Here is a 210,787-nt window from a genome sequence, read left to right on the forward strand (position 1 = left end):
CCAACTTCCCAGTTCTATAATATAGCACAATCCCCAGGCCACAGAAGATGGTAACTATGAAATGAATGGCTTCATAAACGCATAGCGATTGTGCTAGGCTCCGCAGAGTGGAATGGCAAGTGATGAGCACACGTAATGAGGCTGAGGCGCTGGGAGGATAACTGCCTTGGAAGGAAGCAAAATGGATGTTTAAGAGGGAGCTAATGATGAAAACCCAAGCACATTAAGACTGGTAGCTGTGGATGCAGGGCAGGACTCCAGCCAGGCTGTTTAATGCAGATCAAGCTGAAAGTCAAGGTAATAGGCAACAAGTAGATCCGCTGCTATTCATTAATCTTTGCCTCTCAAGGTTGTGAGGCTGAAAACAAAGCCTTGCAGTGCACACCCCTCACACCCCTCCACAAATAAGCACTTCAGATCACGTGAGAAGGGCAATGATGAAGAGACAAGCAAACGTCTCAGGGTCTCAGGCTGCTTCAAACAGCAAGACACATACAAAACTCTGCCATAGAGCCTTTCACTCTCCCTGTTGGCTCCAACTTCTTTTGCATAAGGGGAATGCAGGTTTCTTTCTGTGGGGAAACAAATTCAGAGTCTTACAGAGCCAGAAGATTCCCACGAAGCCACTATCCACCCAGCTGAAAGTAGATTTTATTTTCGGGTACTGTCCTGGTTTTCTTTGCCACTTCAGTTTAATTTAGGTCCAGAGTATGAGTTTCTTTTCACAAAGGTATTTATAGAGGGGAAAAGAGAGAGAACCTTAAATTTGGATTTCTCCAATATCTCAAAAAGATTAGACCTTTCTCCAAGGCACAGAGAGCATTTCCCTCATGGTGAAAGATTGCTGTGCATGCTTGACTAGAAGTAGATGCCATGCTTGCCCTGATAGGGCTGAGGTATCATTTCATATCATTTTGTGTATGTGTGTGTGCCACCTCGAACAGGCAAACAACTCACCTAAGCCTCAGTTTCTCAGTCTGTAGGATGTGGGCAATAGTTAGCAGAGCACATATATGAAATGTTTGATGCAATGCCTAGCCAATACTTGCCCCACAATTCTTAGCTATCAACTGAGCCAATGCATCAGTGGAGGTGAGGAATTGGTTTGGGAAGATGCATGGGAAATGTATGGGTTGTGTTCCAAAGCAACCTCGTTACATGGAACTTTAATTTGCATGGAACCTGCATACCTATGTAATGCAGTATTACCCAGTTCTTTTAATTTTTTGAGATTATATCATTTCTCTCCTTGCTTTTTCTCCCCTTAAACTCTCCCATGTATGCCTTCTCCATTCTATCAAATCCATGCCCCCTTTTTCCTGAATTGCCCCCCACCCCTAAATACAACCTCTTCATTCAATATGTTTCTTGTACGTGTGTTTTTCAGGGCTAACCATTTGGTACTGGGTAACCAATCAGTGTGCTCTTCCCTGGCAAAGGCTATTTCTCCTGCTTTCAATACTGGTTAACTGCTTGTAGTTCTTGTGCAGGGTTGAGTCCTCATTAAATCTCCCCCTTCTGCATTAGCATTTCTATTGGTGACAGATGGCATCCATGGTCAGCTCTTGTTTAGGCAGCCATATTGATGAGACTTCGTGGTTGTAGCATCTGACATTACTTGGAGATGAAATGTCATATCAGGGAAAATCCTTGTTCCCCTGGCTCTTACAATATTTCCACCCTTTACATCAAGTGTTATTTTCTTCTTGTCTAATTAAAGAGCTCCTGCCTAAGCACCTTCATATTGATTGGATGTCTTTGGAAAGACTTTTAGTTCCTCTCAAAAGCAGCGACTTGAAGTGGTCAGCAGGAAAAGCTTTCAGGTAAACAGGGGGAGCGAAGCGTCTTCCAGGGAGAACCTCTTTTAAAATGCTTTCTGGTTCCATCCCAGTTGTATTGTCTTGAGTGAACACAGTACCTGTCTTCCATAATTAAAAATTAGTGGCATCTCCTGAACACCTGGACACAATGCAATTTCATAGCATTTAAACTATATGATGTCCACAAATGCTTTTTTTTTTTTTTGTCCTCTGTGGTCATATATTTATGACAGCATTTTTAGATGGGGTCATGATGAGGCTTAAATTAAATTATAGTACACCTGAAGTATTCAGCACTGTCTAGTACTGTATCCGTGTTGAAGAAATATTAATTCAATGCAATTATGTGATAAAGTACAGATTTGTGCATGTGTGTACATTCTCTCATGTGTGAGTGCACAGATGTGAGTGGGGTGCATGTAATCATACGTACATGTGCATTTAGAGGCCAAAGGTCAGCCTCAGCTGTTACTCCTGATGACTCATCCACCTTGTATTTTAGGGCTCTCCCATTAGGCTGGGTGAATGTTGACCTCCAGGGATCATTCCACACTGTCCCAGAACAGAGGTTAGAATATGCCACTCTGTCTGGATTTTTAATGCAGGATTTGGGGATTAAAATTTGGCCTCTTCATGTTTATACATCATGCATTTTACTACCAAAGCAATCCCCAACCTAAAGCACAGGATTTTGATGTTGCTGCCCATGACTCTGTTATCTCTTTTCTCATCCTGTAATGACTGGTTAAAAGTTTCTCAGTGTGAAAAGTTGGTATATCATTATTTTTGTTATTATTGAAATTGTATAGCTAAGTTTAGTGCCATTGCCAAATTTTAATTTTTCAAAATTGTTTTCAGTAACATCCCAGTATTACTTAGGGTTTAAAAAGAGAACTCTACCCGTATCCATTATAATAAGAAACTCCCCTGATCAAAGTCAAAAGCAGCACAGATTTTTGGAACTAAACATGTATTTAGAAGAAATTTTGACAACACAATTATTTAACAAAACAACAATAGAGTCCTCCCATGTGTTTATGTCCACACTATCCATGGGGTTTGACAATGCTTGTGTACCAGACATGAACTCCCTCCTGTGGAGCACACTGCAAAGCCAAACAAGAAATCACATTGTCTGGCCACTATTGCATCAGTGTACAGACCAAGATATGATCAGGATAAATTGTATGCACACATGAAATTTTCAAGGCACAAGTAAAAGCTATTACTTTTTTAAAGGGAAAGAAAAGTTTATCTTTTTTTTTTTTAAGTAACTGTGCATTTGACATTGTAAACAGGAAATAAAAACTAACGAATCAACTAGGTAGTAGAGAGTTATATGAAAAGGGCTGGACCAAGGGAGGCCATACACAGTGCTCACTCGTCATTTCTTTGATTGCTGTGAGAAGACTAGTATTGTTCTGGAATCACAGGGATCTTCCCCCAATGCTCTCAGTTCACCAAAGCAACAGGAGAACAATCCCCAGGGCTTTTGGTTACAAAGAATCCCCACAAGGATTCTGTTCGGGATGGAGAATAACAGTTTTTTCTTGTCTTTGACCTTTCAAAGTTTTTGGCCTCTGCTTAGTAGATTCTAAAACAGAAAGCTGCTGGCAAAGCATTCTGGATAATGTGTTTTTTAGGCCTCCAGTTGCTTTGAAATGAAGACAGCCAGAAAAAGAAACCACGGTGCATGCTAATTACGCCCTTAAAAATATTATGTAACCTACTCACTACTGTGGCTATTCAGAACCTACATACAGCAATAAAACAACAGTGTCCAACCTAGCATAGCATTGTTTCTTCTTCAAATAAAGAGGGATTCTGTCTACAAAGAAATGAGTGGAAATTCTACCAGCTACTTAAATCAGAGTGATGTTTAGTAACAAAATATTGTTGCAAACTTTAACACAAGATAGGAGGGTGTTCACTATAAAATTACTGCATGTAAAATTACATAGGCTAACATGCACAAATAAAGTTATGGCTTACAGAAAGATGCCTGGCCACTGTGGATATTCTGAACCTGATTAGGAAACAATGATTGATCCTAAACAGGTGTCTTGTTTCTGATGGCTTTGTGCTGTTGTCTCCCAGTTCAGCCGGTGTCTTTACTGCTATGGTTCTAAAGGGTGGGATGTCCAGAACCTAGAACCTTACCTACATCAAAATGCTATAGGCTCCTATTAACACCCTCTTCTGCAGAAAGAAGCAGGAAAAGTTTTCAAGAGAATGTTATGTCCTTTACTGTTGTATAACAACCTCATTTTCTCCTAATAATCAGAATCATTCAGCCCAAACTGGTTCATAGGAACTTTCCTTGGCTGTTGGCTCATTACCAGGAACCATTAAGGATACAAACTTAATTTCTAGTTTCATAAGAATGTTGCTCAATCCTCATAGAAACCAGCAGGCACTGAGATAGTGGTAGGAAGATAAGCTATTCGGTTCATTTTCTCAGTTCCAGGCCCTCATCTTCTCACTGTGCTTCGAGGCAGTGGAGTTCCTTGTATTATCACTACATCCCATGGGTGTGAGTTTATGTTCTCATTTGCCTTGGAACCAGTGGGACTCTCAGACAATATTCAGGGTCCACTAACAGTGATCTAAGACATCCAAGGAGACCAATGAGGATCCTGCTGACAGACTAAGAACCTGAGAAGGCAAAGATGGTCATACTCTACCTCCATGAGCTCAAGAGCTCCATTTCCCCTGATAGAGAAACCCTGCTCACCTCGGGTAATTGACATCATTCCAAGACATCAACGACAATCCCTACCAGATCCAAAGACTGCCATCAGAGGAGTGAACCCAAGGCTTTATAGAATGGAGAAATGACCCAAACTTCTGTAGAGTATCATTCTTGGTAGAAAGCAACCAAAAGAATGAAACAATCGCGATAGCTGAAAGAAGACTATTAGCTATTTTTAAAGTCTCAGGTGAATGGCAGATCATTCACGAGTCATTTTCCCAGCCGGGCAGTGGTGGCTCATGCCTTTAATCCCAGCACTTGGGAGGGAGAGGTAGGCAGCTCTCAGTGAATTGAGACCAGCCTGGTCTACCAAGTGAGTTCCAGGACAGCCAGGGCTGCTTCACAGAGAAACCATGTCTCAAAAATTTTATTTATTTATTCATTTATTTATTATATTCAATAATTAAAAAGAGTCATTTTACCTATCATAATGTGCTTCACTTTTACATTAGCAACAATCAAAAAGAAACTATACAAATGCTTATTTATTAATTATGGGTGAATGAGAAAATAACATTTTCTTCAGTGCTGAAAGTAAGAAAACAGGAGATTTAATTAGTAATTTAAGTGTGCCTTTAATCCCAGCACTCGGGAGGCAGAGGCAGGTGGATCTCTGTGAGTTTGAGACTAGTCTGATCTACAAGAGCTAGTTCCAGGACAGGCTCCAAAGTTACAGAGAAACCCTGTCTTGAAACCCCATCACCCACCCACCCCCAAAAAAAGAAAAAAAACTTAAGTGTGCAAAATATGCATGTATTTAATGCTCAAATATGTTGATCATTTATTTGTGCTAAGGGTGACAATTGTTCTGGGAAGACCGAACCACTTTTGTGGACTAATTCTCATTATTCTCTCTCCTGGTGGTGTTAGTCACATCCATTCCACTGTTTGTAAGTTGGAAAACTATTACTTGTTTTAAAAGCAACTTTCTTCAGCTGCAACAAAATAAATGGGGAAAATGTTTTTCTCTAAATTCTCTCCAAGTTAACATTTTTACTAATTCTTTTGCATCTTAAAATCTGCATTTCATGACCATCTTTTATGATACTTTACCTGTGTGTATTTTATAGTTCATTTTTTATGGTATATTTTTATAGTACATATTTTATTGTGCATATTTTATGTAAATATAATGGATTTTTAAATTTTAGAATCCTTTCACAGGGCCTTAGTTTCGCTAGGTCTGAGTATTAGGAATAGCAATTTATGTCCTTAAAACAACAATGTTGGAGTGAAAGAATCATTGAAAATATGTCAGGCAGCCACATATTATTAATGCCTCAATTATCACAGTACAAATAATACACACTCGCTGTTCTGTGGCAATCTGTCACCCAGTATGTCCCTATGCATTCCATAACGTGTGTTATATAACGTCTTATCTAGTGTATACTGTCTAATGTATAAAACAGCCTAATCTTTTCCTATTTTACATACCCAAGAATACTTTGAATCTCTTTTTATCATTGTATGGTATTTTCTTTATTTCACAACATAGAAGTTTAATAGTAACTTGCTAACATAAGTTAAATCATTATAATTCTACTCCAAGCATCTTTTCAGGTTTCAATACTTCTATTTTTCTTAAAGAAAGTCTTCACAGAAATATCATTCATATATCATAAAATTCAACCACTTAAAGATAGAACTCACTGGGCTTTAGTATATTCACCACAGCATAATTTTAGAGAAAGAATTATTTCTCCTCAAAGAAATCTTACAGTATTTATTGTCTATCCAATTTTCTTTCACTAGAAACCATTACTTAATTTGTATATGGTTTTACCTATTATAGACATTTCGTAAAAATGGACTTATGTAATATGTAGACTAATGTTCAAGGGTCATTTATACTAAAGCTTGCTTGGCTCTTCCATCATTTTTAAAGAACAAATAATACTGTATGGGTGAACCTCATTCTATCTGACAGCCCATTAATTGGTTGATATTTGGCTTGAATCATGAATAGAACTGCAATAATCACACATGCATGAATTTTATGGTCAAATGTTTTCTATTATCATGAATACACACAGAGATAAAAATTGCTGTTTCATATAATAACCCTATATTTGACATTTGGGAAAATGCCAATCTATTTCTCAAAGGAGTTAGACTATTTTACAACCACAACAGGGGAGCAGGTGGATTCCAGTGTTGCTAATGCTTACCAGCACTTGAGACTGTCTTGTTTCTTCTCAGCCATGATAGGATTCAAGAAGTATAGTATTTTCCTGTGGTTTGGGTTTACATGTCTTTCACAAAAGATGTAGATTGAACCTATTTTCATATGTTTATTTAAATCCTTTGCCTCTTTTCAGCTTAGATAACTTGCCATTGTAATGTTGAATTCTTAAGTTTTAGATGCTCTAGATACAAGGTACAAATCCTTTATGCGATACTATTTATTTGTAATTTGCGCCCCCTCCCCCGTTGTGAGGATTTTACTTCATAAACACACTTGGAGACAATCTTTTTCCTTTTAATTCATTTATTTCGGCTTATGAAGCTTAAATTTCTTCTGAAAAATTTCAGAGTTCTAGCTAAATTGATGCCTCACCTTTTAAAATCCATTTTTTAAATTCATTTTTGTTATGATGTGACGTTTGGCTGTGCTTTACTCATCTGCAGATGAACGTCCAGCAGTTCTACCGCATTTGTTGAAAAGGCTGTCCTAGTTCTTAATGTCAATGAGAAGCACTTCTGCTTATTACCCATCTATGCAGTGTGCACATATTTAATACTGGCAAGTGTGCCAAAAGCACATAACTCAATACCAAATATTCCACTAGTCATTAAAAAGACCCTAACTAAAATTTTTATGGTTATTGTAAAACAACATACTGCCTGGATTAGCAAATACATAATACATACATACGTACAGTATATATAATAAAATAAATTAAAAAAAGACTATTGTAACACTTAGTAGCATTCTTGATTCCAATTTTGTCTTTTCCCCCCTTGTCTACACAATACTGCCCTAGATTCACCAATAAGAGTCATCCATGTGAGAAACGAAAAGCAGGGAACAGGCTAAAAATGTCTATTGCTCTTGAGGCAAAGGTGGAATGAACTTGAGTTGAAGGCAGTGTGAGGTTTTGGGAGGCCCTCTGGGAATGCTGCAGAAAATACCTGTGCAGCTATGAGCAGACACAGCGGGACCACTGTACATTCTGCAACTGTTGAGAAAGCTAGCAGGGACCTAGCTATGGGGGCACTGTGTTTTGTTTTGGTGTTTTGTGGTTCTGTTGTTGTTTCTTGTTGTTGACTCTTCCTGAGCAACTACCTCTCCCTAGCCCAGGCTGGCTTCTGACTCATAAATGGGACTTTACACAGCTGCACCCCTTTCCATCACCCTGACTACCAATCAAACGAGTTCCCAAGTTCTTAAGTCCTTGAAGTAAATATTTTTTGGAGTCCTTTCGACTGTTTATAGTGGGAGCTCCATTGATAGATGTATGTTGATGCATATGTCACCTTTATTTTTAAGTATTAGGGGATTAAAAATCTTATGTGCACATATGATATTTTTAAAGTAAGCTTTTATCGGAAGTTATCGCCATGCGATTTCCTTTTTCATGGTATTGTCTCCCTTTCCTTGATACTACTATTATTTTCGGTGACATCTTTAATGTGGGAGAATGGTCCATTTGGGATGTCGACAAGGCTACCATCTTAGGGCTAGTGGCATGTCAGGCATCACTCCAAAGCCACAGTGCACACAGCTTTGCTTTTGCTCTCATCTTATTGCTCCTTCTCGACAATGTGTCAGAATGGCCTTGATTTCTTATGGGGAAGCTGAGCCTTCGTATGGGTGCATGGAGGAGATGGGATCTTACTTTCTGTTTCTTCATGTATGGAAAACTAATTTGCAAGAGTTATTTAGTATTTGTGTTTGTTTTCAGCCTAGTGTTTGAGTACTTTCTTTGAAACACGCTCTGTTGTTATAACTGAGTTAAATAATTAATCAGATTGCTGAAGACAATGTATTTGTTTAAAAAGAAGCTACCATTTCCTGAAGACACACTGTGTACCTAATACTATCTAAAGCATTTTCACAGGAATGATATTTGATGGGTTCTCACACAGAGTATTACAAGGTATCTAATGGTTTTATAACTGGTATTTTTCTGAAACTTCAAATACTTCCATAGGTTAAGAACATGGAGCCCTCATCTAGTAGCTGATGGAAACAGAAGCAAACACCCACAACTAAACACTGAGTTGAACTGGAATCTAGATGCAAAGAGGGAGGATAAGACCAGGCTGCAGAAACACATAGAGATACCTGACCTGAACAAGGAGGAGCTAATGGGCCCCAGACTGATAGCTGAGAATCCAGCATTGGACTGACTCAGACCCCCCTGAACACGAGTCTCAGCTAGAAGGCCTGGACAGTCTAAGGGACCTCAGACAGTGGAACCAGGAAGTATCCCTGGTACACAAAAGGACTTTGAGGCACATCCCCCATGGAGGGATACTCCCTTACCCTAGAAGCATGAGAGAAGGCCTAGTCCCTACTCCAAATAATTTGACAGATTTAGATGACCCCTCCTGGAGGGCATCACCCTACATGTGGAGTGGGGGGGATGGAAGGGGAGGGTGGTGGTGGGGGAATGAGGGGGTGGGAGAGGGGGAAAGGAAAGGGAGGGAGGAACGGAGAGGGAACTGGGATAGACATGTAAAATAAAAATATAAAAGTAAATTAAATTAAAAAAGAACCACTATCATTGTCATTTTACTCCTAGAAAAAATAGACATTAAAATGTTATATAATGTTTTCATAGTCACAAGGTTACCATGTTAAAACTTGCTTCAATCCCAGAATGTGTGGTGTGACTTGGAACCCCATATTTTTCATATTAGCTGATACTGCATCCTATTCTGCAGCCTATACAGTATGTTGTAGGACTTTGCTTTCCTTTGGTACAATGTCAAACAAACTTTTATTACTGTGGGTACTCTTCATAAGCAAGTATTAGAAAGCCATATTTTTTCACAATTGTCCTATGATTTCCTAACACCCACTCTGCAATGACAGACTCAAAAAAATTGTCTGAACTGTGCTTTGTAATGTTATCTTTCTAATTGACTAAGTCAGTTTCCTATGCTTGCTCTCATGTTTATCTTATTTTTTGCATTTTTGTTCTACCTGGAATGTATGATTAGAAAAGGCACAATACCACTGGGCATTCTGACTCCAAGTTTTTTCCTTTCTCTATGAATATCATATGATTTGAGTTTTACAGGAAAACTTGTGCAGAACTTTGCCTCTGTTATACTTGCTTCATGAGCAGTTATAAAAAATATGCTCTACTACTAAGATCAAAGAGAATGGTCCTGTCACCAGCTCTAACACAAGTTACTGCAAATCTTGCTCCTTCACTTGGCACTTTTGAAATGATAGCAGGTTCTCTACATCCAGACTCCTATGGAGATTAAATAAGACAGTCTGCCCCAAAGACTGGCACACAAGGAATGTTCCTGGAAGTGTCAATAACTGTGTCTTATTATTAAGTCTATTCAAATATATAATCAGTAATCCTAATGTTTTTATTATAGGCTTTCATTTTATTGTTCTGTGTCTTAGGCTTTAAATATCTTTAACATAATATTTGTGTTTATGACCAGAGAAAACCCTAGGGATTCCTTGCATGACTTTTAATAACTAGAATTCACCTTCTGAGGACATTCTGCTTATGTGGTCACCCAACCAAAGCTGAAAAACAGTGTATTTGTCAAAATTAAAACAATCTGTCACAATGATGAGCATATGAATCCTTATCTAAGTGTGATTGATTGGGAAGACGTGATTATCTGAGAGTCTCTGGTGATTACAGAGAAGAATGTTTTCAGCTGTTCAGTGCCTTAAAACTTACAAGGATGTGGCTTCTACTTGGAGGTGGTTTGATTGCACATACAAGCTCTTTTATTGCTGTTGACTACCACAATGTGTTAACACACACACACACACACACACACACACACACACACACACACCCCAAAAGCAGGGAAACTGAGGCTCACAGGCTGTGGATTTTTTTGTTTGTTTTTTGTTGTGTTTCCTTTTCTTTTCTTTTTTGTCGAGACAGGGTTTCTCTGTATAGCCCTGGCTGTCCTGGAACTCGCTCTGTAGAAGAGGCTGGCCTTGAACTCACAAAGATCTGCCTGCCTCTACCTCTCAAGTGTTGGTATTAAAGGCATGAGCCACCTCCCCAGCACCCACTTCTAACTCTTGTTGTGTTGGCCAGGAGAGTAGATGCTCTGTACACAACAGGAGTCAACGTTGTGGAGTAAGAGTTTTATACACTATGAAGATGTGTAGATGTATCACTTGGGTTGGTTTTAATAAAAAGCTGAATGGCCAATAATTAGTCAGGATTTGGGGAGCAGAGATGATCCTGGGAAGAAGGGCAGAGTCATGTGAAGATGCCAGGAGACACGGAGAAAGCAGGATGAGCAGTGCAGAGATGAAGTAATAAAGTCATGAGGCAAAATGGAAATTAATACAAATGGTTAAGTTTCAGTTAGAAGAGCTAGCTAGAAACAAGCCTAAGCAATCCACAAAGCCTTTATAATTAAAATATGTATCCATGTCATTGTTGGGGAGCTGACAGTTCCAATGAAAAAGCAGAGGGAACTGGGATCAATATGTAAACTAAAAATAAAAAATAAAAAAAGGAAAAAACTGTAACAAAAAAAGAAAGAAAAATGCCAACTACAAGACAATAATTGAGCAGAAACATATATTTAACCACAAAAGTGAAATGTGAATGTGAACAAGAAGAAAAATTCATCCTTTTAAAGCCGTGATGTCATGTCAACTTACTTAGTTTCATTAAATGTGAGGAATAGTTGAATGTGCCTTCCCCTGATTTTGATTGAATTTTGGAACAGATAGCCAACATCTGTATTCTCCTTCCCTGCCAAGGTACATTCAGAAGCTCCAACTTGAAATTGCCTTTACCGGCGCCACACAAACTTTCCATTTAGATCTTTGTATTCTCATCATATTTAGAGTCCCAAGGCTAACATTAAGAGTGAAGTCAACATTGGCTTAAGCAGTTAGGATGTTGGTGTTTTCCACCGTAGTACAACTTTCTGACTAACATTGAATATCAGTTATGTAAATTATATACATTTTTAAGCACAAGACACACAACAAATATTAGATCTCTCAGTACCATAAGAGGACCCAACTATATCAACTTGCTTACAGAGAAGAGCAGCTTCCTAGATGTGTAGTTCTCACTAGGTTATTGCTTTGGCTATGTAGGTCATTGGCTACAGTGAGTTTCAATTTGACCTCAAAGCATCATTGTTCAATCTCTTAGTATTTTGGCAGATATCATTAATCATTGTTTATGCTTTTTGAGACAAATGCAAAAACTTCTGGGCTATGTATCTCACAAGAATTAAGAATCTAGAAAGGTTTCTGCCATGATTCTGGATCACCAACTTTCCTCCTGTTAAATAATGGATTTGAAACAGTTGGGTCTTTTTTTATAGTTCAGCAACCTTCTAAAAATATTTTTTCTTTCTTATAACAAATTATATTTTGCTTGATTCGTGTTATTTCTTGTGTGACTGAGTATCAGATAAACTCCTATGATCTGATACACTCCAGGTTTTCTCTGGCTTAGTTTTGGTAATACTAAAGATTCACTGAGCCTCCTCATAGGTCTTAAGAAATGTGTTCTTAAGGAACATGAATTTTTATCTATTTCCTCTTTTTAGAAAAAGCAATGGTGTTAAAAAAATAAAATTATTTTTATTTTCCTGTGATGTATCTGTCTGTAATTCAAAAATAAAGATTTAGCCATGAAATAATCATTTCTTTTCTTTTGGAAAAAGAGACATTAAATTTATTGAGTCAGAAAACTTTTGGACATGTGTCTTTTGTCTGTGTGAGTTCTGATTCTATTCTCAGTTTCCACTGATCACCGTGACCAGATACTTAGCGAGGAGCAGGAGACCTATACTTTTAGTTTGTATTACCCATGTTAAGAATGATAATTTCTTAAGGAATAAATTCTTTATAACATTGGCATTCTTCATGCATTTACTCATAAAACAGCTTATTTTATGGACACAAGGATTTAGAGTTTTACCGTGAACAGTATAGCTCAGCAGATAAAGGTACTTGACACCTAGGTCTTGTGGTATAAGTTTGAGCAATAGAACTCATGTAAAGATGAAAGAATCTGTGTTACTCTCCTCTCTCAGCTCAAGGGTCATCGTGGATGAAGTTGAAATACTGTAAGAGCCAGGATTGCCTTGAACCAGTGTTTTCCCATCATGGCAGAACCATTGCACACACAATTCACAATGCCTGTGACTATATGCACAAGACCTATACAAGATCAAACCAGCCAAGATTTCAGCATAGGTAAGGAAGGAATTCACAGAATCCTACATGTACCTGAAGAGCTTTTGGCAACTAATCATGGAAGAGGGAAGGGGAATCAATTTTCTTCAGGGATGTAGTCCCTGGCAGGTTACTTAGGTTTCAGTGGATAGGACTACTACCTCCATGTAGACACTAAAAGTCCTAAGTAGTCTCAATGGTTTTGTTTTTTAAGAAGTTGAAAGGAAAAGGTGATGGTTAGAGTGTGTGGGTAGTTGGAGGGGATGAGGTGGTGGTTGAAATTTTACAAAATACATTGTATACATGTATACAGTTCTGAAAGATATATATTAAAAGATGGAAAGAGAGAAATGACTACACCAATTTTTCTTTTATCTGACCCTCACATGCACACCTTGGCACATATGCCAAACACGCATACAAACACACACAGGAACACACACACAACACACACACACACACACAACACACACACACACACGAACACAATTATGTGGAGGTGGAGGTGGGGGTTGTTTCCTACCTATTAAGGGATCTGAGCTCATAGGAATTACAGATTAAAAAAAAAACAAGTTAACTTGAAAATGTCAAAAGGTAACAAGATGCAATGCTAAATGATGAGCAGCGCAGGATTTGGGAGGGGTTAACTTTAGACTATGAGTTCAGAGAACAATTGTTACCTCAGCGTGATATAGATAAACCTATTACAACATAACTTCATCTAAAGTGTATGTTGTAATAGGTACTACACAGAATAGGTAAATAACAGTAGCAAAAGAGGGAAAATGGCTTAAAAAGATGGTAGTGGTTTGGAGGGGGGGTAGTAAGCCAATTTGACTACAGACAGAGGACCTGGTTGGCTCCTTTAATTGTCCCACCCACCACTAACTTGCACCTCCTCCAGTATTGGGCCTGCTTCAAACCCAGTTAGGATAATTTCCATGAGAACAGGGATTTAGGAATGTGGCCAATCACATCCCCATCTGATTCTCTGCTTCTGGCTCTGAGCAGGGTACCAGGCCCAGGGACATGTAAAGGCAATTCAGATCTGAAAATGTCATCACTCTGATATTCACTGAACATCCTCCCTCTTACCACAGAGTTCTTACTAATGGATTGAAGGAGAAGAATTGTTCTTAACAAAACGAGATTTAGAAAGGGTCAACCAGATGAAGCTCAAGTGTCTTGAAGCTAAGTGCGATGCCAACATTCAACAGCCCTCAAACACCGTGACTCTGAGCTTCTCCTCGGTGTGAGGGACTGCAGTTGTTGAGCCTCCTTGCTCTGGAAATGAAACATGTTCCCTCTTCACCTCCTATACATGTCAAGGCAAACCAGGGTTCCTAAGCTGACATGTGTAGCCCAGAGGAGGAAAGGGAAGGCAACCAGTTTCTGTAGAACCTTACACCTATTCCTCAGACAAGACGTTGGGTGCCCTTCGGCATCAGAGTGGCATCCTTACCTAGGCATTGGTCTCTGTCCTTCTACACAGCCTCATGTCACATTTTTAGTCGTTCTGCTGTGTTTGCCAGGACACAGACTTGACAGCTCCACAGCTGCAGTCTGTGCAGCTAATCACTGCAGGAGAGCAGTCTGCAGATCTGAGACTAGAGCCATTGCCTCTTGTGGCACATACTTAACTAGCCACAACCCAAGCCCTGTATTGCGAGAGACAGTCCATCTTTTAACCATATGTAAATTATACAAAAACGTGCGCATCTTTAAAAGAACAGAGGGAGCAAAACAAAGAATTTTGTCACCTTCAATCAGATTCTTAAAAATAAAAAAATCTAATACTTATATGTCAGTAAAGAAAACAGTGTAAATACTGGAAAAGAATTGCAGAAAGGCAAACGCTGGGGCCTGGGTTGAAAGTTTCCCAGGGAACCCCTTTAGGTGATGACATAAATAACTGTTCCCCAAGGCCAGCCTTCCAAGATCAGTCAGTTTATTAACACAAGGGTTATTTATTTGAGGTTATTTATCGTCTAGGCTTTTGTTGTGCTTTATCGGTAACTAAACTATATTGGACTCTCCCCTCTTACACTTTTTGATTTGAACCAAGGTTATAAAAGTAATTTGAATTGTATATGAGCCGTTTTATACCCTCATGAAACCTTTCAATATGACACATTTGAAAGTGAATGATTATGTGAGGTATGTTTGGAATAACAAAGCCTCACCAGGAAATGTGAATTGTGTTGCTGACATTTATCCATAAATTAATTACTCAGATGCTCATGCATATGCAGGAATGATTGAAATTTCTCCATTAGTTAATTATTGACCAAAATTCTATTAGAATTTAGGTACACATCATTTAGGCATTGTTATCTTAGGTGGATTATATCTTGTAAAATAAAATGAGTCTCTCAAGTAACTGAAAAAAAAACCCCACTACATTTTATAATTATCAAATAAGGTCTAAGGTGATAAATATTACCTTTACAACATCTGGGAAGCCATATTTATATATATAAAAACTAAACTGTAAACTAAGCATGATTTCATTTTGTAGAAAATTAAACTATAAATCATTTATGGTTGCCTCTGTTTTCGTAAGCTATTGTTCTTTCATATCCCCTGTTTCTAAGGAGGTGGTACATACTACCTTCCTGTGCCTTCTAGGACTATTGGGAAGCCGGTGTGATAACACATGTGAACATACTTTGAAGTACTTGGGAAAATGTGTATGCATATGTGTGTGTGTTTATATATTTATGTGAATTTGACTAACATTATTGTTTTAAGGAACTACAGAAAGAATATTTAATGATATGTTTACCTCTTAGTTAAATGGAATGTCATAAATGTTTCAATAAGGGAATCAGAAAATCATTGTACTGTATGGTTAAGGATATTCAAAAATACTACTGATCTTTTTTCCTCCCAACTTCGTTATCTTTTTATTACTCTATTAAGTCATTAAGAGTTGTGACTCACTGGCATGTGTCTGAAAGTTTTAAGCCTAAGTTCAGAGACACAATGTCTTACTTTGCTGAAGTCAATGGCTGTCCAGAGCTAACAAATCACATGCTTAGCATTCATTTCTAAAAGACATTGTGGTTTTTCAATCTTAATGTTGCTGCTCAGTTCCCTATTTCACCCCTAAATAAAGAGAAGCAATGATACATGTTATCAGCAGCCACAGACAATCCATTGATCCAGCCATCAGAATAAGCAATTGTGTGTCATAGGGACAATTGGACAATTGTGAGTATTACAGTTATGTGGCTGTAACTGAGCTGGGTTCTTTCTTTCTTCCTTCCTTTCTTTCTTTCTTTGTTTCTTTCTTCCTTTCTTTATCTTTTCTTTTGGCTCCTGTGGCTTCAGCACATTATTGAAGGGGAGTTCCAGCTGAGATCAACCCCCAAGTTGAATTGTGTCTATTCATGCTTTCAAGGTCACCAATAGTCAGAAAAACGAACGCAGATTAATGTGGGGAATTGAATTTAATTCTCATTACCCTGGAGCAATAGCTCTGGGAATGGATGCTAAGCCCATTTGTCTAATAGTTCCTTCTGTGCTCGTGGAGTCCCTTATCTATAGTAATATTTTCACCAAGACAAATAGATAATCCAGAAGACGACAAATCATCTTAAAAGACCAAAAGCATAGACTGTGTACATTTACTGCCAGCAGCTAGAATAATAGCTGGTATGGTGCAGATGTGGTTGAAAATTTGCTTCTACAAATAATCCCCTTGGAGCAATCTCACATTAACCATTTCAGACTCTCGCTTTGAAAAATGTTCATCATATTCCGATGTCAGATAAAATCAGAGCGTGGAGCTTGGAAAGGGGCCGAGATTAAAGCGGTGTGATGCAGTTCACACTTTGGAGCATAGCTTACACGGCTGGAGAAGATTTTATAGGTATTTAGTACTCCACAAAACAAGCGTCCGTGCGTCCTTTTCCTCGCTCATTTGAATCTTTTGAATAAGATATTTATTTCGGCGTACTTTCTTTGGGTCAAAATCAGTCCCCCCGCCCCGCTTCTCTCTTCAGCAGGCTGTCCAGCACGAGCTGTCTTCACTAAGGCTGAGGGAATACTTTTGTTTAAGTATTAGGTTTCAAACCTGGAAGAAAGGGCTGAGGTGCCTGCTTAATATATGGACCCTGGCTGCCAGGTCCTGCCCACATCCCTCAGTCCCTACTTGTTACAGGGCCCTCCTAGCGGGTGTACCTGCCCTCTACCCTAAACTTTTCACTCTCCTCCCTAGGTAATCCAACCATTTTGGTTACCTGCTCTTTTGTCCCTTTGGACCTCCTGGCGGGTGCACCTGGTTCTTCCCCCGCCCCTCCCCCACCACATGGTGTAGCTCACTGGCTCTGTCAGATGTCCTTGCCCCTTACTGTATCTCTCTTTTACACACACTAAGTCTTCTGTACTTAATATGGGTAGGACACCAAATGCTCACAGAGGCATCTGGCTAGCCAACTAGCAGATGTGTGAACTAATACAAATATTTTAAAAATTAGTTTAAAAACTGTCAAGGGCATGTTTATAAAAACACATTCATTATGCGTTAATATTCCAGGACTATTACTAAAAAACATAAGGATTTTTCATGCTACATTTAAGTTCTCTTTGAAGTGCTACAAAGAAACAGCACAAATAGTTTTCATGTGTGTGCATGTGTGTGAGAGAGCGCTTGTCTGTGTATCTGTGCATGCTAGTGTACATTCCAAAATATGTAGATCACAAGTCAGAGATCTGTATCATCCTCTATTGTTCTCTACCTTATTTCTTTTCTTTTCATTTTTCTTTTGTTTCTTTTTTTGAGACAGGATATCTCACTGAACCTAGAACTTAGTGGTTCACTTACACTAGCTGTCCAATAGGCTGCAGAGATATGCCTGCTACTCCACCCCCATGCAGCACTGGAGAAATACGTGCATGCTGCCACAGACCAGATTTTGTGCAAATGCTAAGCATCCAAACTCAGGTCTGCAAAGCACAGAGATAGATGTCCATGGAGATAGATGTCCTGGAAATAGTTTTCCAAGTATCAAAATAAATACTAAGTGACACATCCTAGTGATTCTCGGGCAAATTATAGAAGTGCACTGCTTCTATAATTTCAATTGCATGCTACAGACATTAAATACATAAAAGGAATTAAGGAAAGTAACACAAGTTTCTCAATGATGGATGTAAACACCATACCCTGAACTCAAGGAAGGTGACCCTTGAATCTCGGAATTCTGTGCTAAAAGTTGCTAAATGTTTTCTCCCAAGAAACCCTAAATTATTGAGACTCTGCTGTAAGGATGCAGTTCTCCCTTGACCTTTGACCAATTCTGTAATGGGTAAGATCTATGATGTGATGGGATCTGAGAATCTTATGCTGCGTGTTTAGGTACAGAATTGCATCTTTAAAATAAAGATGTTTTAATTGTATAAGGAATTTGAAGTTTCAATATTTTTCAATATTAAATATGTTTTGAGTCTTTAGTCAGTGAACATATAGTGCTTAAAACATTTTTTTCAAGGTAATTATTATAATGGTCAAGGGAGAGGTGTGCAATGAATATCACTTAACAGCTTGTAATCTCAGTTTATTACATATACAAAGTCATACAGGCCACACAGATAGCAGGAGTAAACTTGGTGTTGAGATGTATTTATAAGGTGAAAGAACATTTGCTATTTACCTAGTCATTTGGAGTGGCAAAATACACTTTCCTAAAAGAAAGTACTATGAGTCATCCAAACATAAAAAGTTGCCATGTGCATGTTAAAAATTTAATGAGGGATTATGCCAAAGATCAAACTGATTCAACATGTTACAAGGAGTACAAAAGTATGTATACTCACAAAAAGAAGGAAGTGCCAAGAACGCTGCCAAACTAAATACCAAACACGTTAATGTCCTCTGGTGTCTAGACCATAAAGAATGAACTTTGGGTATTTTTTTTTAATTTTTCTATTAGATAGAGTCATTTGCATCTCAACTGGACAGAAGTCATTTGCATTTGAACAGTTTTCTAAAGGTTAGAACTAATTGCACAGTCTGGAATTTTATTGCTAGTAAATATAAATCAAACCAATATGAATTCTTAGAGGATCTGACAAGCTTAGAGGAGAGGGGGTGTATGGTGGTCACCTTGCACAGTGGTGTTTGGAGACTGCTCCTCTGTAAGAGAATTAAAATAAGACCTGGAAAACACCATCTGGAATTCAAATGGAAGAAAGTATGTTCTCACTGACTAGAGCATGTGTCACCAAAAAGGACTGTGATACATACAGATTCAGAACCATTCCATGGAGGTAACTATTAGCTGGTCCCAGACACACAAGAATATACTTTTGTTTTCTCCAGGCTTGATCAAATTATCACTGGGCAACCATAACCTTTTCTTTCCTGGTGTTATATGAAATTAAAGCAAGGGTATGTTCATTTGGGGATGAGGTGTTTGTATTAGTCATGAACACAAGAAGAGCAGAATAGTGATTGTTTAGGAACTGAGATCCTTATAATGGTAACAATAATACCTTAAGGGAAGGTGACTAGGAAAACTAAACAAATGTGGAGTTCTTTATTTTCATTGTTGAGTACCCAAAGTGAAAACACAATGCAGGTTCATCTTGGCCAGCAGCAAGCAAATGAGCATAATCAGTTCTGGGAGACCGCCAAACAGACACACATCAAAAAACATTTGGAGATGACCCTGAAAAGGGTTGCATTTTTTTCCTTCAATTGAGCTGGGAGCACAGAATATCAGTGCTTGTTGAATTGTAACATAGTATTTGAAATATATTTATATTGTCTTGGGATTAAGTCCGAAATCTACCTTTTAATAGTTATGGGAATTTATTCAAGTAACAAAACTATTTATGCTTCAATTTCCAAATCATTAAAATATGGAATAAAGCATATCTGCCACAAAGTTTGTTGTGAAAATTGAATGACTGTCATCTATCTATCTGGCTTCCTGGAGGGCTATCTGTCTGTTGATATCTGTCATGTGCCTTCAGATGCTTAGACAAATACTTCAAAAACTTGAGTTATAAATTCTGTGTCATCCTTTCTATGAAGTTATAGGTGTGATGGCTTGCAGACTACATGCCATTTATGATTTGCTCTGAGGTTTGAAAGAGGGGAAAATCATAACATTGCCTCCCTTCCTTGTCAAGCCTTTTGGCAGATGTAGTATTGGTGTGAAAGTATGGGCTCTCACATGCTCCTACAATGCTACTATCATGGACAGTCTCCAGCCTAGTAATAGCAAAACAGAACTAAGCCTGGGATAATACCAGCCCTGAACCAATACTTGTATCCTGTTCTCTTTTGAAACTAATTCCTTGCAGCAAATGACCCTACAGTTGAAATATCTCATTTGTGTCCTTCAGACTGCACACAGCAGCTTCTGCTGTCTGTCCATTGCAACAGGATTGTGATACCCCCATTAACACTTTCCAGGAACTAACATCTCTCTCAGCATAACCTTCCTACCCTGCTCTGGCAATCTACTTCTCCCATCCTGTTCCACACAGGCATTTTCCTTAGCCTAAAAGTGCATGTAGGGGTGATTAACAGTTGCACGACCTGGTCTCATTTAACTCCCCTGTAGGTTTATCTTCATCTCCAATCAATAGTCTAATGGGAGGAGAGATTTAGTTCATTTGAAGTAAATCTATGATTGCTGACATTTTGGAATACAGATTTTTGAACAATTAGAAAGATGTACAATCAATACTAAGAGAGTCCTGTGCTGAGTAGAGAAGAAATATTGTGTGATTTGCCTTTAGCACATTATCTTTTCGGCTCTTTATTGATTAGCCATGACTAATAACTGTTTGAAGGAGAAAATATATACTCCATAGATAATGTCGTCTCACAGGAACCAAAGGAAGCTTGATCTTAATAGCTGGTCTATCTGGGTACAGGCACAAGGATCAATGCAGTCAATATCCAAAATAGACATATATAAGAGAATTTGTGATTGTGAGGACTTAGAACTGGAAAGTAGTTCAGAGAATGTTTCAGAAAAATCAGTATTGAGGAGAGGGAGCATAGTTGTCCTAGCAATGAATTCAATTAGCATGTCCATGGTGGCCACTCTCTGTTGTATTTTCTTTGATTCTCATTTGATTTCATTGTGTCTTTAAATTGCCACGTCCATCACTTTTCATTGTCTTCCCGAGTTTGGCTCTGCAGAGCACGTCTGCTGAACTTGTCACCTTTATGCTGGCTTCTGCTTCCAGATAACAGGTTCCTTGTTATGCAGTTAGACCTATCAATAGTTGGACGTTAAACCTGTTAGCTAGAAGATTTCTGTGCTTTGAACAACTCTTTTCCTGCAACGTTTTTAGAAAATATGCTCTTGGCTAGGTTTAATCTTTAAATTAATAAATTGGAGCATATGAGGGCACAAAGCATGACTACAAATAAAGATTTGCTATTCAAGGACAGCATGGGCAATCACCATCATTGTCACAGTTTCACCTCTTGGGATATCACATCAGTACGTACTTGAGGCAGTCTATTACTTTCTGAATGCTGGACAAAGAAAAATACATGTAGCTCCTGGAATGTAATTTGGAGGGTCATTGACATGGAGAGAGACCAAAATAACAACACTTCAGTTCTAAAATCAGAGCATTTTTATTAAACCTATAACCCTTAATCCCCCATCTCTTCTCTCCCTCCCCACTGTCCATTGCTTTGCCCCTCATTTCCCCTTCTCTCTCATTCTCATCTTCATCTTTGTTCTTTTAGTTCCTCAAATGTACATACAAAGAATTCATAAGGACAGTATTATTGGAACATAGTAGCATCCATTTGTTTACGTACTAACTCTGGCTGCTTCAGCTGTTTCCGAGGTTGTTTAGTCATAGAGACGGAAACCTAAGGCTACATAATCTATGATAATTAGCATTTGGCATTTGACAGAAAATATTTGCTGACCTTCTTTTAGACTATGCTAGAAACTATAGACATATCTCTCCTTTTTCCTTTAATTTGGAATATTTAACAGAGTAGCAAATACCCAGATCTTGTCTAGCAGCTTGAACAAGAAAGGAACTAGAGAACTCTGAAAAAAAAAAATGCCTCATTTCAGAATTAGGATAAAAACTATGCAACATCTGCCTGTGGATCCCTGGAAAAAATAAAAAAGCATGTGATAAAAAAGTGCAAAAATAAATAATAGCAAATATGAACATAGGCATAACAAAAAGACAAAGGAGACCAGATGACAACCTCCCAGTAGCTAAAACTGGACCGAGGTGAAAAAGGTAAGAAATGCTTAAACACATAGACATAGAGTTCTAACTCAAAATATAAATACATATTCATGAATCCATGCTAATATAAAGAGATGTCCGAATAAAGAAATGCTGGAGACACCAGACACATTTTAGTAGAGAAATCTGAAATCATTTGTATAGACTTTCTAACTTCTGGAAGGGGAATCATAACTGTCTGCTTCTGTCTGGACTGTGCATGGCCATTCACTTACAATGACTATAGCAGAGTGGAAAGATTAGTAACTTCACAGATGAAAACTCCAACAGACACTACTGCAGTCAGGGGACAAAGACTAACACCAACAAAGACATAGGCTGACAGTACACAGACTTGTGTACCAACCAACTCCCAGATCATGACACAGAGACTTACTAGTTATAAATACTTGATTTTATTTTAGCTTTTATTTTAATCTGTTTCTCTTTACATACGTTTTGTTTATAGGCTTTTACCTTCTTTCCTTCCTTCTTTTCTTGCTTTCTGTATATCTATTCTGTGTCTGTCTGGCAGCCTCCTGGCTTTTGACCTGGGTGATGTCCCCATGTCCCTTTCTTTCTCCATTGTTCTCCTTGTCCTTTTTCCTCTCTCTCTGTCTCTCTCTCTCTCTCTCCTAGAGTTCCCCTCCTACTTATTCTCTCTGCCTTCCAGCCTTACCTATCCCTCTTCTGCCTAGCTATTAGCCATTCAGCTTTTAGGAAACCAATCAGGTGACTTAGGCAGGCATGATGAGATAAATGTAACACATCTTTTCGTAATTTAAAAAAATGCAGCATGAAAAAAAGGAACACATCTTTACATAGTTAAAGCAATTTCCACATCATCCTTGAAATGATGTGATGAGAGTTACTTTATGCTTGTGGTCTTTCTCCACAAAATACATAATACAGGTTTACTCAACAGAAAAAAAAAATATTAGAAAAATCCTAATTAAGAAACAGTCTGAAAAACACCTGTTAAAGTTTGAATCTGCCACATTTCCCGGTGACTCATGCATCACAGGCTTGGCCTCTGGCCGGTGGTACTATCCGGAAGTGGCAGAAGGTTTAGGGACACAAAGAAGGATAGGTCACTAGGACCATTCCTTCAGAATGTGTATATTTTCCTCTCTTGCTCTCCCTGGTTGTCCCCAAGTGAGTGATTCACCTCCCACTCCTCTTCCCTGATGTTTCTGCCTCATGAATGTTTATGAGCAAACAACCAGCTGACAAGGAACTGAAATCCCTGAAACCATTAATCACAAAACAAACAAAACAAAACAAAAACAAATCATTCCTTTGCTCCTCCACCCCACCCCCACCTCTGAGCACTTTTGTGTTTTTGTTAATGGAAAGCTAACAACACAAGAACTCCTTAAAACTGCTATAGTCTTCAAAACTAGCAAAGCTGTCTCAGACCTAGCATTCTGGAAGACATGGATGGAACAGTTTTGTTTCTGGTGTGTTCTTTGAAGACACATGAGAAAATGGTACCCTTGGCACCTGGGTTCTCTGATGCCAATGGGCAGTTTCATTGCTACTTCATAACCCTAATTTTGCTACTGTTGTGAATCTAATTTGCTACTGTTGCGGAAGCCTGTGCTTTCCAATGGTCTTAAATGGTTCCTATAAAAAAGGTCATTTGAGCCCCCAAAAGGGTCACAACCCACAGTCTGAGAACATTGCAATAAAGAAATCTTAATTAAAAAATTTTAGATAACGATCTCTTATGACTTGTAAGAAATGTACCATACAAATACAAAACAAAGCGAATAATAGGAAAGGGTAAATATGAGGTAGATTAAAACCTATTGTTTTCTGTAATCTAAATCTGTCAGTAAGTGTAAAACTACTTTTAAATTAAAGGTTTATGTTAAGTTCTGGCAGAAAACACTGAAAATGTATTGTGCCTAGGCAGGTGTATCTTCCATATTTTGAGGTAAAACTTCTGTCCCTTTAATAAGTCAAGATGAAATGAATAACAAGTTGGAAAAAATTTCACTAGAAAACTTCTGCCCTCTTCCCATTTATTACTAATGGACTCCTGTTCTAAAAATGCAAGGAAAACGAGGAACTCTATTTCTAGAAAAGACAGAAATAGTGGGGAATGACAGTCATGCTCTGGCTTACACTAAAGTGATTCAGAAGCTCTGCATAATGGCAGCATAAAAAGAGAAAAGGATATGGTCGAAGGGCGAAATCTACTGGGGACACAGTGAATTCCAGTACTGTGTTTTGGAAACAACTCAAAAGCAACTAAAGTGTTAGTACAACCTCTGGGAAATTATAGTGAGCAATACAATGAAATGGTAGTTCATCTGTATTTTGGAGAGAAATCAGCATAAGAAAGAGAAAATTCCTGTGTTTGAAAGGGTGGGGAGATACATTTTAAAGCAAAGTATGTTTCCTAAGAAAAAGTTACTGCCTGGTAGAAAATGTGTGGCTCATAAAACAAGGACATTTCTATGCCAAGAATAAAACTAAAATTGACACACAGCTCATCCTAAGCACGACCAAAGTCTGAAAGCTTTAAAAAGTTAAGTGAAGTTATACAAAGCCACCATTCATGAGGACATACAAAAAATGCCAATTCCGAGCTGGTTAAGCAGGCTGGCAATCTTTGTAAAATGGAAACTGATACCGTATGAAGCCTGTGTCACCTTTTGTCAGGACGGTATAATTGGCACCCTGGCCCTCAGTTATCAGAAACAAAGAGATGGATCCTCGTTCAATCTATAGAAACATAAACAAGCAATTCAAACATTCAGCGATCTAATGGTATGCCCACCAAATGACACATTGTTATGAATATACTTAACCAAAGATCAATACTTTCAAAGCTTCTCCTGCATAAAAGAACAGCTTCAAAAGTCACCCTGAGTATGTATGTATGTGTGTATATATATATATATATATATATATATATATATATATATATAATTTAAATTTTACAACTCAACCTTAGCTCTCTCTACCAACCCTCCTCCCAGTCCCCCTTCAACTCCTCCAGCCCACCCCTCCCCTCCAGTCCTCTCCTCCTCAAGTGTAAGGGCTCTCATGAGGAGTTAACAAAGTCTGACATGATAGGTTGGGGCAGGGCCAAGCCCCTGTCCTGTGCATTAAAGAGGAGCGTGGCTTCCCACCATAGTGTATGGGCTCCAACAAGCTAGCTCATGAACTCTAGACCAACAGAGATAGAGACTCCAGGGGACTGAACTAAGCCTTACATATGTGGGAGACAGTTGTAAAATATATATTTCAAGAACACTGCCAATCTCCACATAGCTCATTATTATTTTTTAAAATTGTTTAACCTATGTATTCTATAATACTAGAACTTTGATGCATGTTAAACAGAAAATATTCATTAGTTTCCTCCTCCGGTGTTATGCATTGCAATTGAACAGACAATCAGTACCATCTGTAATTGTACCATAATTGGCAAAATAATTCTCAAAATGAGATTATGCTGATTAACTCAAATTGAGCACACAAATTAAGCATGTGCGCTTCTGCCTGGCACCATTGTTTGGAATGAGCAACAGAAAAGAGCTACTCCTGAAATATCTGTCAATGGAGAGGCAAATACTGACGGAGAAGTGAGCCAACACACAGGTCTCACTGATTGACTAAGCATGTCTCAGGGTAGCCTAGATGCAGTTCATTAACAATATCCTATTTCACAAACATTCACTGGTCTCTGTATTTACATCTGATATTGTTCAAATACTCTGAGGCCAGAACTATCATAAACATCAGTTTGTGCCCACACAAAACTAGTAGCCTAGAGACGCTAGACTGATACTAATTCAGTAGTCATGCACACCAAGGTGAAATTGCTTAAAGAATAGTGCAGAAAAAGCAGGTGGATGCTATTCTGTTGTACACTGGGAAATCTTGGATAGGCTCTTGAGGGATCCATACCTGAGCTAAAATTGAAAGGCCTCTATGTGAGGAAGAAAATAATTTCAGAAGGAAATATATAAAGTAATATGTGGCGATATTGTGTTTATGATCTAAGAAATAAACCTTACCTGAAGATCACAAAAACAAAGCAGCCAAACCACTAGAGAGTTCTTACCTCTACCAAAGCTAAGCCCGAAGGAGGAATCCTGTCCTCAGAGTGACTGCAGACTGCAATGCTCTCCACCAAACCTCAGACTGCCCAAGACTCCACTGAGCTCCTGCCTTATATCCCTCTAATGCTGGGATTGAAGGTGAGCCATCCCAAGTGCTGGCTTCAAAGGTGTGAGATCTTTGTCTTTTAGACTGATTTGCTATCATGTAGCCAAAGGTGGCCTTGAACTCCCAGAGATCCATCTGCCTCTGCCTCCCGAGTACTGGGATTAAAGGTGTGGCTGCCAAGGCCTGTGCTCTGTAGCTAACTATTGCTTAGGTGTGTGGCTAACTAGTGTTTAGTGTGCACGTGTGGCTAACTAGTGGCTCAGCTCTTAAATAGGTGTGTGGCTAACTAGTGACTTAACTCTGCATTCTGATCTTCAGGCAAGCTTCATTTGTTAGATCAAAATATCACAACAGTGACACTTTATGGAAGAGGCAGCTGAGACCATGAACGAGCACTAAGGATGGAAATAAGGTGGCTCACTGGTCTCTTAAGAAAACAGGGAGCACTGAAAACTAAAGGAAAGCACACATGACCACTTTTGTGCTTTACAAAAGCCCATGGTCTACAGTGTGTCCAAATGGTAGGCTAAGTGAGGGCTCGGGTTCTGGCAGGTCAGAAGTTATTTGGGGGTTGAGGAGTCAGGTAAGAACTTCTGCCATGCTGTTTGCTCTGAAGATGGAGCAAAGCATGTAGATGTGAAGAACATGAAAGGAGTCATATGTACCCAGTGATGGATTGAATATTCGCAAAGGGAAACAAAGAGGAAAAGTAAACCAGTTACCTCAAGCAATTCTGGCTACCAAAGCACATACATTGCAACTATTGCTTGAAGGAAACACTCGAAACATCAATGAGATGTAGATGATGACAATGTGGAATGGAACTTTAGAATTTTAGATTAAGATACTACTGAACCATACGTGAAGGCACATCAGGATGTCGGAATCAAAAAAAAAAAAAAAATTAAAACAAAACCCTGAAACCATGCACTCAAAAAGAAAGAAAGAAAGAAAAAAAACCCTAATGAGAACACATGCAATTGACTAAAATTCTGAAAATTTGCTCAAATCCTATTGAGAAGAAAGATGGCTGACTTCAGCACAGACCATGCACATCGTGGCATTTTGTCTTACACTCTCTCCGTCACTGTATCCATAATTCCATAGCAGCTCTGACAGTCAGCAAGTTCACAATTACATTGTGGGAATAGCCAGCACACCAGCAGAAAGCAAAGAAAACAAGTAGATTTGAATGGTTCTAATGCTCAATCCTGGAAACGTATTTCAATTTTATGCTCCTAGAAACTCCCAATTAAAGGTTAGACTTAGGACTTGCCTTCATTTGATATAAACCCAGAATTATCTTTGTATGGCTCTTATCTTCTGGTATTTGTAGGGAAGCAGGTAGACATGATTTTATATTGCAGGTGGCTGAAAACCCTTTACAGCTAACAAGAAATTTGCCAAAAAAAAAAAAAAAAAAAAAACATTAAAAGAGAAAATGGGAATGAATTGCCCACTGGGGACATATCTCTGGAAAGTGGCATCATATCTTAAATAAATAGTTGTATGTATGTCCAGGGAAGACCTTAGACCTAATCTCTCACATTTTATGTATACTCATGCTCTGCTCAAACAAGGAATAAATACTAATAAGGTTTAAATATGCTAAGACACTGAAGGTATCCACTACAATGTAAATATAGCAGAGATTTGGCTATTGCCTCAAGGCTGTTAAGGACATGCCTGTTTAATCATTAGCTAATTACTAAGTTAACTGGGGAGAAATTCCAAAGCTGCATAGAACAAAGACTGAGGTAATAAAGACATTAAATAAGCCAAGAGAAATTGTAGCAATGCTTTTTTTTTAAGGCAAAAAAATAAAAAATAGCAAAAATAAGTCCTAAGTTATGAAGTAGCCTTTCAGATCTAGAATGTGACTAGATTATATTATTTTACATGTTTAGTTTTATCAGAAAATTACAAAGAAAAAAAACAAAGGAAGAGGAAGACAGAGGATATCCATATACAAACATAGTCAGTAGAAACTTCGCTGTTATGCACCGGTCCATAAATGTCCCTCAGGGACTCTTCTCTGTTGCAGAATTGACTGGTGGGGTTATGGGAAGATGTGAATGCTTTAGAAGCTGGGATAAAGGCAGTAGAGTCAATGAAGATACCGTGTCCCTGGAAAGTATAGTTAGACCGAAGCTAATTCCTCTTAGTTTTTGTTGAAGGTTACTAATATGTGAACAACATACTCCACCACATCCTTCCCCTAATGTGAATTTTCTCTCTCCTCATTGGCCACAAAGCACCAAGACACCAACCCAACCACCGTGGATTGAGGCCACTTATAAATGTTAGCCGAAGTAAATATTTTAAAATCGTCTTTATTTACTTATTGATGTGTTATGCATGTGTGTGAGTGTGCATGTGTGTGGGCCAGAGCATGTATATTGAAGAGGATAACTTTGAGAAGTAGGTTCTTGGCCTCACCCTTGTTGAGGTAGGGTCTCTCTCTCTCGTGTGTACTGCCATGTTGCTTATTACAGGATATCTGACTTGAAAGCTTCTGGACATTTACCTGTCTTTGCTTCCTGTCTAGAGGTGACAGTGTTGGTCACAAGTGCCTTCTATTACATCTGAATCATGAAGCCTCTATGGCTAGTACTTTTATCCACTGAGCTATCTCTCTGCCCTTGGCCACTGCCCCAAAACAATTTAAATTGATTTATTTCAGGCATGCTTTCACAGCATCAGAAAGGCACTGCTCTGATTACACCATGCCATGATATTCAAAGCCTTTCCAACTTATTTGTAGAGGGCATCTGGGCAAGGCTAGAGAAAAGGACAGTTGAAAGAGGAGTTATGGTCTGTGTTCAAACCAGAGTAGTGATGAGAATTCGGATAATAAAGGCTCTACTCATGAAGTTTCCGGCAGAAATGGGGCCATGCACTGTGCACCTGGAATGGAAGACATGCGGGTTGTGTTCTGCAACAGAATAGCTTGGTTTTGTTCATGCCTTGGTCTTTAGGAAGTTAAACTTACAGGTGCCCGGTTAGTCATTCTGGTGGAAGATATGCTCGGGCAGCAGAGCACTTCAGTGGCGCCATGGGAATTACTGGCTTCTTTTGGTTAGACTTACCGCGAGCAGCGAGAGTAAAAATCTGAGTAGAAAAAAATTGAGAAACTTTTTCTTCGGCAAGAGAGGATTCCTTTTAAAGTTGGAGTCAAAGATGATGTGGTTTCTAAAGATCAGTGGCACTAGAAAGGAGCCAGTTCCGTAACTTGAAGCTACTGAGAGGCTGATACAAGATGATTTCAAGTTAAAAGACCATCCTTGGCTCCACAGCCAGCAAGCCTGAACAACATGAGGAAGTCTTGCTTCAAAAATGAAAGTATAAAGAAGGCTGGGTATGGAACTGGGGCAGAATGCTTGGCTAAAATGCTCATAGTAGACCCTCAGGTTAGATAAAACCCAATCACCTTTCACCTTTAGAGCATTTTACAAATCAGAAAGACTGCACCTACCACAGGTATAAAAATGTAGACATTTCTGTTTCAGTTTGGGATGAGGACTTCTGGATGCCCTGTTACCATAGTGCCAGCCAGGAAGATGTTTCCTTGAGGCTTGTTTCTCTACATTCAGCCATTGGGAAAGTCAAAGAATGCTGAAACTGTGGTCCAAAGAGACCTGGATGCCGTAGCCATCTAAGCCTTAATGAAGACCTTCTAAAGAGATACCTGTTTGACACTTTTGAAGCAATGGCTACCAAGAACTTAGAAATTCCTCAAGAATTTTATGCTAGAGCAAGGGAAAGGCTGAAGCTTGGGCCAGATAGAGGAGGAACTCTTTTTCCAGGAGGAGCTATTACAGCTCTGATGATTTAAAGCCCACTTTGTAGGAGCAACTGAGCAGGAGACAATGACAGGTCAATGTAGACTGAGACTACACCTTAACCAGGACTTCTCAGAGGTTGAAAGCTATTTAAAACTAAATCTTATATTAGGACACCAAGGGCATTATGGGAAGAGTCATCAGGCATCTTTACTCCTCTTCTCAATATAGCTACAATGCATAAATTTCTCCTTTCTGCATTTTTGTTTCTTGTTTTTGTTTTTTCAAGACAGGGTTTCTCTATATTGTTTTGGAGCCTGTCCTGGAATTAGCTCTGCAGACAGGCTGGCCTCTAACTCACAGAGATTCACCTGCCTCTGTCTGCCAAGTGCTTCGATTAAAGGCATGAGCCACCGAGGCCTGGCCCCCTTTCTGCTCTTTAATAGTACTTTACTTTGCGGCTGGCATTCTGAGGATGGGCAGCTGAGTCTAACTGAACAGGGATGTCAAAACCCAGCGATGACCCCAGCATCTCCAGTAACAGCATTGCTCAAATTGGTGGCAAGCACTGGCACTGCCTACGTGATGCTAGTTTTGCAAACCTGAAGCATTGGTGGATTATGGCGTAATGCACGCTTCCCCTAAGATTTCAAAGGCAAAGAAGAAATGGTTTATACAGAGCCAGAGGCCCTGACAAGTGCACTGAGTAAACAGTGTGTGATGCTGTGAACACAAAATTGAAGTTAGAATGAAGACACTAGGAAATTGGACAGGCCAGTAGCGTTGAATTCTTGCCAACAGAAGCTTCAGGCAGCTGGCATTGTCTACCACTAAGGTCATAAAGGAAAGGCTATTGGTATACTTTACACAGCACTTTAAACATATTAATAATGAACTCAGAGTCACCAATAATGCACTCGTGTCACATTAAGGAAGGAAATCAAAGCCGCCCTCCTTCGTGTTGTTTAACAATGAGAGAGCCAAGATTACAATTTTCTGCCTCACTCTACAGATGTCTTCCATCCTCCATGTCTGACTGTTGAGTCTGTATCTGTCCCTGTCTGAAGGGTGTCATGTGAATCTGCCCCTGATCCTGTATCTGTGTCTGTGCTTGGTACCACTGTCTGTCTGTCTGACCGAGCATACCTGTCTCTAACAAAGGACTTTGTTGTATCTTTAATTCAGCATCACAGAAACATCAAATGGAGACAAAAAGAAGGATATTTTATAAAAATCTTCAGTAGAATTTTACAAAGGATTAAGCCACTTACTCCAGCTGACCCAGATAACAAACAATACCCCAAATGTCAGTGTTTATCAAGCAATATCCATATGTTGTGTGTACCATATGTGCTTTAAGATTGCCTTCAACCTGTATTTGCTGGTTTCAGCAAATGACGGTCAGATATTTTATGTTTAGTTCAGGGGTGTGGAAGAGTGCATAATTTAAGATTCTAACTATGCATCAGATTGGGTAAAACTTGGATGTGTGGGAAGTAAGATTGGCTGTTGCATAGTTCCTCTAAAGGCAGGTTAAACAATGTAATCCTATGTAATAGGATAACAATGTCTAGTGGCGAGTGACCTCGAGGTTTATCATTTACTCTGCCTACAAGGGCCATCAAAAGTTTCAATTTCTTTGAAAGCAAGAAATATTTTCTTTCCTTCCTTCCTTCCTTTCTTTCTTTCTTTTTTTTTTTTAAGAAATATTTTTATCGCACTGTGTGGTCACAACTTTGGAACTCCCAGGATACGGTGACCACTGTGTAATGAATCTCAGTGCCAGATAGGGTGCTACAGATTTAATATTTATACTGTTGGGTCTTGCTTTGACCCCATTCTTCCTTGCGGGTTGTTGTTCCTTTCTTTTGAATCAGGGATGTTTACTTTGCACAACTGTATCTTGGAATGTTTGTTTATTTACTTATTGTTTGTTTTGTTTTATGGGATCTCACAGATGAGACTGCCTTATGTCTCAGAGGAGATGTTGTTCTTGGATTTTGGAGCAAGGCTAAACTTTTCATGATGAAAGGCCTTGAACCTGGACTGGGTGCGCTCTTGCATTAAGAGACAGACATGGCCCTTCGTTGGCCATTGGTAGAGTGTTGTGGTTTTAGAGAGATTTAAAAGTGTTTTCAGAAGCTCACATGTTGAAGGGTTGGTACACATGAAATACAGCTCTTGAGAGGCATTTGAAAGCATTAGAGGTGAACTAAGTCACCTTTGAGGCATGCCCTCAAAGGCTGTGAAAGACAATTTGCCCTTTCTTTGCTTTTTATAAGGTGATCAGTCTCCTTTACCACTTATTCCCATTATAAGAGCAAGCAGCTATGCCAAGTATGAGCTGATACCTCAAAAACTGGGAGCCAAAATAGGCATTTCCTTCTTTTTTTTTTTTTTAAATTTCACTGTCAGTTGTTTTTGAGATTATAATATACTTGTAATATTTCTCCCTTCTCTTTCCCCCGCTCAAGCCCTCCCCTATACTTTTCTCTTTCATATACATAGCCTCCTTTTTATTAATTGTTATTACATGCAGATATGTATATGCATACACATACATATGACTAGTTCCAGCTGTACAATGTAGGACAGGCAAAAATGCTCCAGTCTAATGAGATCAAGAAACATGCAGCCATTGCTATCCTGATAACTGACAAAATAGGCTTCAAAATAACACTAATCAGAAAATATAAAGAGGGGAATTTCATTCTAAACAAAGAAACTTTTTACCAAAAAGACATTAATGACCTAAAAATATATGCACCAAACTCTGGGTTGCCAAATTTCATATTTGAAAACATCTACTACCATTTTTAAAAACATCAGTTTACATCAATCCATTATTAGTAAGTTATTTCAATAATTTATTTTCTCAATGGAAAGGTCATCTAGAAAAAAACTAAAGAGGGAAAAGTCAGAATTAATTGAAATTATACATCAAATAGACTTAACAAATATTTCCAGAAAACATACCTTTCCTTCTTAAAATTGGTCTATCTCAGGTACTTTGTTACATTAACAAAAAATAGATTAAAATGTCCACTAAAGAATTCTGCTTCAATAAATTATTATAATGAAATCCCAAGAGCTAAAATAAACTATATTTAAATAACTAAAAGAAGTATGAGAAGACATCACTAAATGAAATTGTCAACAGAAAGCAGAAATCATTTGAAGGAATGAAATTCTGGAGTTGGGAATTATATTACCTTCACTATCCAACTTTCAACAATGGATATAGTAACCAGAGAGGGAGAGTACTGGGAACAAGATCAAATGTTAAAGGGAACAGTTTTAGAAGCAATATAGGAATTTAAACCCCAAACAAGAGAAGACTTGAAAATAACCACAAAATACCAGAGTTAATGAAACCACACGGTCTACTTCACCGAATTACAGCAGAAAGTACATTTATTTTAATTAAAACTAGTGTTCTTCTGCACAGGATGTATGTTAGGCTATCAAATAATTCTCTGTATATTTATGAAGATTGAAATCATACAAACTTTGTGTATCCACTTACACATAAGTGAAAGAAGAAAACAGACAAATTAGGACATTTACTACTAGAAAGATGTTAAATAGGACACACCTCAACAGTTATTGACACAAAAGACATTCCAAAGGAAATTATTCCTTTGGACAGCTAAAAACAAACAAACAAACAAAAAATTCAACATAATGGAAGCTTATGATATGCAGACATGTTGTATTTGTAAAATCTATATTTGAAAAGAATGAAGGTTTCAGAGAGTAGCCAATCTTTTTACTTTTAGAAACAGGATACAAAATGAAAGCCAAAATAACAAGAAAAGGATACATAAAAGAAATTAGAGTGAGAACTCAGGAGAAAAATAAATAAATAAATAACCAGCACTCCAAAGCAGGACATAAAATAGTTTCTTCTTTTAAGAGATCAACAAAATGTGTAAACTTTGATTAGCTAGAAGAATGCTGAAGGAGAGTCAAATGAATGAAATCAGGATAAATAGTGAGTGTCATATTACCTATCTCTCAAAGTAAACGATGAATAAATAGCAAATACTGTAACATGATACTAAAAATTAAACAACATAGATTCAATTGGCATTTCCTAGGAATATAAAACTTGTAAAACTGAATAAATAAAAGATATAAAACTTGAATTGGCATGTAAAGAATTAACTATGAGATTCATTTACACTGATAAAGATCTAGCAAGTGTCCAATACCTTGACATGCAACATGTCCTAGTTTTGGTGCTCTTACTGTAATAAAATACTGTGAAAAGAAATTTTAAGAGAGAAAGAATTTATTAGTCTGACATGCCCAGGTACATACAGTCCATCATTAAAGGGAAGACAAGAAGAAATTTGTAGCTGTTGGGCACATACATACACAAAAGCAAAATGAGTGTACCTGTGTGCCTGTCATTATCAGCTTATTTTCTCCACTCTTATAGGATGCTGAACCCAATGCCAGGGAATGGTGCTGCTCACATTAAGGCTGAGGCTTTTGATTTCAATTAAGACCATAAAAATAACCCCCCACAGACATACCCACAGGCCAACTTAGTCAACAATCTCTTATCAAGACTCACTTCAAAGGGGATTATGGTCTTTGTCACGCTGACAATTAAAACTAACATCATACAACATGGTGTTGTCATCTATAAACAAATACATATTAGGTTACACTAATAGCTATCTGGGACACATATGGCAGGCCATATGTCGTATGAATAAAAATAACCCAGAGACGAATTTGGGGTTAAAGCTGAAGATCAGAGAAGCAAACTGGCCAACTACTAGAGAGTTTTCACCTCTACCAGTGCTCAGACTAAGGGGAGTGTGTGTGTGGGGGGGTCCACTGAACCTCAGAATGCACTGAGCTTCTGCATCCACATGCCTTATAGTCCTCTCTAGTGCTGGGATTAAAGGTGTGGTATCCCAAGTGCTGAGATCAGTTTTGTGTGAGTTCTGTTTCTCTGTAGACAGAATCAATTTCATGTAATTCAGGGTGGCCTTGAGCTAACAGATCTGTGTGCCTCTGTCTCCCTAGTACTGGTATTAAAAGTGTGTAATGGGGGATATCCTTCTGTATGCTGTAAATACATGTTTCTCTTATTGGTTAATGAATAAAGCTGTTTTGGCCAATGGACAGAAAGGATTTAGCCAGGCAAGAAATACAAACAGTAAGGGAGAAAGGTAGTAGACAGAGTGAGGGAGACACCAAGTAGTTGTCAAGGAAGCAAGAGGCCCAGGAATCACTGGTAAACCAACACCATGTGGAGATACACAGATTAATAGACATGGGTTAATATTTCAGAGAAAACTAGCTAACAAGAAGCCTGAGACATCAGTCAAACAGTTTATAATTAATATAAGCCTCCATGTGTTTATTTGAGACTGAAAGGCTGCATGACTGGGCAGGACAGAAACATCCATGAATATGTGTGTCACCATTACCTGGCCTATGGCTAGCTAGTGTGGCTAGCTTTGCACTCTGATCTTCAGACAAGTTTTTTTCTGTTACATCATAAACAAAATATCACCACAACCTGTCACACATTCTATAGCTTAGACTTACCTATTAGAGCCAGGCAACTTTATTCGTGAGTCATTAATGTAAAGACATAAACCAAAAATTAATCTTAAAGTTCTTCACTATTAAGTAACACTATCTACCCCCAAATTACTCTCCATATTCAATGAAACTCCTCCCATTATCACAGCTGCCTCATTTGCAGAATTTAACAAATAATTCTAACATTCATACTGAACTACAGAGGCACAGAAAAGTGAAAAGTAATCTTGGAAAAGAATAAAGTTGGAAACTATTGAACTTTCTCACTTCAAAATTTACTACAGAACTATAGTAATCAAATAGTGGGATGCTTTTTAGAAAACAGAAATACAGATAAATGGAGTTGAAAGTCCAGGAAGCAAAAAAAGGAACTTCAGATTTGTGTTCAATTTATTTTCAACAAGAGTGCTAGGACAATTCGATGGAAAGAAATTTCTTTTGAACAAATAGTGCTTGAAAACTCAATGCCCATTCTTTCCTGTCTACCATAGTGACAGCGACAAAGGTGAGTTAATATGTGTAGATATTGGAATCTTGTGTATTGCAGGGGAGATATTAAAGCCATTTTGAAATACAATTCTTCAGTTCTTCAAAATATTTGGTATAGAGGTCATAAAAATGTAAAATCTCCCCCACACACCTCATAATGTTCTTAGACCATAGACCATAGACCTCAGTGTAAAAACTGAACTTATAAATCTCTTAGAGAAATACTCATGTATAAATCTTTATGACCCCGAGTTAGAGGCAACAGTCTCTTAGATGTAATACCAAAAGCATGAACAAGGAAAGAAGGAAAATGAAGAGTAAACTGAACTGCATCAAAATAAAAAATAAAATTGTGTTTCAAAAGCCATTGCCAGGAAAATAAAGAGTATTCACCCAAGTGGAAAGCTGTTTGAAAAATAGTATAAGGAAATTGTATTCATATATGCAAATGGATGATTGTGTAAAACAGGAGATGAGATTCCAATTTAAAGAAGGTAAAGTAGTAGAATAGATATATATCCATAGAAGATACGTAAATGATTGATAAACACATGAAAAATATGCTCAACACCACTAGTTATCAGAAGAATGAAAATGGAAAGGATGATGTGGTGCAACATCCATCACAAATCAGCAGATAAAATAAACACATGGCAGCACTAGTGAGCATTGTCTGGGAAGTAGAAAGATGGGAATTTTCACATGTTGTTGGTGAGATAGGTTAGGAAGTGTTACAACACATCAATTTCACTCTTAGTTTTAGTCTCAAGGGAAGTAAAGAAATAACCACAGGGGAAAAAAAGCCATACATTGACAATCATGGTAGCATTTTTATAGTTTAAAGACACTGGAAAAAACTGAAAACCCCATTATCTGAACAGTTAATTGAAATCATGACTTATCTGTACAAAGTCTCTCTCTCTCTCTCTCTCTCTCTCTCTCTCTCTCTCACACACACACACACACACACACACATAGAAGAATGATGTCATTATAAATACTATGAAATAGTAAAACAATTCTTTAAAATACATTACAATAAATGAAATGGGTTTTAAAATATGCATATTGTAAGCCCATTATGCATATTAACTATTTAGAATAGAAAGTCTAGACAGACAGATGGGTTAAGGGCCAGAGTCTGTTAAAATAAGAAGTGAGTGTTAACTGGAATGAGCTCTCCATTGAGGGTGCTGAAACATCTGAAGTTAGACACAGCAAAAATCCTACAGTGTCATTGGTACACTTAAAATTGAACATTAACTTTAATTAAATTTAGGTTTATAATAATTAACTATCAATAAACCTATCATACTATCAATAAACCTATCATAAAAATAAGAAATCATAACAGATTTCAATGTATTGTGTTTATAGAACAGATGATAATTTGGGAGGCAAATTAGAATTTTTTTCTGTCAATTTTCAAATATGTTACTAAATAGAAATTTTCAAAATAAAGTTACAAGGTATACTTTTTCAAAAGATAATTAAAAATAAAATGGCAAAAATACAGAGGCTGTAAAAGGAATAGGCTACAAACAGACTTCTTTGTAATGCCATGTTCATGTCTGTGGTTTATACTGGCTTACAGCTATCATGTTAGAGAACAAAAATATGTCAAAAGTTCTTTGAAACTGGACAAGAAATATTACTAAGATGAAAGGAGCCAGCTAAGATTAAAGCATGTGGTCATTTTCTATTTTTCAAACTTCTCAAACTTTTCAAAGGCATTGGGATAGCAGAACAAAGCTTCAAGACAGAGCAAAAACTAAAGGGAACCATTAAATGTAATAGAAATTGTCAAATATAAAGTGGAAGCAATGCATAACATTTTAGGTCTATGTTCTGAGAACTCTTAAAGACTTTTCCTGGGAACCTAAATAGAGTCACAATTTAATGAAAAAAGAAACATCACTTCTCTTCATGTGTGTGGCATAATCAAACCACCACTTGGTTCTTAGAATATATATATATATATATATATATATATATATATATGTATATGTGTGTGTGTGTGTGTGTGTGTGTGTGTGATGTGTGTGTGTGTTTTCATAAGAAATATAATGGAACATAAAAAATTCTAATTATGGTCTCATTGTTTTAGTCATAATATCTTAATTGCTTTGTTGTCATTAGAATTTTAATCAAAGTAGAATTTGTGTCAACTCAAAGACTCGACAAGGCTGGCTTTTAAGCAACTGATGATCGTTAACAATCACACCTGAAAAACTAACTAAAAAGATACTGTAATATAGTCAGATGGTGTGGCTTTTGAACAGTGGGATCAAAATCCACAGTTGTCAATTACATGGTGCCCAACTATGGGATGCATCTTTGGGTGGATTTGTGGGTTCATTTCTACAATTGATTAACTGAGATGGGGAACACTCTCCCATAGTGGGCAACCCTTTCTGTCAAAAGACCAGATCTGAGGAAGACCTTTGCTATCTTCACTTCTTGAGGGTGAGCCACTTTCTCTAGTCCTTCTGTTGCTATGATAATCATGATCACCAAGAGCGACTTACAGGTTAGAGTCCAGCAACAAGGGAAGCTAGAGCAGGAGTGGGGACAGGAACCTGGGGGCAGGAACTGAATCACAAGTATAGAGGAATACTGCTTACTGGCTTATCCTTGCCTTCTACTCAGCTAGCTTCTATGTAACACCCAGCCCGCTCAGGGTGGCACTGCCCACATTGGTCCAGCCCCACCTACATAGATTAGCAATCTAAATAATGCCCCCTCAGATAAGTTCATAGGGCAGTCTGATGAAGGCAATTCCTTACTTGAGGTTTCCTCTTTCTAGACGCCTCTAGTTTGTGTACATTAACCCAGCTCAGAATCCATTGCTTCCTCTACCATCATCGCCAATATCACAAACCAGCTTCTTTAACCACGTAATACAGACTCAAGTCCAGTAATTCTCTGGGAATCTCCAGGTCACTGGTGATGAGTTCTGACTCCAACGTCATCCCGCATAGTCAGCTGAGCAGGTAGGCACTGAGTCAGCCTTACCAGTGTGAAAATGGCCTCTCAGAAGACTCCTAAACCTGCATCCTGTAATCCAATCTAAAATCTCCTCAATATATATTGAGTCTGTCAGATCTTTTCCTCTGGAGAACCCTGTCTAATCCAGGCCACAAAGGATTTTTAAATGTAATTTTCTGAAACATGAGATGGAAAGCATAAGAAAAATGAGATAAGCTTTGGGACAGAGCACACCAGAGAAAGTGGGTTATGTTCCTTGATCTCGGCATACTGCATTTCCTGTCTGCAAATATAGAATGTCATCTTCCTCACAGATATGCAAGAATGGTTAAATAAAACAATACTGAGAAACACGCTTTGTGTGACTGGAACACACAGTAAGTCCTCAGTCACTACAGTGCTCGCTTTTGTTTTTGTTTTTGTTTTTTTGTTTTTTTGTTTTTTTGTACATAATGAATCTTATTTTATAAGATAACAATGTAAAACAGGATTTCAAAATCAACATTGCTGTGACATTTTAAAATGCCAGAATGTTTACTAACGTTTTCGATAGCCTTTAGCCAATGTGGGAACTTGTCTCACTCATTAGCGAGCACTAAAAGTGGTGAGGAAAATAACAATTTGTTTTTAAACATGACACACAGGGTCTGTGTCTGAGAAGAAAGGTCTTCCTCAGTGTCCTGTTTAAAGTAGAGGAGAGGCTTACCTAAGCCTGATTGTGTAACAAACTGGCAGAAGAAGAAACATGCTGGACGCTTACTGACCTTCCCCTCACACACAGAAGTAGGGGAGGAAGCAAAGATTTCTTTTGAAATTGCCATACTTGCCACTCAAGTAAGAGTAGTATACATATTTGAATGCACACATAATATTTCATATTTATGGAGGATGTGTTCTTTTCTTAACAATCTACAAAGTAGGCTTAGCTACAGACACCTCTAGCATATATAGTCTAACAATGTCTTTTTAATAAAAAAAAACTTCTTAATAAAAAATACTTTGACATTTCCCTTCCAGATCATCAATAACATGAAATTGCCTATTATTATGGTATGGTTACTGCATGATCTCTGCAGTGTTGCAGTACTGAACAACTCTTGGTTGACTAAATGAGCTGTTCAGACTGGCTATACTGGTAATATAATACTTCTGCCATAGCTCTTCCCAGAGGAAAAGAGAAAGCTTATCCTTCCTTGCAAAAGCAGAGACTGGGCACCCACAGAGAGACCAGCTTAAAAGCTGCGAGAATTGCAAAAGGAGACAAGAATCAGCAAGAGTAAGACAGGAAGGGTATGTCTGTCTGTCTGTCTGTCTCTCTGTCAGATATGTATGTGAGTCTGTGTGTGTATATGAGAGAGAGTGTGAGTGTGTGTGTGTGTGTGTGTGTGTGTGTGTGTGTGTGTGTGTTTGTGCGTGTGTGTGCAGGCTTGTTAGTAAACTTTAGGATTTCCAGAGCAAAACAAGTAGAAGAATCATTCCTTTGGGGATGTTTAAATCAGTGATCTGTGACCAGGTAAAGTGTAGGCACTAAAGAAGATTTGCTGCAGGACTCAGTTAATTGGTCTAGGGAAGTAGAGTCACCCTGAAAGTGTATTTTAATTTTCAGCTGGATTGAAAATCTAACGTGACATAATCTGCATTTTATATCTAAAACCGTGGAACTGATTCCTGTTCTTTGGGGCCTCCAAATAGCAATGAGAACTTGGGAAGACGAGATGCAAGCAGCTTAGGGCATCTCCATGTTGTTTCTGCAAATGGTATTCACATCAATCATACTTGAGCAAAATTCAGATTTACACCCACTAAGTGTCACCTACTGTGTACTGGGCAATGTTAGCTCTTCTGAAGAAATACCCTGTATGTGTTCATTAAGTTAACAGAGGTGGATTTATTAAAATTGAATGGAGTAAATTCTTTAGGCCTCCAGAATTTTTTTTTCAAAATTCTGATCTATCATTTGTCCACTATTAGAAATTTGATAGTCCTTATAAAGTTGGGAGGAATAGCAAACACATTTACTGCATGCCAGATACTGCATCAAATCACTGCATACATTATTTCATTTGATCCCCAGTGCAACTTACTCTGCAGGTGCAATTACACTGCAATTTTACAGATATGGAAATGAAGCAAGAAATATTAAGTGATTTGACCAACATTGCACAGCCACTAAATTATGAATCAGGGACTCATAATACGCAGACTCATTCCCAGGTAATTCTTAAAGCTACATTTCCACCGAGCAGTGGGTAAGTTACTATCCAGGATCTTGACTTAAATTGATTGAAGTATTTCTCAAATTTTAATGTATTCACACATTCTTATATAAAGGGATATGTTCAAGTCAAGTTTCATTGGCAATATTAAGGATTTCAACAGCAATTTTTGCCTTACTAACTTTAGAGATTAACCCTCCAATGAAGCAATCTTACTCTAATAGGCAAAATTGCATACAGGTGGTAGTGTGATCCTTAGCATGGTGCTTAGATACGTTAATCACAGGTAACTTAACAATTCATTAGTGGCCAGACATTTTAGCAATATGAATGTGCATGAAGTATTGTCACTATATGAAACCTCTACTTAGCTATTCATTTGGGATATTTTTCCTGTTTAATTTCTTTCACTCTGTTCACTGACCATTCACAACAATGCTCAGGCGTGTGAATGAAATCCCCTTTCCCCAAGCAACAATCTTTCCCACCATTCAGTACTGATTAACTTAAAATCAGGTTGAATACTAATCAACAGAATTAACTTTGCAATAAAACAAAACAACAACTGTGTATGATGTGAACATGTGTGTGAACTGTGTACATGTGACACACCATGTGAGCTCAGACTAACATGGGAGTGGAGTGGTCTTTTCCTTCCCTCCTGTTTGATGAAGCATTGCTCTGTTGCTTGTCGCTACATCCATGAGCTTTCCGGGTCTTCTTGTCTCTTCCAGCCACCCATCTCACGTTTGGAATACCAGGATTCTGGGTGTGTTGAGTCCATTTTATGAGGGTTCTGGCAGTTCAAACCATGGTCTTCACTCTTGTATGGCAAGCACTGTTACCCTGTGACTCATCTTCCCACCCAAGAACTTACTCTTTTGTAGCCAGGTCAGAGTTGTACGAACTGTGATCGGCACTGGAACTACAGCAACAGATAGCTCTCTGGCAATTTACAGACCCATTTAAGAGACCAGGTATTTAAGGGCGAGGGGGGCGGGAGTGATAGGGAGATAGTTCAGCCAGGAAGCCACTAGCTGCTCAAATTTGCATCCACATAAAACCTGTGTGTGGCGACTGGCTTCTAGATGGGGAAGGAACTGGAAATATCCCTAATACAAGCTGGCTAGTGAGATGGGCTGAAATGCAGAGTTCCCCGGGGTTCAGGAGACACACTGACTAAATAAGCATTTAAGGTTGGTGCATGATCAAGGAAGACTCTTGACATCATTTCCAGTCATTGACATGCACACTTCATGTGCACCCTGTAACATATGAATGTGCATACACTCAAACATACTGACCAAGACATACATAAGCAGTTCCATAGGAGGATAGAGACTGGGAAATGGCTCAATGGCTAAGGGCACTGGCTGCTCTTTCAGAGGATGCAGGTTCCAATCCCAGCACCCACACAACCATCATAACTATCTATAAATGCAGTTCCAGGGGATCCTCCACCATCTTCTGTCCTCTGCAGGTGTCAGAGTTGCACACAGTACACAGGTATAGATGTAGGCAAAGCATTCATACACAATAAGTAAGAATAAGTAAGAATAAGGTTGCGTGCACCTTAGGGATGAGACCCAAGGATGGGTCTCCACATGCACACACACACACACACACACACACACACACACACACGCATATGCACCCCATGCATATTTGCATGTATACACAAACACACACACACACACACAAGTAATTTAAAAAAAAATTTAAGTGAAATCCACAGACAAATTTCAGATGCACCAAATTATATCTTGATATTCAGGTTTTAGAACTGTAGTGGGAAAATTCTAGTGTACAGTGAGAATTATAAGAATCTAATTTGAATATGTCATTGTGGTATTTTCCACTTATGAGGAGATAATTAAAATGGCGTGTTTAACTCTAACACATTCTGTCTGGCACCCACCTTGGGAATCAGTTGAGGTTGTTTCTGTTCTGGTTTTATATTTTCACATTTATGTTTCAAGTAAAAATTATTGGATTTTAACTTTCCATTATTCCAACTGCACAAGTAGAATAAGACAGTAGCTTGTTGCCCAGTATGTATTTTATGCACATGGAAACATCCAAATCATGAGTGGTGTTGTAGCATTATTAAGTAAATTCTTGAGGAAGAAGGAACTTCATGCCAAGAAGATGAAGTTTAACTAGAATGTCTTCTTCAGTAAATCAATTATTATTTGCATTCTCATTGAAGTATTTCTAAGGCTCACATAGACACCTTCACATATTTTAATTGCTTTAAATCATTTTATATGCAGAAAAATGACCAAATAATCAAACTTTCTATTGAGAAAGTCTTCAAAATGACCTGTGAGCTTAATGAATTAGTACAGTAATATTTCGACCTCAGAAAGAACTCAGGCTTTTATAAGGTCAATGACCATTTAAAATGATTTTTTCCATAATAAGATTGAAGTAAAGAAATTTCAATCTTGATTATTTGTGATCTCAGAACCTTATAGACTTAATTTTGAAATTTATTTCCATAACATACCCCCTAAAATTTGTGACTCAATGGAAAATTATGTTCCAATGTACTCTTTGAAAGGTTGAGACACAAATAAAGAGCATGGCTTATATTCCCAACTGTGTGAAAATTAAATGACTTGATCTAATCATTAAAGAACATATGTATACATCTATACCATCACATGCTAGGCTGTAAATGTGTACAATTATGGTACTCTAATCAAATATTAAAAATGTAATATCTGGACTTGAACTCATAGCCTGTGATGTTTAACATTAAATTTCTATTTGACAGGGTTCAGAATCACCTAGAAGACAAACCTCTGGCTCTGTTTATGGGAGATTTTCTAGGTTGGATCAACTGAGATGAGAATTCCTAATTGAGTAGCAGAATGCCATGGCCTGGCGTCCTAAACTTAATAAGAAAGATGAAGCTGAAGCAAGCTGAACATTATTATTTTTATTAGAGAAACAAGAAAAATAACACAGGGCCCTGTGTTTGGTAGGAAAGTGTCCCCAAGGCTCTACTCCATTTTAGGGGTGCAACAATTTACAGTTCTTTAAAAATTTTATATTTTATTTTTGTTGACTACAATTCCCTCATCATGTGTGTATTTATTTCCAAACACCAGAATAGAATGTCAAGTTAGCTTTCCGGTGCTGCAACAAACTACTTGAGGAAGACAGGAGGAACAATGTGGACTGACAGCTGCAGAGATTTCAATCCACAGGGCAGTAGCAAAGTAGAAACATCATGGTGGCAAGGAATGATGGAGGAAGGCTCTCGTCACAGTTGGGAAAGAGTCAAGAAGAAAGAGATCAAACTGGGCAGGAAGTGCATGTTTCGAAGCCATACCTCTCAGGAGGCACTCCTTCCAACTAGGCACCACCCTCTAATTTCTACCTCCCCTGAATCAAGTCATAAAGGTATGAGTCTACCAAAGACTTATCCACTGGTGAGCACAAAGCAATTGAGAAGCCATCACATCCCCAAAACCTATGAGATGACCACCATGTCTCTAACATGTGGTCCTTGGGGGAATAGTAGATATAAATCATGCGTTTCTCAAATAGAAAGAATTTGCAAAGTCAACATTAATGCTGATTATGAATATGCAAATAAAACAAACATAGATATGAGCTAACTTGAGAAAGAGGACATGAAGGAAAGTCATGTAGTCAATAGGAAATAAGGATGCTTTAACTTACATAATTAAGAACTTTCTCAATAACAAAATTTTACAATAAAATGAAAGACTTTTTAACCTGGAGTTGATGGCATGTTAGGGTATAGTGTCTTTGACACATGGTTATACCATATCTCGTCTCTAAATCACACTGTAAAGCTGAATATTCCTTAAGAATTGGAAGTTTCACATTTGAAGACAGATGTTCTTTCATTATGTAGAAGAACCATCCATAATTATTCATGGGACTGGATCCCGTATGGCTGGAAATCTACTAAGAAGGAATTAAAATGACCCACAGGCTTGGTACTGTTGGTGTCCTACAACCCATAGCAAACCACGGAGACATCTCATAGCACATTTGTCCCTTCAAAAGGCCTATTTGTCAAGCAATTTGACAGTATTTTCCACGTAACCATCTTTCCAATTATATATGGACAGTAAATAGATGGTTGTCATTTTCTTTATTTTTAAGCCATTTGGAAAGTTTTTTTTTTTTTCCTTTTGAACTAAATCCTTTCCAAAAGAATCCAGGGAGGGAGGAGAATCAAGCATGTGATAAAAATCATAGGAAAAGAAAAACAAAAGGAACATAGAGATGAAGGGAAATTGAAAGGCAGGAATACACATGCTGCAATTTCATCTCCACATTTTTCTACTGAATGATATTGAATGGAGCAATTAACCCGGCAGTCACCTCCACCCACACTCCCATCGACTCAGCTTGAGTTCCTCCTATCACTACACTTATGAGCTACACTTACAGAACTGTTAACTTGCTCATTTGCCATCCCTCTTCTATCCTCTAAATATGTTATTATATCAACAATGTGAAAGTCCTACTGGCATCAGATATAGATGCTGTCAAGAGCTCTAACATTTAAACACACTATATAAAAACGAAAGCTAGATCCCATCTATATGCTTACGTTGTACACATATATATGCCATTGATTATATGTCCAACGGTCAGAATAAAAATGTCACTATACACAAAAACACTATTATGGGGGACATCCATGGTGAACATGTAAAAATCTTGAAGGAAATTAAAGGATTCCCACGTAAAAATATAATGTCTGCATGTTCAGTGATGTGTGGGCTCAGTTATTCCCTGGCTTCCCCTGCAATTATAAAATTGGTGTTAATGGCAATTGCGACAGAACTGATAACTCTTCATACTCACACACTTTCTCTAGTTCATTTTTCTCCAAGCATTTCAACCAAATGAATGTATCATTATTTTAAAATCCATCTTCATTCTACAGTGAAAATTAAACTATCTTCATTCATCTGGAATGAAGCTGTCTCTTCATTACTCCCCTAAAGACTCCTCAAATGAATGCCTTTATTCCTCACCAAATATCAGCATTCTGTCTCTGTCCTAACTTTCTACCTCTACCAGACATCTTCTATTTCAGGATAGGGATGTAGCTCAGGGATAAATTACATGTTTAATGTATGTGAGGCTCTGGGTTTAATCTTCAGAAACACACACACACACTACAAACAACAACAATAGTTGATATTTCAATTTCATTATTGCCTTTTAGTTTATAATTCTGTAATGCATAAGCCATTAGAGATTTCACAGGCACCTTGTTCTAATACTATTGGGAGATAAGAGAAACACCACCACCAAAAAAAAAAAAAAATCAGAATGATTTCAAAGAAGATTGGAGTCATTTCCGGTTATATGTGAGGATGTTTTTGGAAAGTTAAAGGGAGCTAAGAAATCCTGAGTGGTTAGAGTCAGACCAGTCCTCTCTGTGGTCCTGTATGCTATGAATTTGATCTTCAGACATCAAAAGTTGATGAAGTTGACCCTTTGTGTCTCTGGGGTCTACATCTGGAGAATTAATCAACCAAAGATAGAAAATATACTTTACAAATTGAACTTGCATTGAACACGCCATTGTTCCCGAAACATGTACTATAACAATTCTTTATTGTTCAGCATCTGCCATTTCTGTCCCTACCAGCTTCTTCCAATTTTTTTAAAAAAATATTTGCGCTGCTATTTTTCCATGCTCTGTTCCAGTCAAGTAGACTGCTTCAACAACAAACAATGCATGGCATAACTGGACATTTCTACCTATTGCTTAACCCCGCTGAAATCCCTGTCAGTCTTACCACATATGAAGACCCTTCTAGTTGTAAATGATGCCACATTTCTAAAGGCTTATGTGCTTTGTGCAATGCTTCGTTCTTCTGCCTTCTGTGCTGTGGCATATACCATGTCCAACTGTCTTGTAGATAAATGCAATAATTACAGGTGTATGTAGGACAAGGGCATGTTTTCCTTAAACTCTTCATATATATACACATAGAATCGAGTAGAGAAAAGGCCTTGTTGAGATGTTGAATCAGTTTTCCATACTAAAAAAAGTATATTTAAAATGCAGAGAGTCTGCTAAGTGGCATTGTTTTGGAACGTATTTTCTTTCCCATACCCAAATATTTATTAAGTCTCAGTTCAATGCTATGCAATTAGTAGATGGTGGAAAACAAAGCATTGTCTATCTACTTACATTGGAGGCAGACTTTTCTTTCTTGCCTACCAAAGAGCTAACACAGAGACAGAGTATTAATTATAAATTCTTGGCCAATAGCTCAGACAAATTATTACCCAACTCTTACTTTTATATTAACCCATATTTCTTACCTAAGCTTTGCCACATTGCTCAGTACCTTTCCTCAGCACATCATACCCATCTTCCTTCTCCCTGCATCTATTGGTGACTCCTCTGACCCCATCCTCCTTCTTCCCATCATTATCAGTTTGGCTCTCCTGCCTAACTTGGTCCTTTACAGCTATTGTCCAGTCAGCTTCTTTATTAAACCAATCACAGCAACACACATTCAAACAGTGTAAAGGAATATTCCACATTACGTGATTTAAAATTTAGTATAGTAATAATGTAATAGAAAAATACTGGATTGGTTAATACATGGTCTCAGCCCTGTTCTGATTTAGCCAGGAAAATTCGGGGAGCTAAAGTGGTTTCTATTGTTGGCCAAATTTGACATTTGTTACATTTTATGGCTTAAGATATTATTGGACTTCATGAGATATTAATGATATATTTTCAATCAAACTTCAGTAATTTTCTTTTTAAGCATTTTCTCCACTCAAATAATTCTATTATTTTCAAATTTATAGCTAAGTTCAGAACTCTCTAAACTACAGGATGAATATAATATCAACAGCATAACCATTTCTCTGTCTTAAAGCTACATCAAACGCAAACTCTGTGCATTCAAAGCTAAAACCGTCTTCTTTTTTCCCCAAATAATTCCTTCTTCAGCATAATCAAGACTATTTATTCCTTCTTACATGCCAGAAAACTTTAGGAATGTTTTCTACTATCTTGTCTCCTTTGCTGCTGCTGCTGCTCTTGCTTCTTCTCCTCCTCCTCCTTTTTTTTTTTTTTTTTTTTTTTTTTTTCTTCTTCCTTGTCTCCAAGCTCTTACCAGGAATAACTCCCAAACAGATCTGGTCTGCACTCACTTTATTAAAATTTAAATTACATTTTCTTTGTTCAATATGTGAAAACTCTCTCACCTGGGTTCTTGAATGGCTTTTTAAATGATTCTCTTCAAATGGGTACCACTTCCCTGTGCCCAAGTCACTCTACACATTGCATTGAAATAATTCTTCTTGAAACATGTTTGTTCTATTTACTCTTCTATACAACCTCATTATTGACTTCCATCTCTCTTGGGATGAAATCATAAATCCCTAATGTACTTTTCTGGGCCATTTGGATTCTCAGATCAATTTATACCCAAGCGTAAATTACACCGCATCCTTTCCCTGATTTAAAAGCATTTGCAACTGTTTTAACTGAGTAATAGTTCCACAAATACTAGTAATTGCTTTAGGACATCTACGGTCTGCAGCACTGTTGATTGCTTGCCGTAGCACCTGACATGAAATTACACAATGAATAAAAGCGCTCTCTTTCTTTCTCTCGCTCTCTGGTCTGTGTGTGTCTGTTCTTATCTGTTTCTGTCTCTGTCTCTCTCTGCCTCTGAGTGTCTCTCTCTGTCTCCCCCCCCCCCCCCCAATGAATTTGAAGAGCACCAAGGAAGTTACTGGGGGAAAATGATGCAATGAAAGGAGAGAATGCAAATGTAACAAGAGAAAAGCAGGAGTCCATGATGCTGTAAATTGCCGAATATTCGTAGCCACCTGTCCTGCTCCTTAGAGGCCTTCCCTTCTTTCCTGAGCGAAAGCACAGGCCAGCCCAGCATTGTAGCCTTTGTTGTGGGTTATTAGCTGAACTAAAACACATTATGCCTCAGCCCTTATGGTCTGCATCCATCACTTTGTATTTTTAGTATATAATTAGTTATAAGTATGTTAACTACACATTTACAGACTCCTCAACCAACTTCACTATAAAATGTCACAGACTACTTATGCTCAGCTACACATAAATACATAGACATGTAGAAATCAATAGAACTTAAAATTCATTGAGGCCTTCAAAATAAGCGGAGTTCATCACCTCCCATAACTGCAAATATGACACCGGTTGTGGTTGCAATAACAGTAAAGCCAGTAGAGAGCAGTGTATGCACTAGCTTTTAAAATGTCCTTTGAATGACAATTAACAAAATCATATGCCTTTTTCTTTTGTATTTTAGCTACTTAATGAGCCGGGCTTCTTCTTGCTTGGAAATTCAGGCACTCCAACATCTCACTGCAGTTTCCCATGTCCTTTGGGCATGCCTCTATTATTTCTATTGATGGAAATAAAAGACAACAAAACCAGTATCAAGATGTTGGAGAGACAGCTCGGTGGATAAGAATGCTTTGTAGCACAAGCGTGAGACCCAGAGTTCAGACCCCAGTGCCCACACTGACATCCAGGTGAGATCAGGCGCATGTTCATAATGACCCTAGTTCTCTGTGAGCAGACAAGACCGCTAGCTTCCCTTCTAGATCCAGGTCTAATAAGAGACAATATCTTTTTCCCCTTTTTTAAAAAAAAATGTAAATTAGAAACAAGTTTGTTTTATGTGTCAATCCCAGTTCACTTTCCCTTCCCTCCTTCTCTGAGAGAATTTTAAAAAGCCATAGAGCAAGATGTCTGATGTCCCTCTATGGACTATTCTGGCCTTCACACACATGCACAGAGGTATGCACCTATGTACATACATATACCAACACATCATAGCTATAGAAACCACACCAACACATATACACATAAATATCTACCCATGTATTATTATGCAACATAGAAATTAAAGCTGATAATAAATAACGTATTTTTCGCCCAAGCAATGATCCTGGATGTAAAATGTTCTCATTGTGAAAATACTATGTGAGACCAAGCATGTGTTCATTAGGTAGAACACACACATCCACTCCCCACACCCCACACACACACTCCACAATGTTTATATGCTTTAAAATGTCATGCGCACATGACAAATGCATGCAACTTTATCTGTAAGCTGAAAAATTTTAAAGTGAAGTTTTAAGCTTTTAGATTTTATCTTTCTTTAGATGTATACACTATTGGTTTCTTAGCAGAAAATTATCACAATACTTTGACCCACCATATTCCGGGAAAGTGTATGACATACATTTGAAATAAAAACTAGTGCTCATTCTGTGGAAGCTTTGTTTTAATCACTTTAGATTTTATACAAGCTAAAGTCTCCGTGCTATTTATGTGGGTAAGAGGAATCAGCTGACACACAATAAGGGGCATATTGGAAGGCAGCAATAATCCCGAATGATGTAAGTGGCAATAGTCATGGGATAGTCACACAGAGGGATTAAAGTGCAAGAGTAGAAATTATAAAAGGCATACGGTGAGTGTGTGAGTTGGGATGGGACTGTGTGCACTGGTACACTTATAAAGTCCACAGAAAGTTGTTGGTGTCTTAGCCTATCATTTTCTGCCTCATTCCCTTGAAACAGGGGCTCTCACAGAACCTCAGGGCTGTTTTCTGGCTGTGCTGGTAGCCAACATGCCCCAGGAATCTTGTTTTATACACCCTCTCGAATGCTGTATGATAGAATGCTGAATGCTTGCCCACATTCTACATTTTTCATGGGTTCTGGGATCCAAACTCAGATCCTCATGTTTGACAGCAAGGAACTTTAATCCCAAGTCATTTCCTCCAATTCAACATAAATAAAAACCTGGGGGGTCTTTTGTTTGTTTATTTTGGAATTTTTTTTGGTACTGTCAAAGACTAAAATCCTAGTAATTATCTGAAAACTCATGAAATATTTCTTTGATGAAATATTCTGAAATTTGCAAGAAACATTATAGAGTTCTACTTACATAAATATAGCAATGTTATTGAAATTAAATTATATATATATATATATATATATATATATATATATATATCACAATCTTATTTGAGCTTTTTTTATATGTAGGGGAACCTGATTGTCTATATATGTGTCGCGTGTGTGTGTGTGTGTGTGTGTGTGTGTGTGTGTGTGTGTATTCTGAAAAGGCTTTGTTATTGTTTATTCATGGTGAGTGGGATTTTGGGATAATCCAGAATGGTTTACCACATGCACTCGCTCATCCTTAAATTTTCAAAGCAAAACCCTTATCAAGAATAGAATTGACTGTGCCAGGCATTGGTGGTGCATGCATTTAATCCCAGCATTAGGAGGCAGAGGCAGAAAAATCTCTGTGAGTTTGAGGGCAGCCTGGTCTACAGAGTGAATTCTTGGAAAGTCAGGGCTACACAAGGAAACTCATTCTAAAAAAAAAGAACCCCTCCCAAATAAAACTAATAGGATAAATAAAAGCTTGTCAGAATACCATACCAAATTGATTTTACCCATATAAGGGCCTGAGGTCTGCCTATTCTCTGTACTTTGAAAGACAGGTTTGTCTTCAGAGTCTACATAAGAATATTTATATACTTGATATGGCATAATTAATCCAAATCACATCCCAGATAGTAGGTACCTTGAGACACTAACACAGAATTACAACTTTCATTTGTCTTTTCCTTGTCCTTCATGGTAAAATTCTCAGGAAGTCATAAGAAAGCCTTAAGTAGAGCCAATACAAGAGTAATGATTTGAATAAGAACTAATTTTTTCTTTCAAAAAAAAATCTTTGAAAGAGGAAATTTCTCAGAGATATGGCATCCCTTTATGGAAACAGATCTGCCTCGAATATCTGTACAGGCTCAGAGGAGTCTGAGCCGCAAGAGAAGCAATCCCCAGAAAGGTTTCCTGCATGAACAGAATTCAGCCATGACAGCAGAAGCAGGAAATTGAGAAGCCAAGACTGGAGCTCCATTTTGGAAAAGCAGAATTTGCTCTGGCTAATAAATCTGCTAAATTCTCTAAGCTCCATGTTTGGATTAGAAGGATCATAGTGAAATGTAGCATCCCCCCAACCCCCTCTAAACTACAGCAGTAGACCATAAAACCCAACTGTGGAATTCTTCTGAATGTGCTGTCCATGGCAATGCCGCATTTAGTTCGTAAACTTGTGAATTACTGACATGTAAGTTCTCCAGTATGCCTAGTGGAAATTCTGTTGCCCAATTACTATGAAATAATGTGAGAAGAACTTAAAAAAGGGCCTTTATGTCCATTTCCTCCTAATATCCTTAATTAATCCTATAGCACTGGAGTTAAAGGGAAATTACACTGCTGGCAGGAATAAGGTAAGATAGATTTATAGAAATCAAAGCTACAAGTTGAGGTGCTTTTCAAGAGACAGCTTCTTGAATCCCCTCTTTTAAATGAGGCTAAAATCAGGACCCAGGTGACTTTTGCTGTGAGCATGTGGAGGACAGGGTATGTGCACCTGTGTGCTTATACAGAGCCCACAGGATGGTGTTGATGGTGTCTTGTGTCTTACTCTATCCTGTTCTGCCTCATCCCCTCCCTTCCCCTCATTCCTAGGGCAGGTGAATGTGTCTTCGGACAAGCCCAAGGACCCAAGTTCAAGCCTCAGCAACCACGTTGTGGAAGACAAGAACTGACTTCCTGCAACTTGTTCTCTGACCTCTGCCCATGCACACTGGTAGTTCTGCATATTCCCTCCCCTACACATAAATGTCCCCACAAATAAATGAATCAATGTACTGAAAATTGAACTGGAGCTACAATCCAAAACAAGACCTCGGGGTCCTTGTTAATGATCAAAGTGGTTGTTAGAGACACCACAGTCACATTGGTAAATAAATTGTCTGCACCACAGAAAATCCAAGGGAGTCTTCACTGCCTTCCTTGGTTTCCCGTGAATTCATTTAGAAGATCTTGCCTGCTTAATTAGATTCCCCTAATCAAAGTCTGAGAGTGTGTCTCTTCATACTCAAAGGGAAACTCATTGTCTACACAAAAGAAAGAAATATCCTTACTTTCTCCCGAAAGAACATAAACAATTTCTAAAGAAGTTCCCAATACAGGTTTTCTTCCTTTCTTTTTGTTTTTGTATGCATACATTTAAAACATACAAATTTATAGTAGCATTTCTTCCTGGGGACACATTATGTTCTAATTCTATGCCTCTATCTCCTCTTCCTTATTTCATAAAACTCCTCAACAAAAAGCAAGAAGATTCCTTATTTCTAACTCTACCCTAAGTCCAGTGTCCTGGTCAGTAAGGAATACGCAAAAGATGGTATGGATGTGTTGTTTGAAATTCAGTTCTATCAAGTATGTTGTGACTCATTTACGGGCTGACTTAGTCACTTGTTCTGATGCTGTGAAGTGATACCATAACCACAGCAACTCTTATAAAAGAAAGCTTCATTGGGGACTCACTAACAGGTCCACAGGGCAAGTCCATGACCGTCATGGCAGGGAGCATGGTAGCAGGCAGGACTTTACATACTCAGCATCCTTCAGCAGGCAGCAGAAAGAGAGAGCAGGTGCTTAATGTACAAAGAAGAGATATAAAGCCTGAGCCTGGGGCTTAGCAGGCCAGTGGTAGAGCACGTGGCTTGTACCTGTGAAGCCCTACACCAATTGCTAGCATCCCCAAAATAAAAAATACAGTCTTTTATTAAAAATAAACTAAAAACTTTAAGTTCATAGTGATTTTTAAAAAAGAGTTAAATATTGTAAGTACCAAAAGATGATGAATACAGAGAAATTGTGAGAAAAGATGAGTTGTATATATTTTTCTTGTATTAGTGCTCTTTTATTTCCTGTGTTGTCCTGGCATGAGTTTAGGAAATGCAAGGTGGGGTGCATAATAAAAAGGAAATTTAAAAGCTTCGAATTTAATTTTTTTCATTAAAAGATCACCTATATCTTAAGCTGTAAATTCAAAATGTTCAGTAAGAAATGAACATTTTGCTTTATGACACTTACAAAATAAACCAAAGATGATAACTTAAAACAAATTATTTTCTGTTATATGAACCAAATAGACATAAGCAAAACATTCACAAATCAGGAAGGTTTTATAGTTATGAGTCGTGGTATTCTCATAAGAATCAGAGTAAAAATATTATACTTATGAGTTACATGATAATTAATGATGTGAGAAAATATCGAAAACATCCTACAACTAAAGAACAATTATTCAGGTTTCAGCTTTTCTCCCTTTACAATGTATTTTTATTAGTTTGAGGTAATTAAAAGTAATGAGAATTGACTTTTAATATGTTCATTTCATCTTTAATTTTCTGATATCCAACTCTGAATTAGTAACTCTTCTCTCTGGTATCAGCAAGTTTTATTGTAGACACTACAAAACAATTTTTCACTTAACAGTTATTATCATTCGTTTTGTAATTGGCATGAACTGAAAGGTTCATTACATTTCTAATAATTACCTTATATTCCACCCTTTGCCTCTCTATGGCTTGTTATTTTATGGTAGTCTATAACAAACTCTTGATCATTGCCAGGTATGCCATCCTGCTTTGGCTCAATTATTCTCTAAGATACTCTGTACCTCTACCTTTAGCGAACCTGAAATTTTCCTAGAACTAATTTAATTGCCAACTTTTCCAATTTCTACATAGCACTTACTCGCTAATTATTCGTTCTTGTTTCTCCTTTGTAGTAGAAAAAAAGTAAGTAAATATAGGATTTATTCTTTTGTACATTATCTTAAGTGCCTAGGACAGCGTATGGCAAATAGCAAGTACACAAAGACAGTAAATGCAATCAGATATTTTTCCTAATGATCAGCTAAAACATTTACTTGTTGAAGCATAGGTTGATTCTCCATCTTAATCTGGTGGCATTTTGACAGAGCCCTGTGAGTTAAAAAAGCTATCATGATACCTTGAATCAGTCAAAAAAAAAAAAAAAATGTGTGTTTCAGTTAGAGGGTGCTATTTTTCTCATGTGAAGCTGTGCTTATTACACTCCATTGAAAACTTAGCTAAACATATTTTCTTGGTATGCTAATGCCTTTTGCAAACCTTTTCTTGATTCTGCCATGTAATTTAAAAAGATTCAATTAAGGAAAGAAGATTTAACGAGCTTTGAATGAAATTTCTAGCAAGAACAGATTTTATATTTCAAAGCAGACAGTTGTTTTATTATTAGCTGCATTTGGTTTACATTGGAAACAGAATGTTTGCTTCCATACATTCCTGCCTCTGACTGTGTCTCAAGCAAGTGGAGAATGGCTGAGGGGCGGGAGGGGAGATGTGAATGAAACTTAACACCTGCAGTTGAAATAAATGTCTGAAACTCTAAATATCCAATAAGGTAGCGTTAGGTTTTCTTCCCGGCAAACATAGTGTCTCCTGTGTCTAGGTGCTGTTACTAAGGAGTGTTGGTATTTAGGCATCTGCACTGGCCTGCCTTTGGAGTCCTGACAGGACACACCCTCAGCTGCAGCCACTAAGAGCATCACCTGTGCCTATTCATTAAGTTCCCTTTCAAAAGGGCCCTGCCCACCTCCTGTCTCTTTCTCTCTCTCCCTCTTTCTGTCTCTTCCCTCTTCTCTCTGCCTCCCTTTCCTCTTTCCTGCCACTCCTGTCCCCAGAGGCAGGTCTCTCCCTTCCCCTTTCCCATTTTGAAGATTCCCCCTCAAAAAAAAAAAAAAAAAAAAAAAAAAAAAAAAGCCCTCCACTTTAACTCCGGCTCATGATGACTATTTCTATTGTGCCATTTTTTTTTTAATTACAACAAGTAGTTTAACATCCATGAGCATTAGTCTACTTATCTCAAAGTGGAAAATAAATATCTACTTATCGGGCTGGGAAGGCTGGGAGAAATATCACAGGGCTCTGGGACCAGGCCAGCGGGACAACTACTCACCATCCCTTGACCATACAAGCTACTTAATAAGGTATTTATTAAATAATGTTAATAATATTGAGGATTCAGTTGCCAGTGAATTAAACTACTGTATACCTCCTAAGGAAATAATAGAGCGACTGAGTAACCAAAGGCTATGACTAAAATGCACTTACATATATCTCAACAACTCTGATATAAACAGAAAAGGAGCAGCAGATGAATGGGTCGAGCACAGTGACTTTGATGAAACGAAGTTTGGAACTGTAGTGACCGTGAGATCTGAGCATGGGCATACGTATTCATGAACAAGAAGGAAATTCAGGACATTTTCCTTTCTATGTCTCCCCACGTCTCCAAAGGTGATACGAATTCTAGTTCACAATTTAATTTAATGAAAACAACTGATTATACGTGCTGACATGTTAATCTTTTTCCACAAGTGTTGAAGCATAAGCTAAGGATACTGAATTTATCAATACTATAGATAATAACTGACAGATACCTGGCAAATGGTACTTTCTCTTTTAGTTCTTGGGAAAAAAACAAAAAGAGAAAAGGGTACAGCAAACTTCAACTAAGGAGCTCAAAACCTAAATTAAGAAACATGCTATAAAATATTGGTCCTGGAGAAACATTAGGAAACATATAAAGTCAAAAATCCTGCTGTCAGAAACCTGGAAATATGAAATTTATGTTGAAATTGATATAATTAAGGCTTTTAGAGAAATTAATCGAGTGCTGATGTACACATTTCTAATCAAAATTTTTGTTTAAAGGTTTACATTAGTGTCCAAGGGATTGGTATTTTTTCATCTACAGCTATTGAATGAGTTTGATATTTTGTGCAAAACCCTGAGATACACTCTGCTCTCAAGACACACAACTGAATTTCTTCTTCTGGTTACCTCCTTTAGTACCTGTGTATACTGATAACCTCTTAGAGCTGCCCATTTCTCCTCTGCCTCTCACAATGCTTTCTTCCTATATTGCTCATGGCACTTACTGCACAGATCTATACTTTGTTCCCTGTTTGTCAAGTAACCAGGACTAAGTAGAAAGAAAGGTGGCTCAATCTTGTCGGCCTTTGCATGACCAGTCCCTAGCATAGGTCTTAAACTAATAAATACCTAATGATGTATAGTAAATATCAATAATAAATAATTAGCAGCTTTTACTAACAAATTTATAATCTACTATTCTCTAAGTTCACTCATCCTTTAAGATTTATTTTACTTATTTTACTTTCATTTATATGTCTGTGTGGGTCTGTTCTTGAGAGTGCATATCCCTGAAGAGGCCAGAGGTGTCAGAGACCCCTGGAGCTGGAATTAAAGGAGTTGAGCACCATTTGATGTTTGTCCTGGGAACAGAACTTGAGAGCTTTGCAAGAGCAGTATATGCTGTAACCACTGAGCCTTCTCTGCAGCACTATGAAGTATATTCCTTTGTAAAATCTCAATTTTTAATTAAAGTATAATTACATAATTTCCCTGTTTCCTCCCCTTTCTTGTTCTCTCTCTCTCTCTCTCTCTCTCTCTCTCTCTCAAATTTATGGTCTCTATTTGTTGTTTTACACACACACACACACACACACACACGTACATGTGTATAAATGTGTGTGTGTGTGTGTCCCTAAAAACATGAATATAACCCACTCAGTCCATGCAACGTTATGCGTATGCTTAATCTGGGAACACATCCCTTTTTACAGGCCCATCAACAGCTCACCAATCTCAGTGAACTTGCAGAGTAGACTCAGTTTCCTCTTATTACCAGGTCACTGTGCAACTGGAGGAAGCTGGTCCCTTTGTTTGGCAGGTAAAGAGACTGGGGGTCTGTAAGAGCCTGTGAGTTTGGCAGTTAATACACATGATTAAGAGTTGAACTTCATGAGAAAGTTTCTTCCTAAAAGTACTTAAAGACTACTATCCTCCCTGTGTCACTAAGGATTTGTTGAACAATCACCTTCGACTATTTCAATCATTGGTGAAAGTCCACTGCATTCTATCTCCTGGTTTAATTAGAAGAACATAGCATTGGTTATACTTTGCTGCAACCCATCCCCACTCTGGGGTGTGTTGGTAGTGACCAGGATTATTTAGCTGTCACAGGAATGAACAGAAAGCATTGTCATCCAGGCGCTGTTCCCATTATGCCCAGAGGAGAGTTACCCATGCTTCTCCATGGTTTGATAAGGAGATAAGACTTGGTGGAAATGTAGTGAAAGCTGGGATAAAGGGCTCACAGTCCGTGTTTGAAGGCTCCAGTAACAAAGTCCTGGTCAACTGACTCTACAATAAGTCCCTTAATATTACCCTACCCTAATCCAGAGGCTGTAGGGAAAGAATGAACCTAGGATATAGTAAATGGTGTATAAGACCCTTGGCTCAATTCTTATCACATATGCTAATTAATCAGTAAATAACATCCCTGAACACATGCTTCTTCTAGATTAATATGAAAATGTCCTAGACATTTTTTTCAATGACAGAAATCTATATTATCTAATTTTAAAACATTATAAGGAAGTTTGCTTGTGGAGGCAAGTTATTTTCTAGGTTAAGTGTTCATTTAGGAGTTGGGTAGAAAAACACTTAACCTATAGAACCCTGGCCCTCCGTCAGTTACCCTGAACTGTTAGGAGTGGACATTCTAAGAAAGCTTCAACAGAAATTAACAGCAACTACAATGATATATCAGCACCCCCCGCCATTGCCAGCAGCGTGTTCTCTCTAAAGGGATGTGGAATTAATAGGTTGAATTTTTTTTCTTAAACCAATAAATAAATAAATAAATAAATAAATAAATAAATAAATAAATCTATAAACCTCTGTCCCCACCTCTCTCCTGTTTTCGTGTCCTCTATGTACAAGTGCATTCTGACCATTATGCTTGGTTGGAAAGTTGAAAGACAGCTAACCAGCTACACCCAGCCCTGGCTCATGGGCAGAGGAGCAAAGTTCTAGGGCTGAGCGTTCCTTTCTCGGCGGCGCCTGGCCATGCAGACGCTCGCGGATACCTGCCCTGCTTGGCGCTGCCTCTCAAGATTCGCCTTGGCAGAACAGTTGAATCTCCATCTGGCTACCAACCCTACCAACCCACCCGAGCTTTCTTCTCCTCCGTCACCACCCTCCTGCCTCCCCTCCCTCCCCCTCCTTTCCGTCTTCCCTCCCCACCCCCGCCCCCAATCTCCTCCTCTTTTTCTCACTACAAGCGGTTGCTGATGCTGAAGCCGAGCATCACTTCGGCTCCCAAGGCAGACATGGCGACATTGACAGTGGTCCAGCCGCTTACTCTGGACAGAGGTAAGGGAGCAGCTGGTCCATCAGGCCACTGAGTCCGCACCGCTTCCCCCTCCGCCCTGCCCAGTCCCATTGGGATAGCAGGATGCGCTTGGCCAGGGGCAGCTGGGCGAGGAGATCAACCCAGGAGGCTTTCGCGCCCGGAGCAGGGCACTTTCTCTTCTCTCCTGGTCCCCGCTGCTTCTTCTCATTGCGCTCGCCGGGGTGTGGATGCCTTGCCAGGGCTCCAATGCTCCAGCCGCCAGTCCTAATCCCTTGCTGGGTCTCCGTGCCCTGGCTTTGTTGGAGAGGATGTTCAGGAACCGCTGAGTGCTGGTGACTGGAGGTTGGAGAGGGACAGCGAAAGCTCTCCCAACCAGAGCAGCGAAGGGACCAGTGGGGAAGCCTGCTACCAACTGCCGGCCCAGGGACCCAGAGGGAGGAAGTTTGTCCCTGCGATGGAGACAGGCTCTGTGCAGCTGCGGTGACTGGGAGATGATCGCCCCGGGGTGGCAGTGCGTTTGGCAGGGTAGCTGGGCGCACCGCCGCTGTGCTGCCAAGCCAGGGCGCTGCCCTCGGTCGAAAGGGCAGAGAGGAACCCGGGCAGCCTAACTGGCGAGGGAACGCCACATCCCAGAGGCGAACCGGCTGGGCTGCAGCTTCCCATCCGGAGCTGCGACTTGGGTCGCTGAGTCGCGGTACTCCCTCCTCCTGCAGTTCCAGGGCGGTAGCAACTCCTGTCTCCTGCTCCAAACCAACCTTGATCTTTACCAGCCCAGGGCATCTCTGTGCCTGGGCTGCAGACAGAGCAGGGACAAAGCGCAGGCTGGGTAACAGTTTAACTTCTAGCTTGTGACCTGTGCGTCCTACTCTTTGGTTTCATGGGAAACAGCCAGCATTTGCTACCTCCTCAAACCTTCCCAAGCCTGGTTACTGGTTTCTCCTCTAGGATCAGGGCCTGACTAGTGCATCCGAGTGATTCCTTGCTTTGAGTGGGAGTTTCCTTGCTCCCTCCCTACGTCCAGGTGCTAAGGCGCCAGAGTCCCCTGCTCTGCAGAGGGCACCTCCAGCTCTTGTCCGCAGCCAGAGGCAGGGCTTAGGACCCGGGGCAGCCATTTGAAAATGCTGTGCTCAAAAGAAAATGATTTAGTCCCTGTCCCTCTAAAATTTCTCTCTCTGGAGGATTAAACTAGCAGGGCCCAGCAAGGCAAAAAGAGCATCCTGCTGGGGAATACAGCGGCAAAGCTGGTAAACTCTGTTTGAGGTTCTTAATTTGGAGAGATCTCTCGTGACTTTAACTCAATCTGTTGGTGCCAGAACTAGATATTATGCGGTGCCCATAGCAACCTTACTTGGGATAAGAGATGAAAAATAATTGATTTTTATGTTGAGAAATGTTCATTTACAAGCTTGCAAATTGATAACAGTAAAGAGCTCAGAAACCCGTCGTATAATCTTTGACTTTTACCCCCAATATCATCCGTACTAAGCAGGATAAATCCATTGCTGGTAAGAGCCAAGCAGATGGCAGGCTATTAAAAACGATGGGTTTCCCAAGTATTTCTGTTTTTATGTGATGAGCTCTTATATTGTCCCATTACCAAATTACAGTCATCAACCACCCCAAGTTTAACTCTGTAAAACATCCCAAGTTCTAACTACGTTAAAAGCGTTAAAAGCAAACACTCCAAGAAGACCGCATGCATACCCAAGCAAGTTTATATCCCACTACTGCTATTGCTAATACCTTTATCCCACTTTGGGGAGTAGGGTATCTTCGCCCTTAGATGCCCTATAACCAGTTGTTCAGAGGAGATATTAAGCAGAGAAAGATTTAAAGTGCATTCTTGTTTCTACTCAGATGGTACCTGACAGACAGTAATCCAGGAAGCAAAGCTAGGTTAAGTATATGAATATCTGGATGAATGAGCCTTCTGTCCTTACTGGCTTGAGCTGCTTGATGAGGGAGATGCATCTTCCCTCTCCTTCACTGCGATGGTATGATGATAGAGTAGGTACTTCATTGTTGATGGTACCTTAATGTGATCAATATGATTGAGTAGGTGATTTTATGATTCAGATGATGGAATGTGGGATTCTAAACTTTGTCCTTGAAAAGGGCTTAACACAGTTGGTCTTTAGGGATTTGGGGTTGATGATTCAGTACTGTGCAGGTTTACCTTCATTTGGATTTCAGTGTTTGGCCACCTACTGGAGACTACATCACACCAAGCTCCCAGGTACCATTCGGGACATTTTAGATTTGCCCTCCCAAAGTCTTGTAGCACCTTCAAAGACTTTATAACTGGTTGTCACTTTTGTCTCCCCAATGAGTTTAGCTCCTTGAGAGATGAGGCCATTTCTGCATCTGTCTTTGAATCACTCATAGTCCCTGACTTGTGGTGGAAATGTAAAATTAATGTGGATTAGTGTTAGTGAGCTAAAACCTGAAGAAAACCAAGAACTACTGATTAGAGGGATGTCGTAGCAAACTAAGGTGCAGTTGGTATGGAATGGACACACAGCTCTGTAGATCCAGAGCTCACATAGGGAAGTTGTTACCCCTGCTCACTTGGTGAATTTCTGTCAGCCACAACTGCTTACCAAGGCATTGCCTTTTGTTATTATTTTTGTTGTTGTTGTTGTTTTGGGAGTTTTGTTTGTTTGTTTTGGTTCATTGTTTTCCTTCAAGACTGGATTTCTCTGAGTAGTTCTGGTTATCCTGGAACTTGCTCTGTAGACCAGGATGACCTTGAACTGGGAGATCTGCCTGCCTCTGCCTCCTGAGTGTTGGAATTAAAAGTGTCTACCACCAGATACTGCTGGTGGGCAATAGAGAAGAAGGAAATGAGACTCTTGTCAGGGACAACCAAGTGTATCTCAGCAAATCAGAAGATGCATGCTATAATTTTAGGGCTCCTGGTTCATTTCTAGTGTTTTAATTTATACAAATTTAATAAAACACAAAAGAAATGAAAACAGATGGTTTTAAAGCTATATTGCCTATAAATGGAAGATTTAATTATTGCTAGTGTCTTTTGGGAGCATATATACAAACAAACAAACATACATACATATATACATGCATGCATCCATAATGCATGTATGTATGTATGCATGCATGCGCGCGTACACACACACACACACACACACACACACACACACACACACACAAATTCTTCAGGGAAAGATTTTAAGGAAACAAATCAAAGCTACAGGGTTTAAATTAAGGTTTAGTCACCTCAAATTCAAAACCAATAACTGGAAGCACGACTCTTAGAAGTCACACTCGCCTTGATTTTGGTCTGGGAATAAGACTTTAAGATCCAGGCTAGCCAAAAGGAATAGATTCTTTTCTAACTGCATCAAGACATTGAACTAGCCAGCACTGCAGACCTTGGAGGTGACTATGGGTAGATTACATTCCTGTTTACTGTTTCTTCATAGTCTTCATTTACTTACCAAGGTCCTACTATAAGTCACACTTTATGTGGAACCAGGGTGTATGGAGAAGCTAGACAAATGACAATTCTAATTTCTGTCATAAGTAAAGGTTGCTAGGGAAAGGTTTTTGTTTTGCTTTGTTTTGTTTTTTCTTAAGCCAGATAAGCAATTCATTCAATATATATTTACCACCTGTTACATACTAGATACTATGGGAATACAAGAAAAAAGGTTTTCAGCCTCTGTGAATCTTCAGAGTCTAGTGGAGGAGACATGGTAAGAGGTTGATTCACTAAAAGTTACTGTTAGCATTGTCCCAAACACTGCTCCGAGCAGTATAGTAGTGCCTGCTGAGCAATAACAGGTAAAACCTAATGGTGTTTGCATGCTAGTGAGAGAGATACAATGAGTTCACATATACAGATGTGAAGCTGATGGAGTAAAACAAAACTGGACAAATGACAAAGGGCCATTGCTATGGGTGCATCCGTCAAGGGAAGAGCCCTTGAGATTGCGACGTGTGAGAAGAGCACTGAAGAAAGGAAGGAAGCAAGATTTGTCCGTAACTGGGGGTAAAGATTCTCTGGAAGAGACGCTGTATCCCCTGCTTGCTACCGTGAAAGAGCAAGCAGAAGAGGAAGGAGCCTGAGTGAAGGGATATTTGAAGATGCTGGAGGCCGGGTGTGTGTGTGTGGGGGGGGTGATGCTCTGAAAAAGCAACCAAAGGAGAGATTGTGGGGGTGAGACCTATTTGGTTGGTGTTGATCAAGGAAGGCTCACTGAGAAGGGACAATTTTCAGTTGGTCTTCATGTCTTGTGTTAATATGATGTTTAGGAAATGGAATCATAGTGAAGGAAGTATATAGAACGTTATTTTCGGAGTTACTTCTTGGTTATCATCTAGTTAATACACTGAGATAAATAAATAAATAAATAAATAAATAAACAAACAAATAAATAAAACTGCCTAAAAGCAATTACACCATAAGGCTACGTCTTGGGTTAGAAATTTTGTTGTATAGGCCAAGTAAATCTACAGATCAGCTTTACATTAGGTTTTATGGTGTGGTTAAAATATCATATGTGATAATTTGAGTTTTGGGATTAGACAGTAAGGGAGACAGCAGTACATATAATTTACCCTTGTGGCAAAGTGGCCATTCTGACAAGGAGACAAGCATGGAGTTTATCTCTTCCCAGCTCCTAAATGTTCCCCGGCCTCTTCCTATTTTCAGAGATTGGCTTGACCAGATTTTAATCTCTAAAACTAGGACTGACCTTCAGCTTAACTCAGGGCAACAAAGCACAGCTCAGCCCACGGTTCTTGATAACTGTCATCTTTATAGAAAATAGAAATGCTTCACTGTATTAAACACTAAGGGTACAGTAACTTCAACTCTTCTTCAAAGCCAATTTCAAGGTCAGAAAGGGTAATACAAAAAAAAAAAAAAAAAAACTTTAAATTTTCCCCTTTGCTTAACCTTTTCCCCTTAAATTAAAACCAAATGGCTTTAAAGAAAATTATGACCTTTAATGTGATAATATAAAACCTATTGTAGAAAAAAATGAAGAATTAAATTTTTCTATGGGTCTAGAGAGATAATTCTCGAAGTTAGGAGGAAGTACTAATCCCAGGGCCCAATGTGGTTCCTGGAACCATGTTAGTGGCTCACAACCATCTGTAACCTCAGTTCCAGGGGATACGGTGCCTCTGATTTTATTAGGCACTTACTCACATGGACATAGCCCCCACACAGAAGAAACATATGCATGAAAAGAAAGTAAATATTTTAAACTGAAAGTCTAGGTGTTAATTAAAACTACACAATTTACAAATCTTTGGTTTTGTTGACATGACCAAATAGCTTACATCCTATTTTAGCATGCCCATAAGATACATTCTTGTAATTGACATTATCTAACTTTCCTGTGTTTCAACTTCAGTTTGGATGAGTTGCAAAAGTAGAAATGGAAATTTCTATGCCCTGGCTTCTTTTTGTCATAATTTAAATTATTGATTAAAGTAGAGTTAAGTGTGTTTCCTCATTTAAAAGATCAAACTTTTGTTCTTTAAAGTTTGTACTGGGAAACCAAGAATTTTGATAGCGTGGGAGAAGATAACACAAGAATAAATATTGAATGTCAATGAGAATCCATCCCATAGTGCCACAGTCTTCATAACATTTGTGATATATTATTATTTTCTCTTTCTTTTTCACTTTTCAAAGCACACAGAGGCTATTACTCCGTATATCTTCCAATTCAGGCCCTGGGCAGTCTATAGATTTTCTAATCAACTGCATTCACTAGTTTTTATAAAATCTGTATTCACCTGAAAATTGCTTTTGCTCATAGTTCAAAGGGGGTCATTCCTTCTCTTGTACCTCAGTTTTCTGTTTTTGTTTTTACTTGAAGGGATTTTTACCACAGGGGGAAAAAAGACAAGGAAGAAGAAAAATAAACATTATAACTTTACTATTGTTTCTAAGTTGCATGCCTGATGATCTTAAAAACCAAACAAAAAACAAAACAGAAGGCTAAGAATACATTGTATCTCATAAATTTTGGTTCACAACACTTAAGTGGTTGTTTGCTTTAATTAAATATTTTCTTGAGGCACTAGTACACTTTTTACAATGTATTTTTGTTGAAAGTCTTTTTATAGTCTTTTTTTTTTTTTTTTTTTTTTGCTGTGGTCCTGCCATTCATGAAATTAATGTTTTTGTTTTATTGGTCTTTTTTTCAAGGATCACTATAGGTTCCTAGCCATATAGTGGAGCTTAAGGAACACTTACTGAATAGTACGAACCTAAAATAATGCAAAAGCAATGGCTGCCTTAGGTTATCACTTAGTCAGTGTGTGTGTGTGTGTGTGTGTGTGTGTGTGTGTGTGTGTGTGTGTGTTTCTGTTTGTATAGGTGTGTAGCACAGCGAGTGGCCAGAAACAATGAGAGGCAGTGTTGTTGATATTCATAGTTTCACCTCCATTATCTGCACTGATCCTACTGTTTTAGTTGGTGATTGAACCAAACATTTGGTCCACATAACAGGACTGTTAAGTTCTTTTTTGTTGTTGTTGTTGTTTTGTTTTGTTTTGTTTTATTTATGTGAAGAAGGAGCTACATAGAAGCACCTGCCCCGCCCCAGTACCCAAAAATGAGCTATTCTGGATTTCACTTTTCATAACTACCAGTTAATGAATGATAGAACTATGACATGATAAATAGGTCAAGATCTATTTATTTAGAAATCACTCTCTGTTGCCAAAAAAAGTCTTTAAAAGTCATAATGATCTCAGCAATTCATTATTTCTAATCAATCAATGGGATCAAGAACTTTTTCACGCTGAGTTTTGCTAAGTAACATGCTAGCTACACTTGAAAACTGGGCTAGTGAAAGCAAATGTGCCTAACACCACTTAAAAGCCATGTGGGATTGAAATTTCTTTTGAAGTCGTACTCAGACATCTGTCTGTGTTGCCCGGGAAGCACAGAGCTCCTGGTTTAAACTAATCACCCCATTTAGAGACACTGAAGCAATTTCAAGTCCACCTGGTTCTGTTCTTTTTGTTTACTTGCTCTGTGCTGTCATAGTAACATTAATTCTGCATAAGATCTTCTAGCAAAGAATTGCTTTCACCAACAAAAGGGACAGATTAATGGAAGTCACAGAATGTTCATAAGGTTTTAAACCCCCAGGTAATATGGGGGAGAAATGAGCATCACTTCAGTGACAGCTGGGTCTACTGAACAGCACTGGAATAATTGCACCCTATGACTAAGGGACTAACGACAATGATGATCAAATAAAACAAGAGAACAGTAGGTTGAACAGGTAGCATGGCTTTGAGAAAATGCACAAAGATGTTTTAGGGAACGACAGTCCAAACTATTTGGTGATATCTCCTAGTAGAACATAATATAAGGCATGATATTAGAATAATAAAATATGGACCATTAGGAAAGAAAGTGGGGACTCTGCAGCAGGTGCATGGGTCGATGAGGATGGGTTGGATGCATTTTGTAGAAGAGCACAGCTGTGTTCCACACTCAGGATGCTATTGGCTGTGCAAGCAGCCTTGTTGAAAACATGGAACTGCATGAAGTGGGCTTCTAGTGGCTGGATGCCACTGTAAGAATGAATGGGTCTCAGCCCTTTGCATCATTACTGAGATTTCAGCTGAGTGCCATGAGTTTCGTTTTAATCAAATTTATTGGTGGCATACAACTTGAGAAAATAAGAAATAATATCAGAATTCTAAGATGTAGTAACTAGCTAAAATGGCAGGTTACAATGAAGCAGATAAAATTCAATGGAAGGGAGTGTAGTTTTCATTTATTATGTGGAGTCAAGTCAGAATGTGATTAGATTCATATTGATGGTGCTGGTATATGACTGAGACAATTTTATTTAGGAGCAGTTGATTTTGAGAATATTGATCATTTTCTTTAATAAAGTCAAAACAAGCTGTGTTATTAAATCATCAAAATATTAAAAAATCAATGTCTTTAAAATTAAATGTAAAACTTGTGCCAATACTGAAACAAAATATTAGTATTTCGTAATCTATGGGGGTTATTTTGATAATTAGTAAAAATTTCCAAATCTAGGCATCATGTTCTGTTGGCATGTTCCTCATTTAGTGATGCCTTAGAGCACAAAGAAAACTCTCACCATCACAGCAAAGCTGTTCAACTGAGATATGACAGGTCACAGCAGACATAAACTCATTTATCATGTAGATAACTGGGTATCTAGAATCCCCAACTCTAATGGCCTGCTTAAAACTCACCAACCCCCATCATGGTGTTAACTAGAAACATTAGTTAAATATCTAGATTCCCTCTTGGAAGGAAGTACAAGCCCACTCAGCTGTAAAGCAGTAGTTCCTAGGAAGGAGGATGGTTCAACATTAGGAACTGCTATACTATCCTATAGTGTAGTAATAAAATACAAGTGGCCTGTATGTCTTTAACATGACAAAGATTAGTTACCAAATGTGACACTGAATGCTGTATTTAAAGGTGAAAGATGGAACAAGTGTATTTAAGCTCAAGAAAAATACAAAAAAATGTAATGCCATAAGATAAAAATAAGCAAAAAATTATGAACACAGCTGCCAAAATCACCTATTTTCAAAGTATCCAGTTGTCAACTGAAAAAGCTACTAGAAGGCAATGCTAAATTTTCCAGTGATAATCACTAATTCCATGAATCAACGCTCTCACATATTTAAATAGTAACTAAATGATAAACTCATATCCAAAACAAAAGTTTAAAAAGTCAATGAAAAGGTAAAATACAATAATAAAATATAATGAAAAGGCAGGAATAGGAAAATGATAAATTTTGACTGCCCCTTGTTTGATGTACCTGCTGTGCATTTGAGAAAGGGAGATGGGGGGGTGGAATTGCTCCCGATGGGCAATTTCTCTTTTGATGATGTACATGCTTCCCAATTAGGGTAGAAAGAAAACATCTAAATAGGTGAGCAAACAGCGTGACTCTGGACAACAGTAAGTACAGAGAAGTGCCCACTGAGAGAGTGAAAGATGATCATTGTGATGAGTAAAAGCAAGGGAAAGAAGTCAGAGCATAGTAAAAGAGGGGAGTAGATGAGAAAGCATGCAGAGAGGGAGGTAGCAATGCCTGCTTTAAGGATTCAAGGAGATGATGGATTACAAATGCTATATAGGCTGTAAATGCACATTGCAATACTATTTTCCATAAGTTCCTATTGTTTTCTCCATCATTTCATGGATACCATCTTATTTATGGTGCAACATGATTTCAAAAAAATATGCTGGCTAAAGATGTCCTACCTAAATTTAAATTCTACCTTTTTTACGTACTAACAACTCCACAACATCCACAAAAATTGCTTAACTAGTTTCAGCTTTCTAATCTGCAAATTTGCAAATTGTAAAACTAATAGCAAGGATGTAGATTTTTTTTATTTTAAAATATAAAAAATACTCAAACTGGGTCTGACACATAGTAAACATTCAATAGCCATCACCATTTCTTCCCTGAGCCTTGGATGCCATCTGATCCTAACACACTGAAGGGGCAAAAATAGAAAATGCTTCCTTTACCATATTACATGAAGAGCCTGGACTGCAATTAGTTTGGTATTCAAAAGTTACAGGAAGTTGTTGGAAGTGCTTAAAGATGCAAAGGAGATGCTTCCTGTATATGTCACTTCCTGTCTACATACACTTTTCCTAAATTGCTTATTTTTTGATAGGTCATCAGTAATTCCTAATAACTCGGTTAGGACACTTATAAAAAAGGTGATTAAAAGTATTGGTTTACATGGCTCTCATCCTCAACCTATATGTTTTCAATATTTTTGTGTATGTGATGAATGTGTGTGTATGTGTAGCTGAGCACACATGTGCCATGATGCTGGCCTGGAGGTCAGAGGACAATCTCTGGTGTCAGTCTTCACCTTCTACCTAGTTGGAGAGAGTCGGCTTCTTTCCCTTGGTGCTCCTAGTGTTCATCTGTCTGTATTACAGGCCAGCTGCCCCCCAAGCATCTCGGGGATTCTCCTTTCTCTACCCCCCATTTCACAATAAGAGCACAGTTCACATAATTTTCAAACATCTACCACTGTGTATTTTGGGGTTTCATAGTAATACAAATATGTGTTCTCCAGTATGGACTGAATATAATATTATGTTGGCTTGCATGGTTTTGAGCAAGGAAATGAGAATAGAGACACAAGGGTACAGATTTTTATTAAACAGAAATATCCCAAATTTCTTTCCTTTGAAATTAGAATTATAAAACGATTGAGCATTGTGTTTATGAATATTATACAGGGAAAAGACAATTAACAAACTTTACAAGGCAGACATATATTCAGTAATGGTTGAGGGTGTGCTCCGTGATGTTTTTCTAAATTTAAGTTAGCCATACAGATATTTTTTAAAATGAAGGAGGTCTGGATCCAGAAGGCTGAGTCTCGCTCAGTCTGTCCATTTACCGTCACAGCCAAATCAACTCCACCTCATTGTATTTATGATCTATGCACGCTGGTTAGGTTTTATCAACTTGACCCAAGTGAGAATTTCCTGGGGAGAGGATAACTCAGTTGAGGAGTTGTCATCTCTAGGTTGGACCATGGGCCAGTCTTGAGGCGTGTTCTTAGTTGACATTTGATGTGGGAGGGTCCAGACCACTTATGGACAGTGCCATCCATAGGGAAGGGATCTGGGATTATATTATTAGAAGGCAAGGCAAGGCTTGGCTTGGAGGATACATGTTGTGGGTACACACATGAGATCTTTAGTGTAACTCGAGCAAGGAAACTATTTTAAACGTAAGCCATTGTTTCCTCAATTTGTTTGTTTATTCCAGAAGACCAAGTGAACAGCTTAGATTCTGTGAAATAAAAATCTTTGTAGAATTAAAGAGAATGAATGAGACAGGGAAGGAAGGAAGGAAGGAAGGAAAGAAGGAAGGAAGGAAGGAAGGAAGGAGAAAAATAGAGGGGAGGGGAGGGGAGGAAAGGGGAAGGAGAGAAATCACGAAAAGCAAGCCAGTAGTAACCATGGTTTCCGTGGTCTCTACTTCACCTCCTGCCTCGTATTTCCGTTAATGTTTCACTACCCACTTAGTCAAATTCCATTTGTTAGAAAATATATACCACAGTGCAGATGAAAACTATAGTAATCTCACAAGTAGGAAATGACTAATAAAATCATTTCACTTAAAGGACTGCTGGGTGTGGCAGCTCATGCAGGTGACCTCGATACCCTGGAAGCAGAAGCAGGGAGACTATTACTAGGTTGAAGCCAGCCTAGAGTATACAGTGAGTGTCAGGCAAGTCCGGCCTACAGAATGAGACTCGTTTCAGAAGACACATCTCAGAGAAACAGAGACAAGCAACCAAAGCAGACAACACAAAGTAAAGGAGGCTTCAGACTCCTTTAAACTGGACTTAGGTAAAACACCTCTCCCGCATTGAATGATGGACTCCATAGTACTTGGGCCAAGGAAATCCAAGCTACAGTCCCAGAACATGTATTTCATTGAGGAGGGGTTAGCAGGGTGTGTTGTACGTCAGAGCACCCAGAACTACTCTTGAAGCAGGGGAAAACAGATACATATTTTTCTTCTTAAGCATGCAATTCAATTCAAGTCACATTATATTCCCAAATCCTTTTTCCTTTTCCTGCTGGGAGGCAATGGCTACAAGGAAAAGAGAACTTGGGGCCCTGTTGCCTTTCTGAAAACCTGTCAAAATCCCAAAATTTTGTGTGTGCTTTAAGGATGCCTGAAAGGTCGTCTGAAGGTCAGTCATTATCTCTTGGTCCATGGGCAGAGCCTAGGAGAGAGACACATGATATAGATGGTGTGTAACTATAAGTCTCTTGATAGATGTGTTTTCACCCAAAGAATAACTATTATAAACACACGAGCACAACAATGTATTAACCACCAGTTATTTTAAAATTATTTATGTACAATTTTAAAATACATGATTTATATCTATCTTTCCTAGCAGTATAATAGATATATCTTTGTAAGTAAAGAGCAAATCTGTTCTCTTTTTCTCTGTGGCTGTTCTATGCTTTCCTGTGTTCCTCTGACCTGTCTTCCCTTTGAAGCCTTTGCAAGCATTGCTGCCTCTATTTTTCCTTACAAGTACCCCGGTGTGTGTTGTGGACCTATGGCCTTGTTCTTGATGATACAGCATAGCCATTAAACCAAAGTGGTTTAATACTCTGCGTTCTTCAATTCCTGACTCTTCAAGATAAGAATTACACTTACCTCACAAGTGTTTTTTGATGGTTGACTGAAATGAAATATGTTAAGAGCTAAGAATAATGCCTGACATGGAAACAGTGGTCACATGTATGAGCTATGGCCATATGACTCAAAATGCATCCTCATAGTTATCTGCCAAGAGCCTATTCTCCCTCAGATGCTATTCTGAACTCTTGATTTGGCAACTGTCAGATGGTAGGCTTTCTCCTAAATTTCTAAGTGAAGGAAAAATCAATCAAACAAACAAAAACCCAAAGAAATGAGTGATCATGCAAAGTAGGCACCATTGCTTTTATAAACGGACACAAGATACAACATGCAGAAATTAAACACTATTCCAAGCCTGTATGTACAGTGAACAGCAGAGATGTAGGGCAAATGCCTTTCTATCTAAATCTTACACCCTTGTAATTATCAGTTATTGCACTGGGGAGATAAGCATGACCCTAAAGGATGGGGGATAACCCTTGCTAATGAGCATTTCCTGTATGGATGATCGCGTGGGAGCATTTGCATGTGTACACCTGTTTGTTAACTTTGACAATGTTAACATTTACGATGTTAATGATATGGGGTCTCATTGTTGCACCTTGACAGAGAAACCAAAAAGGACTGCTACAAAAGCATACCAAGGACACAATAGTGCTCCAGGGTTCTTTCTGTTTCTGGGACAAACAGGATGACCCAAAGCAGCTTGGGGAGGAAAGGATTTATGCCAGACATCTAAATAACGCCAGTTACTCAGACTAAAGATTGCTACCACTGTGGGAATGTTACAGTGCCACACTCTCATCTACGACTGAATGCTTTTTGTTCCTTAAAATGTGTATGTTGAAGTTGTGTTGGCCAGTGTGAAAGTGTGCTTGTGGTTGAGATTGGAGGGGGATTATTTGATTTAGATTATGCCTGGATGGTGGGGCTCCCATTTTTGGACTACTGTATTCATCACAAAACAAAGACTCCTTGGTAGCCCTCTCTCCTGCTTCCTTTTTTTTACCTTCCTTCCTTCCTTCCTTTCCTCTCCTTTTCTTCTGCAAATTTGTGACAGGCCCCTCTATTTCACCTTCTCTTTATTGCTTTCCCTCTCCTTCTGTTTTCCCTTCTCCTGCTCTCCTCCCTTTGAGCTCCTCCTTGTGAGGTTGGACACAGAAAACTGTTGTTTAAATGCAGAGGATCATCCCTGGGTCACACCTGCCAGAACCTTCATCCAGAACACCTCGGGCTCCCCAGAGAACTCTTTCTCTGCTCTTTGAAACACTGTCTGTGGTGTTTGATTATAATAGTGTGCTTTGGCTCACTCAAGTGGCGACAACACAATGCCATAAACTTGTTACTTTATGAACAACAGACATACATTTCTCACTGGAGAAATTTGGAGGCTTTCTCAAGTCCACAGCACCAGGAGAGTGTCCAGTTCCTGCCATTTCTTCACAGATGACATTTTAATTTTTATGTCCTCGCTCAGTGGAGCACTGCTGCTCTCTGGAGCCTTTATTTTTAGGACACCAGTTCTATATACAGGGGCTCTTGTTTTCTTCACTTTGTATCCTGAGTCTTAGACCTCCTAATACCATTGCATTCATGACTCCATACAAAATACAAATTTTAGAAAGATAGCTATAGTCAGAATACCAGAGCTAAGATAATTTTCTCCTCTATCTGTGACAATGAACTCAGGAATAATCTTTCCTACTTAGTTGAGCAGATTAGCCATGGCAAGACAATTTTATATGTGTACACATTAAGGTTTAAGTTCTTGCCTTCACTCATTCCCTTCTGGGTTTAGAAATACCCACCATGCACACTCTGGCGTGTTTCAGAAAGTTGCTTCTCCTGATCCACTTTCTGTAATTTTCAAAGCTTTAAAAGAAAATACATATAGTATCCCTTCTTAGAAGAATTCTTGGGAACTGAGTGTACAGCTCACTTGGTGGAGCTCTTGATTGGTGGCCATTAGGCCCTGTCCTTAATCCCCCCCCCTACTCCAGCCCTGTAAAAATAGGAGAAGAGGGAAGCAATAAAAGGTCTGTGTGAATGTGCTTTGAGTTGAAAGTTTTCCCTTTTTGTAAATGACAGATTCTTCAGCTGTAAAGTAGTTCTGCAGGTTGAGTTCCTTATATCAATTGACATTTTACTGAGGTAATACAATCTCCTGGATGGCTACTTTGTGCCCTCTATGTTGATAGCCCTGGATCTAGAGTGTACAGAATAAATTTATTTAAGTTTTTCTTTTTGTTGTTGTTTTTTGTTTTGTTTTGTTTGTTTGCTTTTTAAGACAGGGTTTCTCTGTATAACAGCCCTGGATGTTCTGAAACTCATTCTGTAGACCACATTGGCCTTGAACGGCATCTGCCTCTGCCTCCCAAATGCTGGGATTGAAGGCTTACACCACCTCTGCATGGCCTAAGTTTTCCTTAAAACATATATGTTTCCTTAAAACATATATATATATATGTATATATATATATATACATATATATATATATATATTACTTCTAGTCCCTCTTTCCTATATAGTAGTGAACTAAAGTTTAGATCACATATACTTTTGACTCATAAATGCTGAGTACATTTCTAATGGTTGCAAAACTCAAGAGACTATTTCAGGACATAGGAGATTGGATTAAGTTTCCCTTTCACTGTCCACAGCTAAAGCTGTATTGGAAACCCACTGTGCTGCACCATTTGAATTTGTCTATGGCTGATTTTACCCTAGAACTGCACTGTTGATAGTCAATACAGAGAGAATACAGTCTGTAAACATAAACTGTTCACTCTATGGTAATCATAATGTCTAACAGCCACTGCTCTTAATGCTTTAAGAAAATAGAACAGAGCTGGGTAGTGGTGCACATCTCTAAACCCAGCCCTTGGGAGGCAGAGGCAGATGAATCTCCTAGTTCCGGGCCAGCTTGGTCTACAGAGTGAGTTTTAGAACAGCCAGGGCTACACAGAGACACCCTTTCTCAAAGAAGCAAAAACAAACAAACAAAAAAGAAGAGTGAAATAAAATGTATTTTATATTTACTTTCAGTTAGCCATTTGCACGAAACATGCACCTGTCACAGAGGGTTCCTGTTTGCTACCCTCTGCCGACATTCAGGAGCAGACTATGATTCCTTGTTGCTTGTCCCTTACTGGTCTGGTAAAGGGACAAAGCACCTCAGTGTAGGCAAGATCAAACATGTTGAGTCTCCCCTTGGAACTTCCTTGACTGTGTTTCTTCCTTTTTTGGTTGCTCAGATACAATCCTTCCTGTGTGTGGTAGTTCTGTGATGGGGGCATCCTTCTGTATGATGTGAATATATGTTTCTCTTATTGCTTGATGAATAAAGAGGTTTCTACCAATGGACAGGCAGGAGGTAGCCAGGCGGGAAACATAGGTGGGCTACCAGACTAGGAAACTTCTGGGAAGAGGAGAACATTTGTCATGGGTGAGAATCTGTGTTAACTCAGTCTGCCATGTTGTAGGCTCACCTAAATTAGTGTCTAAATTGGATTTTAACTTGAAATACGAGAAACAACACAAATGCTCTGTATATTGAAATGGTGGTTCAGATGTAAAAAATAAATACATAAATTAAAAAAATGCTTTAGACTGCAAATGAATTGTAATCTCTGGATGGTGGAAATTAAGAGTGGAGGGAGAGCTCTAAAGAAAAAGGTGTGAGTTATATACATGTTTAGAGAGAGGGAGATGGAGAGGGCCCATGTAACCCCAGACATAAAAATAAGCCTCATGGATGAGCCACAAGAGGGGGAGATGAGGCAGTAGGTCTACAGTGTTACACAGCAAAGCCTACCACATGGCATGCAGTCTATGTGGCATCCATGCAGTTTAGGAAACTCTTGCTCAAGGTGTGCCTGTCAAATGATTCCTAGACTAGGGTAAAAAAGAGCGTACCCTTTATTTTTTATTTTTATTCAATTTCATTTTACATTCCAACCCAAATCCTCCTTCCAAGCCCTCCTCCTGCCTCACCCCCCCAACCCCCCCAAACCTCTCCATTGACTCCTCCCAATCGGTAAGAGCCTGGCACATGAAGTTGAAGCAGGACAAAGCCCCTCCCCCATGCATTAAGGCCAAGCATGGTATCCCCTCATAGGGAATGGGCTCCAGCAAGCTAGCTCTTACACACAGGATAGATCCTGGTCCCATTGCCTGGAACCCCCAGATAGCCCAAGCTTCAGCTTCACAATTGTCTCCCTGCGTACAGAGGGTCTAGCTCAGTCCCATGGAGGTTCCACAGTTGTTGGTCCAGAGTTCATGAATTTCCACGAGTTTAGTTTAGCTGTCTCTAAACAGATTTCTCCACTGTGATCTTGACCTCCTGCTCATGTATTCCCTCCTCAAGAGGGTATCTTAAGGAACATCTGGCTACTCTGGTTTCTGGCAGGTGTGCCCTGCAAATAATCTTTGTCAAATATGTGCTCAGAGCTAAAATACCTATACAAACATGAGGTGAACAGGAGCCAGCGCATGGAAAAACAGCACATGGATGAGCCCACGGCACGGACAGGGGCACCAGAAGTTCAGAGCAAAGACTTGGGGGAAAATGCAGTCAGAGACATAAATATATGTACGACTAAAAATACATACTTTCAAAAATAGGAGGAGTAAAGTAAGCGCTTAACAAAATGATAACAGACAAAATTGAAAAGGGGCACATGAGTGCACACACCAGCACACACACATGTCCACATGCATACCCACCACACCCTCTTTAAGGAATGCTATACTCTACCCTTAGTTTTGAAATGAGTTGACCTTAAGCAGAGCTCCTATGACTTGAAAGTGAGCGAGTTACAGTTAGCTTTCATTTTTCTGAGACAGAGACCTCTTCTGTTCATGCCAGACGCTATCAGCGTCTTGCCAGTGTCCACTGTTTTTAGCGCAGCCAGTCCATGGCATTTTCCTACAACTGGGCTGATAGCTTCTTCTGTGGTTTCCATTGCCATCCTTTGTTCCTGCCAGCATTTGCAGTTCCTCTCACATATAAACATATTCTTATCTTTCTGAACCTGCTACTGCCTTGCTTAGAATACCGTTCCCTCCGAAAAACGCCTTGTCCTCAAGTTCATCCTCTGCTCTGAAATGTCATCTCTCCAGAGTGTGTTCTACCATACATAAAGCTGTCTCTTCCCCTGCCATTCTTTATTGCCTATCCCAGCTCCATTTGTTTCTTATTATTTCTTAGAGTTTTTATTTGTTGATTGCATAAGTTTCTTTCTTCCTTTTTTGTAAGAGTATAGCTATCAAAAGCAACTTAAGGAGGGAAAACTTACTGTGGCTCCATGTCTTTGGTGAATTCATATTAGTAGGAGCTTGAGACAGCTGGTCATGATGTGTCTAGAGACAGCAATCAAAGAGAAATGAATGCTACTCGTCAGCTCATTTTATCCAGTCCGGAACTCCAGCCCATAAAATGATACTGCCTACATGGGGGATAGGTCTCCCTACCTCGCTTAACATATTCAAGATAATCTGTCAGCAATGCCCAGAGCCTAACCTAATAATTTAGATAGTCCCCTCCAGGTGTTCCCAAAGGTTTGTTTTCTAGTTGATTCTAGATCTTGACAAGTTGACAATCAATTATTAGTGATTACACTGACTATGTGCCAATTATTTATTTATATATAGCCTTTGCTCTCTATCCCTTTTGTCTCAAATGACTAGACAACCGTCCGGCACACTGTAGATGTTTAATAAATATTTAGTGAATTGATAAATTTATGATCTGGGCATTGGAGTTGTTTAAGGGAAGGTACATCCCCCTCCTCCTCTTTCTCGTCTTCCTCCCCTTCCTCCTCTTCATCTTCACCATCCTCCCTTTTATTTGTGGAAAATTCCAACCCGTCTTCTTAGCATTTATGTTTCAGACTTACCAAGGAAGCAGAACCTTCTTTTCTATGCTCTTCTGTACCTTATAATACACTTCTGTAACTTTATTAAATCACCATTCAAGAAATAATGATACCCCTACCATATTGAAGTACTTGTTTTGGCTCTGGTGTTGCAGTAATAAATGAAGCAGGGGCAGTCTGATTTCGATTTCTAGTCAGAGAATGGTGAGAGACGGGGCAGTGAGCAAGATATAAACACACAGTATTTCACATCATTATTCCTGCTCTGCGTTGGTGATAAATGATAAAGAGAATGAGAGTGTGAAGGAGAAGTAGTTGAGGCCGAGGCTTGCTATTTTAAAGACACTGTGGTCTTCTCTCAGATACTGAGCCATGAGAGAGATTTTGTGGGAGAGTTACATGATCAACTGATGCTTGCATAAGCTCACTCTTATGTGTAAAACACAGGATAAAGCTTAAGTAGAGAAGAAAGTTATTAAAACTGTGCAATGTTAGAGATGGTGGCAATGGGGATCAAGGTAAGAGCAGAAGAACAAAATGGTGTTCTTGATCAAATTCAGCATAGATCCAGAAGACTAATCTAGCATGATGTGAGGAATGAGTCAGGGAAGAATGTTGAGAGAAAACAGAGTCCTGGTGAATCAGCTATCTAGTCTGTGAATCTAGAATGAAACCACAACTTACAGGCGGGAAATGTTGTAGGTGAGGTGTGGCTATAATGTTGAGCAACATCCATTTTGGCCATGCTAAGACATCTATAAAATCATGTGAAGAGTTTGACTTAGCAGCTCTATACAGAATTCTGGAACTCACAGGCAATGTCCAGAATGAAGACATAAATGCAGAAACTATCAGCATATAGATGGCATTTAAAACCATCTGGAGAATGAAAAGATATAAAGTTTGAGAGTTTATTTTTGAGCAGTTGAAACATACAAGTCGAGAAGACTGGTCAGTGGGAAAGCCAAGATAGTGGGGATGAGAAACCAAGTACATGAGTGTTTTAAAGAGATGGGAAGGATTATGTGTGCACAGTGTTGTTAGGTGAGGAACCATGTAAACTAGAAGTTAACCACTGATCTATCAGTGTACAGGTCATTGATAGACTTGACATTTAGTTGAAACACTATATAGGGCATTCTTTGGTGTGATCTAACAAAAGTTGGGAATACATACATGAGGGAAAGTATAAACAACTTATTAGAATATGCTCTTCACAAAGATCAGAGAATGAGAACAACTAGATGAAAAACAACACTCAATGAGCTTGAAATTCCTCTCTGTAGAAGTGGTAAGAACTGTATCTTTTGGTAACAACTAACAACTATGACTGTCTTCTTGACTATTTTGTAAATAGTATGAAACCTGCCCAAAGCAGAGGCTCAATTACATAAATTTGGAGAAATAAATATGAGTTAAAATTATGATGCAGAGTCTATTAGCTATGAGATCATTTTCCTTACATTTCCATTTAAATTGGACAAGAATATATATGTATTTATGTATATATGTATGTATATATATACATATATATGTATGTATATATGTGTATATATGCATACATATGTGTGTGTGAAGAAAATCAATCTTTTCTGTCATATGATATTTCTGTCACTAGTCACCAATTCTCCATCTGACCCAGTTATGTAATTGTCATGTACCACTATTATGTTATAAAAACATGCAGCATGAAAAAAAACAATGCATTAAAGATATTCAAGAAAAGCAGCTTTTTGTCAGCTATCAAAGTTTTCAACATCACAGATAAGGACAAGGAGTATGTTTTGTTTTGTTTTGTTTTGTTTTTTCTTTTGCAAAGTAGGATTTGTTTCAAATTTTTACAGCATCTGGGCCTGTTCATTAAAACAGATTTCCCAGAGTTCATAGGTATGTGTGAAAATTCCTTCATTACTAAGCGATGATGCACTTTTATTTAATGGAACATATTGGTACAACATGAGACTGGGAAGTTGTAGTATAATAGATGCTAAGCACAGCATCTGGGGAGCTACAGACATGAATGAAATAAGAAAGACATGACAAAATATGGGGTTTTCATAGATATGTATGATTGAGTTTCTTTGATGGAAATTGAGCAGGGAATGAAATAATTATATATATATATATATATATATATATATATATATATATATATATATATATTCACTAGCGAATTTGAACATAAATGGCAGAGTAAATTAACTATGTGGAGAATTGATGTTTTACAAAAATTACTCTGGGAGATTTTGTTCAAGTAACATCATTGAACAAAAATACCTATAATAAAATAAATTAGAAAATAGTTGTTTTCTGAAATTAGTAGATAACGTCTTTGCCTGGTGGCATACTTTATAGATATCCAGACTGAATTAAATATGCACATAGTGAAACACTGTTTAATGAGTTCTATTTTTTTTTTTGAATTATCAGTGATTTCAACCATTTTTTCTGTGGTATCTGGATGACCTGGCTAGTCTTTGAGAAGTCTTGGGAATCAGAAGGTGAGATGTGAGACTGACTAATAAATGGTGAAAATAAGGACAGGAAAATGTCAAAAGGAAACATGTTGGCTCATGAAGTTGATGAGATTAGCTTAGTACTGAGTGAGCTTCCAGAAGCTGGGCATAAATTTGTTAAGGCTTTTGCATAGGGAAACTGTTCAATACTGGAATAAAAATGTTCGAAGTGTTGATAGCACATAGTATGTGTTGCTGAAGGAAAAAATATAAAGCTTACCTTAGGCTCTTGAGAAGTAATAGCTCTGTATGCTTTTAAATTAAGTCCTTGGGGTCTCCTGGACGTAGATTTCAATATTCAGCTTAATATATATATATATATATATATATATATATATATATATATATATATATATTCATTTAAAAATGTTGTTCTGTTCAGGAAAACTATATGCTCTGCCAGTAAAGTGAGATATCTCGTCCTAAACTCCCAGCACACTCAGAGTACTTACATAGTCAGTGTATAGGACAAAATAGGAGTTTGCCTCCCATTTCAGTTTGCTGTTCTATCCTGTGCTAATTACATGGCAATCCTCCGTTAGAACACCTGAAATTCCCATCTTGTCTCCCCTACATACTCAGGGCTCACTCTCTGTACCAACCTATTTCATACGGCATGCCTTTCTTAGAGCTATACTTGTCAGCAATAGCAAGTGTCGGCAAGTGAAGGGGTTCATAGTGGCTGAAAGCCTGGAGTGCAAGCATCAGAAATTAAATACTTCTTTAATATTCAAACAAACTGAGATTAAAGGAAACGTAACACACTGTGCCCTTTTGTTGTATTTAAATGTAGTGCATAATCATGCCTAGGTGCATCTCTGTTCAGAAAATACATGTAGCAAAACATGCAGATGCATTCTCAAGGTCAGAGTTTGGAGTTTGGAAGGGAAATACAGAGCCAGACGGTAAGCTCCTAGGAAAATTAAGTCAGCCAGATTTCCCCAGATGGTCACCTTTATACTGTTTTTTTGTAGCTTGTGAATTAGGCACCTGTGTTTTCTTCAATGCACTCTCTGCCAGGTGAATTCTTGAGTTTGTCATTTTAATGGCAATAAAAACAAATCCTTGTTTTTTGTTTGTTTGTTTTTTGTTTTGTTTTTTGTTTGTTTGTTTGTTTGTTTGTTTGTTTTTTGTCTCCAAGAAAGTCTTGTTTGTTGGTTAGTTTGGGTTGGAATAAAATAAAATTTTAGAGTTCCTTAAATGCTTGTTTGAAATTTATGGTTTATTAGCAGATATAATCAAAATGCAGACATAGTGACTGAATCTTTCAATAGTTTTTCTTTGCCCTTCTCTAGAGGCTAGCTTGGGTTACCTCTGAGAACTTTGCAATTTTAACTGTAGTATTATTTTACTTGGAATAGACATCTTTTAAAGTCGTATTACTAATGATAAGAACAGCTGTGTGGATTTTGTATCTAATTTGTTTAAATAGTTTATTTGAATGCATTCACCCAAACATTGCATTGGGCATTTCTCTTCCTACCTCCATCTCCATGCATGAGAAGAACCTACTGCCTTTCTACATAAACAATGTGGTAAGCAATGTGCTTTCTTTAGCCTTTGCTTTCAAACTAGTCTGGCATTTGAGTTGGCATTCTATTATTGAAATGTCAGATAGAGATAGGAAGCCACCCCTCCCATCAGGGCTTAATAAACCGGCACAATGACTTCCTCTTTCTTTTGCATTATGTGAATTAATAAGTGCTGACACATGATGCGTTTAGAAAAGAAGAGACTCCTAAGAGAGACAGATTACATTTCTCCCTTATCTGCCAGAGTCACCCTTAATAAATGTAGTAGAATGATAAATGCACTGATAAAATGTGATGAAGCACTTGTACCCAAGTTTAAATATTCAGTTTAAGTTCCACTAAAGATAAGATAAAAATAGTAAATTATAGTGGGAACGGTTTATGTTAATGCCACTTGAAAATCAATGCCTTCCAAATAAGACTTGTTTATGTATGAGTAATTTGTCTTATATTTTAAAAATGAATTACATACGTACTGGGATCTTAGTTATCTTGTTCAAAAGATGCAACAAAGTTAAGTTGATTTTAATCTTCTCCCAAATGAAATAAAACCAAGCTATTTATTATAAGTTCAAAACTTTATTGAACAAGCTGTTGTAAGTTCTTTGCACTTGCCTGTTTATTTTGAGTGAATTAGAGCCTAATGACTCATAAATTTGAAAAGATACAAGTATAACTTTAATGGCATCTAGTGGTTTATAAGTTGAGCTTTTCCTCATTAGCCAAGAAAATGTTAAATGACTTTACAGTAGAATAGGAGGTGTATGGCTTTACATCTAAATACTTTGTTTATAAAATGTAAAATCAACTACTCAATCTTGCTGTCTTCCTAACTTCCAAATGTGAATCTCCTGGATCTTTCTTTAAATTATAATTATAAAGCCTTCTGATACATTTTTTATGTATACAAAGATTGAATTACAATTACAGATTCACAGGAAAAAAATATCGAATAGCACATGTTGAGTAACATTGGATGAGAAAAACACTCAAATTATTGCTTCCATTCTGTAAACAGGTGTTTTCTTTTGGATCATTTATTTATTCACGGTATATTGGCATGAAGCTAAGTCACTAAGAAAATTAAAGTATCCTCTTGGTAATTATTCTCATGAATTATATAAACTAGAAGATAGTTATTCATCTAATGACAATGATTATACATGTTAAATTACAACAATAGTATGTGAAAGCAAAGATAACTGGTATTATGAAAGAACTATGGCACACATTAAATATTCATTTGTAGATAACTGATATTAGTTGGCCGCAATTATTAAAGTAAAACTGAATGATAGAGATGGCATGGGGAATTGCCTCAAAGAAAGATATGAAAAAGTTCACTCTGTTCTTAATATCTGAGATATAAGCAATCATTCAGTGGTAGAAAGCATAGGAAAGAATGCTTAAGACAAACTAGAAATAAAGAAAGGCATTGTGACCAGATAATATAGACAGTTGTTAGACTTTAAAGAAGCTCATGGTGCCAGAGAATTTGGAGTGGCAATGGTAGACCATGTTTATAAAGGACATATATGTACATATATATATATATATATATATATATATATATATATGTACATATATATGTATATGCCTCATTCCCGAAGCAATGGGAAGTGTTTGAATTTGTCTAAAGGGCAGAAATAATGTTCATCAAAAGAGCATTTTTTATAGAAAAGAGATTTGAATACAAGCCAAGAGGAAATACAGAAATTAGAAAACTCTCAGTAATACATGCAGGTGAGAAGGAGGAAAGACAGGAGAAGAAGAGGAAGATGAATAGGAACAAGTAGATTGATAAGAAATCCCATGCATTGGTGAAATTTATAAAGATGTGATTAAGGGACACAAAAGTAAGCATTGTATTTTTGCTTTCCATATTTAGACCCTGAGGTAGATTATTCTTCAAGTGATAAGTCTCAAAATAATTTTTTAAAAACTTGGGAAAATTGAGTTCTTGTTTTAAATAATTAAATTTTGTTGTGAACAAAAAAAAAAAAAACATAACAACTGAGTTTGGACATGCCCCAGTCAGTAGCTCCCTACGTTTTAAACATTTTGTGAATTTTCCTAATGGTCTTCAATCTGCAGCAAAAAGGAACATCTATGATCAGCTTGTTACTCCTGTAGAGAAATATTTGAGTCAATAATTTGTAAGCAAAGTTTATTTGGTTCATAGTGTAGAGTGCTTCAGTCATGACCAATTGTCCCCAGTGGTTTGAGGCTATGTGGATGTCCATCCACTGAGAGAAAATGGGCAGAGGAAGAGGCTGAATCCCACCATTCTGCATTGAAGGCATACTCTCATCAGCGATTTAATGCCTTTACTAAGGCAATGTCTTAAAGATTCTACCTCCTCATAAGACCACTAACCAGGGACAGAGTATTTAACACAGGCCCTTTAGGAGTCACTTACCCAAAGTGAATGTTTGTAGAAACAGATGAGCATTCACTTAAATTGATAAAAAGATGACAATTCACTGTTAAACTGTACAACAAATACTAGTTAGGAAAATTAAGTTAACCATGGGAAGTATGAAAAAGGAGCATAAAACATACAATAGGGGACATTTGAACAGACGTGAGAATAACCAGTAACTTATAAGAAATAAAAATTCATCCAAAATGAGGTAGTTCAAAGGATGTATTTTCAAAAACTGGTTGATCTTCTTCATGTAAAACCATTCTTATCTGTGCACACAAATTCAAGATTGCTGCCTTGATGGTGAATTGATAAATTCTACCAAAAACATAAGGAACAAGTTATCAAGTCAACACAGTCTACCAAAAGTTCTATAAAATTCTTCCATCACTTTAACGGTTCAAACTCACCTTAGTGTGAGACTAGACAAAGATAATATAAAAGAGAAATCAGACTAAGCATTTCTCATGGATATAAGTTTACAGATGGCTAACAAATTTTATCATATAGAATCGAGCAAAAGAAACATATACCTAGACACATACATGAATAGAAGGTAATATATATCATGTGAGCCAATCCGAGAAAATCAGGAATGCTTTATCATTTGCCACTGTATTCAAATAGTTTACTAAAACACACAGACACAATCATCTCAGCACATCTGAAAACAAAATTTGTAATCATTGCTGGAGAGAATGGAGGTTAAGTCTTTGAGGAGACTGGATTTCAAATCCCAACACACACATGACAACTCACAGCCATCCGTAATTCCAATGTGAATCTGTCTTCAGACATCCATGAGCACCATGCATGCGTGTGATACACAGATAAACATGCAGACAAAACACATCCATACATAATAAATGAATAAATAAGTAAATTTAAAATGTTTTTAATTTATGATATAGACACCTATACATATGATGTAGACACCTATAGGTAAATGATCTTTATATAAAAATTTTACCAGATATTTTACTTAATAGTAAAAGGCTGAATCCCTTCCTGTTGGACACAAGTAAAACATATGTGATCTCATCAGTTCTATTCAGCATTTCACAAGAAGTCTTCATCAATGTGGTAGGATGAAAACATCAAAGTAAATAATGCACAGTTATGAATGGAAGAAGCTTTATTCACAGACAATACTTGTCTACATAGAAAATTCCATAAAATCTACCAAGTACACCCCCTTCCCCCATTATGGAAATCTCTCTTTGCAATGTACTTAGCCCATTACAGAAAACCACAACCAATCAAAATGCAGAATGGGGATCCCATTCCCAATTTATTCATCATCTACAAAACAACTCCCACACATAAATATCAGGAAATCCTATGAAGAAAGGGCAGAGAGATCAGGAAGTTTCCTAAGAGATTATGTCTCCTAGGAATGTCAGAAGCTATACCCATAAGGTCTCACCAACTTAACTACCTAAACATGAACTGAGCCAAGACATAGGTATAGTAATGAGGACTAGGGAAAATTACTGAGTACTCACTTCTACACAAAGAACTAAATACTGAGGGCAGGAGAAGTAGTCTTCTCCAGGGAAGAGTACATCAGTTGGTTACTTAATACCAAATGGCCAGACCTAAAAGCTTATACATTATATAGACAAAGTAGGACAACATATAGTAACCGGGCCAACAGCATTGTATCAAATACAGAGTCTCTGTGTATTATTTGGGGCTGGTGTGGCAGCAAGAAGCAGACCAGGCGGCGGGCGGAAAAACCATACTCCTTACAACATATGCATTAGGATTATTTTCCTATATACAAATATATTTATGTAACGATAAATAAATGAAAGCAGAGCAGAGCCCATGAATTTGAAAGAGAGCAAGGAAGGATATGTTGGAAAATTTTGGGATGGAGGAAAGGAATGGGAGCAATGATATGATTATGATACAATCTCAAAATACAAAAGATATAATTTTGAAGAAATGAATCAGTAATAAAATTTAGGGCTAGGGAAATGACTTGGTGGGAAAGTGCTTGCCATGTGTGGTGGCTAGCTTTAGGTCAACTTGGACACAAGTTATAGTCATTAAAGAGGAAGGAACCTCAGTTGAGAATGTGTTTCTATAAGCCTGGGCAACAGGCAAGCCTGTAGGTCATTTTCTTAATAACTGATGGGGGAGGATGTAACCCATTGTGGATGAGGACACCTCTGGGTTGATGGTCCTGGTTTCTACAAGAAAGCAGGCTGAGCAAGCCACGGGGAACAAGCCAGTAAGCAGCACTCCTCCCTGGCCTGTGCATCAGCTCCTGCCTCCAGGTTCCTGGTCTCCTTGACTTCCTCCAGTGTTGTACAGCAATGTGGAACTGTCCAACAAGCAAACCCTTTCTTTCCCAGTTTGTTCACCCTGCTTCTACACAGCAATAGGAACCCCAGCTAAGACACCACCACACATGTGTGAGGACTTGAGTTTAGATTCCCCCAGAAGCCATGTAAAGGTGAGCACATTAGTGTAGTCTGTTGTTCTCACACACATTGACAAGTAAGTAGGTAGAGACAGGAGAATCCTGGAAGTCTGTACAATGGCTAGCCTGCTGTGCAGAGAGGGAATCACCAAAAGTCCCTGTTTCAAGGTGATTCTCTCTCTGTATAGCATTCCCAGATTGTCCCCTGTCTCCTACACTCATACTGTGGCATGCATATGTCCCAAATAAAACACATCTGTGCAAACACACACACACACACACACACAGAGAGAGAGAGAGAGAGAGAGAGAGAGAGAGAGAGAGAGAGAGAGGAAAGAAGGAAGGAAGGAAGGAGAGAAGGAAGGAAAAGACTAGGAATACTTCTGATAAATGATTTCTATCATAACATAAAAAACTCTTAAAGTTCAATAATAAAATAAGCTAATCCAGTCTTAAAGCTGAACAAAGATTTAAGTAGACACTCTGCTAAGAAAGATTCACGTGTACTAAGCATATTAGATGTTCAACCATTAGTGTTCTAGGAGAAAGCAAATTAAAATGGTACCTAGATATTTATATTCAAGTTTTGAAGGCCTCATTCGTATGTATGAGCTTGAGGGAGGTAAACTTTACATTATTACTCTCATGAGTGTAGTATAAAATGGCTCATCTCTTATGATTGAGCATTATTTATACTCAATGTCTGAAGTCCTCTCTCTTGAATAACTGTTTCTCATTTTGTAATCAATGTTGATGTTCCCCTGAATATCTCTGTGTTCAGAACCTCAGCAAAACTATATTCTGTCTTTTGATACTAGTTTTTTAAAAGTAAAATGTAAGGCTAAAGAGGTAAAATATATCACATTGTTGGAGGTGTGTGTTGAAGACAGATTTACTCTCTTTTGTTCTCTGTAACACTAGTCACCATTACCAAAATATGGAGTCAACCTAATTGCCCATAGGGCAAAAGAATAAAGTAAATGCATTCTCTATATATAGTGTATCACTGTTCAACTTTTAAGTGTAAAAGTGCTCTATTCACCTCTGTGACATGGATAAACATTATATAAAATGAAATGGGCACAGATAGCATTATATTATCTCACTGACATGTCAAAACTCAAAGTGGAGGCAGGTATGTATTGCACACATAGTGGTCAGAGAATACAAAATATCAGAAGAGAGGAATAGCAAGCTCTAGAGACCTAGCAAACAAAATCATTGAAAATTTATTTAAATGTTCTCACCATAAAATTAATGGTGGGGCATGAGGTATACCCCATGTCAACAGGCCTGTAGAATGCAGAGGTATCAAACCCTCTGTTGTATATGAAAAATATGTGCTGATATTTTGTCTATAAAATGGGGTGAATAGGGACTGGAGAAATGGCTCAGTAAGTGTTTGAATCTCCAGCATCCACTTAAAAAAAAAAAAAAAAAAAAAACCTGGGCGTGGCCAAGTGTGAATATAGACCATGACAGCTCTCTGGCAGCTTTCCTAGGTAAAATGGTGCACTCTGTATTCAGTGAGCAACACTGCCTCAAAGTAGTGAGACCCAAAGAAACAGGTAAAGATAGATACCTAATATCTCTACATCCACACACAGGAGTATGTGGGTTCATACATGCAAACACCATTTGCATGTAATACACACACAAAACACATGAATAATGAGAATACAGGGGCTGGAGAGATGGCTCTACGGCTAAGACCTTTTGCCATTTTTACAGAGAACCTGGGTTCAGTTCCCAGCAACCTCATGGCAGCTCACAACAGTCTGGAACTCCTGTTCCAGGAGATGTGTCACCCTGTGTGGACTCCACAGGCACTACTCAGTTTACTCAGTTGTAATTATACATACATACATACATACATACATACATACATACATACATATATATATTACTCAAAACACTCATTTGTATACAAATAAAAATAAATCTTTAAAACAGTCGTAAAAAAATGAACTAAAAATATAGTTCAAAAAGAGTACTTAACTAGCATATGAAAGGTTCTGAGTTCACATCCCAGAACTAGAAGAATAAGTAAGTAAGTAAGTAAATAAATACAAATGGATGAAAAAAAATAAATAATATTTTAAATGTACTTTAACATGAAGCTAAAATTACTCAATTAAGTCGTTTTGAATTATGCTACAAGCTTTTACAGTTAAAAAGGTGATTAGTGATGGCAATGACGGCTCAGACAAAAGAAACTGAAAGATGCAATTCTAGAGAAATATCTCAAGCATAAGATTAGGCTTCGTGTTTACACATTAAAACTCCCAGATGTTAGCTTATATTATTAATTAGAAAATAAAGTGCTTAAAGTACCCCAGTGAATGTGTATACTATTTACAATGTACTTAATATTTTATAAAGCTATGCTCCTGGTTAAATACCATTTCATTAGTTATTTGTTATCCAAATGCGAAAGATTCCTAAGCAATTGCTTTTCTTCCTTCTCTATTCCTAATGTTTGATTTACAAGAGAAACATCAATAGAGAATCTGCAGAAGTAGCTCCAGGGAATCTAGAATAATGAGGAAAAAATCCCATTATCATGCGATATTTTTATTTAGAAGTTTAAAATCTTTTTTTTTTTTTTTTTTATGCTGCCTGATAATAACTAAGTGCTCAACAAGATGCCTACACCACTCACTACAACTGTGGAAACCACCCGGCTTTGCTTTGCTCCCTAATCATCATTTTCAGATGTAGATTGCACCATACTAACCCGACTACCCAATTCCCAAAGTAGCTAAGAGACTGCAAGACACCGTGATCGAGTGGCGAGAAGGTGAAAGAGGAAGCCTGTTATTAAGTAGCTTGATAGCAGAATAATATATCAAACTGTCAGTTTGGATAAAAATATTCATCTGTTTTCAAGAATCAGATGTACCTGAGGACAAAGCAGTTGATTTTTTTTTCTATAACAACCTTTCAGAAAACAACCAATTTTGTCGCTCATCTCTCCAGAAACTTCATGATTTGTGTTTCTCTCCCGGTTTCTATGGCTCAGTGAAAGGGGAATTGGAATTTGCCAATAATACACACACAATGTATGCGTGTGCCCATGTATGTGCACACACACACACACACACACACACCAACAACAACAACAACAATAACATGCTCAGGTGGAATCCTTACACTACAGAAAGTATCTAGTAACTATCTTACTAAGCTTTGGAAATAACACACTGACTTGCTAATAAGCTACCTTTTACCAAGAGATCCTTGGACAGGTAGGTTATAGAAGAAAAGGTAAAATGCAGAGCTACCATTTAAGCTTTAAATGTGAAATGTACAGATTTCACTAATTCCCTGTGGAAAATGTTCTGTTTGTTTGTTTGTTTGTTTGTTTGTTTGTTTTTATTCATAGAGCTGGATACAATCAGCTGACATCACATGGGAACAGAAAATGGGGAACAGAGTAGACAGACAGCCAAGAAAGCTGGTTGCGTGCTGTTAAGATCTCATTATTGCTGTTAAGATCTCATTATTAATGGGTACATGTCATTTTGATATTTTCTCACATAGTTACACACTGCACTTAACCACTGCATTCATTTTTAAGTATTTTTTGAGATTGTACTAGAAACTTCCAAACAAAATTACCTATTTACAAAACATGGTACTTTGGACTGTACAGTTCCCATTCACTGTGGACAGAGCTTTGTAAACTGAGTTCCCTAAGTGTGTCCATGAATGTCAAAGTGGGGGTCTACCTTCTAACTACACTTACTGATGCTCTAATTTGTAGGTAAAATTTGATCATTAGTGAAAGATGGGTTCTAGTCCTTTAAATAATATTTATTCAGAATTTATATTTCATAATCTAAATCTTGCCATCTATAACGTGACACAATGCCATTGCTAATGAGTGAGTAAAAGTGTTTATATGGTATAAAGAAATTAGATTTAATACAATCTTTTCTGTTTAACAAGCACCTTTAAGTGTCTTCATTTGTCGTAATACAATATCATATTCAATGACAAATGCAAAAGTAAATTAAAAAAAAAACATGTTCCAGTGTTTTGGGGCTAAGGAAATGACTCAGTTTAAGAGCTTTCTGTGCCAACATGAGGACCTAAATTCAAATCCCCAGGATCGGCAAATGTCAGGTGAGTGTGGCTGCTCTCCTACAATTTCAACTTTGCAAGGTAGAGGCAGACAACCCCATAGCGACCATCCTAGTGAGTCTTGCCAAATCTGGTAGCTGTAGGTTTGATTTAGTAACCTTGCCTTATAATGCAGAAGCCCACCCACACACATGCAAATAATGTGTACACATCAATACCATGCCCACATACACAAGAAATCTAAAAAAGGAAAAGAAACACAATAGATGTCCTAGTGTTTAGTACAAAAGAGAAGAGTGATTTGTTCAACTTCTTTCTGACATGTAAAGACAAGTTATCTTTCATCCAAATCAGTCCTCAGAGATCTGAAAATGCAAGTGTCAAGTATGGATGCCATATCAAGGTCAGAAATCAGAACACTGAAATAAAATTATTTCACGCTGATTAAGAATAAGAACATACAGTGAAGGGTTGCAATGGTATGAAGACATGGATGCAAGGTTAACCAGAAACAGGAAAGCGGAGAAAACAGGGGAAAGATACAAAATAAAGTAAGAAAAGAAAATACATGCAGAAGAGAAGACTTGAATTCCTGGGTCCCCTAGTGATGGTAAGCAAATCAAGCTTCAACTTTAGCTTCTTGAGAAAGAAAACTAGATGATTGTTGTTAGGTAAGTTTAAAAAAAAAAAAAGCAAAATTCTGAATGTAGTTCCTAGAGAAAATGGGAACACCATTACTCATTACCCATTCCGACTACATTACAGGAATTGTTTAACAAAGAGGGCTATGTCTTAAGCTCTGTGTATGTAACTAAAGATTTGTTTATTGGGAAAGTACTCACTTTCAAATGAGGAAGACACCTTCTATTGCAGAGGATCACTTAGCAACTATAGCTTCTCATTTTGTAGCATCAATTGTTCCCTTGGATGCAGTGGATTTGGCAAACACTTCTGAGCAGCCCCAGCCAGGATTTGTCATTATATAAATTCGTGACTTAAATTTTCAATGTTGTCAAACTTTTCTGTGTGCGATGCAGCTCAGTGTTGAGCCAAACTCCATGTAGAAGAGATCAGCCCGTGTTTGACAATAAGTACTAAGCGGAATATTTTCAACAGCAAAATTAGGAAATATTTTTGGTTAACTGTAGCCAGTTCTTCCAGAGGTGAACCAATTAGGCTGCATTTAAGAAACATAGCAAGTTGTTGGCAAACCAAAGCAGCAACAGGGTCAAATGAGGAGGACACACTAATTGTCATTTCTCATTAATAACTTCCAAATTGGCAGGATTTCCTTTTATCACAGTGGAAGGGCAAAACTATGGTGGCCACTGATTTGTTCATGTTTGTACATATGCTCTGCTCTGCCACTTTAGACATGGCTTTCCATATATTAAAGAAGCAATCAGCTGGCGTTTCATAACCATGTATTCCTAATAGTAAATTCTCCAACAAATACCTTGTAGGGAATGCTGGCTGACTTAAAAGTAATTATAGTTGTGATTAGTGGTTGCATTCAAACTTTGGTTGGTCAAGCATAGCAATGTGTCTTCTAAAACAAGACATCTAGTCACTCCATTGAAAGGGCTTCCAATCCTAAGAATTTCATCCTCTGGTTTCACATTGTGTTGCCAGACACAAAACAGGAAATGAAACCCCACAGTAATCAGAGATAATGAGAAAGTAAAAAGCATATTTCACATGTAGATGGTATTCCAGGCACTTACTACTCTAAACCTTCAATGTGCTTACGTTCTCATTTAGACCTCACAATAAAGTGAGTGCGACCGAGTTACAACTTTTGGACTTCCTCAATTTTAGGTTTTTAATTTCATCCTTCAGTTGATTGATGCAGGATGAAACTTTGTAGATACTCCTTTACTGACCTGAAGGATCATCTATGACTACAGCAAAGAGGATGACAAGGTCATATCACCTCATCTATATTATAAACAATTTAGATTCCATGATTCTTCAGTCTTTCCCTTCTTGATACTTAAAAAAAAGTGTTGACACCATCTTCCTATCCAGAATTAATAAGATATATCACCAGATATCCAAATATCCACAATAATTAAGGTAGCACTGATAAGGCATTTTACTATCACTGATGCATCCTTTTCTGCCAAACAGGAAACCAGCTGTGGCAAACATTAGGATACTGATTCTTTGCACACCTACCTATGCTTTATCTTCATGCCTTGGCTGTCCTCACTGCCACCTGGCTCAGCTAAGCTTCTTCTATCTTTTGGCAAGGCTGCTGGGATATCAGTCATCCTAATATCCCACATGCACCCTTGATGCATCATCACTAATCCTGCAGGTAGCACCCATGGGAATTTTTATGAAGTTTGGATCAGATCGTCTTATTGTTCACCCAAATGGTCTCTAATCACTCTGTCTAGGAATTACACAACAACAAGACCCACTTATGAAATCTTTGAACAAAATCCAAGTGCTTGTTAAATTCTCAGATCCTCACCCAGCAGGGTACCAAATCTATTGCTCCCTGGCTTGTGACAACCATTATTAAATATTTATCAATTTTGCAAGACAGCATACCATATCAGTAGCTTCAAGCATTGTGTAATAGGAGAACTCACACAACAGAAATCAGTGAGTGCTAGAAGTCAAGGCTGTCTTGGATTTTGCCAGTTTGTTCTAGAGAAAGACAGTTGTTAATCATCAACTACCACACAACTGTTGCTATTGATCTCTGCCTCTATTGCAAATTTCTACTTGATGCTGGCTTTGCCTGGCTGTGCTGGCTAGTTTTTGTAAGCTTGGCACACACCAAGGCATACCTGGGAATACCTGGGAAGAAGGACCCTCGATGAAGGAGTCATCATACCAGATTCTCCTGTGGGTATGTCTAGGGGCATTTTCTTCACTAATGACCAACATGGAAGGACACAGTTCACTGTGGGTGACGCCAACCCTGCTCACGTGGTATTTGGTGATACAAAAAGCAAGCTGAACAACCCACTTGGACCCAGCCAGTAAGCAGGGTTTCTCCACGGACTCTCCTTAGGTTCCTGCCTGGGCTTTCTTCACTGATGGAGCATAACGGGAAGCTGAACAAACCCCTTTCCCATCATGCCTGTTCTGGTGACTACTCAGTCACAGCAACCACAAGCAAATAGGATGCGAACATTTGAGCATATACGCTTTACGCCCTTCACTTTAGGATCCTTTCCTTATATTGTGTGTTCCAGGAGTCTCTTTCTTTGGATGTTCACATTGCCCTGTGTCTAAACAATCAAATCTAAACAAAGAGGCTTTCTGTGACTATCTTAATCCAAGGGATCGCTGGATACAACGCAACTATTTTCTGTATAATCTCAGCCCTGCGACTTGAAACAGTGCCACTGAGGTCACTTTCCTCTGCTCCAGGCAGCTTGCACTTGACTTAAAAGCAGGGAGGAACAAACAACACAGCATATGCTTCTCTAATATTCAAGAATCATAAGGTCAGGCCATCAGGGTTATGACAGCTGGATAACGACATCAGGAGCTGGCAACCCTGCCTTCCCTGCTTCTGCATCTTTAGGGCCTGACAACCAGCCTTAGGATCACACAATGGTTGCCTGAAGTCTCATCACATTACCACCACCAGGAGCAATGGCCAAGAAGAAAGGTGCAAAGATCACACTTCTGACAGCATGCACGGGCAGCCTTTCCATTTCAAAAGTCCCCTTTGGCCATTGCACTTATAATAACTTGCTCAAAAATTAAAATAGATTCTGCTTTGTGTGGTAGATGGTGGCAAGGAAGAAGTGACTTTGGGACAGATACTTCATTTTCTCTTTCATAGTATTTAATACATTTTTGCCGCCCTAGTAGACATTAGCTTTAAATGACCAAGTTCCAACTTTGGACGAACTAGGTACCAAATTTTACATGCCAATCAAGTTAGCCAAAAGTCATCATTAAGGACTGAAAGACAACTCCATGAGTACCACAACTCACTGGAAGCATGTCCCACTTGAGTTCCAACATTTCTTTTGTTTGTTTGTTTTTATAATTAATATAAGCCTCTGTGTGTTTATTTTTTAATAGTTTTTATTTTACATGTCAGTCCCAGTTCCCTCCCATCTTCCCATACCCCCCACCAATCCCCATCGCATCCCTCATCCCCATGCCCAGGGAGGGAGAGGCCTTCCAGGAGGGATCATCAAAATCTATCAAGTCATTTGGGGTAAAGTCTAGGCCCTGCTCCGTGTCTCTAGGCTAAGACCCATTTGTGCACTAGAGATACATCCTGGTTCCACTACCAGAGGTCCCATGGACTGCCCACTCCTAACTGAGACCCACGTTCAGGGGGTCTGGGTCCATCCTATGCTGGTTTCCCAGCTATCAATCTGGGGTCCATGAGCTCCCCTTTGTTCAGGTCAGGTGTTTCTGTGGGTTTCTCCAGCCTGGTCTTGACCCCTTTGCTCATCACTTCTCCCTCTCTGCGACTGGATCCCTGGAGTTCAGCTCAGTGTTCAGCTGTGGGTGTCTGCTTCTGCTTCCATCAGCTACTGGATGAAGGCTCTAGAGTGGCATATAAGGTAGTCATCAATCTCATTATGAGGGAAGGGCATTTAAGGTAGCCTCTCCACTATTGCTTAGATTGTTAGTTGGGGTCATCCTTGTAGATCTCTGGATATTTCCCTAGTGCCAGATTTCTCCTTAAACCTATAATGGCTCCCTCTATTATGGTATCTCTTTTCTTGCTCTCCTCTATTCTTCCCCTGACTCAATCTTCCTGCTCCCTCATGTTCTCCTCTCCCCTCCTCTTCTCCCTTTCTGTTTCTCCTAACTCCTCACTTCCCTCCCCTGCTCCTAATTTGCTCAGGAGATCTTGTCCCTTTCCCCTACTGTGGGGGACCATGTATGTCTCTCTTAGGGTATTCCTTGTTTCCTAGCATTTCTGGCAGTGTGGATTGTAGGCTGGTGATCTTTTGCTTTATTTCTAAAATCCATATATGAGTGAGTGCATACCATGTTTGTCTTTTTGTGACTGGGTTACCTCACTCAGGATGGTTTCTTCCAGTTCCATCCATTAATTAAATTCCACAATTTTGTTGATATTGCTATTTTGTTTATAGCATTTCACTATTTTTAATGAGGTGTTTCCAAAATTTTTCCTATTACTATTATCAGTCATCAGTAGAGACTTGACCATTTTTCTCTACAAACCAATGTTATTACTATGAACAAATGCATTCTGAGACAGAGTTATGAATATTTTCTCCAGCTCATGATGTTATATGTTGTCATACTTAAACAAAAATATGTGTGAGACTTGTCTGTTTTTCTTTCTTCCAATCCATTTTAACTATCAAGTTAAAGGAATACATAAGTGCATGGGCAACAGAACTAAATTCTGGTGTTTTTGTTTGTTTGTTTGTTTTTAAGCCTGTATTTACCATTTATTGGTTGTTTAGCTTTGGGCTAGGCAATTCATATATCTAAGCCTTATTTTGTTTTTCTTTGGTTGTATGATAGAAATGATAGTAATTTTTCTGTATACTTGTGAGGGTTCTAAGTACTGCAGATAAGATCTCAAGAAATGATAGCCTCTAGCTCACATTGATCCAGAAAAATACCTCTCTGCATTGTAGCTGCCAAGTATGTAAAGCTGAAATCTTTTATACAGCATGGCAGAATGTTTGAAAATAACATATAGGTTACTTCACATGTACTTTAAATAATCTCATGATTACTCATGATCCCTAAATTATAAATCAAATATGCCATCTAACTCATTGTTATACTCTATCTATGGAATAATGACAAAAAATCTGCATAGATTCATGACACATTCACTCTTTAAACCAAACTTGTAGTGATCTGGAGTGTCCATTGAGGCATCTTTCAGCCTTTAATGATGACCGTTTTTTGTTTATATGTTTAATTATACCGGAATACAGCCTCTAGATAACAAACATCTGGCAACACATGGGCCATAAAAACCACAGTTCAAATGTAGCCCAGATTCTTGATTCAAATTTTTATTCTTTCCTGACCAGCTCTTTCCTTGGAGAACAAGTTTTCTTCTCTGGATCTGCATTGCCTCAGAATGAGTTTAATTGTAATTCAAATGCCAAGGATATATTGAGATTCTATGCCAATGATTCTCAATATGATTTTACATTACAATAACTGGGAAACTCTGAAGATTCTGAAGCTCAGGTCACACACAGATCAGTGAAATCAGAAATACACATGAGTAGGATCTAGGCATCTGAGACTTTTCAATGATTTTGGGTAACTCCAGTGGGCTGCCTAGTCTAATAACCTTTCTATTCTGTCACTTGAGAGCTCTCCAGGCGCTCCTGTTGATCAATAACTACCACCTGCAAGAGGTGCACTGCTAAATGCATAAGGGTTAATCTTCATTGAAAGAGAAAAAATTAAGAGCTCGGAGTCTGACCAAGAAAGCCTGCAGAGCACAGAGCTATTGTCAAAGTATGGAACGCCAAAGAAGAAAAGCTTCTGAAAGTAAAGTCGTGATGGAAATGAGAATTAAAGGCACGGGGTTGAGCGCTGCTCAGAAGCAGATTCCAGACTGAATTTCCCATTTACTAGAGAGTTACTTAAACCCTCCATATGCCTGATGAGAACATTGGTAGCACATAGATAATTTAGGTCATTTACAAGTACACGTGAAGATGAAATGAGTTAGCAGTGATAAAGATATTAGCCCAGCGTGGCTTTATACTGTAGTATTAGCTTCTTCCTGCCCCTATATTCCTGCTGAATGAATTGCTATGGCAATGCTAATTAGTAAATAGCCTTGAGTGGTGAAGAGAGAAGTAGAAGCCATGCTTATTATGGGTCCATGACATTAATCAGAGACCGGGCTACGTAGTCTCAGTAATTTTTACTCCAAGCATGAATCCTGACTTGTGTGTGATTGCTTTGCCCTCCCCCTATGTTATCGTGCACAAAATGTTGCCCGTTATCTGCACCGTGCTCATGGACTCACCAGCCCTTTGGGCTGTGAGAAGTAGATTTATTTTCTTCATAGGTGGACCTGTCTATGGATTTCTGTTATAGCCACAGAGAACAGACTGACTCACATTGGTGTCCAGATGAGGACCTATAGCAATGGCCAGTATCAGAAAACTGAGAACAGTTTTAACATGCCAGACTTTGTCAACTCCTCATGGGAGCCCTTACCTGTTGGGAAGAGTGGATGGGGGTTGGGCTTGGAGGAGGTGAGTGGGAGAAGGGAGGAAAGGCAGGAGGGAGAACTTCGGTTGCAATGTAAAATGAAATTTAAAAATAAATTTAATAAAAAATGTACTAGCAAAACAAAACTGATAGCCAAGCAGAGAGTCGAAGAGCGTTTGGAAGAGGTTAGCAACAGGCTGTGTTCCTGTCAACAAAGTATGAAGGGTGATCCTAATAAGAGATCAGAAGTAGAAAAGTACAGAGAAAGTTTATAACTTCTCAGAATGACTCACTGTGGCCATGGTAAGAATGCTAACAGAAATATAGACAGTAAGGGCCACGAGGCCTCATATCGATATGAGAAATAAGATACTGGAGACTCGAACAAAGGCCCTTCTTGTTACACAGCAGCAAAGATGTTGCCGAAATTATGGCCACGTTCTCAGGCTTTATGGAATATAGGACTTCAGGGTGATGAACTGAAATATCTAAGAGTGAAAAATATCTAAGCAGCCAGCACTTGGGCAGCTGCATGGCTACTTTTAACTGTATACATATGAGACAGCAGATGAGTTATTTAAAGATGGAAGACAGAAAGTTAAAAGAATATTGGAAATCAGAAGAGAAGATCTGTACAACTTGAAATTTATACGTGTAAAAGGAAGAATTTTGTTTGGAAAAGAATACAAACGGGATGCCCATGCAACCGTTTGGTAAAGTGATTAACATGGGTAGAAAGGGGCTGAGGACTGGTCAACAGGACATTGGGAGAGTCAAGGGAAGCACAGACCTTTGGACAAAATACTCTGATTCCTATACCTCCATGTCCACCTTGCAAAATACGGGATTAAATTAATTCTCCAGTTTTAAGACTTAATGTGTTTTCACTTATTACATTTTAGACCACATTTGTACTTTGTCCTGATTATAAAATTAGGTTGCGGTTTTATCTGTTTTGCCTGTTTCTATTTTTTTTTTTTTTTTTTTTTTTTGGAGTTGCAGTGTCTATTTCATGCCTATCTTATCACAGTATTTTGTAAGTAGATTATGTTTTGGTTTCATATGTCCTGCTGATAAAGAGAATTATTTCAAGTCAAATCATGAACTGCACGTCATCCATATCTGATTTAGATGAAAGTTTGATCTTTAAACCTTGGGGTTATTGCTGGAATGGATTTGGGCTTTTGAAACTCTTGAGATGAAAAGAATGCATTGTGTATATCAGAAGAGTCTGAGTGGGAAGGAGGCCAGAGACATGCTACGGTTTGAATGGCCCTGTGAGTTCAATGTTGAAATTTAATTGCCACTGTAACAATAGTAGCAACCAGGACATTTTGAGAGGGATGAGTCATTAAAGCTCTACCTTGTGGATGGGTTAATCATCTGTGTTTTCCATTGTTGTAGATGTGGTCCAGTTCTCTGGAGAGTGGCTTTGTTCTAGATGCTAGTCCTGTCTGTCTTGTTTACTTCTCACATGTAATAGCTTCTGCAGCATCATGGCTCAGTCAGTCAGAAAGCCCTCACCAGGTTCCAACCCTTCCATATTGAACTTCTCTGCCTCTAAAATCACTGTGAGAAACAAATTGTTCTTTTTAAATTAGCTAGTTTGTACCACTTCCATAGACCATCTGAAAATGGACTAAGATTCCCAAATCACAGATGTTCAATTATAGTTTACAATTGCTTTTTAAGAGGAGGGTAAACAGAGCTGAAGGTATAAAGTGGGTGGGTACAACTGTGATTCCTGGGTGTCACCTTTCCATGGTGGCATGGCAATATTAAAAGTCAATAAAGTAAAAGTTTCAGGAAGAAAAACTATTTGGCTGAGCTTCTTTTCCTTGTGGCTGTTTAACAGTGTTTCTAGCCCTTATTTACTATCCATTCTAATCTAAAATACACTAGTAGGTTCAAGCTTTTATGTTTGTAACCAATTCAGGTTTCATGAAATAAAAACAGGGTAATACTCAGCAATAACTACAAGAGAGCTCTAATAAATAAGCCACAGTCTTCACTGTAGTAGTTTGAACTATTACGCTGACCCAAAAGCTTTGTATTCTTTCCAGGATGCTGATCTTGAAGCTTTTTGGTACAGAACCAGAATTCTGTATACAGATCCAGGTCTCATGTCCAGTTACCAGTCACAGCAGCCTGGCCTGCACTGGAGGACCCAATGTTTACCATGTTTGGTTTCTAGAATCTCTTTATCTTTTGTGACCTTCTGTGTGTCCCTGGATTTATACTGCAGGACTCAAATGGACTGATTATCAGCAAGAAGGCTCAAGGGCCAGTTCCTATTTCCTCCTGGACTCTGTCAGCTGCTCAGATAGACATAGAAGGCAGGGTGATTATGATCAAGACAGCCTATGCAACCAAGTAGGCTCCTCCCAGAACTTCCACTCTTTACAATTCTTCTTCTGGGACCTTCTACCCTTGACTAATGGAACAGAAGCAAATGTTTTGTGATTCTATCCAAAATTAATAAAAGTCTCCTTGAAAATGATATCTTCACCCAAACACCCCATGTAAGGACTGGGAGCAATATAACAGAACCAACAGTAAGTCATCCTGGTGGTGTGTCTAGCTTCTTTCAGGAACGACTTCTTGAACAGTATTTTTCTCATGTTTGCATGGCCAGAGAACTCACCTGGAAACTTAAAAGCAAAGAAAGGGGGTACCACTCAGAGGTTGGGTGCTCATTGGTCAGGGTTCATATTTCATTTCCAAGTATTAAAATTAAGTGATACTCAATAATCCTTTAAACTCTGGGCTTTTACAGTAATTCTGAGATGCCTTGAAGAGTCCAATTTAGGATCCTTTTTATACACTCTCTCAAAAAAATAAGAGAATGCAAGGCTTTCAGGGATATTAGGCATGCAAATCCTAAGATCATTTTGTTCAAATTTATTACTTAGGAGATAATGAACCAGTATTCACAAAGTCACATTGAGCATTTCCTAGAAATAAGATATTCAGGCCTATTGTCACACTTTCTCAGTCAACGTCTCTCAAATGGGGATGAGGGCAAGGAGCCTGCATCTCAGAAAGTTCTCTTAGTGATCTCAGGAAAAATTATATTTGGAACCATTAATCTGTAACAGATTTAAAAAAAAAAAAAACCCCTAACTGCACAATATAATTCCACAGGGGCTTTAAGAACAGTCATGTTCGCTAGAGCAGAGGCATCTATTCTGGATGCCTTTGAGCCTGATGTCCCAGACACCATGCAGTGCCAGTCACACTGTACTCCTTTGCATGTGATTGCACCGGACATCTGTGTTGTCAAAGCCCTCGGATGATCATAGTATACAGCTGTGATAGCTTATCCTCACTGTCAATTTGACCCAATGTAGAATCATCATAGAAATATATGTGGGTGTGTTTGTAGACATTACTTCCAGGAGGATTCAAACGAAGAAGGAAAATACCTTCTGAATGTGAATGGAACCATCAGTGGAAGGGACCTGGACCGAAGAAAAAGAAGAAAGCAAACGAAACACCAACATTCATCTCTCTGCATCCTGGGACTGCAGATCAATGGGGCCAGCCATCCTCTACTGCAAGTGCATACACTTGGATGCACATATACCACAGAAGTTAGAAATGTGTGAACACCTAGGGATAAAGGAGGAAGACAGGTGTGTAAATCAAGACAGAGTGGGAACTGGAGTAACAGATAGGTGAAAAAAGAGTGTCAAAGAAGACAACATCATGGTATTGTTTGAGCCAAGTCTCCCTACAGGTACTAAAGCATCCTCCATAACATGCCTTCTCTTTCATCTCTTAAAGCACCCTCTCTTGTTTCAGCTTTAACCTCATTGTAACTCCTTTCAGTCCTTAAATGACACACTCCCCTTAATGAAGCCCTCCATTCACTGATTCTGCTTGTCTAAAATACTCTTCAACCTTTCCTGTGTTCACCACCAACCTAGGAGTTTGCTTAGGTTACTCCTCATTGGCCTCCCATAGGATGAAATATGCCTTTGCCATACATGCCCAGACCCCCTGCATTGCAATGTTTAAAGCCTATATATCTTCATGGCGTATCTGGGACCCTAAGACAGCATGTCCCACAACAGCAAGAGAAAGGATTCTATCCTCTGTCACATGTCTCCATTCATACAAAAGAGGTACTAAAAAAAAAAAAAAAAAAAAAAAAAAAAAAAAAAAAAAAAGAGTGTATTGTGTGCCAGTGAACAAGGAATGTGCTATAATGGTGTGACACTCTGTGGATTGTTTCACAGAGGGGAAAAAATGGATTTCCAAAATATAGCCTGGGGGTGGCAGGGTTAGTAATGCAGGAAATAAATTTGATTGGTAAAGCCTTCAATAAACCCTCCAATGACTTGCACTTTATCCAGCAGGTAACAGGATGTTAGTGAAGTTGTATGTACAAAGGTATAAGAACTAAATTTGTCATTCATGAGAGCTCCTTTAGATGTCGTGCTTAGGGTGGTCTGAAAGGGCAAGATTGATGGATAGGAGATGAACCAGGATATGTTCTGGTGCCACGGGTGAGAAATGGTGAAGGCTTCCCTGAAATAATGAGGTGGAGAATACCATTTGGAAGGCACTTTTTAGAAGGGATCTATAGCACTTGCTGACTAACTGCACGCGGTGTGAACGATGATGCTGCAGTCTAGCTCGGGAGTCAGGCTCCTCGGGGTCCTATTAATGGAAATACACAATGCAAAGGGCGGGGGAAGAGCTGGTTTCAAGGAATAAAATAATGAGCTCAGTTTTAAACATATTGAGTTCTTTGTGCCCATGGGGTATCCAGGTAGAGTGTTTTATGTGCCGGAAATGCATAACATCTCTGCTGGTACTTCATGGATTGTAGATGTGCCTGGTGTTGTCCAATATACTGTGCCTTCTTCCAGTTTATGTACTAGGAGACAGACTTTGGAAACTGACAGCATCACGTTGATTTCATGATTTGTTTTACTTTGGGCTACAATCAGCAATCAAAATAACTGCTTCAGGGGGAGATTCCAAAATCCCCTCCTGGTAACTTTCTTCAGTTAGATACACACACACACACACACACACACACACACACACACACACACACACATGCTACATTTGCCCAAATTCAAAAGTATAACAAATTTTCCAGTATGTAACTGCTGTTGTATAATTTTTGTCTCTTTAGATGATCAATTCCATGATTTTAAGAGGGAAATATATTGTTCTTGATAAGCTTTCTATTACATATAACAGAAATCAAAATTGATAGATGCATGGAAGGATGGATGGATGAACAAATGGATGGATGAATGGATTTGTAATCTTACTGTAGTTATATGTAATATTTGCTGTAGCTAGTTGCCTAGGAATTTAAAGCTTGATATCCTACTGTTTAATGTCTAAGTGACTTTTCAGTGGGATGCTGACTACAGCAACTGAGTGGGAAGGAATCACTATAAATATTTTTAAATAGGCTTCCATTATGTTATTTTCTCTTGGAAATGTGAAATAATCCAAAGATTTAAGTTTTTTGCTGGCTATACAAGACACATTAACCTTTGACATGAATATTTGAAAACTCTCTTGACGCTGTTCTAAAAACTGGTAGATGAGGTTGTGACCAGATTTCTGTTTTGAGAAGACAGACAAAGAAGTTGGAGAATAAACCACTTTGGGTGGACAGAAAACAGATGAGTGAATAGAGGGTCAAATGGAAAAAGTAGGTCAAATCATTTTCTCCATCAAATACTTAAAATTAACATCATACCAGACTGTGGGAATGTTGGCAAACAAACTAGTAAAGTTTCTGCCTTGGAGTTTATAAACAAAGACAGGAGTCAGCCAACAGCCAAATCATCATGCTAATAAGTGTAACATTGCATCTATGATAAATGTCATATAAAAAGAAAAGGCAAACTAAAAAAGAAAGAAAGAAAGAAATGTGGTGGACACACAGTATTTAAGAAGCTGGATTAGAAAGCTCTTGAGTCTGGAACACTTAGTGAGCATTAAGCTCACTAATGCCATCAAATATATAAGTAAAAGGGTGAAAGATTTATATTATCTGAAGAGAAGGGGAAAGGGAGTTAGAGGGAAAAGGACGGAAAGTGGGCATGAGGGAGCAGGAAGATTGAGTCAGGGGAAAGAATAGAGGAGACCAAGAAAAGAGATACCATAATAGAGGGAGCCATTATAGGTTTGAAGACAAATCTGGCACTAGGAAAATGTCCAGAGATCAATAAGGATGACCCCAACTAACAATCTATGCAATAATGGAGAGGCTACCTTAAATGCCCTTCCCTCATAATGGGATTGATGACTACCTTACATGCCATCTTAGAGCCTTCATCCAGTAGCTGGTGGAAGCAAAAGCAGACACCCACAGCTATACTGGATCCAGTTACAGAGAGGGAAGAGTGATGAGCAAAGAGGTCAAGACTAAGCTGGAGAAACCACAGAAACAGCCAACCTGAACAAGGGGGAGCTCATGAGGCTCAGTCTGATAGCTGGGAAACCAGCTTAGGACAGACCCAGACCCCTTGAATGTGGTGTTAGAAGGCCTGGGTAGTCTATGGGGCCTCTGGTAGTGAATCAGTATTTATCCCTACTATACAAATGGATTTTGGGAGCCCATTCCACATAGAGGAATACTCTCTCAGCCTAGACACATGGGGAGGGCCTAGGCCCTGTTCCAAATGATATGACAGATTTTGAAGATCCCCATGGAAGGCCTCACCCTCCCTGGGAAGCAGAAAGGAGATGGGATGGGGATTGGTGAGGGGGAACAGGAGGATGGGCAGGTGCGGGAACTGGGATTGATACGTAAAACAAGCTTGTTTCCAAACATAAATAAAAACTTATATAAAAAATAAAGTTAAATAAAATGGTATGTTTGATAAATTAGAGTTGCCTTTGACCAGAAGATGAAACTAATAAGCTCAAGATTATAACTTCTGATTTTACAATTAATTCTACCCTATTACCAACTGGAACAACGTCAGTGTTCACTTGAAATGATGGTATTTTGGTGATGTGACAGTTTACTCTCTGTCTCTATGTTAATCACTTTTCCCCCTATTCAGATGTTGCAAGAGCAATTGAACTACTGGAAAAGCTACAAGAATCTGGAGAAGTACCCGTGCACAAGCTACAGTCTCTCAAGAAGGTGCTTCAGAGTGAGTTTTGTACAGCTATCCGAGAGGTAGGACACAGATTTTTAGCAACTACATTTGACCATATGTCTTCTGGGTAGAAAACACATTTTTCCATATAAACAGTTGAAATTGTTAAGCTTGGAAGAACATCTTTGCTTTCTGTTTTTAGCTCCTTGGACAGATGATAAAATATAATTTAGTCTGCTAAACTCTTAAATTAGACCCATGCAGAAATTATGCACTTTTATAAAGCCAAATTTCTGTTTTATGATACCAGGGAAGGATCTGCTTCTGCAGGTGACTGTAGTGTTCATCCTAATCTACTTTGCAGTCACATGAAGCCACCTGGAAATTCAAGTAGAAATAATCATAATTAATGAGCTGATTTCTTAGGGGTATACTTGAGTAAATCTTTCATAGTTAAATCTGAAAGAGTCACTCCTACCAGTTGAAGTTATGGTTACTTAAATATCAATGTCTACTGTGATAATAGGGGGAAATTTTTCTTAAAATAGACTGGCATGCCTTGGAGAAAATCTGCATCATTCTTCCCAGTTAATCATTGTTTTTGTTAAATGAGGTAAAAACAAGTGTTTAAATCTCATAAATTGGATTGTGGTAAAACTGACTTACTCAACTGATGAATATAACTGGTCACAAGAAAAACTCCTTCAGATATTTAAGCTTATTTAGTAATCTGTTATACCTAATCTGTCACTCACTAGATACAAATCCATTAATCAGAACCCAGAGCCTATAAATATAGCATAGCTGTTGTTTTAGGAATCACAGCTGATGGATCTTCTACTGGCCTCCTACTCAAGGCCATGTAAACCCACTGAATACCAGGAAGAGTTGGTTTTAGCACAGCCTCTGAAGGACAGCTGTACCAGGCTTCTGTCTTCTTTTGTAACACTGCATGTAGATAATGCTGGTTTATAAGTCAAAGATAGGTACAAAAGATCTATATACATCACTGCAGCAGAGACACACATACTCTATTCATTTCAACTGTAGCCTCTGCATTGCAATTAGGGCTTACACTTGGCTGGTGTTTGACTTATACTATGCTTTTGCTCCGAGTTTCTCAGGTGAAGTTGTTCACTATTTGCTTTTTGTTAATACTGAACAAAGCTTAAATAAATTACTATAATTACATTTCTAAATTTTCAACCTGTCAGTTGATCAAAGGCTGGAAGGAAGTTTCTCAAAGTGTAGTAGCTCTATAGCTGTCTTCACATTGGTACAAAAAGTATACCATGCCAAGAAACCCATGGACTCCTCACAGATAACCTCCTGAGAATGCTGTAGAAGCAGCAGCTAAGTTCTCCAGGCTCTTTTTTCTTTCCCTTTGGACTGTGTAATCTCTTGGGGACTTGTAGCCAACTTTTCCCTTTTCAGAGATTAAATCATCTCTTCTGTGTCATAGCATTTTGATTTCTGCAGAAGGGACTCAAGGGCAAGGCACATAAAATATTTTTCTCTGATCATGATCAATTCCAACTCTCTGTATTCACAAAACCTACACTGTCCATGAAAGAAAATGGTGATAAATAACCTTACAGAAGAAAGAAATAGAGAGTGGTGATGATACCGTAGACAGTGAAAAAGTGGATTAGAAGAGTTGGAGCAAGACTTTACCAATTTCGGAAAGTCAGAAAAAAATTAATTGAATATTGAAAAAAAGTCACACATCCTGAGGAACCACAAGTTCAAGACCTTAAAGGCAAAATGGTCCCTGTGCATGAATGAATATGCTGAGAGGCAGCAAGTCTTCGTGAATGGGCAAGATACATTCCCTAGAAACAGCTGGAGATCAGGTTACATAAAGCTTCATAGACCATATAAAACATCGGACTTTATTCTCTGTGAGGATCTCTGGGAGATTTTTGACCAGACCCAATTTGCTTTGGGAAAGGTCTCTCTGGCTACTGCAAAAACACAAATACTGGTACAAGGGTGCAAATAAAAGACCAGAAACAATGTAATGAGGACATCATGTGAGAAATGGAATGTGTTAGCAGTATAATAGCAGAAAGTTATTAAAATCTTCCTCTATTTCTGAGATGAAAATGAACTGATATTGTTGATGAATTGAGTACACAACATTGAAGAGATAGAAGTATCCGTTGGATCTTAGTTTGGGTTTTGACAATTGGATAGACATGCATGAACATGTTACAATAAGGTAGATTATTTTACTAAATCAATACATGCTGACAACCAAGAATACACAAGATGCTCATAAAAAAAGGAGAGTGTAAGTAAAATAGCTACCTACACTGTATAAACCAGAACTGGTAAAAGTACTTTTATGTTCACACTCATGTACTTAGACATAATTTTGTTCTTAGATGCAGTACTTATCATCCTGCCTGGTATTTGTACCAGTGATGTAGAATCATTTGCAACATCTGCAGTCTGCAGTTATCATCATTATTATCTTATCTCTACATTGCATTACAGGTGCTGTAGGGAGCAGTGGCAAAATTGTAACACAACAATTTTAAATAGTATTCTAATGAAAGTGCTTTCAATGACAATACATCATAAAATATGAGTATGTTGCCAGGAAGGTGAATCAAAAGCCAATAAAGAAATTGACTCAAGGAAGTCTAGCAATGAATTTTCAAAATTTAAATAGGCTTGGGCCAAGAATACTTTCATTTGTGGTCTCTATATGGCTGGCAAGGTTTGTGGAATTTTGGTTTTCATTTAAATAATCTTAAGATTTTTCTTGTTAAATTATTTGATTATTTCTCCAGAAATATTTGTTAAACTGCATTATTGGTTATAGCTAACAGAGCAAAACCAGACGTAGGTCACAAAACTGTCAATAACATATGTTCAAAACAAGAAGGCAGGCTTAGCTTTTGTAAATATTGCTTATATTATTATTATATGAGGCAATGATTATTATATGAGGCAATTTTATATTTTGCTATCCATGTAGGGTGAGACTACTGAATCAACCCTTGTCATATGTACAATGCTTTTAATAGAAGTGTTTGGTGAGATTTTATGTGTTTTAAGCAAAAAAATCATGCTTAGAAAAGATCTTAATTCTTATTTTGTAATCCATAATACTAAAGTGATGTGAGATATCATTCTGTAAATATGTTTCTCTTATTGGTTAATGAATAAAGCTGTTGGCTTGTTACTAGCATTAATTATTGGCTAGCTCTGTCTTAAATATTAACCCATTTCTTTTAATCTAAGTATTTCCATGTGGTCTTATCTTACCAGAAAGAGGGTCCGGAGTCTTGGTCTTATCTTACATCCCCCATATTTCATATCCTGTGTGTCAAATAAAGAAAGAAGTGTGTGAATAACCATATTTAAGAGACCATCCATTCATAGTTTAATCTCACCCAGCTACAAACGCTGCAAATGATCATAATGATTTGTTTGCAAGATTTGCCCACTGGTACAATCGTGGTGTGAATGCTACAAAAGAAAAGGCGCCCCCTTTTTAAATTGGATTTAAGGCCCACCATGAGCTGGAACTTATACCTTATATTGTTAATGAGATTAAGAACCTGATAAGATAGATCATAGGGCCCAGGGGGAGAGTCCACTACTATTATTCTGCTAAATGAACACAGCAACAAAGCAGCTCTTAATGACCTATTTCTGTACTCACAGGTCAGTGTATCCCACAACCTCGAATCAAACTCGATTACCGAAGACGGTAATCAACACAGAGACCCACAGCTCTTTGATGCTTAAGGAAACTACCGGTTTCCTTAAACAGGGTTAATATGCATAATAAATCAAAGAAACTGTTTGAGCATGCACAAGACAAGCCAGACAAAAATCCCAGTACTAAAGTGGGGAAGTGGGCACAATGCATTCCTCCCAGGCAAGAGCTATTCACAAAGATAGCTACTGAGAGTTGAAAAGAATCAGGTTTCTTCAGTGGAGTTACACTAGGTATATCAGTCACCCTTCAGGCAGGCCGACACAAATACAACTCTGTGAGCTTTAGTGGCTCCTTTCTTTTGTTTTTAATTTTGCTTAAGAGAGAGAGAAAGAACATGAAGCTGGGAGAAGGTAATCTAGAAGGAACTGGGGAACAGGAAAGTGTATGATAAAATACAGTGTATTAAATTCTCAAATACAAATAATAAAAATAAACCATTAGAGAGAGAGATTCAATTTCAGTAGCAGAATATAAAGAAATGATTTTCATAGCCAAAGTAATAAAACAACTTAGCTAGTAATTTGGTTACTAGTAAGATGGTGATCATCTTCTAAGTGGTAAAGAAAAGCATTTGAGCCTTCTACTCCCCAGGATAATGTACTCCAGACCTGACTGTGACAGGCTGCCAAAAATTGATTCTGTGGAGAATGGCCTCCAGCATTTATTACAGGAATATGCATGTTTGAACCAAAGTATAGATCAAGATTACATAGTCGCCCAAATTCTATTCTTCAGCTAATCACCATACATCCCATGTTAAATTTTTCTAACAAGGTGAAATGATAAGAAAATATACCACTTCCACATGCATCATATTCTGCCATAGCCTATAAAATTGAACAAAAATATCCTAATTCCCATCTGCTACCTATCACACCTTGGAGTTGAATTTCTCCATCCTCATCAAAGTTAGACATTGTTATCCCAACTGCTTTGGTCAGGGGCATGTTTTCCTCTGTAAACCATAAACTTAGTGCATGACTTTACCTGTTCCCTTCCCTTTTCCTAGGTAACTTGTAATATGATGTTATCAGTCTGCTAGGGTTTTAGGTGTACTGGTCAACCTTAATACACCCATAGCCTGAGCAAGAAGTTAATAGGTATTACTCCCAGTCTTCTTGACTTTAAGATTATAGTTCCATAGCATAATCATGGCTACCCTGACTGGCAAAATACCATAATAAAACCAAATTTATTTTGTTAAAAGGTTATAAGCAGTACCTTTAATTGATATGATACATATACACACATCTCTTTTTAATTAGAACAGGAAGTTTGCAGGTAGTTTAATTGTAGAATACTTTCCCTGAAATTTGAAATTTGATTCCAGCAGCAAACAAAATGAACTAAAATAAAATAAATGTGTGCAAAATTAGTAAATATAAATCCCTATGGCGACTATGTACCTTACACATTGTTTTCATAAACATGAGTCAGAGTCATATATTACTCTTATATTGTTTCTTGGATCTTTTCTTTTGTCCCAGGGGATATAATTTGTTAGCCATCCATTGACAATCTATTCCCAATCTAAATAACATACATGTCTCTGAATGAAGTTTCTATACCATAGACTTAAAGGTATAAACAATATAAAGGAAAATATTATGAAGTTTTCAGACTTCTGTTTATTAAGCCATGCTTTTTCCAGAGTCCAGTACTTCCCAATGTGGGGATGGGGGACCTTTGAGAAAAGTCAGATGATGACTATGCTCATGGTGTTCTATACAGCTCAGTCTACCATGTGAACTTAACTGGAGAAAACAGCCTCACGAGAGAACTAATAATTATTTGGGAGATTGAACATAAAACCAGAACTCCCAAGAGCAGCATATACATGGATCAGTAGTAACAAAAGATTGAACAGGGGTAGCAGAGGAGAAAGGAACTGGAAAGAAGACAGAATAGAAGAGAATGTGGAAAAAGCATAAGCAAGAGACAGACAGAGAGAGAGAGAGAAAAGGAAAAGGAGAGGACACTGGCAGATAAGCAAAACTGTGGATTAATAGAAAAGTTAAGAAAGATTATTGGCAATGCTTTCAGGCAAACCTAGGTCCACTCCTTTGCTTGGTTACTAACCATAAAAATCTTTAAATTACTTAAATTCTGTGTCTTGATTGCATCTTCTATTTCTAAAATAAGATTGGTGGAGCACACCTTTAATCCCAGCACTCAGGAGGCAGAGTCAGGTGGATCTCTGTGAGTTCGAGGCCAGCTTGGTCTACAGAGGATGTTGCAAGACAGGCTCCAAAGCAACACAGAGAGACCCTGTCTCACAAAACCAAAAAAAAAAAAAAAAAAAAAAAAAAAAAAAGACATGGATACTTTCATGGAAGATTAAATAAAGTGAAATGAACTATTAAATGGCACAAATTTTGGAGGGAAAGATTTACTGCATATCTTAGGGTTTCTAATGCTATGATGAAACCCATGGCCAAGTTAAGGAAGAGTTTCTCCAGCTTACACTTCCTCAACACTGTCCTTCCTTGAAGGAAGTTGGAACAAGAACTCAAACAGGGCAGGATCCTGGAGGCAGGAGCTGACTCAGAGGCCATGGTGAAATGCTACTTACTGGCTTGCCCTATCCACATTAGTCAGGGCCCTCTCCCATTGACCACTAATTGAGAAAATGCCTTACAGCTGGGTCTTAATGCAGGCATTTCCTCAGTTTGGCTCCTTCGTCTAGGATGCCTCCAGCTTGTGTCAAGTTGATACAAAACCAGTCAGTACAACTGACCCTTTGTCAACTTGACAAACACATCATTATTAAGCCACAACCCTTCCTTCCTTCCTTTCTTTTTTTTATTTTATAAATTTTATTTAAATTAGAAACAATCTTATTTTACATATCAATCCCAGTTCCCTCTCCCTCTGACATCCCCAATCCATCCCCTATCCTCTCCCCAGGAAATGGGAGGCCTTCCATGAGGGTTCATCAAAATCTGTCAAGTCATTTGGAGTAGGAGCTAGGCCCTCTCCTGTGTCTCTAGGCTAAGGGAGTATCCCTCCATGGGGAATGTGTTCCCAAAGTCCATTCATGACTAGGGGGATACATCCTGGTTCTACTGCCAGAGTTCCCATAGACTGCCCAGTCCTCCTAGCTGACACCCACATTCAGGGAGCCTGGTTTGGTCCTGTGTTGGTTCCCCAGCTGTCAGACTGGGGTTCGTGAGTTCCCACTTACTCAGGTCAGCTGTCTCTGTGGGTTTCTCCAGCCTGGTCTTGACCCCTTTGTTTGTCACTTCTCCCTCTCTGAAACTGGATTCCAAAGAGTTCAACTCAGTGTTTAGCTGTGGATGTCTGTTTCTGCTTCCACCAGGTACTGGATGAAGGCTCTAGGATGGCATATAAGGTAGTCATCGTTCTCATTATAGGGGAAGTACATTTAAGGTAGCCTCTGCACTATTGCTTAGATTGTTAGTTGGAGTCATCCTTGTGGATCTCTGTATAATTCCCTAGTGCCAGATTTCTCTTTATACCTATAATGGCTCCCTCTATTGATGCGTCTCCTTTTTTTTTTTTTTTTTTTTTTTTTTTTTTTTTTGACTCTCCTCTGTTCATCTCCCCACTCAATCTTCCTGATCCCATGTGTTCTCCCTCCTCCTCTTCTCTCCTCCTCTCTTTTCTATCTCCCTCCTCCCCTCCCCCATGACCCTAATTTGTTTGGGGGTCCTGTCCCTTTCCAAGGTCTCACCTTAGAAATACTCATAACTCGGAAAGTCCCACAGCCTTTACAGATTCAAAGACATAAAAATTTCAGTGTCCTTAAAATATCCACTCTCTCTAAAATTGCAAAATCTCTATCCAAAAGTTCAAAATCTTTCTACTGTGGACTGAGATAAAAATCAAGTGTAAGTTAAGTTCCTTCTTCAGGAGGGAAGAACCAGGACACACCCACAATCTGAACCAAGCAAGAGCCCCAACAGTGTACATAACTCAGTGTCTGATTACCTAGGATTCACTCATCAATTTCTGGGCTCCTCCGAGGGGCTTGGTTTAATTCTCTGACTCCACCCTCTGCAGCACATGCATAGCTTGTCTTCTGGTTTCTGGCTGGATCTACCATAGAGCTGCTGCTGTTCTTGGTGGTCTCCCCATGGTTACAGGCATCTCAAAGACTACTGAGGTCTTCTTCTGCTACTGGGCTTCACAAGCTCTCTTCACGATGCCAAGCCTCAACTCCTCCACATGAATACTTCAGTCCTGGGTCTTCAACTGCTACCGAGGCTGTACCTTCACCAGTGACTACTCCCGGCCTCTCACAGTGCCAAACCTCAGCTGCTCTCCATGACCCCTTCACACCTTCAAATCCAGTACCACCATGGTTAACATTATTACCAAGTCTGGCTGTTAACATGAGGTAAAACCATGGTCACCTTTGGAACACAGCTTCTCTTTGTTCTCTGGAAATACTTCCCAGAAGACTCACCTCATTAATATTAGTCTCTTCTTAATTGCCACTTGGCTCTTGCCAAATGTCTTGGCTCTGACTGACCAGCATCAATTGTCACAGTAACACAAAGGTTCACTTCAATGGTGCTGGTCTCTTGATAATCATGGATGACTCTTCAGCCACAGCAGGCCAGAACAACAGAATATTAATTCAAAATAGCAAATGATCCAGATAGAGTCTTTAAATTTCCCTCTGAAACTTCATTAGCCATGCATCCATCTTCACTATACTCAACATTCTTACCTTCTAGGCTCCTAATGAATATCACACTGAGCTCTCAATACTCAATGGCTATCCTACTCCAAAACTCCAAAGTCCTTCCACCGTCCTCCTCACAACATGGACAGATCTATCACAGCAATATACTACTCCAGGTACCAACTAGGAGTAAATTGTCTTTCCAGTTTTGTATCAACTCAACACAAGCTAGAGTCATCAGAGAGTAAGGAGCCAAGTTGAGGAAATGCCTGCTAGAGATCCAGCTGTGAGGGATTTTCTCAATTAGTGATCAGTGGTTGATGGCCCAGCCCATTTTGGGTGGTGCCATCTGTGGGCCGGTGGTCTTGGGTTCTACAGGAAGCAGGTTGAGCAAGTCGGAGGACCAAACCAGTAAGCATGATCCTCCCATGTCCTTTGCATCAGCTCCTGCCTCTAGGTTCCTACCATGTTTGAGTTTCTCACCTGCTCACCCCAGGGATAAACATTGTTGTGGAAATGTAAGCTGAATAAACCCTTTTCTGCCCAGCTTGCTTTTTGGTCAAGGGTTTCAAGAAAGCCATAGAAACCCTAACTAAGGGTATTGTGATAATAATTGAAAAGTTTGATATGTTGCAGTAGAAACATTAGTTAGGAAAAGCAAGAGTATCCTTGCATTGTTTTTAAACTGAGGTTGCAATAAGAGCTCCCATATATAGACACATGTTGACACACAGTATTGTTTTTAGAATAACTCACCCAACAGGGTAAAAGACCTGGATAACTTGTCATCTATAATGACAAGGCAAGGTTAGTGATGGTGTCCAAAAGAAAGAAATCACATGTAACATAAGATTGAATTGGGGGAGATACAAGAAACCATGCCACAGAACCAGATAGCAAATGAAGGATGTAGACGACCAAAAACATGTGAGAATATCCACTGATGGATTCTCTCCAAATGAAGGGGTCTTCTTATTGCAACAGCAGAGGCAAGAGAATAGATTTCAGGCTCCTTTTAGGACATAGAGATTTTCATTTCTATTTAGATAACCTGATTTGATGTCTGATACATGTATTCTTTTGTATTTTTGTCAAATCAGTATAGTTAGCATCACCTACTGCATTCATCATTTATTAGTGTTAACAGTATTCCAAGTTTCTTAAATGGGAAATCAAACCTTCCGATTAACTGTGATCTTCCCACTGTACATCAGAATGCCAGACCTTACTCCTGCTGATTGTGATAAGCCTATTCCTGCCCTCCCCTCTGTCTCCAGATGTTGTTTCTCTTCTTTCCCTCAAATGAGCTGCTTTTAGAGTTCACATCTGAGTGAGATTATGCAGTGTTTGTTGTAATACTTACCTTTCTACTTTCTCTAACCAAATGCCTGAAAGAAGTAATACCAAATGCCTGAAAGAAGTAATGTGTGTGTGTGTGCGTGCGCACTTGTGTGTGTGTGTGTGTGTGTGTGTGTGCGCGCGCGCGAGAGAGAGAGAGAGAGAGAGAGAGAGAGACAGAGAGAGAGAGAGAGAGAGAGAGAGAGAGATTTGGGCTCATGGTTTAACAAGCAAGTGAACCAAGCCCAGTAGGTGAGGAGGGAGCTGATTGATTTGCATCCTATATCAGGGCACAGAGGGACAAATGTTGGCAACTACTTGGGTTTTTTTCTTGTTTTCATTTGTTTGTTTTGCTCTTTTCTTTCCCCAATTTTTATTCAACCTGGCACCTAAATTAACAGTTTAGTACCTCCTACCTTTAGGATGGGCATTCTTTTCTCAGTTAACCATGAATGGAGAACCCACCCCCACCCACATATTCCCAGAGGTGTGTCTGTGATTACTTTCAAGACCAATCAAACTAGCCATCAAAATTCACGACTGGATTTGTTCTTCTGTGCTTAGCTTCCTTCAGTTAGCATAATGCCCTGAAAGTTCATCCGTATTGTCTCAAATAATAGCATTTCATCCATTTTTAGAAGGTTGAATACTATTTCAATGTGTATATATACATCACATCTTTATGTGTTCCTCTCTTGTTAGAGATTTGGGGTTGTTTTAAAACTCTAAAAACCTCTGCATATTCTCAGAAATGGTCACACCATGGTACTAGTGTGGAGGTCTGAAGACAAAGGGCGGGAGTTGGTTTTATCCTTCCACCATGTGGGTTCCAGGGATTGAACTGGAGTTACCAGGCTTGGTGGCAAGCATCTTTACCTACTCACTGACCTGTCTTGCCGCCTTTGTTTTCATCCTTAGCTCTTGTGAGTAATCCTTCCATAAACATAGAAGCACAGACATCTCTTTCGCATTCCAATTTAATTTCCTTTGGGTATATTCCCAGGCTGAAAATGCTGAGTCATACATTAGTTCTATTTTCAAATTTCTGAAGAACTTTCCTGACATTTTCTGAAATAGTTTTAGAAATATGCATTTCTATCAACAGTTTTCATGCATTCTCTTCTCTCCCCATCCTGAATTATTCTGGTTACCTTTTCTCTATTTGATAACAGCCAGCCAACTAGAGTGAGGTAGTAGCTAATTATGGTTTCCTGTGTATTTCTACAGTGATGATGGCCTTTTGTATGCTAGTGCATGTATGTTTTGTATACATTCTCTTGTCCATTTTTAATGTATGCATCTGTCATATATCCTGACTGCAGTTTCCACTCCCTGCACCCCTCTCAGTCCCACCTCTACACCTCACCTCTCCTTCCAGATCCACTCTTCCCCCTTTTCCCTCAGGAAAGAACATATCTCCCAGGGATGTCAAGTGAACACAGTATAACAAGTTACAATAAGATGAGGCACAAACCCTCAAGTTAAGGCTAGACAAGGCAACCCAGTAGTTGGAAAAGGGTCCCAAGAGCAAGCAAATGAGTCAGAGACACCCCCCCCACTCCCACTGTTAGGATTCCCACCAAAGACCAAGCTACACAACCCTAACATATAATCAAAGTTCCTACCTCACACCCATACAGGTGCCCTTTGTGTCGCTTCAGTCTCTGTGAGCCCCCCTGAGCCCTGCTTAGTTGATTCTGTGGGCCACATTCTTGTAGTGCCCTTGACCCTTTCTATAAGCCTTCCTCTACAAAGTAACCCCCCCCATCTCTGCCTAATGTTTGGTGTGGGTCTCTGCATCTGATCCCATCCTTTGTGGGATAAAGCCTCTCTGATGATGATTAGGCTAGGCTCCAGTCTATGAGTATAGCAGATTATCATTAGGAAAGATTTCCTTGACTTATTCTATTTTGTTGTTTGCCTAGTTGTACTATGGTCTATCCTAGGTCATTGGACTATCCAGCCTCTGGCTCCTGGCTGTCCGGGTGTGGGCTCCCTCTTGTGGCAGGTGATGCAAATCGCACCAGTCATGAGTTGGCCACTGCAAGTTCTGCACCACCATAGCCCCAGGACACTTTCCTTAAAAAAAAAAAAAAAAAAAAAAAAAAAAAAAAAAAAAAATCTAAATTTGAAACAAGCTTGTATTACATGTCAATCCCAGTTCCCTTAACTACCCTCCTCCCCTATTCCCCCACCAACTCCCATCCCATCCCTTTTCTGCTCCCCAGGGAGAGTAAAGCCTTCCATGGGGGATCATAAAAGTCTCTCATATCATTTGGAACAGGGCCCAGGCCCCATAGACTTCCCAGTCCTCCTAACTAACAACACACCCAGGGGGTCTGGGTCAGTCCTGTGCTGGTTTCCCAGCTATCAGACTGGAGTCCAAGAGCTCCCCCTTGTTCAGGGCAGCTGTTTGTGTAGGTTTTGTTCTTGACTCCTTTGCTTATCACTTCTCCCTCTCTGCAGCTGGAATCCAGGAGTTCAGCTAGTGTTTAGCTGTGGGTGTCTGCTTCTGTTTCCACCAGCTACTAGATGAAGGCTCTAGGATGGCATATACGGTAGTCATCAGTCTCATTATGAGGGAAAGGCATTTAAGGTAGCCTCTCCACGATTGCTTAGATTGTTAGTTGGGGTCATCCTTGTAGATCTCTGGACATTTCCCTGGTGCCAGATTGCTCTTTAAACCTACACTGGCTCCCTCTATTAAGGTATCTCTTTTCTTGTTCTCTATTCTTTTCTTGCCTCAATCTTCCTGCTCCCTCATGTCCTCCTCTGGCTTCCTCTTCCTCCTAATTCCTTTTCCCCTCCCCCATGCTCCCAATTTGCTCAGGAGATCTTGTTGTTTTCTCCCTCTCTGGGGCACCATGTATGTCTCTCTTAGGGTTCTCCCTGTCACCTAGATTTTCTGGTGGTACGGACTGTAGGCTGGTAATCTTTTGCTTTGTGTCTAAAATCCATATATGAGTGAGTGCATACCGTGTTTGTCTTTTTTGTGACTGGGTTACCTCACTTAGGATGGTTTCTTCTAGTTCCATCCATTTGCCAGTGAATTTCAAGATTCCATTGTTTTTTCCTCTGAGTAGTACTCCACTGTGTAAATATACCACATTTTCTCCATCCATTCTTCAGTTGAGGGGCATCTAGATTGCTTCCAGGTTCTGGCTATTACAAATAATGCTGCTCTGAACATAGTTGAACAGATGTCCATGTTGTATGAATGTGCATCTTCTGGATATATGCCTAAGAGTGGAATTGTTGGATCTTGAGTTAGACAGATTCCATTTTCCTGAGGAACCACCATACTGATTTCCAAAGTGGCTGTACAAGTTTGCACTCCCACCAGCAGTGGAGGAGTATGCCCCTTTCTCCACATCCTTTCCGTCATGAACTCTCTTTGGTGTTTTTGAATTTAGCCATTCTGACAGAAGTAAGGTGTAATCTCAGAGTTGTTTTGATTTGCATTTCCCTGATGGCTTAGGGTGTTGAGCAGTTTCACAAGTGTCTTTCAGCCATTTTGGATTCCTCTATTAGAATTCCCTTTTTAGTTATGTACCCCACTTTTTGGGGTACATTGGTAATTGGATTATTTGGTGTTTTGGTTCTTCAGGATTACCAACAAGATAGACAAACCTTTATCCAAACTAACCAAAAGACAGAATAGAACATGCAAATTAACAAAATTAGAAATGAAAAGGGGGTCATAACAACGGACTCTGAGGAAATCCAGAGAATCTTCAGGTCATACATTAAAAACCTATACTCCACAAAATTCAAAAATTTAACAGAAATGGACAAGTTCAGCATAGATATCACTTACCAAAATTAAATCAAAAACAGATAAGCAATTTAAATAGACCTATAGCCCCAGCACATTTTCCAAGCAGGACAAACTACCATAGTTTGAAAAGGTTTTGTGACTGTGTTGATGCCCCAGTCCCACCACTGGAAGCCTTGCCTAGTTACAGACTGGAAGCCTTGCCTAGTTACAGAAGATCGCTGGTCAGGCTCTGTAAACTCAGTTACTAAGAGTCTTTGTAAGGGTCACCCTAGAAGATTCCAGGGAGTTTCCACTGCACTGGCTTAGTTCCAGTCATCTTTCTTAGTACTCTCCCCTGAATTCTTCCTGTTCTCATCCCCACCCGCCCCCAGTCGAAATCTATTTCCCTTTCCCAGAGAGATTCATGCATCCTCCACCCCCAACACACACACACACACACACACACACACACACACACTGAGCCCTTCTCCTTTGCCTCTATGAGCCTGTGGATTGTAGCATAATTAACCTTTACTTTACAGCTGATATTCACTTACAAGTGGAAACATACCCCTATGTCTGGATTATCCCATCCTGCATGATCTCTTCTAGTTCCATACATTTGCCTGCAAATTATACTAAATTACCAAAATAAAATTGTCCTTAAGTTCTTTAAGCATTCTAGAAAATTACCCCTCAATAGAATAGTTTGCTAAAGTATTATTGTGCCAAATGTATGTTCTCAGTAACAGGAAATCCTAAACTGAAAGTCACATATAAACATAGTAAAGTAAGAGCTATTATATAGATGCATGTAGACATTTATGATACCTTTGATTTAACTATCATCCTTGGATAAAGACATCTAGGATACCACTGCATTGGACATAATTTTAAAAAAAATCTGGCTTTGTACTTATGCACATCTCTCTTCTCATTAAGCTAAAATTGGAAAGTGTCAAATAAAAGAAAGTTGGTGGTCCTCACATTTCCTTTTATTTTATTTGCATTGCTAAATGGACTGGGATACAAAAGCCAGACTGTTCTGTGCTGTGTTTCCCACCAATGTGCATACAGTCAGGAAAGCTAATTCCTGAACCTCTTGAAACTATATCACACAGTGTAGATTACTTTTTCTCTATAGAAAAGGCACACACTTTAAAAGGAAGTACATTACTCAGCTTACATTTGACCATCATGAAAGCCTTGACTCTTTTTCAAGGAAAAAGAACCCCTAAGTAACTAGAGAGCTTCATCAAGTCAAATGGTCTAGAAATGCTTGAACTGGTGGATAGTTCAAAAAGAAGAAGGAGGAGGAGAAAGAGAAGAACAAGAAAAACAAGAACGAGAAGGAGAAGAAGAAGAAGGAGGAGGAGGAGGAGGAGAAGAAGAAGGAAGGAAGGAAGCTCAAGGGGAGCCTCTGTTCACTTGATATAACCTCCTCCTGAACTCTGACATTTTGCTAATATTTTGAAGCCAATTGTGGTGAAAATAACAGCTGTGTCATTCCCATTTTGTGTGCAACTAGGTGAAAACTGTCATTGTTGCAGTGAAAGTCTGAATTTTATGTACCATGTGAAGGCTAATGACCCATGGTGCACATGAGTGATGCTTCCTGGATACTGTTAAAGGGCAAGTTCTTCCAACAGTGGACTGTTTTTTAATCAAGCAGAAGTCTTAGTGGAAGAAAAGTCTTGATGGAGCCTGTGTATGTGAAGTACATGCACAATTTCTCCAACCAAACTCTAGTTCTCTTAGTATGGTGAACAAAGCCAGAGGCATTTATGCTATCACCATCAGCATTCATTAGCATCAAAGCCTTGCATCTCCCTAGGACGCTTAAAGTGTCCTAGTCATTTCACAGCTGTATCTTGGCAACTGTACTTTTGAAAGTTTTCTTTAGAACTTGAACTAAGTATGTTGTTTTAACGACCTGAAATTTTATGGCTTTTCCAGAGTAAAACTGTCCAGGTACTTGGCTGAACCAAGTTCAGAAGTTTCACTCTTTTTTTTTTTTTTTTTTTTTTTTTGAGTGTAGAAGACTTTTAGAACATTTTGGCAATAGAATTTCATTTCAATGGTAAGACGTTCTTGTAAATGTAGGATTAAAGGTGAGGTGCAACGGTTCCATATTCTTGCAATTATGGTTCCTTTTGTTGGTGGGAGACCCCGAATGCCTGCTGTTTTAGAAGGGAAAGTTATAGGTAGAAACAGGAGAGCCTTCCCTGCTACAAGAGGTGTCAAGGAAATTAAAAGTAAGATGCCTACTGCCAGCCATGTACAGAACAATCTACAGACACCCAGGAAGAGTGCAGACTCTTTCAAAGGCTACTTGTGTTCATTCAAATTCAAAAGAAGGATTTAAATGTCTTCCCTGGATAGCAAAGGCTGTTGATGACATTTTCCAAGATGATTTCATTTCCCTTGGAGACAAAGGATTGGCTAAAGCTTGAATTCAACTGAAGTGTGTTAAAAAACTCAAGTGTCCCAGTGAGAGTCCTTGAGCTTATGATGGGTATTTGATCCTTTTTGTTACCAGAAGTCATATAAGCTTGACACACCTTGACAACAATTGAAATGGGCACAAAAGTGATTGACTACTAAGCATAACATCAACATTTTCATGTTCGAAAGAAGCCACTCTAAATTTTAATGTCTGACTAAGCCGATGAAGGGTGCTACTCAATGAAGTTTATTATAAACCAAAATCAAGCTTTTTAAATAAGTGATTTGGAGTCATTAATCTCCAGGAAGCAGCCATCTAGTTTTATTTTTAAAAAGTCATTTAATCCTTTGTAATATATTACACAAATCAAGGATAAATGCAAAGGGGGGGTGGGGATAAATGAGGGCTTAAAGATATTTTAGTTCACTTTTTTAGTGCTACCAAAAAACATTCTGAGACCATGCAGTTTATGAGGAACAAAAGCTAGAATGCCAAGGCTGTGGCACTAACACCTGTGGGGTCTTTTTACTTCATATCCACGTGTCAGAAGGTCAGATGGCAAGCCAGGGGGTTAGTGTATCTGTTGGCTAAAGCCTCTTTCAAAAAGACTTACTTCCACAAATGGATAAACAATGGCTTATCAGTATGAAAGGTCTTATACCCTAACACTATCACTGTGGCAACACCTGAATTTTGGAAAGGACACGTTCAAACCATAGCAACACACAACAGTTATTTTACTTAAGGCAGCCCCACAACTCCATCAGATTCTCAAAAAACGTCTATCACATACCTTGCCATTATTCACCCTCTACATAAAGACTGTTCCCCAATGAGAGGATATAGATCAACACTCTAATATTGTTCCACTAGTGTCTTCTCTAAAGTCTTACCAGTTCTATAAATCTGTAGTTACATAGCCTTTATTTTTTTCATGTGGGTTGCATATCATCAATACGAAAAGATGGCATCATATGTAGATGGTAGAAATATGTGAACAATATGTAAATGTCATATGCAATGGGATATTTCATTGTATGATACATTTAAATATGCACCAATTGAAAGTGAAGGCATTGGAACATTCACCACTAAAACGGTATCTCGTAGAGAGACTTTGCATTTATTTGATCATTAAATTGCTGAACATCCCTTCTTACAATTGCTGGCCATATGTGCTTTCTTTTCTGGTTTTTGCATAAATGCTATGCATATTAAAGTAATAATTATAATAACAACAAGGAATAGATGTACTCATTGCGCTTGCTTTTGAGGGCATGGTTCATAATTTCATCTGGGAAACTGTAGCAGGAGAATGATTACCTCATTGATTAGAAAAAGATTTATAAAATATCATTATAGTTGTGTTTCTATAGTTTTATCTGAATAGACACATTTGTTTTTATGATGTGTAAAGTGTTTTCTACATGTCACTTCCTTGTAGCAAGAAGAGGGATCTGTGTAGCAGGAACCTTTTAAAACTGTAATTGCTCTAATGGGTCATTGATCTTAAAGTTATCTAAATAGACCCTCACAGTAGAGCGCAATGCCACTGGGGGCTGTTACAGTCACTGTTGGATAAATACTCAGTGCAAGCTTTTATTTGCTATTACAAATGGTAAAATAAACAGTACATATTTCAAGAAGCTTATAATTACATGTACTTACACAGTAGTTCAAAATAATAGACTCCTTGGAGAAACTGTACTTTATTTCACTCAAATAAAGTGAACATTCCATCTTCTGTGGAGATCACAAGATTGGAAATCAGAATTTCTATTTTGGGTGCCATAGACAACAACTGTTCCCCATCCGTCCCTCTCTCTCCTCCCCTTGGACAAATCACTCAACCTTTTCTCTCTTTACTATTGCCAATGTAAATAGAGACAAGTCTATTCATATAATCCCATGGAAATTGTCAGCTTGTAAATTGTTATGTCTTCAACCAGCTTTCTGTTATTTCTAACAGTGATTTGCAAATATCAAAAAAGTTAAATTACTACCATATATAATCCAAATATACACTAAACAACCAATTCCTTCTCTTTTCTTTCTTCTATTGTCCTTTCCTGTCTTTTTCACTCAAACCGACACATCCCAGATTTAAAGACATATATGTGCACATATATGTGTGTGTGTGTGTGTATTTCAACTATACTTATTTTTATTTTATTTTATTGAAAATATAATAAAATTATATTAATGAAATCATCATTTTTTTTCTTAACTAGCGGTTACCACTACAATTTAGTCATATTTTTGTGTTGTTGTGACTCACTTGTTTGGACTGCTGCCTAAAATCCTATTGTGAATGATAACAGGCATTCTTTATGTACTTTACCACTGAAGGTCATTTAACTCACTTCCATGTTTTCACTATGAGGGATGATACACATGTGTCTCACATTAGATGACCACAACCTCTCGTGGCTATTTATGCAGAAATGGGCTAAAAGTTAATTAATACTAATAGACAATGTGGACTGCAGAGAAAGCACAGGGCCTGCGATGTAAGCATGGGGATCTGAGTTAGAATTTCTAGAGCCCACATGAAACCAATGTTCTTACAGCAAGATGGGAGCTGAAGACAGGATGACTGGGAGCTCATTGGCCTCTTAACCTGGCATATTAAAAGGCAAAACAAGAGACTCTTCAGCAAGGTTAAAGGGAGGGACAGATGTCTGCATCAATTCATATATAGATACTCACACACATCTCTTTCTCTGTCTCTTTATCTATCCCCCACCTCTCTCTCTCTCTCTCTCTCTCTCTCTCTCTCTCTCTCTCTCACACACACACACACACACACACACACACACACCAAGACAATGACAGTCTTTTGTTAATTTGTTTTTAAGGCGCCTTTCATGAATACAATTCTTAGTTTTATATATTCACTTTTTAAAAATAATCTGTGCTCTTCAGAAATCTTATAATATTCCCCAACTTTAACATCCAAACAGTTACCTATGTTTTGTACTAAAATAAACACTTTTCTTTTTCAAACACATGCACCTGGAGTTTATCTTTGTATATAGTACGAACATACCTTCAAGTTTGTATTCTGAATACAGGATAAATCTTCAGTTTCAAATTCATATACTGACGAAACCATAGAGCCCTTCGATCTACGCCATGACTATACATCATAACACACACACACACACACACACACACACACACACACACACGCACGCACGCACACACACACACACACACACTTGTTTCTGGGTCCTTTGTTTAACTAGTCGGTTTACTTATCCCCATTAAAACCTACTTATCTTTCTTAGATGAGTCACAGCTAGCTATGAGTGTGGTGGGATAGGTAATGCCCAAGTTAGAGTCTAGCTATTTTTCACTTGCATCTCAATGAGAAGGTTGTGTGTGTGTTTCTGTGTATGTGTGTATTTTTTTCTCTCATGTCAGAAACAAGAAACACATGCACACTCTCACACACACACAGAGAGAGACAGACAGACAGACTGAGAGACACAGAGAGAAATAACAAATGTAAGGCACCCATGGATTGTTAGACAATGATGGGTTTGTGCTATAACATTACGACTCCAGTTCTGTCGTTTGCGTCTGAGGTCCAGTGGGGAATGAAAAAATAGAAGGCAGCCTAATCTTCAAAAGTCAGAAGTTTCAAGTTCATGATTTTTTTTCCTCTCAATTTCTTTTATTAAAGTTAATTAAGTTTTATTAAGAGTCAGATAGCTCATGAGACAGGAGGGAAAAAAATTATCCTCTACTTTAATTACAATAGAAAAAAATTAGTACATAACATGTCTTTCAGGAGATGAGCAATCAACAAATATTTGCTCTATGTAGGGATTGCCACATGGTAAACACATAATGGGTTTGACACAAATGTTAGCAACATATAGGGGGTTAAAAGGGAGTTATTCTGTCCTTTGTCTTTGAAGAATCACTAGTTTATCAAGAGTCTGATGAAATTATTGACTCTTTTCCCAGAAAAGTGATTGTGCCAAGGAGCATAATCATGGAAGTCTAGGAGACGGGCTGAAGTATAACCTTGATGATAAGAGACACGTGTGTTTTCCTTGCTAAATGCAGTAATGATCCTTATGCATTTTGGTCAAGCAAAGAGAGAGGAGAATTGAGATTTGGGGAACCCCTGAGATTTGGGGAATACTCAATCATATCGATTTTCTTTTCACTTTTCTCTCTTGTTAAAAATTTTTTAAATTTCTTCTTCTCTCATATATTACATCCGGCCTGCAATTCCCCCCTTCCTCCCCTTCTGTCCTGCCCTATCCAATCCTCCTCCATTTCCCATCAAAAAAGGCAGGCCTATTGAGATGCAGTAGGACTAGTCACCTCCTTCCTGCATACTAAGGCTGGATCAGGCAACCCAGTAGGCGGAATGAGTCCCAAAATAGGCAAGAGTCAGAGACAGTTGGCAGGCATACTTTTAGAAGTACAACAAGAAGACTAAGCTACATAACCATAACATATTGGCAGAGGGCATAGGTCAGACCCATGCAGGTCCTCTGAGTTTTGGTTCTCTCCCTGTGTGAACCCAAGTTAGTTGATTCTGTTTCCTGGTTTCTTTAACTTCATTGTCTTTAGACTTTTGTTTGCTTAGACTCACTGCAGAGGCCTAGTTGACCTGGACCTCCCTATGAGATAAAGCTAGGATCTAACTCTCAGAGATCTTTCTACCCATGCCTCCACTACTTGGTGCTGGGATAAAAGAGTGTGCTACCACACCCAACTCACCCATTTTTTTTTTTGTTTGTTTGTTTGTTTTTTTTTTTTTTTTGTTTTTTACACAAAATCATCAGGTCTCTCTTGCCTGATATGTCAGCACGTAAATTATGGTACAGAGACAATAGTACCACACACATCTTTCTACAGAATTCTCAAAGTAACTTCTGAGGAGTATAAATCCATAGAGAGGAAAAGTGAGTAAAATCCCCCTTGATCATTGCTTCCTTATTTGAGAAAGTAAATTTAAGTATTTTCCATTGGAATGCCTCTAATAGTATTCCATCCCCTTTTTTATGGGAAAGGTCTTACTTCCAGTGCAAGAAATTGTCTAACCAACAAGCACAGCTCACTGAGAACAGTAATGCTGAAAGTTAAGTGACAAACTTTCTTAAACAATCTAGAAAAATCTTCCCTTCCTACAACTAAATTAAAATAAAATTCAAAACTAAAATAAAAAATAAATAGGAGAAAGGAAGACAAGAAAAAAAAATCCAAATCATGTAAAATGTTATAGATAGTTAAACTTGTCAATAATAAATACTTAAAATATTTGAGGATAGTCCCCTGACAGGACCATAACTTATTAATCATTGTGGTTGAAAAGTTGTATTTATGCAAATCATCGTGCTGACATTTCATACAAAATGCCTTGTTAAGCAAAGGCAATTATTTAAACAATAATTAAGAGGAAGAGACCAATTTACAGTGTTCATTTACCTTAAATAATTTGGGCACACTATGGTAACCAAGAGAGGCATTTTCAAGATCTTCATGACATTAAGACTTCAAGTAATTAAGCCATTGAATCATACTTGATATTTAAAAATTTATCTAAGGAAAGACAAACTTGAATCATAAAGAATCACTTTATTGTATTAACTTAATCGCCATGGCATAATTATGAAAATATGTGCAATATTCAAATTATTGCTTTATAAAACTCCAAGTACTGGGTTCAATTAATATTAAAAACTGAACTGTTTACACCCTTTTCTTCTGTCTATGCAAGTCAATTGTCTACAACTTGAATTGCCATAAAATAAATATTGGCCTCTGTTAAGTTATTGTTTTAAAGGCAACTTCAGAACATTTATCCTACCTTTACATTCATTATTTAAATAATCATGGTGAACCATGAAAACATAACTTCAGTATAAATCATTGTGCTTATATTCTAGAAGCCATTACCATTTTATAACAGAATTAGAACCCATTTCCCTTTACTCAATATTCAATGTTGATAAAGTTGACACTGCATTATAAGACTCTAGAAATATTTGACCACCTAATATTAACATTAGTTATTTTATAATGCATATTTCCATAAATATGAGTCTATAAGCAAAATATTAATAATTCAACCATCTGTACATCTGAATAATTTTGTTATTGGTTTCCTTTCTATGCTGATTAGAAAAGCATTTATTGAATTCTACATTGATGTGCTTGGTATCAATGTTCATATTGACAATGTAGAAAAAAAGAAAACTTGAGGTTCCTGATTGGAATAGCTAATTTAAATATACAAAACTGTTTAATTGGGTTTGAAGGCATCTGAATAGTAACCAACCTTATTTTGCTTTGATAATAGAGAAATAATATTTTAGAGATGCTTCTTCAGACACTGCCTTTCAAGAAACATATTTTCAGTTTAACGTCACAGGTAATTTAAAAAATAAAGTCACCAAAGATGTAGCCTAATTCCAAGGGACAATTCCAGTTCCCTTCTCTTCTCCGTTTACCCTCCTTTGTCCTGGCCTATAGAAACTAAGATAAAAAAAAGACAGACAATTTTGCTTTATCTTCTCTCCTCTTACTTCCTCTGTCCTCCCGAATAACTGGAAGAGAGAGGGAACCAGAAGCTGCATGAGGCACTCATACAGTCCCTTATTCTTGACCTAGAATTCCTTGCATTTGCCTATGACACAGAATCCTCCAAAATGCATGTTCCCACATCCCTTCAAAATATTAAGTTGAGATGTTCTTAGGTTTAATGGGCTGTGTGTCTCCGTTTTCTTTTCTATGCCTAGGCTAAGACCTGACCTCTTTAACTTTATCCTCTGCTTTATACCACAGGTTCTCGCCACCAGTTCTGATAGTGTGTAGCATGGGTTTCTTATGGATCCTCCCAAGTGTCAAGTGCAGGGCATTTTGAGATGTGCTATGTCTAGTTTTTGACAATGAATGTTAGTCTCTGTGCTAGCATTTCCCCAAGGATGGACTTGAATGTAAGTTTCTCAAGTCAGAGACTGTTAAATGAGATAGACACTAGTCACTCTCTGATTAGTAGATTAATTAATTCCCGAGACCCTTCTACTAAGACTATATCAAAAGACAAGTAGCACAATTAGGTGAGGAATGTGGAAACCCCTGTAGTTTTTCATCTCTTACAAGCAGGAAAAATGTCTCTTCATCCTTGCATATGCAAATACTGACATGTCAGAAGATCTTCATAAATGATTACCTTGATACCTCTGATAATTATTGCTGTACTCTTGTGGGTGGCTACCAAAGAAAAGAAACGACATCAAAATTGATTCACATTGTTATATTGTTATCTATTATTTTGGCAAAAAAAGCAAAAAAAATCTGTTTCTAATCTTCAGTTTGTCTAGCTGTAAGTACACACTTAAGGGGCGGATATCATATGGACTGAAAACTTAAAATCCTCTTGGTGAAATTTGAAATGTTCTCCCAATGAACTGGCAACATAATACAAGTGTCTGGGAACTTTTCCTTTCGTGTTTGTAGGTATGAAAGAGACAGCTGGCAAGTATAATGAAGTGTGAATGAAAAGAAGTTGATACTTTGTGACACCAAGTTGATACACAACAGAAGGGAAGACAAAAAAGGGACAAAAGTTTGGAGTGGAACCTTGGCACCCAGCAAAGCCTGGTTTTGGGTGAAAGATTTCCACGGATACTGCTCTGAGCCTTGATGCCTTCATGATTTCTCCTTAATACAGAACATGTGTCCATATAGAAAGAGGAGTAGAAGAAAATTAACAGAATTCTTGCCTGAGAGGCAGTCTACCCAAGCATGTTTGAGGCTGTGGAATTGCATGTGAAAAATATGAACGGGACTAACAGCACCAGTTTCCTGGTGAGTGGAGCCCCGACTCTCCTCTGCAGCTGGCTGGAACATGATTGCCCTCGGGTGCCTGCACTCACCTCTTACATCCAGTCTCAGTTTGCCTCAACAAACAAGAAGGGTCTTTCCTACTCATGTAATTGGAGGCAGCCATCTTGGTCTCAATCTTCTTGCTAAGCATTAGACCAGAGGGAGGAGGAGGCATGCAGTCCTGACTCAAAAAGCATGCTAAGAGTGAAGAAAGTTCAAGGACGGGTGTCTGCAGTCTGGAGGTGGGTTTGGAGATGGTGGCAGTTTTAGGACAACTACAAAAACAAGTCTCTAAGCAAAGCCGGCATTCTCTCGCTTCCTTGGGCTAATTATCTGGAACCTTTCCGATGAAAACCCTGAACGAGTAACAGAGAATCACTTTATCCAGAACTTTCTTGTTATTATTGGCATTCTTGGTCTTTGATCCCCTCGTCCTCGCTTTCTCACATATGAGAATCAGCGGGAAAGCTGTCAGATATCCTTGTCCTAGATCTCACCTCACGTCGGTGTTTAGGGACTGGGCGGGCCTCCTGGGCATTTTAAGTGCCTCTAAGTGATTTGATTACCCAGCCACATTTGGGGAACATCTGCTTTGAACCATCCTGAGTGAAACTTTCATTTCTGTCTGAGTTCTTCTGAACTGAAATAGAACTTTAAATTAAAACACATGGAAAGAGAAGACTGTGTTTTTGTGAGTAGTTAAGCTGAATAAAAGAAAGAAAATGCATTAAGAAGAACCATACTGAGGAAGAAAAAAGCCACGTACAGTTTTTTTTTTTTTTTTTTTGAAGGGGACTCTTATTTAGCAGTCAAAGTGAATAATATTCAAATGTAATCAAGGACCTGTTACTCTTGATAGACTAGCCTCACTGATTACTTCCTTTTATAAAATCCAATGTCTATCAAATAACCTCTAATTTATGTAAAATAATTAGCAGTGAGAGACTCCTATCTCTATTAATGTTGGTCTTTGAAGAAGAGGTTTATGGAATGGAAAGAAATATTGGCTTCTATTATTTACAATTTCTAAAAGAAGAGGGGTTGTCCTTCTCATTTGTTACAGGTTCCCCCAAGACAGACCACACACACACACACTCACACACGCACACACACACACTCACACACACACACTCACACACACTCACACACACTCACACACACACTCACACACACACTCACACACACTCACACACACACTCACACACGCACACACACTCACACACACTCACACACGCACACACACGCACACACACACACTCACACACACACTCACACACGCACACACACGCACGCACGCACGCACACACACACTCACACACACGCACACACACACGCACACACACACTCACACACGCACACACACGCACACACACACACTCACACACTCACACACGCACGCACACACACACGCACGCACACACACTCACACACTCACACACACTCACACACACACACGCACGCACGCACACACACACTCACACACACTCACACACTCACACACACACTCACACACACACTCACACACTCACACACACACGCACGCACGCACACACACACACACACACTCACACACACACACACTCACACACACACACACACTCACACACACTTTTCTTTCATCACTGATACACTCTATGTTAAGTCCCTCTCACATTTTATCTCCTTACCTAGTCTACAAATTCCTGTTTAAGAAGCCATCTCTGAAATGGCCCATAGTATCTTGCACTCCAACTGAAATGATACAGGCAAAACTACCCCCACACTTCAGTTATGAATCCTGGCAGTAATTCTGAGATCCAGAAGAAATACTGTGAACTCTCTGAAAGGAGTTTCTCATCTTTCTCTCCAATAAATACCACATGGTGTTTATTCCACATCCAGGTGCCTGTCCATCCTCACATTCAAATGACACTAACAGGTATTAGATCCAAATTCTTGCCGAGAGTTTCCGTGTTAATACACACAATGTGGTACTCTAATGACTTTCAGTGATGATACACGAACAGATATCTGCTCACCCCAGATGGAGCACAGACCAAGAGGGTGACTGCATCCATCTAGTTCAAGAGAACTTTGGACTTACTTACAGGATCATGGTTGAGAAAGCTTGAATGGCACAAAGGCAATTGCATCTGTGAGAAGTCTCATGAAATTACACGCCTAGAGGGCTCCTTGTCCAACTTGCAGGCAGCTCCAACAGATACTCTTCTCTTCCTTAATAATCTAATGCTTATATAACATCAGAGAGGGACTTTATCAATCTTGTAACTTTCTGAACCTTGTGACATTCTTATCCTTTCTGCATTGTCCTCCAGAAGAGAATGCTTCAATTTATATGAAGCAGCTACATAACTAACATTCTAGCCGTATTTGTGATCACATAATCTGATTAGCCATCCCACTCAAATTTGACAACTGCCACAGCAAAACCTCTAATCTTAAAGCTTCCTTGATAGTTTTCTTGTGTTACTGACATCATCCCTTTTCTCCATTGCTCAATCATGGGATGCAGGACTTCCCTTCCTTTTCTACCAGTGATAATATAGAAATGAAATCTACAGGACATAACTAAACACACATTGCCAGTCTTATCATACAGCAGGACAGACCACTCAGTTTAAAAACACAGACCTTAAGTTTCACATCTCTCAGCTACATCCACAAAGAATTTCTTTAATTTTATAATAGGTAATTTGTGCAATAGATAATAAAAGCAATTAAACGATAGTATACTTCTGAATACAAGGTTTTAAAATGTGCATTCAGGTAGGAAGAGAAAACCGTAGACTGTGAAACAGGTGTGCAATCCAAGGCTTGTTTTCTCTTAACATTGAGTTATGCTAATAATCATCTCAGATAAAAATGAATGGACGGTGTGAGAGGAATCGTCAGTGCCTAAAAGAAACTAAGTGTCCATCCTGAAATGATAACACTCATCTGATAGGAAGAGGTGACTAATGAAACACTTCTACCCAATTAAAACTTCCTGAGTTTATCTGCCCTCTACCTTCTTCAAACTAACTCCATTTTTAAAAATATGATTTAATCTGAAGGATATGAAAATACAAAGGCAGATCCTTGTCATCCCCAAAGGCAGGTTAATAATGCATTCAGATTCCAGTCATAATTCACATTGATAAAAAATGACCTACTTCTCATCTTTTGGGAGAAAACGTCCCATGAAATACTTTTTTATATAAAAATGTTGCTTTTTTTCTGTGCCTTTCTTCTTTCAAACTATAATTAAAGCTGACATATAACTTCAAAATGTTAAATGAAATTTGGTTCATTTTCAGGCCTGGGCTTTTTTAATGAGTTAGCATCTTTACTGACTTGAGACAAGCACATTCCCCTGCTTTGCATGCCAGGGAATCTTCCTGACAGTTGTCATCATGATGCAGATGTTTTGCTTCCTGGGGATTTTCCAACAATGCCCTTAATGAAAATGCATGCCTACTTCCTGGCAAACAAAAGAGAATTTTTTTCCAAACAAAAATTTCAAATGCCTTCACCCTATCATTGCAAATGTAAACAGCCATTGTTTCCGCCACATCATTTTTGCTGAGTTCTGTTGCATCAATAAAGTGATTTACTTCTTGTCTCTTGCTCTTTTTCCCTCTTTAGTTTTGATATGGAAACAACTTTAACAAAATTTTATGCAGGTCCAGAATGGAGTGGGGGGTGGGGTGGGGGGTCATCATAGTTACAACTGTGTTCAAATCTTCCAAGTTGTCTCCTAAAAGGAATTTACCACATCATCTCGATCCATATGTCTCAGTCAATTGTTCCATTTTCAACACAGAAGTGAAAATAGGTGTGATGGTACAGTGTTCTTGGAGTTATAGGTAGGAATTCTTTCTGAGATTTAAGTAGACAATGAAAGGAGATCTGAGTTAATGATGCATTAACAAGTACAGGAGTTGTATTGTAGATGTAGCAATTGGAACTGGACTCCATAACTCTGTATTTTGATTGGTTATGGTTTCAACTATTACAAGATATATTTCTCAGATGAGGGGGGAGGACTACAATTATTTAGCATGTAGTTAGGGATTATGCTGGTTTAGTCCCCTCTATCCCTGGATGTCCCACCTATCCTCTCCTGCCTAGCTATTGGCTGTTCAGCTCTTTATTAAACCAATACCAATCAGATGGTACCAAGTCAAAACAGCAACACGTTTTCACACAGTGTAATCAAACATCCTACAACCAAGTTGTGCTTCACCCACTGTAGTGTTCACAAAAGTTTACTGGAGACTAATGCCTTCTGCCCTGTACACACACACACACACACACACACACACACACACACTTTCCCATATACGAAAACATACAAACAAGCATGCGTCTATACACAAAGAAAAGAGAAAGGAAGGGAGAAGGAAGGAACAAAGGAAGGGATGGGAGGAGGGAGCAAGGGACAGAAGGAGGGAGAGAGGAGGGGATGAAAGGAGGGAAAAAGGAAAAAGGACCAAGTCTTTCATTTGTCAGTGCTGAGATCTATGTTCAAGGCTACTATTATCATCCAATAAGTCTTTAGTGAACTTAATAGCATCAGTAATAAAGTTTCAACATATGAATTTTAGAAGAGGGCACAAACATTCAGGCCATAGCAATCAGTAAATAAACAGTGGCCTTTCATCTTTCAATTATCTGTTCATAGACATGTTATGGCACATTAACAAATTAAATATGGTACCACCTTTAAGATAATGTGCAAACTTATTAAATTCACAGAAAACCTTTTCTATATTTAAGTATAAGACTATACATATCATCTAGATAATTCCAAAGCAACACTTGCATCGATATCTCATAGATCTATCACATAAGCATCTGCTCTGAGCTCATTTGAATTGTATCTGCTTTCTGACTAAGGGATCTGCTTATTTAAAGCTTGATATCCTGGTCTTTTGGAGATAACTGGTCACCTAACTAATGGATACATCATGCCTGGTTGTAAGTGGAGCTCCTCTGCATACCACCCTCTGTAACTGAGGACCATGGGTCCCACAAAACATTAAGCTGTCCAATTAAAGCAAGAAACTAGCACAGCAGGACAGTGAGATCCAAGGATGTACCTACTTCTCAATGCAGATCAAAGCCTTCCAGAAGGAAACTTACCCTAGACCTGACCTTCACTTACAGCCCTATGGCCCGATTGGCAGTTCTGATAGGAGTCCAGGCAAAAGCCATCTATCCCATCTGTCTAGGTTTCCTGACTAACCTCATCATCATCATCATCATCATCATCATCATTAAATATGGGCACAAGTTCTGTCACTCTTTTGATAGACATTTGTAGATGTATAGAACAGTTAATCTCACTTGTTTGCCATCACGGGTACTAGGAAAGAAACTTCAAGAACATCAGCTGGACAGGAGGACAGAGATGGCCAAAGTTCCTCCACTTTGTCCACCAATGTGATTATACGAAGTGGACCACAGCCATTCCAAACCATTCTCTAGACCACACAAAACCAACTGCAAGGAACACAAACCTTAGAAGTCAGAAATAGTGTGGAAAACCAGACACAGAGATTATTCTTAGACTTTGAGTTCTTTAGGTATGGGAAGACTCGGTTCTTTCAAGGTTGACTAAGGAAAAATAGGAAATCCCACAGCAACTCAATACAGACTGAACAGTCTTTTCTAGCTGAATTGCCATACTCAGAGGTCTATTGGAGAAAGTGGCATGGGAGAGTTTACACTCTTCTGTTGGAGTTGCAATCACTGAGAAGTGTCAAGAAGACTTGGGAGCGGGTGAATCCTGGCCATATCAGCTCTTTAGTCACCCCAGTTAAATAAGAAAGAGTGTTGCCTTCCTCCACAACATCCATACTGCAGGAAATTATTCTCCAATTTAATGATGTGGCTGTCAAACTCTAAACAGTACATCCCAACCTACCTCCTTCAAAGGATAAAATCTGCATGCCGTTTGTGAAGAATAAGCCCATTAGTTCATCCAGATTCAAAGATATTTATAGCTTGTTCAGCTGCTCTGGTTTCTGAAGGAATCAGTCCCTGCCAACATTGCTGGGAATGGACCATTCACAAACCCAAATGTACCCTAAAGATTTGTAAAAATTCTTTTTCAAGACTGGAAAGCAAATCCCATCAGGACAAAACAGCCACCAGACAATCAGTTGCAGGGTGGTTATTGTGTAGTTTAAGATGCTGTCCCAGCAATTACTTTGTTAAAGACAAAGCCCAGAGATTAGTATGAACCCTGGACTATAAATTGGAGAGATTTTGCTTTACAATTTGAATAGCATTACTTGTATTCATTCTGTCAGTGATTAAATTTTCTGAAATAGCTTCATTCCTAATACTGGATAGTGTTCTAAACTTCTGACAATCTGAGAATTAATAAATTATTAATGGTAAGCAGTGATATTGCTTAATTTAACTCTTAATATTTAAGGACAGTCGGCGATTCTAGCACTAAATTCTGATAACTGATTTCTTACAAATTTGCCTTAAATAAATTGTAAAGAGCTTGTTCTTTCTCTATCCAATTTCTTTCCCTGAGAATAAATACCATCCATACTGTCACTTGAATCAACGATTCATCCCTTTTATGTTGTTGAGTACTAATTCATTCTAGAGTTATACTTTTCTTTGTTGACTCAGCCATTGACAGACATCTGGATCACCCCATCAGGAGTGGAGTTGCTTTGGGGGTCATCTGTAAAAGGACTAGACAAGATTTTTTTTATGTTGTTGCACTTTGTAAAGCTTTATAGAATGGGCAATCTATCACTATCCATTAACGTTTGGAATGCACATATTTTTGACTCATAAATACATCCAAAGAACTTTTGACATTTGTAAGATCCAAGCTTATTTGTGTTATGGTAAGATGGGAACACAAAATCTTCTCAAAGGGATCGTGGTGTGTCTGATCACGGTGTGTCTGTGTTAGAGTGATAAGAAGACTTAAGATGAAAGAGCATTAATATGTACCACTATGTCATAATTTTAAAAAAGTAGGCTTTGGAACCTGCACAGAACAAAACTGGGCCTTGTCAACGTAGGTGACACTTGTGTAGCAGTCTTTGAGGCCACTGGCAGTGGGTCTAGGATTTACCCCTAGCTCTTGAACAGGCTTTTGGGAGTCCATTATCTTTGGAGAGATACCTTGTTCAGCCCAGATATAGAGAGAGGGCCTATGTCCGCCCTCAAAGAGATGTGCCAGACTTCCTTGACTCCCCATGGGAAGCCTTACTTTCCCTGAGGAGTGGATGGGGAGGAATTAGAGGAAGGTAGAGAGAGCAGGAAGGGGGATGGGAATGGGAACTGGGATTTGTGTGCAAAATGAGAAAAAGATTGTTTCAAAACTTTTTAAAGAATCATGTAAATCCCAAAAACTGTTGCCAGTTGTTCTTCCAGAAGGAAGTTATGGATTCTTTCAATTCCTTATTTGTATAGTTCTACATTTTGCAGTTTCTGTAGTGTAGGTGAACTAGTTTTACTTTTAAAATCACTTCTTAAAAGTTTGTTTCTTTGTATCTTCTATGTATAATAGAGCTGAAAATGAGCATGTGTAAGTTATTCCAATTTAAAAAAGAATTTGTCTGTTTTGATAGTTTCAATACAGGATGAAGGCTGGGCTTATTTAAAAGATAGAAGGTGTTGAATTTGACTCAGTTTCTTGCTGTATGTTTCTCTGAGAGGGTCAAGTAGACACAGAGGTTTGCTAGAACATTAAATAGAAGACACACAAATTAAATCTTATAACCCACAGTTTTCCTTCCAGTACCACACCTACATATTTCGCCATCTGCTAAAACAACATCTCTTAAGGATCAGAAATCAGATGGCATTGTCCGAGTTAACCCCATCATCCTACACCCTTCACCATGATCCCCTAGTACTCTCTTCACTCCTCCTGCTCTCGAGCCAAACGTAATCAAATTGTTTCCTCCTTAACTGCATGACTAACACACCCCATAGATTATAATCTCCTTTTCAACTTTAATGCATTTTCCATGGAGGATTAGCTACTACACACACACACACACACACACACACACACACACACACGTATATGTGTATGTATATCAGATACTACATATGGCATAACATGAACTAGCAGTTTATACTGCTTATCTAATATTTCAATTTAGTTGTGTATCCAAACTTTTTATTGCCACATCCAACGGCATTACTGGCTGTGGTTTTAATTCCAATAAACTGAATCATCAGGCTAGTTCCAAGTAACTGAGCTGTTTTCCTTGATCTTCATTCAATTAGCTGACATGGCCTCTGTAGCAATGACATTAGATGCCTTATGGTTCTAAAAATGATTGACTCATTTTCCTGACAAAGTAATGTTTTCAGTGGAACAGATTTTACAAATCTTACAAACTCTTTCTGGTGAATTCCAAAAGTGCTGAGCCAACATCTTAATGCCTTGGGGTCTTGGTGAGATTTCTACTCATCTAATCCTACTGAGTTTTTAAATGAAAACCAAGCAAGCAACCAACAACACTAAGCTAAAGGATTTTATTTTTAAAATCTCACTCAAAATAAGCAAGTAGAGATGATCCACTGCCTTTGAATCCCGCAGCACTAATTGGAAATGACATGCTCCCAAAATTTTGCTCAGGCATTTCCTGTCACAGGAGAGTCTGGCTGTGTGACAAGGGACAGGACAGGAATATCTGCCTCAAGGGAATATTCTGTTTGAACTACAAGGAAAGATATTTCTCCCTGGTGGCTTGGCCACCTGCCACATGGGCCCTGTAGACATTGACTGTTATTTGTACTCTATTTCTTCCTTGAAGTTATTAACTTATTCCTATGAATTAATGTGTGCTACCTTATGAAAGTGTTATGTTTTAACTACCCACTGGAATTATAAACCAATTATAAAAATAAGCAGTGAAATAAAGGTTAATGGCACAGTTTCTTAAAATGAGAATCATTCCTCAGTTTTATAGTTCCACAACTAATTATTTTGCTTTTACATAACAGAATAATTAGTTGTGAAGCCATAAAACTGAACAAAGTCTTTTCTGTTCCTTTCGGAAAATTAAGTGTATTGCCTAGTCATTTTAACTCACTTAAAACAAGTGTTATAAATAGCTTCCAGAAATTTCCAAACTAGAGGAGAGCTTAAGGGAACAAGTTAGATAACATACCTGTAGTTGTCATCAATCCTTCTAAATTTTCACACTAACAGCAAAGGGAAAACCATTTACTGTTATGCCAGATGGAATATTTAATCTTCTTTTTTTCCAATACCATCCCAAAGAAGCCTTGTATCTCTTCCATATCACTTAAGTGATAGAACACCACAGAAGTGTCTTAATGTGTTTTTCTCAGTAACCTTTATCTGTATATAGCAATTCAGAAAAGAGCCTTCACGTCTTTGTAAACTGAGTAGGTAAATGATCATATATTTAAGGGAATCATTTCGCCCCAAATTTTCCTAATCTATATCTGTATCCCAGCATTGGGATTTAAGACTGCCTTTTCCTTCAATCTAATATCACAGTTTTCATCTCAATTCACTCTAAAACATAAGATTGGTGACAAATTATGGATGATTTCCATTCAGCTTTTCTACAGCTGTAGTCCAGTTAATGTCCTTGGAAGGAAATTCTAAGTGGCATGGTTCTCTTTGCAGTTGAGTGCCCGAGTCAAGGAGTTGAGCTTAGAAGTAGACGTGTGTGTGTGTGTGTGTGTGTGTGTGTGTGTGTGTGTGTGTGTGTGTGTAGACTAGGGAAAACAAGCCTCATTGAGTTTTCTGTGTGGTGGCCATAGTGTAGCCAGAAGTATAGGTGAGTTTGCATCTTTCTCTGTAGTCTATCTTTCTGCGTGGACACCGCCAGGCCAAGAAGCAAGGTGAGAGCACCGAAGGAAATGACAGAGACCACTTTGCTAGACTTCCTCGAAGGCACCTGTTTCTGCAAAGACACAGATCAGAGAGTGCCACTTGGGCCCAGACACCCGACTGAGTCAAGCCTCTCTTGTCTTCTAGTCTGAAGCAAACCTGACTTGTTTGACCAGACAGTAGAATGCAAACTAAGAGGACTGCCTACACGAAGCCCTCTCTGAGCCTGCCTCATGGCTGTACACATTTAGGGACATCGTCACCACTCGTCAAACCATTGACTAGTACAGTTGCCGGTGCTCAGCAATCGCATGACTGAACAGGTCTTCCTTCGTAGCAGGTGGGATAACAGAAACAGGGAGCTAAAGCTAAAATGTGTAAGGGAAATCATCTTGCTTTTCTTTGGTTTTCAAATTCGGTGTATTTTATTTTGTCTTTAATTGTCAGTGATGCCATCACATTGTTGCTTTGTCTGTCTCAACAGGTGATATGTTTCTAACAATATTAATGAGTCTATAGAAATAATAAAAGTACACTTTGGAATTTTGTTGCCTTGGACCTTTGATTGATTTGAATCTTGATGTCTGACTTGAATAGTCACAATTTGTAAACAGTGTGTGCCACTTAAAAATAACTGGCTCCAGATATCAAATTCGACGATCTATATTCTTCAGTTTATAAGATTTCTAAAAGTGTAATTTAAAATATTGATTTCCACAACTTTAAAAAATTTATGAAAATAAATAGAAAAGATAAACTGACAGTTACAGCTTTATGTCAAAGAACTGGGAGAAAGTAAAGATAGAACCTCTCTCTCTCTCTCTCTCTCTCTCTCTCTCTCTCTGTGTGTGTGTGTGTGTGTGTGTGTGTGACTCTGTTTCTCCATCTCTGTGTGTCTCGCTGTCTCTGTGTGTGTGTGTCTGTGTGTGTCTCTCTTTGTCTCTGTGTTTCTCTGTCTCTCTCTGTCTGTCTCTGTATCTCTCTCCCTGTGCCTTTGGGATAACTCCTCCTTCCTAAAGGAATCCATTTTCAATTCACTTGAAATTGTTTCTACAACATACTATAAATGTGCCAGGGGAAGCTGCTCAGTGGTCAGTGCTTGCTTATTATGCACAGAGCTCTGAGTGTGGTAGACCATATCTGTAATCCTAGCTAGTGCTTGCAAGCAGAAGCAAGATAAGCAGAAATTCAGTCATGCTTAGCTAAATAGCAGATTTGAGGCCAACCTGAGGTACATGAGACTCTTTTAATATATATACATGTATATCTCTGTGTGTGTGTGTGTGTGTGTGTGTGTGTGTGTGTGTAAATATATATGTATACCCTAAATTTGGATTTTAGTGTGTTTAAGTTGCCATTATATACCCCATTACAACATAATCATATCAAATTAGTATGCACATTCATATCAAGTCCTTAATTTTATAGACACTGATTCTACCCTCCTGAATGGTATTAAATTTAAAGGCATAAATAATGTTTCCTACATTTCCATGCTAAAATATATTCTCAGAAAACCTATAGTGTTTTTACATATTGTGATTAATATCCTGGGGCTCAGTTTTGTGAATGTTGCTTGAGTTTTCAGTTGGCCTATAGCCTTAAAAGAATATGTAGCATTGGTGGCTCATGCCTTTAATCCCAGCACCCTGGAGACAGAGGCAGGCGGATCTCTGTGAGTTCAAGCTAGCCTGGTCTACAGAGCTAGTTCCACGACAGGCTCCAAAGCAATACAGAAAAACCCTGTCTCGAAAAGCCAAACAATACAAAATTTTAAAAAAGAAAAATCTGAACGTCAGGTGCCATATCAGGTAACTTCTCTTAACTTAGTAATTTAGTAATGAGTTTTCAAAGCTGAAGAATCAAGAATCCCATTCAAAACTCCTGACACTCCTAATTAAAAGCCATACATCTACCAAGAGTTAACACATACTCCCATGTAATGAGCTTTGGGCCACATCACGGCTCACATGCTATTTCCTTCTCCCCTCCATTTGTCCCTATTATGCATACTGCCTTCCACTCCTCCCACTCATGAGATAACCAAGTCTAATGTCATTTTCATTTTTCATAAAGTTGCTGAAAGCTATTCTGGTGGTTCCTAGTTTAAGCCGATTGCAAACAAAGAAGCTGTTTGGCACTCACATCTCACTTTTATGTGAACACAACTTTTATTTGTCTTGAACAAATAGGTAGGAGTAGATGAATAGATGTCTAGACTACATGTGGGTTTAGCTTTATAGAAAAGTGTTATCTTGTTTCCCCAAGTGCTTGTACCATTTTATATTTCCACTGGCCATGCTTGAAAGTTTCCATTGTTCGAAGTTCTTGCCTACATTTTATATTGTTCATATTTTTCAAACTTCACATTCTATTAAGTATGCAGACTGATCTAATTATTATTATGATTTTAATTTCCCATATGACTATCTTTTCATATTTTCCACACATGCATGTGTATTTTCCTCAGTAACTTACCTACTCAAATATTTCAGTGAATTTTTTAACATCATTTTTTCTTATTAACCTCCCCAAGAGTTTTTTACACACTTTAGACAGGAAGGCTTTGCCTGATAAGCTAGTTTCTTACAGGCATTTTTGTCCCAATCAATTTGTCCTTTCATTTCCCTAACAGTGTTTTCAAAGAGTTCTTTTTGGCTCCTTTAAAACTGTGCCTTAGTTTGTCCTCCATAGCTTGTCCTTTATATTAGAAAATTCTAATTTCCAATGAACAAAATCATAACTTCCAACATTAGAAGAAATATAAGGGAAGCAACTAAAGATAGCATGGCTCTATATAAAATTTACTTGGAAAATATAGCAACTGGGAAGTATTTGGCCAAGAGTAGCAGGAAAATCTAACTTTTCTGGGTTGAATTTAAAGCGCTAACTTTACATTTTTTATTTATTTTAATTTTTATTTGGTGTTTGGGGTGTATGGGCATTTCACCTACATGTATATGTATGTCTGGTGTGTTCCTGGTGCCAGTGGAGGTCAGGAGAGGACATCAGATCCCCTGGAACTGGAGTCACAGACCACTGTGAGCTGATGTGTGGGTGCTAAGAGCATGCTGCCCATGTTCTCAGTCACTACCTTAGTTCTTTGCTTTTCAAAAAAATACCATTTTTCATTTTTGCAACAAGAAGAGAAATGAGCATCTAAACAGGCCATAGACTCAGAGACCCTCATCTCATCTGATGACTGTACATTTCCATGCCCCTTCTCTGCGAGTTGACGTCTGCAACTACAGCAGGATATATGCACACTGGTGAGGAAAATGGAGAAAGAACAGAGCTTTTAGAGGCATCTCCTTCAATTCTAATTCTCCCCAAACACAACTGAGTCCTGACAAAATGACTATCTTTCCCTGTCAACTTTCTTCACACTTTACATATGTATTTACAGTTGTCTGCGACAGGAAAGATATGCAAGGACATATCTTTCTCCCTTAGGAAATGAGTGGACTGGACTTTCCTTAGGTGATGTGGCCAATGTGAGCGGAATATCTCAAATCTTTGATCCCACTGAATCACTAGACCATATGTCCCTTATCTCCCTTTTGAGGACCAAGCATTCAGAATCAATCATGCTTTATAGAAATAAAAGGACAGATAATAATACTGGATCGACTTCATTTAGCATGCTAGCATTATATATATATATATATATATATATATATATATATATATATATGCAAAAGTCTATCTCACTCACTTTTTTTTTAGAGTGCTGAATTGTTTTGGATACAGAATTGTAGCAGTGTGTATTTGCAGCTACCACTTGGTTAATGGCAGCAGACACTGTCAAACATCATCTGGAGGGCAAATTTGTTCCCACTTGAGAGCTACACCCGTTCATAGACCGATTACTCTGGGAGATTTTACACTAAAGATCCCTGGGTCAAATAAGATGAGCAACACCAAAACCAACAAACCAGCAACAATGACAGCAATGACATTAGCAAACTTTTAGTTATCTAACTACATGCTGCATACTGTTGTGCTCTTATCCAGTCCTCATAAAAGACTTGGAAGTTGCCATTTTAAGACACATTTTTTTTTCAGTTGAGAACATTGAGCCCCAGGGAAATCAAGCACTTAACTGACCAACATCATACAATTGGAAAGCTACACAGCCAGGGTTTGTTTCCAAGCCATCTCCAGAGCCTACACAATTATCTAGACAGTTCAACCCCTTTGGAATCCAGGTTTTTAATTTAAAATTCTTAATTTGCCATACTTATTAAGTATTTACATATCTCAGTAACCAAAAAAACATTTGACCTTTTGTCTTAATCAGTTGCTGATACTCTTTTAGTTATTTGATGTTCCTTATAAGCATCTGCGGATGCAAGCAAAGAAGTTGCTTTCCCTGGAAAAGCCAAGCAACATGAAGCTCAGGAAATTCAGAAGTCGCAGGAGTGAAATGGGGGCAACGTAACTGCGTGCAGGAGGGGATTTAACAAAGGAGATAAACCTTGAACCCGGCCTTTAAACACCCTGTTAAAGTGAGGCAAATAAATGCCTGCTTGGTGGCGAGGTATTTTATTCAGAGTTATAAGGATGTTCAAAGATCTTGACGAAGGGTTTGCTATGCTTGGAGAATCTCAGAAGCTAAGGAGCAGAGAGGCTAAAAATGCAGAAGAATATAAAAGGTGGGGTTCTGCACAATAACCTCTGCCCTGGCCTGTCTTTGTCACTGGAGGGCAGTAGACCAGCCAGAATTACACTAGATACATGGTCAGGTGAGGACTTGACCATAGCTGAAGTGAAAGTTGTCTGATGGTGGTGAGACTATGGACATGAACAAGGGGCATTTGACAAGAGTTGAGATGGACAGAAGGGCCAGGTGGGAGAATTTATTAACAAGAGAAGAAAGGCGGGCAGTGTGGAAAAGAGATTCCCCCTCTAAACGAGCTATGAGAGCAAGTAGACCGGACACGTTTGTGGAAAAACTATCGAGGAAGCAAAACAATGCACTATCGGTGGTAATATGGAAACAGTGTTTGGCAGCCATTGCAGTGACCTGCAGAACATGACTTTAATGCTTCTGGGTCTTCCTACTCCTTCAAAGAACACTCAAATTAGTTAGGCAAGGTTCAGAGCTACAAGATGGGTGCGCAGTTGCATTTCTACCTCTCCAAGCTGCACCTTGGCAACGGTTAACCTCTGAGAACATCAGCTGTTTGATCTGGGTCAGCATCGATGGAGATTCAACCAAAAGTGAATGAGAAATGAGGAGCCAGCTACATGTGTTGAGAAACTAGTCTCAGAGTTTAGTACGTGGTTGTTGAATGGTAGATAATCAGACCTTGGGACCTTTTCAACAGCCTTTGACTCATGTGTTTAACATAAGAATCATTAAAAGGAAGAAATGAAGAAATGCTCTTTTAGACCTTTAAAGGCAGTTTTTTTTTTCCTTCCTCTACTCCATTCTTTCAGAAAATAGTTAATGGTTTATTCTTCTCTCCAAAATAAAATTGTGCAGTATAATGCCAAATGAACTTTTTATCTATATATATTATGTTATGTGATAGATTTCATAAGTTCATCATTTAAATTCAAAATAAGCATGCAGCATATAGCACAACATTTTTAACCTTTTTCCCCTTTGGCCAAGTATCTCCTTCAAACTATACTGTTAAGAGTCATTTACCATTCAGTGTCTGTAAGATGAAGCAGGTTGATTTTGTTTTAATTACTATTATAAAGATTTTATGGTCTCCTCACTAGACTTGTAAAAGGAACAGCAATTTTATTTACTGCATTCCAACAATTTCTTCTACTGTTGTGTCTAAATAGTCGTGTTAGCTGCTGTTTAAGGAGTGCTATTAGGAGTCAGATCTCTTGTAAACATTCCATATCTGCTTTCCAGATTGGCAGAAAGATGAAAAGAATTGTGAAACACAGTCTCATGGTTCCTCAGTCATGAAGTGCAAACTTAAATCATGTCCTGCGTGTTTCCAACAGCCTCCTGACCTCAGGGCCTACCTCATCCTTTCTGTTCATCTCCCCAATTTTATCGTGAATCGAGTACCTGTGCATCATGAAAGCATAATCATTAATTCCACATATCTCTTACCTTATACTTTCTCTAGAATGCCATTATCTCTGTGCTTAAGGGGCTAATTTGGTATCCTGTCTTTCTGCTACAACGTTTCATTCTGAACATTCAACATTATAAATGTGTGTCATTAATAATAACACACCCCCTATTATGTTGAAATTCAAGCAAAAGTAAAAATAACATGATCTTTGCTTGGTGGAGTATTAATTTAGAAAGTTATTTATAAAATGTTGCCAAATTCAAGAAGTAACTATTCATGTAACTTAATAGCTTATTTTTATAGCTTGGATACATGCATGCATCCAAAAATATTAAAAATATTGATAGTTTTATAAAACCAGAAGTAAAAGGGCCGTTGTTGTTCATAAATGTGGACAGACAGATTAAAAACTTCTGAATAAATGTAATTGCCTTCTCTGGTCCAACACCCATTCACACCCCCCCACACACACACACACAGAAAGTAGGAGGTATATTCTATCCAAATTATCAAGATAATTAATTCAGCCTGCTGTGATAGAGAACATCCATCATCCTAGGGTGAAAATTTGTTGTCCTGTCTGTAATGAAAGAATTGATGTTCTTCACACATCCTTATATATTCTCTTCTCACGTGACTATTTTAGGTGTATCAATACATGCATGAAACGATCACTGTTAATGGCTGCCCCGAATTCCGAGCGAGGGCCACGGCAAAGGTAAGACTTGAGCAACTTTGAAACTATACTTGACCCCAGTGATGTAGTAATTGATTGTGCGCGTGTGTGTTTCAGGTATTCTCGTGTGTACACTGTAAGAGAATTTAGACCTCAGTGGCAGCCCAGAGTCTAGAACCAGTACTACTTACCAGGTAAAAAAATCCTAATGGAAAAAAATGACCTTTTCTGCTGCTTCTGTAGCTTAAGGAAGGAGAATGATCTCATTAAACTCACTAAATGTCCATTTGGCACAAGCAAATCTGCTGCTTTACTGTATCACGTTCTACATGGGTTTCTGGTCCATCCCGTGGATGCAAAAGAGCCTGTATCCTACGTAGAGCATGAAACCCCATCCGCACAGACTGAAAGCCCCCCGATGTAAGTCAGACGGGAAAGGTTTCACCCGACACCACTGATCCTGCACTCTTCTTTGTATTCAGCTGGGCAAGGGGTAATTTGTTGCAGGTGACATTGACCTAAAGGAAGGCTTGGCACCTTGTTCTTTGAAGGATCAAACCCAGAGATTACAGAGGTCCCATTGAAAAGCATACAGAAAGAGGATCACGACATTTTCTGGAAGATGGATCACTAGGAAACAATAAGAGACAATCTGAAGTAGCTCCTGCAGCTCCGCAGCTCCCATTTTGCGATTAAGGTGTTTTAAGAGAACTCTACTTCCTTGGTAAAGGGCTTGTAACTTCCTAATAATACTAAGAAGTGAGAACCACTGACAATATTCAGAATCTCTCATTCAACTCCTTTGCGTTACATCTCCCTGTTCTTTGATTTCTCCCTTGATATGTTCAGTTCTCATCCTGTAACTAAATACTGTGGACTTTAAAGTTTTGTTGGTTTTTTTTTCCTCCCCAACCCCGGCAAACAGAGGGTATGATTACCATTACATCATGTTTTGCTTGTTCTGAAGTGGAACACACACAGAAAAATGATCCCTACATGGCTTAATTAAGGGGAAAGTGAATTATGTAGCGTGTTACCATTGTCATTTCTTATTCATGTAGAACAGCAGGAGAGCAGCATAATGTTGCAATAGCACAGTATTTTCTGGTTGTTTCTGGGCTGTCTGCACTACATCCATGCCAGCCATTAAAACCTTTGCATGACAACAGGGTTTGCATGAGCAAATAAATGCATGTAGCTAAAAGCAGGCCGTTACTCCCAGGCCACTATCTTTCATTAAAATGCAGGCAGTAGCATAATGCTAAACTGATGTGATAATGTGGTGTGTGGCAAGAAGAATGTACAGTAGTTGGGAATCAATATTTTCACAGTGTTGAAAGTAAATCACTTTATGCCGGGCATCTAATCAACTGTGGTTAAGGAAAGCTAATGGATAATGGAATACAAGAAGCAGGCAGAGAAACTTGATTGAAACTACTATTGTATTCCTATTGGGTGGGAACTGATGGTAAGTTGATTTCCTGAATTTAAAGAAACCCATAATGTTGATTTTAAAATAGGACTGTGACCATATTAATGACATTTTGTATACCTAGGTAAAAAGCCCCAAGCAAGCTGTTCAGTTTGCCTGTGTCATTATACTAGCTGAAATGTTAGAGTAGAATTAGATATAATCGATGACCTATTAAGACACTGTTTGCGATAATATGGAATATTGGTAGAACAGTAGTGACTAGTACTTCATTTAAATTTCTATTTTCTTTCAAACATTCTGAATCTTAAAATAAAAACTTTTTATGTACTAAACCAGTGGTTCAGCAATAGAAATATCACACGTGGTCTCATGAACATATACATACAAAAGTGCTCACCAGTTGGTTGAATAAGTATCCATGCACATGTATGTGCAGGCAACAGCATAAATTGTGCCGTAGCAAAAGCATGGCATAGTAGAGCCATGAAATGCCTGAGGTCAACATGCTTTCAACAGTTATACCAGGTAGTATGTGTTCCAAATCTATTTGGAATCCTCGGTCAGGATTTGCGTGTAGCTGACCAACTCTGAAAGATTTTTACGGTGGTTTTGTTTTCAGTTTTACTTTTCATAGTAGATAAGCCTTACAGAGATGGCTATAACTAGCTGAGGATCTGCCAAAGAAAAGAGTCATATACAGCATCTTACAGAAGACCTTCTGTGCTCTCCCTTCTCCAGGAGGATGCTAGAGAGATGTCTAAGACCTTGTTCCCTGAAGATCATACACGTAGCCTTATTTCCCTCGTTTTATTACCAAAAGACCTGTCTTTTCTTTCAGGCAACAGTTGCAGCCTTTGCAGCGAGCGAAGGTCACTCTCACCCTCGGGTAGTGGAGCTGCCGAAGAGTGACGAAGGCCTGGGCTTTAACGTGATGGGAGGAAAGGAACAAAATTCCCCAATTTATATCTCCCGCATCATCCCCGGAGGGGTAGCTGAAAGACACGGAGGCCTGAAAAGAGGAGATCAGCTGCTGTCAGTGAATGGAGTGGTATGTTGGTAAAATACGGAGTTTTTTTCTTTTCTCCTCAAGTACATTCCTCCTCCTCATCCCCATTACTGAAGCCAGTTTTGAAATTCCTGTACAGACAGTAATTTTATGTCCATATCCAGCTAGCTTCCTGGGATTGGATGTGTAAAAAATCTATAAGGCAATAATTTTACATTTTTATGCCTCATTTCATCTTGCAACACATATGATGAATATCAACAGTTAGCAGAAATTCATGCCAAGAAATTATCACATAGAATTTCCCCCTCAGAATACTGCTACTAAATTCGTCTTCAGAAGAATATATTTCAATGCTGTTTTCATCCTACATGCCTATACGCAATTGTGTTTGAGGTTTCGTTTTGCTTTAGTTAGTTAGTTTGCTTGTTCTTTGTTTCAATGCTAGGTGTTGTCCCCACAGACATGTGCATAAGGCAAGTATTGTGCCACCAAGCTACGACCCCACCCCCAAGAAAGAGCTTCCTGTGAAACAAATCAGAACTTCTCCTTACCTTCCACTTGTATCTTCCTGTGAAACAAATCAGAACTTCTCCTTACCTTCCACTTGGATCAAACATAACCAATCCAAGATCACAAATTCCAGAAATATAAACAGGAATTTGTCAAAATAAAATTATCCCCAGACCTTAAAGCATTTACTATAAGAACTTAAGATTTAATATATAAGCTATATTTCGGTTCTTTTTAGCTACGTTGATTTATGCTCAAAACACAATATATCATATTTGAAGTGAGATATTCTATTAGGAAATGTGGTATAATTTTTCTCTTTATATCTTTAAACCTGTTTGCTTTTATTTATATTTAAAAAATAAAAACTTATTCCATGTTACAAAACTAGTTGTTTTGTATTAGCAAAAGCTATTCACTGAATTCTGCTGTCCTCTAATGAACATCAAAACTAGCAGTCCATGAATATTTTATATCATCATTACAATCCCAAATTACCATCCCTCTACTTTTGCTAGGAAACAGTGCTTTGAGATAAGTGTCTTATTGACCTTTCAATAGCTATCAATTTTCAGAGCTTGTATCCGATCATAATTGTAGAGCCCAGCTTCCTGACAGAAAATTTCAAGCAGGGTCAAACATTATGATGCACAGTAAGCTATGCCTTGGGTTATTAATTTATCGTTTCTCTGAGTGTACCTTGTACATCTAAAGAATGTATAGGTTTAAAAATAGGAAGAAGGTTAGCAAAAATTCACTCAAATGTGTGCATAGTCATTGTAGCTGTACAAAGCAACCATAGCCACCTATGACATCAATCATCAGTCTAATGGGTAAATTGACTTTGAACTGTCTTTCAAGGGAGCAAACAGCCTGTGTATAACCCACGTTTGCAAGGAGCACAGCTCCCGGCATTTCACAATCAGGCATCTATTCCTACTGTGACCTTGTGATGAACCTGGGAGGCAGCAGGGACCAGCACGACAATAAAATCAAACAGACCTAGTTTTACCACACTGTCAAGGACTAATTGTGTCTAATCCCTAGCTTTGCTATCTAAAAGGCAAGCAGGCAGACTGGTTACTAATCCTAAGAGCATTGGTGAAAATTAGTGAGGCCACATGTGTACCAAACACCATCCCCTCTGATCATTTGGTCATAGGCACCTTTGATAAGTAATTGTGACCACCAAAGAAAGTTGAATGAAGTGAGTGAGGTTTTTAAAGGGCCAGGAATACTGCTTTTATTAATGTGGTGAAAACTCAACCTTAAAGAAAATTCTCCTGTACATAAAGCCATATGCAAATTAACACATATGTATCAATAAAAAGCTTGTCATCACCTCTCTTCAGTGAAGCTGGTGAGATCCCACTTCTTTGTCTATTTGGGTATTCCAGCCATAGATTTGGAAGAAAGATCCACTTGAGTCAGGTAAGAATATCCCAGGGTCATTTTTTTTTTAGCCTTCCATTCAGTGTCAGAGAACCATAAACTCCATTAAGCATACAGTTTAACTTTTATCCTGTGTTCACATTCTTACTAGCCCCATGTACTGGATTCTTACACATCATTTATGTTTCCAACAAAATTGCAATTTACTAATAGTTTCCATTTATTGACCATATGATGTTAGTGAACAAGGCACTAGCTTCACAATTTGTGACATAGTTTGCTAAAGAGAAAAATAAACTATTTGTTCACTGCAGCCAGTCTAACAAATGCTCACCCTTGTCTTGGCTGGAGCCAAATTATTTCCCTCAGCATAGCCTGGTTTATCAACCTCCAAGAGTTATATCTTAAAATATTGCACCTGCATACAACACATGGTAACAATTACCTATTTTTAGTCTGTTTAAGAGTAAATCATATACATACATACATATCTATGGAACAACAATTATTGAAAACAAAAAGCGCCGTGAATTTGAAAGAGAGTAAGGGGAGGTATTGGGAGGGCTTGGGAGAGAGGAAACAGAAGGAGGAAATGGTCAATCTCAGAAAAGAAAGGAAATACTTTTTAAGTACACCAGAAAGAAAGCTATGTCCATTTTATCAGGCACTCACCTCAAGGTATTTTTCTATAAGAAACTACATGGCTCACTGCCATGCTCCTACTCACAGGAATAGTTAATGCAATCCCAGGACCCTGGGCCTTTAGCCCAGATTGCAGTTGTTAGTGAAAATAAAATATTTTACAGTAAAATGAGTTTGAAGGCCCTGTAATTGAAAGACCAAAAGCAAACCAAAGACAAGGTTAGTAAATGACCAAGTGGTTGCTGTGTCTGTTGTGGAAGATGGGCACCACTAAGCTACATGTGGAAGAATTTCAGAACATAGGCTTCTAAGGAGTGAGTTTTAAAGAGAAGAGATTTGTGAGGCTCAGGCAAACCTTACCTCAGTAAGTAAGCATTCTGAGAACAAGTCCCAGATGGCCTAATTAAATGCTAAATTATCCCATGGACTCAAAAATCCTAAATGATGTTTCTAATGGCACCAATATTTTGTGGTTTGTTTGCTATTTTTATATCTCGGTTACACTTAGGGAGGGTATGCCATGATATCTACCAAAATTTATCATGTATTAACATAGAGATGATAACAAAAAATGCCAGATAATAAAGGGAGAGTAGAGGGAGATCGATGAATAAGAAAAATACAGCAATTGAGCAATTGATTTTTTTTTCCCGTCTTATAAGTCAAAACAGAAGGAAACTCATAACAGCTCAACGCTCACTGAAGGATTTTTTATTTTTTGTCATTTCTGGCTAGAAAAGAAATTTCCCATGGGGTTCTTATAAATGAGACACTGAATCACCTAATATAGCTTCATTGAAAATACAAAGTCCTTTGCATGAGGCTACTTCTTGTGTCAAGCTTTAGCAAAACCTCATAGCTGAATTAAAATTTAACATTAATAGCAGGTCAAAAAGTTACAGTTAGAATCTATAGCTCTCTAATGGCCTCCTTTTCACACTTGCTCAAGGACTATTTCTAAAGGTCACAGCCAGTGAGCACCCAACAGGGACAGCAAATATATTTAGTGGTAGAGCCAAGATATAAGAAAATCTCAATAGATGGTGCAATGGGCTTCACTTAAGCAACCTCTTCATGAAGTACTGCTCTGATGCCAGAGCCTGTGTATATATGGAGTCAGCATGACATGGTTAAGCAGCAAAGCTTTAAAAGAATACTCGGGGGACAGTAACTGAATTTAAAAGCAATAGCAAGCAAATTGATGTGGAAGGCAAAGGAAAAAAAGCAAAACCGTGTTAATGTGTTTGTGGAATCATTGATTCAAATATCGCTGACAACCGCAAAGGTCTAGGCTCAGCCCTTGGGTGTGCTGTGCGGTGGTCAGTCCGTAAAGTAGCGGAGTCAACCATAACTTAGCCTGCTACCCTGAAGTGTGCTTTACTAAAGGACTTAAGCCATTTGGCTAGAGAAGAGAAAGTTTAGGAGAATGATGATATCTCCAGTTGACCTCCATTGTGCCAAGTCCCAAAGGACATGGCCAATGCAACCAAGGCAAACACATGAAGTTTGTAGGGAAAGCAGAGTCCTGTTTTCCTAATACAGACCTTGTACATGTGTAAAACTATCTAAACATGAAGAGTATGCACTCAGTTCCTGAAGTTTGAATCAGATATTAGAAGGTCATCTACCATTCTATATTTCAAAATACAAATAATGTGCACACAGCTGCATTGGGCTCAAAGGTCCCTGCCGTCTCTGTGACCCTGATTTTATAGCTTAGATAGAACGTTTGCTCATTCCACCATACACTGGTTCAAAAGCACATACCACCTCATATTCCGAAGCTGAAGGTAGGCCCAGCCTATTGTCTATGGATCCTATTCTTGAGATATTGTCCTTAGAGAGAATTAAAACTTTGTGACATTGTACTTTATAGTGTTTAGCATCTTAGAGATTGGTAGCATTTTACCAAGTGGTTGCTCAAAACAGTCTCACAAAATGGGAAGGACATTCTGCACTACACACACACACACACACACACACACACACACACACACACACACACACACGCACGCACCAGTGATCACACTTACATAAACTCACAGACACACAATTGTAAACACATGAAATGTATTGCAGACTTTCCTGTGGTGTTAATTGATTACCAAGCGTCAAAAGAGATTGTTCGAAAATCAATCCCAGTTGAATCGGAATGAACCCGTAGCTACATGAATGTCAGTTTCCTGGAGCTTTCATTATTTTATAGTCCTGTAAGATGCTAACATAAAACAAAGCTGGATAAAAGGTACGGGAGAGGTCCCTATACATTTCTTCATCATGTTATAATGCTATAATCAGTTCATACTATTTCTAAAAAGAGAAACTCGAAACAGTCACCCCCAAACACAGTAGCCTACAAGTACTATTGGAAAAGAGGAAGGTAGCAAATACAGCAAAGGACAGAAAGAAAGACAGGAAAGAGACATGAGAACTTTAATCACAGACCAGTTGAGAAGAGGTCTGGCTACCATCAGAAATCCAGAGGTTGCCCCAGAAACCCCCTGGCAGAACAATTACGTTTACATCTGCTCCTCTACAGTTATAAACCTAAGTTAAGTTGTTGGTACAGTGTGTGCACATTGCTAATTACTTTTAAACTTAACAGATGAATGAGTGTGGATGTGGGAAAGGAAGAGAATAAATAGTTTTCTTGGTACCTGGCCTTTTTCCCATTTTATAAATGCCTATGCCAAGTAAAAGGTGAGATTCGCAGCTCAAATTAGCTACACAGAATGTTTTCAGGTGGGCAGTGAAAATCAGTCAAGAATTAGAGCTGTGGTTGGGAGTGTAGCTCAGTGCTAAAGAGCTTGCCTAGCATACACAAGGCCCTGGGTTTGATACCCAGCACCAACAAGAATTTGATTTGATCCTGTGCGAAGCTACTACGTCTTAGCAGAGAAATTTGAACTCTGATCTCATCTTTCCACTCTTGGAGTGAAGACTACAAAATAACCAATGGGGTTTTAATGCCTATGAAATATATCACAAGATATTTCTGCAAGTTGAAGTTGTGCAGCAAAGCCCATTCACCGCAGGCGGCAATAATTTTTCTCCATTGTCTCGTGTCCTGTCCAAAAACAGGCCCCGTACATAGTTTGAATGATGTTCCATAAATAATTTGGGACGCCAGGCACTGCTGTAAGGACTTTACATAACGAATGTGATATTCTCCTCATGATGATCCTTTGTAGCAAGCACTAATAATATCATTTCCACTTTACAAATGTGAAAACAGAGAGATCCAGTACCTTAGGCAAGCTCCTAACAACTATTGGATGACAGAGCTGGAGTTCTGACTCAGGCCACCTTTATCATTTAAAAGTAAATAGATATTATAGCCATAACTAACGTGTGCTTTCATGCATGATACAGAAACGATGGAGACTTCTTAACCTTTATGGGCTTATACTTTCCACCAGGAGAAGGTAAAGAGTTTTCATCGGCTACTCACTTTTGACCTTTCAAAAGTTAAGAATCACGACAAAGGTCATAATATTTTGAGAAAAAGAAAAGAAAAAAGAAAAGCACACTTTAATTCAATTCGAATGTCTCAAAGTGTACTGGGGAGGGGAAACAAACCAAACCATCAGCCTGGTTGTGTCTGAAACTGTTTCATACCTTCCTGGCCTGGCCCCTCAGTACACTTTCTACTGGGTACCTCAGTGTGGCCCAAACGACCAGCCAGCCACCTTCCTTCCCTCAGCTAGGCGAGCAACGCTCATTCACCACCACTGTGCAAACCGACGATTTGGGTCTTAGAAGGACTGGCAATGACTGGCAAGGGCAGCGAAGGGCTTCGACCCCCCAGTTTCCCTAAGGGCTCAGCATGAGGGTCCCCAACTTCAGTCTAGGCTTGCAGGTCTGCCACAAAGCTGTCACCACACCCTCTCTCTGCATAGGAGACTTTTGCAGGTTTCTAGCAGCTCTTGACAGCCCAGCGTGGGAGATTGCTTGGGTTAGAATTAAACAGAAGTGCAAACTGGAATTTCATTTTACGTATGGAGCATTTCTGTTCTCAGGATGACATCATGTGACACTTCACTCACACCTGTGAAGGAGCCAAGAGGTAGATTTACACTTTTGGTTTTTATCACACTCAACCTTGAGAGTAACACAGCCACTGAATGTTTACAACACTGAGAAGGCTTTACACTGCCCCCTTCAGGCGGAGCCGCCTTGTGTCAGAAGGAAATACTGCACCATCTCAAAAGGACAAGAAACTCTAAACCAGGGGCTAGAAATGCCATATCTCCCCCACCCCACCCCACCCCCATGACTTTAGCCTACAAAAGTAGCATCAGGAAACCCACCTCTTGCCCTTAAGAAACCACTCTGGGGTTTTTCTGATAAAACTCACAGAACATACCTCCAGGCAGACAGTGTTTCCAGGACCAGCCATCAGATGAAGGAGGCATTCCCAGCCATGGGGTCACGCAAACTAAATCTCAACTTGCTGATTGACTATCAATTTAGTGCCTGGTGTAATCCTTCCCATAGCTATTTTTACCATGTATTGTTTGTGGCTTTGTTTGCTACTGTTATTTTAGCAATACTTTTCAGTTATTTGTAGAACAATTTTTATGTGCCAGCTACCAAACTGAGCCCTGGACACAGATCAGAAAACAAAACCAAACATCCTGTAGTCTTTGTGGAATGTTGTCTGACAGGCACCAAGAAGACATAGGTGAGCCAGGCCTTTGATCCCAGCACTCGGAAGGCAGAGGCAGGTAGATCCCTGTGAGTTCGAGGCCAGCCTGGTCTACAAGATCTAGTTCCAAGACAGCCTCCAAAGCCACAGAGAAACCCTGTCTTGAAAAAAACAAAACAGAAAAAAACAAAAACAAACAACAACAAAAGAAGACATAGGTGGTGTGTGTGTGTGTGTGTGTGTGTGTGTGTGTGTGTGTGTGTGTGTACATGTATATGCAACCACAATGAGCTACCCAGGACCTTCTCGACCTAAGAAAAATCCCTACAAAGATTCCATCCAGCTCCACATTGCTCAGAAGAATCTGATTTTCACTTTCCTACAGCACCTGCAACAAATCACCACATAGTTGGTGGTTTAAATGACAGGAATTGAGTCTGTCACAATTCCAAATTAGTTTTTCCTGGCCCCAACGCTACTGGCCAACAGACCTGAGATCCCACCTAGATTCTCAGGGCAAGAATCTGACTTTCTCACTTCTTCCGGTTTCTGGGCACGCCTTCGTCATTCCATTTGTTTTTGCCCCGTTTTGTCTTTTTCTCCGTGCCTGCTTTTCCATTCCAAATCTCCCTCTACTTCCACAGCACTAGAATACTTACGATCACCATTGGGATTCACTGAGATAACACGGCGCAACCTCGAAATTACTTCCCTCAAGATCTCCAGCGTTTGTGGGCTCCAAGAGGGCATAGTGACTTTAAGACCTTAGCTACTTTTCGATTTCGCCTTAAACATGGAAAACCCAGAATGCCCTCCCAAGCTAAGGTTTTCTGCCATCCATGGGAGACTAGTTTTCTGTCATCCATGGGAGTGCTGGCTCTCCATTCTCACACACCATTTGCTGACTCTTATCCACTGCACCCTGGGTAAGTTCCTGCTTCCTTCCCACGTTGGGTGCTGCGTTTCTGGTACTTCTACTTCTATCCATCCAGTGGTGCCCACAGGTCTCGTCTTCCTCCCTTTGACTCCAATGTGATATGAACTGTGAACGTGAAAAGATGGAACTATCATTTTATCTTGTCGTCAAATGCTTTAGGTATTTGGATCTCCGGGTCCTTTGTCCTTCTTAGGGATCAGGTGGAGGAAGAGGGATGACACACAAAGGACACAAGTTGATACTTCAGAGTGCAGCGTTGCATCATAATTAAACACTCTGACTGATGTTGCAGAGAAAAAGGGACAAAAATAACTCATCGCCAGGGTGGGAGAGTGTGATTGAAATTACCAAGGTAAGAAAGTCCATGGTCCCAAGGTTTTCCCATGTAACTAAAGGAAGATCAGGATGACATGGGCACAGTCTTTGAGATAAAATAAGGCAGAATATTGAGATCAACATCCAACCAACAGATTCTTGCCAGCTTTACACAGAAGCTTTAATTTTATTTCAGACAAAATAAGAATCTCAACCCAGTACATCAGTTTTGAAGTCCCATGATTTGCTTAGAGTTTCTGGCAGTTCCAGAAGGTGCCCATTAGGAAGCAAATTCCACTAGTTTTATCTCTACTCGAGTTTTTTCCTTAATAAAATTCTTTTTTATGCATCATTAAATCACTTGACTAGGATCTAGCATCCGATAACTGTGGTTTAGCTTAATTTTTTTAATTGTTACTATTAATGGAAATTGGAAACTTTTATACTTAATTGATATTTACAATCCCCTAAAAGGGACTTATTAATTTTCAGGTTCTTAAAGTTTCTTGAGAGCTTAAGAATATCCCAGCCACAGTATATTCATTTATCATGTGACTCTCTTTTATTGTCTATAAAGCAAAAGTAGCAATGCCTTTCCGGCAAGGGTTACCTGAAGGTTACATTAGAGACAGTAAGCCAGTCTATCATTATGCTGGATGCCTTTGCAATACCCAGTGACTGCTCTTACCTTAGAATTTTGCCCACAGAAGAACTTAACTTCTCAGCCCAGCTAAGCTCACCTTGCCTAATGCTAGTTACCCAGCCATTAAAGGCAAAGTATCTCAGCACTCCCAGTTGTGAGAATTTTGTTGGCTTCATCTCTAAAGGAAAACAATATTGTGAGAATACCACTTGAAAGTTCTCAGTAAGACTGCCAGCAAGATTTAGCAGCTGCATCCTGTGCCTGACACTGGGAAAGGAACAGTTCAAAGAAGAACACAGCCGGTACCCTAAAGGAGCCCTTTGGACCTGAGAGCTCTAGGAATTTCTAGTTATGTTTTTCACGAGAAGATCTAGTTGCAGTACTCATAACTGGCTTTACCTTCAGCTTTGGATGATTTGTAGAAACATCATGCCAACATGTCACAAAAAGGAATAACACCAAAAGTGTGCCACTTTGCCCTTCTGCTCAGGTCTAGAAAATCCAATAAAGTCTAAAACTAAAGTCTACAGGGAACCTCCCAGCTATCCAGTTTTATAGTGAGTCTGAAAATAGAGTGGCATTGAGACTATGGGGCTTTTCCTTAAATCCCCCTTGATTTTGTATCCAAGCTCTTTTCAAAATCCAAACCAAATGATGGCTGTCCTTAAGCAACATAAAGGTGCCTTCCAATAGTGCTGCCCATGTTATGGAAATTTAGTTGGTCTTAGTCACCCAAGACTGTTAGTACACACTCCGTTTTTACATGGCTTCTATTTTATTGGGTGACATTAATGGGTGGGATGATACACAGCTGTATGACGTTGACCGTCAATCCCACGTCATCTTCTGGCACCGATAGCTAAAGTATATTTTCTTTCAGCTGTGTTGGATAAGCTTGCACGTATTTAGTATACTCCAGATTTCATTCTAACTGGCTTGTCATTTTTAGCGTGTGTGTGTGTGTGTGTGTGTGTGTGTGTGTGTGTGTGTGTGTGTTGTATGTGTGTGTGTGAGAGAGAGAGAGAGAGAGATGTTCTGTGTATGCTAGAGAAGCACACACACTCTCTTCTCTGGTTTCTGAAAGAGTCCATCACTGAACCAGAGCTCAATGTTTTAGGGATAGGCGGTCTGGCAATCAAGCCCCAGTCATTCTGCAGTGTCTGTCCCTGTGGTCACAGGTGTTCGCAGTCCGGCGCACCTTTTACCATGGGTGCTAGAGATCAGAGCTAAGGTCTTCCTGATGTGTAGCCAGCACTCTCCTCCACTCAGCCATCTATCCAACTCCCTTATCCTTCCAATCTCTTTTATTTCCCTTATTAACAAAATAAAGTAAGAATTTGGCTATGTGAAAAATGTATTATGTGTGTTCAATTTTTCTATGAATAAAATGACAGGCACAGTCATAGAATTTCTTCCTCATGCTCTTTAAGTTATTTTTTTAGGAATGTGATGCCTTCAGCAAAATATTTATCATTATCTGTGATTTGTCACTCTCCCTAGAAGCAAGTACCTTCATCCGCCTAACGGATTAGCTGTTCATTTTTTCCCCACCAATTCTTTAATTTGGGAGATGTTAGACGGAGCCACCAGTCAACAAAATAGATCATTTAGGTGTGGCCACAGTGGCTGTACATGGCGTTAATTATGTAGACAAGGTCTCTAACCCCAGATGACCGTGAACTTCTAATCCACCTGCTTCTCACAAATCCTGGGATTACAGACACACAACACCATTCTCAGTTTTACAGGATGCTGGGTATTGGGCTGAAAGCTTCAAGCATGCCAGACAAACATTCTACTAATAAAACCAATTCCACTGACACCTGTTTTATTTTGGGGGTGGGGGACTGAGACAGGGTTTCTCTGTATCCTAATCCAGTTAGTGTTGCCTGTATATACATACTTAATTTAAAAATTAGCTTTATGTGTGTGTGTGTGTGTGTGTGTATCCAGAAATATTCCACTACATTAAATTGTCATTGTTAATATCCCTAACTAAAGGTTTAGAAACAAAGCAAGCACCCCCAAGTAATAACCAAAAGGTAAGAGAAAGGGATTCACTTCCTTACTGATCAACCAGGCCAGGTACCTGGGAAGAGCTCTAGGTACACCAGGCTACATAATTAACCCAGCTGTCATACGGCACAAACTTTCTCTGTGGAATTCATGGAGTTTGATGAATCGTTTCTTAATTTCTCTTGAATCTTAATGCCTTCTCGGTGCTTCATTAGAAGTGATAGTAATAGTAGCTACATTGTTTCTATGCATTTAGTATTCACATGGCATGAGGCAACTTATGAATATGAATTCTAAGCAAATTGTGTTTGGTTTTGCTGTTGTTTCCTAATGAAGACTGAAGTCGTGGTTTTAAGGCCAAATAAGAATCTTTTAAGAAGTAATATCATATTTCAGTTTCAAAATGATGGATGAACATTAACTAAACCATAAAGTGTCGCTATTGTTTGCCCAAACGTTATTGGGTAGCCCTGGCATTATTTTAGTCACTAAATGAAATAAAAAGTAAAGGCACTGATCTCTGATTTCACCTAAGGATATGGGGAAGAAGTTGGTAACAAAATAGGTCAACTTTGCAACACAGATGTGTTTGTTTGTTTTGTTTTTCAAGACAGGGTTTCTCTGTGTGCCTTTAAAGCCTGTCCTGGAACTTGCTCTGTAGACCAGGCTGGCTTTGAACTCACAGAACTCCTCCTGGCTCTGCCTCCAGAGCGCTGGGATTAACAGCGTGTGCCACTACCACCTGGCTAACACCGATCATTTTATGATAGCAGAGTCACTAACCCAAGTGAGGTGAGTTAGGCAGACAGTTCTCCGGAGAGAAGCAAATACTAAGCTGTGAAGTAGGTTATGAACCACCCTGCTCAAAACAGGAAGGTGCCAGCCAGAGAGAAAATCCCGAGTCATTTTGTTTAGCGTCTCAAGGATTCATAATTGAGTGTACAAAGTGCAGGCACAGCTAGAAAAGTGAGCTACGCTGAGCTATGGATTTGGGTCTCAACAACACTAGGCCACAGAGCAATTTTAAGCAAGAATGACACCTAATCCAGTTGGAATCTCTGAGCCATTCCTGAGAACGCAGGGTTTAAAGCGTGGCCTCAAAGGAGACTGAACTGGGGGGAGGCAAGGTACCAGAACTGAGAAATAACTGAATGCTAAGAGAAGAAATACACTTCAGTATGAATCTGTCATGGAGGAAATAATAGTACTGCTCTGATACAACAGAATGCTATTTTGGGGTGGGGTGGGGGAGAGGAAAAGATCGATATTAGTTGTACCGAAGAAGAAGAACTACAAAGCTGGCTCGTTTCACTTTGAGAAAAATTCCTGAGGCGATTGATTTGTAACTCCCTCTGCAGTCTCCCATCTGTCAAGCCTGAAAGCACTACAGTTTTTCATCTCAGGAGCCATTAAATGAAAAGCAAAAATTAAACATTGAGTATTTTGCAATCTCTCCTCACCGCCACTTCTCAGTCAAACATGAATCCCACCCCAAACCTAACCAAACCTAAAAAAAAATATGGATTTACAGCCAATAGACACGAGCATGAATTATGAATTATTTTCCAGGCATGCTATTGACACCCAGGCAGCAAAAAGTAAACCACTGAGAGGAAGTAGGGGGAAAAGAAAATGCGCACGTTCCAGTTCACTAGATTCCAGGGGGAAACAGGCCTGGCTGTGACTGTTGAAGCAGCATCAGACTGAACACTTCCGCACCCACAGCCACTGATGGAATTCATCTACAATCCTTTCCCCTCACCCAAGTTGCGTAGGCAATTATGGCTGTATTTTCTTTTCTTTTCTTTTCTTTTTTTTTTTTAAACATTATCATCTGCTCTACCATCTTCGGTTTATTATAGAATGTTCTAGATCTACTAAATAATTCTCCTCAACAAGCACACACAGACACACATACACACACACACACACAGAGAGAGAGAGAGAGAGAGAGAGAGAGAGAGAGAGAGAGAGAGAGAGAGGAGGGGAGACTAAGATTAGAAAAAAATAAAGTTCTTTGTTATTACCTTTATTCACGTATTTCATTCCAGTTATTTCCCTCCTTCCCCAAGGAAATACTTTCATGGTGGATTGCATTGAAGTATATACACAGACAGACAGACACATGCACACACACACACACACACACACACACACACACACACACATTCTCTCTCTCAAGCTTCCATATTTCCTTTTATAGTTTCTTTTTTCTTTCTTTCTTTCTTTTTTTGTTTGTTTGTTTGTTTGTATAAAAAGTAACCTACTGAAAGGCCAGCATCTAGCAACAGACTTGTGATTGATTCATTAAGGTGTGTGCAGGCCCCCAGAAATTTTTCTCTTAGATGATCCCAGCTTCTTTATTTATAAAACAGAGTTGTTAATATCTTTCAACATATGCAAGGCACTCGAAAATTGCCCAATCATAAATATCCAATATTATTGTTCTGATGGAAGCATCACCCTAAGAACCCATCCCCCATCTCTCTCCAAATCCTGTTGCATCTGGAAAAGCCCTCCAAATGATGACCCCTTCCCCAAAGATGCTCAAGACCACTCCCACAGCATATGTAAAATGCCCTCCCCAGAAGACAGACATGTGGTTTTCCGGTCTCACTTTTCTGCCTCCTCTCAGGGAGTACTGGAAAATCACCCAGGAGTGTTGTATCCATTAAAGGTGGCCTTTCCTAATTTGGCTGGATTTGGTTTGATTTGTATTGCTGCATTGGTGGAGAGGTTTATTGGGGTGGGGTACAGAAATGTTTTGATTATTATTAAGGCTTTTTTTAATGGATAGCTTTGTGTATATTTGTTATTTTTTTTGTTATTGTTTTGTGGGGTTTTTGTTGTTGTTATTGTTATTTTTGTTTTGTTTTGTTTGTTTTTTTGAGACAGGGTTTCTCTGAGGTTTTGGAACCTGCCTTGGAACTAGCTCTTGTAGACCAGGCTGGTCTCGAACTCAGAGACAGATCCAACTGCCTCTGCCTCAAGTGCTAGGATTAAAGGTGTGGGCCACCACCTGGTCTATTTGTTATTCTTTAGTTGACTTTCTTGATACCAAATGTACCTTTTGCATACTTTTCCTTAACCTAGTATATAATCTGTGACAGACACGTAAGTTCCATGCTTGGTGCAACCATCCTCCATTGTTGGATATTTACTTTATCACTCAATTAGTTTTTGTTTGCTTGTTTTTTTGCATTAAAAATAACAGTGCTCGAAGTTGAGCAGGAAGGTTAAGTTGTGGAGACCAAGTGATACTTGGAAGGGGACTTGAGCAAAGGGTGGGGACTTACTGAAACAAGGAAATGAACAAAGAATATTGTAGGCTTAATGAGTAAAACTGAAATGTTACAGAATCTTACAAATCTATGGTAAAGTCAATCTGGTGTTGTATCTGTAAGGAAGGTGAATATTAGGAAGAGGAATCTATGAAAGATGCTGTATAGTTGAGATAATTTAATGTTCATGTCTGGAAAATGAATACCACTTTAGGGTACCATGTATATTTGTCATATTCATTAGGCTTTGGCTTCAAAGCTACTACTCTACATTAGGCAGGCAAATACTATTCACTATATTTGCTTTGAGGGGGAAATGAGTGTTGTGGCTAGCCAGGATCGTGTTGTTATTAATTACCAGTAGATTGCAGATAGACAAAGGCATACAAAAACAAGATGACTCAGTTCTAAGCCTGGAGGACAGAAGAAATAAAAAGGAAACTCTTTCTCCCTCTCTCCACATTCCTTAGTTACCTGTAGCTCTTTGTGAAGGGACTTGGCCTCTCCCAAGTCTCATCCATCATTATGTCTATTATTGTTGTCCTTGTTCAACTCAAGTGTAGGCAGCTCAATTCCTGTTGGTAAGATTTTATGGGTGCAGCTTCTGACATTCATGGGAGACATAATCTCACAGCAAATCCCCTAATCCTCTTGCTCTTAAAATCTTTCTGCTTCCCACCCTTTTCCAAAATGATCCCTGAGGCTCAGATGTGGGAGTTGTATTGTAGATAGATCTGGAAGCACAAAACATTTAATTATCTACTACCAAATGGTCAGCCCTGAAAACACATATACACGTACCATTGTATAGACTAGGCAGATTGTATTTATATGCATTAACAATGAAACAAACAAAAAAAGAGACCATGAATTTGAAAGAGAGCAAGGAAGGGTGTATGGGAGTGTGCAAAGGGAAACAGAAGGGGAAAATGATGCTATTATATTATTTTTAAAAGGTGAAAGAAATAATTAGAGTAGGAAGGGGAGCTAAAACTCTAATGTGTACTGGTAAACGGGACATCAGTCGAGATTTGCAGATAATTGGATGTGGTTAGAGGAAGGAGTTAAAAATGCATTCAGTATGTAGTCCAAATACTTATATGATCAGTTAAAGTAGGAGGCATGGAGGCAAAGGGTAGAAAGGAATCTTTGAAACTTTGAGCAAGTTAGAATATTTAAAATAACCAAAAAAATCTTAGTATAAATCAATGGCAACAAATGCAAAGAATCAGCTGTGGCTATGCATTTAGTTGGAAAAGACATTTATATCTAGACCCAAAAGATATCGCACAGTAACACTGATATGTCTCCAAATGTTTACTTCTGCAAGAAGGCAGCTGCAATGCTGAATCCCTGTAATTAAATTAAATGCTATTACATTCTACTATTCATGCTGCACAGCAACAGAAACGTCTGTCCATTATGCGCTTCACCAGAAATATATTTGACAATTCCAGGCTCAGAGAACTGGTGCCTAGACACACTGAGTTCCATGCTAATTGTCTGGGCATCAGGGATTCCAAATCACTTAGATATTAAAAAGGATCTCTTGAAGAAGACAGTTGAAATATTGCAGCTATCCATTCTTTCTACGATACCCTTTAGAAAACTTAACTCAATGAGATTGCTGGAGTGCAATTCTATTAGACAAAAATAATAAATTGTAATTGGATGACTACCAGATACTATTGCCACATAATAGACACCGTTGTCTGGGAGAGGACACAAAATACAATAACCTATGTTCTGTTTAGAATAGCAGGATTTCATAAAAAATTATTTTAAAGGTCCCATCCTTGTTTCTAGGCTGTTGAATCTCTCACAGAATCTTACAGCTGCACCAGTTATAATGGCAAACCACTGACCATAAAAGTCAGCAGCAAAGACTGAAAGCTGGGACTTTTAATTTGGCCTGTGGCAGCTGGCCAGTATGTGGTCTGCAGAACTTCTTCATAGCATCCCAGAGCTCCCACCTGTCCGGATCATGCTTGGGGGGGGATGCCTCTTAATACTAAATCTGCCTTTGTCGCCTTGGCAGAAATAACGTGGGTGTGCTCAGAACTGCTCTTTCTAAATCTCCATTTTGGGTCTGCCCTTTAGTATTCTTCATGCAGCCTGTTTGTGCCCAATGACCCTTCTGAAAATTTCAGCTCCATGAGAGATATTAATTAGTTTCTGAGTTATTGAATTAATGCCATGTACCAGGTAGAGCTGTGCATTGTTCCAACTCTGCCACATCCCATGTCTTCTCAATTCTTAATGAGAAAACAGCCATTTCAGTTTCCCTGGAATTAAAGCCTTCCCTGGATCCTTGAATGCTAAAACCAGGACAGCAAGAACCTGGGTACTGAGATGGGGGAAGGTCAGGTTCAAAAGATGACAGCTAATCAGGCATATCTTCATATAATACGATGCCAGTCATCTTGATGTCAATCTGTAGCCTTTCTGCCTGTCACACAGGCTCTGCTAGGTGTTTGTGACCTCACCGAGGAAGGACACCAAATTTCTCCTTCTAGATGTATTTGGGAATTTTTTATCAAGAGCTACTGCAGTAGTGTTGAGTTCGGGAAGAGAGTTTGGGGGTGAATGTGGACAGAGGTCCAGTACTGCTGTAACCCTCCCCGGGGCTCGCCCAGGCCTGGAGGCCAAAGTGGAGAATTAGGAGTCAGGGCACTTCAGACTCCATGGAGGATTTGGAAGGTTTTGTGTGTTGGTTTTCTCATTCTTGTTCTTGTTTGAGGAGAGAAAGCACAAAGTTGGGTGGGAAGGGTGATGGGGAAGATCTGGGAGAAGTTGGAAAAGCAGAAGAGTACGATGCAAGTACATTGCATGGAAAAATCAAACTAAAAGCATAAAAAGGGAAGAAGACCCCTGTGGATTTGGGGTCTGTGTGGCATGTGCCTGGAGAGCATAGGTAGCCAAAAAGATTCCCTGTGCAATCCCATTGCCTAATAGGTCCCTGGAATCTCAAGTTCCACCAGGTAACGTGCAAGATCAGTGACCAAAAACAAAAACAAAAACTCTACAACAGCACAGGGTTAATCTCAGGGGCAAAAAGGCACAGAGTAGGGAGGGGTTCTCTAAGTCAAGAAACCTGGTAAATCTTGAAAAATAGGGGAAGGTGACTGACAATTTTCCTATTTTGGAATGAGGTTGGCCATAGGTGGGAATAATCAGGCAATGGTAAAAAGATATCAGGTGATTTGACAAGCACCTTCCAGGGCCAACATTTACTGGGGGTGCTTAACTCAATGGAGAAGGCAAGAATCTAGAGAAAGAGGGAATGTGCTTCTGGAAATCAAATTACTGTAGTTTCAGTAATGTCACAGTTCAACCAAAATGAAAGAGTGTTACAAAATGGCAAGGTACTGACTACCAAAACGTTCTGCTCAGTATTAGCATATCAGCTCTGTGAGTGAATGTGTGTGTGTGTGTATGTGTGTGTGTGAGAGAGAGAGAGAGAGAGATTGTATATGAGAGAGAGATTGTGCATGTGTGTGTGTGAGAGAGAGAGAGATGGCGTGTCTGTGTATGAGAGAGACAGAGATTGTGTGTGTGTGTGTGTGTGTGTGTGTGTGTGTGTGTGTGTGTGTGAATACCTGTGTAAAGTAGAGTTCAGCCTTCAAGGGATCTACTATTGGAAATTTGGCCCTACTCTATGGATGATAGAATAATCAAGGGTTGGGGTGAATTATCTCAGTGCATCCTATCACCATGGTGCTGTAGTAGAGTTACTGTGACACATTACTCTAAGGAGGAAGTAGACTCACTGCGCAGCATCAGCACCACTCCCTCCAGGGATGCAGAAGAGTTACTATGAAGCATCACTACTGAGATGCCATGGAGTCACTATGAAGCATCACTACTAAAGTACAGTTATTATGAAGCACTAACCACACCACTGAGACGAAGCAGATGAATACATTCCCAATTTTAGTCCCCAGATCTGAAAGACAGACTGAGATCAACGAAATATTAGACTTATGAATCTCTTATTTCTGACTGGATTTTTTTCTTTCTCTGAAGCACTTGCTCAGTTTAGGTTTCCTGCGTCCCTCCCTGCCCCCAGGCCTAGTATTAATATATTGCATTCTCCACTTTCATTGCTCAAACCTTTTTATATTTGTGACTCCTCTCATAGGATAAAATATGTATAATTATGTGCACTTGCCCCAAATTAACATCCATGCTCTTTTCCAGTGTTCAGTTATTTCATTTTTCCTCTCAAGGTCCCTCACATTGTGCATGCTCCTGTCAAGTGAGTTTCTTACACTATAGTATTGTCCTTAGCTATGCAAGACACCAGAGAAGAACTGAGAGGGTTTTTTTTAAAATAATTAATTAGTAATTAGCACATAACTGTACGTATGGAAATGATGCAGCAAAATTACATGAGGATAAGTTAACCTATGGCTTCATCATAGTGGTTCCAAGCACATCTCCAACAAATCTCACACTCTGATAATTTATGTAGTAAACCTTTACTTCCCAGAAAATATAAAGAAAACTTATACCTATTCACAAATACAACTGCATTATTATTAGCAATGAAACAAGGAGTTAATGTTTGTTGGACCCTTGCAAATGCCAGACATTCCTCCAGATGTTTGTATTCTATACTCAGTTTGCAAATAAGGAAACTGAGGCCCAGAGACATGAGGCAGATCCTCCAGGTTAGCAGACCTGGTGAGTGTAAAAGCCCAAATTCAGACCCAAGAGTACAGTGTCTTACTTTAATAGAATATATACACCTGACAAATAGTTAGATGATACATACATACATACATGCACACATGATAGATAGACCAATATATAGATGGAAACAAGATAGATACATAGATAAATGCATAGATGATAGATAGACAGACAGGAAGATACACAGATAGGGAGATCAATACAATGACAGTTGGGTGCATGAATGACAGATTGCTAAATAAATATATGGTAGATTAAGGAAAGAGATATGGTGAATGAATGGATACATAGACTTATTAGCTGCATACTTATTGGGTTCATCAAGGCTAGCACAGACTGTTAAGCAAGAATCATCTCCCCTTGGAGAATCAAGTAGCAGAGAGTGATTTTTGAACTGACAAATTATAGTACACGGAGATGGATATTAGCATGTAGGCAGGAACAAAAGTACTCTGAGAGAACATTAGCATATTGTTTCCAAGGGATAAATGTGACACTTTTCATACACTTGCATTTTTCTTTAGCAGAAGATAATACATTTAGAACAGGAAAATTAGCATATTTGAGAAAAGAGAGGGATCAAAAGAAACAGAGTTCTTTTCTCAACACAATCTCTTTTTTAAAACTTTTTTATTTTACTTATTTATTTTACATATCGATCCCAGTCCCCTCTCCTTCCCTCCCTTCTTCCCACCCTTATTCCCTCCTTTTTTCCCTCCCTCCCTCTTTCCCTCTCTACCCCCCTCACATGCACCCCGACCACCCTCCCATCCCCCCCCACTCCACATGTACGGTGATGCCATCCAGGAGGGGTCATCTAAATCTGTCAAGTCATTTGGAGTAGGGAATAGAACCTCTCTCCTGTCTCTAGGTTAAGGGAGTATCCCTCCATGGGAGATGTGCCCACAAAGTCCTTTTGTGCACCAGGAATACATCCTGGTTCCACTGTCTGAGGTCCCTTAGACTGCTCAGTCCTTCTGGCTGAGACCCATGTTCAGGAGGCCTGAGTCGATCCCATGCTAGATTCCCAGCTATCAGTCTGGGGGGGGGGGCTGGTTAGCTCCTCCTTGTTCAGGTCAGCTGTCTCTATGTGTTTCTGCAGTGTCTCAACACATTCTTTAAATGTTCAAAGATATTTCTGTCGTAATTAAATACCCACTCAGCAGAGCTCTACACCAAGCTCAGGATCATTAGATCTCCCACATTTGGCCACACTGAAATAAAGGCATAGAAAACCCTCCAGAGGTCATAGGCTTTTCTGGGTTTGGCATTGTTTAGAACATGGCATCCAAACACAAGCTCTCCATCAGTGACTGGCTAGCTGGATCCAACTATTATGCATAGTCACAAAGGCTTAAGTCATAGGATCACAAATTCATCTCTCTTCACAAAGTTCTTCAGCCATGGTTTAGAAGTACTGGCTTAATTATTTCCTTTAAAAAAAGAAAGGAAGGAAGGAAGGAGAGAAGGAAAAAAGGAAGAAAGGAAGGAAGGGAGGGAGGGAGGAAGAAAGGGAAGGTGGGAGAGAGGAAGGGAGGAAGGGAGGGAGGGAGGAAGGAGCATTTCCATATTTGCTTCTTATTTTGTTTTAGAATGTCAGTTCACAGCAAAGATGTCAGTTTGTGGCACTGTGTTTTTATGTCTACCAGAACTAGGACAAATTTCTTAGCTTTTACAAAATATAATCACAAAAATCTTAGTGGGGAAAGAATTGGTGTCTGTAATAGAGACCCCTTCAGCTATTTCCCACCGTTCCCTCGTTAGCCAGCTTGCAGGGTTAGCTAGGAGTTGACAGATCCTTCCTCTGCCGTTAGTTCCTGTCAGTAATAAATCCTGAAACAAATAGCTTTCTGCAGTGAGCTAGATCCCAGCTGATTTGGTCCTTATCTCCTTATTATGGAAAAAGAAGGAGATAGGTAAGAATGTTTGTAAGGGCCCTTTCAGCATGCTGAGCTAACTAATTGTACTAAGGTATTATAGTTTCGTACCTTTCCTAGCTTTTACTCCTTGATAACATCATGTAGCCCCCAACAGACATCTCTGAGAAACCTGGGCATGCCAAGACCGCCCCATGGAGGCATACTACCGCTTGGTGGCCCAATAGAGTTTCATGAAAGTACTCAACAACAAACTAAGTCAAGTTATGACCCAGATGTTCTCCATAAGAAAAGTCTTGTTGGACAGAGGGGAGGGGGGAAATGATGTCATTATATTTTAATTTCAAAAAAGAAAAGCCAGAGAAAAACTTTGAGCATGGGCATTTCACAGTTGATAGTGCATGCAGATAATGCGTAGTATCCTTTCCAAGACACTCTCTTTGCTATCCAGAAAGTGTCAAAAGGTAACTGTGTCACAAGGGGAGGGCACATACAGTAGGCAACACAACCCAAATTCTTTTTAGGAGGATCCTCAATCACCTAGGAAATAGACCGTACTGGAAATCGTGTTTTGGCATCTCTTTGTGCGAAACAGCTAATGTATTGAAAGGTCTGAGTGCACAATAGTTTAAAGGTTGGGTCATTCAGCAGCCACAACTTTGCTAAGTTTCCAATACATCAACAAACTTTAAAGTGATCCAGCACTTTCTCCTGCACATGCTGGCTAAGAAAACAAATGCATGGTGGGTTATTTGTTGAGCCCATTTCTCTTCCAGGTTCCTTGACGGAAACATTCCTTTATATATTCGCCTCACAGGAAACCCAGCACTTTTGGGTTTACCTATTAAGTATTACCTATTTTATTGCCCTGTTCTTATGAATTTCAACAGTTACAAAATTGTCTGAACTTCTCCATGTTGATTTTTATAAGTGTTAAATATTTGAAGTCACACAGACGTGCATGTTTGCAGGACTGGGGTGTCTGCTCTTTCTGGTGTACGTACTCACTTCCATAAAGGTTCACAGCCCTTAAGGGCATTCCCGGGATAAACACGTGGGAAGTTGAGACAAGCATATGTCTGCCAAAGCGCACAGCAGACACACAGTGTGAGGAAGAAGTATCATGTCCTGAGGGACCCTGCAGACAAACATGAAGGCATTCGGTGAAAACAACATCAGAGCATTTGAAATGAACTGCAAACATGCCGAAATCGCTTCACCTCTGCAGCCTGCCTTTGTTTCCATCACACATCTGAACTGTCTAACTTGCGGCCAAGAATGCATTCTTCATGTAGTAGAAACGAAGGGAGTACAGACCTCGGCTCACATAGTGGCTTTGTGTTCTGGTGTGGAAGACAAAGGAAAAGACTTACTGATGCTGGTAAGCATCTGAGAGAGAGTCGCTGTCGCAATCCAGGCCAGGTTTATAGGTTTGGAGAGCACGGGAGTTGCTCTTTGTGAACTCCTCCTGAGAGATGGCAGAACCAGGGGTTGGAGACGGTAACAATGAATCCCTGGGTCTGAGTACTGGGCATGTAATTCAGCATTTTCTCTGTCATCTCCCCTGTCATGAGTGCCTGGTGTGGCCCCTGCCTTGATGCCTGGGCCCTCTGGTGATGTTCTGAATGAGCACCACAGTGTTTAACTGCCACTATATAAGAGCCTCTCCAGGTATAGGCCTAGAATCTTCCATCTTACTAAATGAAAGCCAGTAGCACCAAAAACGCAAAAGCAATTTCTGGAGGTTGACAAGCTGGTACAGACCTTTGACCCTGCCATTTGAAAGCAGAGACAGGAGGGACAAGGTTGACAGACACCCTCTACTGCATGTGGCATTCTATACCAGCCTATGCTACATAAGACCTCTATAAAAACCGAACCATAACAAAAGCCCGTGTAAGCCTTAATGCGGAAAAAGTAAAGGAAGGTTTGGATAAGTAAATCAGACTTTCGTTTGAAAGCAACAAACCACACAGCAGTGTGGGACAAATTACAAAGTAATCACAGGTAAACTGAAAAGGGATTTCTGTTGTCAATATTTTCTTTTGTCTACTACTATTTACTTGGAAACTTTGTGGACTGTAAGCAGTAAGTTAATGCTTAGTAAAATTCTGATTAGCGACTATCAGTGATTGAATGAATAACCAAAAGAATGAAATGATCAACAAACATGATCATTTTTAATGGGCTTTAGCCAGAGATAAATATTCTCTTTACCCAAAGGCTGTGTAACCCATCTCTTTCTACTTAATCCATACTTAGGAACATACTTACATTAATTGTCTCTCCAGCTCTCTATGTCCGTATTTTACAGAGCCCCATACTAGCTCCTTGGTACTCAAATAAATAGTAGTAAGCTGTGTCCTCACAGTCAGGAGTAACAACTGACCGAATTGCTGAATTCAACCCCCCCTCAGCCCATACCCACCTACTGAAGGCAATGGATTGAATTAAACACACTCTGTAAAATATATGTATCTGTATATTAGTAATTATTATTAATCTCAAGTTATAATTGAAGATTGAATAGTTCCCTTTCTGTAGCTCATATACATGCCTCTGGAATGCTTGTGATATGAAATGAAATCTTAACCCTCCAAGGGTGGTCTTGTCTACACCACTCTTAGATGTTCTGATAATCTTGAAGCCTCACCCAGGCTCTATCTGTATCTTCTGTCATTTTTCCCCTTTCCCTCTGTATTTAATCCATCTAACTAGGCAAAAGACATTGTACTTATATTTTGTAAAATGGGTGTCATCTATCTATCTATCCATCTATCTATCTATCATCTATCTACCTATCTATCATCTATCATCTATCTATCTATCATCTATCTACCTATCTATCATCTATCTATCTATCTATCATCTATCTATCATCTATCATCTATCTATCATCTATCATCTATCTATCTATCTATCATCTATCATCTATCTATCTATCTATCATCTATGCCTTCAATGTCAGCTAAAAGGGGTAGCAGGCTGTGTCCTTTATGGGGTCCCATAATATCTGACTGCAAATTTCTTCTCTTTTACATCTCTTTCCCCAGCCTGGAGAATCTCTACAGGGCTGTATTCAGCAGCTCGTGGTTCACTTGAAATAATCACAATTTTCCCAATCACTGCCCATGCTGTGATGTTCAAAAGACTAATTTCAATCTCAAAATCTCAAACTCCAATCAATTTCTTTGTGGTTTTTTTTTCCTATGATGTCATACTTGCAGGTCCATATCTAATGCTATGCTTTGTAAAAATATTCATTATAATAGGCTATTTTTTTTTCAGTTAGTACAGAGTACCCTCCAGAAAAAAAGTGTGCTAGAATCCATTAAACTGATCAGAGTCCCTTTCCCCATATCCTTGTCTGTATACCATGCGTAAAATTACCATTTTTGATCTTAAAATAAAATGTGATGTTGATCTATACTTCTTTATTAAGTGGGAGATGGATTACTTCCCTTCCCATGGGTTTACACTATATTTGTATTTTATTATTTAAGCACATGCATAACTGGCTCACTCTGCTTATGGACTTGTAAGAGAGGCCCCTGGGGAGGGGGAACCTTGGTAAATTCACTGATATAATGCCAAAATCCTCCTGCTTTATTATTTTCTTTTTGCAGTGTTTAAAATACAGAAGCTGAAATTTTGGATGTCCGACTTTGAGATTGCACTCCTCCCTAATGTTCATATAAGAATCCCCTTATATGATAATAAAGATACCCCAATTGCAATTCAAAGCATTAAGTTTTTGAATGAAGATAATTCAATTTAGAGTTTGAGAATAGAATACCAATTAGCTTTTATTATTTATTTGTTTTGCATTATTATCTAATAATATTTTTCTTGTGTCTAAATTTCAGTGCTTCAAACACTCTAGATGTTATCGGTTACAGATTATCTGGTAGAGAAAGATTCCCTTTATCTCAATTTTTTAACTTTTTTTTTTAAAAAAAAATTGACCCATTCATTTACTCTTCCAGGTGAAATTTAGAAATTCCTTTGAATATTCTGAATATTTGGCTTATTCTTAGGTCTTTGGCCCTCATGACTCAAACCATCTAAATTCACCCTGTATCTTAATACAGTCTAACCAACTTGTAGCTCAGTTATAACACAGATAATAACATGATGTGATTGTTTTATTTGCCATGTTTTCTGGAACTTGCATACTTCTATGTTCTGTCAGAGGGCTTATAAAATTTTGTTATAGAAGAGGGTTTTTGTTCCTATTATCATTATCATCATTGTTATTATTATTATCATTATTTTGTTTGAGATATGATATCCTGTACCCTAGGTTGATCTTGAACTCATTATATGGCCAAGGACGACTTGAGTTTCTGATGTTCCTGCTTTAGGGTTAGCATGTCCCATCAACTATGGTTGTATGTAAAACTGATAAACCCCAGGGCATCACGCATCTTTTATTTTTGAAAGAGGGTTTTCACAATGTCAACCAGGCTGACTTGAAGCTTTCAATGCAGTCCAGAATCACTTTGAACTCTCAGAAACCCCCTCCTATCTCAGCCTTCTGGGTACAGCGATTTACAGAGAAGAGCTATGCCTGCCTCCAACTTGGCTGTTTACCAGGATAGTTATTTCAAATTAATCCCCGAAGTGGGGGTGGGGTGGGAGGGACAAACAAGTTCTCGCCTTGTCTTTTTAGAGCGTGGAAGGGGAACATCATGAGAAAGCTGTAGAACTTCTCAAGGCTGCGAAGGACAGTGTGAAGCTGGTGGTCAGATACACCCCAAAAGTCCTGGAGGAGATGGAGGCTCGCTTTGAAAAGCTGCGGACAGCTCGGCGTCGGCAGCAGCAGCAATTGCTCATTCAGCAGCAGCAACAGCAGCAGCAGCAACAACCACAACAAAACCACATGTCATAGGTGAGCCCTACCCCCTCCCCACCCGCAAGCACCTCACTTCCTGAAGGTAGCTCCTGGACCAAAGGATGCAAAAGTTGTCAGGTGTATGGACACGCCAAGGAAAATTAATCAAATGAAAGACAATGGTATCCATAAACAGGTTATCCTCTTACATAGGATATTTTGAAAAACAATGTACTATGACTCCAGGATGCGTTTTTAAATACTAGGATGATGTCATCTCTTTGCCAACCCAGATTAATGTAAGAGCAGGGAGTTGACTCTAGTGCATACTCATCCCCTTGACTAGTAGTTTTTAGCCAGTATACAACATATTTCGGATATTAGCACCTCATCAGGTGCATTATCTGCAAGTATTTTCTCCCATCTTCTCTGGTCGTTTGTGGCTTCGTTTTATTGTTTCCTTTGAAGTGAAGAAGCTTTTCTGTTTGCTTGTGTGTTTGTTTGTTTCGAACAGTTCCACCTGCCTATTTTTGCTTTTCCTCCCTGTGTTTCATGGTGTATATGCCATATATGAACAACTCAGTCCCTACTTATGAGAGACCATATGCCGTATTTGCCTTTCTGTGCCTAGTTTACTTTTCTTACTTTGATGGTCTTCAGTGCCTTCTGTTTTGACAGCAACTGTCTATCAAACCATGCTTCATCTCCAACCAGAGTTGCTCACCAATATGCCATCCATCATAGCCACAGAGCCTACAAGCTAGAAGGTACACATACCAAGGCAGGGATGGGAGGAACAATTCTGAAGACCACAGTAGCCCCTCTGATGCTAAAAGACAAACTAAGTTTGTGTGGGAAGATTAATTACTATACCCAACAAGATGGCTCAGTGGCACCTGTCACAATACACTGGCGACTTCCGGTCTAACACTTTCCCAACTGAGTAATTTTAGCCTTATTTAAACCTGGAGACATGGATTTGATTCCCAGAACCCACATAAAGACAGAAGAGGAAAACTAAGGCCACAAAGTAGACCTCTAAAAAGCGCGCGCGCGCGCACACACACACACACACACAAACACACTTAAAAATGAATCACAAATCTTCTTAGTGACAGGTAAATAATCAGATGGTTCTTCCCAGGAGTTACACTGAACTCTACTTTGTTTGCCCACTACTCTCTCAGCCAGTGGTGAATTTCTTAGTCCTATTTCCTTTCTGGATATATGGGAAATTCTAAGACTAATAGTGTAAAATGTGTTTGGATCCCCAATCCTTTAGGGCATGTGGCTCTGATAATTTGGTTACTTAAAAATACCAATTTCTAAGCCAGGAGGTGGTAGCCTTTAATCCCAGCACTCAGGAGGCAGAGGCAGGTGGATCTCTGTGAGTTCCAGGCCATCGGGACAGTCAGAACTACAAAGAGAAAATTCTGTCTTGAAAAAAAGTAAATAAATAAACAACGACAACAAAATACTAGCTCTGTCACGTTAGGAAATCATCCGTCTAATCCTGATTAAAATGCTCTCTTGTGGAGGTTAAAAAAGAAACGGGAAATACATAAACTCAATAAAGCACATTAATTTGTGACCATGTAATACGTTTCAGTCAGGATAACACTGTTGCCAGTGACGCTGCAGAGGTTAAATAATGTTAATGGCATTCATGCTTGACACAAGGCAACAAAGCAACTTGATTCTGCACAGTGGTCCCTTACATGTCTGTTCCTTATTCTGTAGCCCCTGGGGTTGCAGGCGCATCACTAGAAGACTTTCAGCCACAGAGTGGGCCAGTGAAAAGAGCAGGCAGAATAATTTTTGGAAAGTCTGTCTCGTGCAAAAAAAAAAAAAAAATTTTTTTTTTGGCATTTTTGAACTAAAAGTAGCAGCATCTTTAAGAACAAGGATTGGGAGGGGCTCAGAGAAGCAGCATCCATAACTCTAGTCAGACACATGACATTGACTGTTCTATGTGCTGTATGGCTGACCTTGGGGGAGGGGCTTAATTTCTTAGAGAAGGGGTATTTGTGTTTCCAACTTGTCAGTCATAGCCTTTGAAGGCTTGTATCTCAGTAAAGCCATTATTAAATGCTCTTGTATCGATTGCGGTTACACTATGCATGTTACTTGAAGTTGTGTTTTGCTTTGTTCTGTTTTTTTCCTTCATGGAGAGAATCATTTAGAACAGATTAAATATCTGGAATGTTTCCAAACTGAAATTCTGTATCTCATTTTGGGGGAATGCTGTGGCTTTTCCTTCATGTTCATCAGTTACTTCCTTCGTAACAGGTTTGCTGTTGTTGTTTTGTTTTTGTTTTTTTTAATGTGTGGAAGACTGGGAATGAATAATGATGGCCCCAATAATCTGGGCCATTTTCCCTAGGGTGGTTTGAATGAGACTGGCTCTCTGTCCTAGGGCTACTGTTGCTGTGATGAAACCTCATTACCAAAGTCACTTGGAGGAGGAGAGGGCTTATTTGACTTACATATCATAGTCCAGTGAGGGAAGGCAAGTCAGGATCAAACTGGGCAGGACCCTGGAGGCAGGAGCTGATGCAGAGGCCATGGAGGATGCTGCTTACTGGCTTGATCTTCATGCCTTGCTCAGACTGCTTTCTTTTGCTTTTATCTTTCTTTTTTTAGTTTTTTGAGGTATACATTTATTTTTGCTTTTTGCTTTTTTTAAATTATTTTTTTAATTCCAATCCCAACTCCCTCCCCCTTCTCTCCTCCCTTTTCCCCCTACTTTACCCTCCTACCTCCCATCTGCTCCTCAGAGGGTAAGGCCTCCCCTAGAGAGTCTACTAAGTCTGTCCCATCATCTCTTTGAGGCAGGACCAAGGCACCTCTCCACCATCCCACCCCACCCCACACACCATACCCCTGTGTCTAGGCTGGGCAAGGTATCTCTCCACATAGAATGGGCTCCACTAAGTCAGTTTGTGCATTAGTGTTAGACCTTGGACCCACATCCAGTGACCTCATATATTGTCCCAGTCACACCATTGTCACCTATATTAAGGAAGTCTAGTTTGGGCTTATACAGGTTCCCCATTTGTCAGAGACCCGAGTGAGTGATCTCTCACTAGCTTTTGGGTCAGCTGATTCTGTGGGTTTCTTATAGCAACCCAGGTATCTACCAGACTTTTTCTTTTGGCCCACCAACCAACTTCCAAATCATGACACAGAGATCTCTTATTAGTGTTTAATGTTCAGCCTAGTTTAGGCTCCTTTCTGGATAGCTCTTTTAATTTAATTGAACCTATTTATCTTTAACTACTTTTTGCCTTGGGGCTTTTCTCTCTCTCTCTGTGTGTGTGTGTGTGTGTGTGTGTGTGTGTGTGTGTGTGTGTGTGTGTCTTATTTTCCTGCTTCCTCCAGTGGCTGCCTGGCTGGTGGCTGGCTGGCTTCTTGCCCCGGCATTTTCCTTTCTTCCTCTCTCTTCCTCTGTCTCCCTCTTCCTCATTCTCTCCTCTCAAGTCTAGATTTTTCCTCCTATTTATTCTCTCTGCCTGCCAGCCCCACCAATCCGTTCTCTGCCTGACTATTGACCTTCAGCTGTTTATTAAACCAATCAGGTGCCTTAAGTTAGCCAGGTGAAACTGATAAAACACATCTTTTCATAGTTAAGCACACATCCTTACATTGTTAAAACAAATGCGATATAAACAAATGCAACACACCTTCACGCAGTTAAAATAATATTCCCCAGAATAAACAGATATAGCACATGTTTACATAGTTAAATATTTCACAACACAGGATCCCGACCCCACAATGGGCTGGGACCTCCCCCATCAATCACTAAAATGCTCTGCATCCTTGCCTACAGTCTGATTTTATGGAGGCATTTTCTCAACTGAGGTTCCCTCCTCACAGATGACTCTGGCCTGTGTCGAATTGACATAAAACTACCCAGCACACCCCTCGTAGTCTCCTATGTTTGAATTGTAGGTTTCCAGTCAGTAGAGCTATTTTTGGAAGGACTAGGAGGTGTGGCCTTGTTGGAGAAGGCGTGTCATAAAGGGTGAGCTTTGAGGTTCAAAAGACCACTACCACTCTCCACCCCCCCTTGCCCACCCCTTACGGATTAAATATAAGTTCTCAGCTACTGCTCCATTGTTTTCCTGCCTGGTAGATGCAATGTCCCCAAGGTAGTCTTAGACTCATCCTCTAAAACTATAACCAACCCCCCCCAATTAAATGTTTTCATTTATAAGGTACCTTGGTCATGGTGTCTCTTCACGGCAACACAACAGTACCTAAGGCACTCATAGTGCATGCTCTCGATGTTTTTAGTGATTTATAGTTTAAAAACGAATCCTAACCACTGATTTCTCTCCACTGTCTCCCCACACCCCTCCTCATTTTCAGGCCCTGAAGAAAAGCTGCTGGGTCCATCATCAGACCATCACAAATCTGGAGCCGTGCTCTAGAATCCCAGCACATAAGAAAAGGGAAAGGCAACACCAATAATTACACCCATCAACAAAGCTGTGAAACATGGTGTATCCATTCTTTACCAAGGCAATTCAACAACTTCCTCCTCTGGGCACCAGCCCATCCCCCGTTCATCGCTTTTTACCCACTCAGATCTTCCATTCATGGCAGTGGAAACTCTCAGTGTGTTGAGGGAGAGAATTTTCCAGGCTGCAGACTGAAGCAGTGTAAAAATAAAGTCTGTGACTTTTGAACAAATCACCAGGGCTAGGATTAAGTCAATCTTTAGTCTGAGGCTCTTGCAGAGATTAGCAAACCCTTCATCAGGTATACTTCAAACTGCATCAGTTCAAGGCTGTGGCCACTTGGGAGGAACCTTCACATTGTCCCTTGCCCTCACCTGGTCCATAGTCTATATTGATGAGCTGTGGGAATTGGAATTTGACTTAGTGACAAACCCAACTTCCATTATCCTCTTGAAAATGGCACGTTCTTATCTGACATAATCTCTTTAGAACCCAGAAGGAGTTGGCTTTTTAATCTTTTGTTTTTATCAACTTCTGAATGTATTAACAGAGTAGGGTATTTTAGCTGAACTTTTAATTTTTAGAAGCAAGAGTTGGAACTTAATGCTGTCCTTTTTAAAACTCTAAGCATTGTCTGCACCTGTTATTAATTTAAACAGAATATAATGTATATTTACTCTGCAAAATGTGTAAGACCAGAGTACAATTGTTCTAACTTGGTTCTTTGTTTACCAAGGGTTATTACACTAGTAAGAGATTATTGCCACTTAATGAATGCATCCTCAGCCAATATATATAACCAGCTCTCCATATTTTCTTGTTAAATTTTATTTATTTATTTTTATCAATAACTTTTGGAGAATGTTAAACCCACCCTGCACATGTTGATGTGCTTTCATAGATATCTAATTGATAATCTAAGTCTTGGAGATTTATAAAACTGAATCATAATAGGTGCACATAGGCACATAGATATGCATCCAAGGGGTTATATCACACAAAGTTTCTATCAGATTCCCTAAATGCAAACTATATTTTTGACAGTCAAATATCAAAGGTATTTGCCCTCTTACATTGAGGTATGTGGAGCCCAGTGATATGGGTATTGTATGGCAGACACTACTTCCTCCAAAGGGAAATGTGTTTCATCTTTAATATTCCCATTTGGAAATATGGAATTAGATTTTTCAACTTTCACAAAGAGCTGTTAGTTTTTCCTATATACACAATCCCTTTTTTAATTTTAGGGTAAATCTAAGATCCCAATCTGAGTTTTCCATAATGTAATGAGTAGGAAGCTATAATTATCTAGGCACTTAAATACCTTAAGCACAAAAAATGTACACACACACACACACACACACAATAACTGCCTAGTAAAACCCAGTAATTATTAAAAATAGAGTCAGATATTTTAATATGTCCATTTTTCAAATGTAGAAAATGTTCCCCTCCCCAAGGCACAATGTCATATTTCAGATAGTTCTCTAGCATAGAAATTTCTGAAACTTGGCTTACAAGCCATCTTCTTGAAGCTAAACAAAACCAATTAGATTTCCCCAGCACGTTTGCGTCCACACTGTGGGGTGGTACTATTGTCAATAGCAATCTCTTACTGCTCTAGATAGCGCATCACCCACCAGGTGACAAAGAGTGAGAAACTCATGAGTTACACCTATTTATTTCAACACTATCCTGTTGTTATAAGAGAGTCCCATCCTGGAAAACATCATTATTATTACTATTATTATTTGCCACAGAGAGGTTGGGGGAGGGGTCGGCAAGGATGCAGAATGTTATATAAAATAGGTCAATAAAAGGGACAAGCATGACAGAAAGTTCTAAGTGGAGACTGTATAAATATTATTCAGTTTGAAAGATAGTTCTCATTTTTGTAAGAAAAAATGTAATAAACATATATTTTAGTTATCATTTAACAAAGAAATATTAAAGCTATTCAGGAGATGCCACAAGACTCTCATAAAAGGAGATCATGTCACCCTTATAATGAGAAAATGGTCATTTCAACAAGTTTCAGTACCTTGTATAAATTTGGAGCTTAAGCTGTTAAGTGTTTAGTTACTACCGAAGTTAACTTATTCTTTCACATCAATATAAGTATTGTCAGAAGCAGCTATGAAATAAGCAGATACTTTACACTGGTGTTTTGTAGACGTCTTTGTATTTATTGCTTCATTTGTATAAAACATAGTGTTGATAAATGTATGCCAGGTTGTTTGTTGAAATGAAGCAATCCATCATACCTACAGAGGCCGAGGACAGGTTATGTGTCTTAGTGGTCTTACATACAAATGGCTGGGTCACATCAGTGAAGTTTACCTTGCTGAAATGCAAGCATTTCCCTAAAATTGTCATCACAACTGATGCCCTCAGACTCTTACAGTGCCACCCATGAGTCTCTGAAGCTTCCTTGATGGAAGCCAGATGGAGAAGAAAGAACAAATCCACCCCAGTTTGGTCTGGCCTTTCTAGTTCTCAGAATCACATATGGAGCCATTGACATGTCTGAAGCCATCCGTTAAAAGAAAAGGCATGATAGACTACTCTTCAATTCAGTCAGGGAGAAATGGCTGTGACTTCTCAATGGGGTTCTGGTAAAATGGATCTCAGCTCTTTCCCTTGCTCAAGGTGGCAGCTCGTGCAACAAACTTGCTTTGCAATTTTTCCCTGCTGCAATTCCTGAGGCAAGCAGAGAAGGCAAAAGAGTCCCTGAACTGGACCGTTTACATTTTGATCCTGTCGCCATTTGCAAGGGAACATCTGCTGTGAGATAATGAGTCTAAATTACAATCGACTTTGGAAGAATAGCAGACTCTTGTGTTCCTCAGTCATGTAATCAATAGGGAGCTCTCTAGCCATGAGAGTCACCACTATCTTTCAACACAATGCTAAGATCTAAATGAAAATGCTAGCATTCAGGGGCTTGTTAAGAACTGGGGCTTGTCTCTAAAGAACTTAGAGACAAGTTACACCTACTTACAAATGCGGTTCTCAAACGTGACATCAAGCTGATCTTACTTGCTTTTAGGAAGCTGCTTGTTCAGGGCTCCCAAATGTGGTACAATGCTTTCAGCATCTATTAGTGTCTGTGAGTGTGTGAATGGGTGCCTGGATTCCCCACCTTTTAGCGGGCTTTGCCTGTAAGCATATACTCATAGCCTATATTCAAGAATAGTTTCAAACAAAATTAAGACAAAGATATAGATCATTCTCTGAGGATTCAGAGTACTCTAGGAGTAAGACTTCCACAATCCTGTCCTTCTTTAGACCCCATCATCTCTAAGTCAAAGGGATATAATTGTGCCCCTGCATATGGACTGGTACACTGTAGGGAACCCATGGATATTTGCTGAAAGAATGGATGATTGAAGAGGGGGATAAGTGTATTAGTTTTGACTTCTGATTAACATACTATATTAATTGGTATTCAGATTTCACGTTTCATAGCCAGAGTCAGGATTTTCTCTGAGGTACAATCTGGAATCAAATTACATGAAATATCAAAGGTTTAAGAAACTTTAAGTCAGGGACAATGCTTGGGAATTTAGATTTACACACACACACACATGCACGCACGCATGCACGCACACACACATGCACACGCTTACACACACGAGTAAAAGAAATTTCTGTATTACTTCACAAAAGCACTTGGGCTACTTGGCATGGGTGCTTTAAATATGGGTTTCATTCCTCAAGTTTACAGATGACCATATTTTAGAAAAACAACTTCTTTAGAAAAATAAAAAAGAAGAAGTTATGTCATCGAGCATATTAGTGTCCCCTGTGATATTTCTATTTGTCAAAAGAGTCCCCGGTCATTGAGAGTACCCTTTATAAGCTTCCTGCTTTCAAATGCCACTTGCTTCATCTGGGATTACTGGAATGTACCTGAGCTACAGATTGCTACCATATCACCTGTGTCTCCCCCACACCTGAAACCTGTCCACGTGATTATTTATTTAACAGATATTCCTGTGTCGATGGTGCATGCAAAATTCTATAAATGCATTGTGAAACAAGTCAAATGTAATGTCATCCTAAAGTTTACTGTGAGGAAATCCTTAGTGCTTATTCTGGCCAAACTATTTTATCACCCATCGAGGTCTCTTCCCACATGCTAGAAGAGCAACAACAAATCCTCCCTTCCCAGGAACCGTGAAATATTTCCTGCATAATTTATGTGAGCTTGCTTTTCTGAGCATACCCCTCAAATATGCCACAAAATTTAGCCATAAACCAAGTCGCAAACCCAGTGATGTAGGCAACTGTAATAGGCTTAATATACTGCCTAGTATATTAAGTCCCTAGTAGGTTACAGCTTCTGGGCTGAATGTTTTCTTGAAGTCCTCCCCACACCAGTTCTGTTCACTAGGTTCTTTGTATACACAGGATAATGAAAGCACAGATTGCATGACTTTTCCAAGGTCTCCTGACTAGGTAGTAGAGTTGGAGCTTGAACCCATGAAGTCCAACACAATAGATCATGTGCCTAACAATGATCCATGGGCTTGAGAAATACTAGTCCATTAAAATGGATGAGTCATTGTATATAGAAATACCATGAATTTGTAAAGTAGTAAATAAAAGATATTAGTAAATTATAACTCATAATAGTCAACAAATCACATCAGAAACAAAAAAAAATAAAATAAAAACAGGATTAGAACTGAATGTTACTTTATAGCATATGCTCATGAACAGTACTTCAAGCCAGGGACATGCATACATGTTCAGATCTAGAAAATTTCTATTTGTGAAAATGTTTCAATGACTTCAGAATTATTTATTGTCAGCCACTGTGTCTATCTGGTGCTACAAAAGAAGAAGAAGAAGAAGAAGAAGAAGAAGAAGAAGAAGAAGAAGAAGAAGAAGAAGAAGAAGAAGAAGAAGAAGAGAAAGAACAAAAACCATGCTCTAAGGGCTTATAAATACACAGTGTGGAGATGAGCCAAGGATATTTCATATCTATAGGGAAGGATTGGCCAATTGTACCATTTTTTTTTTCAACATTGCATGTACACCGTGTCTTTCCAATTGTTTTCATTGTTTTTAATGAAAGAGCTGCAAAATTGTGCAGTGGTTCAACCTGACCAAAGTGGTATTATGCTGCTGGGAAGTAAATATATTAGATGCCAGACTGGAAGTATTGTTTTTATTAACATCATGGAGATCATCAGATTGCTCAGACGCGTGTGCATTTGGATGTGAAGTCTCATATGTTTCTCTGTTCCTAACACATACCAAGATCTATAAAGAAAGAGAGAATACAGTTTTTGCTTTTCCTTTTCACATTCCACATAGGAACTTCAGATACTGGATTTTAAAGTGGGGGGGTGGGGGTAGGTATTGAAACCATTCTACAAGTGGGTACCAGTTTGGCTTCTGAAATCTCATCATTTGTTTTGGATGTTATCTGCCACACCTTTCTAAGTTCTCCTATAGAGAAGTTTTCCTGAGCTTCGGAATCCTGCACATACAACCACATTTATCCATTAAAAAGAATGCTGGGGATTTGAACTCAGGTCCCCTTGCTTACATAGCACTTTAACCTCTGGGTACCTGGACAAATCTTTATCTATCATTCACTCAGCTTTTCTGACCCGAATTTTATCCTCAGAATGAACATCAAGGTGTGTGTTAATATTTTTCATGACCCCTTCATCACCTCCCATTTCCCCCACACACGTTATCCCATGGCAAGAATTCTAAGAAGCAGAAGCGGGCTTCAAATTATCAACTCAGCTATAGGACGCCTCTCCTACCCAGTCTTAACCCTAATAACCATCCTCATGAGTAAAAGTTACTAATAAAACTCAAAACGTTTACTCAGCCTTAACCCTTCTCATGCTGTCAACATCAACTTTTACCTGAGGTTAATATTTATGTTCTATTGTAATTTAGACTAGTGTCCCCTAGAGGATCGAGTGGAAAGGGCTTAGCAGCCAGCATGATCTATTGGGAGATGGCAAAGTGGAATGAATGTTGTCCCTTGAAAGTGGGTACTGGGTCTCCAGCCCCTTCCTTTTCTCTCTCACATTTCAGTCACATGGTTAATGTGTTTGTTTCCCCCTACACACCACAATGCTGCTTCACCACAGGACCAAAGTGTCAGGGTCAACCAGACATGGAAGCGTCCTGCGAATATCTGTTTATTAACTGCACTGTGATATTTGAAAATAGTAAAAAAGGCTGGAAGGACAGGAGACAGACTGGCTGCCACAGGGACAGAGACACATGGAGGAGCTGTGAATGGATATGCCTTGCGACGCAGTGATTCAGAATCTAGTTCTCACCTTTGAAAATCCTGAATCATGCATTGCCTCTGAGAGACCTAGAGAGTTCCACTTAAAACGTGTATTTCAGATCAATATGAGACCAGCCCATTTCATTTCACAGAAGTGTCCCATAGCAGGGAACACAGTGTGTGGTCAACCCACACAGAAGAGATAACAGTGTGACCAGGGGTCAGCTTAACCTCCCTCAGTCCACAGCATGATTGAAGGGCTTCTCTTTTTCTCTAGCAAGTAACTGAAACCAAACATTGAACACAAGTTTTAAAGAGAGAGAATGAAAACCTACAGCTGAACACAAGTATTAAAGAGAAAGAATGAATCAGCTCCAAAGCAGACAATATCAGGGCCTCGATGATGACAAAATTCTTGCTTCATACCCTTTCTTCTCCCTGGTTCTGCCTATCTCTCCTCTTTCTGTTTTCTCCCGCTCCTGACATTTGCTTTCCTTGTAAGTTACTCTCTTTGGCCCTGAAGAACCAGGCCTATATCTTCCTCTAATTCTAGCTCCAGAGATCTGATGCCGCATGCCTCCATGGGCATACACATAGACATATAAATACATGTAATTAAAAAAATAATTCACGAACAAAGAAATAGAAAAGCAAACATCGTCTAGGAAGATTCTGAATGACTCTTCTTGGTTCTAGTACATGTCTGAAGCAAACCACTATGAGATAAATGATGGAGCAGACCCAGGCAAGATTTCATATCCACTGGGTCTCCATGTGGTAGCTGCACAGGAACCAGGACCAGAGGAATACCATGGCTCTAGCATAAAGCAAGCCAAGAACTGCCCGAGAAAACACGTATCCAAACGCAGATTAAGTTGTTTGGTAAGATAGGGTTACTAGGATAACATTTTACCTGAAAAAAAAAATAGAAATATCTTCTTGGTACAAAAGCCATGCAATCAAGTGCTACAGACTAAATGAGACCTGCCATGTATGAAGGAGGGCTGGATTGGCTCTGGACAGATGCTGATTGCAGGATTGCTGCCTGCTCTGTCTCTTCCTTGTGCCTCTAGCTTCTTTACATCCATCTGGACATAATATGATCGTCTCTCCATCCTTTCTTGGAGATTTTATTAAAGCCTTCCTGTCTTACTGCAAATGGTTTGGCCTCGATACAGATCAATGCCCAAAAACTGACATACTCAATTTTCAAGTTCTCCTGAAATGTAACAACTCCTGCCCCTGCACAAACAAATGACCCACATGTCTTAGAGTTAATCGTTCTCTGCTCTACACTCCCCAGTGTCTCTTACTGCTATGACTTCTCAGTGTACTGCTCTCAAGGAATCATTTTAAACTATTACATAAATACTCTTTACTCAGGACTTGTATGTTCATGCATGTTTTTGTTTTTAATTATAAAATATGGAACAAAAAGATTACAACCTTTAACAAACTTATTTTAACAAATAAGACTACATAGGTAATCTACAGCATATTATATTAACTTGGCACTTAATTCTTGCTTAGGGTGTGTGTGTGTGTGTGTGTGTGTGTGTAACTTGGAGTCAACTCTCATTTTACAACAATATACCTATTAGGAATAGATATTTTTTTTTAATAGCAACCATGGGACTTGACTCCATCTTGACTGATGAATTTATTAGGATGGAAACAAACGTGTAGCTGGAAGTCATCTTTACTTAGGTTAAAGAGTACATGCCACGTGACTTTACCACCACCCTGAGTAAGATAACCATGTGGTACAAAGCAACTAAAGCAACAATTACAAAACGTCCTAGACCTACCGAGCTTTTTCTGCTTATCATTGCATTTCCGTTTTAAACCAAAAAGGCAATAGCAGGTCTCTAAGATATTTTGGATTAGGATGGATTTCTACGTGATGATAAATTCCTTAGGTTATAATGGTATAATCAGGCTAACCAATACTGACTTAGAGATGTATCTCTAACTATCAGATCTTTGCTATTTTCAACACCAAGCTTCTAGAAAGTTTTAGATAAGTAGCAACATGTGTTTAATAAATAACATGTGTTTAATAACTAAGGTTAATGAATTCCTAGGGTCTAGTCAGGTTAAAAGTAACTGTCATGAAAAGAATATTCTATTATGGTGCATTATAAAAAGGGTCAAAACCACCAAGGTTCACATTCTCCACAGACTATATGTCGTTGTTTTGCTGCAACTGTGACAGTAAGAGATGAAACACAGAGCTCAACAAGCCCACGTGGAAGTTTATCACGAAAAGGGCAGGGGGTACGGAACGCTAGTGTTGCTCGACTGGGAGAGGAAGGAAGAGAAGGAGAGAATGACAGCTTAAAAGAGAAAGCTTACACATGAGTACAGAGCCTTCCACAGCCATGCAATGCTTGATACAGCAACACCAGGTATTTCACAGTTCCAGAGCTCTTAAATAGGGACGTATCTGTCTGAATGCTGCTGCAAGTATCCTGCCAGTTGACAGGGGGCAGGGTTAGCATAATGCCAGGATATTAACACTGCAATTATTGTCCAGTAAAGTTCCAAGTTTCTCTATGGACTGCATTTATGGTTTAATGTTTATTGCATTTATGGATTAAAGTTTTGTTTTTGATGCTAAAGGATTTTCAACTAAATCTTCAAACTCAAGTTTTCTTTATTAATACATTTTGTTTAAATTAGAAACAATCTTATTTTACATATAAATCCAAGTTCCCTCTCCCTCCCACCCTCCCATGCCCCCTACTGACCCATCCCATCTCCCATCCACTTCCCAGGAAGGGTGAGGCCTTCCATGAGGGATCATCAAAATATGTCAATCATTTGGGGTAGGGTCTAGGCCCTCCCCCATGTCTCTAGGCTAAGGGAGTATCCCTCCATCAGAAATGGGCTCCCAAAATCTGTTCTTGCACCAGGGATACATCCTGATTCCACTGGCATAGGACCATAGACTGCCCAGTCCTCCTAGCTGACACCCACTTTCAGGGGGCCTGTTAGGTCCCTGAGTTCCCACTTGCTTGGGTCAGCTATTTCTGTGGGTTTTCCCAGAATGGTCTTGACCCCCTTTTTTCTTAAGGCTCAAACTTAACAGGAATAAAGCTGTAAAACCCAATTTTATAAAAACTACTTATTTGTTGTAAGGTCCTAAAGATAATTAAGACATCCACACAAATGCTCAGTCACCTTATAGATGATCAATTTTGTTTTAATGTGCTCAAAACCACAAATGTTATTAATTCAATTACAGGAACCAGCTTTAATAGCCTCTCGACTATGTTTCCAAGGTTAAGCCTAAAGCTAATAACTAAAAACAAGTACATTTCATTGTTTAAAATCAGTTAGTAGACAATGCTTAGTCAAACTCTTCAGAGATCTGCTGACTATGGCATTTAAAATGTTTAACGAAAAAGCTCTCCATGACAGATAGAAATGCCAGTTCCTAGAGGCAATCCTAAGGTCTCCAAAGAAGATGGGCCACGATGACTCTACATGAATTGTAACTCTCACCACTGGGCAGAACTGCTCCTTGCCTCACCAGACACCAGGTCTGTGCTCATAGCATGGACAATGAAGGCTGTACACACACCATGGGCAGTGTTGACTGTCCTGCTCTGCTTTGCCACAGTAGATCAGTTTTTCCAGGTTCCTTCTCCACAGGAAAGTCTCTCAAACCCTCTGGATCTCTCAGCCAAAGGCCTATACTGTCCTGTGCAGCATCTGAAGATGTACTCCTGCCCTATGTGACAGGGGGAGACCTACAATCACTGTCCCCAGAGAAGTCATCAAGACCACAGAAGCGTAGGGTAACCATTTAGGAAGTAGGTAACTGTCATTTTTAACTGATACATAGGTCTTCCTGCTATAATTTATCCTTTTCAGATCTCTGATGATCTTAATGTTATGCCCAGATTTTGGAGTTCCTCAAAGACCAACAAGTAGAAGAATAAAAGTCTTCTATGTAAAAGCAAAGAGCCTTTATTCAAGCAAGCTCAGGCTCCATCTGTTGCATGTAGCAGTTGAGACCAGAAAGTACCCAGCCTGGGTGGGTTAAGGTTTTTGTCATAGTAGAGGTCGAGGGTGCCTTGCTTGGTGAAAGGGGATGGATGTGTGCTTAGGCTAAGGGACATCAGGTGATCCTATCTACAGTGGTTGAAACATTAGGGACTTCCTTTGGAACATTAGGTACATTCCCCTTGGATGGTCCATTTCTGGGTGTTGCCCCAGGGCAAACTGAAATGCAGGCCTTTATTGAGCTTGTTGTGGCTGGGCCCTCCATTTGACAGCTAACTGTAACTTGACTTTAAAAGAAGCAAGCAAAACCAGGTCGTTCCCTAAGACGTCGCCTGCCTCCTTAGTTCATTTCATATGTCAAAGTCGCGCCTTACTCTTCTAGAGCCATGAGGTCTGCTGAGAGAGACCTATACAGACAGTTGACCTCTTGGCCAACTCTGACAGATAAACTCACAAAAGAGCTTCCAATATATTTTTTTAACTGTCCCTTTATTTAAAGAAACTTGCTTTGTAATGATTACTCACAGAAATCAACCCTTCCCCGTCTCATGGTACATGACTGGGTGGGAAGGGAAGAGCTGAAGTTTATCCAAGTGACGGTGGTCTAAGAGAAGAAACGCAAGTTGCAAAGGTCTAAAGAAACCTGTTTGAGACTTCTTTCCTTCTTTATGCTATTGTTATACTACAACTCCAAAAGTCCAGCTTTAAATTTAATCAGTGTGATTCTGATTAAGGTATTAATCTTACCCTGGTAAAAGGCAGCTACTGTTGTCATAGTCACCAAGTTCACATATTTTTATTTCCTTTAGTGTTTTTCCTAAGTATAGACAGTGTTTTTCACTGCACTGAAGACATCTCTATTTATTCTATATATCCAACCCTCTGGACAGAGAAAACAGTGTTAATGCTTGTATTGTAACCCAAAATAATTTCCTTGGGTCATCAAGTTTTTATTATGACTCAAAGGCATGAGTCTACTGCTTTTTTTTTTTTTTTTCCTACAGCAAGGGTTTCAGTACAGATTACAAACAGTGGTAACAGTGTATAAAACTTTTATCTCAATATTCAAGTAAGCTTAAAGGAATCCACTTGGATATACCTCTCACAGGTCAAACCTACTCCAGGTAAGTACACCTGTCAGTCATCAGTAGCATAAGCTTCCCTGCCTTCTGCCAGTTCCTAGGAGTGGGATCTCTTTGTCTTCCTTGGTTTTAATACTATCTTGCCCAACTACCAAGAATTTCAAATACACACACATTTTTTTAAAAAATCCCCTAAACTCCTTAACTTTACCTTCTGTCCCTAGTCTATATCTGTCCCAACAGATTTCCAGTCAACCGAAGACTGCAAACTGCTTTAAATGAGCCAGCCCTAGATGCTTCCGATGGAATTTCAACCAGAATGAGCCTCTGCATCCCAGATGGCTCCAAAGCTGCCTGCCCCAGGCTCCCAAACTGCCTGTGTACTTCACTACCCTCGGGAGATCCTCCAGAACCAGGGCAGCAAGCCCCTGGAGAAATAGATGACCCCAGAGCCTACTCTCCTCCCTTCCTGTTGTTCTTCAACCATCATTGCAGCCTTCCTGGGCCCTACAAAAATACCCACATTGCAGCAGGAAGCAGGTATAGAAGAAATTACTCCTTTATCATCATCAAAAAAGATGGAATGTCAGGTCCCCAAAAAACCCAAGACAAGTCCCACTCGATACTGTGACTCCTCCCAGCAAGTCTTACCCTTCCCCCTACCTTAAAAGGCTCCCTTCCGAGGGTTGGGTGTGAACCTGTAACCGTAGTCACACCCCTTTGGGTGTGGCTGCAGGCAAAGGGAAGCAGAAAGAGGAAAGCTAGAGCTTGCTCCTCTCTCCCCCTCCCTCTCTCTCTCTCTCTCTCTCTCTCTCTCTCTCTCTCTCTCTCTCTGCATGACTCTTTCTCTTTGGCCAGTGGATCCCATCAGAAGGGCAGAGAAACGCTCCATGGTTCTTTGCTATTATCTGTGTAAGTGTTTCCCAATAGGCACCCATCATTTATCTTGGGTCTAATGACATCATTACACCATCGCCTTCAGTTGGGCATCTGTTTCCCTTCCCCCAGCTTCTGACTCCTATTCAACTCAACCATGTGGACAAGTGCTTTCATGCTCTCTTGTTGTCTTCATTCCTGGCTGGCTTGGTGGCTTCTGGGTCTCTCCTGGTCTATTTGCCTTCTGTTCTTCCTCTCTTACTCCTCCACTCCTCCTGTCACGGCCTGGTTCAGTCCCTTGGCCAGGTTCAGTCTGCTTTCCAGATGCCCCTGGCCTCCCTCATATCTACAATAAACCTTCTGCTCAACCAAACCTTGGGATAGTCATGACCTCATTTTTTTCATGCAGTAGTATGTGTGTGTGTGTGGTTTTTTTTTTTTTTTTTTTGATAATCATTCATCCATCTTTATGATAGTTTAGAATATATATATAATTTTGTTTTCTTTTAGACAAGGTCTCACACTGTAGTGCAGGCTGGTTTGGAATTCACCTGGTATTCCAGGTGGCCTTATACTTAACAGCAATCTCTCTGCTTCAGTCTCCCAAGTGCTTGGATTACAAGTGTGAGCCTCCATATTAGCTGGGAGAGTTTATCTCAAAGCTCCTCCTTCCCCTGCCCCAACTCACATGGCTTGGGCCGGATCTCCTGTGTCATGCTTGATCACAGCGGCTGAACTAGAAGGGCACAGTGCCGCCTCCTTACTGAGAGTCTAATTCTCTGTTTAGATTATGAAAATATGTGGTGCACTTTGATTTCAATTTTGCCACTTGACTGTAATTCTGGGCTAATGAAAAGAGAAAAACCCCTTCAGCATTTTATCTAATTGCCTTTCTAGATTGCATTTAGCTTAGGAGAAAAAAAAAAATGTTGAATCCATTCTAGTAACTGTCGATTTTAACGTATGCAGTTGCAAACCCAAGCGGTGACTTTACAAAGAACCCTGATGACGGACGGACGAAGAGCAGAGCTCAAAACACAAGGAATTTCTGATCTCGAACTGGGTTGAGCTGTTACTAATAAGCTCCATCTAGACTGCCCTAGTGGTCTGTCTCTCTAAAATTAAGGATGTGGAAATTGCTAAAATATATCAGTGAATGAAAAAAAAAGTAGTCCTGGAGGACTACTCCAGGGAATAGTTTGGAGACAGTTTATTGTAGATAGGATGGAGAATACAGCCAAAGGCATTTGGAAGGGTCCAGACTGCACAGCCAACAGACAGAACTGGGCTGTGAGAGGAGGGAGCAGAGAGCAAGAGAGGGAGAGGAAAGGAACAAATAAACCAATGGAGATCCAGGAGCAGAGGCGCACAGAGCCAACAGAGCATGAGACCAAAATGGCTGAGATTATATAGAAAGAGAAGCTGGGGGAAGGGAAACGGAGGTCCAGCCCTGGGTAGGGACAGGTTAAAGATAGGGAGGAGGCTGAGAATTCCTGGGAGAAGCCATGGGCACCAAGTGAGGCTTGCCCCAAGTTTCTTTGAGACCTAATAAATATAAGTAACATTATAGAAACTGATCAGGTTATATATTAGGAAAACACACACACACACACACAAAACAAAAATTAATGGGAAAAGAGATCACGAATTTGAAAGAGAACAAGAAGGTGTATATGGAAGGGAGGGTTTAGACAGAGGAAAGGAAAGTGAGCAATGATGTAATTAAAACATAATCTCTAAAAGAAAAAAAAAATCTACCATAAGAAACGCACCTCCTCTGGGCTAGACTTGTGCAGGCCCTGTACAGGCTGCTGCACACTTAGTGAGTTCCTGTGTGCAACAGTCCTGTTGGGTTTAGAAGGCCTTGTTTCCTTGGGACCCTCCACCCTCAGAGTTCCTGAGAGATGGGATTTGATGGAGACATCCCTTTTAGACTTGAATCTTTCAAGGTCTCTCACTCGGCATATTGCCTAGTCGTGGGTCTCTGTGTTTGTTCCCGTCTGCTGCAAGAGGAAGCTTCTCTGAAGATGGCCAAGGAAGGCACTGGGGTCCCAGTGCTGAGAAGAGATGTGCATGCAAGCTCTAACCCAGAAAGCTATCTCTAATTAGTAACTGCAAAAGAAAAACTAGTTTTTTTCAATGGCGTCTCACTGGGTGTACAGATCACACTTGAGGGCAAGCCTCATGATGCCCAGTGGTAGATGGCCAACATAAAACAAACGAACAAAAACCTCAGTGATACTTTTGGAGGTATTTTATTTCATAACGCTTTATCTTGGTGTTTTTAATTAATTATTATTATTATTATTTTTACCTTACAGAACCTTTGTTTATATATTATGGTTTTTGTGGGCTTTCTATATGGGTAAATGGGTGTCTCAGTATCTACATATGGTTTCTCTGCTTTTTCTTTGGCTTATTTTCTGCTGTTTGTATTACTCTATTCTAGCTTGTTTGCTTTTATTTTATCTTATGTAAATTATTATTATTATTATTATTATTATTATTATTATTCTTTTAGATGCCTGTTTGTATTCTAATGAGAGCAGGAAAGGGTTTCAATTTGGGTGAGTGGAGAAGTGGAAAGGATCAGGAGTTACTAAAGGAGGTGAAAACATAATCAGAACATATCCGATGGGGGAAAAAATCTATTTCCCATTTAGAAAAAAAGAAGCTCACCTCCAGCTAGATAACGCTGAACTACAAAAACCTGTAGTTGCACAGAGTGTCCCGTTCTTCCGTAGCTGAAGAGATCGATCACAAGGCTTGCGGAGTATTTTGAGATGATACTCAGGTTAGAGCCAATGCAAATGCAAACAAAGACAGTTTGGTTCTGTCCTCTCTTAGGCCTGCGCCAAGCTGAAAGCGATGCCTGAGAAGGTGAGGGCAATCTCCACTGAGAGGGTGGCATTTGGAGAGAGAGAAATGGGGGCTTTCACAGGAACGAGCTGGATTTCCCAGCTAAACATCCACCTTACCCCAGTCTCTGTCATCCATGATCCTCACGACACAATGGATCTAATCAGCTCCACCAGGCCCCTGTGAGTGATAGAGGGCAGGCTGAAATGGGCCTGGATGCTACATAAAGCTTAATTCCAGCCAGGCAAGGTGGGTCCTACGTTACATCCCAGCACTCAGGAAGCAGAAGCAGGCAGATTTCTGTGAGTTCGAGGCCACCATGGTTTACCCAGAGAGTTGTAAGTCAGCCAGGGGTAATGGTGAGACCCTGGCCTTAAAACCAAACAAACAGAGTTTCATTTCTAAATGTTTGTTAGCACTTAGTCTGTGGCCTACTTCAAACCATTCCTGGAAAGTACTTTGAGGAACACAGTTTCCCATTTTAATTCTCTGTTGCTATGATAAAACCCTGATAAAAAGGCAACTTGGGGAGGGGGATGCAGTGGTGACGGTTTATTTCAACATACAGGTTCAGTCCTTGTTAAAGAGAAGCCAGGAAGAAAGCTCGAAGCAGGGGCCTGGCTGCAGGAACTGGAACAGACCATGGAGGAAAGCTGCTTATTGACTTGCTTTCAAGTTCACATTCTTTTTTTTCTTCAGTCTCTTAGGACCACCCCCCCCCCCCAGGAGTAGGATGCTCCACAGTGGGCTCGACCCTCCCACAGCAATCAGCCATCAAGAAAATGGCCTCCAGACTTGCCCACAGGTCAGCCTGGCCCAAGCTAATTCCTCAGTTGAGATGAGACACCTCTTCTTGGATATGTCTGCTTCTATGTCAGGTCACAAAAAAAAAAAAAATTAACCAGCACAGCTGCGAAGGATACTTGACTTGCTTTTTACGTTAAAGAGACTTGAGATCATAGAAACAAAAGATTTGCAGTTTAAAATAGAACTGGTTTTTAATTTCTGTAAGCATTAAGAGCCAGAATGTTGTAGACTCTGCCTATGGTGCAGCTTAATGGATGTGCAAGAAAGAATATTCCAGAGATCATTGCTGAAAACAATGTCAGGAAGTGGAAACTGCAAGAACAGAAGCATTTTCAGACCCCAAGGTGCAGGAGCCTTGAATAAACGCATTCCACAGATGGGTTCTAATATATTCTCATTATCGGACCATTTTACAAATACTTAGGCTTCAATAAACTCAAACCATAGCAATGGACTTGCCTGCTCTAAGATTTAATCAAGTACAGTAACCAGATTGTTTGTTATATACTTTGGCAGGTATATAAAGGAAAGCAGCAGCAGACAAAAAATATATATGGTGTTTTTCCCCAGAAACTATACTCCCTTTTTCTATTACCAGATTTGTCGGAGTTTGGTCTAGAATAGTTATTTAAGGGCCTAAAGGAATACAGAATCCTGCCAAAATGGTAAATAGGCCAGACAGCTAGGTTTGAACATTTCCCCAAACCCGAGAAGAAAAATCTGGAAAATAATAATGGCTTAACCCTTGTGAGAAAGAGAGCTCTCCTGAGCTAGCCAGTTGAGGAAAGGTGAAGGCTAGCCTGGGGCAAATCAGGAGGAGGGGTCAGTGAAAGGATACTCAGGAGAGTGGCATTTATATTCACTTATTTTGCTTTCTCCACACTCTTACAGTGCCTGAGGGCTGCTTCCTTAATGCGGATCTCTGTAAGACTCAGAGGGAAATTAGGAGAGCTGCAGGCAAGCCTGCCTGGGGCACTCACTTTATATTACTCTTCTCTCCCTGCCAAGCCTGAGGATTGGTGGGTCTGGGTGGACAGTAGCTCCTTCCTGACCAGCCTCAGTCTCCTTGCTGGGGAGACAGAGATGCTGAAGAGAAGTGGGCACTGTGGAGAAACACGTGAGAGCGATTATGCCTGTTAGATGGCGCCTGGAGCTCTTCCCTGTCGTCCCTCCTCCTAGATGACTTCAGCGGTAGCTAACTTCAGTGGTAGCTGGCTTGCAGCCTCCTGCGGGTGCAGTTGTAAATGCAGAGGCTATTCCTTAGTTTCAGCAGATAATGAGTTCATAAAGGAGAATTTTCTCACACTCCACATCTCTGAAAAGCAGAGAGGGTCATTGTATGGCTATCCTCTATACTTACGCCAACCCCAATGTGCCTGCTCCCTTCCTTTCTTTGCTTGGCATGAATGCCTGCGCGCGCGTGTGTGTGTGTGTGTGTGTGTGTATGTGTGTGTTTGTGTGTGTCTCTGCGTGTGTATTTGTGTGTGTCGTGTGTGTGCATGAGTGTGTCTCTGCGTGTGTGTATTTGTGTGTGTCTGCATGTATGTGTGTGTATGTGTGTGTGCGTCTGCGTGTGTGTATGTGTATTTGTGTGTGTGTGTCTGTGTGTGTGTCACCCACACAGTACATTGTGAGTTCACCATTTCTCTCAATACCTTCTGCCCTGTGTCTAGGAAACAACTCGCCCACCTTAGATCCAGAACCAATGAACTATGGCGGTGAAGACTGGGTTATACAATTCATTACAGCTGTGGGAGATGGAAGATAACAAAATCAATGGATTTATTGTGAGCTTCATAGACAGTACTCTAAGAAGGGCAGAGTATTTAATTAGACACTTAGGAAAACTTGGAGGATAACTCTCAAGGACCAGGCACTTCATATGCAGATGTATCCTGCCCAAATCACAAGTTAGGAGGGTGATGATAAGGACTTAGCTGCTTTTTTTTTTTTTTTTTTTTTTTTTTTTTTTGGCTCAAAAGAGTGTTTTGATTTTTAGATGTTTCACCACTTGTTTAACCAAACAGAATAATCCATCTATACAAAACTGAGATTTGTTTGTTTATATGTTTGGTTGGTTAAAAAATAATAATAATAACTATAATTGACCTGTACATGTTAACCCCACCACTATAACAACATTTGAGCCAAATTTGAAACAAGCCTTATTTTTTACTGGGGTACACCTGAGAGCCAATGAACAACTGCTTCCTAAGTCTGGTTAAAGAGAGCAGTCCCTGTGCATTTCTCAGGGCCCCTTTAAGAAGTAAAACTGAAAGTAACTTCTAAAGCAGGTTACTGGATCAAGACAAAGGAGCAATAAGAAAGTAGAGAGAAGTCTCAGACAAAACAAACCCCACCCACTACCACATGGTTAGCATGTGAATTGGGGGTGTTGGGATGTGGGGGTGGGTGATTAGCGAGGATTCACGTGTTCTCAAAAATAAGTCAAGGTCATGGACTGGAGGAGCAGGTTAAGTGCCAGCACACAGACTTAGGAACAGAAACTCGGCTCTTACAGTACATGGAAACTTATTTTTAATATAGAGTCAGGCAAGTTCCTCATGTGAAGGTTTTTTGTTTTTGTTTGTTTGCAATTCAAACAAACGTGACACAGATGGACTAATAGTATAAGGATGGAGAAATACAGCCTAGCTCTCCCATGACCACAAAAAAACTAGAAGTCAAAAAAGCCCTAAATACCAAACCCGGTACCCTGGCAGCAACTAGGCAAAAGGTCACATTCTTTGCTATTTAGGACAGGACCTGTGAGTATGTGAGCTGTAAGGAGTAGGTTTTTCCTCCCGACGCTGGTCTTGTACCGCCACCTCACCAGCCCCAATTAACACACTGAGACTCTGTATTTTATATAATGCTGTTGGCCAGGTACTAGTCTTAAGTATTAACCCATTTCTATTAATTTAAGTATTTCCATGTGGTCTTCTTACCGGAGGGGGGGGGGGCGCCAGCGGTTCTGTTCTCTCCCATCTCTCCATCTTGTCTCCTCCTTACTACTTCCTCTCTCCTCCTTATCTTCTAGTCCCGCCTGTCTTGCTTTCCTATTGGCCAACAGTGCTTTATTCATTAACCAGTATGAGAAACATATTTACAGAATGACATCTCCCAACAGTGAGCTTTGTCACTCCACCCAGGAGCCGTGCAAATGTAGACCTCCAGGGCTATAGAAAACCGATTGGTCTATAAAGCATGGGCTTGGATGGTTTAAATAGATTGGTCTGCACCACGCAGGCTCTGGATGCTATGAGATGATTGGTTTAAGATGCTGGGGCTTTGTTGTAATCCTATAAAAGCTATCTTACTTATGCTATTGTGGTCCTTAGTCCTTTGCCCCTGAGTGGTGCATGACTGTGGACCCCAGTGCACTTGGAATATAAAAGCCCTCCTGCTTTTACATCAAGGCCACTTCTCGTGAGTGATTTGGGGGGGGCACCTTTCCTAAGTGGGAGTGTGAAGGTCTGCACTCTGTGGGTCTTTCGATAGCAGACATGCTTGATAAATATTAGGCAATGTGCCAATTGAGTCTCTAGTCCATAAAGCATGAAAATCTCTCCTTCAGGATTCAAACTACAGATAAAGCCTTCATCTTTGAATCTCTGTGGTCTGTTTGGAGAGAGACCTCCATCTGCCTTCCCCTCCCAGTCCCACGAGATGGTTACAAAATACTGAGTCAATTAAGCAGTTCACACTGGGTGACATGGGACAAGTCTTGACCAATTCAGTCTCTAAGATTGGTTTACACAGCAACTCAATCTAAGATTCTCTGTGGATTACTAATGAAATCTCCATTCTTAAAGTAATTACTTTAGGTTGGGCAAGTCATTTAATCTTCCTTGTTAGCCAAAAGACTGAAAATCAACGGTTGAACCAACACATAAAGTCTAATCGATTTATAATGAATTATTAGTGATTGATGGTTGTTTAAAGTCCGCACACATAAGAATGTGAAACTTTCCTTCTTGTAGCCCTTCCTACATTTCTTAAACTAAGGAGCTGTGTTTATTAATTGAAGGGGAGACACAATTACACAGAAAATCCAATTCTTAAAGTTCGGAGACTGTGTAATTTTGTCCTTCAACAAATTTAAATTTTGTTTTTCTGCAATAACAGCACCACATCTTAGATTATTGGTGTACATGTATCCTTCATTAAACATAGATGAAGCCAATGTGCTAATCCATCTCATTGCCTCTGCAAGGAAGAAATGAATCCGTAAGTGTGGTCCATTGCTAGAATCCATACAAGTGCTGAATTCTAATCGAAAATCATCCAGCAGTAGAAGTTCATGCAGGATTTCCTATGTTTAAGACAGAGCCTTCTGATCAACACTCTTAGAACACTAGCTTACCTCCTAAGTATAGACCTTCATTTTATATTAGATAAATGCCCAGCTCAGACCACATATACTCCAAGAAAGAGAAAGGTGTCCAGGCTGATAAAGAAATCAGGTAGACCCTTAGCTGGAGGGGAGTCTTGTTCCTATGTTATGTTCGAGTGAAATGTATAAGCAATGACACAGAGAAATTACTGAACTAAACTGCTCTGAGGGTAGAAAGAAAGTTTTATTGTGGATCAAACTGTCAAGACCAGCAGAACAAAGAAAAAGTAATACATATTCTGTTTCTTGAAGACCTACAAACCTACCATGGCAAAGTCAGATAGCAGTGTCTTTTGTAAGACAGCACTTATAAAAATAACAGAACGAATATATCACTAGTGCTGGTTCCAGACATGGAAAGCACAGAGGCATTTAGTTACAAAATACGGGAGAGATGTGGGGCACAGTGGCCCACACCTATTAACCACAGCATGTAGATGGAAAGAAGATAATCTACATTCAAGACCAACCTGGGCTACAGGAGACCCTGTTTTAAAAAGAGTGCTAAGAAATGAGCCAGGCGTTGGTGGTACACGCCTTTAATCCCAGCACTCAAAAGGCAGAGGCAGGCAGATTTCTGTGAGTTTGAGGCCATCCTGGTCTACAGAGCAAGTTCCAGGGCAGGTTCCAAAACAATACAGAGAAACCCTGACTTGAAAAACCAAAAAAAAAAAAAAAAAAAAAAAAAATGCTAATAAGTGAAATGCAAAATTAGTAAAAGTTCTAAAGTAATTTGGATTTTGTTGTGTCTTGTTTTGTGATGGATAAATATCTAAGACGCTGCACATTTTTAATGCATAAGTAGTTTGTAGTTTAAGTAGTCCCTACCCCCAGCCAGGGACATAGGCTTCTCAGTATTGTAGGGAATGTGAAAGTTAATGTGATTATTCAAATGTAAAACCACTGCCATTATCCAGACTTTATTCTTTGAGAAAACTGAGTCCCCTTTAGGAGAAAGGAGAGAGGGTTGAGGACATTTAAAATCTGCTCTTTGAAAATTTCTACTAAATGAAGCATTATGATCTCCCTTCCTGGGTTCTACGATGAGGCAGTATTAGGGTGTCTAGGGATATATCATTTCAATTAGTGTATTAAAATACCTTGCACTTAACAAACTATGCAGAAATGTAAGATGATAAGAAAGCCAACAAGGATGCTGTAGGCAATCTAGAGGAAGTAGATACAGGAGGCTGTAGACATTGTCTCATTGGTCTCTCATCCCTCTCTCCTCCAGTAGGTATCTTAATGACTTGCAGTTGTCTTGGGAATACTGGGTTTCTGCATAGAAGACTATTTAGGAAATGAGAATAGAGGAAAAGTAGACAGGAGAAGCTCAAGCAAGTGGTCAGACTCTGAGCAGTAGCCACACAGTGCTGAGACTGAGCATCACAATGGGGAATTATGGGCCAGCAAAATGGGTTGGGGTATAAAGGTGCTCACCGTCAAGCCTGACCACTTAAGTTCAGTTCCCAGGAGCCACGTGATAGAAGGACTCTGGTAAGTTGTCTTCTGCTATCCACATGTACTCCTTGGCACAGGCACACATGTGCTCACACTCACTCACACACTCACATATATGTGATGTATAAATCAATGTAACAATTTTGTATGGAAAATTAGGAAAAGTTACCAATTATTGCAGAAGGAAGCCTATTCCTTTCTTGTGGTGTATGTGTGTATGTGTGTAAAAGAGAGAGAGAGATAGATAAAAAGAAACATGAACATTTTGTTACCACAAATACAGACTTCAGTAATTTACCCTTACAGTCCCAGAAATAAGTATTAATTTTCCTTTTCTACTTTATTACTTAACAATACTAGAACATACTAGAGATTATGTGAATAGAAGTTGTTCTGTATAGGTTATCATCAAAGGAACATTTAGAACTTCAAAAATTAAATAAAACAATTATTTAAGTTAAGATCTACTTTCTGATAAAATTTTTAGGAATGCACTTTGAATGTAAATTTAAAATCATTTTTAATGTAGCCTTGACCATCGAGCTTCAGGGTGCAATATTTTCTCTGACCACCAGGTAGCAGACAAACGCCTTGAAAGAAAAACTTATCAATCACTACTAGATGACAAGAAAAAATAAATAATAGGCATGGGTAATCTACTGTATGTTTTATTTAGAAATAAAGATTTCTTTGATGAAATCAAATATCCTTTCATGATAAAAGTCCTGGAGAGATTATGAACAAATGTAATAAAACAATGTAATAAAGGCAGTTTACACCAAGCCCATAGCCAACATCAACTGAAATGGACTCAAAGCATCTGCTCTAAAATCAGGAACAAAACAAGGTTGCCCATCATCTCCATACCTATTCAGTATAGTACTTGAAGTCTTAGCTAGAGCAATAAGACAACTGAAGGCGATCAAGGGGAGACAACTGGTAAAGGAAGACATCTAAATGTCTTAATTTGCAGATGGGATCCTAAAATGTTCACCGGGAAACCCCTACAGCTGGCAAACACTATACCAAAGTAAGTGTGTACAAAATGAACTCACAAGAATCAGTAGCCTTCCTATGTACAAATTACAAAGGACGGAAAATGAAATCAGGGAAACAATATCTTTCACAATAGCCTCAAAAAAAAAAAAAAAAAAAAAAAAAAAAAAAGAAAAAAAAAAAGAAAAAAGAAAATATCTTGTAGTCACTCTAACCAAGACTTGTGTGATTAAAAACTAAAGACACCGAGGAAAGGAATTGAAGATGGTAATAGAAAATGGAAAGATTTCCCACATTCATGGATCAGTAGGCTTAACATAGTGAAAATGACCATTCAAAAAAGCAATCTACAGATTCAATGCAATCCCTACCAATATCCAAACACAATTCTTCACAGATCTTGAAAGGACAATTTTCAACCTCATGTGGAAATACAAAAATACCAAGGATAGTTATCCCTGATCTCAAATTGTACTACAGAGCTATAGTAACATAATCAGCATGGTATTGGCACAAAAGCGGGCATGTCGATCAATGGAACCAAACTGAAGACCCAGAAATAAGTCCACACACCTATGTTTACCTGAGTTTTGATAAAGAATCCAGAAATGCACAATCAAAAAAGACAGCAACTTATGCAAATGGTGCTTGTCAAACTGAATAGCTACATGTAGAAGAATGCAAATATTTATCACCATACTGCACAACTCCAACTGTATCAAAGACCTCAACACAAAACTGGATAGATACACTTAATCTAACAAAAGAGAAAGTGGGGAATAGCTTTGAACTCATTGCCTCAGGAAAGTAATTTCTGAACAAAATACCTTTGGCACAGGCACTTGGATCTATTGACTAATTAATAACTGATTGATTAAATAATTAACAAATGGAACCTCATGAAAATGAAAAGATTCTGCATGGCAAAGAACACCATCATTTGGACAAAGTAGCAGCCTACAGGATGTGTAGCCAACTGAACATCCTATAAAGGACTATATCCAAAATATATAAAGAGTTTAAAAAAAAAAAAAAAAAAGCTGGACATCCTAAAAACAGATAACCCAATTAAAAGTGGGGTAAAATCTAAACAGAATTCTTGAAAGATGATATACTAATGGCTGAGAAGCACTTAAAGAAATGTTCTTAGTCATCAGGGAAATGCAAATCAAAGCTACTTTGAAATTTCGTCTTATACCGACCAGAATAGGCACGATTAGTAAAACAAAGGAGAGGATATGGAGTGAGGGAAATACTCCTCCATTGCTGGTGGGAGTGCTAACTCCTACAGGGTCTTAGTTAGGATTTTTGTTGCTGTGAAGAAACACAATGACCAAGGCATCTCTTGTAAAGGAAAACATTTAATTGAGTTGTTGAATTAATACCTAGAAAGGATTTGTCATTAAGTGCTACTGGAAGAACACAGATTCCTTAATGCTATTTTTTTTTAATTAAAAAGAAAAGAAAAACAGAAAGCAAGTCAGTAGCATTAAATTGTTTTGAGTAGTTTTGCATATGATTCAGGCATTTTAAATTTACCATGAAATTGGGAGAGTTTCAAAACCAGCAATGCAGAGGTTAGGATAATGGACATAATAATTCATGTATAGTGATGTTTTGGACAACAGATGTGACCCATTATTAGTCTGAGTAACTAAAACCTAAAGTATTAAAATTTGAAATGTTAGCTTGCTAAGCATTAACTGTGTGTGTGTGTGGAAAGCGGGTTCTTAAGCATCAGAGCTACAATGAATTTGGGAGTCTTTATAGAATAGAGCCAAACATCTATGGTACAAGTTACATAATGTTTGAATTAAACCTTATTGTTTAAAAAAAAAAGAATTTTGCTGTTTTTATCAACACTTCAGTATTCCTACTAAAATTTCTGGACTAAATGTGTATTCTGGGTTAAGGACTACTGTGCCTTTTAGATTATAAAAGTTCTACAAGAAAAATTTAAAAGCCTAAATTCAATCTCAGTCTGGGCAAGATTTATTATATTCATGTACAGAAAGTACAGAGAAATTCAGTTATTCCCTGGTGTCTTTCCCTTCTCATAAAAAGAGCATTTTGCTTCTCTGTTTGCTGCTCACTCATTAACCAATATGATGGTTAATTTTTATCATCAACTTGATGGGGTTTAGGATCTCCATGGAAACAAATCTCTGGACACACCTGTGAGGGAGTTTACAGATTAGATTAATTCTGGTTGGCAGCCCACCCTAAACATGTGTGGCAGTATTCCATGTTGGCGGTTCTAGGTTAAACGAAAAGGAGAAAATGAGCTGAATGCCCACATTAATCTCTCTCTGCTTCTCGACTGTGGGCATGGTATAGCCCGCTGCCTCCTTCTCCTTTCACCATGTTCCCCTTCCATGACAGACTGGATACCCTGAAATGGCAGGTCGAAAGAAACTCTGTCTTCCTTAAGCTGTCCTCATCATGTATATTGTCACAGCAATGAGAAAATTAAGTAATACATCACCTATATTTCATTTTTTTTTAAATTAAGCCCCGTCAGAACATACCCTTTTGGTTCTTTATTTCTTTGAGTAATCATTAGGTCTCTTGGCTAAGAGAAAAGAAGGCGCAAGCGCTTGCAAAGAGATTCAACTAAAATGATAACAGAAGATTTTGTTAAGAATGAAAGAAAAATCCAAAAACAGGAAGAAGAAATAGCATCAAGTATTAAGGATCCAATTCAACCAGAATGATGGGATTTTTCTAAGGCAAGAAGCTTGGAAGGAGAATTTTTTAACAAGATTATAGACTTTTGGTTTAGCTAATTCCTGAGAAATTTGAGTACATTTTCCTCCCTCATGCCCTTCTGTATAATACTATTTTATTTTAATCACAACACTAACCATTGCCACAAGTGTGTGTGTGCATGTTTTTCTTTGCACATTATACAAGTGGGTATGTAAAGATTTTCGTTTCCTTGACCTCATGTCTAAGCTCTGAGAACAAAGGACTTTTCCTTGGACTGAAGGGCTCTTGTTAGAAAGTATGTGGCATTGTCAAGTCCTGCAAGAAATATTTACCACATGAATTAAAGTATTCTTATAGCTTGAATCAATATTTATATCTATTCTGAAAAGTTACTACTAACATCACAGGCTAAGTGAGTTACTCTCCATATTCTCTATTCTAAATTATATCTTATTATTTGTTCACTTACCTACTCACCCACCCTTCAATGCATGCTCTATTTTGTGGTTCATCCATCTATGTATTCATTCAGCCATTCAAATACTTACACAAGTGTGTGTGGCGTTCTCCTCTTACATCTGTCTTGTGAGGAAACAGAAATTCAAGGCTATTCCAGAAGTAATAAAACTGAACAGTGGCGCACACCTTTAATCCCAGCACTTGGGAAGCAGAGGCGGGGAGATCTCAGTGAGTTTGAGGCCAGCGTGGTCTACAGAGCTAGTTCCAGGACATGCTCCAAAGCAATACAGAGAAATCCTGTCTCGAAGCCAACAAACAAAACTGAAAAGGTAAGGTTCTCAATCCAGACTTGTTTTCTAAAAGAAGGAATCCCATAAGCTAAGATCCCAAGTAAGAGTAGAATGAAATTATGTTTTAGAAAGAAAATCTCTCTCTCTCTCTCTCTCACACACACACACACACACACACACACACACACACACACAGAAAGAGAGAGAGAAAGAGAGAGAGAGCTAGGTTTCAAGGCTAAAACAGCATGATATATGTGTAGAACCTCTTTAACTAGCTAGTAAATAAATCCTAGCTGGTAGACAATAATAAGTACCTGTACATTCAGAATATTAGTAGATGTTTGCTCCAATAGTTATACAGTTCTCCATTGATAAATACGGCAATTGTTTACAAACTGCTGGAACTTCCAGGGAAGTACAGATTTTTCCTTTTGTTACATCAATGTATAGCTACAATGCACCAATTCCTAGTATTTTAAGCACCTTAAAAGAGAGAACTTCAGTATTCTCCACAGTGCATGACCACATACACTTCTGACTTGAGTGACTTGTTGTGTGTTCTAAGAGGGCCAGAGTATTAATCGTTTTCTAGTCCACAGTAGGTCTAAAAAGAAAACCATCCTGTATTTCCATGAGAAGAGAAGGAACACAGGTGTTTATAATCTATCAAGAATATAAAAAACCTTTCACTATTCTCTGAAGAAAACAATAAACTTTATTATTACAGCATTCTGGGCTCCGGTATATTGCATGCTATTTAATACAGAATACTGTTGGAGGATTTCTTGGCAACCGTAATTCATGGTTGATCTCTCTCTGTTTCTTATGATGTCTAGCCAGTTCCCATCTGTTGTGTAGTTTCAGAACAAGGCTGTCACAGAAAGAGATTCACTGCCCATCAGAGCAGTAGACCAGAAGCCGTAGCAACGTTCACATCTCAATCTGTAAAAGTGGTATAAATGCCCAGATGTGCTTGTGAAACCTATGAGAGTCAGAGAATGGGCAATTCCTGAGATAATGACATGGGATGAAAAATAAATACTTCATCAGTTCATGCTGAGACAACGTCAAACAAACATCAATGTGGCTATGCCATGGAGGGGTGATCCTGAGACATTAGCATGTGCAAACTTTAAAGATGTTCAGCCCCAACAGCGGCATTTATCATTATCCCTGTCTATTCCTCTCTTATTCTCATTCTCCCTTTCCTCATAACACATGTGTGAAATTAAAATGTTTAAGTAGGAAGGGCCATTTTCTATAAGCCCCACAATTCTTAGTTTACCTTGGAGCAACTAATTAGGCCTAGTCAATCTACATGGTCTAAATTTTCATGATTGTCCAATTCCCACTAATTCATATCAATCAGCCTCTTTGTCCACATTTGTTACCATCTAGTTTCTACAGAGGATTGGTGTTATGTCGTTTATTTTCTTCATTCACAGTGTGTGTCAGTTTGTTCTTCAAATTACCACTTTGAAAGCCTTTTCTTATATTTATCTGTCACCTCCAGAACTTTAATTTTAATTCATTTTTGAATTTCCAGAGTCTATAGTGGATCATGAACAATGAAGGATGGTGAAACAGATGTAACTAGACCGTTTTGGCCTAGGGACCAGCATGGTGTGCTATGTGAGCCTTACTAAGGGATTATCTCCACTTGTATGGCATCACTTTCTATGTTTCTAAAAATGATGCAGTCTGGATTATCATAATTTTCTTTTCATTTTAGAACTTCATGATTCTAGAGTTCTTTGTATTGGCTTGTCCTCAATTTCTACAAATTTGCCAGCCTGGTCATGAGATTCTCCACCCTCTTCTCCACTGAATATGAGTGGGAAGTTATTCTAATTATAATTTTCAAAAGGCAGTCAAGAAAGGATGTCAAGTAATGTAATACTTGGCATGTTGTGAATGAGATTTCAAACCAAATATTTTTAGCCTGTGTTCTCTCTTTGATGTGTTGTTATCTACAGCCTCCTTGCAGGGCTCCCATTTAAGATGTGACTAAGAGTTAATAATATGGTAAGAATCAAGTGACTCTGTTTCTCTCCTTGTGCTACACAAAAGGGGGAGGAAACGAGCATCAAGAAACTCATGGCTAATATGAAGAAGAGTCGTGTGTTCTTTTATATTTGGCAGAGAAGAGAAATTCTGTGACCTCGTAAAAGAGAAATAATAGTAGCCGTGATATGTTCTTCTCTGGTGACAATAGGTAATAAGGCAATAAGAATCTCAGAGTTGTCTTAGGGTTTTTAATCACTCTAAGAGACACAATGACCACAGCAATTCCTATAAAGGAAAATATTTAATTATGGTGATTTGCTCACCGTTCAGAGGTTTAGCCTATTATCATCATGACAAGAAGCAAGGCAGCATGCAGGCAGACATGATACTAAAGAAGGAGCTGAGTGTTCTTACATTTTGACTCACAACCAACAGGAAGTGGTCTGAGACACTGGGTGTGGCTTGAGCATATATGAGACCATAAATCCCGCCTCCACAGTGACACACTTCCTCCATGAAGATCACACCCACTCCAACAAAAACTACACCTCCTAACAGTACCACTCTCTTTGGAGACCATTTTCTTTCAAACCACCACAATAGTATGTTTTTGTAATATTCACAACTGGATCATACACTTCCTGCTCTTTGGCATAGTTCAAAAAATTCATAACATACAATTTATTTCTCTTGACTTAAATAGGAGTATTGAGTAAAGGATGTCCTTAAAATGTATCACTAGAGAAACGTTAATTACACAAGAACTGTTAGCATGTAAGTAAAAAGCAAACATTTGGGTTTAAGTCGTCTAAAATGATGACCACGGGCAACTGTTCTCAATCCACAGAGCTCCTGTATGCACAAACTTTTACAGAGGCATTTGCCATTATGTCCTATGACATCTTTTCTATGTATGCTCTAATAACTGTATACCATATCATTAATATGCTGTGTTTGTGATATGATAAATCTAGGGTTAGGGAGAAATACTGTTCTTCACAACTGCCGTTTTGTGAGCTTTTATGATTACTTTATTTATTTATTTATTTATTTATTTATTTTACATATCGATCCCAGTTCCCTCTCCCTCCCTTTCTCCTTCCCACCAACCACCCTCCCATCCCATTCCCCTATCTTTTAAAATTTATATTTAATTGAAAACAGATTCTTCTCTCATACATTATACCTTGACCACAGTTTCTCCTCCCAGCTCCCCAGATCCACTCCCTCGGTTTCCTCTTCAGAAAAGAACAGGCCTCCAAGAGACAGCAGCCAGGCAGGAAAAAACAAGAAACAATAAGACAAGGCAAAAAGCCCTCATAATGAGGCCAGACAAGGCAACCCAAAAGAAGAAGAGTCCCAAGAGCAGGAAAAGGAGTAAGAGACAGACCTGCTCCCACGGTTAGGAGTTCTACAAAAACACCAAGCGAGCAGAAACAACATATATACAGAGAGCCCAGTGCAGGCCCATGCAGGCCCTGTGATTGCAGCATCAGTGTCTATGAGCTGATGTGAGCCCTGATTAGTGATTCAGTGGGCCATGTTAGCCTTGGTGCTACTGACATATCAGTCCCTATAATTCTCTCTTCCTCAGTGCCCCAGGCCTAGGGCACTTAGCAACATTCCCACAATTTGCCCACTAGATGCCAGTAACACCCCTTCCATTATGACAACCTCAAATTTCTCTATAAATTTCCCCTCCCTCCAGGCTGTGAGGCATAACCATCTTCAGTGAAATCTAGTAGAACTGTCTGACTGCCCTAGAATGAAATTCCAAGTGCGGCTTCATAACATAGTAGAATCTGAGCATTCATGGTTCAGTGACTACTGAGCTCCCTTGGGAATTTGCTTCTCTTCAGAAAATACGTTTTGCTCTGTTTATACATATTTAGGAATAGTGAAAGGGAAAGTGTAAGCGCAGGATCCCCCAAGATGAAGTTCTCAGCACAAAGGAGACAGAGGGCAGAGAGTAAGAGGCAAAGACAGGAGATAGAGGATGAGGGAGAAGGGGAAGGGGACAAGAAAAAGGGGTCAGGGATATTTGTCCCAAAGGGACAAAACATTGTCTCTGGATGAAAAGGAGACAGAGATAGCCCATAGGAAGATGGGAATTTATAATGATAAAGGGAGAAACCTGTATTAGGATGAGGTGTTTAACTTTAATTTGGCATGTTAGTTAGGTGAGCCAAAAGGGGCTCTTGATTGCTGGACTTCAATACCTTGATAGCTGGACCTTGATAGTTAGCCTCAGGAGGAGAAAGTAGCCAAAATTAGGGAATAGATCTTGGTGGCCACTTTAGAAATGTAATCTAACAGATTCTTTAGGTTTTTTGTTTTGTTTTGTTTTGTTTTGTTTTGTTTTAATTAAGGAAGAGGGATGGGGAAGGTAGGTAAGGCCTGCCAGAGCCATGCTCACCACATTTAGCTAGCCAGAGACCCTCTAGATAGTTTCTAACAAGTTCTTGTTTTTGTAAAAACTTTACTGCAGTCAACACTGCACTTGGTGGCATCTGCCTATTTTGGTTTTTGACTGGCAGCATTTATATGGGTAGCTTTAGAAGCTGATGTTTTGTTGAGTGCAACTTGGCATGTCATCACTTTTAGGGTGACTCCCTTCTCAGATAATTAATTCTCTCAGCAAAAATATCCCATAAGGTACTTGGCAGATACAAGCTTCTTGGACTCTAGAGGTCAAATAGCAGTAGTCTGATAGTAAACAGCACTTCAGCTTGACACCCAAAGAGAATGGAACAATGGATTCTTTTGCAGGAATACTGTCAGATAGGAAAATATTGGCTTCTTATATTTTCTTGGCCAGGCTTCACAGGCTAATATTTTTGGTTGTGAGCCTAGCTTTAATGCCTGAGACATCTCTCCGGCCCCAGATGGAGTCTTTGAACCATACTGAATGTTGAGTTCTATATGGATGTCATCAGAGCATTTTTAACTTTAAAATATCAGCACCAGTCCCAAGAAGAAAGTACTAGATCCTCTGCCTGAAATTCTATCCTTTCTGATATCTTCAAGAAACTCATTCTTGTCAAAATAAGAGCCAGTGTCTCTGATCCAAATGCTTTGCCCACCTCACTCACCACATGTATTCCTCCTCTACCAGTATAGTATGGTTGCAAAGGTGGTTGTGGTGTTGTTTATTGTACAAATTCTGGTTAAAGTTTCATAAGCTCAATCTATACTGTTTGTTACTCAGAAGGTTGAATTGATTAATTTCAGTGTGTGTCTGTGTGTTTATACATCTGTGGGTGTATGTTCATGTATATCTGTGTTTATGAATATATGTGTATTTCTATGTGTGTATATGTATGTATGAGTGTATATGTATGTGTATATATGTATTTCTGTGTGTGTATTTGTGTGTATGTATGTGCGTATCATATAAAGAGGATAGACTATCTTTTTATCTACAGGTAAAAGAACAAAAACAAACAAAATTTTATTTGTATAGTTTTGGGAAATTTTTAATGATCAAGAAAGAAAGTGTTCTGCGGCTGAAATAGTATTTTTCTCAGACTCACAATTATCAGAACAATCAAGAAACACTTTAACACAACAGATTTGCGCCATATATTCAGACAGGAGTAAATAAATAATGAAAACAAATAGAAGAAAACCTAATTAAATTTGACAAAGATAAGAGTTTTTAATTTTAAAATCATAGAAGATACCTTAGAGAGATATGAAATGAAATTATTTAGAACTTTGAAGACATGATGTCTGGGTGCGGAAAAAAGCAGAGGTAATGCCTGAAGTCATTTTTATTATAAAAAAGATTTAAGAAATATAGGGATTACATCAGTCCATACAAATTACCTACAGTTCAGTGGCTTCTGATAGATGAAAAGGACAAAGATCTTTAAAGGGATAAAATGACTCTTCCACAAAGGAAAGAAATTGCAGTCTTTGAATCAAATAGAATCTGAACAAAGTTAAAGGGAGTGTCCTAGGAAAACCTGTTGAACTAATAGAGGCAACCTTTAATATGGAAAAAAAAAAATTGATCTGTTTGAGACAGAGAAAGCACGACAGTGAAAAAAATTATATTTTTACTGTCGTGCTTTCTCATACATATACATATACGTATACGTACACACACACACATATTCAAGAATCTCTTGGTGAAAGTGATTGATATCAGATTTTATAAGATGACTTAGGCCTTGAAGAATGCATGCTCTGGGCGGAGGTGACGTGAAATGTGCATAAAACGGTAAGGCTATCTGATATACAAAGCTGGCTGGGAAAAACAGTTCCACAAGCCCACTTGATCTGCCTGTGTTCCGGATAGAGGCACATCACTTGCATGTGATTATCTGACTTAGGGAAACAGAGGTGTGCAAAAGCTCTTTGAAGGTTGCATGCTTTTGGCTGTTTTCCAAATCTCCTGTGTGTGTGTGGCACCAAACAAAGTCTGAAGGAATAAACTTTGCGCCAGTAAAGACAAAAGCACTTCGCAATCCAGAAAAATCCTCCGAGTTCTGCCTGGATCAGGAGAAAGGGGAACAATTTAAGAATTAAGTGGAATGTTAACACTGTATGGAGGTTTGCCCAAAGGAGTGGGGGAATAGCAAAGGAAAATCAGAACATGGCAAACAGGAAGCCAGAACATC

General features: G+C 39.0%; 1 protein-coding gene across 2 annotated transcripts; it reads left to right on the top strand.

Moving 5' to 3' along the window:
• The first annotated feature begins 59,200 nt into the window (after window positions 1-59,200).
• Lin7a (lin-7 homolog A, crumbs cell polarity complex component) lies at window positions 59,201-173,532 on the top strand. 2 transcript variants are annotated; one of them, XM_051206411.1, is made up of 6 exons: window positions 59,277-59,355; window positions 59,506-59,596; window positions 104,857-104,975; window positions 145,212-145,283; window positions 147,515-147,724; window positions 173,314-173,532. In XM_051206411.1, the coding sequence occupies exons 2-6, from the start codon at window positions 59,515-59,517 to the stop codon at window positions 173,530-173,532; spliced, it is 702 nt and encodes a 233-aa protein (XP_051062368.1). In that variant the 5' UTR covers window positions 59,277-59,355; window positions 59,506-59,514. The 2 variants fall into 2 exon arrangements, with proteins under 2 accessions (XP_051062369.1, XP_051062368.1); XM_051206412.1 differs by having other exon boundaries at window positions 59,201-59,596.
• The last annotated feature ends 37,255 nt before the right edge of the window (window positions 173,533-210,787 follow it).

Source organism: Phodopus roborovskii, unplaced genomic scaffold (assembly GCF_943737965.1).
Source record: "Phodopus roborovskii unplaced genomic scaffold, PHOROB, whole genome shotgun sequence".
In the NCBI taxonomy this organism is placed as follows: Eukaryota; Metazoa; Chordata; class Mammalia; order Rodentia; family Cricetidae; genus Phodopus; species Phodopus roborovskii.

Bases quoted from the DNA above. Each gene is read 5' to 3' on its own strand.
- Lin7a (XM_051206412.1), top strand. From the start codon at position 59,515: ATGCTGAAGCCGAGCATCACTTCGGCTCCCAAGGCAGACATGGCGACA. The intron at 59,597-104,856 runs GTAAGGGAGCAG...CCCCCTATTCAG, and splicing joins GCCGCTTACTCTGGACAGAG to ATGTTGCAAGAGCAATTGAA. The intron at 145,284-147,514 runs GTAAGACTTGAG...CTTTTCTTTCAG, and splicing joins GAGCGAGGGCCACGGCAAAG to GCAACAGTTGCAGCCTTTGC.